Source organism: Amphiura filiformis, chromosome 2 (assembly GCF_039555335.1).
Source record: "Amphiura filiformis chromosome 2, Afil_fr2py, whole genome shotgun sequence".
Lineage (NCBI taxonomy): Eukaryota > Metazoa > Echinodermata > Ophiuroidea > Amphilepidida > Amphiuridae > Amphiura > Amphiura filiformis.
In genome coordinates this window covers 57,141,448-57,424,382 of record NC_092629.1, presented here as the reverse complement: position 1 = coordinate 57,424,382, position 282,935 = coordinate 57,141,448, and the positions used below count along the sequence as shown (strand labels likewise).

At 37.7% G+C, this 282,935-nt stretch overlaps 5 protein-coding genes across 7 annotated transcripts; 3 read left to right on the top strand and 2 right to left on the bottom strand.

The window, feature by feature from the left end:
- The first annotated feature begins 19,005 nt into the window (after positions 1–19,005).
- Positions 19,006–28,315, top strand: LOC140146437 (uncharacterized). 2 transcript variants are annotated; one of them, XM_072168286.1, is made up of 2 exons: positions 19,006–19,197; positions 25,837–28,315. In XM_072168286.1, the coding sequence occupies exon 2, from the start codon at positions 26,905–26,907 to the stop codon at positions 28,213–28,215; it is 1,311 nt and encodes a 436-aa protein (XP_072024387.1). In that variant the 5' UTR covers positions 19,006–19,197; positions 25,837–26,904; the 3' UTR covers positions 28,216–28,315. The 2 variants fall into 2 exon arrangements, with proteins under 2 accessions (XP_072024387.1, XP_072024388.1); XM_072168287.1 differs by lacking the exon at positions 19,006–19,197 and adding an exon at positions 22,579–22,621.
- A 10,616-nt stretch (positions 28,316–38,931) lies between these two features.
- Positions 38,932–58,174, bottom strand: LOC140146436 (sodium-coupled neutral amino acid transporter 7-like). Its single transcript, XM_072168284.1, has 8 exons — positions 57,923–58,174; positions 56,939–57,045; positions 52,184–52,382; positions 48,222–48,357; positions 46,044–46,194; positions 42,086–42,348; positions 40,146–40,345; positions 38,932–39,507 (listed from the first exon to the last, which is right to left on the bottom strand). The coding sequence occupies exons 1-8, from the start codon at positions 58,065–58,067 to the stop codon at positions 39,329–39,331; spliced, it is 1,380 nt and encodes a 459-aa protein (XP_072024385.1). The 5' UTR covers positions 58,068–58,174; the 3' UTR covers positions 38,932–39,328.
- A 24,276-nt stretch (positions 58,175–82,450) lies between these two features.
- Positions 82,451–109,904, top strand: LOC140146435 (glutathione synthetase-like). Its single transcript, XM_072168283.1, has 11 exons — positions 82,451–82,583; positions 89,541–89,865; positions 90,867–90,942; positions 92,074–92,213; positions 98,513–98,629; positions 99,470–99,634; positions 100,983–101,052; positions 102,258–102,449; positions 104,070–104,151; positions 105,469–105,658; positions 106,490–109,904. The coding sequence occupies exons 2-11, from the start codon at positions 89,594–89,596 to the stop codon at positions 106,611–106,613; spliced, it is 1,428 nt and encodes a 475-aa protein (XP_072024384.1). The 5' UTR covers positions 82,451–82,583; positions 89,541–89,593; the 3' UTR covers positions 106,614–109,904.
- Positions 109,905–110,965: 1,061 nt separating this feature from the next.
- On the bottom strand, positions 110,966–233,961 carry LOC140146434 (transient receptor potential cation channel subfamily M member-like 2). The gene is given in 33 exon segments (XM_072168282.1): positions 110,966–115,039; positions 116,426–116,539; positions 117,255–117,382; positions 117,385–117,397; positions 118,044–118,152; positions 118,801–118,887; positions 123,052–123,248; positions 123,980–124,134; positions 151,652–151,760; positions 153,003–153,129; positions 156,824–156,956; positions 158,370–158,560; positions 160,226–160,373; positions 160,686–160,860; positions 162,085–162,333; positions 163,507–163,641; positions 165,201–165,345; positions 176,395–176,528; positions 186,392–186,526; positions 187,917–188,142; positions 191,659–191,875; positions 192,492–192,663; positions 193,718–193,768; positions 194,438–194,572; positions 195,905–196,005; positions 196,989–197,185; positions 203,537–203,732; positions 208,589–208,775; positions 210,500–210,660; positions 211,062–211,242; positions 212,291–212,480; positions 218,192–218,271; positions 233,681–233,961. Coding segments are annotated over 33 exon segments (4,863 nt in total). The 5' UTR covers positions 233,849–233,961; the 3' UTR covers positions 110,966–114,922.
- Positions 233,962–254,650: 20,689 nt separating this feature from the next.
- On the top strand, positions 254,651–277,091 carry LOC140146432 (uncharacterized). Of its 2 annotated transcripts, XM_072168280.1 has the most exons (3): positions 254,651–254,734; positions 264,775–264,969; positions 276,433–277,091. In XM_072168280.1, exons 2-3 carry the CDS (start codon positions 264,792–264,794, stop codon positions 276,900–276,902), a joined length of 648 nt encoding a protein of 215 aa, XP_072024381.1. In that variant the 5' UTR covers positions 254,651–254,734; positions 264,775–264,791; the 3' UTR covers positions 276,903–277,091. The 2 variants fall into 2 exon arrangements, with proteins under 2 accessions (XP_072024381.1, XP_072024382.1); XM_072168281.1 differs by lacking the exons at positions 254,651–254,734; positions 264,775–264,969 and adding an exon at positions 273,169–273,724.
- Positions 277,092–282,935: the final 5,844 nt, after the last annotated feature.

The following is a 282,935-nucleotide window of genomic DNA, read 5'->3' as shown; positions in this document are numbered from 1 at the left end:
CAATTGAAGCAGGCCTCAGTTTAGCGAACTTTGTCTAGTTTAATGCGATGCGAGTGCAAGCGCCGCTCAGACTGTGAAGGTTTCTGGATACCGAATATGGGTTTAGATTAGGCCTATATCATGTCCTCTAGGCCATATAATTTATTTTTGGAAAGGAAAGTCTAATCTCGGAGCCTATTCAATTGAGAAGGGACTGGATTTTGTCATAATAATATAAAATTAATACTTAATGCCTCGCGATTTTTTTGATATCCAGCCATAGTATTTTAATTGATTAAACTGAACATAAAGCTACATCTTTACTAGCTTCATGCACTAATTTGCAGACCGCTTGGCCTTCTACATGTAGTGAGTACCACATTAGATTGTGTTTACAAGAAATAATAAGCGCTGCCTCCTCGAAATTTCTTATGCCATCAGCTTTGATGATTAAATATTATTTACAACTCGGCACCTGTGTTCAAGGCCTTTCTTTTATCTATTGACCTCAAAAGAAAGGATTAGAATGATCAGAATCCGTCCCTGACCCCTTTCCACACATTAATAATGAGTCGGTAAGGAACGTGCTACCGTTATACTTCAATGAGTACGTATGGCTACTACGCAGTTCAATGGCCTTATTGTGATCTGGCGGGAGTTTTAAAAGCACGGTCCCTGACTGCGTGGGCATATTTCCGGACAAGGAACAATAGAGACCAATTGCCTGGCAATGACGTCACATGTAATCCCAGTCTATAGTGTGATTAGAATATTATAGGCTGGTGGTCACTTATAGTACGATCAGTACGAAAAGTCCAATGCGATTATTAATGTATTTTCTAAAATTAAAAGAACCACTTTTTAGCGGGAATTTTTGTAAGTTACACAGCTGAAGTTGTGAAAGGGTTGAAAGACTACAATATTACGGCTTAAACAAGAATTTCTTTGTTTGGTCGTTATTCCTATAGACTCATCCCTTATAAGGGAATTTTTATCTTCTTCTTTTATTTCTTGCATAAAAGTGGAAAATTAAAGTTAACATACGGTATTGGCAACATAATTTGCTTCCTCCTCTTAATGATCAATTTTGCATTGTAGAAAAAAATAAAAATAAAAAAGTTCTCTTTTTAAATTTTTTTTTCTGTCAGTGTAGTTTTTAGCTGTGGGCCTAATATGGAGTACAGCCTGTAGTGTAGAGGTGTATCTTACTGACTTGCTTTTAATACTGACTTTCTAACCTTTTATAATTTTATAATATATAGTTACCCCTTTGGCTCTAAAATCATAATTGCAAGACTCTGAATTTGTAAAGCTATATAGACCCTACCGAATACTGGCCACTCGTCCTTTATGCACATATCAAATGCAAACCCGGCCCCTGGGGACCCGGGGATGGTCCGGGACTTGACATCATGTGACCCGGGATTGACTCAAAATGTGTCCCGGGGTGAGCCGGGTGTTGGCCGGGACTTGACGTCGGCCAAACCCCCGGGAAATTGGGCCGGGACTTTACCAGGGCGAGGGCCGGGATTATGTCGTGACTTACCCGGGGTTTTCCAACCAGTAAAATGGGCCGTGAACATGCCCGTGGGTTGCTAGTAAGGATGCCCACATTTACGGGCCGGGGAATCCTATCACCTCGCTGTACTTGAGCCGTGGATGTATATTAATAATCCACATTAATGTTACTGTTCATATAAATCCATTCCAAAAACATATCTTGGCTGTTGTTTCCAAATTTTGCAGTAGGCCATGTATCTGCTATTTAGCGGGGCTCTAACACGTTTAAGCAGACCACACTGGCTTCTTGACATGCATGTGCATATGAGAGCCTGCTTTTTTATGTTATTTTTTAAAAGTTTTAACCACCCGCCGAGAGGAAAGTTTTAAATTATTAGGCCTACACTAAAAACAAAACTGACCGTGATAATAAAAGAATCCATGATACTTTTGTGACATCTGCGATCGACTGCTACATGGTCATGATACTTAATAGAGGACTATACTATATATAGGTAGTGTATACATGTCCTTTATAAATTCTCGAGCTGTATTTTTCTTCTTTAAAAAAATAATTATAGGTGTATGATATAAAAATTGAATTTAATGTCTTGTGTTAATAATACAGATTTTCAAAATAATTATAATTAAAGTAATGTTGCATTTTGGATTGATATCAAAAAAATTCATAGGCCTATAATATTATGTGCTTAAAATGTTTATGCAAAGATCGAACATTCGACACTCCCGTATCCTGGACAGATGTAAATGTAGTGATCTGTTTCTTTCATATCTTTGATGTTTCATATATTCATTTATGTTAAATTGTGCAATTTGATATGTACTTAATGTAGTGTATTTTAATATATTGGTTATTTGTTGATGTTTTAAGTTTGACCCCTGGGCCAAACTGAAAAACGGTGTTAACACTGAGTTTTGCAACCCAGGCAAAAGAAGTTTTTAAATAAATAAATAAATAAAATATTTAAAACAAGCATGCATAATTATCAAATATAGTGATGACACACAGGGATCCCCCTCTTGTCCCGTTCCCCCTGTCACTGTAAAGCATTAAAAATACACGAAATGACTAAGTGGGAAAGTCGGGTGACTGAGGTCCGACATTGTAAATTCCTTTGACGGTGTGCTCGTCCGAAAAAGGGTCGCTAGGCATAATATAGACAGTTAGTCAGTCCGAAAGTGGAAATTTCACTTCTGAATGTTAGACACACTCTTAACTTCAATAATTATCATGATTATAGTCCGAATCTGAAACATGGATCTAGTTTCCTTCTAACTAACTACAATGTATACGTGTGTTCATAATCGGCATATGGGTAAACTGTGCACGTTGAAGCCCGTGCATTGATACTCAAACAGTAAAGCTAGTAGGCCTACACCTAATATATTATATAGGAAGGGAAGGAAAGAATTACGCTGCTCTGCGCTAGTGACGAGAATCTAGGTAGCCTTATTTCGTTTATCGTTTTTAGATGTTCCGCAACAAGGTGAGTAACTGGCGTATTTGCAATGGAACACACATGTAGGCCTATATTTGAAGCGTGTGAATCCACCAGCATCATATCCAGAGCTCGGCAGTCCATTGAAGACATACATGCCAAATTTTGAGCCCGCATGACCAGTGTGATGACAAGATTGCCGCGATATTAAAACCATATTCAGATCCAGGACTATATCCGATGCTCAGGGCCGTGAACTTGGGCCGAGGAATACCGGGGTTTGCATCAGTTTGCATCGGATATTCGCCACGGGGGGTCGGGGAGTGGCTGAGAGTTTTGCCCAGGTGGGTCCGGGACTGGCCAGGTGTTTACCGGGACTTGCACTTTAAAACCCAAAATCCACGGCCCACGACCCGGCCATCCCCGGGTCCCCAGGGGCCGGGATTGCATTTGATATGTGCATTATATTTAAATAAAAGTCTCCCCTCCATAAAGTACCACGGGGCAATTCGCAAAATAATACCATAACACAGGTGATAAGTGTGAATGGTTGTGGAATCGAACTAGAGAAATAGCCCTCTGTCACTTAGAACTTAAAACCAACATGTCTGCCATTTTAATTGTTATCCATTCCAGATGAGTTTCCAGATGAGTAAGAAAAAATGTAATGCTAATTTATTGCACATGCTGAGGAAGCCTGATTACCTTTTAAAATAGCTGAGTGGGAGGGTTTTCAATGAAATATTTTTTCACGGCAGTGAAATGATGCCACTTGCCCCCCACATCTCATATTACTATTAAGCCCTTAAACCCGGCAAAGAGTCTGCTCAGTGTAGGAATTTTTTAGCCTTTTTTATAAATATGTTTGCAATTGGCTTATAGCCGTCTCATGCTGCCAATACACATACCCGATTGGTTAATCAAACTAGCAGGTCATGATCAGGCCTAATCACAAAATAAACATATCATCTGTATAGAAAACTATGCAGCAGGCGACTTTAATACTTCAGAAAAAGTTAAATATAACTACATTGCATAAAACCAAGCCCATTATCTATAGTTAATTGGTCAAATGTTTATTGACTCTTGTAATAACCCATGTGTAGGCCTATAAACCTGTAAAATATTGGTGTTCATAAAAGCAGGACTATGAGACAAATATCCCTGACCCTGACAAAAGCTAGCAAGAGCAAATGGCTGTGTAATTTGTTTACTTTAGTGATAAGGCATCTTGCATACAAATACAATTTTCTTCGTAGTTTATAGACCACTTGACATCATTGTTTATCAACAAAGGCGAGGGACTCGTCTATCGATATGCCTGAACGAGCCGCTACACTGTTCAATGGCTTTCTTGTACCATATGAAATGTGGCGGGCGATTTAAAATGCACGTGCCCTTAGCAAACTACGATGCGTACGCACACTGCAGGGCAAAGAACAATGGAAATTGCCATAATGCGCGCGCATACTGCCGGGCAATGACGTCACATGCCAAGTGGTCTATATAATAGCCAAACTTGTTTCCTGTAGGTGGCTTAATAAAAATTCCTTTAAAAAAGGAATGGGCGCCCAATGTGAGCTTGGTCGTGACGCGTGATGTGTTGAATTTCATGGTGTTTAGATTTGGTATTATTATCTCATGAAACCCGGTGACACCTCATTATAGAAATCAGACCTGTTGATAGGTTGTAAGAGGGGATAGCCTTTTCCAGGCACGAATTGGGCCATATATAAAGAAAGTTTTGCTACTTTGCGACGCAATAAAAACCCTAAATGCAAAATGAGATCCTTTAGGTGGCTTCCGCGGTGGCTTAAAAAAACTAAATGCAAAATAAGGTTTTTAAAAAATATTGTTTTTCAGAGTCAAGACACATGTATCATTATTAAGCCTCATATCACTTATTTATTGTCGAATAAGTGCAGAGTAGGTTAGATATGAATATTAAATGTTAGACCAAAGTAGCTCAAAGTACCTGATCCGTGAGCTTGTTTTTTTTTAAAGACAAATTCTTGTTTGTGTAAAAACTGAAGCATTATGTGTAAAAGAATATTTGAATATTAACTGTAGCCTACATCATATATAACGATTCGTGATACCCAATCATGCTTCAGTTTATGTGGTTTAGGAAGCAGAGAATTTTATTTCAATTTTATATACGCCAAAATATTTTCTGAATAATAAAAATTAACACTGAATTGATGGCGGAAATTTTATGTAAAATTTACGTAGGTCCCCACTAAAGATTACTGTTTCGTCTCTATGGGAATTTTATCTTTTAATATCTGAAAGGACTTTGGGGACCTACGTGGACTTTTACTATAAATTGCAAAAATCCAGACAGTCTTACAAGAAAAATGGTAGGCTGACTAGGCTCCCTACCTTGCAGAGCATGTGCGTGCACGAAATCAATTGTGTAGCCTATGTATCATAGGCCCCTCGAGAATTCAACAATATTAATAATGGTAGCTCTACACATTAATGTTTTTAAGCAGATAAAATTCCAAAATATGGTACGTTTTCTGTCTTTGCTTGTCACATGGTATGTTGAAGTAATTGAAGTTGTGATTATATGTTCAAATTTTCAAGATGGCCCCAACAAGTCAGTTGGCTGAGCGGTAAAAGGCGCTGGTAATATGTCGATACTGTATACATGATAGCGGTGCAGCGTGGGTTCGAGCCCCACCTCTGCCGAACTAAATTTCCTTTTTTTTAAATTTCATATTATGTTAGGGAAATGTGGCTGGGAGAATTTATGTATGACGAAGAGTGGTGTGGGTCTATAGGTTCATCCCCTGCAATGGTGATCCCCAACTTGACTTGGGTCTTCACTCTTCATTCTAGCTTGTGTGAAGATTTTGTTTTTATAGGCCTATACATTTTTTTAAAACAGCATCACACTCACTCCCACAGCCCACACTCCCACACAGCACACACAATGCATGCGCATCATAGTAATAGTATAGACATATGATATCCCTATTAAATATTTTGAGCTCAAAATGTAGAAATATACACTTTGAGCTCATCTTATAATAATAGCTATACAACAGGGCAAGGAAAGAAATAGACAGGTGTCAATTATAAAAACCTTGAATATATTTACATAAACAAAGTCAAGTAAAACGCAAGTGTGGACAACTCAGGTTGGTCGTGTTTACTCAAGAAAACTCAAGAAACTTGCAAATTTTAGAAAAGAAGTTGCATTGCGTTCGAAATACTAGCATTTGTGAGTCAAGTTATTTATTTTTGGTAACAATAAAAGGACCATTTCCTCTATCTTCCCAATCTGGGTGTTAAATTGATATACCTAGATTTGGAAGACGATTACTTTATTCATGTCGTATTTTATTCATACATGTCGTATGTATACGGACGTTGAAACTTTAAAAAGTAACAGTCCCCAACGAATTTAGATATGAGTTCTACTTGCTGTAGCTTCATGTATTTATCATGTAGCCTATTACAAATCTATTTCATTCGAATACAGGTATATATTTAATATAAAAACAACATTTGAGGCTTTAGGTATTTTAGTCTCAGCTCAAACCAAAGTAAGAAAGTTTGAATTATTATGTACCGTAAACGTTCGCCTAATGGCGCACATGGGCTCCTTTGCCTTGGGGGTAAATTTCATGTACAAAGAGAGAGCTACCTCCTCTAAAAATCACAACAAGAATTAAGGGTATGTGCCCTTATTTGCTGGTGGGATTTTTGTGGGAGGGCACTTTAAGTTTGTGTCTAAAATACCAGTTATATCAAGTGAGCCCATAGCGCCATTACTAGGCGAACGTTCTACGGTATATCCATTGACAATACAACAATATTCGAGTTGTAAAGTAGGGAAAAAGATCTAGGCCTCAAGAAAGAAAGAACAGGATTGAATAAAGAATAATTAAGGACATAAAGAAAGAATTTTGCCCTAATGAATTTTTAGAAAGAGCTGAAGCAAGAAACTGAGTTTCACAATACAATCCTTTTATAGTTCGAAATGTGTGCTGCCGACAGAGTAGGCGTCCCTTTGTGTGGTTCAGTTCATGGACCTAAAGACCCAGTTTAACAAAAATGTTAAAATTATGTTACGCCAATCAAACATTTTTTAGGCCTAATATAGAAACTAGTAGGCCTACATACCACACATTGTTATTGAAACCCCGTAAGGAGAACAGCAACCCTTCACAAAAGAGAAGCTTAATTTTAGTGGTTACCTAGGATACCAACACCAGTGGCGTGCGCAAAGGGACAGGGGATGTGCCCCCACTTTTGTCAAAAAGTTCGGGGAAATAATGCACCCAATCGGGGGGAAACTGGGGAATTAGTTATTAAATTTTAAAACAGTCAGAGAATCGAGACCCCTGTCCTCGACTTTGAAAACCTGCGAACGTTACTGCTAAACACATGCCTTGGTGGTGGGCATATATTATACATTTAAAACATCATAGATGACTTTGAATAAATGCAGATAAAGCCAATATAATGAAACCTTTAGAACAATAAACACCTATACAAGCCTAAAATAACTCTAAAAACCCTAACATGGAATTCCAGACTTTTTGGTAGTCAATTGAAAAATTCCAACTTATTTGTGTAAATTTAGATACCCTCTATAGAGGGCGATGGAATTCCAGATTTTTTTGGGGTAAGTCAATTGAAAATTCCAACTTTTTTTAAAATTATTTTTAAAAACCCTCTATACCCCTCCATGGAATTCCAGACTTTTTTGCTAGTCAATTGAAAAATTCCAACTTTTTATTTGGATATTTTTAGAAACCCTCTATAGAGGGCGATGGAATTCCAGATTTTTTTGGGTAAGTCAATTGAAAATTCCAACTTTTTTTTGACAATTTTAAAAACCCTCTATACCCCTCCATGGATTTCCAGATTTTACATGCACTAAACAGGGCCGGAAATCCAGGTTTCTTCCTCAAGTATGCTTTGGAATTCCAGACATTTTAGAAAAAAATTTTTTTGCCCTCTATAGGGGGGGGGTGCATGTTTTATCTGGAATAGCCCATTATGAGTCAGATAATGATGTAATTGAGGCCGCGGAGCCCTACTTGGAGGTCCAAAATGAAGCTTTCTTCCATGAAGGCTTTAGAATGCTGGAACACCGTTGGACATGAAGTGCATGCGATCAATGCGGACTATGCTGAAAAATATGTTGAAACCATGAGTCTACTAACAAGCCTTCTTGTTGAGGCTTAGAACTTTTTGATACCCCCTCGTATATACTATATCATATCCAAAGGGTATCACAAATTATCATTGGTTGCACAGAGCTCGCCTGTTGACATTTTACTTGTTTAGTGGGTAATAATTGCATCAATTACTTGTTTATAGGGTTGGGGAAAACTACTTGTTTATAGAAGAGCAAATCGCGCTACTTATACTTGTTTAGGGGTGAAAATTTCAATCTCCGAAAAACCTGTTTAGGGTGCTTTTTGTGAGTCCATGGACGCACCTGATACCCCCTTGCCATTACACTATAGAGTCCCCCGGGACTAAAACTCAAATCGGGTAGCGATTCTACGGTTTTGGAGTCCATTCCTAACAATCAGTGGGCAGCAATACCATGGTATATAGCCTCCGAATCTTGGGTTTTGTAATGATGTTACAGTTCTTCCAGACTCAATATATCTGTTTACTATTGTAGTATTTTATTAGACTTGTTGATCCTTCATGATCTCAAATATTAATACAAGTGATTTGATTATATTATCAAGCATGGTTATCAGGTATGGTCTTATGAATATTAAATATAGGTTTCTCATTGGATGATTTTTATATTATAATTAAAGCCATAATGTACGATCTTATAATAGGAAATTGGTTAATTTTTTTCAAACCTGATTTTTTGGCATAGTTGTACATGTAATGTTTACACATGTCCCTGCACCTAAATGGAATCAGCCACATCTGTTGTGTTTGTAGGTAAATAGAGCAAAGTTCGACATGTCATAATTCCAAGAATTATGTCCTCCTATTGAACTGCATGTTAAATGGCCAAAATAACCAGCAGGGTTTCTTTCACTTTACCTTGTTCTTTTAGCTCAAAATGGACAGAAACCCTTCCCGATAATTATTACTAGCATTATCAGCATTTTGAGTATATAATAACAAATTAAAAATTTGAAGGAAATCGTACATTAAGGCTTTAAGAGATGTTAGTCACAACCATATAAGGTCATGATGTTCTAAGACAGCTTGTAAGATCTATGGAATGTATGGCTTGGTATAGATCCAAATGTGAAGGAAGTAGAAAGTGTTTGTCATCATGTTTACTCTCTGCAGCAGGTTCAATTCACTAAACTTATGACATCTTTATGTGGTGACCTCAATCACATGAACCGAGTAAGAGTTGATGTGAATTATTCATAACCGATCGATACCTTGCCTCACTTTGTTAAGAACAAGCCAACAAAATTCGTCATAGGTTTGCGTTGTTAATACAAAAACCGCGAATTTAGTGTCACCCCCCAGTGTACCCCACACACATACACACATGGTGAACAGAGCCTATTTCATAGTCTCTGCTCGACTCGGAAATTTGTGACAAATATGGTAATGGTTTGAAGTCGCTTTCTGGAGTGGAGATAAAATCCAAAGTTAGTGCGCCTTTTGACGTCGAGCATGCAACTACACGTATAAAGCCATTGACACAAACTATTATTCCGTATATACTTTCTATTTTTGGATGAATAACATGTAACCTATGATATATATGCTAAGTACCGGTATATACTAAATATGCCCATGAAGTAGGCTAATGTGTACCTTCAGCTATATTTACTTCATCCAAAATATTTCCGACAATATTAAAGTTACTGGGTAGTGTCTTCTTTAGAGTGACTTTTCGCATGTTGTTCGAGAGTACTTTTGTGTGCAAAACATTCCATACAATAACCACACTGATGAGGTTTCTCTTTGGTATGAGTTCTAATATGTCTTTTAAGCTGACCAGATTCTGCAAAACATTTCTGACAGTACTCACATTGATATGGTTTCTCTTTGGTGTGAGTTCTAATGTGCACCTTGAGAGAGTAACTTCGTCCAAAACATTTCTGACAATACTCACATTGATACGGTTTCTCTTTGGTGTGAGTTATAGCGTGCTTCTTGAGACTGTCACGTTGTGCAAAACATTTCTGACAATAATCACACTTAAAGGGGTTAGTGTGAGTATTTACATGTTCATCGAGAGTACCTTTATGTGCAAAACATATCTGACGAATCCCACACTGAAATAGTATCTCTTTGGTGTGAATTTTTGCATCTGGTTTCTCTTCCATGGTAGTTTTTGCATGTGTTGTTAGAGCACCACTGTGTGCAATATACTCACACTGATGTGTTTTCTCTTTGGCGTGAGTTCCAATGTGTTTTGTCAGGTCGCATTTATTTTCAAAACCTTTATAAGGTTTTTTCTCTTTGGTGTGAGTTCTGATATGGATCTTGAGATCATTTTGCCAAAAAAAATTCTGACAATATTCACACTTTAAGAGTTTCTCTTCAGCATGAGTTTTTGCATGTTCTTTAAGACCGCTACTTCGTGCAAAACATTTCTGACAATACTCACACTGATATGGTTTATTTTTTGTGTGAGTTGTGAAGTGGGATTTAAGGGCAGAAGATTCTGAGAAACATTTCTGACAGTACTCACAGTGAAATGGTTTCTCCTTGGTGTGAGTTCTGATATGTCTTTTCAGGCTACCAGATTCTGTGAAACATCTTTGACAGTATTCACATTGGTAAGGTTTCTCTTTGGTGTGAATTCTGATGTGTTTAGTGAGATTTTGTTTCGAGCAAAACCTTTCTGACAATACTCGCACTGATATGGTTTCTCTTTGGTGTGAGTTCTGATATGGGATTTAAGGTCGCTAGATTCTGAGAAATATTTCTTACAGTACTCACACTGATATGGCTTCTCTTTGGTGTGAGTTTTGATATGTCTATTCAGGCTGCAAGATTCTGAGAAACATTTCTGACAATACTCACACTGAAATGGTTTCTCTTTGGTGTGAGTTTTGATATGTCTTTTCAGTCTACCAGATACTGGGAAACATTTTTGACAGTACTCACATTGATAGTGTTTCTCTTTGGTATGCGTTCTGATATGGGATTTAAGGGCAGAAGATTCTGAGAAATGTTTCTGACAGTACTCGCACTGATATGGTTTCTCTTTGGTGTGAGTTTTGATATGTCTTTTCAGTCTAGCAGATACTGGGAAACATTTTTGACAGTACTCACACTGATATGGTTTCTCTTTGGTATGAACTCTGATGTGTATATTGAGATATTTCTTTTGAACAAATTTCAGACAATACTCGCATTGATAAGGCTTCTCTTTCGTGTGATATATCAAGTGGGCTTGGAGATACTGTTTTAGCCTTAAACATTTTGAATTACTTGCACCATAAGTCCGCGTATATTTCATCATATGCCTATCTACATGGCATTTCAATCTATCAAAATTGTGTAGGGTGTTTCCACAAAATTTGCAGGTAAAAGGTTTCAACAATTTCATTTTCCCAAACAAATTTTACAAAAGTAGCTGAAGTACATATATCCTGTCATTAAATAAAACACAATGTTTTGTAAATTGCTAGCAGATACTGCTTCTTTTTTGTTGGGAGAAAGATCTTCAAAATATTTGCCTCCAAGATAAAAATGCAGTATTTCTGTACTAATTGCAAAAAATCAGGTGTAGCCTAAGTACTGGGATTGTGAGGCAGGTGGTTTGTTCACAAAGTCGCAGTAAGTAATCGGGTAAGTAATTCATAGATGAACACTGCATTTTGATTTGACTTGGTAGGGTGCTGTACAACTTAAAGCTATCAAGGTGGAAAAGATGGAGTGTTCAGGATTACTCAGTCGTTATTAATACCATGGTGATGGAAGCAACAAATATTAATCTATCATTAAGTTTATGGGTTTGCCCCAGAATTACATTGAAGTAGTGATGAAGCTGAACATAAATCACAATAATTTCTGGTGCTTGTGACGTATAATGGATCTGGAGTTGCAAAAAAGACACTGGCTTCTTTTCAAGTTCTGGGTTATGTGACGACACTGGGCGAAGTATCGGTAAAGCATCAAACACAAAATTAATGATAACTTCTATGTACTGTTGGTCAGCTGTGTTGGTTAGTAGGCAATTCTGTTTGAGTGTAGGTAGAGCAGACAGTAAGCTGATAAAATTATGGCTTCCAAAGCAGGTATATTAATGAAACAGGTTGAGTACAACTTCAAGACAACAGGGCTTCTTTCTGTATCATGTGAAGTATTGGTTGGACAGCGCACTTCATATCAGGCCTGATGATGCTTGCTATGACCGAAGGTCTCTGCAAAATAAAAAGAATTGAATACTGTAAAAAAGGTCAACACAAAAAAGGTCAAGACAAAAAAGGTCAAGACAAAAAAGGTCAAAAAAAAAACCCGTGTACACAGGTTTTTTTTGTTGAAGAATGCTTAGTGAAAATTGAGGATGTTTTTGAGGTAGTGGACTAGTGGTCTTGTATTTCCTGAAAATTTGATGTTTTTTTGAGGTTTTAGGTTTGACCTTTGACCTCTGTGAATGAGTGAGTTAGGTCACTTCCGATATTTGTGGAGTCGATCTGGACTGAATCCACATTATCATGATTATCGCGTTCACCTTTGTTTCGATCCACTTTGTTACTGTAGGATGCGTCGAATCCACTTATTTTGTGTTCACACACTACACGGGGAAGTGGTTTCGATACAGGGTCGACGTGGGGGGGGGCACTTAACACAAATGACCATACGGGTATGCTCCCCGGAAAGACCCCCTTTTGGATTTCGCAGCTCCGATAGACCCCCTAGATTTGACCAAAATAGAGCTCCGAAAGACCCTTGATTGTGAAATTTCAGCTCTAAAAAGACCCCAAAATGGCTCATTCCTCATATTTTTGGATTTTTCAGACGATTTTCAACCAAAAAGCCAAGAAAGACCTTTGATTTTGACTGTTCGCAGCTCCAAAAGGCCCCATCTTACTTGTTCGCAGCCCAATTCAGAGCTCCAAAAGACCCCCCATTTTACTGGTACGCAGTCAGCTCCCAAAGACCCACCACCTCAAAATTCAGGGGGAACATACCCACCAAATTTTTTGATGTTATGAATGTTATGTTTGTTTGTGACATGATATTGGGGCAAAAGCATTGGGTCATGTGTCTTATGGTGGGACGGGACCCCAAAATACCTGGTGACGTTACATTTTTCTCTCCTCTTTCTGATTTAACTTGTTGTCACAGGGCTATTCTTGGTCCAATTGCATGAAGTTTGGGCTCATTATACAGCCTGATTATTCTAATTTTCAAATATGTTTCTCAATTTGGAATGCCAATTTGTTTAATTAGTGAAAAATACCAAAATGTTAATGAAGATAAACCTGGTGGATAAGCGGTGGAGGATAAGCGGTGCAGGAGTATGTGCATTCTCTATGGGAGACTTGGCATCTTTTTGAATTTTAAATTATATCATTGCCAAATTGTGTGCTAAACTTGCAAATCATACCTCAAATGAAAGCTTGATCATTCATTATTCTTATTCAGCTATTAATTTGATCTATTCACTGAGAACCGCAAGTCACAAGAACCTCAATTTTTCCTATTCACTTACACACATCAAGATTTTCTGTCACAACATGTGTTTTGGCTTTCAATTGTTGGGCCAAGTAAAAAATAAAACATGTTTCACGTCCGGGTTTTCGAAAAAAAGGAGGAGGAGGGGGCTTTTTATTTTCTATTTTTTATCGCAAAATTGGTGTAGGCCTAAATACCCATACTTAGAGCTGTTTTAGCGTATACAATAATGCCTGGAAAAAGAAGGAGGCCCTTTTTTATTTGTTGTTCTGAGAGTTACACCCCCTCCAATGATCACAAAACCTTCCTAAAATGTTTCTTGTATCTTAACAAGGCTATAGAAAGCATTCCAACTTCCTAGACATATTTTTTGTAAAGTTATAACTGAATTTCAAAAAATAAAAATATATTGAGGAAACCTCAAAAAAGGAAGCGGGAGGGGACGTGAAACATGTTTATTTTTTTATTTTGCCTTGTATCTCGAGAATTAAACACCCTAAGATAGGAAATAACCAGTGGCGGCGCCAGGAATTTTTTCGGGCAAAGTGAATTTCAGGGGGGCAAAATTTCCATAAAAAGTGGAAATTTACATGATTTTGGGGTTTTGCCTCAGCAGGGGGGGGGGGGCAAGAATTTTTTTTTTTTAGGGGGACACCCCCGTAGCGCCGCCATTGAGAATAACATAAACATTACATACAATATCATGACATAAGCATGATAAGCTTACCGTGAATCATGTAGATACTTAGATACAGACTTTAAGGTACATATTTCGAGGTGCATAACAGACACAAAATTTGTGTCATAACAAACACCAAATTGGTGTCGATGACCTGACATGCATGCATTCTTTTGTGATGGTCTTTCAATTTGTGTCGGTGTCCTTGGCAGACTTGACTATGCTTCAGTGGTCATGAAAGGATTCAATAGATAACCTCTGCCCCACTAATCCCCAGCTATTGTCTGAAATTGCACCTCGGAAGATATATTATAACAACTCAGTCCCTCAAATGATAGTCATATAACGACCAAAAGATAAATGACTGACTATCATTGAGGACTGAGTTCCGCAGTCTAGTAGATACTCATAAAACCGATCCGAGAACCGAGGCGAGGGTCGCGCCGCACTCTGAAAATAGATTATTTATTTCTCTTACTTATTCGCCAACCCAATATCAAAATGAATATCTGTATGTATCACGACAAGTGCTTTTATTCAAAAAACTGACCACTCCGACTACTCCCTAGAGTTGTTGTCTCACTTATGACGTCATGGGCCTCCTAGCTTGCTGGAAAGGTGATCTGCGAGAATAGGAAATAGAAATTCCTTTAAAAAGGACAGGCTCGATCATAGAACTCTAATAGAATTATAAGAGCTGCCGCAGCCTGGATCTTAAAACCCCGGGGAGGGGGGCACTGCCGGCACTCCAATAGACCTTTTTCTGATGACGTCACCTAATCGATATTGGGGTCTGAGATGTAAACAAACAACACGTGCGTTTCTCACGTGTCCACGGTGTAAAAACACCAACCTACTGCGTATTTTCCCCTACGGTTTTGTCATATTTCATTTTAGCTTCCATAAAATAATTGTTTAAACGGGAACTGTATTCTAGTTAGGCCTACCTTTGTTCCAGTTTGTTTTGATGCCATAAAATACAAAAGATACGGAAAAACAGGGATGCTATTTAAAATTCAATCTTTATCATGTTTCACAATCTTGTTTACTTTTTACACCGTGAAGAACTAAACGCGTACTGCGAGCTGGCAATTCCGCGCAGGACGCCTATCGTGGCGCAAAGTTGATCGCTCGCGCCGGCGCGGTATTTGCGTTTGGGGGCTGATGACTCGAATGCTGGGGGCTGGACCCCAATATCGATTGATTGGTGACGTCTGAGAAAAAGGTCTATAGGTGACGCGTATGTAGGGCCGGCTGTTAAGACCCCTTTTTCAGCGTCGCTGTCACCCAAAGACCCCATATTTTTTACCATTACAAACTATCTCTATTGCAATGAGGATTTAGGTATGATGTCATGGCTCAATAGAGCATTCAGCCAATAAGAATAAACCCTGTGTAGGCCTACCGGTATGTATCACGCAGACACTCACTGATCGATTCACTTGCAAGTGGCTATTCAGAGCATTGCAAAATTGTTAACTGATTTTGGCTTGATGTTTCGATCAATCGGTCAAAATTTATGAATATTGGATGGGTAAGGTAGGTAAAATTTTGTTAATACGGAAACTGAAAAGATAAAACGACCCCTAGGGCGCGTGAAAGTCGATTCCGAGTTTATCGTCCCCCGCCCGCGTCACTTTTTGGAAACCAAAAACACCCGCATCAAATTTTCAAAAATGCCAAAATAATTCATTATTTTCAAAGTATCAGTGTTTTCACCAGTTTCAGCAATTAGAAACATATATTTTTGTTTGTAAAACATTATATTCATAACTTGGAAGCAAAACCAGGCTCTTTTCTAACTTTTCTAGTCCTTACCCATATAAAAAACATGTTTATAAGACTTTAGTCATGTATGAGTTTGGCTTTAAATCAACACGCATTTTAGGTCAATAATGAAATCTGAAGAAATAATGAAAAATGAAAAAGTCACCTGGAAAAAAAAGTGACGATAAACTCGGAATTGACTTTCATTGGCCTAACCAGAGAGAAGATATTCTTGAGAGGGCACTCTATTCACGCGGTTTATTTTCCAACGCTTAAAGATCACGAATTTTGGTGGTTTGCAAATGAAAAGTGTCCGCACTATCGATTGATTACGTAACTGTTATGAATAATTTATTAGGTTTTTCAATGCAATCGTCTCGACCAATTAGTACATTATTATCTGTATTATCAAAGTACTTGGAATAGCAATACGGTGAGTTCACTGAACTACGCCCTAATACTGATGGAGTTTTAATGGCGTTAATCCTCTCCATGAACAAATACAATAGATGAAGGTCAACACGTATGACCTCCCATGTGACATGTTATATGCGATGTACAAGAACCTGAATATCATAAAGATCAGTATTCGTTTGTGCATATGAACTGCACATTTACGTTGCTAAATATTACTCATTATATATAATGACAAATATTGGTATTATACGGTATATACATTGTATATAAAACGACTAATAGATCCTACTATCATGGCGTCAGGTCAATGTTCATCATATTCCGTATGTTTCTTAAAATTCATTCATATTTGAGACAAATTGCTGTGCCCATTTTATAGGTGCACAGGTAGATCCGTGTTTTTTTTTAAAATTTTCAATTCCTTTTAATGAAAGAATTAAGGTTTCCACTGCACGCGGGGGCCACAAGGGTGATACTAATTTTAATGCTATATTTTCAAAACGAATACGTGTTACCGGTTGGCTCTATAGCGATTTCACAGAAAAGGTACCGTAAAATGGGGTAACTTCGGTCAGCGGGGTAACTTTGGTCGGTCAAATTTTTTTTTGGTCATATTTTCGTACAGCAATATTGTTTTTAGTCATATTTGGTGTCAATTTGTTAAGAAATATGTTTGGAAGAAATAATAGTCGCTCATGTGTAATTTCCTTGAAATTTACGAAAAAAGCATTTTTTTACATTTTTTTCAGAAAAAATAAAAATCGATATTTGTGAGCAAGGATGTGTGTTTGATTAATTTTGCAAGGTGTCAAATGTCACAAAAACAACAACTTGCCCATATTCAGCGAAGATCAATTTTTAATTTTTTTTTTCCTTCATGGAATGTAATACTGTGACCAAAGTTGCCCCAAAGGCGGGGTAACTTTGGTCAGGTCATTTTGAACCCCTAGGGCACCCTTACAAAATTATTAAAAAATCTTTTTCAACTTCAAGGTGTAGAAGGGAACCCTAATGTCACAAAAAAGAGTTAATTAGAAATATAATTGGTTTTGTTTGGAAGCAGTGGTTTAAAAACTCTGAAAAGTGCCCAAAGTTACCCCATTTTACGGTATTTCTAGTAATGCAGCGTCGGACTCTGGCTGAGAGCGTAGCCTAAGTCATTAAGGACTCCAAGAAGGGCTCTCCATACACAAATGAACAAACACAAAGGAGGGTAGTCTCCTCCAAGGAGCTTATATAGAAAGGAGAAGAAATAGATTACGTAACGCATTGAAACCTTGTGCCGATTTGAAATCTGACAAGCTATTCATCGAAAGGTACCTTTTGTTTGGGACAAAGGGCTTCCGCCATTAAATCGGTAAGCTGACCCGACAGTGTATTAACGCTTTACCTAGCAGGCTACTGTCAATAAGTGATCAAATCGCGTGAAAGCGCTTAATGGAACGAAAAGTACCTATTGTTATACATAAACCCAAGGGTGTGATTGAGTAGCCGTATAAGCACAAAAGGCACACATTAGCCGCTAATGCATAGTTCGTTGTCACCCCACTGACATTAGGTGCTTCATTTAAATAAATTGAATGCGCCTGCTGAATGATTACACATCAAGGCTGCCATAGTACAATAATGGTATTAAATAGTTACGTCCGGGAGCTACGTATGCATGTAACATAATAATAAGTATACCGGTATAGGCCTATATAAAGTATACCGGTATAGGCCTATATAAAAGTTGTTTTACAAATTGAGATTTTATTTTATTTTATTTTAAGAAGGAGAATGTCATAATCAGTGGCGTACTGAAGGTGGGCAGCTCTTCTGTGAGAGGTCTTGGGAGGGGATGAGGTTTGAGGAGGGGATATGAAGAATGAGAGGGGACTGGAGGAAGAGAGAAAGAGGAAGAAATAAAGAGAAATAAATAAATAGACGTAAATAAATAGAAAGGTAAGGAAAATGATAGGAATGAGAGGGGACAAAACGTAAGAGGGGATGGAGAAGGGAAGGGAGATAAGAAGAGGGAGTGATACTTTAGCAAGTACAGAGAAAGGAAAAAATGAATGACAAATAAATGTAGGCCTTATAATAATTATTATAGAAACTAAACACAGCCCCCCACACACACACATAGGCCTAACACTAATAGCACTATAGGCAGCCATTCGATGATGCCAATGCCTTTATGCGTTACGTATTTAAAACGCCCAGTCAGATGTATTTTACACCTGCCAAGCACAAGTCACCCAATTTCGAAAATTGGACGTTGAATGTACACTCTCATGAATATTGATTGGCAACATTTTCCAATATGTCAGCGCTCAAATCGGACACAATAGAACAATAGACCATTCAGTGCGTTGGTCTCCTCCGTGACCAGCTGGATTTTGATGGAGCGGAAGTTGGAACCAAATTGGCTGCAGAGGAGACGGGTCATTTTGCTATGCAAATGAGTTGAGTGTCATAGCCCTGGCCTAACATATGAATTAACACAACGGCTAATTTAAATAACAATGCAGCACGTGCTAATTAGGGAGTGCCGCCTCCTACCAATTATTTGGAGACTTTCTTCCAGCAAGCTAGAAGGCCTATGACGTCATACTACTTTACTAGAGCCAAACAAACTCTGGAGTCGACAAGTCTGTTATTTCTCTTAAATCCGTTCGTGTGACAAAATTACTTGCCGTGATGATAGCCAGATCATCATTTCTTGATACTGTTGAGTGGATAATTATAAACTTAATAATTGGAGTGGAGTGATATGATGGGCTAGCGGAACAAGTTTATTAAATGTAGCTAGCCTAGGTAAGCTTATTACTTGGTAAATTGGATTGTAACCGCAGTTAGGTCGGTTGCGGATTTTTTGTTTGTTATAAACATCCTCGTACGTATCATGGTAGGTATTTATAGAAGGAGGTTCCACAGAAAAATCCTAATCCACTCAATAGGGTTAAGCCGATTAGGCCTACGCTATTCAACGCGAGTCATCACTTGAATGGATTTAATATCAGTGACAGTGCATTCCCTCAAACACGGCCTTTGATGTTTATGATCATTGTATGTATGTATGTATGATCGTTATGTGACAATATCGATCATCTATTTTAAAGGGGCATTTCGTGATCCACAGCCTCACCCCCCACTTTTCTCAAAAAAGTTGAGATTTTTATATCACTGGAAACCTCTGGCTACATAATGTTTATGTACAAAATATTTCTTGCAGATTAATTCAGTTTTGCAAAGATATCATGAAATTTGAATTTCGTTCTGGTGCACCAGAACGAAATTACAACGCATTGTCTATGGAGCAGTGTAATACACATAATCATGCATAACTCGCATAAGCATAAAATCGGAATCAACTGAAATTTTGGGAATAGGCTTTTTTCGTGGATATGTACTGAAAAATGTCATAAAAAGAGGATGCTAGGATCACGAAATACTCCTTTAAAATTTAATTTAAACAGACCTCCCCAGGTGACCCGTACCGGAAATTGATGGTATTAGTGCCCTATTGCATCGGTCATATGATCTTCGATTGCGTCATTGTGTTTCCGAGTTCAAGTTGATTTACTAGCGAAAACCTGATCGAATTCCCTCATTTCCTTCCAAAGTTACGGTGAATTTATGTATTTTTTCTGATCATGATTAGTAATACTGGCGGGTGTCTGCGGGACTTTTAAACCAGTGGAAATGATTTGGAAAGGTTTTCCAAGACTGGCAATATTGTTTCTATGATCCGCCAAGCTTGGCCATAAGAAATATTGGCGTTATAAAATTAGCGGAAGTAAATTGTTTCCCTTTGTTTATGGTCATGGCCACAATGCTTTGTGGGTAAAAATGACGTCATTCTGCTTAGAAGTCGCGATAACTGTGGTTCATAACCGGCCAAGCTCAATAGATAAGAAGCTTAGCAAATCGATAGTGCACCATTCATACCTGATTGCTCAGTATCGACTCATAACGATCATAGTACAAAGGGAACTGGGTTCGTGAATTCTCATATTAATACCTACCATTAAGGCCGGTGTCGACAGGTCCTCTGTCGGAATCCTGTCGACAAAGTGAATTATGTCAACATATCGACAGAACTTCGTCCATGGCGACATAGTGCTAAGGCAATGGTATATGGCCCAGTAAAACTTCGTCAGGCAAGCTCATTTTTCATGTTATTTGCCTTCAGGGGGCATACTTTTGGCAGTATTATGCCTTGTTTTTCGGTGTAAATTGTACATTTCATCGCTACATGCTCGCTATGATCTTGGAAATTTGCTGAAATTGCCGCCGGTGTTTCTAGATATTTTTAGGTTAAAATTTTTAAAATATTCCTAAAATCATGAAAAAAAAAGTCCTGGTATTTTTTTCGGAACCCAGATGTATGTCGACACTCTGTCGACGTCAAGATACGAAATATGTCGACATCAAAAAACGGTGCCGACACCGGCCCTACCTACCATGTACGTATCATTCTTACTAAAATTGTCTTTCCACCAATTGCACGAATAGCGCTTGTAACTGGAAGCAACTCGGCTCAGATATTGTCATCATTGCTTTTAAATCTGAGAAGATGTAATAAAGAGGAGGTTGATCAAGCTATCCTCAAACAAAATATGTGTGAGACCGCTCATTCAAAGTAAATGATGAACAGGGTTCTATACGAAGGGATAAGTATAACCAAACCGGAAGATGTATCCTAGGTCTAGACAATAGGAGGATTAGCGGCCATTTTGTCTTCTACATGATTTTATTCACGTGTCCTAATTTATACTTTACTACATATATAAGTTAACAGGTTTACAATTTTAAAATTATATTTTGAGTATACAATATATTCTGTAGTATTAAAATCGATGAAATGACGGTGATCGTTCAGGTATTATATGCTTGATATAATTAAACTCTCTGACCAGCTAGTATTCTCCTCCGCCGTCAGTGTGATTTCAGTCACTCCACGTACCGTGTTGCGAAGGTGGAGGAGACTAAAGCTGTATTGACGAACAAGCATGCGTTAAAAATGATGTAGCCTAGGTCGAACAATAGCGTGACATAGTTCCCCGTATTGTTCCTATATGCACTTTCACCCTCCTGTGATGAATCACCCTATTTAGCTGTTAAATATCAAAAATATCAATTTTTAATGATTTGCCGTAAAATGTGTATTACATTGCGAATTTTTAAAATCAAAATTATTTGATATCAGAAGGACATTCTTCAGTATTCAGAATGCAATTTGATATGTCTGATGTGCTCTAATGTCCCACAATAAATACTGTCCAAACGTTCATACCCCTTCCCTTAAACATGAGAGCAAAAAATTGCTAAATTTGCGTAATACCCGACTTGGAGTAAATGTGGCCCTTGTTCATGCCTTATGTAAATTACTTGCATCTGACCCCCTGAAAAGCTATTGTAGTCATTCTGTTTATAGGCCCTGTATGATCAAATTAGTAATTTGGGGTCATAAAGTCAAAATAACAGTCAGATTCGACAGCAGTTTAGAATAAAAATGAATAGTAGGCATCATTTAGAAAAAGAAATAGATTTAAAATTGTAAAATGACCACAGGGCATCAACATTTAATCTTGAGTTAACAAATTATTTAGCCGGGGCCCTGGCACCGGCTAGGTTTTGATTTTTGCTATCGGTTTCTTTGTGGCAACAATTTAACAAATACACATTTTTTGCTCATGCTTTAACCGATTTTTGACCTACATGTAAATAGTTTAGTTCCAACCATCATTGACTACAACCATACATGTCACATGACTTTGAATGGGTTAAAGGTTAATACAGAGGGGTCAAATAGGTAAAATGTGATATGAGCTATTATGTAATACTAGCTGTTTTTCCGCCTACATATAACGTCCTACAATGATGTCACTTGCAAATTTATAAGCATTGTCTATATATCCAGTGTTTATAGGGTGCACACAGAATTGGGGTCAAATGTCATTATGGGGCATTTCTGGGGATTTTGCTAGTGCTTAAGGGGGAATATATCCTTGCAAGGGCTTAAATAAGAATAAGAAAAGATAAATTATTGTTTTACTTTTTAGGACAATGAAAAAAATAGGTTCCTATGGGAAAGTTTTCGGTTCATTCTATAGCATAACTAATATGTTTTAATTTACTTTTTATCCCATCTCCATAGGGCATATCGTTTTTGAGAAATCATGTTCACAGAAATCACAGCAATGTCGCGTCGTTAAAATTCACTTCTGAGATATCGGTAATTATGTATAGAAACACTGTTTTTAATTGTTTCCATAGTTTAGAAACACTATTTTATTTTAATATTTTGTGAAAAATAATTACATGAATTGTCACAAATATTTCTGAAAATTTGAAACTAAAAGCTTGATTGGTTTTTGAGATATCCATTTTTTAAAGTGGAAAAATTAAATATCACAGGTTGAAAAACAATAAGGCCCCCAAAAAAAGTGTTTGTTTGCCCAGACACGACCGACCCAAAAAATCAAAAAACATCATACACTTTTTTTTTTTTTTACAATGATATAAAAATAAAGATAATGATGTTTTTTCCTATAAATATGCCAAATGACACTTGAAAGATAATATTCCTGGCAATCACAGCTTTAATTTTTTCCATTTAGCCCTCCCCAACAACATTTTACCATCAATCAACATTGATATAGAGAACCAAGCATGACAAGTATGGTCGGGAATTTTGTACTACAGGCTTCCAGCCCCAGCGTACCGATAAAAGGGGGTCTTTTGGAGATGTGAACACTGAACAGTCAAAATGAATGGTCTTTCTTGACTTTCTGGTTTAAAATCTCCTAAAAAAACCCACCAGAAATGGTTGTTTATGCTGAAATTATCCAAATCAAGGGTCTTTTGGAGCTCTATTTTGGTCAAATTTAGGGGGTCTTTCTGAGCTGCGAACTCCAAAATGGGGGATCTTTCCGGAGGAACATACCCGTATGGTCATATGTGTTAAGTGTCCCCCCGGGCTTCCGGCCCATTACCCTTTCAACAAGCATGCATTTATAATGAATTTATACTGAACCTTAATCAAGATTTTGTTGCCAAAGAGATTTTAAACCTTTATATGGTAAGGTTGAAATACATGTTTGACACAAGTACAAAATGTAAGGCTGCATGTCGTATATTTTCTCTTACCCCACTTCCTGCAACACGTGTACAGATCCAAGACAAAAAAAAGAAAAGAAAAGGAAATCGACCTACCGACCCACTCCTTTCTACCCCCTGTCTGGGCAAACACTTTTTTTTTTGGCCTAAAATACATAAGAGATTCTAATTCACAAAGTTACATTTTTGACCATAACTTGTGAACGGAAGCTCCGATTGATGTCAAACAAAAAGCAAAAGAAAGGTAATTTTTCCCTTTCTATCTATACTACTAAAATAATAGCCGTTGTCTGTGTGTCTGTCTGTCTGTCCGGCTATGCGTTCTGCCGCGCTTTCCGATATTTCACACATAGTTGGGTATCGGGCGTGCGCTGTTTACCGCGTAGTTTTAAAGGTCATCGGAGGTCAAGGTCAAAGGTCAAATTTCCAAACTTTGTCCGATCGGGCCCAAACTTGGTGGGTGGAATCCTTGATAGGAGGGGAATGTAATGCGTGAAATAAAATCGAGGTCAACCGAGGTCAAAGGTCATTACGGAGGGGTCAAATTTCAAACTTTGTCCAATCGGGCTCAAACTTGGTGGGTCGAATCCTTTGTATGAGGGAGCATGAAAAACATTATATGGAGGTCATCCGAGGTCAAAGGTCATGGATTTCAAACTTTGTCCGATCGGGCTCAAACTTGGTGGGTGGAATCCTTGATATGAGAGAAGCATGAAAACAATTACATTGAGGTCATCAGAGGTCAAAGGTCATCTGGGGTCAAAATTTCAAACTTCGCCCAATCTGGCTAAAAGTATCTCTACCATGCACCTGGTGCCCTAATAGCTACAGGGCCATTACAACTGCAGGTGCACTAGTCTATATACTAATAAAATAATGAGCTCTGTGTGTCTGTCTGTGTCCGGCTATGCGTTTCGCCACGCTTTGACGCATCGATCCGATATTTTGGATACAGACAGATATCAGGCATTCCACGGTTATGGGGTGGTTTTCGAAGGGCCCCCTCGAGGTCAAAGGTCATCTAGGGGGAAAAATACCCAAAGTGGATAGCAAATAGCAAATGGTTAAAAAGATGTGTAATGGGCAACTCTGGGCTATCTGCCCAATTTGAAATGCACTGTAATGTCTACCCAGAATGCATTGCTGCAAATGATTTTTAAATATCAAACTTTGTCCGATCAGGCCCAAACTTGCTGAAAATGATTTCTATAAGCGCCCATACCCCAATAAGCGCCCATACACCAATAAGCACCCACATAAGTGCCCACATACCCCAATAAGCACCCACATACCCCAATAATAGCTAAAGGGCCATACAGCTACAGGCGCACTAGTTTAATATATCATTTCTTATTTAAGCCCTTGCAAGGATATAATTCCCCCTTAATGACATCACCTGTATATGTATCAGCTATACCCAGTGTATATAGGGTGTACACACAATCGGGATCAATGTTTATCAAGAAGTCATTTCCGGTATGAGTTTAAAAAAGCATCAAGATCATGCAAGGTCAAAAAGGTCAGGTCAAATTCAAAGTTGCTCTGATTGGGCTGTAACTCGGGGAAAATGATCCCTGACGCTTGGGGAGTATGAAAGGTACTATGAGTTCATACAAGGTCAAAGGTCAATCAAATTAAAAGTTGCTCCTACATGTATTGTGTTGGAACTCTGGGAAAACAATCCCGGCACTTGGGGAGTATGAAACCGCAAAGGGCATCTGAAGTAAAATTTAAAGTTGCTCCAATGGAGCTGTATCTTGCGGAAAATGATCCCTAGCACTGTAAAGGTCATCCAAGGTCAAAGATCAGGACACATTTAAAGGACGTTGCTCCAAGCAGGCTGTGATTTGCGGATAATGATCTCAGACACTTGGGGATTATGAGACCGTAACGGGCATCCGAGGTCAAAGTTCAGGTTAAATTTAAAGTTGCTCCGACCGGGCTGTAAATGATCCCTGACATTTGGGAAGAATAGCTCCAAAACAACAACACCCCCCGGGGGGTAGGAGCAACAAATTAATCATGACGATGCGTGAGATTTTACTCATTTTCCAGCTTTTTTGCGTGAGCTTTACTACCTTGGCGTGAGATTATACTACCTTGGCGTGAGACCGTGAGAAAGTGACCCAATGCGTGAGACTCACGGCCAATGCGTGAGAGTTGACAGCCCTGGCCCACAGTGTAGCCCCCCCCTCCTGATGCTACATGGTCAGTCACTGCCGATACATGTAAATGCGGTAGATTATAGTACTAATTTACTTGATTTGTGTTTTGGTATGGCAGGGAGCTTGAGCTTGCAAAGTTAAAAAGCGTCTTGATTTTATTTTGCAGATATTTCCTGCTGCAGTACCCCGGGAGTTATACATAAACATACTTGGATCACTTCAAGCATCAGGCATGATCCCTGGCACATGATAGATGTGCAGTGCTGATACTTGAACAGAACCACAAGAAACCATCTTGCCTTCTTTGCTGACTTCATGATACTACACACTCGTAAATCTTGAAGTCATTGCCTTTATATGCACCCCGGGTATGCACCAACTGACACAAAACAGAATTATTTGCTGATTGATGCAGTAGGCTACCGTACATAGAAACCATCATTTGGGTTTGCTGCTTCACCAGTACTTTACTACACCAAACGCATGCAAAACCCTGAATACGCTGTGTCTTGCATGCTGCTTCTATGGATTCATCACATATAGAACTTTGAAACGGCAGAACTTGCAGATCTGACACAACAAGTACCTTGAATCATCGTGTCAGATTTCCTTCCATCACCAGTTAATCCAGAACACAGTCCCCATCTTGCCTAAACCTACCTACAATATGAACCAATTTCAAAACGGAGCTTGAAGGGCAGGTGTTTTTAACCTGATCGAATCGTCCCTTTCCTTTACTTAAGTTGTTGATCAATCGATCTGTTGAAAAAACCAGAAATCCATGTGGTTTGTTCCTTTCTGCTTCAGCAGTACTTCACTGTATTAAAGAATCCTGGAGCTACGTGAGTTCCTGTGTGAGTTGCTTCCATCACCAGTAATCCAGAACATAGACTCCATTTTACCTACATGTACATGTTACTTGCTACTTTTAAACTTACATCTTCATCTAAACGATAAACTATAGATTCTACATTTGTATCTTGGAGACAGATATTTTAACTCAATTTACTCCCAACACAAGGATGCAATATTTGCTTTAAATTAACCAAGCTAATACTTCCTTTTACTTGTGAGACAGGTGCTTTTAAACGGACTGTTCTGTTCGCAAAGTCAAAATATAGCATATAATTATGTAGTGAGTCAAGTATTTTCAACATATCTCCCAACAAAAGAAGCAGTACTTCCTGGTGATTTACAAAGCATCATTTTTACTTCGGAGGGCAGCGTTTGCTCAATGCTCTTGCTTATACTGGATCACGAATATATTGTACTTCACCACTTGCATGACAATAATAGGAGAAAAATGAAATTGTTGAAACCTTTCATGTGCATATGTTGTGGAATCACCCTACACAGTTTTGACAGATTGAAATGCCATGTAGAAAGGCATAGGATGAAATATACGCGGACTTATGGTGGAAGTAATTCCAAATTCAAACTCAAAACACACATCAAATATGAAAAGATAGAGAAACCTCATCAGTGCGAGTATTGCCAAAAGTGTTTTGGTCAAAATGCCCAGCTTAAAAGCCACATTAGAATTCACACTAACAAAAATCACTATCAATGCGAATATTGTGAGAAATGTTTTGCAAAACCTAGTGGCCTTAAATATCATATCAAAACTCACACCAAAGAGAAACCGTATCAGTGTGAGTACTGCCAACAATGTTTCGCACAATCAGGTAACCTTAAATACCATATCAGAACTCACACCAAAGAGAAACCACATCAGTGTGAGTACTGTCAGAAATGTTTCGCAGTATCTGGTACCCTGAAAAGACATATCAGAACTCACACCAAAGAGAAACCATATCAATGTGAGTATTGTCAGAAATGTTTTGCACAAGAAAGTCAGCTTACAACACACATCAGAACTCACACCAAAGAGAAACCATATCAGTGTGAGTACTGTCAGAGATGTTTCACAGTATCTGGTAGCCTGAAAAGACATATCAGAACTCACACCAAAGAGAAACCATATCAATGTGAGTATTGTCAGAAATGTTTTGCCCAAAAAGGTGAGCTTACAAGACACATCAGAAATCACACCAAAGAGAAACCATATCAGTGTGAGTACTGTCAGAAATGTTTCAATGACCCTGGTAACCTAAAAAGACATATCAGAACTCATACCGAAGAGAAACCCTATGAATGTGAGTATTGTCAGAAATGTTTTGCAGAAAAGGGAGACCTTACCAGGCACATTAGAATTCACACCAAAGAGAAACCATATCAGTGTGAGAACTGTCAGAAATGTTTCGCAGAATTGGGTAGCCTGAAAAAACATTTCAAAACTCACACCAAAGAGAAACCATATCAGTGTGAGTACTGTCAGAAATGTTTCTCACAATCTTGTAACCTTAAAACCCATATCAGAACTCACACCAAAGAGAAACCATATCAGTGCGAGTATTGTCATAAATATTTTGCAACAAGTAGCAATCTTAAAGCACATACAAAGACTCACTTAAAACCCAGAACTGTCATTAGAGAACCCCTACCAATGAGCACTGTTAAATATATCAGACGTTGGTGCCCTTAACTATTTGGATGTGGCAGAAAGCTGTAGCTGCCCATTAATTTTATAATTGTATTGTTGTAGGCAGCTGTAGCTGCCCTATTTGCAATCCACAGCAGGGCGCTAGGGCCCATGATCGTGAATAGAAGTAAAGAAAATTGGAATTAAATACTAGCGCCAACTTTGATGTGTGTCCCACAGACAGTGTACGTACTGTGTTATGAACATTATGTGTTTGACTAATATTTCCATCGTAATAATAAACTTTCTAAAAGACTGGGTTTTTATCGGGTTTGCCATCAGACAAGTTTAGAACTGTCAAGCTTCAGGAGTTGCTCCGAGTTGCTTCAGGAGCTGTCTTCAGGAGTAGCTCCGACTTCTTCAGGACAAAGTACCTCATGATGAGACATGTAGGCCGCCCCATATAGAAAAAAAATGAGACCTTTACAGATAACTTCCCAATAGTCACCGGGTAGAGAGCGGCAAATTTCACATGCAAATTAGATAGGTAGTGGGTGACTACCCGATATTAAAATTTTTTGGAAACCATAGTGGATACCTTTCAGTAATATGTACCGGAGGACTACCAGATGACTTTTTTGGGAAACTACAGCAGGTAACTACCCGGTGGCTTTTTTTTGAACTAGTGGATAACTACTCGATAACTTTTCGGGGACCTAGCGGATAACTTTTGGTGACGATATACCTGGTGACCTCTTTGGAGACTTCCTGTTGATCTTTTTGGGAATGCAGAAATACAAATTCATGAGTATGCACAAATTTACCGGTATAGGCAAGTTAGCTTAGGCCAAGTAAAAAAAATAACATCCAAAATCGGTGAGGGAGGCCCTTATTATTTGTTGTTATGTTATTTTTTACCATTCATTTCTGTGTAAAATTGCAATTGCAATGTGATTGTCAACACATAAAAACAGGGAGGGCTGGCCCTAATATTTTTGTAATATCCCCAAAGCCCTACGCCTAGCCTGAAGAGAGTGTTTGCAATGTGTTTATAAATGATAACCAAGAACTTCTTAACATGTCTTTTCATTACAACAATTTTAGAAACAAAGTAAGGAAGCAAAGATTTAGAACAATAACATAAGTATTTGAAAATCTCTAAAAATCGGTGAGGACAGGGACGATATATATGTATGTTATTCATTTTACTTGGCCTTATATGAATTGTATTTTTTGGAGAAATACAACTCTGCATGCAGTCATGCAGTTGAGCGAGTGCTATAAATTTGAAAGTGTATAATGTACTTGTCGGCCTAGTTATTGTACAAAAATTCTTCTGATTTGGTTCACTAAAAGGTGCGTACTTTTCAATTAATGTACAACCAAATTCATATGATACTAGCATAGTACCAAAATGTTATCACATCACTGACACAGCTAGCCTATAATTTTTATATCAAATATTATAATTTATTTACAACAAATAGCTTAACAAGCTTATATCAGTTCATTGACACATTAGGTGATGATTAGTGAATTTACTGTCAAAATCATGTATGATTTACTAGAAAAGATATACTTTGTTTAAAACATGTGTCATATCAATACCCGGCATGTCATAAGACTGCATCAATTAAATAATATACAAATCATTTCATACAAATATCTTCCTACCTGCATATGCATATGTATGAAACCAAGCATTCAATGCTTTATAATTCCTACATCATGTTCCAGATTAATTAGTGAACATCTTGTAATGTCATACATGTAAATTCATACATTTTGGACCACAAATAACTCCATTTTGAAATCATTCAGTGACCTTTAACCATACCCACCCACAATGCATTCTTAGGATGCTTTAGGCTATTTTCAAGGTCAAATTAAAAGCGGATAACCACCTGGAAACTCCTGCAAAGAATTCCTGCTAAGTTTCTGGGAACCTTCTGGGTAACTCATTTGAAATAGCGAGCACTTTCGGATAACCCTGGTAAAGGTACCGCAAGGGTTTCTGATGACCACCGAATGGTCATCGGGTATAGTCACCCGGCACCCTTTCTTTTTGCTATGGGGGGCCCCTTGCTAGAGCCGTTCATTGAAGACTGCCCCTTGTCAACAGAGAACAAGTAGATCTCACCTATCTGCTAATTTAAAGGTTTGGTAGCTCTGAAAAGAGCCGTTCACTGAAGACTAAGCCACCCAAAAGATCCTCTGCCAAAGGATCGTGCACCATGTGTGTAATCTATACCTTGCAGTTGTGGTGAGCAATTCATAGGTCAAACCAAATGACCACTAAAGGTCAGAATATCTGAACACCGAAGAGCTACAAAACAAAAGAAAGAAGAGGGCTCAGCAATAGCTGAACATGCTTGCAAATGTTTCCCACTTGGGGATGAGGTTGATCCGTAAAGCGTTGGAAATCAGAGTTAATGAAACTTCAGTCGTATGTGGAGCTCTCTATTTTCAAACAACCAATCACAAAGCCGCTTATCACGTCTGCAATGAAGTGATATATACATTCATCGCGCACACACTCAATCACAATCATCGGTCCAAACTGTTCCTGGTAAGCCGTATACTTCTATTACAGTTTATACAGTCTACCAACATGTTTTCTGTTGACAAGGGGCAGTCTTCAGTGAGTACATTACAATTGTGAAAAAAAAATAGTCAAATATTGAGGGCGGTGTCCTCAGTAATATGTGTTACAATATGTGACCATCCAGCACAACTGAGCCCGGATGTCGCCAGTGCCACTATTGAGATATGCTCCATTGAAGTTAACAATAAACAATAGGAAACAAAGGATTTATTGACTGTTTTATTGATTTTTCACTACTTAAAATGTCAAGTACTATAGACATGATATACATCATTTTAAGGGAGTACTACACCCTGGCAAATTTTGTGCCTATTTTTGCATTTTTCTCAAAAATTGTAGTGCATTTAGTGAAAATTCAGCAACTCAAGGCAAATAGTTATTGATTTATTGATCAAATACTGGTTTTCCCTCATTTTTGATTGTAACTCCACAACTCATTTCGTCGACAGGTCCTTAAAGAACTTTAGCAAAATTACCCTCGATTAGAGAAAAGCGAGGGTAATTAATTTTGTTTCACTGGTTTCAGTTTCTGATATTGGATTTCATAATTCGATCTTATATACCTCGACACCTGCTGATGTTTGACCTTTTGCATGTCAACACATTCCTGGTGCTCTGGAGGTCAGCTGGGCAGGGGAGTGAGTTTCAGGGCTGGAATTGCCAGAGGGCATACTAGTATAGTATGGTGACCCAAGTGAAGTCCAGCTGGTTAGGATAATAATAATATAATAATAAACACGTTTTTAGGGCGCATAATACCACAAGGAAACTCAATGCGCTAGGATGACAGATTGACCACTGTGTTTTTAAGACTAACTTTCATGCTCATGGCAATTGCTATGGCAACTGGCTGTCAAAGCTGAAAACATTTGAAGAAAGCATGGATTCAAAAGTTTTAAGGATACATGAAATGTGTTGTCTGTGCTGAAATAAAATTTCCAGTGTAGTAGTTGTAGTCCTTGCCCCTATAATATACATATCTTACTTGTCACCAATGCGTTATAATTTTGAGAAAAATGCAAAAATAGGCACAAAATTGGGCAGGGGTGTAGTACCCCCTTAAAGGCTTAATGTACGATTTCCTTCAAATTTTAAATTTGTCATTATATACTCAAAATGCTGAAATAATACTAGTAATAATGATCGGGAATGGTTTCTGTCCATTTTGAGCTGAAATAACGAGGTAACGTGAAAGAAACACTGCTTGTTATTTTGGCCGTTTAAGGTAGGAGCATCGGATAATAGACCCATGCAGGAAAATAGCCACTATTTCAAATCAGAATTATGTATCCATTTCAAATATATAACCAATTGAAGATAAGTCTTTACTCCACTGATTTTTAATGTTTCATGAAAATTTAAACAATTCTTATGTTTTTCTTTATTTTTTGAAAATTCCCTATTTTTTTCTACTAATAATTATTGCTAGCCTAGAGGGAATGTGATATGGTCTCCATAGTTTGTGGGGTGGTTAGTAAGCCTAATATCTAAATTCTCTCGCCAGATTTTTTGGATAAAGTGTTTAAAAAAAAAAAAAATCATTTTTTCTATTTTTAAATTAGGGAAATCTAGAAACACCCATAACTTAAAATAGAAACACTTTATTAAAAAAAGCTGGCGAGAAAAGTTTCTAAATTTAATAACCTTTCGTTTGACACCTTGTTTGTTATAATTGGCCCTATGTTTAGCTCAGACAATAATTATGAAATTGGGTCATTCAGTGTTTCTAGATCAAATCAAGAAAATTTGAGCAAGTACTAACATTACCTTCAAATATCCCCTATATTACTGACCAATATATTGGAAAAAAGTCACTAATATTATTTGGTAACATTTTTGTAATAAAAAGATCCAAAAAGCAGTTCTATAAATGGGATAGAAAGGAGAAAAATAATATTTAAACATAGTATCCATTTTCAAACTTTTACCAATTTTAGTGAACGAGGCTTAGTGTCAAAACCACTTTATGTGCAAAGTCAATGGGGCTTTCTAATGATAAAAAATGGCATAACTCCAAAACGCTTTGTTGGCAAAAATTAAAACTTGGCACGCAAGTTTTTCTCACCCAACTACACATCCTGTATCATTTTAAACCAAATCTGTGCATGACACCGTAGCCGATGTTTCTACCTTAACACGCAGTTCTATGGGCGGACATAAAGTCATAATTTCTTGAATTATGACTTTATGTCGAACTTTGCTCTGTTTACCTACAAATTTGGCTGATTCCATTTAGGTGCAAATTGTGACATGTGTAAACATTACAAATATGCCAAAAAATCAGGTTTGAAAAAAATTAACCAAATTCATATTATAAGATCGTACATTATGACTTTAAAGCTAATTTCAAGCAGAATATTTTGGTTGAATATCTCAAAAATGATGATTGGCGACTTCAGGGCTCAGTTGTGCTGGATGGTCACATATGGCTTCAATGGAATACTATACTATACAAACTGTACAGTTAATGAGCTTATCAAGAATGTAGGTAATTAAGGGGCTGTGCAATAATTATGTGTACCCCTGGGTGGTGAATTTTCAAAATGGTCTGCTAAAAATTGCTTGCCCCTCCCCCTTCGACCGTGCCAAAAAACCTTTGCCTTTCCCCTTTTGACGTGCCAAAAATTCTTTGCCTCCACCCCTTACACATGCAAAATTTTGGGGAATCTGAATTTAAAACCTTAAATTGTCTTATCATATAATCCGAGTGCAGCAAGCAGGAAATTTTGCATATTTGAATGTGTTCCTAACGTTTTCCTACACCTTTTTAGGACGTAATATACAAAATAGTGCCCAAAATATCTGTGCCAAAAATCGCTTGGCCCCCCCTTTCGACCTGCCAAAAATCGCTTGACCTTCCCTTTCGACCTGCCAAAAAATGCTTGCGCCCCCCGCCCCCTATAATTCACCAGACCGGGGGTACACATAATTATTGCACAACCCCTAATCGAATTGAGAAGAAAGCAATAATAATTTGAATTCAGGATGATCTGTGAAAAATGAGGTAGTAAATAACTTCGGGAGTACCCCGAAAGATTGATGACACTCTATAAACCAATACTCTTATTATTTTGACAAGCAGGAACGGAGGGTCTGCTCTTACATGAACTATTATGTTAAAGCCATATTATATAACATTTGCTGAGGAAGACGCCCTCACTTGAATTTTTAAAATTCCTTTTTTACACGATTAAATTGTACTTTATTAAACCAATATACCCTGCAAAAATCAAGACTCTAGGTGCTGTAGTTTTGTGAAAATCCGAGATTTTGAATAAAACGCAGGATTCTGCGCTTTACTATTGTGATGGAATTATTAGTCGAACGCATACACGATGTTCATAACACACAGTACGTACACAGCGTGCGGGACGGTGATATACACAACAAAGGGTCGTACCATAAAGTCTCAATAAACACCCTAAACACGCATTTGGGAGGGTTAAATGCATGCATCCCTAAAAATAAACAAGTATATATCAAGTGCAATTTCCTACCCAAAACAATTATTGCATTATATTATATAAGCATTATATTTATCCCTTGAGCATAAGTAAATTATTTGTCTCTGTCCCAGCTGATTTGTGTTCCTCCATCACTCATGTTTGTTGTGTGGATTAAAGTAACCGCATAGCTGACGTCCATCAACTGCTGCATGCACTGAAGCCCAGTGCTGATTGACAGCCAATTCTCAGTCTTAACATTTTATGATGACGATCAGAAAAGACGTATTATGAGGTTGTCGCCATACGGTACGGTTTGTTTATAGTGTTTATAGTGACGAAGGAGCACAAATTGGCTGGGACCGAGATTGTAATTTCTTAATTTTCTTGACTCTAAAACCCTTCATAACAATGTCATATGCCCTATTCTTCTCTTTTTTCTTACTTTTCCATGTTTAAAATACCCTCTGGATACGTATGTTCAGTGCTTGATCAGGGAAAAAACCCTTAATACATGAATCTTTAGTCACACATGATACCACTGGTAAATGACCCAATGGCACACTGGCCTTGTGTAATAGCTCTTGTACTGTCTGTCATAAGTGGACGACCAGCATGGTATTAATCAGCACTGTCCACTCTGCTGATGACCTGCAGGGTATTAATCAGCAGTGTCCCCTCTGCTGATGACCAGCAGGGTGTTAATCAGCACTGTCCACTCTGCTGATGACCAGCAAGGTATTAATCAGCACTGTCCCCTCTGCTGATGACCAGCAGGGTATATTAATCAGCACTGTCCCCTCTGCTGATGACCAGCAGGGTGTTAATCAGCACTGTCCACTCTGCTGATGACTAGCAGGGTAATAGGGGGATGTCATTTTCTTTGGCAGTGAGGGGGGGTCATGAATATGTCAGTGACTGGGGTAAATTTTTTATGACCCCCCCCATCGCGGGTAAAATTTGTTTACGACCCCCCCATATCGTGACCACAACATGACCGAAGGAGTGGTACGTATTGGCGACATGTGCGCTGGTAGTAAATTCCAATTTTCTTTGCTTTTCCGTATATAGTTGTTCGGCTCAAAAATAAAAGGGGATATATGGCAAAGAAATGCCAATCTATTTTATTTGAAAATGTTATAATATGGCTTTAATAGGATATCATCAATCTTTTGGATTGTTCCCTAAAAATGCAGATTACATTTGATTTCAACAAACAAAGGCAACTGTTCTGGAGAAAAAAATGTGGGTACAGTTACAAAAAAACAAACAAAAATGATACATAACTAAAGCCTGATCCTGACTCCACATCGCAGTGCGATGCGATGCTGCAATGCTTTAAAAACTAATCTGAGCCAGGTTTTTACGAGCTGAGCGGTGAAAATTTGCATCGCGCGGTGGAAATTTTGGTCCGCGATAGAGTTAGAAAATATTCAACTTTTTCGCATCACACTGCGCTTGTAGTTGGCTGCTGGAAAATCAAGGTCAGTAGAATGACATTAAAATGCAGATGCAGAGCCTATATAGAGGCCTTGCATGAAATTATCGATTGGCTCCAAACAAAGGATTTGAGCCGGTGTCCTTCACCGTAGTTATGGCGGAGTGCAGTCCATTCAATCAAATGTTGTCATCAACCTATTTGATCGTAGTCATGGTAGTGCAGGGTTATGTGTGTGAGTGAACTGTCACGGTAGATTGCAATCATGCTTTTGTTGAATGCATTTGAGTAGTCCGCCATATTTACGGGATGATACGTCACATGCAAGGCCTCTATACATTCTTTTTCAAACATGTTTGAAAAGCATCGCAGCATCGCATCGCATCGCGAAGTGGAGTCGGGATCGGACACAGCTCCAGCTGAAATCCATACACCCCCTGTAAAAGACATGACCTTCATCTCGATCAGAAAGTGTCAATTTCAAACGGGGTTACCTGATTGGGTGACTCCATTGGAAATCTACACCCCATGTGTCATGTTTTTTTCCCATATATGTATGGTGTATGGATTTCAACTGGAATAGCCTAAAAAAACCATTCATAAACACAAGTAATATGTAAATTTGTTCCTAATCAATATTCAGTAAAATTCCTAGATCACCAGCCCAGCTGGCGAGTATAACATTTCACATATGCATTAGGGACCATTCACAAACACTTGTAAGGGGGGGCCTGATGCAAACAAATTTGATCGCAAACATTTTTCGGGGCCCCCCTTTACAGACCTCGAAAATGTCAGGGCCCCCTTTTTTCCAGGAAAATTTGTGGTCATTTTTTTCAGGCCCCCCCCCCCCCTTAGGAGGGTAACAAATTTTCAATATCAATGTACTGTAACTTATATTTTCCATTGCGAAAGAGGCAGCTGTAGTTGCGGAGCCGGGAACTTTCCCCCCTCCCCAGTAAAAACCCAAAAGTTCCACTTTTTTGTGGCAATTTTGCACTATAAATTGACCCCCCTCCAATTCACTTTGCCCCTCCCGGCCCCCAAAGAATAATTCCCTTGCAGCGCCCTTGGGCAGCTGCTAATTTACCCGGCTAATTTACCATAACCGCATCTTCCAACAGCTGTTAACATTTGCCTCCACATCTTTCACTGCAGAAAACTTCAAGTATAACAAGTTCTGAATGAGCTAACACCTGGCAGAGCTGACAATCACAGCTGAGCACCAAGTTGCTGTCGAGAACTGACAATTGGGCTATTAGAAGTGATGGTATGTGCCTGTCAAAAGGCCCCTTTTTTGAAGTTGCATATGCCGGATGACCTGGGCCCTTTTTTTTAAAAAGTCATACCCAATGACCCCATTTTTTTAGGTGCGGCTACCCAATGACCCCCTTTTTTGTCTAAAATTGTATCATCACAATGCCACAAAATAATGCAGAAACTTTCAAATTCTCTTATTTCAGCAAATTTGTATCGGAAATTTGGAACAAGAAATAGAATTTTGCTCCACTTTTTTTCAAAATATTATACCCAATGACCACCTTTTTCATTTAGTTTGTACCCAATGACTCCCCTTTTTTAAAAACAACATTTTAGCCCCTTACTTCACGACGCTGGTAGGCACATACCCGTCACTTCTAAAGTTGAGTGCCCCCTGGATCTTAATCTCCTGAGTGCCCCCTGGATCTTAATCTCCTCCTACACCGGGGATGTAGATTTCAAATTCACTTGAAATTCACACTCCCTTTGTGGATGTGTCTTCCATAGGAGGAGTGTATGGATAGTGGAATAGTCCAATGTATGCCGCAATGGGAAATTGCCCGCAAAGATGACGGACTATAACTTGGCTTTAAGACTCTTAGCTCAGTAAACTTTGGTTTGTATTATACTTGGGCCCCTGGGGGCCACTGAGCATTGTCAGATTGGTACCATGTGTGACCATAAAGTCTCAATAAACACCCTAAACACACATTTGGGAGGGTTAAATGCATGCATCCCTAAAAATAAACAAGTATATCAAGTGCAATTTCCTACCCAAAACAATTATTGCATTATATTATATGCATTATATTTATCCCTCGAGCATACAATAAGTAAATTATTTGTCTCTGTCCCAGCCGATTTGTGTTCCTCCATCACTCATGTTTGTTGTGTGGATCAAAGTAACCGCACAGCTGACGTCCATCAACTGCTGCATGCACTGAAGCGGTGAAGCCCAGCGCTGATTGACAGCCAATTCTCAGTCTTAACATTTTATGATGACGATCAGAAAAGACGTATTATGAGGTTGTCGCCATACGGTACGGTTTGTTTATAGTGATGAAGGAGCACAAATTGGCTGGGACCGAGATTAGTAATTTCTTAATTTTCTTGACTCTAAAACCCTTCATAACAATGTCATATGCCCTATTCTTCTCTTTTTTCTTAATTTTCCATGCTTTAGATACCCTCTGGATACGTATGTTCAGTGCCTGATCAGGGAAAAAAACCCTTCATACATGAATCTTTAGTCACACATGATACCACTGGTAAATGACCCCATGGCACACTGGCCTTGTGTAATAGCTCTTGTACTGTCTGTCATAAGTGGACGACCAGCATGGTATTAATCAGCACTGTCCACTCTGCTGATGACCTGCAGGGTATTAATAAGCAGTGTCCCCTCTGCTGATGACCAGCAGGGTGTTAATCAGCACTGTCCACTCTGCTGATGACCAGCAAGGTATTAATCAGCACTGTCCCCTCTGCTGATGACCAGCAGGGTATATTAATCAGCACTGTCCCCTCTGCTGATGACTAGCAGGGTATTAATCAGCATTCTCCACTCTGCTGATGACCAGCAGGGTGTTAATCAGCACTGTCCACTCTGCTGATGACTAGCAGGGTAATAGGGGGATGTCATTTTCTTTGGCAGTGAGGGGGGGTCATGAATATGTCAGTTACTGGGGTAAATTTTTATGACCCCCCCCATCGCATGGGTAAAATTTGTTTACGACCCCCATATCGAAAACTTTTATTACCCCCACCCCCGCTTCCGCCTACACAGACTCAATTCATTGCCGGAACAAAGGCGATGAGCGCACCAAAACTTTCGAGCAAAGAAAGTGTGCGGAGTGCATTAAAATTTGGTTGTGTGTGTAAAGAAGGCGCGCAACAATTTAGCATTATATCACGATCGAAAGAATGTGCGCACATTTTGATTGTTAAATTAAAAGAATGTGCGCCCAGCACGCGAACATTTGTAGTTGCCAGCCCTTAACCCCCTATTTTGGGAGTTAAAATTATAACCCCCTATATTTGGTCTAAAAATTATATGACCCCACAGTATATTCATGACCCCCCCTTCCAAAGAAAATGACAGCCCCCTTAATCAGCACTGTCCACTCTGCTGATGACCAGCAGGGTATATTAATCAGTACTGTCAACTCTGCTGATGACCAGCAGGTATATGAATCAGCATTCTCCACTGCTGATGACCAGCATGGTATTAATCAGCACCGTCCACTCTGCTGATGACCAGCAGGGTATTAATAAGCACTGTTCCCTCTGCTGATGACCAGAAGGGTAATAATCAACACTATCCACTCAACTGATGACTAGCAGGGTAATAATCAGCACTGTTCCTCTGCTGATGACCAGCAGGGTATTAATCAACACTATCCACTCAACTGATGACTAGCAGGGTAATAATCAGCACTGTCCACTCTGCTGATGACCATTCATAACATCTTTCATAATAGACTGAGTTGTACTCTCTCCTAATATAAATATCCCCAATGCTGTATATATGAATCCTATGGCGATGAGGAAGCGTTGCTTGGGTATACTGGCTGCCGAATGCTTCAATACAAACTGAATAAGGCACACACCTGAAAGAGATTGAACAAAGAAATAAACATTATGAGGAGTGACTAGATACTTTACATTTCTAGAACAAGGGAAAGTGATTACAGAACCTGAAAAAACTGGAATAATCTTCAGGAGGATTTTGTGATCCTAGCATCCTCTTATTATGACATTTGATAATTGATATCCATGAAAAAAGCTTATTCCCAAAATTTCAGTTGATTCCAATTTTGCGTTAGCGAGTTATGCATGACTATATGTATTATACTGGTCCATAGACCACTGCTGTAATTTCGCTCTGGTATACCAGAACAAAATTCAAATTTGACGATATTTTTGCTAAACAAATTAATCTGCAAGAAATTGTTGGTACATAAACATTATGTAGCCAGAGGTTTCCAGTGGCATAAATATCTCAACTTTTTTGGAGAAAATTGGGGGGGATTGGGGCTGTGGATCATGAAATGCCCTTTTAACATTAAGTACGGTAAACTAGATTAATTTGAATCATCTGAACCTACCTGGAAACACATGAAGAGAGCAGCTGCAGACCCCATACGACTGATATAACAACCCCAATATTGATAATATCCCTGATATTGAACAGAGTCAGGAACTGACTACAGATAAACTAGATTAATTTGGTATCATCTGAACCTACCTGGAAACACAAGTATGAAGACAGCCGCTAGACCCCCAATGACTGATATAACAACCCCAATATTGGGTATAAACAATGCTAGGAACAGACTACAAATAAACCAGATTAGAGTCTCAATGATACGCCTTGGCTTGGCTCTCCTCTCTGCTTCTTCTGATGATAGATTCCACGAGGTAACCCACATACTGTCTATTGCCAACCTAAAGGAAAAGGAAATATGAGGTGCAAATCAGTTTCAGTGAATAATTTGAACTGCACAACAGGTGCACTCTGTGCAGTGGTTGGCGGACGCATTAAAATTTAGGGGCTGTGGCATAGCCAGGACTTTTTCAGAGGGGCAAGGCAAATTGCCGGGGGAGCAAAATGAGCTAAAATTACAAAAGAAAGGCCTCACGGGCTGGTTATGCCACTGTTTAGGGGAGGGGGTATGCACATTTTGTTCTGGTTTAACTGGGACATTTTTGATTTCAGACTATTTTACCACAAAATGAAGGTGAATGGTGATATTTCAATAAACCCCGACTCAATTCTATACTCCGTCACAATTTCTCACAAAATATATAATTTATATAAAGCCTCCCTTGCTTAATTGCCAGCCAAAAAATTAGCACAAAAATAACAACAATCTGATACTGAAAAATGGATCTCATTTTGTAATCTTTAATATTTAATATGAATCCTGGATGGTCAGTGAAATTTTTTCACTGGCTGTCATTTATGTATGTGGAGACTTGTGTTCAAAAATTTGTGGGTATTAAACTATTAAAAGGCCTGTAGATAATAACATAGATGCATTGGTTTTCCATGCATTTATAATATGTGATAGATGAAGAGGTAAACACAAGTTAATGGTTTGCATATTAAGGATAACACACTGTAACTTTTTTCAAATATTTTTTCAAATTGAATGATCTGTGATCCTAGCACTTCAGAATAGGTCAAATAAATAAATAAATAAATTTTGGATTTATAAAGCGCCTTTCTCCAGATCTTAGAGGACTCAAAGCGCTGTAATTCGCTGCAATGGTGAATCATCACAATCAGATCGCATCAACTAGGTTGCTGCCGAATGGCGCACACCTATCTGCATTTAGATTGTAACATCCACCAATTATCTGTGCAGCTCCCCAAATTCCATTGGGTGAAGGAAGTTTTGATAACCAAACAACTAATCACCGATTTTTATGCGTTACAGGAGGAAACCAGAGATCCCGGAGAAAACCTGCCACAGCGAACATCCATAAACCAAGTGCACATGAGTCCTTGGGCGCGCCGGGCTTGAACCCGGGACCTCAGTGGTGCAAAGCGAGGGAATTACCGCTGCGCTAACTCGCCCTCCCTAATGGTTCAAATGGTTCTCCAAGTCACCGAAAACTTCAAAACATTTTTGGAAAATTAAAAAAAATTTATACAATATCCGATCGGATCCGATACCGATCTGTGCCCTAGTGTATCAATTGACTTGAATGTACAAATTTGACCTTGTGATTTCATTTGCCAGAAACCCTTCAGCCACAAAGGGGATTTTGTGATGCAGCTAATTACTGGCAAATGACAAACAGTTAGTGGCAGCACCAATTGGATGAATCTGGATCTGAACTCATATTACTTATATTTTAACTCAATTTTATCTAATATTGAGAAGATTTTTAATAATATTGAGATCCATTTTCCAAAATGAGAAATAATGAAACAACAGTGAAAGGACACACTATTTTTCACCCTGATGTGAGCAGCGACGTCAACATGTTGAAGTGGCAGTGATGTCAACGTGTTGAGGGAGCTGTTTCATGCACAAATCTATGCCGCATCTATTAGCATGTGTGTGTATATGCGAACACTCTGAGTGAACGCTATCGACTTGAAGCTGCATGCACCCATTGCAATGCACCGACATCACTGCCACATCAGGGTTAAAATTGGTACAGATGAAATCCTACCTGCCACAAAATTGTAGTACTGGATATGTAGTTAACATATTGCACAATATCATGCACCTAGCTACCGTCACTGGCACATCATCAGCGTTGTATGAGAGCAAGACGTCGGAACACACCACCCAGCCGAATGTGAGACTGCCATAGACCCCAGCTAGTGTGTAGGCTATAAAACCTATGGTTAAGGCACCAATCACTACCTTTGTGAATTCACCAAGCGTACGCTTTTTCAAACTTGAATACACTGGAACAGAACTAACGTGGCACTGGGGAAAAGAAGGGTAAAATTTAATGATTACTTTTCGTTCATATTTCCGCTCGTTTTGCGACAATAAATTCCTGCTTGTTTTTTTTTGCACAATCTAGAAAGGCTAAATAACATTGTTGGCACTTAATTTTGTAAGCTCGACATGTAGAATATTACAGCAGAATAATGAAAATATCCCATAAGAAATAAGAACTTGTCTTTAAAAAAGACAAGTTCACGGATCAGGTGTATAGTACATGTACTTTGAGCTACTTTGGTCTAACATTCAATACCGGTATTCATATCTAACCTACTCTGCACTTATTTGACAATAAATAAGTGATATGAGGCTTAATAATGATACCTGCGTCTTGACTCTGAAAACAATTTTTTAAAACCTCATTTTGCATTTAGTTTTTAAGCCACCTCGGGAACCACCTACAGGATCTCGTTTTGCATTTAGGTCTTTATTGCGTTGCAAAGTAGCAAAACTTTCTTTATATATGGTCTAATTCGTGCCTGGAAAAGGCTATCCCCTCTTACAACCTATTGACAGGTCTGATTTCTATAATGAGGTGTCACCGGGTTTGCAAGAGATAATAATACCAAATCTAACCACCATGAAATTTACCACATCACGACCAAGCTCACATTGGGCGCCCATTCCTTTTTAAAGGAATTTTTATTAAGTCACCTACAGTACTAAGAAACAAATTTGGCTATAACTACGAAGAAAATTGTATATTATCACAAGTAAACAAAATAATTACACAGCTTGCTCTTGCTAGCTTTTGTCAGGGCCATATGTATGAACACCAATATTATACAGGTTTATAGACCTACACATGGGTTATTACAAGAGTCAATAAACATTAGCTAACATTCAATTAACTATAGAGTATAACTGGAAAGAAAAAAGCAAGGTACACCAACTTGACGTGGGGAACAAGTAAAATACAGACTAGACAGAAGTGGGGGAACAAAATAGGCATAAGAAGAAAAAGTGTACCAGAACACTTAAGTGATGAAAATCACTGAGCACAAAAGTAGACAAAAACCAAACAACCAATGTAGGCCTAAAAACAGGCAAAGTTCGGTGCAGAGTGCCAAAGTTAAATGGCCAAAAATTGCCAATTCCAGAACCCACAGAGGTGTCAGGAAAACAGTACAAATGTACACTGAAGTGATGAAAATCACTGTGTACATAGTTGACAAACAAAACCTAACAGACAAAAAATCAACCGACGTTTCAAGCAGATAAACTGCTCTTCTTCAGGGACAGACGACAAAATATTAAATTAAACAGCTTAAAACTACATGCTGTAGTTTAAAACCAAATACAAGACAAAAACTGAAGGCAAGTAAAAAGATAGCAAAACAAGCCCAGAGCAACCACAAGCTATGTACATACTGCAAGAAAGCATGTTCACAACTAAGTGCTGAGAAGCAATATGCAAATTGACAACTCCAGAGGACAATAGGGTATTGTCCTAATTGACAGGATGTAAATGTCAAGAGGGGTCGCAATCAATTTTCGCTGTTTAATTTAATATTTTGTCGTCTGTCCCTGAAGAAGAGCAGTTTATCTGCTTGAAACGTCGGTTGATTTTTTGTCTGTTAGGTTTTGTTTGTCAACTATGTACACAGTGATTTTCATCACTTCAGTGTACATTTGTACTGTTTTCCTGACACCTCTGTGGGTTCTGGAATTGGCAATTTTTGGCCATTTAACTTTGGCACTCTGCACCGAACTTTGCCTGTTTTTAGGCATACATTGGTTGTTTGATTTTTGTCTACTTTTGTGCTCAGTGATTATCATCACTTAATTGTTCTAGTACACTTTTTCTTCTTATGCCTATTTTGTTCCCCCACTTCTGTCTAGTCTGTATTTTACTTGTTCCCCCACGTCAAGTTGGTGTACCTTGCTTTTTTCTTTCCAGTTGTTCATATATTCAAGGTATCCTCTTGTATCATTTATTGATCCTTGATGTGTTTTGTGTCCTCGTCCGTTGGATTCACCATTACCTACTTTTTTTTTATAGAGTATAGATAATGGACTTAGTTTTGTGCAATGTAGTAGTAGTAGTAGTAAAATCGCTTGCTGCACAGTTTTCTATACAGAATATGTTTACTTTGTAATCAGTCCCCTGCTAGTTTTGATTAACCAATCAGTTATGTGTATTGTCAGCATGCATGTGATGGCTATAAGCCAATTGTAAAAACATGTTTCTAAAAAAGGCAAAAAAATTCCTACTCCTGGACAGACTCTTTTCCGGATTAGGGCTAATTAGTAAGTTGTCATGTGTGGCAAGATTAGATAAAGGCATACAAACTAGGGTATGAGATATTAGGAATTATTTCCTAGACTCTTAACCACATGGGCTGGTGGGCTACATACCTATTCATGACACAGGATATATAAGGGATAAACTGTGCATATGAGATGTGGGGAAAGTGGCATCATCTCACTGCCGTGAAAAAATGGCCTGTGCCCCCATAGGATGCCTCACGCTACACCACTGATAGATATGGTGCACACTCAAAATAAGCAATGCCAGGGTTGCGCAAGATTCAAGGGTTTAGAGCAAGAAGGCCCTATCTGCAATAGCTGCCCTATAGACATTTGACATTTTCTGCATTCTATATTGTACACATCTAGAATTATGTCACCTGGCAGCTATTGCAGATACAACCTTCTGGTTGTAAACCCTTGTTGTGTACTCCTATAGGTATATATTTCCAAACTGGTCTACAAGAACTTTTTAATATTTTTTAAGTTTTAAAAATACATACATTCCCAATGGAAGACATGACCTTAATATCCCACACAGGCCCGGGTGTAAATTTCAAATGGAGTCACACCCACTCAGGTAACCCCATTTGAAATTCACACAACCTGTATGAAAGAAATAGGTCATGTCTTTGGGGGGTATGGATTTCAACTGGAATAGCCCATTGCAAGCAACTAGTTGGGAATTTCCCCTTGTCTATACACACTTTGTTTCGCATTGAATAAGTGACATCAGTGTTTTTTACATGGGTGTGCCACAACCAAGGTGTTTAATAGCCAACCACCTGTACACCTGTCATTTTGGACAGGCAGTTTGCTCCTGGGACAGGCAAGATTAATGCCTCTGGCAGATGCTAAATGCTGAAAATTATGCTTGAAAAAGTTCTGTGAATTCAAAACACGAGGGAGTTTTGGTGAAAATGACGGGCACTTGTCAAATCCTAAAGACCTTGGCCACAATTAAGCATGCTGAAAAAGCAACTTGCATCTGCAAACAGCGAAATACACACCTACATCACTACTAAATTCTGATGAAACAAAGTATATGCTTTTAAAAAGAAAGTCTCCGGCAATCACAACATTATGCCTTATAAGATGGTTTTATTTGTAACTAAATAACTCATATTAACCATAAAAAACTAATAAAAACGGCCATTTCTCAACACAAGATATATTCAAAATTCCTGGGCACCGACTGTCTGGTGCAATGAAGTCATGGTTATTTGTGCTCAATTGTCATCAGCCTCATTGTAAACTGAGACGTCATTGCACTATAGACAATTTCGGTGCCCGGGAATTTTGAATATCGCATGTTGAGAGACGGATGGTTTTATTGGTTTTTTTATGGTCAATATTTGTAGCTATTTGTACTCGATAATAAAGCATAATGTTGTGATTACCGGAGACTTCCTTTAAATTCTTACCTGAAATCCAAAACATATTGCAGGTATAGCAGAGAAGACATCCATCCATGACTGTGGTTTGGTGATTATCTCTGCAGTAGGAGGCGGATATATGTGATAATTAACTACTATGACGGCACACACATAAAATGATGCTAAGACACCCACTGAACTGAAAGATAAAATGTGATCATTGTAGTGGATTAGTGGAGTGATCTTAAAAACACAGTCCACATACCAAAACAGTCCCCTATGCCTTACTGTGTAAAATGGCAGCTTTTCAAATGCCATTGGGGGGGGGCATGGGGGGAAATGACCTAGTCAGAACTCTTCACCCCTGTTTCCCCCCAGTAAAAACCTAAAATTACGAAAAAATACCACTTTTTACGGCAATTTTGCGCAAAATTTGTTCATTTTGCTCCCTTGAAATTCACTTTGCCCCCCCCCCCAAAAAAAAATTCCTGGTGCCGCCACTGCCTATGCATCTTTCTTTTAACCCCAATAACAGCATGTTTTTAGTCAAAATAGGGCAAAATTTTAAAATTTTCCGCATTTCGCGCCCATTCAAATATAAATTTCATGTTGATCTGGGGCTAAAATAGTTTGAAATTGAATTTTTCACATGCTTTGCACGCAAATGTCATAGTAACATCGGAACAAAATATGTTAGTCCCCTTCTAGGTATTACACGTAAACCAAAACTTGGCCACTACCAGGGGCAGCGGAACGAGTTTGAAAGTGGGGGCCAGTCAGAGTGATGTAAAAAATCGAACCCCCTGCACGACGCAGGGGCGTTCAGAAGTGAGAAACTTTTGCAAAATGAAGGCCCAATTGAAACCATTTTATGGACTATTTTGGTACTATTATTGTGTACAATTTGAGTTTGAAAAAGCCGAAAATGGGTCGATCAAATGAAGGCCCAAATTGAAGCCATTTGTGGATAAGTTTTCACTATTTATTGACATTGTATAAATTATTGCTTTTATTGTTGGGTGTCCAAAGCAGAAGCGAAAAGGGGAATTTGTTTATCCATACACACTGTATGGGGAGTTGGAAAATTTTGCAAAATGAAGGTCCAATTGAAGCCATTTCGTGCATCATTTTTACACTTTCTTAAGCATGTTAAACTGGCCCCCCTGTTCCGCCACCTATGCCACTGACTTCAGTGCATGCCTTCCTCGGCACGCAAGTTAGGGCGTACAAATTTTGGCCTGGCCCAAGGCCCCCATAAGGTAAATCCCACCATGGTTAAAAGGGTACATACTGTTCCTTGTCCATGGGCCTCTGATGCTCTTGCTACATCCCTGCACTGAATTGATAGCTTGATAGTTCATGATTAAGATCTAAGTCGTGAATGGAATGCTCTGAAGATGGACCCAGCCAGTTTTCCATCCCTGGATGCCTTCAAGTCGGCACTGGCAGAAGTTAGCACTACAAGGACATGATGATGATGACAACAATGACATTAGATAATGATGAGGATGATGGTTTTGATGGCGGTCGGAAGATGACGAGGACAAGGACGATGATGATGATAACGATGATGATGACAATTATGATGATGAAAATGATTGTGGTGATAATGACAATTAATGACAATGATGATATCTGATGAGGACAAAACTGATGATTATGATGTTAATGATGAAAATGATGATGATGGCAAATGATGACAATGATAATGAAGATGATGATGACCATGATGATGATAAAGATGATGATGACAAAAAGATGATGATGATGATAATATTGATGACAATGATGACGATGGCAATAGATAGGAATATTTTGATGATAATGATGATGACAATGATATTGATGAGGATGATGATGATGATGATGATGATGATGACAATGATACTGGTTATGAAGATATTGTGATGATGACATTGAAAATGGTAATGACAATGATGATAATGACAAAAACAATGATGATAATAAGGATGAAAATGATAGTGATGGTGATAATGAAGATGAGGTTCTCCTTCCCCTCCCCACATTACCACCATGTTGTTGTTGATGATGATGATGGCACAGCCGGGTGGCATAGATGGCAGTCGGAACATGGCGAGGACAAGGAAGTTGGTAATGTCAGCGACGATGACGAAAACGATGATATTATAAGGATGTGGATGATAGTACTGGTGATGACAAAAAAAGGTTCCCCCTTGCCCTCCCCCTTCCCATATTACCACTTACCTAGGATATTTGAGGAAGTCAATATTCTTTGGAATGCATAGAGGGAATATAATGAATACAGCAAATATACTGATGGTAAACTTCCTGTTCATGTACCAGAAGTCTGCAAAATCTTCACCGTGAATAAATGTCAGAACTGAAAAGAAAAGGCCATATTTTATTTCATGTTAGTGGAATAAATCTTGCTTTATTTTATTTTTTCTTCAAAATGGACTATTCCAGTTGAAATCCATGCTATCTCGTTGGAAGACATGACCTTAATCTTCCACACAGGGAGTGTGAATTTCAAATGGGGTTACCTGAATGGGTGACTCCATTTGAAATCTACACCCTTTGTGTTGGAGATTAAGGATGTGTCTTCTATAGGGATTTGATTTCAACTGGAATAACAGCCCTTTTTTGAAGGAAAAATTCACAAAAGGGTCACTTTTTCGGTAAATTGTTGAAATCTGCCCTTTTTTGAAGTGCACTTTAGAATGTGTTACACCCACAAAATAAATCCTGGCTAGGGTTTTTTTAATATCCAAGAAAGGGGACCTTTGTGTGTTGTTAAATTCATGATCTAATCAGTGGCGTAGCTGGGATTTTTTCCAGGGGGGGCAAGCCTGTATGGGGCGGGGGCCCAAATCCACCAAACGAAAATGGGGGTAGGTGCGACGCACCCCCATCGAAAAGAAAGTGTACTTTCAAAGAAATGTACACTTTCAAATATATCAAAGAAAAAATAAAAAAAACAAAGGTAAATACGTTTAAATTTGGCAATATAGTGGCCCAAGAGAGAAAATGGTAAACCGGGTTATTACTGAGAAACATTTGCTTTTTTATTACTAATTTGGTCTTAATAGAAATGAATTTTGGCCATAATTCTTGCTAATTTCTTGGTTAAAGTGCGAGCGAAGCGCACTAAAAATTTCCAATTTCAGACAATTTTAGCCCAAAATGAAGGTACATTTTACGTAAAGGCCAGTCTTGTGCAAGCGCTAAAATTTAGCAATGTTACCATATTTCGTCCAAAACATGGTGTTTTGGGGAACATACCATAGGCTATTTTAGGGCCTGGACCCGGTACCCATCTGGTCTAATCAGTAAATCCGCCCCAAGTTTGAAATAGCTCAATGGTAAATGACTTAATCGGCCAATTTTGTGTCGATACTGAAAATTTTCGGTTGGGGCATGCTACAGGAAACATGTCGGACACAGCCTTCTTGACCACCTTTTTCGACTTTCTTTTTGGGTTGACCATTTTATTGTTTTAGTCAATATACTGTTCCTATAGGTGCTTTTGTGCAATTAGCATTTCAAAAGATTTATATTTCTTTGTCTTCAAGAAGTCATTACAAGTATATTGTCGAGTATATTGATAATAATCGTATGGCCCTACATATCGTAGGCCTATGGATTCCCTCTTTCTCTTTCCCTTCTCTTCCCCATCTTTTTCCTCTCTCTCCATCCTTTCTCTTTTTCCCTCAAGCACTAGGGGGGGGGGCCCAAATAGACAATTTTGTCAGGCTTATTGACAATAATCGTATGGTATTGCACATCGTATGGATTCACCATCTCTTTTCCCTCCTCTCCCTATCTCCCCTCTCTTTCCCCTTCTCTCCTCTCTTTTTCCTCTCTCTCCTTTTCCCTTTTTTTCCTTCGCTAGGGGCGGGGCCCAAATAGCGCTAGGGGGCGAGGGTCTGAGGGGGCGGGGGCCCAAATAGGCAATTTTTGCCAGTGGGGCAATTGCCCCCCCTGCAGCTACTCCACTGGATCTAATCTCTTCACGAAAATGTGTGAAAATAAAACCCTCACAAAAATTACCACTTATTACAGTTATACTCAATATATTTTATGGGGGAAAAAAGCCTGTTTTACCAAATCAAACACTTTTCCCTATAGTGTGATCTAAGGGGTGGTGCAATAATTATGTGTACCCCGGTCTGGTGAATTATAGGGGGGAAGATTTTTTGGCAGGCCAAAAGGGGGGCAAGCATTTTTGGCAGGATGAAAGGGGGGTCAAGCAATTTTGGCAGGTCTAAAGGGGGGGGCAAGTGATTTTGGCACAGATATTTTGGGCACCATTTCTATATTACGCCCTAAAAAGGTGTAGGAAAACGTTAGGAAAACATTCAAATATATGCAAAATTTCCTGCTCGCTCCGCTCGCATTATATGACAAGGCAATTTAGGGTTTTAAATTCTGGTTCCCCAAAATCTTGCATGTATAAGGGGGGTTTAGAATTTTTGGCACATCAAAAGGGGGGGGCAAAGGTTTTTTGGCACGTCAAAAGGGGGGGCAAAGATTTTTTGGCACGGCCAAAGCGATTTTTGGCAGACCATTTTGAAAATTCACCACCCCTGGGGTACACATAATTATTGCACAGCCCCTAATAAAGAATGAAAATTTCATTTTGATGTTTGGACAACTATTTATATATTATAGTCAAATTGAAAGATTTAGTACAAGTCTAAGTTTGCCAATAACTTAGTATAGGCTAAAATACTATTCTTCTATTCACTCTTTTGTCTAGTAATTTTCAGTATTTAATTGTTACTAGAGCATTTTAAATCATTCGTATGGATCTTTACTGTACAGGGATGTAAGTAGGCCTGAAGAAAAAATCCTGAAAATCTGGAAAAAATCCTGAAAAAGTGAGTGAATTTGGGCTAAAAAGCCCAAAAACGGGCTGATAATAAATAAAAGTGCGGAAATTTTGACACAAAAAAATCCTACATTCAGGAATAATCCTACAAACTTCCATCCCTGTGTATACATCACAATTTGTTTAGCTGCATTATCCCAGAAAAGATATCTTACCCTTCCCAGAATCCTTTGCAACACGACACATCACCTCACTACATCAAATGCCCGGGATCAAATGACACTCCTATTAGTTGTACAGGTTCTGTTTGTTTTTCATGTTTAGAATAGACTGGCTATGCGTGGGTCGATAGTTAAATAAACATATTTTGCAAGATCTGAAGTGCTCTGTTCATTGAGGTACTTTTTGTCACTATTGGCCCATGTTGCACTAGATTGCAAATCAGTGGAATTGAAATGGAAGAAATGCATTGTGGGAAATGTAAGATATCTTCTGTGGCGTGATCCACCTTGAATGAAAGATAACATTTATCAGCTTCATGTGATAGGGCCCAAAATAGTAATAGCCGAGTCAATATTATTATCATTTTACAGTATAGCCTTGATAATATACACCAGCATGTGATGAGAATATTATGGTTGTAAAAAGAATTTTCCATTGTCATAGAACATGGATTTTTAGTGGTGCAATAATTATGTGTACCCACAAGGTCAGAGCTGTAGCCAGAAAAGCCCCATTTGCGAGCGTAGCTAGCGAAAAAAATAGAGGTTTTTATGCCTTTTTGGTCAAAAAAGGTCCAAATCAGTCCAAAAGGGTCCAAATTTTGAAAAAAAGATCCACTTCTTCAAAATCATAACCCCGCCCAAAATAAATCCTGGCTACAGGCCTGCCCAAAGTGGTGAACTCTCTAATGGTCTGCCAAAAAATCGGTTCCCCCCTTTCATGCCAAAATATCTTTGCCCACCTCTTTGGATGTGCCAAAAACCCTTTGCCCCTCCCTCCTTTTGACGTGCCAGAAAATCTTTGCTCCCCAACTTAACAAATGCAAGATTTTGAGGACCCCAAATTTAAATCGTGAAATTGTCGTATCATATAATTTGAGCGCAGTGAGCAGGAAATATATTTGAACATGTTCCTAACATTTTTCTACACCTTTTTAAGGTGTACGGTGGCCAAAACATCTGTGCCAAAAAATTGCTGCCCCCCCCCCCTTGACCTGCCAAAAAACGTTTGGCCCACCCTTTTGACCCGCAAAAAGGCTTGCCTGCCCCCCTTTGGCTAGCCAAAAAATCTTTCCCCTATATTTCACCAACCGGGGTACACATGATTATTGCACCACCCTAGTGCTACTACTAGTGCAGAGTTGTTTACTTACTACTGTCCAGCTGATCGCCAATGACAATGAAATATGCAACACAAGACCCAAAAGTGTATATAATGATCATAATTTCACTGAGTATTTTGCCGATGCCACCGCACATTTCCGTGATAACATCCTGGTAGCTCGGTGATAGCCGGATGTCTGCGCATAAAGCCAAGATGAGAAGGGATCCAAATACGACTAATAAGAGAGCCTGCGATGAAATGATGAATGGTAAAATAGAATACAATGGTAAGCATGCATGCAATGATCAAGGGTGTAAATCATGTGGGAGACAGGGGGGCCACTCCTTCCATATCAAATATCCCCCACACATTTTGGTCCATTATAAAGTCGTAAGCAAAAGTTGTTTTGTAGAATTGTGAACAAGCACAAAAATAATTGCCAGAGATGTCTTAAAATCTGGGGGATGTGCAGGGGGGACATCCCCCTTTTCGCTTCTGCTTTGGACACAATAACATATACATGTAGTGCCCACGAAATGGCTTTAAATCGGCCTTCATTTTCGGCTTTTTCAAACAGAAATTGTTCAAAATAATAGAATCAAAATGGTCCACCAAATGGCTTCAATTGGGCCTTCTTTTTGCTAATATTTCTTACTTATGACAGATACCCCCATGTTGTATCAAGTATATCAATAAAGAATAATGTACTATGCTGTGTCCCTCCCACTTTCATACATGGATTTATGCCCTTGGCAATGATGATTACAGCAGATGGATCATGTGGCGGGATGAGGGGGCAAAAGTGCCCACAAAATTCAGTTTAATTCTGGGCAAAAAGAGTGAAAAAATTTCCACATGGATGGAAGATGGGTGAAACTATAACTTTTTTTCATTTTCAGCATTAAGCTTGCAATGAAAGTATGCTGTGGACATTTCACCAGGGGCGGCACCAGGAACAGGGGGAAGTGAATTTTTTTTGGGGGGGGGGCAATTATAGCTCCGACCCCCCCCCCCTTAACCCTTCCATCTGCATATAACTTTGGGGTAACAGTGAATTCTGGACAGTGAATATGGTTTGTGGCTTGGTATGTTGGCACACTTGCACAAAGCAGCATGGATTGCAAACAATCATCGGGGGGGGGGGGATGAAGCAGGTGGGGGAGGGGTACTCATTACGTATGTCTATGTGCGGGGATGTGCCACAAACAGAGGTCTTGTTATTGGCCATTTGGTAAATCTATAATATGACCCCCTTTTCTATGCCAGATTTGGTATAACGGCCTATGGATGGGTAATTTTTCAAACTGTCCCCAATTTTCCTAAAATTTTCCTGAAATTTGCTAAAATTGTTGTGAAAAACTTTGACAATTTTCATTAAGTTTGACCAAAAATTGTAACTTTTAATATAGCAACAGGTCAAACTCTGCATATGGGTGAATCCAATTTCAAATTGTCAGCAAGTTTCAGCAGCACATCCCTACCCAAACCAACTTAGGTACTCCCTCCCTCCCCCTGCTGGAAACAAAAAAGCATGGTCTTGTTGAAAAGCACCATCAAGCTCAACTTACTCAGGTCAAGCTGATCACCAAGCACAATAAAGAAGGTAACACAAGCTCCAAAACAATAGAGTATGATGGCCAACTCACAGATGGTCTGCCAAACCTTGCCACACATTTCCCGTATGACTTCTTGATAACTCACAGCACCCCGTATATCTGAACATAATGCTAGCACCAGGAGGCCACCAGCTATTAGGATGAGCAGGCCCTTCAAAAAGAAACATCTTGTTTAACCCCATGAGAACTTACATGCCGATTGGCCAAAAAGAAGTTTTCATTATCAATTGGACCAATCAGCAACATTGTTAGAATAATTTCACCATGCCAAAAAATTGGGGAGAATTATTTGCAATTAAAGCTCCATTCTGATTGGTGATTAAAGTGAAGATATCATGTAATTGACCAATCAGCGGCAATATTAGATTGGCAGGTAGTGCTCTGCGTGCAAGCCATAGGCGTCAACATAAAACATCCAAAGTTTTGTGATATTTTCTAAAAATATCAAGAGCTATCTTAAGAACCACTGAACCAATACTAGGCATGTTTGTACTCATTTTAATGCATTTTTCATGCTGAATTTGAAAAATTTGAAACTTGTTGTCTGCAGTCGACACCCATGTGGAGATCGAGAGTTATAACACAAAACTTCCAAAGTTAGCTCTCAACAAAAAGTTGTTAAAAGTATCCATTTATATTGAGTTGATGGAACATACACGTTAAAGTCAGAAGTTCGAAAAATATCTTGCTGACTCATGTTTCAAAACTTCATGGGCTCCACGCATTGATGAAGGAGGGGGTAAATTGGGGAAATGCAACTAGGACCTTTAAAAAAACAATGGGCTATTCCAGCTGAAATCCATACACCCCTATGGAAGACAAATATGCCTTTAATCTCCCACACAGGGGTGTAGATTTCAAATGGAGTCACACATCAGGTACATTGTAACTCCATTTGAAATTTACACTCCCTGTATGGAATATTGGTCATGGCTTCCATAGGGAGCGTGTGGATTTCAATTGGAAATCTGGAATAGCCCAATTCCAGAGCACACAAAAAAACAAAAGTTAGCCCCTTTGAAGGATTATTTTGGGGTAAATTTGCTTTAATGCACACTTGGGCATGCAAACTCAAAAAGAGCTAAAAAGGAGCAGGGCTTATCTCCAAGAAATTATACACCCCAAATTGTAATAGAAAATTGCAAATTTTTGTGCACCATATCTAATTTCACCTGGCCAATATCATGACATCCACCCTCTGAGTAAACACTGCTTATAGCGGCATGGCCCTGACTAGCCCATTTGTGTGGGGCCCATACAGGATTTAGTTTAACCAACCAGATGGGAATTTTTAGACACCATTTTTTGGGTGCTGCATGTGTATCCCAAATGAACAAATCATCATGCATCCCTTACAAAAGAGAAGGCATGCACCTGTGGAGAAAATGGTAATGTGAATTAAACAGTAAGTAAATATAACAAATGAGAAAATATAGAGACCATCCACCAAAGGCAAAGTCCCCATGCTTTGTATGCAGTGAATCTTTGCATATTCATGAGGGCCGATCATTTTGTGCAACATTGTGTGTCTTTGTGTTTATGCGAAAGACCATAAAAATATGTGGTATATATGTGTAACAGTTTTGTCCTCCTCTCATGGAGGGACTGTAATGGTACTCATTAATCATGGGCGATGTTGGGACCTTGTCTGTTGGTGATTGGTTTGTATATTTTCTCACCTGTGGTAAATATACAAACAATTCATGCAAAAATATGATGACTCTAGGGGTACTCAGTGCAGATTTCTGCTCAATGGTAAATGCTTTGCATGTTAGCCATAGGCTTCAACATCAAAAGTCCCACATTTTGAGATATTTTCTCAAAATATCAAGAGTGGTCTTAAGAACCACTGACCCAATACTAAGCTTGTTTGTACTGATTTTAATGCATTTTTAATGCTGATTCCAAATATGGTCATGAAAATTTGCAATTGTGAAATTTTTGATTAAAAAAAAATTGAAACTTGCCGTCAAATTTGAAACTTGTCGTCTGCCGCAGTCGATACTGCTTTTACTGTTTTGTTCAAATTATTGTAGGTATAACCTGAGTACCTCTAATACCCCAAGCAAATGATGAATTGAAAATAAGATAAGAACTTTTCATTTCAGAAAGAACTTACAACTGTCAGACTGATCACCTACGATGATGAGAAACGTTATACAGGAGCCGAAACAATAGACGATAACGCACACCTCGCATGCATTTTGTCCGACACGCCCCCACATTATCCGTAGTATCTCCTGATAATTGGTTACTACACAGATATCTGAGCATTTAGCAAGGATTAGTATGGAACACCCTGCCATAGTTACCAGCAGCTTGGAAACAATACCAGAATAAAAGGTTGAAAAATTTGAAGGTCTTTGAGTGTATCAGTGGCACAACTAGACTTTGCAATGGAGGGGACCGCCAAGGGCAAACTTGCCACTCAAATTGGGGGGATACTGATCCTCTATTGAAGCATGAATATGCACAAAATTTAGGGTTGTGCAATAATGATAAGCCCCAGGGTGGGGTATATAATGGGGGGTGAAAAGAGGCCAAGGAGGTAAAGTAATTTTGAAAAGCTCGAAAGGGGGCAATTAAGTCATTTTTGGCACACATTTATGCAGTGATGGCCCCTCCAGTTAGAACTCTTGCCCCACCCATTTGAAACGCAAAATTACGAACATTTCCACTTTTTGCTGCAATTTTGGGCAAAGTTTGTTGATTTTGCCCCCACCCCAACTACATTTATGGGTCACCTTTTCACACTCTCTATATTAAAGGCATATACATGTCAAAATGTCCTACATGCTTCACTTGAGCCATACAAAGTTGACAATTCAGTGCTAAACGAGGATGGGTAGGCACAGCTATAATGACACATAGAGGGGGTGCAACCCCTCATCTGTGTATTAGCTGCAGAAACAGAAAGAGAACAGGATTTGCTGACATTTGGGGGGGGGGGATTTGGGTGTATTTGTGGTTTAAATGATGATTTGTTTTTATTATTTTTTAAATTCAAAAACAAAATATAAAATAATGTTTTGACAATTTAGGCATGACTAACACATACGCATCTGGGAGTTGTATAATATGAGACACAACCTTTTTTAATTCAGCCTTAATATTACGCTGACACAATGTAATTTCACAGGGTGTGGATTTCAAAAGGAGCAACCCAGTATGAGTGACTATATACTTACACATTGCATGAGTATACCAACATGAATACCACCAGCCCCTTGATACGCTGCAGGAAAATTTAACATGCCAGCTCCTATACATGCATTAACTACTATGAAGATGGCCCCTGTAAGAAATAGAATTAGAAAGAAAACTGAGAAACAGCTACAGTTGTACACTATATATGTCCCTTACTTGGAGAATAAAGGTATTGTTTTTAGCCGCTGGAGTGCATCTATCGTCTCATATAACACGGGCGACATCATTATTTTAAGTAAAACAACGAGGTGAAGCCGAGTTGTTTTACGCCAAAAATAATGATGTCACCCATGTTATATGAGACGATAGATGCACGACAAAGTATTACAAATTTTTATCAAATTAAATCCCACATTTTGCAAGGAATAATACCTAGGGCTTAAAATCGATCAGTCTTGTTGTTGCTATGCGCCTCCGATTGGTTTAATAGCAAGTACTCATATCGCGTCGATGCACACACGCTGACCCGTGTGATATTGTGTCATATCACACGGGTAAGAACCAATAAGATTGTAGGAATGTTCTCAAGTGTTTAAGAATAAACTTTACTTTGTCGGCTGCTTGTTTTTTTAGGGCAATGTGTAGGTTATGGGGGTACTCAAGTTTGGTTCAAGTACAGATCGATTCGGCACTGAGAATTTAAAATGGACTTAATTATGGATTTAATAAAGTCCAAGAAAAATATTAATTGGTGTCAAATCACATAATATTTGGTGTCAAACCACATAATATTTCTCTTCTCTTCTTGTCTTGTCCCACCTCTTCTGTTCTCTTTTCTTCTCTTTTCTCTATTTTTTCTCTTTTTTGTCTCTCTCTCTCATAACTTTGCAACCAAGTATGCAAGAGACCTGGGGATTCAACATCAGTAAGTGCATGTATTGGACAAGTTAGCAACTTAATTTTCAAAATTTCTGACTTCAGCCTGAGTGGATCAGATTGGATATATATTTGCACAACTTAATTACCCAGAAGTGAAGTTTTTCCTACAGGTCTATCTCGTTCTACAGAAATGCTTCCGATTAGCGAAGTATTCTCATTGGCTACATAAAATGTGTTCCCACTGGCCGTCAAACCATCAGGACCTGCAACGGGGCCTTTGACAGTTTCCATGGTGATGTCGTCACCTTGGTAACGCTGCGAGTCCTTGGTGCTTGCCTCTATGGATGATGATATGGAGAACTTGACGTTGTCATAAGCGCATCCTGATCCTTGGTCAGCCTGGGAACAAAAAACAAATACAACATCATCTTATTGGGAGAGTTCCCACACAGACTTGATTTTGGACCCTAATCAGCCTATACACATTGAATCACCATCACAGCCAGAATCAGCTCCCTGAATTTCATTTGTGTAGAGTGGGACAAATTAGCAGTAAGTTCATTGTTCAGAGGAATTTCTAGCTAGCTCAATTTTCTAAGAGAAGAAATTAAAACACCTGTAAGGGGCTATCATTTTCTTTGGAAAGGGGGGTCCCAAATATACTGGGGGTCATAAAGAAAAATAGGGTGGAAGGTCATTAAATTTTTGATGACCAAAATGTAAGTAGTCTCAAGATGACCACAGATAGTGTTTATTTTATTCAAATTTTAGCCTGTTTAGGGGGGCAAGGTATATCGGTGGTGGGGGTCATAAAATTTTTGTTGACGAAATAAGGGGAGGTCACAAGTTTATTGATGCTGACTTTTTGTACATTTGGGACTCCCACCCCCGTCAATTTCACATAGTTTTAGCCCATTATCAAGCTGCATGCATGGTATTCAGCAAACCGAAAAGGAGATTGCACATATATGCCCAGTTGATCAAGTTGGTTTAGGGAGTGTTCAGAAATACTTTGGTGGGGGGCTGGTAAAAAGGGAGGGGGGGGGGCCAAAAAGGTTTTCCTCTTCAAAACCCAAAATTTGTGCGCGCTTCGCGCGCATTTACACCCTCCGTATCACTTTTAACATGGGCAAGTTTGGGTTTTCAGTGCTTTTGTTTGAAAAAATGATGGCACTTAGTGTACACATATCCGATAGACTCAGATGGTAGGTGGAAGATGGGGGTCAGCAAATTTTGTTCATATTTTGTCAATCAAACATGTGTCCATGAGTATTTACAGTGGAGGTATTAAAAATTTTGAGGACCCCCACTGGGAGATACTGGACCCCCTCAAATTGACCCCCATGATTGTCTTCTCAGACACAAAAACTTTGAAATGTGCACTAACTTTTGATTAGAGCCACGTAATAACGCGCATCTGCAGACATTTTATTTATACTTAACAGTAATAATACACATTTTGTCTCGACATAACAATTAAAAATTCTTTGTACAACATTTGGGTTGTTCCATATTCAGAGAGGGGTGTAATGCCCTTTTCAGCAATTGTGTAAATGTGAAAAATCCTAATTTTGAAGCAAAGTTTGCAAGATGATTGTGAGAGTTCCTCAATATTTTTGTCAAAGTTATTTACTTGTTGGATAAAGTAGATATAGGTTGATCAATTAAGCAAATAAAAATCGTGGAGACTTTTTCCGTTTTAAAATGAGCACATCTTACTTTATGCTCTTTTTCAGAAAAGTGCAAAATACTAATTTTGAAGCAAAGTTTGCAAGATGATTATGAGAGTTCCTCAATATTTTTGTCAAAGTTATTTACTTGTTGGATAAAGTAGACATAGGTTGAACAATTGAGCAAATAAAAATCGTGGAGACTTTTTTCCGTTTTAAAATGAGCACATCTTACTTTATGCTCTTTTTCAGAAAAGTGCAAAATTGCGATATTTTCATGCTAAACTCAGGTACGGTGATTTTTCTAAGTTTAAAAATGAAATTTGATGAAAAGGGAGCCTATCAGAAGTAAACAACATCAACAAAACTATTACATAATAAATTGGGGCCTAAATTGTGTTGGATAAATGCTTATAGAACAGGACTATTCTATAAAGGGGTTCAGTACCCGGGTCAGTACTAAAATTCTGTCTGTGCTGATTTAAAAATAACCTTTTGCATCATGCTTTATGCACCCTCAAATGAATATTACCTTTTTCTTCCAAGGAACGCAGGTAGGGCCTACAATAATTATTTTCTATCACTATGTAGTAAAACAACAAAGACAATAATATATTGGAGCACTACATTGATCAAGTAGGGGTGTTATTGTGTTAAACATAAAAACGCTTTATGTATCTATGATCCTCGATTTTTGAAATACCAAAAATGCTGACACATATATGGATTTTGGGGTTTGTATTGAGGATCATTTGATGGTCAATATACTAGTAAACTGCTCTCTTTCATCTGAGTGACCTCTGTCTATTAAGGGGGCGCAGACCACCAAATAACCTCTCCATCATAGTGAAAAGCATGTAAAAATCAACATTTTTAAGCGGTAATTCTACCACGCATGACAATAGTTTTCTTTATTTTTAGCTGTATTAAATAAAGCCTAAATTTTCACTTAAGCTCCAATTTTGTCTATCTTTACAGGTAAGGTTCAGTTTTTATTAACAAATGTTAGAAAGTGATGCTGCTATTTCAACATCGAAATTAGTACTAAAACGGGCTCTGTTAGCAGTTATTCGGAGAGGGCCTATACTTTTCTTGTGAAATCGAATTTGATTAATGTTACTGGGGAAATTCGCTTAAATATTAGTATAAATGGTCATTGCCATGACAACTGCCTTCTCTTTGAAATCTCCAATACATGTAGCTTAAAATTAAAGAATCCATGTATATCAATAGTATACTTATAAAGTGTAATACAAACTTTTTTAATACAACACATTGCTCAAAATGAAGAAAATGGGTCAATTTGGTGTCAAACTGTCCAAAATTCAAAGATCATAGATTACTGGGGAAATTCGCTTAAATATTAGTATAAATGGCCATTGCCATGGCACTTGCCTTCCCTTTGAAATCTCCTAATACATGTAACTTAAAATTAAAGAATCCATATATCAATAATATACTCATTAAGTGTAATACAAACTTTTTAATGCAACAAATTGCTCAAAATTTGGGGTCAAACTGCCCAAAATTCAAAGGTCATAGGTCACAGAAAATGTTGTTGCTGTCATCTGGGATGAGGGAGGCAACAAAAGTTGGTATATTGGGTTTTACCTTGATGATAATGGGGATGAAACGCGGGGACAAAACCTTGAGTGGATCACCTGATGCGTGTTGGTACTGATACCGGAGATGAAAGTTAGCAGCGACCACATGGCACTGATGATGATATCTAGGACACTATCATGCAGCAGTTTGAGATTGTGCCTGTGACACTTATCAGTTTCCGTAGCAACATAACAAGTAGCCATTTATATTATGTTTTTTTGTAAATTTTACCTCATATTGTGGAGATGTCCTTAAAATTTTTTTACTCCCAAATAGTTAGTATTGGGGATAACAAATTTTCTTTCCCTCATCTTATTTTAACATACCACTGTCACCGTAGAAGGTCAAGGGTCAATACACATGGCTTAGTTGGAGCTCTCCCATACTGATAGTGTAAAAAAAAGAGATCAGGAAAAGAGAATTTATTATCCCTGATACTGGCTATTCCGGGTAAAATGTTTAGGTCATGTTCACATGATGAGGGAATTTGTCAAATGTTACTGGGGAAATTTGCTTTAAAATTAGTATATATGGCCGTTGCCATGGAAACTGCCTTCTCTTTGAATTATCCTAGCTCACAATTAAAGAAGCCTCATATAATCAGTAATATAAAGTGTAATACAAACTTTTGTAATGCAAGAAATTGCTAAAAATGTAAATACACTAAAATCCATTAAACTATCAAAATTGTATAAAAGTCTGCAGTGCAAAAATCTACATTTTTTACTTGATGTAACATATGTTGTGTGTCTATTTCGTTTTTCCAATTTATAGTGTTATGTAAGTTTTTACCTGTTGTCTAGCTTTTTCTGTAATTTAAATATGAGGTCTATGGGCCTGGTTCAAAATTTGGGTAAAAAAGGTGCATTGGGTCAGAAATGGTCGTAACTCAACACATGAAGATTTGAGACTACTTCTAACTGGATAAATAGATTGATTGGCCAAAAAAACAACATAGACTAGACACCAGAACCTGGTAAAAAGACCCAAAAATGACAAAGTTATGGCTAAAAGTGTGATTTTCAGGCGAAAATGTGGCCATTTTGGATTTTTGCTGTGCACATTCTTTTTTGAAACCCAGGCTTAACATTTTGTAATTTCATGTTGAGATAGGACTAGGTTAAATAGAACATACAAAAAACCTTTTCCCGAAGCAAAACAAAACAAGTCCCATTTATAGCCCACTCCTAGCATTAAGTTCCACCCCTGCAGGTTATTAGGATTTAGTACTTTGGGGTATGGGGCCCTACTAGGCCTAGTTCCTATAGCTTAAGTACTGATGCATGTGAAATGATTAAGAATCAGAATAGAAGCTTGTGATTTTCATAATAATCATAATACCACTAACATGTATGAATACGAGCTTGTGACATGAGAGGGGCTCATATTCAAGGAGCATTATCTACTGGCGATTTTACCAATATGCTGTAAAAGAGAAACACCTACCCCTGTACTTGCCCTGGCTGAAATTTGATACACTTTTGATACACCACTTTTGATACGTATGAAAAATGTATGAAATAAAAGGCTTTGAATTGGAACCCTCATTTCATACACTTTTATGTATCAAAACTGTATCAAATTAACATTGCATACACATTTTATACATATCAAAAGTGTATCAAATGCCAAGATAATGTATCAAAAAAGTATCAAATGAAATGTATCCTTTCATTTCATACATATTTGATACATAATTATATCAAAAGTGTATCAAATAAGTAACTGTATCAAATCAGGGTTCCAATTTAAACTGTATCAAATTAGCGTTCAAATTTTTATCCTTTCATTTCATACACATTTCATACATAATTTATATCAAAAGTGTATCGAATATGTTACTGTATCAAATGAGGGTTCCAATTTAAACTGTATCAAATTAGCATTGAAATTTTTATCCTTTCATTTCATACACATTTCATTCATAATTTATATCAAAAGTGTATTGAATATGTTACTGTATCTAATCAGGGTTCCAATTTAAACTGTATCAAATTAGCGTTCAAATTGTTATCCTTTCATTTCATACACATTTCATACATCATTTATATCAAAAGTGTATCGAATATGTTACTGTATCAAATGAGGGTTCCAATTTAAACTGTATCAAATTAGCATTGAAATTTTTATCCTTTCATTTCATACACATTTCATACATAATTTATATCAAAAGTGTATCGAATATGTTACTGTATCAAATGAGGGTTCCAATTTAAACTGTATCAAATTTTCGTTGAAATTTTTATCCTTTCATTTCATACACATTTCATACATAATTTATATCAAAAGTGTATTGAATATGTTACTGTATCAAATGAGGGTTCCAATTTAAACTGTATCAAATTAGCATTGAAATTGTTATCCTTTCATTTCATACACATTTCATACATAATTTATATCAAAAGTGTATCGAATATGTTACTGTATCAAATGAGGGTTCCAATTTAAACTGTATCAAATTTTCGTTGAAATTTTTATCCTTTCATTTCATACACATTTCATACATAATTTATATCAAAAGTGTATTGAATATGTTACTGTATAAAATGAGGGTTCCAATTTAAACTGTATCAAATTAGCTTTCTAATTTTATCCTTTCATTTCATACACATTTCATACATAATTTATATCAAAAGTGTATCGAATATGTTACTGTATCAAATGAGGGTTCCAATTTAAACTGTATCAAATTTATGCTCAAATTTTTATCCTTTCATTTCATACACATTTCATACATAATTTATATCAAAAGTGTATCGAATATGTTACTGTATCAAATGAGGGTTCCAATTTAAACTGTATCAGATTTATGTTCAAATTTTTATCCTTTCATTTCATACACATTTCATACATCATTTATATCAAAAGTGTATCGAATATGTTACTGTATCAAATCAGGGTTCCAATTTAAACTGTATCAAATTAGCGTTCAAATTTTTATCCTTTCATTTCATACACATTTCATACATAATTTATATCAAAAGTGTATCGAATATGTTACTGTATCAAATGAGGGTTCCAATTTAAACTGTATCAAATTAGCGTTGAAATTTTTATCCTTTCATTTCATACACATTTCATACATAATTATATCAAAAGTGTATGAAATATGTAACTGTATCAAATCAGCGTTCCAATTTAAACTGTATCAAATTAGCGTTCAAATTTTATCCTTTCATTTCATACACATTTCATACATAATTATATCAAAAGTGTATGAAATATGTAACTGTATCAAATCAGGGTTCCAATTTAAACTGTATCAAATTAGCGTTGAAATTTTTATCCTTTCATTTCATACACATTTCATACATAATTTATATCAAAAGTGTATCGAATATGTTACTGTATCAAATCAGCGTTCCAATTTAAACTGTATCAAATTAGCGTTGAAATTTTGATCCTTTCATTTCATACACATTTCATACATAATTATATCAAAAGTGTATCAAATATGTCACTGTATGAAATCAGCGTGCCAATTTAAACTGTATCAAATTAGCATTGAAATTCTTATCCTTTCATTTTATACACATTTTATACATAATTATATCAAAAGTGTATCAAATATGTCACTGTATCAAATCAGCGTTCCAATTCTAATGCTGGCCAGCTGGACCGCCCTATTTTTGATACATGCCATTTGATACACCTTTGATATAGTTTTTGATACACTTTTGATACAGTTTTTTATACACTTTTGATAGTTTTTTTGATACACTTTTGATAGTTTTTTGATACACTTTTGATACAGTTTTTTATACACTTTTGATACAGTTTTGATACACTTTTTTATACACTTTGGATACAGTTTTTCAAATTTCAAAATTGGTCCAATCAAGCTCAAATTCAACAAGAATTATCCGTACATGATCTAAACATATTTGCAAACATTAATGACCCCAAAGTGAAGGGGTCAAAGGTCAAATTTTGAAATTAGTCTAATCAAGCTCAAATTCAACACTGCCCTCTACTGCTAATGCTGACCTCTAGCACTTTCCCCATCACGGAGCAGCTCAATGCACTTTCCCTATCAACGTTCAAAATTACAACATAATAGGATAAATGTGTGAGAAAGTCTTGCAAAAAAGAAGCAAAACCCAACCAAAATGGAACATACATACATCAGAAGGCCCGCTTGGAATGCAGTGCTTGTCACTGAAGTTGTTACCCTCAATAAAGAGACAAAGAGGCTACCAATAACATCTACTATACAGGCATGTGCTATATTCATGCTTAATACATATACATTGAGGCCCTATATATAATATATAGTAAGCTTACCTTATCAGAACAAAGTCAGATATTTCCTCTTTAATCACAGTCCCTGATTACAACTACATTGTAACCTAATGTGCAGTCTACAAGCATGTTTGTATCGTCATCATGATAAATAAAACACCATAATTTGCTCTAAAATACAGTACATTTCCAAATGCAAATCCTGGTGTTAACTGCATACGATACATGCCACATGGGCAAATTTGAAAATGATGAGTCATTATCTAGACATGTGATCAGTTATTGATACAGTTTTGATACACTACAAAAGGTCAGTTTATGAAAGCCCAATTTGATACACTTTTGATATACCTCTAGCCACCCAAAATAAACTAAGTCCAATTTAATACGCTTTTGATACACTAAAAAACAGGCAAAGTCCAATTTAATACACTTTTGATACACTGTATGCACCCAGAATTTGACTAAGTCCAATTTGATACACTTTTGATATACCTCTAGACACCAACAATTAACTAAGTTCAATTTGATACACTTTACATACACTAAACAAGAGCACCAATGGCGCTGTGGCTCTACGCTTTTTTGTGGGAAAGCAATTGTTCTTGGAGTCGAATGCGCAACAGGTTGGTAGCTTTATGGAAAGGTTGGGTAGGTCGGTCAATTTTTTTAAACCTTCAGTTTGAAAAAATTCCCCACAAATATTCAATACGGTCCTTGAAACTCGATGCGGGGGTCAATCTTCCTCCGCCACATTATTATTTTTTGCAGCATTATTATTTTTTGCAGCATTACTATTAGTTGCAAAATCTGAAAAAATTCATTATTGTGCAAATTACTACTGAACCAGCAAGAATAATTTGTTCTGCAAAATTTTAAAATCCCTTTTTTTAGTATTTGAAGCTTTCAACAACTATAGAAAGCCTTGGCAACTATTAGAATTCATCTAAATTGACCTCAGACGACCCGAAATGACCTCCCAAAAATTTGGCTCTAAATGGTGACCTCAGATGACCCCGAAATGACCTTCCAAAATTTGACTTCAAATGTTGACTGTACCCACCAAGTTTCATGCCCATATGACAGTTTTAGTAATTTGACCTCAGGTGACCCCTGGCTGACTCGAAATGAGCTTCCAAAATTTGACTCTAAATGTTGACTGTACGCACCAAGTTTCATGCACATACAACAGTTTTTAGTAATTTGACCTCAGATGACCCCTGGATGACCCCAAAATACCCTTCCAAAAATTTGGTTCTAAATGTTGTCTGTACCCACCAAGTTTCATGCCCATACGGCAGTTTTTGCTAATTTGACTTCAGATGACCCCTGGATGACCTCTGGTGACCGTGACCCACTAACCAATACAAACTTGTTCTGTGCGACCCCACAAAATTAGGCTCCAAATGTTGGCCGTATCCACCTTTGCCCATATGACATTTTGAGCAATTTTACCTCAGATGACCCCTGGGTGACACCGGTTGACCCTGAAATGACCTTCTAAAAATTTGACTCCAAATGTTGACTGTACCCACCAAGTTTCATGCCCATATGACAGTTGTTGCTAATTTGACCTCAGATGACCCTGGATGACCTCAGGTGACCTTGACCCACTAACCAATACAAACTTCTTCTGCCTGGGGTCAAGATGCACCCACCAAATTCGAGGAACATGCGACCTCACAAAATTTGGCTCCAAATGTTGACTGTATCCAGTTTCATGTTCATACAACAGTTTTTAGTAATATGACCTCAGATGACCCCTGGGTGACCCCAAAATGACCTTCCCAAAATTTTGATTCCAAATGTTGACTGTACCCACCAAGTTTCATGTCCATACGACAGTTTTTAGTAATTTGACCTCGGATGACCCCTGATGACCCCAAAATGACCTTCCCAAAATTTCACTCCAAATGTTGACTGTACCCACCAAGTTTCATGCCCATACGACAAATTTTAGTAATTTGACCTCAGGTGACCCCTAGGTGACCCCGGATGACCTCAAAATGACCTTCCCAAAATTTGACTCCAAAGGTTGACTGTACCCACCTAGTTTCATGCCCATACGACAATTTTTAGTATCTTCCCAAAATTTGACTTTAAATGTTGACCCACCAAGTTTCATGCCCATACGAGTTTTTAGTAATTTGACCTCAGATGACCCCTGGGTGACCCCAGATGACCTTCCCAAAATTTGACTCCAAATGTTGACTGTACCCACAGTTTCATGCCCCTACAACAGTTTTTGCAAATTTGACCTCAGATGACCCCTGGATGACCTCAGGTGACCTTGACCCACTAACCAATACAAACTTATGCTGGGGTCAAGATGCACCTAGAACCAGGGATCTATATGATGATTTTGTTTTTTGGGTGGATCACCGCATAGGCATTTTACACATAAAATACACGTAACCCACACACAACGCAATTGAATAACAGACCAGCAGTGCCGCTTGGTTACCAGTTGTTCTCATTTATGTAATCAGCAATTGGAGCCTACAAAATGTGGTGCATTTATAGTGTACGGTACTAACATGTGATATCGGGAATTGACACAAATTTTACGGTAAAAAATCAGTCATAGGGCCTACCCAGAAAGGATAAAATTCGAATTGAGAAAATATTGTATGTGTGACTTGTTGTACTAAAGATGCATCCACCCACCAAGTTAGAGGAACATGCTTCCCCTACTGTGCTAGTCTGAGGTGCTCTGATGATATACTCTGACGATAACACTCCGATCGCCATGCAATCTAAGTTTTGTAGGCCAGTGGGACAACGGAATCACTACGTGAACGAGCTACTACTACACTAGTCTCTGAGAAAAGAGGCAGACACAGACAGACAAACAGATTCTAGTGAATTAAATAGTGATGATCAGTTGTAGCAACTACAAATTTCGAAAGTTTGTCAGGGGGTCAAACCCCCACCATTTATATTTCCCCCACACTTTTTAGACAGACACCCTTTTAAAAAAATTGAACCCCCACCCTTATGCAGTGTTTGTGACCAAAACTTACAGCATAACAGCATTACTTTATCAAATTCGGAAGACTGAACATCGGCGCTATCGCTGTTTCATACAGTCACTTCCGGGTCCATTTTATCACTATCTGCGCCATCAATCCATTTCAGAATCCGAATTGATGCAGAATTTATCCTCATCTATCAAACACTCATGATTTTCTTATTCATCTGAAACATTTGCGACATATTTATGATATTAAATGTTGGCAAAACTGCATCACTGCAACTGCATCGAAAAGATACGACTTTAGATTGTTTATCATAAACACATGGGCAAATGACAAAAGGCTGAGATACCTGTGAGATCCTGAATACATGAATACGTCAGTCTATACTCTCTACACGGCCGCTGTGGTTCGGATCGCTCCACTTCTAGTGTGAGCGAGCGGGCCAAAGCGGCTGATGTAGAGACTGAAAATTATATTCATTCATAAAACTCACGGCGCGTCGATTATACTACGGGTGACGTCGTATGAATTGAAAACATCAGCAAATAAATTTTTGACATTTTCTTTCCAGATTTATGAAGAAAATATGAATGTTTTTCAACAGATCATCAAATTACTTTATTATATTTTTTTTCAATTGGTAGCGTTACCCACACGCTTTATAATCATATATTGCTCCCACGCTTTTTAGAAACCCACCCTTTATTCCGCAAAATTGTAATTTTTACAGATTTTCAGAATTCCCAACCCACGCTCTAGAAAGCGTGCCAGACAAACAATGATAATGAATAGCCAGATGTGACCTTCGCTGTCGAGACGTTGTTTTCAGGGTTGTTAAACCCGCGATTTGGTAACCCAATTAGGCGACTTTTGAAGATTTTCCCCGGGACAATTTCCTGCCCCATAGAATACAAAGGGTAAAGAAAAAAATTGGGCGACTTTTCGATTATTTGACCTGCGATTCGGGCCGAATTTGTTTGGCAACCCTGGTTATTTAGCGTTAATTTAACTAAATTACTACGCCGCTGGTCTCTAAATATTTTGAAGTGTTGTCCCATGGTAACAAAACTCCCGAGAACTCAATAAACAATCTGGACAAAGGAATCATCCAATCACGTTTCTATCCATGTGAGATCACCGCAAAAATTCATGATAAAAGGTCACTTTCCCAAAGAAAAATAGTGCAATCCGTCAATTCCCGCCATGATCTCACAACTTAAATTACTCAGACCAAAATAATCTCTAGCGCATACAGGGAACCAAGCAAAACGATAGAAATGACTTGTTTCTCATGACGACTTTTGACTTTTCTCACTTCAAAATAAGTACTTTCCCCACCCCAAATTCACTTCTAAAGGAGTGCAATCGATTGCTAAATAACTAAGCAAACCTTGGAACGTAATTTCAAAGCCAGATATCATACACAAAAGAAGCCTTAGCATAAAAAGCAAGAACGCAAGTGGCCAAAATATGTAGCAAAAATACAGTCCTCTCTGACTGCAATGACTAAAGCTCACTAGCTACGCTAAGAGCCAAAAACAGGCAAAGTCCAATTTAATACACTTTTGATACACTGTATGCAGCCAGAATTTGACTAAGTCCAATTTGATACACTTTTGATATACATCTAGCACCAAAAAGTTCACTTTGATACACTTTACATACACTGAAAAACTGCAAAGTTCAATTTGATACACTTTTGATACACCACAAGCATGGCCAAAATTAACTAAGTTCAAATTTGATACACTTTTGATACATTTTTGATACAGTTAGGTGGTATTTGATACAGTTTTGATACCTTATATTTTCAGTTGATACATTTTCAATACACCCTTTGTATATCAAAACTGTATTAAATTGCTGTTTGATACAGTTTTAATACACTTTGATACACTTTTGATACACTTCTTGCTGTATAGAATTTCTGCTAGGGTGATTTGCATTCTTAAATGTGGTTCTTAACTCTTCAATGGAATAACTGACTATTGGCTCAAGAAAAGGGACTGCTACAGTGAAAAGATCTTATATTTGATGTTGGCGTTATATACAGCATCATATACCAATGTCACATATTGGGAAAATCCATGTTTGTGTTCTATGAAAAGTAAAAAAGTCTCCATGATTTTTATTGCATTATATAAATGACCTATGTACAGAGGTTCTCTCCTGTAATGAACAATTTGAGAAAGATTGAGGAACTCCTACAATGACGTCACAAAGTAGAGGGATATTTCACTTTTTTTCAAAAGTTGTAAAATGTGAAATATGGGCCCCCACCCCTGTTCATAAATGGAACATCCCAATATAAACATTTGTTGTTTTATATTTTTGATAAAGACAAAGGATGAAAGAAGATGTGTAGAAAATTTACTTTCATAGATGCTTGTCTTAGGTGCCAAAAATTTGTTCAAAAATGGCATAGAACGGCATTTTACAAGTCAGGGAAATACGTGTTAGGGGGGCATCTTTTAGTTGCCAAATATTTCCCAGGAGGGGGCATAGCAGATTTTTTTATACTGATTATTATGAACACTTATCCAAACTTATTAAATTGCCAAAATATGGTTGAAATTTGCTGACCCCCATCTTCCACCTTTTTCCCATGGCATCTGTATTTCTCAGAAAATCTCTCTTAATTAATATAACATTAAAGATGATCAGCAACATGCAACATCTGGGTTGGTCTAAGAAATACTGGCACTTTTTATCATAGAATTTTATATCTCTTCAAAGTAGGCTACAAATATGATTATGTACCAATCTGATCAAAATACAACTAAACCAAGAAAATATTGCAAATAAATTGGATTTCTTTGAACGTAAACGGCACACTTCAGTTTACTATTTATCATTGCAACATTATTTTGTACACATATATAGGCCCATGGGTAGATTTACCGTCCATAGGGCAGAGTGGGTACAGCCTGTTCCACGGTCTTTGGGGCCAAAACTGATACCTGTGTACATTTGCGTGACCAAATTAATCTCATATTTAACCATTTTAGCTTTTTGCATAAATTAGTTCAAAATTACAATATTTGACCATTCAAGCTTCAATATGGTCAAATGTTTTGCGCAGTTTGCGCTCATTTGTACTATCATAATAGCCACGGATCAAAATTATGTTGATGTGCCTATGAACCTCCAAATAAATCATCTATTTCATTTATTCCTGTAAAATCAGATAAACACCCTGAATTGGGACAAATCTAAAAGTATAAAATGAAAATTTCCTTGTGCTTGTATTTCATGTGCAATTGTCCCATGCACCGGGAGTGTTTCAAACATTTGCCTCCCTCAATGACATGTGACCCGGATTACGATAATTGGGGGGGGGGTCAAAAAAGTTTTGTCTGTCAAAAGAGGGGGGGTCAAAAAAGTTTAGCGGTCCATCAAGAGGGGGTCAAAAAAGTTTTCGAGCGAAAAATTTGAGGAAGACCAGCCCCCCCACCAAAGTATTTCTGAACACTCCCTTAGGCCGCTTATACACCTTGCTGAAATCCTGTACGTGATGTACATACCATGTTTACTCCTGAATGTCTAGTACGTGGCAAATCCAAAAAGAAAGCAAATTTTTAACTCCAGAAAATATAGTGGATCCAAATAAAGCTTGTAAACAAGCTTAGTATATCCTAGTGATGTAGACCTGGTGCTGCACCGTATAGCTTCTTTCATCCAAAAACATGTAATTTTTGAGTCTCGTGATAAATGCCTGCTGGTACCACGAGCAAAGGCCTCATTTGACCCGTCTGCCAGCATAAAAGAACTTTGTGCAAATAGCAAATTATATAAAACATAATCTTCAGTTGGATGTTTTATCTCTTGGCCTTTATCACTTGTACTGTGTAGTAATTTTTATCTCTTATTATCACTTTCACCTAGGTTTTTATGAGGGGTGGCACTCCCAATGTTTACTTGGGAAGAAAAGTATGACCACCTGTAGGGGGTATGAATTCAGGGATGCCGAGACTTGCAGTTTGATTCTACTATAATTAGATTAGACGAAGAAAAAAAGAAACCTGTTCTACGGGCGGAGGGAACTTTCAAGTAGGGTCGGTCGGTCATTTTTTTTAAATAACCCAAAAAATCATCTGTAAATAATTTGCAATTTCAGAAAATACAAAAAAAAATTGTTCCTGAAATTTCAGAAATTTGGGTCGGCATTCATTTGTACAGGAAAAAATTGTTTCCCAATTTGTTCAAAATCTGGGTCGGTCGGGCCCGTAGAACAGGGTTTTCTTTTTTAGTCGCCTTATGCGTTGGGGGGATGGGGTTGGAAAAATTTTCTTGAAGTATAGTGAATCCAGCATCTTTTGGCGACAAAAGAAGTTTATGGTAGAAATTGGGCATATATTGAAGCTAAACTGTTGACATATGGTACAAAAGTGGAATAAATTATTAGGTTAATAACTCTCAGAAATAGGCCTACTTTACCCTTTTTCATTTGGGGGGAGGTAAGCAGGGGGAAAGGGTTCAAATCGGGGGAGGGGGGATCCCGCCCCCTGGCCCCTATTACACCATTGCTTTTAAAACAGCCTGTTTTTGCAAGTACATGTACTTGGTTAAGTTTGTTTTAATGCAACTTAATTGAAACACATTGGACAAGCTATTTAGTGTTCTTTTTCCTTTCTCCTGTCATGCCTGTTGTCCATTCCCAAATCCTATTAAAATTGTACAACCCCTGGATACTCTCAAGATGTATCTTGATAATAAAAGGCAATACAGGTCAATATGTAGCAAACTGATAATTCCCCTGTCAGGCTAGGAAAACGCATGCCAAGTTTGTCTCAGTATGGGGGCGATACACATAAAAATATGTTTTCTTTGTTCAGTTTGAGGCATTTATAGTAACAAATTGAAAACAAAAATATCCCCAATATCGATTGCAAATAAATGAAAATTTCATGTGTTTCACTATATATAGGGGTAGTCTTCTGATAAAACAACAACAAATCATAGAAAATCCAAGTATTTTAGGCATCGTGACAATTTTAAGGCAAAATTTCTGATTTCAGCCCCAGATTTCACTTCCCCCCTAAGCTTAATTGCCTTGCCCCTCCCCCACCCACATCACCACCACAATGCGAGTAATATGCTGCCCTGGCAACTCTGATCATGGTGCATTACACAGTGAGAAGTCTCCCATATGTTGTTCATTGGATACCAGTGCAAGAACTTTGCCCCCTTTATTATCAACAGCATCCTATGGTCAATGACCACCTGAACTTTAGGGGCTATGCAATAATTATGAGCCCAGGTGGGGGGGGGTGTAATATTTCCAAACGGCATGCCAAAAATGCTTGACCCCTCTCCTCTCAGCCTGCCAAAAATTGCTTCCCACCCTGTTTTGCACAGGAAAATTAGCATATTTTTAAAAGCATTTCCGTACTGTTTTCCTTTACCTTTTCAGAGCATTATACTTTTTAAAAATATTGCTCTGTGCACATTCTTTACACTTACATCAAAGTTTGTACGCACTCTGCGCCTTAGTAGCAACAATGAATAATTTGCCTTGAGTCTGTGTAGGCGGAAGGGGGATCTGGGGTGTCATAAAAATATTCATAAATAGGAGATAGAGCTTGAGCTATCTCAAATTGCGTCAAAATCAGTGAAGCATGACACAAATGTAAAGCAATGGAAATTTGGAAGTAAACAACGCTGATCACAATGGGTATAGTGCCAGAAAAAGTTGCTCAAATGACACGTCGGCAAATTGTTAGCATGGTATACATGTATCTCTTAAAAATTAGCAAACTTTGTTCTACATTTTGTAAAGATACAGATTAGTCATCAAAATAAATTTCGGTAACATTAAACTTCACAAATTATTGTTTTAATCCGTTTGTAAATTGGTGACGATTGAGCGACTGAAGTAGTTATAGTTCCATGCTCTATCTCTATCCACACAGTAACTGTTGTGTCGTCATGGACAGAAGATGGATTTAATTCTCTATCAAATTTTGAACAATCCAAAATTTTGTTGAAGTGCAATCAACATTTTTGATGGGATTGACCATTGTGATCAGCTGTGTGTACTTCTGAACTTACATTGCTTTGCACGGTGTCATGCTTCAGCGAATCCAACTAGATTTCAAATGCAATGGTCTCTAGCCTCGAATGTGAAGCTCATCGGTGAGTAAATTAGTGGCTATACTTCTCAAGCAAGACCCTGCATGACATGTCTTGTTTATACATCAAATGATCAAAATAAATAATGGCTAATGCATATCGCTCATTCTACAAAATCCGGTGCCAATAGCCCTTTTTCCATTCTTTGGTCCACAAAAACTCGTCGAGCATTTAGGGCATCAAATATTTTTTTTTTAATGGTACGGCGACCCACCGAGATCTACACGGACATTTTCCATACTTTAAATGCTTTCTTCAGCCTGATTAACCCTTGCAAAGGCTCAAAAATCGCTAAAAATGCGTTTCCACTGCTCAAGTGTCACATCTAACCCTGAATATTTTCTTTGAATAAATGCGATTTCTTTACATATTTGTTGTTTTTTAATTAGATAACGCACCATCATATTGTTTATCAACATTATTTTTTAGTGATTTAAACGTCTTTGTGTCATTCTAAAATAAATTGCACTTTCCACCAAAACGCTGTGAGCTACGTTACCCCTTTTTAACACACGTTATTGGAAAGAAGTAAAACAGAGGTATCAATGTAATTTGCGTTTTTTGAAAGGAAACACTCATAGGTTTTTAAAAATCACAGTAAAAATTGTGATGCTGTAGCATTTTTGGCATAGAAATGTTGTAAACATTGAAATTTCGACCGACCATGTTAAGATTGGTGAGCTACGTTACCAGGATTCTATAGTATGCACTTGTATTACATGTACTTCCTAATAATATGTGAAAGCTACCAGTGGTCGAACCCCATTTATATTAGAATTAACCGACATAACGTTCTAACGTTCGCAAATCACATTAAAAATATTAAAAACCAGTGAACTACGTTACTGTGAGCTACGTTACACACTCATTTACGCATCTTCAAAACTTCTATGAAATGGTGAAATCTGTTTTATATTTCACTCAAGTGATCTTTAGTTTGCTTTTTATGACCTTGGATTGAGTAAAACCAGCCCATTTTGTCGTCGGTAACGTAGCTCACATTACATTGAGTTTTAGTGTTAAAAAACATCATGACTTCCTGAAACAAAAATATGCAAGTGGTGTTGGCAATTTTTTACATCTGAAAGTAGTGATACATTTATTCTTAAAAAACACAAAAAGCAGGTCTTTTTGAACAACTTTTATTTTTTCAATTTTATAGTGGATTGGCACCGGATTTTGTAGAATGAGCGATATAGCCTAGGGGGAATACTCAGTCCCAGAACAAAGTATTCATTAACTGACATTATTGTGTTCTGCATGGGCCTGATATCCCTTCGAAATCTTGATGGCAAACTGGACAAACAACACAAAAGAAGCACATACGTAACAAACTGTGTAGACTCTTATTCATCTGGGTATGTTGAAATTAAGATTTAATTACGGACAAACCGACGTTGCGACTGAAACCTTCAGTCTTCAGCTGGGTTGTGATGCAAATGACCTTTGCATTACAACCCAGCTGAAGACTGAAGGTTTCAGTCGCAACGTCGTTTCCAAAATAACTGTTTCCAATACTGAGCATTTGTCTGCAGCATGTGTAGCAATACAGAACAGACTGCAAAAACCTCTCTTGGTCTGGGTGTAGATACCACATAGTCACTCATGTAGTCAATGATCTGTAATAAAGACTTTAAGTTCCAGGTCACCTGATATGATATCACACACTCTCTTTTCAAGAATTTCATAAAAACTTTAACCTTTAATTATTTTATTTTTGATAGGCAAATCCAGAGAATAAAACTCACATTTCTTAGCTTTCGATAGCAGGGTATGTGTGATCAAGATGATAAATAGGTCCATGCATGCATTTTGTATATGATGACCTATTTATCAAATTTCTAACCTGCATGAAAAAACCTGTTGCATGTAAGAAAATAATTCTTACCCAGAAGGAAAAAGCTTTTAGAATTTTAGAAATTTTTTAAAATTTCCAAAATTATGTGAGAGGTTTCTCTTTTATTTTGTTAGCAATAAAAATAACAATTTCGATGAAATGAGGGAAAATAAAGTAATTAAAACATTATTAACACATTAATGCATTTAAAAACATTAAATATAGGTCCGATTTTCTGGTGAAATCAATTTCTCCCCTAATTCTCTTTTGGGGGTAATGGCAAGGGTTTTGGGTTAGGTTAAAGGTTAGTTGGGCTAGGGTAGGCTTGTATACATGTAGTAAGGTTTGGGGGTTGGTTAGGTTTTGTGTAAGGGTATGAAAAACATTGAAAAACTTTACAGAAAATTTAAAAAAAAAATTGAGGGGCGTTTGATGCACCCTATCACATACGTAACACTTCACAGCTTTTAAATCCCCTATGAGGCATGAATCACTCTTTTGTGGACCATCCTTCTGATACTTGAGTATTTGGATAACTGGGAAAGTTTTGACAGGTCTTTTGTCTACCGTACCTCTCTCACACAGACACAGTCTCAGTGACACGGTTGGTGCAGAATGGATGGAGTCAGGAGGGAGTTCTAGAGTTTGACTGTTCTTGGAAAGAATGAACTTCCATAGACCTGGGTGCAACTGGTAATAGTGCAAAGTTTGGATGGGTTGTAGTTTTGTAGGATCTGGTGCGGTGACAGTTGGAGTCATTGGAGACAGATAGATGGCAGGGTTGATAGCGGCAATGTTGTGTTGGATCTTGTAGAGCATAACCAGGCTTGCAGCATCTCTTCTCTATTCCAGGGATTTCCAGCTCCGATCTTGCAGCATGGAGGTTACACTGTCCCTACGTTGGTAGCATAATAGCGTTGGACAACAAACCTGACTGCACGGTGTTGGATGGTTTCAACCTTGGTGATATCTTTCTTGTACAGCAATCCTGTTAATGAATAATTCTTCCACGATTTTGCTTGTAGCCACTAGCTACATAAACATCTCAAAAAAAGTAACTGACCCCCCTTAAATAATGACCATTGATCAAAAACGGGTATTTGTATTACAAATCTGTAAAATGCGTCGGAAGCAGAATTTATTTCTGCACGTTTTGACACCTCATTTGTAGCAATTGACTACATATTGACATTACAGCGTACATTTAAATCAATGTAGCCCAAGATCTGAAAGTTGCAGTAAATTCTATTGATTTTGCATTCAGTGTAATGGAAGGAAATCTGTGTAATGATATCTGAGCGTTTTTGTATTGTAAAAATTTGTATGTAAGTGCAACTTTCAAATCTGGACCTCACTACATTAAATTTACCGGTGTTTTATTGGTTTCTGGGCTATCGTATCAAACGAGGTTTCAAAATAAGCAGAAATAAATTCTGCTTCCAACACATTTTTCAGATTTGCAATACCGTACAATAGCCCCTTTTTGAATAATGGCCATTGTTTAAGGGGGGTTATATTAATTACTTTTTTTGAGATGTTTACATCAAATGTATGGAGCCGGTATATAAACCATCTTGTCCAATTGTCAAAAGCCGGAACTCACACATACGATGCGTGTAGCCACTAGCCAGCAGCCATCTTGAATGTCATGAAAAACATGAATATGCATCAGGGGCATAGCCAGCTTTCATGGTCAGAGGGGGCAAAAATCATGCTGGTACCTTAGCGTCTACTGGAAAGACCAAAGCAGAGGCTCTTTCAAAACAGTATCAGAGAGTCTTCACAAAGGAAGACACTAGTCACATCCCCTCCAAAGGACAAAGCCCTTACCCTGGAATGCCGAACATTGTTATCCAGGAGGTTGGTGTGGAGAAATTGCTGAGATCTCTAAACCCCAGAAAGGCCTCGGGTCCAGATATGTTACCCACAAGACTGATCAAGGAGAATGCCACCATCCTTGCACCAGTAGTAACAATCTTCCAAAAGTCCCTTGACTCTGGAACAGTGCCGCATGATTGGACTAAAACAAATGTCCGCGCAGTCTTCAAGAAGGGGAAACGGTCAGACCCTGCAAATTATAGGCCCATCTCTTTAACCAGTATAATATGCAAAACTCTTGAACATATCATCTTTTCAAATGCTGATGAACACGAGATCCTAGCCAAGTTCCAACATGGCTTTAGAAGGGGACATAGCTGTGAAACGCAACTTATTAACACCATAGAAGAGTTGAGTAGAGGGCTGAATAAGAAGCAGCAGATTGATTGCCTGGTTTAAGACTTCTCCAAGGCATTTGACACTGTGCCGCACCAATGCCTACTCTATAAACTTGAGTATTACGGAGTGAGAGGAAACACCTTGGAATGGATAAGAAGTTGGATAATATCTCGTACTCAAACCGTACCGGTAGTTGTAGATGGCGAATCTTCAAGTGCCGTCCATGTGGCTTCCGGGGTTCCTCAGGGTACCGTGATGGGCCCTTTGTTGTTCCTGTTGTATATAAATGACATCGGAGAAGGAGTTGACTCGACTATTAAGCTTTTTGCAGATGACTGCCACTGTGGATCACTGCATGCGTTCTATTTAGACAAATTAAGGGGGTACTACACCCCTGCCAAATTTTGTGCCTATTTTTGCATTTTTCTCAAAAATTATAGTGCATTGGGGACAATTAAGATATATATTATAGGGGCAAGGACTACAATTACTGCACTGGAAATTTTATTTCAGCATAGACAATAGTTGTGGAGTTACAGTCAAAAATGAGGAAAACCAATATTTGATCAATAAATCAATAACTACTTGCTTTGAGTTGCTAAATTTTCAGTACAGTACCGGTACTAGTTGTAGTCCTTGCCCCTATAATATACATATTTTACTTGTCACCAATGTGCTATAATTTTTGAGAAAAATGCAAAAATAGGCACAAAATTGGCCAGGGGTGTAGTACTCCCTTAAGGGGAACAGCGATGCAGATAAACTTCAGAAAGACCTGAATGAAGTGGTTGAATGGTCCCACAGATGGCACATGTCTATTTCAATTTTCAGATAATTTATATGAAAATAATGAAAGTTTTGGTCAAATTGAAAAAGTTATGAGGGCGGGTGATGATCATGACGGGAAACTAATAATTTCATTACATAGGCCTAAAAGGGGAACTTGGGAAATTCTGTTAATTTTATGTCAATATTTAGTGTCATCGGGACGGGGGTGTTTGAAATTCTATAGTCATTGCATTGAAAACAACAAAAAAGGGTTGTTTATGGCCAAATTAAATTTTGTCCTCGATTTTGCATGAAAAAGGGGGATTTATTTAATATGAACAACTGTTGCAACAGGGGTCTTTAAACGTGGACCGTGCAGACTAGTCGGGATTATGCACTTTCAGTTTCTCACGCGTTTGAACGGGAATTGGATTGCGTACTTTTTCGATGTCTAGTGAGCAAATTTCTTCAATATTTTGAGAAAATGATGTCAAATTTTCTATTCTATATTGTTTGGTAATAATGTCTTTTGCCAATAGTATGTTTAAAGTTGTAATTTTGTGTTTTTGATCGCAAAGATCGGATATTTTCGCTTCGATTCAATTCTGAACCCTTCGCAAGGGTTAGATCATGGAACTCAGTCCTCAATGATAGTCAGTCATTTATCTTTTGGTCGTTATATGACTATCATTTGAGGGACTGAGTTGTTATAATATATCTTCCGAGGTGCAATTTCAGACAATAGCTGGGGATTAGCATGATTAGTGGGGCAGAGGTTATCTATTGAATCCTTTCATGACCACTGAAGCATAGTCAAGTCTGCCAAGGACACTCGGCACAAATTGAAATACCATGTGAACTCTCCACAAAAGAATGCATGCATGTCAGGTCATCGACACCAATTTGGTGTTTGTTATGACACCAATTTGGTGTTTGTTATGCACCTCGAAATATGTACCTTAAAGTCTGTGTCTACGCAAGGGTGCCGATTTCGGCAGAACTTTGACGTTAATTTTGCCTTTTTGGACACTAAAATGCATTCGATCCTTAATTTTGTTTCAACCGAGTCTTAAATTAGCAAGCACAATAAGGTTGGTACCACTTTAGACTTTTATATACATTGATAAAATTTTAAAGATTTTTTTTCAAGTTTCTAACCGGCGCAAATCGTTTTAACGCTTTTAATCGCTTTTAACGTTTTAATCGTTTATACACACTTAAAAGTGTGTATTTCCCATTGACATCCAAAATGGCGTAAGCCAGTCCTTAATATACATAGGTACGGCGTATATAGGACTGGCAAGCAAGTCTAGTGCAGACCAGTGTGGCACTAGTTAGTGGTCAGTGCCGTACTATTACGCTGACTTTCGTATTCGGCGAGGAGGACGATTTCGACCTCCTGGTTTGTTTACAAACAGAGAGGTAGATAAAAGACCGTTCCGCTTGTCCAAACACTCAAGTATCAGAAGGATGGTCCACAATAGCGTGATTCACGTAACATGAATAGGGATTAAAAAGCTGCCACGTAGAACCATGTGCTTCTATTGTCCAATTTGCCATCAAGATTTCATATGGAAACAGTTCAGACCCAGTACAGGATCATGTCAGAAATTATAATTTTGTTCTGGGTCTGATTATTCGGACTAGTTAGTGGTAAGCTTATTTTTAAAAATTTTATTTTTAAATTTTTTATTGTTATATTCATTCATCAACATCAATTCATATATTGGCTGGACTCAAAGAGTATAGAAGCCAAGCTTGTGCGGGGGTAAAGCTGCTTATTGTTGTTGTAGTTGTGACTTGAATACTTGTAGGCTGCTTGCTTGAACGGTGTTTTCTTTTAGACTGTTCCAGTCGGTAATGGCACTGGATGCGAGTTTGGTGGTGAATGAAACTTTTTGTATTATTGCGGCGAGAAAGCCGGGTAACTGGCGTAAGGTAACGGTCACTGGGGATGTCTATCTCATCATGGACGATCTTATACATCATGGACAGGCGGGCTGTTTTTCTTCTCTCCTCCAGTGACTGCCACACAGTGTCATCGACCCTATATCTTCATGGCAGGAATCGCCATGGTAGGTTAAATCCACAGCCACGATTAGCCATTTGGTTCAAACCTTTAAAGCTCTTTTAAACTAATAATTAGTCGAGGGACATAACTAAGGCTACTCACAATAGCCGGGTAATCGATCTTGGTTGTGCGTGATTGCTTGTATACCCCATTGAGGTCAATGGTCATCGACTTTTATACTGCCTACAGTGAGTGCAGCTGTACTACACGCTGCACGCTGTAGTCCATAACAGGACCAACGCAATATAAAATGGTCAAATTTTGAGTTCAAAGCGCACGGCCAATTTTCAAAGCGCATTCTAGCGACTATCATATCTGTTCAACACGTATTTCCAAGTTTATGAGACCAAATCTGGTTTCTTGAGAAAAAATCATGACGGAGATATTCATCATTTTCTAACCCGGTATCAGAAGATTTTCGTCTGATATCAAAATCGTGCATAGCAATTCACGTGTATCGATCCCGTGTATTCATTTTATACTAAAATGCAGCTAACCTTTTACGAGCGCGACTATCGTGATGTTGCAAATTCGGCGCTAACAACGCGTACCCGCGTACAGTTCATTCATAAATTTCCACTCAGCAACAATATATCGCCTTAGCAGCCAATCAGAGACAAGTGCGTGCAACGCAGTATATACGCGATGTATCCTTACAATACGCGCTCGTCTAAGGTTTTCTGCATTTTAGTATAGTGTCCCTTCTGCACCAAATAATTATTAGCCAGGCGGTGTCGGTGTACCGTGTGCCATCCAAGGTCGTTGACGTTGTTAAAATCAAAAATTAATAATTAGATTTTTATATGTTACGTTACTACTACTAGTACTACGTTTTAAATTTATATCTGCACATAAACTTTTCAACAAATTCTCTTGTTTTTAAACTGTCATTGTCAAAAATCACTCACCTGGGCCTGATCGAGTCACAACACCATTTCACAACTGACTGTGTTTACGTGATCCATAGACTTGCTCACATGTCATTGGATCTCGCATTCGTGTATGGGCCACGACCACACACACCACAACATTGTAACAAGTCTGTGTAAAAGACTAAATACACGTGATAACAATTGTCAATATGCCCATGCTTTTTCTAATTGATTGACATCGGAAGTGGGTGGGTGGATACCAATTATCGCTCAACACTATTGGTAGTTCTCGTTGGTGATGCGTGAAAGGTCGTTTGTTTATTTTAATCAATGCATGAATGAAGTGTAACAAAACAATGACTGTGCAGATTTAGATGCACTGTACCACACTGTATCGAAGCTACAAACCTGAAAGGTAGGTGTGTCACTGACATGATAACTTGAATGATGATTGTCACAATAAAATTATGAAAATTAAGTAAGTTTTAAGCTTACCTCTCGAGCTCTCTCAGCATGATGATGAGGATGCCATGATCAGATCAGTGATGATCAGTAGGTATCCCAGGCAAACCTTAGTTAACACATTTGCTAGTCAGCCAAATTCGCCGAAAATGTCAATGCATATTTACATAGAAATTTAAAACAACTGGCCGAAGAAGGAAACCTACATAAATATGTTTTCTATACTTCACTTGACCCAAATATATAGGTATGCCAGGTGAATTCAAATTTGCCATCAAACTGCATCATTTTATATATCAAATTAAATCCCTTGAGTAAAGAAAGCCAACACTGAAAACCTTTTTTGTCATAGCACTTTCCGTAGCAAAGTTACATCTTGTCAAAAAGATTCTGCTGGCAAAATTCCCCAAAACAGCATTACGGGGGCGTTTCTAGATCTTAGTCTCATGACGATAGCACCTTTTTTAATGGAACTGCTATCAAAATCTCTCTGAAATTCCATGTGCGAGTCTCTCATCACCAAAAAAATCATATATTTGGGTCAAGTGAAGTATAGACAACATATTTAGGAAGGTTTCCTTCTTAAAAAGCTTCTTTTAAATTTCAATGTAAATTTGTATTGCCGGTTTAGGCCATTTTGACTGACTAGCAAATGTGTTAACTGAGGTTTCCCTGTCATACCTAAAATATATGATTTTTTATGGTGATAAGACAATCGCACATGGAATTTTAGAGGGATTTTGATAGCAGTTCCATTAAAAAAGCTGCTATCATAATGAGACTAAGATCTAGAAACACCCCCGAAATGCTGTTTTGGGGAATTTTACTAGCTGAATCTTTTGATGAAAGTCAATCTTTGACAAGATGTAACTTTGCTACGGAAAGTGCTATGAAAAAAAGGTTTTCAAATTTCAGTTTTGGCTTTGTTTACTCAAGGGCTTTAATTTGATATATAAAATGATGCAGTTTGATGGCAAATTTGAATTCACCTAGCATACCTAGATGATGCATCGATTATCTGAAGACCTTAAGTGGAATAATCATATCAACAAGATTACCGCTAAGTCTAGTAGGGTTCTCGGTTTCATCAAAAGGAACCTGAGATCTTGTCCAAGCAATTAACACAATCAAACTTGCACCATTGGCACTGTACAAATAATTAAGAGAACACACCAGGTACCACCACCATGATGTTCAATTGCACAGTTGGGAAACCACCAACCAACAGTACACACAGAGCTGCTCACATTACAACCCCATGCACTGAACTGACCAATCAGGTGCATGGATTTTCAAGAAAATTTGTTCTGGACTATGAAAATGCTCATGCATATTATGTTTGTCCATCAACATTTGACTGTCTCCACTTGTACTTTCTACACAAGTAGCTTGAATAAACCTTTAACTTCCGTAGAAAAACTTTGAAAATCTCTGAAAAACTTGTAATTTTTTACAAAAAGGCCTTGAAATTTGAGTAATGTTGGTTCCACTTACATCAGTTACATGTATTTCAATGGGATGTAATTTGAGCTGGTGATGTCATTGGGTTATAATGAGCTGTGGTTGATTCATTTGCATAAGTTGAATTTGTACAGAAGTTTGCTTGTGAATTTAAGATCAAAAGCTTTCCAGACACTGGTCCGTCCCCACTTAGAATATTGCTCAACAGTGTGGAATCCTCATACCAAAGAGTTGACTGATAAAATTGAAACCATCCAGAGAAGAGGAGCAAGATTCGTATTCAGTGATTACAGACGTACCAGCAGCGTTACCACCATGCTGAAGAAACTAGACTGGAAACCACTCCACCTGCGGAGGAAAGTAGCATGTGTATCTATGTTTCATAAAATTGTCAACAATCAGGTAGCCATCCGGCACAATTCGTGCAGCCGGTCCAAACGCTGCAAATCTTCACGCCTCAGCCATAATCAATCTTACAGTAGACTAACAGGAAGAACTGATCAATACATGAACTCATATTTCCCACTCACAACCAAGAGTTGGAACAACCTACCGCAACAACTAGTGGACATTAAACCATCTACACAATTCAAGACAGCCGTGGCTGAGCACATCTTCAGCCAGGAAGAAAGCACCCAACGAGAATAAGTAACCGAAAGCACCCCTCTACATCCTCTCGCCTGACCTCCGAAGGAGGTGTTGAGAGTACCTATCAGATTCAGATTCAGATTATGGCATGCTGATGCTCACAGTCACAATCATGACAATCATGACGATCTTAGATACTGTGTGAATAGCAAGGAACTATTATACATACATGTATAACTACTTCAGTCACTCAATCATTGCCAATTTTCATGTTACCCATGAAAATAATTCTTTGTGAATTTTATAATAAATTTTGATATGACTTGCCTGCCTCTTCAGAGCAAAGTTTGCTAATTTTAAAGAGATTAACCGGGGGGGGGGGGGGGCACTCAAAATAAATTTGGTGGGGGGGGGCAGTGTGGAAAACTGAGAATTGATTTTTGGACAAAATATGCAGGCTTGATTTGATGAACTGAAATTGTAACATTTTTGTGGGTCTGTGAACTAAAATTGGGCCAAAATATAGGCTTTGGAGTTAAAGGGGTATAAGGCTAATGAAGGTCGATTCCTTGTTTCCCGTTAAAAAAAATCACCTTCATGTGGTTGTAAACTACATCTGTAAACTACAAACAGTGATTTATCACATGTTTACATGGGTAGTTATTGGTTTACACCTGTAACAGATGCAATAATGAAATGGTTTGAAATAATGAAAAATGAAATGGTCACCTACACAGTCATGAAAAATTGTGTAACAGGAAACAAAGAATTGACTTTCATTGGCCTAATACCATGATTTTCATCAGTACCCCTCTTCTTTTTTTTGTTGCAAATTTATGAAGTACATAAATATGTTCATCACCACCTGAACTTATAAAATATTACATAAACCAATTTAGTATCTATATGGCCATGCGTTTTGAGTTGGGGGATTTTTGACGGACATTGCATATTTTTGGGAAATCGCACCATTTTTCGTTTAGAATTAATTATCGCAGTACATGTACATGCTACTATAGGGAAAGTATACATATTCTGAAAGGAAATTTCATGATGAATCCAAAAATGCAGTTATTTCTGATGTAGGGGTAGTACTAAGAAATATATATGAATTAAATAATGAAGAAGGAGGTGGCCTATATACTTCACCCTGGCAGGGCGTAAGACAATGCGAAACACAAATTAATATATGCGAGGATCGGAAATAAACGATGCAAGCCCGAGAAATTATAATTTAAATGACGTGATTGGGGCTCGAGCAAACTGGCATATGAAAATATTGAGAGAGAAAAATCAGGACTCAGCGGGATTGAACCCCGAACGCTGGATTACCGGTCCAGTGCTTTACCACTGTCCTACCTGAGTTCACAGTCGGTACTCGGGCAATCTCAACTTAAGTCCCCATGATAACTCTCTCATTCAATCCCCGCTGAGTCCTGATTTTTTCTCTCTCAATATTTTCATATGCCAGTTTGCTCGAGCCCCAATGACGTCATTTATATGAAGTTAAAAAGTGAAATTTTTTAAAATAATTTCCACAGATCAAGTTGTCCTATTTTCAACATGCCTTAAGTTACCCTACATCAAAACATACTTCATTTTTGCATTCCTCACATCAAATGCTTTCAGAAAACATATAGTTTTACTATGCTACCTGTTACGGTGTTCAAATTGCGCAAGGGTTAAAACGCGCCATTCAAAAACAGCAGAATTTGATGAAATTAACAAATCATGTTCTGTCTTGAAAAATTAACTTTTCTAAGTACAAGAATGCCATGTACATAAATTCAACAGTACAACAAGTTATTCACCTTCTATATTTTAAAATTTCTTGTCCATAATATGAAGTTTGAAGTTACATAAGTTGCATGTGATATCACAGTCATCAACAGGATTCAAAATAATAAGTTGCTTTGTAGTTAATTGCAGATCTACCGGTATGTTTGCAACTCAATCCCAACATACAGAACAGTTTCTTTTGGAATGACTGCCTCCTGGGAAAGTTTCTTGTACAAAATTACTTAATGATAGAATAAGGTACAGGTACCGGTACAAAGAATCGCAAAAACTGAGATAAAGTCAGTGCTAATTAATACATTTAATCAAATGATGAACATTGAAGTTGACTTTAAATACATGTAGTCCTTTGAAATTGTGTGAATACCAAGGGAGTTAGGGGGGTTGAGCCCCCCAAATGAGTTGGTTAGCTAACTCAACCCCCCAGAAGAAAATTTCACACACCCCAAAAACCAACTCCCTCCCCAAAGAAAATTTCACCCCCTCCCTAGTGTAAAATTGAAAATAATGGTCCTTTTAGCTGGTAAACACAAATTTTCACCTTTGGGCTTTTTTGGGCAATTTTGGGCTTAAATGTAGTGTACCATAGTGTACATTTTTTACACAATTATCACAGTAATACATGGTCAAAATGATGGCCACCAGGATTTTTTTTGTCTTTGCCCCTCGAAAAACTCGAAATAGCTGGACCCCCCCCCCCCATTGAATTTTTTTTTACCAAGACCATGTACATGTGTAGAGGTTATGTTTGTATCTTATATTTATTTAAATTTGACAATGTATATCAAATCAGAAATGCGCAATCCTGATAAGTTTTCGCAAAATTCACCGGAAAAGACCATATCCTGAGCCCGCATTTCTCGAGCAGGCATATTGTTAGCCGACTCCACCCTGGCTGATTAATTTAATTAAAACCCTAAGACTCAGATGATTACACATTCAGAATACCTAATAGTATTCTGGCTTGTCATACTATTAATTAGGCCATTTTACTTATTTTGGGCAAAAAAAAAAATCAGAATCAACATGTAAATAAGCTGGAGCAAACATTAACACAAAAGTGCATATTATGGGCCAGCATATTATGGGCCGACTCCACCCTGGCATTTTTTTCGTTAAGCTGCTATAACTTTTGAAGTATATGTAATCAAAAGTTAAGGTACCAATTTGAAGCACTCACTAAGAGCTTTAATTTGGTATATAATTTACCTATGTAGGTATCTACAGTAATTAAATAATTCAACATTTATGCAACAAATTCTGCGCAAATGTCCGGGCTTTAGCCTATGAAACCCCAACTCATAACGCATGGCCATATATTTTTTGTTTACTGTACATATCCTAGTAATTCAGATGTGTCTATTCAACATGTTCAAGTAGAGTACATGAATAGAATACATTAAATCCTTTGTTATACTATATTTAGAAAATTTATTCAGCGATGCATGCTAAATAACACTGTATAAATTAAATAAACTCTTCACAATAGAGGCATAGTCAATTTAATACTATGTGCCTTCTATAATGTGTTGTTAGGAAAAGAGATTTAAAAAGACTACAGGTCATCATAGGTCAGGTTACAGGTCACTTGGTTCAGGTCAAATTTAGGCAACCATTTTGAATACATGTGATAGTCTGTGATATCATAATGAGGCATCAATTTTGATATTCTGTCTTTTACTGGATATATATTGAAAAGGTCTGAGGTGGATATACTAAAATACCTTGGGATGTAAATGGTGAGTACAGTTTAGATTGCCTAGTTGAGATGGATTGGACAAATAAATATAAAATAGTTACCAAAATCACAAAAGTGAAGCTTACGGAAAACTACCTAATATGGTGTTATAGGTGACAAGAAATACATTTTTTTTGCAACATTGCTGTAGTGTGGTTGTGGTAACCTGTTACCTATGGCTTAATTAAGTTTCAGTGAAATAATGTTGCAAGTTAAAAATACAAAATATACCGTAGCTCAACATTGAAAAGAGAAACATTTTAACCAGTTTGTTTTTTGATAGGTGTGGAGCACCAAGTTCACAAAGTCATAAAAGAAATCAGGACCCACTTATTCCCATTTTACATATCAACATTATTTCCCTTATGTGTTAGCAACACATATCCAAAATTTTGACGAAATCCGTTGATAGTAAGCTTTCCAAAATGAAGTGTATTTAAAACATCAGTGATGTACCACCTTTGGGCTTCTACCTTTAAAAGCATGTAAGCTACATTGATACCGATGCCACCAATAGAACAAGAAGATTTGCCCCTTCATTTTGCATACCACTTTGTCCAATTTTTTTTCTCATTTCTTCACAAAATGCAAAAAAATGCAATGGGTGTAGTACCCCCAAAGTACCCTGGACAATTATGCATGGATTTTTAGCAACATATTGGCAAAAAATGTCCTTTCCAGTCATTTAAGCTCAATAATAATTACTAAAAATAAATTAGGTATAGACACATAGAACTGATAATAAACCTTAAATTCAGCTCTGTGATAGCCACAAATGATGTGTGCATGATTTGTATAATGGACACAGGTGTTACAACAATCGACCCTCAGTGCATACAAAAGACAGTACCGTAACTTTGCTTGTAACTTCACCTGCATATTATCTATACATGCATTCCTTTAGAGCTGTGCAACAATTATGAGTTTGGGGGGGTGTAAAGTTTCCAAATGGCCTGCCAAAAATCACTCCCCCCTTAGCCCGCCAAAAATCACTTGCCCTCCCCCCTTCTCGGCCTGCCAAATAATCTTTGCTCCCCCCTTTGCACATGCCAAATTTTTGCGAAAATGGTCTCAATATGTATTGCAATATTTAAGCATTTTTGTACTGTTTTCCTAAGCCTTGACATTTTATTAACAAGGCGCCCCATGAATGTGTGCCAAAAATTGCTTACCCCCAAAAAAAATTATCCCCCCCCCAATTTACCCTCCCCGGGACTCATAATTATTGCACAGCCCCTTACTCTGCAGTTTCACCTCTTCTTGAATTGGTAGATTTTTAGATACTGGTACTAAACTAAATATATTATCAATTTCATTTTCTCACAGATATTAAAACTTGATAATAACGCAGTAGAAGAAAGATCAACACTAACCCCAAAATGTCTCTACATAACGATGCAATAAAACTTCCACTGAGCGATGCGGACCTTCAACATCTGGTTGAATTCTCCAACATGAGGGCCTTAACCAGTGGCGCCATCGTTGCCCTGACAGATAGCCAAGATGAGGTCACATACGTGCCACATACTTTGTTTCCTTCTCCTGTTCCAAGAGATCTCTATCAGAAAGCGGTGTATGTGCAGGCAGGTTTCAATGAATTGATGTGGAAGGTTACTGAAGATGATGAATTCTTGACGTCGGCACTAAAAAGGTGAGCCGGCTTATTAATGCTCTATGTGGACGTGTACCATAGACATCAACATGTTTCACTATAGACCACAATGGCCTCATCCCAATGCCAGAGTTCAATAACCTCAACTAAACAATCATAGTGCAAAATTTGACCTCAAGTTCCAGAGTATGAGTTTTTGTACTCAAAATTTCAAAGGTCATGCAATGAATGTACTAAATGTACTGGGGTTAAAGAATTGGGGCATTGATAGATGAGTATGTTGTGGCTCCTAGTGTTTTGAGATATTTTCTTTCTTAAAATATGAAGAGTTATCTCAACAACCACTGAACTGCAAAGAACCCATGGAAAACCAGCGGGGTTTCTCTGTATAACCAAACAAAAATTCTTGAAGAACCTTAAGCTTAAAGAACATTTCAGGAACCATTCAGAAAGAACTCTTTAACAGAAAAAAGGTTCTTTAGCCAAGAAAATGGTTTTTGAAGAGTGTTGTCATATTATAGCTTGGATTGCTTGTATTAATTTGCAAAATGGGGACCTTTTTATTCGAATTGGCATTTTTTTTGTGTGTGGGGGGGGGTGCACACCTCTGGCTACATCTTTGGATGGTTTGGAAAATCACCTGAAATAAGCAAGGTATGTAAGTACTGAAATAGGGGAAAATGTTCGCAGAGCTTTAGTTTTCACGATTTTCACAGTCAAACAGGCAGCCACAAATATTTAACCCCGCAAAAATATTTGCTACCCATAATTTGAATATATTTGGAAATGCGAATTAAACACCCACTAAACTATCCAGGATTGATAAAATTGGGTTATTCCTTCATGTAATTTTACATGAAATTAGGGTTAGGGTTAAGTTTAGGGTTAGTTTAGGGTTGGGATTAGGGTTAGGGCTAGGATTAGGGTTATGATTAGGGTTAGGATTAGCTTACACAAAATAATTACATGAAGGATCGCCCTAAAATTGTGAAAAATTGACCCAGCAAAAATATCTCTCCGTAAATGCTTTTTTTTTTCAGTACCATTGAAGTTGATGAATTCACAGGCCGGATGTTTAAAATCTACAAGCAGGTTATGCAGGAAGGCTGCCACAAGGTTTGTAAAGATTTGCTTTCTTGCTCAAGACTGCTCCCAATTCCAGAGAAATATAGCAATAATTGTTTGGGCTTAAAAAAATATTATCAAGTTTTGCCAAATGAAACATACATAGCTCAATCCTAATCATTAATTTTAAATCCTAACTGGAGATAAAAGAAAAAATCACTATTTTACTAATTTCTTGAAAAAGAGCCAAAAACATGTATTTTTGGCATGTTTTCTGACAATTGAGGCACAAAAATCAAAGACTTGGGATAAGTCTGAGCACTCAAAATCTGTGAAATTGTGCTTTGTGTTACTTTAATTTAATAGTTGGTTATAAGATTGAAACATGTCTTTTTGGCCTTATTTCCAAAAATTGGCCAAATATTAAAATTTGACTTTTATTGCTAGTTTTTAAGGATTAGGATTTAGCTATATTTCATTTGGCAATACAAAATATTTTTTGAATCCCCAAATATTAATGCTGTATTTTTCTTAAATAGGGAGTAGGGTACTCAAATAACATTTTGACAAGGGTGTGCTGCTGAAACTCTGAAACCCTTACCTGTGTTTAGGATTTTTTTACCTAAAAAAAACGACGATTAGGCGTTTTTGACCAACTTATTGGGACCCATGTTTGATTTTTTTACCCACAAAATGGCTGATTTGACAATTATTGACCAAATTTTTTCAAATCGGGACCCACGAAAAAGGGACCCTTTAGTGGCACAACCCCTTATACCTCGCATCATGTAGGATGTGCTGTGATGCAAATTTGTTTGTTTTATTTTCAGCCCATATTTGGTGTTTCTACCCCAATTTTATGCTATTTTTGTCAGCTTTTTTTAGTACTTTTCCTCTTTTTTTTTGGTCTCCTGCCTCTCACAACCCTGTATGTACAATTGTACATGTATGCATGTGTTCATTGGAGGGGCTAGAGCAAAAGATTAGTGATCTTGTGCATGGCACCAGAGGAGTCTCTAAGGTTCCAATCCCATGGTTGCCATTATGCCAAGTAACTTCTTTTTAAAAAAAAGTACATATAAAGTAAAAGCCAAAAAGCAACCTTATAAACAAAATGCATTGTTCTTGTCAACCATTTTTACTTTATTTTATTTAGCATTTTATTTGTTTTGAATATAACAGCCTGTGACTCTAGCTCTTCTGCGATCTGATTATATGCTGCATTTCCAACCCAACAAACCCGCTGAATTACGGCAGGTGGAAATCAACACTATGGCAAGTAGTTTAGCAGGAATGAGTGTGAAGACAACACAACTACACAGGTGAGTTGAAATAATATGATCATCTATCTGGGCACAGTTTCTTTTACCCCAATACATTTACACATTTATTGAATGACCTTTGACAATGACAATTTGGGTACAAAAACTCATACTCTGCAACTTGAGGTCAAATTTTGCACTATGATTGTTTATTTCAGGTTATTGAACTATGCCATTAAGATGAGGTCATTGTGGTCCATAATGAATGTAACATGATTTTATTTCTAACGTAGTATCAAAATAAAATGTCCACTACAGGTAAATGAAGTAATTCTTGGCCAAGCTTGAAAGTACCGTTTTCGTTCCAATAACCACCCATGCCCCAATAAGCGCCCACCCAGCGACTTTGCAACAAACACAATATGAAATAATTAACCGCCCATCCAATGTTGTCAAAATACCTCCAGTAAGCTTACCTGTCGAGTGAATTTACATGCATCAAAAGTATCCAAAATATGCCCCAATTAAATTATGACGCTATTTCATAGTGGGCAGATGTATAGATATTAAAAATTCTTCACAATAACCACCTGCAAATGCCTTTAAAAGGCCAAGTTTGAGGATTTTCTAACTCAAAATCGTATTTTCCGGCGGCGGCCATCTTTACTTACAGTTATAGTGCGCCCTCAAAAACATTGTCAGTATCAAAGATGTTTTACTTTAATAATTATATAGACACGCTTTGTGAGGGCGCACTAACTGTGAGTAACTAAATACTTTCAGACGGTGATTGATGACTAAAAACAATGTAAAAATAAGCGCCCACCCAAAATGACTTTGTTAAGCGCCCTGGGCGCTTATTGGAATGAATACGGTACATGTTGTGTCCATGTAGCGTACTAAGTGTGCGCACAATGCAAGGCATGTGCATGCTATCTTCTGTACCGCCCTATGTCCGCATATGTTTATCGTGGAGCCACTAGCATTCCGAGTGTTTGAGCTGGGCCAAGATTTAACCTAATTCGTCGGCTGTATTCCATAGTGGCGTATAGTGATTTTTGGTCATTTTTTTGAAAATTGGCACATATGTCTTTAATGATGTTCTCTTTCATTTTTCTAAGTCTCATCAGTCATAATTAGCTAATTAATTAGTAATTAATTAATTAAATGTATATAGTTACAAAGTGACATTTTTTTCAGTATTCCATAGTGGCGTATCGACCATACGCCACTTTTTATACACATTTTATAATTATGAAATATCGGCAAAATGAAAAACATCGTATGTCATAGTGGCGTACACGCATCGGACCTATACGCCACTATGGAATACGATGTTTTTCATTTTTGCCGATATTTCATAATTATAAAATGTGTATAAAAAATGGCGTATGGTCGATACGCCACTATGGAATACTGAAAAAAAAGGTTAGGGTATTGCGTTTTGTTCGTTTTCCATAGTGACGTAGAGTTTTATTGTCAGTTTGCCAGCAAAAGTATGTATTTATTTCTTTTGAAAAATATATAACAATAAAATCTATTTAGTTTACTACAGAAATTTCACATCATTTACAAAATATAATGAATGTCTGATTTACACAACTCGATTTTAAATTGGCATTTCTTCAAACCCGATTTTCTCGAAAAGTTGTTTATTCAGGGCGCCTCACTATACGCCACTATGGAATACGGACGATTTAATTTACCTGTAAGAAGGAATATGCTATCCTATTAAGCCACAAAAAATATTGTTTGCTTGTCCTCGTTTGACCAAGCTTTTGAGATATTCGGACTGAATTTCTTTTTTTTTTGTTAATTTTGTTTTTACTATTTTCATCAAAAAGCTTAAATTAGTCCCTCAAAAAAAAAGTGCCAACATGAAGAAGTTCAAACAAAATTGTTTTCTGTGTCGCTAAATCATGAAGTTCATGTTCGCCACTATCAGATATACCCGTGTGATCAAACAAAATCAGTCTGAAGGCGGTCATAATCAATTTTTAGTTTCTTATTGGATTGTAACAAGCATTTGCAAAGCTATATTTTGCAGACAACCCCATTCAAATTGGACAACCAATTCAAAAGATATGAACAGTTAAAGAGTTTCCAAAACAATAGGAAACAAAAAAGGAAATATTTGCTTTGTTTGGCTATATTTTGAAATGTGTATCACTTGTTGGGAGTGAAATTATACAAAATAATGAACATGTACTGAGATGCTGTTGCGTCCAATAGTTGGACAATGTCAGACATCAGATTTTTGTGTGGTGGATAGGGGAAACAAATAAAACAGTGGAAAAAATGAATTTACTCAATCCTGCGGGAATAATGTGAAAAAATTGGGATTTTATAATGCACACGGGCCATTTGAGACAAATTATTAAATCAAGGTAGCCTTAGCACTCTGACTATACTATATAGATCATTGATTGATATTTGAATCCGGGGAAAGGCTTGAAAATGAGGGAGTTTTGTAAAATTCTTATATTTCAAGAACGGTATGGTCAATTGTCAAAATTCAAAAAGTTTGTGATAGCTGATTTATTCCACAACCGCACCAAGTAAGTTATTTTTAGTTGTGCCGTTAAAATGCCCAAACAATTATGTTTCCAACGATACAGTTCTTTCAGGGACACCCTGTATTATATTGAAACATCAGTTTGTGCTCCTGATCCAAGTGAGAATGCACGAATGTTGGCAAGATGGACACTTAAGAAGAAAAAAATTAAATAATAAAAAGAAAAACATGACTGAAATGAATGACCCATCTATAAAAAGAGGCTCTTTTATGGACATTATGGACAAGCAAAACAGCAATTTTGTTCTGTGGCCTTATTTATAGTGGTTCTCTTTTACTCCATTGATCCAGTAATGCAAGTTTGGGCCGGGGGATTTGTGGACTTTCACATTATTTCTAATCATTTTGACTCCAGTTTCGATATCATCTACTAAGAAGATTTTGATATTACTGGTCCACATATCGTTTATGTCATTTTAAAGGAGGATTTTTAAGATCCTAGCATCCTCTTTGTATGACATTTTTTAGTAGATATCCATGAAAAAAGATTATTCCCAAAATTTCAGTTGTTTCCGATTTTGCGTTTGCGAGTTATGCATGATTATGTGTGTTACACTGCTCCATAGGCCACTGTTATTTCGTTATGGTATACCAGAACGAAATTCAAATTTGCTGATATTTTTGCTAAATGAATTAATCTGCAAGAAATATTTGGTACATAAACATTATGTAGCCAGAGGTTCCAGTGGTATAAAAATCTCAGCTTTTTGAGAAAAGTGGGGGGATGCGGCTGTGGATCACAAAATGCCCTTTTAAGTAGATTTTGATGTTACTCTGGTCCAAATTCATGTGACACTTTTTAAGAACTAGCTATTACGATGTTACTCTGATCAGTCGGCATTTGTTGGAATTTCTGAGAAGATTTGAATGTTACTCAGGCCCATTATATGTGACACTTTTTTATGAAGATTTCCACAAATCTACAGACCGCAGTCAATTCTTACATGCTTGTACTCAAATTTCAGGATTTTGATGTTACTCCGTTTAGTCCACATTTTTTACACTTTTTAAGATTTTGATTTCACTGTGATCCACATTTTGTGACTCTACTTAGAGGGATTTCACATTATTTTTATCCATTTTTATTCCATGCAATTTGGGTATCACTTTAGGGAATCAAGCTTTCTTACAGAGCCGCTAATTGGTTAATTACATGGTATAATCATCTGAGTAACCAATCGAAATAGAGCTTTTAGATCTCTGAGCAATTTTAAGCTTAATCCTGTCAACCTTACTGACTATTATAACCATATCTCTGACGACTGGTTCAATACAATAATATAGCCCTCTTTGTAACCAATCACTGATAAATAGTTTATAATAAAAATTCCTTTAAAAAAGGAAAGGGGCGCCCAATGCGAGCTATGATGTGATGTGCTGAAATCCGGGGGGGGGGGGGGAGAGGGCAAGGACCCCCCCTCCTTTTCACCATTGCTGTCACCAAAAGACCCCATTACCAGCAGATGCTCTGTCACCCAAAGACCCTATATTTTTTCCTTTAGACCTAGACCCTAATATTTCCATCTGAACAGCAACGAGTCGTCTACTGATTTTTGCGGTTTCTTTTGCCTCTCACTCAAAGACCCCATTAAAGTATTCTCATCCAATGAGAGCCTAATTTAGATCCAAACGGTCCCTCTCTCACCCAATGATCCCATATTTTGTACACATGTACAAAACTCATGCTCTCAGGCTTGCAATGACGTACCCCATATTTTGTTATATTTTGCTCTCACCGGATGCCTCTTACTGGCCAGCCCTACACCTAGATCCATTTCATATTGAAGTGTCACCCCCGGGGCTGAAATGTAACCGCTTGGATACAATTTTTTCTTTAAAACAATAATATGTAACATTTATAAGCAAAGAAAGATTAGGAAAAGTAAAGCATATTTATTGCAGTGAGAGAGGTGTAAAATCATACTGCATGGGATGGAAAAGGGTTGGTTTCAAATAAAAAGGAATAAAGATCTTACCATTTCGGTTACTATTGTTAGGAAATCATGTTGTGGAGGGTTGTTGGAGCAGAATTATTTTATTTAGAATATATATAGGTTTGCTTCTTTTGGATTGTTTTCCATATCATGATATCTGTCGGTTGTAATATCTGACAATATTGCATGCCTAGTTATCAGTGTTGTAGGTCTCAATATTGCATGCCTAGTTATCAGTGTTGTAGGTCTCGGTCTCGAGACCATCTCAAGACCTGGTTTTGCAGTGTCTCGGTCTCGGATGTCAAGGTCTTGGTCTCGGAACTCAAAAGTCTCGGTCTTGGACCTCAAAAGTCTCGGTCTCTAACGTTTTTTTGGTCGAGACCTGTCGAGACATGAAGAAAAAGATATGATTTTCTATTGTTGTTCATTATTTTTATTCCTTACCCTAAATTTCAATGAATGTTGAAGAAATTGTTAAGAATAAAGATCCAGAAATCATTTTATAAAGTTGTAAAAAGTTATAAATGAATCATAAGTGAGCATGTTCGTATGCGAGCTTCCAATTTCAGTTCATGATTAAACATAGGTGGGCCGATGGCGGAAGCGAGGATCCCACTAAACTTTTACAAGGGGAATATTCTCCACAAAAGCATAATAGATGAACAAATAGTTGCCCTGTGCAGTGTGCATCTTCTTTTCAGCACGAAAAACACTGTGTTTTGGGCCCAAATATGGTAAAATTGCTCAATTGCTTCACACACTTGCCCTTTACACAATAGCCTAATTTTGCCTCCGCTGTAGGCAACATTTATGAAATTTTCTCAAAATTTGGAGGAAAAATTGTAAAAATTAAGACAAATAGTGTTAAACTGAGGGTCCAAATTTCTTGAAAGTTAGTACAATGATGGGTTCTCTTTCAAATTCTCAGCGGCACACCAGTATCCCTATTACCCAAACCAAATTTGAGTATCCCCCGGGATTAAACCAAGGTCTCGGTCTCGGTCTTGGTCTCGGAACTTAGAGGTCTCGGTCTCGGAAGGGGTGGTCTTGGTCTCGGAAGGTTTGGTCTCGGTCTCGATCTCGGACGGGCAGGTCTTGGTCTCGGTCTCGGACATAGAGGTCTTGACTACAACACTGCTAGTTATTGATTTAACGGAAAGTCGCTGCGGATATTTTAAGAGCATTTGAACCTGTTTAACATACTTAAGCGACACAAAAGTCACGGTGTATTGGGTGTTTTTATTAACCAAATAATTTTGTATTTCAAACAAAGATGACAAGCCAGGATTTTAAGGATTTTTGTAAAGGTAAATGTTTTAAATAACACTTACATTGTACAACAAATGTCAGTTGCAACTACCGCACTAGATTTTCCAGGGATAAGACACCATCTTTTTTTTTTTAAATAAGAAACCATATATCGATGAAGTTCCTGGTTCCTTGATCGACAAAGCAGCTTTTTGGATCAATGTCGCATCAAATCAAATCATGTCGCCCTTCACGATAGGCCTACTTCAAAAGCGTTTTTAAAAGACATAAAGGCATTTATCAAGCGTTCATTCCCGCTGTAACTACGTTACTTGCATTCAATGCATATTAGTAAACAGTAATTAAATCAAAATCAAAACCAAGTAAGTTGTGTTTTTATTTCAAAGCTGGGCATACTTTTAAGCAAAATAGTTGCAAAGTAAATCCAGCAAGACCGAAATTAGAAGCTTTTTACAAAGTCATGACAAACATAAGGTGCCCGCCGTAGCGGGTGCCCCAAAAAGTGCCGGCAGGATCTATTACTAGAAAAATATTGTGCATGTCTGATATTTTAAATTATTAATATTACTTGATAATTTCAGGGAAGTACTGCAAGAACATGGCATTCCTAATGGTAGTCAACAGCTACCAGACAATTCCTGTATAGATGGACTGTGTAAAGGATTTGTGAAGGCATGGGAGCTCTATGGACAACAAAAGTAGGTGTCATTTATGTCGAGTCAAAATACATTTCATTGATTTGTCAGTTCAAATTGATTTTACTTTTTGGTCCCCATACATGGCACACCGACATCGCCTGGCTAATAATTACTTGTCTTGGTACAGCAGAGATACTAAAATAAATACCCGGGACCGATACATTTATTTTAGTATTTTTTAACCCCTATGGCACCTTTACAACATTATTAAAAATCTTTTTCAACTTCAAGGTGTAGAAGGGAACCCTAATGTCATAAAAAAGAGATAATTAGAAATATAATTGGTTTTGTTTGGAAGCAGTGGTTTAAAAACTCTGAAAAGTGCCCAAAGTTACCCCATTTTACGGTATGCCGTGAGCAAGAAGTGGATTTTTCTGTTGGTGCATTTTATGCACTGTAGCAAAGGAACTGTTAACATATTATTATAAGTATCTTGGTGTAGATTATTCATCCAGTAGTTCAAAACATTATTTTGTAAATTAAATCAAATACTGGAACTAAAATTTGCAACTCACTTTGCTACGTTGCGTCCGAAAGCATCGGATTTCGTCAGGCATCTGATCAGATGTCTGATGTCACAACATCTGACATCATCACAACATCTTCAATCAGATGCCTGACGAAGTCCGATGCTTTCGGACGCAACGTAGCAAAGTGAGTTGCAAATTTTAGTTCCAGTATTTGATTTAATTTACAAAATAATATTATTATAAGCTTGCCAATCTTTATTTATTTGAAAGAAAATGTGTTCAAACGCATTTATTTGTAAGAAAATGTGTCAAAAAACATTCAGTTACCTTTTCATATTTGAAATTTTGACTCTTTGTGTTTTTATTCCAGTGCTGCAATATTATTTGTTGTCCAAGATGGAGAGAAAAATATCTTTGACAACATATATCATGTTTATAAAATCAAGGAGTTAAATTGTGCAATAAAGGTTATAATGAGAAGTATGCTGTACCTGGGGAAGAATGCACAGCTCACAGATGACAGAAAGCTGATTGTGTAAGTTGAATCACATACCATATTACTTAATCATGGAGTGAAATCATACAAACAATTAAATTTATCATAAGAAGTCTGCTGTAGGTCTTGCAGGGGAAGAATGCGCAGCTCACAGATGACAGAAAGCTGATTGTGTAAGTTGAATCACATACCATATTACTTAATCATGGAGTGAAATCATACAAACAATTAAAGTTATCACAAGAAGTCTGCTGTAGGTCTTGCAGGGGAAGAATGCGCAGCTCACAGATGACAGAAAGCTGATTGTGTAAGTTGAATCACATACCATATTACTTAATCATGGAGTGAAATCATACAAACAATTAAATTTATCATAAGAAGTCTGCTGTAGGTCTTGCAGGGGAAGAATGCGCAGGTCACAGACGACAGAAAGCTGATTGTGTAAGTTGAATCACATACCATATTACTTAATCAAGGAGTGAAATCATACAAACAATTAAAGTTATCACAAGAAGTCTGCTGTAGGCCTACCAGGGGAAGAATGTGTAGCTCTCAGATGACAGAAAGCTGATTTGGTAAGTTGAATCACATACTATATGAAATCAAGGAGTTTGGGTTAACTAAAAGAAGTGGAAGGAAAAAAGGCAACCGAGCACCAAAATTCCCTGTTGCACCTTCTGTGTGGACTGTTTCACACAAAGTAGGCCTAGCAAATTGCCCCAAGTAAGTTCCCTACCGTAAAAACTCGATAGTTAGCATTATGTGCTTACTATCGAGCACTTTTAAAACATGCAAACATAAAGAGCCCCATCCACAAAAATGTAAAGGGTTTGGAGCAAATCATTGATACGAACCAGTAAACCTGCAAATGTGTGTCTCAACCCCATTAGCTCAGTTGGTAAAGTGCCGGACTTTGGTACAATTTCATGTTTTCAAAAGCACTCGATAGTAAACACATATGCTAACTATCAAGTTTTTATGGTATTTTTGAAGCAGGAAGCCTCTACGTTCCCTCTAAAATACTGATTATATGTAGGGCTACACACCACCGATAATAGCGGGCCAAATGGAAAAGTTTTTATTTTTCTGGGATATGCGATGGCAGGGTAATGATGGCTTCATATATGTTTTTCTTGGTTACTTGGCAAGTTGGTGATTGTATAAAGTCAAATTAAGGTTAGAGATTACATTTTGATGTGGCATTTCATATTCCAACTTTGTTGTAAAATTCCTAAAGAAATTAAAACTAGGGAAAGCAGAAATCCTCAATTGATTGCATCCGATTATCACTTGTTTTCAGTCACTTGATAAACTGTAGTAACAAATTTACGTTTTAAAAAGCAGTTGTGTAATCTGCATCCATTGATTTGTTGTGTTGATTTTCTAGGGATGGAATGGAAGTTGCAATTGTCTACTACCGAATGGGATATGTACCCTCACACTTCACATCAGAAACGGTATGTTATCATTGATTCTCTCAGATTTTGACCTACACTCATGCTCCTGTACCATAATGCGGCTGTAAGTTGGAGTCCCTTCCCCCGGGACCCGGGAATAGCGGAGACTTAAGGCGGGGGACGTAACTGTTACAAACATGAAAATATCAAATTTTAATAATTTGTCATAAAATTTGTATTATATTTTAAAAATGAAAATTATTTGATATCAGAAAGACATTCAGAATGCAATTTGATATGTCTGATGTGCTCTCATGTCCCACAAAAAATACTGTCGAAACACTCATTCCAGATCCCTTAATTCTTAACTAATGTCTTCAGCAATTTCATCTTCATGGCCACAACAATCATGCAAAGATTTCAAGTAAAACTACTAACAAATAAAGTCCAAACTCTATGCATTAACGAACTGCGAAAGACGAGTGATCTGCTAGTATGGAGTAAAAAAACAATAAAATACATAAGAAAATAGACATCAAAAAACTTCATAACTTTATAACCAAGTATGCTAAATCTTTGGTGTTTCCAGTAAATGATAGCCTATTGTATGTATAATGTAATAATTAATTACAGTAACTCACTTTTCAAAAATACCTCCTTTGGCCCCCCATGGACCAGATCGTGTCACATTTGAAGGTGGAAAATTAACCATAAGGCATGCTGTTCAGAAACTTGATCATCACAACACTAAAAAAACAAACTGTGCCTTTTAATTCTGTCATTGATTATATACAATCCTATTCCTTTTAATTTTCTGTTCCTTTAAAACATCATTTTAAGAGCAATTTGCTTTCTAAACTGGTTTACCAGTAATTATTCTTTGACTCCTTTTCACATCTTATTTTTTTGTAATGTCTTGTCTTGTCCTGTTTGTATTTGTATTTTCGTTTGTACTGTTTGCCGGCAACCGGCACCCACGAGCTTGCTCCCCGCGTGTTGCCCCACAACTTTATTTTAGGTTTATTATTGATGCCCCTCTTAATCTTGTCTCAGACCCACTCTTGTCATGTCTCTTGCCTTTTAATAGGTTGTTTGTTCTTACATGATCGCATTTGACTGTCATCAGAGGGCCTGTGATCAGATTCACTACTTTGCTTTGTATGTAATTGGTTTGAAAATTATGGCATTTGTCATTTATACTATGTATTTTTGAAGTTGTGAAATAAATGTTTCTTGAATTGAATTGAATTGAATTGTTCATCCAGGAGTGGAAGTTCAAGATTATGGCTGAGCAATCACTAGCAGCAGTATGTCCGTCAATAAGCTGGCATCTAGCCGGTACCAAGAAAATACAGCAAGAATTATCACGGCCAGGAGCAGTGGAGAGGTACCTCAAAGACCCGGAAATGATTGCCAATGTGAGGTCAACTTTTGCAGGACAGTATTCATTAGATTTAGTAAGTGTTTGTTGTATTTGGTTCACCTGGATTGTCAATTGAATCTTTTTGATGGAAATTCATACTATCAAATCCATTATTGGTGACATATTTGTTACAGTTTCATGCTGCTATATGTAGTACTTCATCAGACTGGCAACCTTGCTTCTTCTTCTTCCCTAAAGTTTGCTGCTGTTTACGGCACTAGAACCTGGTCAAAAATATTTGTATATTCATGGTGTTTGCAAAAATAAATAAATCGGCTATTACAAACCACATTGCGCAAAACAGCCATGTCATCGGCTGGGAGGGCGCTAATATCATACAGTTTGGATCAGATGGCAGGAGAAACACCATGTGGCATGAATAGAGATGAGGTGAACTATTTCTTACTGAATATTTTCAACCAGCGACTAGCACTGCCAACAGTAGCAACTTCAGGAAAGAAGATGAAACAGTTTGATGAAGTGATGCATAGCAGCATGAATCTGTAACAAGATATGTCACCAAAAACAAATTCCTGTCAAACAGAAAGTGTTTGTGGTTTACGATTTGAAAGGAGCAAAATGTGATATCATCTTTACTGCCCAATAGAGCCATATGCACCAAAATTGTTTTTTGGATCATGACCAGGGGGCCACTCATACAAAAAGTCATGTTCAAAACGATAAAAAAGAATGTTATGATCAATGGTATCAAAGGCAGCAGATAAGTCAAGCATGATCAAGAAGGCTGCATGGTTATTGTCAAGTGCCCGATCAATGTCATTTTTTACCTGCAATAATGCGGTCTCAGTACTGTGTTTGTTTTTGTATGCTGACTGGAGAGTTTCATCAAGATTATTCTCTTCCAAATGCTTGCTAACCTGCTTAATCACAGCCTTCTCGATAACCTTGCCAATGAAATTGATACGTACTGGAAACAGGCTAATTTTGGAGGTCGTTCCAGTCAAGGGTGACTTTCTTGATGATGGGAGTCATCATAGCTTGTTTGAGATTATGTGGAAAAATACCAGTAGTCAGAGAATTGTTTACAATACAAGTTATATGAGGAATAACAATATCAATATACTCTCTTACCATCCAAGTTGTCATATAATCAAGGGAGCAAGATTTGTTTGCACAACTCATGATTATATCACAAACCTCGGTTTCATCAAGTTCTTTAAATGAGACAAGATCATTTGCAACAACAATGTTATTTCTAGTTACAATTGACTAAAAAATATCTCTAAAACAATATCTATAATAGGACAATGTTTTTTTTTCTTCAAATGTGATCATGCATCCTTGCTAAGGGTTGGATTTTAATCCACTTGTAACTTTGTCCTGGTTAAGGGTATGGTTAGCAAACCATTATCCTTGTTAACGGTCATTTTGAAGACACAATGGTTGTCCTCGTTAAGGATGCTTTTCTGAAGTGCATTTACACACATGCTTACAACTTCTAGGGTGTTGTGATATTAATTGTAATTGGCTATGGACAAATGAACCGTAAGAGTGTTCAGTCCTTTGGTGGGGTGCTTTGCTTTCAGTTCAGTGAACAGAATACTACATAGAAATAATATCATGGTCTATGTATAGAAACAAAAATAAGCAATAGTTCCAATGATGGATTGTTTTGTTTTGTTCATATTTGCAGACAGAAGAAGGAGATAAAACTGCTGCTATGGGAATTGCAAACCCACAAAGCTATGTCATGAAACCACAAAGGGAGGGAGGAGGTAAGTTGGAATAGCTAATGAAAAACATTGTTTTAATCCAAGTGAAACTTTTATTTTCTTGTTTAATGATGACACCATAGGCAACCCCTGGCACGCGTGTTACACTTGGCACACAGTGACACATTCCTGGGGACACATTGAGTGATATGATCCCGGTGGGTTCAGTTTGTATTTAAAGGTAGGACGTATGACCGTTCCAGGATTTGAAAATGACCCCTATTTCACGGGGAATCAAGGACATTTGCAGCAATTTTACCCCCTATTTAGCACGAAATCAAGGAAAACTTGCCCCCTAATACCTCCCCTATTTTTATCATTTTGAGGACGCATTTTCATTTCACCCCCTTATTACGAGGAATCAAGGACATTTTTCCGAAATAAATACCTGTATTTTTACCATTTCAAGGACGCTTTTGAATTTTCCCCCTATTTCACAGGGAAATGAGGACAATAACGAAAACTGTAGCGGTAAAACGCGGACGAAAGTCCTAGAAATACACCCTATTTTCCATTTCAAGGACAATTTTGCTCCAAAACACCCCTAATTTGGACAATCGCAAACAATTTTGTCCTCAAAAATTCCGCGGACATTTCTTGAAAAGTACCCCTAATTGGAACCATCATGCGTTCACATTGTCAGTGAAGACTGAACCCACCGGGGATATGATGGCTGCCTCTAGCTGGAAACGAACAAAGTAACACCTAAGCAGATCTCAAGTGAAAATGAGCTTTGGTCATTACCAAATTTACCAAACCCTTGCTTTTACCCTAGAGTACATGGTGCAATGGGTATTCAGAATGCCTTCGATTGGACTCTTCCAGTTGAAATCCATACCCTGTGGGTGTCCTTAATCTTCCATGAATTCTAAATGATATTACCTGAATGAGTGACTCCATTTGAAATCTACACCCCCTGTGAAATTAAGGTCATGTCTTCCATAGAGGGTGTATGGATTTCAACTGAAATAGTTCTTTTGTAGGCCTATGTGTTGCAGATCCTTAGTGTTGCTTGAGTTTCTCATTTCACTGTGCTCCATCACACTTTGTTTTCAAAATTATTTTTAATACCCACGGGCTAATATTAATGAAAGATTTGCTAGTGACATATAGATAAGTTTTTTTTTTTGGTTTTGGAGTGTCCCTGGACCTGGAGCCAAATGCTTGGATCATTCATAGTTGACATTAAAAAATGGCTCAAAGTTACAAGGTTTAAACAGTTAATGATTTGCGGTCTGTTAAATGTATGACATGTAAACGTTGACATCCCTAGAACATGTACATCAATTAGTTAATCTCTTGATTGTTTTGCATTTCTAGGTAACAATATTTATGGAGATGATGTGCGGGCCAAATTAGAGGAATTAGCTGGTCAGCAGGAGCGGTCAGGGTACATCTTGATGGAACGCATCATGCCTACAGTGGTCAAGAACTATGAGCTTCGAAGAGGATTGCTAGTTGATATGCAGGATATGGTCAGCGAGTTGGGCATATTTGGTGTTCTAGTATGGTAAGAAATTGAGATTTCCAATTAGGAAGATAATAAAAGTATAGAGGGTATGCAATACGACATCACTCATGACAGAGTCATCCTCATTTAAATAAAATTCTGTCCTCCATAAAGTACCACAGGAAAATTTGCATGATAATACAATATAACGTATGATAGGTATGAATGGTTGTGGAATCGATCTAGAGACCTGTCCCTCTGTCATTTTAAGTTATCTTAGAATTGCCCTCCAGCATGGCTGCCATTTCAATTGTTATACTGTTCCGGTTGGTTTATTGCATACACTCTTTTTTTTTTTGCACCATTGTGGCAGAATCGTGCTCTTCATATTCTATACATATATATTTATGATAAATATGTAACAAAAACAAATGCCACTGGGAATTATAAATCCATACTCTATAGTCAGAGATGCAACTTTTCTGCAAGTGCCTTCAATATTTTGGCTACATTTTTCTCCAAATACACACAAATTACCTTCAAATCAAATTACCTTCAAGAATTTATTGTTTAGAAATGTTTTGAATTTTTGCCAAAAAGAGCACTGAACAAATCCCCATTTTTTAGTTCCGGAGACTCCATTTTATGTCCCTAAACTCCGGTTTGGAGCCCACATTTTTTTAATCTGGGCAACCTACTAAAAATATTTGAGTACCCCATTGGGTTTTTGATTGATTGATTGATTGATTGGTTTGTTGATTGATTGATCGATAATTGATTGCTTGATTGATTGTCAATTGTGACTCATTTGGCATGGTTGTATCAGAATATGTCAAATTTTATAATCAAAGTTTTTTTGTTTTTGTTTTTTGTTTTTGTTTTTTCATACAGCAAGGAGGACCAAGTAGCAATCAATAAAGCCTCAGATCATCTGTTACGAACCAAGAATATCATGAAGAATGAGGGAGGAATCGGAGCTGGAGCATCGGCAATGGATAGTCCCTACCTTGTATGACCATAGAAATAGATGGGGAGAATACGGACTCTCTATGCTGCCCTGTACCATCAATAATGAAGAATGAGGGTGGCCCTACCTCATATGACCATAGAAATAGATAGGGAGAATACAGACTCTCTATGCTGTCCTGTACCGTCAGCCATGAAGAAAAATGGGTTATTCAGGTTTTACTTTTTCAAAAACATGCAGAAATACACAAAAATAATCTGTATTAAATTTAATAATATAATAAAATGAGCTCTCTTTACACAATCAGTGTGTTTAGGTCTGTGAGTGTCGGGCAGAAGCAGCATTAGCTCTGATAAACATTCCCGACAAAACAAGAATACCCTCAAATTTTCCTCCATGTCTGAACACAGATAGCAGAGAGTCTGAATTCCTCTTGATTCATCTCTGTGTATACATCGTATATGACACACAATAAATGATTTAATTTATAAGGGAAATAACCTTCCTGTTATGCTATCAATTGAGGTCACATATGCGACTGATGCGAGATTGTTTGTGTCATCCAGTCGTGAAGAAATTCTGATATAATTGCAGGAATTTGAGGACAGTTGTCTGTCCGAGTGGTCACATGAAGCATTCTGATAACTAAAATCTATGCAGTACTACATGATCAAAAGACTATCCTCCAAGGTGAAGGACAGTGTGTGTGTGACCATACTTCATATTTGGCACAGCGAACAGTATTTCATTTTGGACATAGCAAGCCTTATTTATTTTCGACAGGGCATATCTTCAACATAGTAGGTGGCTCCTGATGCCAGAGAACAATAAAAGAGATATGCCGAAGAACAATAAAACATTAAGAAACCGTCCCATAATGCATTATGGGACGGTTTTGGCAAATTTTGGTACAGTTGAACTCTGACCTATCTGGGTTTTTTATGTGCCTACAAAAAATTATTTTAAATTGTCTTACTGTAATAAAAAATATTCAAAAAAAATATTATCATCTCACAAATTAATTATATTATATTTTAATGATACCATTATTACAATAATAAATATATAAAGAATAATAAAAGCAATTTTCCCAATAGGTCAGAGTTCAGCTGTCCCACAATGCATTGCCAATTGAATGCCGAATTGGCTTTTGTTATTTATCAGGCATGATTTGATTTATTGCATATTGTGTATGTTAACTTGAATGTAAAATGGTTGGAACCAGTGGGCAATTATATAGACCAAAGTGCCTACTCCTGATTTCAAAATCAAATCAAAACACATTCTATAGCCACTTTGTTATCTGTGACACAATCTGATCCACTCAATGGTGGTATCAGTCAGAACTGTTGCAGTAAAAACCCAAAATTACAAAAATGTTCACTTTTTGTGTCAATTTTGCCCCCCCCCCGAAATTCACAATATTGCTGGAAATTTTGGAAAATGAGTTATTACAATTCCTTGCTCAATTTACTGAGTTTACTGCTGTTAGTATCTGTAAGTCCCTGGCATACTTGATTGCAAAGTTTTGTATATGTCCCATTTTCGTAGGCTAAAGAAAATGTTGTGTCTCAAAGCTGCCATGCACGTTCGTTTTTCTTAGTGCATCTATGTCAGCTGAAACGGCAATTTAATTTTTTTCTTTTTAGTTTTTTGCCATAAAATCATGAAATTCTGAGACAAATTTGGAAGAAAAGTTACTTGATGCGATACTTGCAGTTTAGGTATAAAAAATGATATTTTGTAATTCAGTTGTGTAAATCAACCACAATTTTATGTTGTGTACTTTTGCCTTAATCTCCCATGCAGAGAGTGCAGATTTCCATAGGGGGTGTATGGATTTCAATTTGAATAGCCCAGTGGATTTGAGACTTGTGATGGGTTTAAGTCTATAATGCTATAAATATTTAATTTAACTGTAAAAAAAATATATAGGGCCTATATTTATAAATAAAAGTGAAGGATGAGTCATTAATATTGACATTCTATCAATGAAACAAAAGTACTTGCATTAGAAGGCTGACCCCTCCATCCATGAAACGCAGGCTCAACTTTTGACCGATATTTTGATTAGTTTTTCTACAACCATAATCAGGCTTGTTGACCCTCTCCACCCCAACTATTTTGTTTGTAGGGCATCATCAAACTTTGGTTTGTTCCCAAAAGAAATTAACATTTTTCCTGGAAAGTGCATCTTACTGATTAAGATGAAATAATTAATAAAATAAATTAAAATATTTGATGAAACCAGGGACTACATCATGATCGTGTGTATTAGCTTCCTTGCAGATTCAGTCATTTGACAAATATCATCAAATTTGTATCACAAAACTATGGGACGCTGTTATATATGTAATCATGCGTAACTCGTGAATTTAATGTCCGAATCATCTGAAATTTTGGAAATGATCTTTTTGCATGGATGATGCTAAAATCATGAAATACCCCTTTAAACTACAGGTTTCAATGGAATATCGCAACTTTGTTGTGATTTGGGTGACATCCTGACCCTGTGTCTACTCCTACAGTGTGGTAAAATATTTGGGCAACGCTGATTGATAAAAGTATGCAACAATGACATCAACTTCATTTTTATTTTTAGTTTAATGACTTTCTTCCACTTACACAAATTTATAAAAATTATAAAAGTTAAGATATAATTATTATAATTATTATAATTATATTGATAATAACATTAATATAAAATACAATTAAAAGGCACCATATAAGCCACATAATATTATAAGCAACTATTGCAGCACTACCTCACCAAGAATTAAAGGCCATTATTTATAATAAACTTCAATCCATCCTGTATGGCTCAAATAAATGGGCTATTCCAGTTGTTATCCATACACCCCCTGTGGAAGACATGACCTTAATCTCCCACACAGGGGTGTAAATTGGAAATGGATTCACCCATTCAGGTAACTGTTTGAAATTCACACTCCCTGTGTGAAAGATTAAGACCATGTCTTCTATAGGTGGGTGCATGGATTTTAACTCAACTGTAACCCAATGTTTGTCTAAAGGGGTAAATTGCATGTGTGTAATGCAATAAATCGCCATAAGAATGCAGTCCAACCTCTCTGGCCTTATTTGGACATACGAGGGGGTATCAAAAGTTTTAGAAATCGCCCAGAAGTGAAAGAGCTATATCAATGAAATTTTGTCCGTGCAATCACTGGTCCTTATGTACACTATGGTGCAAAAATGGTCTCATAAGTATGTTTACTTTTTTTACAGGAGCTAGATGTCACTACCTGCCTATGTAACCGCATAACCAGCAAAATGGAGAAAATTGAGGCATGCAGCATGATTAAGTTCCATTTAAGGGTTACAGTGCCCAGAAAATCTGTGATGAAATAAAATTCCTTTTCCAAAAGCGACAGTGACATATCACAATCACCACCGAAGATAACTTTCATTTCATCATCGATTTTCTAGGCACTGCAACCCTTCAAAAGCAGGATCTTAATAATGCTGCTTGCCTCAATTTTCTCAATCTTGCAGTTTATGCGCAGTAACTGGGGCAGCGGGTTATTGGCATCTAGTGCCACCTGTAAAAAGAGTAAACATACCTATGAGACCATTTTTGGACCATAATGTACATAAGGACCAGTGATTGCACTGACAAAATTTCATTGATAAAGCTCTTTCACTTCTGGGCGATTTCTAAAACTTTTTGATACCCCCTCGTATTGTGTACATATCTATCTGTTATCTGATATTAAATCTCCCCAGAAAAACATTTTTTATATTTTATATTTATACACCATTATTTCATGCTCCAAACCATTTAGAAGGACATATTTATGTTGCATACAGCATTAAAATACCATCCTTTGATATTATTTCCCAATTATACGGAGCACTATTTTGTTGTCTCAAATTTTGCACTTCGGACATTTAATAAAGAATCACACTTAATTCACATATCCGGTCAATGCTTGGTCCCATCATGACCGGTAAAGAGAGATATGCAAAGATATATCAAAGCACCTAACTGAATATCTTTAAATATCTCTCTGACATCTAGCATTTCCAGAAAGCCTCCAAATAAATACAACTAACAAATGGCATGGCAAGATATAAACTAAGGAGGCAACATTGGGTTATTCCATTTAAAATCCACACTACCCCTGTGGAAGATTTTAGAAATACCTTCCACAGAGGAGTATGAATTAAGCAGCTCCATTAAATTTCATACACCCTCTGAGAAAGATTCAACCTAAATCTTCCACAGAGAGAGCGTGAGTTTCAAATGGAGCTGCTAATGTGGTAATTCCATTTGAAATTCATACTCCCCTTGTATGAGATATTTCCAAAAAAATGCAGTAAACATTGCTTGAGCTGTTTTATTAAAATGATCAGTTTATTCAGGGTTCCCAGAATTTCTATTTTTGAACCGAATACCAAAACAATACATATGTAACCATCCAGCACAACTGAGCCCTGAAGTCGCCAATCATCATTTTTGAGATATTCAACCAAAATATTCTGCTTGAAATTAGCTTTAAAATGATGTATATCATGTCTATATAGTACTTGACATTTAAGTAGTGAAAAATCAATAAAACAGTAAATAAATCCTTTGTTTCCTATTGTTTATTGTTAAGTTCAATGGAGCATATCTCAATAGTGGCACTGGCGACATCCGGGCTCAGTTGTGGTGGATGGTCACATATTTTGTTGCTCAACCACTTTTATTTTTCCTCATCCGTCACATTTACATTGATTTCCACAACTTTCACATGTCTTTTTTGGTGGAATTTTTCCATGATAATCATAATTGTGTGACTTCTCTGTGACCTTTTTAAGCCTTCTCCAATTTTTAAATTCCATGACTGTTCCATACACCATCGGAACCCTGCTGCTGTGCTGAAAAAAGCCTAATCTAGCAATACAAAGAGATGAAAATTCCAGCACTACATGTACTACTTTTATTTCCTTAACTATGCACACGCTCCATTCTGCAATGTGAACTCTTAATTCTAATAAGTTTACACTACATCTGGAAGAATAAGACACAATGAGTTGTATGTAATTCAATACAATTATACAAAAATTACTTAATTTGTGTACATCGTGGAACATACTCTTTGCGTGGCTGTGCGTAGTAAGCTGTTGTACGCAGATAACCTCGCAATATGGACTCGTAGAGTAGCGCTGTACGCTCGTGTATTAGCATGATTAGTCACGGAGTAACAAGCTTAGTTGAATGTTCCACGATGTACATGAATTTAATAATTTTTCTATAGTAACAATTATTGCCCACCTTGCTACCAAAACAAGGTTCTCTTGCAAATGTGCATTTTTGATTTTCATGACGTGTTAATTTCAGCATGTGTATGAACAATGTACGCACACACAAGGTGTAATTTGTGGGCAGAAACTCGTTTTAAGGATCAATTCTGTACAATCTGTCCTCTTCGTAGATATGATAACCACAAGTGTATCCATGGTTTCAAAAACCTGCCAAATTCCAGACATTGGCAATAACTCTGTGCAAAAAGTCACAACTCCAAGAATAATAAGCCATTTTCGATACTTAAACCACAACAATTCTGAGTGTAAGTGTATGAAGGTTTCTACTTTCACCTCACATAACTCTAAATTTTTAAGAAAAAGTGGATCCAACTTTTACATCTAAAAACATGAATTTCATGTATTTTTTAATATTATAATATACCATGTTTATTACATGTGGAACATCAGAAAGTTACTGTGCTAAATAAATAATAAATATGGTAACTCTCCAGTTTTTCCTCCCCCCCCCTTAAGAGTTTCTTTATGAAGTCACAGTAATTATATCACAACCAGGTTCTTATTGGTGCTGCCCTAGAGGTACACTGCCACACAGCTACTTCATTGGTTGTACTCTAGGAGTACACACATCGGAATCTGGTACAAGTATGGAAAACTCATTTATACAACTGCAAAGTTGCATCAATTGTTCATTGTTTGTATCAGAATCAGTTAAACCCATCACAATGGCCCGAGTACTGTGTATATAATCTTAATAATTTACATAAAATTTTTGTCAAATCACATTTTTTTTTCTGTTCGTCTTTGGTCCTCAACATCTTTAATACGCACATATCATAGCCCTAATGTGATATTGAGTTTGTATGAATTATTAAATGGATAATATCTTGGCTACATTGCATTTATATACACCACCATATAGATTGAGACAATGTTCATGATCTGAACAGAGAAAAAATATGGACATCAAATCATGCGATTCCTATTCCTAATCTGTCCTCCTAAGAAAAATAGTCTATTCTAGTTGAAATCCATACACCCTCTGTGCCAGGAATTGTTTGGACCTCTGCATTGGGGGCAAAGCAAATTTCAGATGGGACAAAATTAACCAATTTTGCGTAACTTGCTGCAAAAGGTGGAAATATTTGTAATGTTGGTAACATCCACATTTGGAAGTCATACCCTGTGTGGAAGAATAAGGTCATGTGTTCCATAGGGGGTGTATGCTTTTTAACTGGAATGGCCCTTAACATGTTTAAAGCAAAACTGCCAACAGGTTACATAGGAAGTTTTGCTTTAAACATGTTCAGGGGCCAATGACATATGTTGTGTAGGTGTAACTGTAATCTAACTATAATTTGTTCAGATAATACATTTTCTGCTGGGGGGGAGCATGTGTCCATGGTCAAAGTCTCAATCACATTCACCTCTGTATAATATATCATTGGGCTATTCCATCTATAGTCCCTACCCCCTGTGGAAGGTTTCCATCTCAATTTCAATTGCACCTTGCATTCAATCCAGCTGGAAATTTTGGCTGTTTTTGTGTTATATTTCAGCTACCAGCTACAGTGACACCTTGTGACGTCATGCTGGACAAATTCCACTCACTATCAGATAGAGGTTTGTGGTGTAAATGCAGTGGAGCAAATAAACATGCAATCGATATAGCATTGATTTGCTACGAATTGAACATGGCACCTGTCTCAACAAACCACTCTAATACCCCTTTGAAAGTGACAGAGAGGTCATCAAAGTTGGAAGCGATAATAATTATGTTGAAATTTATAAAATCCAGTCAAATAAATGCATAAAGTGACCCAAAATTCGCCACAATTTTGTTTGGAATTCCAAAATCTACCTCACCCTTTCCACTTTTTATGGATGAAAATGGTTGCATCTGGAATTTGCCTGGAATTTCAAAATCTTCCATAGGGAATGTGATTTTTAAATGGAATAGCCCATTGTATCTAAAGCTGAGTAAAAAACACAAACACCAAATAAATTTTGGTTTTTTGATACTGATCAAACACTATTTTTTGAATGAACACAGCTGCGAACAGCGTGACGATTATATTGCACTGTGTGATGAACGCCTGCACGCGCGTAACCAGAAGTGAATCCAACTCACTTGTGATTGGTTAGTATGCAACGTCATGCAGTCGCCTTTTGAAATACTATTGCGGTCTGATCACACACATCTGTCGGCAGCTGTGTTCATTCAAATGATTAGTGTAATATCCATAAAATCCAAGAAAAAACTATATAAATACAATACATTAACTTAGACTGATGCATTATGTGGATCTGCAAGTTTGTTGACTACAAGTTAACAAACACCACTCAAATGTTGCCTATTTGATACCGATCAGACTCTAGTATCCATAATATCCATATTCAAGAATAGTATCTATATAAAATACAGCAACTTAGAATGATGCATCATATATACTTTGTTGAGTACATACATGTACACACACACAAATTTTGCCTATTTGGTACCGATGAGACTATATAGTGTACTATCCACATTTTTGGAGTAAAATCCCCACAAATAAAACAATAGCAACTTTAAGAATGATGCATCATTCAAATAGGCAACACTCATGAACGCAAGTAAACAAACAAATTTTGCCTATTTGATACTGATCACACTGTAGTGTACTGATGGAAAATCTCTATACAATACATCAACTTAGAATGATGTATTTTGCAGATCTGCAAAACTGAGTGAAAGTAAACAAACACCTCACAAATTTTGCCTATTTGATACCGATCAGACTGTAGTGTACTGATGGAAAATCTCTATACAATACATCAACTTAGAATGATGTATTTTGCAGATCTGCAAAACCGAGTGAAAGTAAACAAACACCTCACAAATTTTGCCTATTTGATACTGATCAGACTGTAGTGTACTGATGAAAAATCTCTATATAATACATCAACTTAGAATGATGTATTTTGCAGATCTGCAAAACTGAGTGAAAGTAAACAAACACCTCACAAACTTTGCCTATTTGATACCGATCAGACTGTAGTGTACTTTCCAAATTGAAAATCCCTATATATAAATACAGCATATTAACTTAGAAAGATGCATCATGGAGATCAGCAACTTGTTTGAGCATAGCGGTGTGACTTGCAAACAGTGGAACCTTTCCTGATATCCTCTGCCATTGTACGCCCTGTGCATCATCGCCAGCCTGCAAATAATAACAAGAAGTGGTTACATCATGCCAAATTGTGATGCAATCGAGCAAAATCAGTTGGAACTCGGAAATATATTGATTATGAGATATAGCTAAACAAAGGTGTTTCGGACTGATGAGGTGTACCCGGATCCACTGGGGTCCATCAGAACACTGGGATGGGTTGGGGCCTTAGATTAATAAATACACAGATTGGAATTTTCCATGCCTGTGCCCCCTAGGCGTATTAGAATTCAGCTGACGCCCGGTACATCGTTCAGACCTGGCGACATCACTTATCTTTCGCGCAAAGTTTCTTTTGTGTACGCTTGCGCTGTTTGCAATATTTCTGAGTTCGCTCACGCGGTACCTGACTTAGTGTCGATCCCCATAGGCAATATGTCATGTTTTCGCGGTATGGTTGGGGCAGTCAGGGGTTAGAAACTGAAAATTTATTAATGTTATGCCCACCCTTTGAAAAGTTCAACTACATGCAGAAGGGAGCACAATTATTTATTTTTTGCCCTGTATCGACCAATAAATATGGTTACGGTTCGCTATCTCTAAGGTTCGCTATCTCTAAGGTTCGCTATCTCTAAGGTTCGTTATCACTAATTACGAAAAAGGTTCGCTATACCTAAGGTTCGATATCACTAATTTTGAAAAAGGTTCGGTATTTCTAAGGTTCGATATCACTAATTTTAAATAAGGTTCGCTATCTCTAATTTTAAATAAGGTTTGCTATCTCTAATTTTAAATAAGGTTCGCTAGCGGACCTTATTTGAAATTAGAGATAGCGGACCTTATTTAAAATTAGAGATAGTGGACCTTATTTAAGATTAGTGATAACGAACCTTAGGTATAGCGAACCTGAATTGAAATTAGTGATAACGAACCTTAGAGATAGCGAACCTTAATTAATTAGGGATAACGAACCTCAAACAAAATTAGTGATAGCAAACCTTAGGTATAGCGGACCTTTATTGGAATTAGTGATAACGAACCTTAGAGATAGCGAACCTTTAATAAATTAGTGATAGCGGACCTTATTCAAAATTAGTGAAAGCTAACCTTATTTTAAATTAGTGATAGCGAACCTTATTTATAATTAGTGATATCGAACCTTAGAACTAGCGAACCTTATTCTAAATTAGTGATATCGAACCTTAGAAGTAGCGGACCTTTTTTTAGGTATAGCGAACCCTTTTCTCTATTAGAGATAGCGGATTCTGATCTCCATAGACTTTACACGTTAGTGATAGCGAACCTTAGAGATAGCGAACCTTAGAGATAGCGGACCTTAGAGATAGCGGGATGTCACCATAAATATGGGCTCAATCGATGTAATTTTATATCAAAATTTCTAGCTGAGACTACGTAAAGAAACAATACAATAAATACCTGTAATTTGAGTGATCCCACTGATGTGCCGTCCTCATCATGGAAGTTCATAGCAACAGTTTCCATCCAGGCATTATCTGTGTTTCGTGGGTCGTCAACATAGCCCTTGTATACCTGTAAACATAAAAGCCAACCATTAACAGTTATTATCATATGTTTTCAGAATCATCCTTCCTATATCTTGTACACATTTTAAAAGATCCAATTTCAGGGTAAATTGGATCAGTTTCAGGTGAAAATGGAATCCAAATCTCCAGAGTTCTTCTTTCACACTTTCTCACAACCAATTAGAAGCTTTACGGTAGGCTTTAATTGCTTACCATCTATTTGGTAAGGGGTGAAAAAAAATTGTTCACACTCTTTTTATTTTCAAACATTTCTTTTCACCGCCACCATGCCCCTCTTGACCATATGTGATACAGCACATCAAAAGGGGGGACTTAAAACAGTGAGTCCCTGGACAAGGAACTCACTGCTAATGTGTCTCGTTGTAACCCGTACGAAACTCGGGGAGCTGATCCTGGTTGCGAAGGTTATTTGTGGAATGTCTAGGGTGTGCGCTCTTGAAGCAGCAAAGTCCCTGAAATGCTGTTAAATGGTTTGTGGAATGATGTATGGGCCGTAGTGGTCAGCGACAACCTGTAAAGTGTGCTGAGGCTTGTGGATCAACGTCTAGGCGTTGTGCTTGCAAAATGCTTTCAAAGCAGACATACTGAACTGAAAATTGACTTCACCTGCACAAAGTCCCCCCCTTTTAAATGTGCTGCATCACATATGTGGATGTTAACCTTCTGGAAATTGAGCTCTTCAAACAAATAAACCAACCAACCTCTTTTCCATGTTTGAATAATTCATCCACCTTCTCTGTAATCTCTTCGACTTCTTCTGGTGTCTTCTCTAAGCTTCCTAAAGCTTCTTCCCCGAATTCCCGCTTGATTGTAGCACTGACCTCATCCCTGGCTCCACCATACCCTGTGTATGGTAATGATCATATTATGGTAAAATCAAATTCTCAAAAGGCTGCCTGGTGTGATTTTTTTTATTATTGTCATCTAATCGTACTGTAAAAATTAACTTTATATATTAATGCTGCTCAGGTATTATCACACTATTACAACATCATGTCCATTCATAAAAGAAAGAAGCATGCTAAAAGCATACTAAAAAAGAAATAACATTTAACAGTATGAAATACAACAATGATAATAAAATCACACAAGGCAGCCTTTTGAGATACAACAGAATGTGAAGCAGACGACGAATTATGTTAACACTAACATCAGGCATTGACCTTTTATCAATTTATTAATTGAGGGGTTCATATACTCGACACTATGTAGCAGTCAGTGCCGCCGCCTATTTCACTTTAACTCGGACCACAATAGCTCATGTCAGTTTTATCATTATACAATCTGACTCACTCAGGTTTACACTAATATCTGCAGCCTACATGTCTTACTGAACCTGCATTGAATACCAAGGGACTGAAATCTGCTTTTGACAAGAGTTTTTCTTTGGCCGTTCCAGCTTTGGAACTCTGTACTATCCAATATCAACTTCAACATGCTGAAATAAATGTGGGAACAATCTTCTCATAAATATAAACAATTCAACATACCCCAGGTATTGCCCACTGTTGATTGTCTCTGCGTTGAATGGCCACAAATTCTAACACTTTTTTGCCGTTATCATCTTCAACGATGCTACCATCTCCTCTCCTCTTCCACCTAGAGAAAAGAAATGGTCAAAAATACACTTCTGTTATTTCATGAAATTAGCAGATGATTTGTTCTTAGCATACAGGCAGGTATGTCTATAATGAAAGACAGCGATAAAAAGACATTTTATCGCGTCTGACGTCACTGTCAATCAAATTCCCTACGATCCTTGATTGGTTAATTAGCCCATAAAAGGAAGGTCGATTTATCTGGTGCCGATCGGAGAAAAAAATAGCAGAAAATGGCGAAAAATTACGTACTTTTACAAGGCAATGAGCTTCTGAGCTTCTATCACACGGTAGATGGCAGCAATCGCGTTATCACGCTTGTCGAAACGCGAGTATGTAGTGCGCTCTATAACAATACGCAGGCAAGATCACAGTATGCACAACTAAAACAGTAAACAAGTTTCTTTCATTTCCAAGAAGGGGGAGTTTTAGTCATGATGGTAACTTAATTTTTGCTAAATAAAACAGTATTTAGTTATTAAAATAATATTAAACTGACTGAGAATAAAGAATGGAATTTTTAAATTTAAGAAATTCAAGAAATTCATGGATTTCACAAGAAATTTCACATCTCACAATAAAAATATGATCATAACAATAAGGGTGGAATAACCTAGATACATGAAATTAAGTTATTAAATGACTCTACCTTGTGACTATTGGATCTGCAGCATGGTTAGGTCCAAACCTTCCCAGCAAGCCTCTGCCCTCCATACCTGTCCTGCCTTTGGGATTCCTGATACAAATAAAATAAACATCAATATATTAAAAACATAAAATCAGACAAAAGGGCTAATAAGAGTTTAACAAACAGGAATCACTTGTCAGCAAAACAGCCCCTTTTTCACAGAGGGCAGTGAAACCTATGTGGCTACCGGTCGGTGATCGTGTGCTTGGCATGCGGGGTCCCAGGTTCAAATCCCTGGGGTTCCAAGTGACTTCTTTGTTCATCTTCTCTCCTTTTTTGTTTCTTCTTTAACTTCCAATAGCAAAAACCAGGGTTCAGTGTTAGGGTTAGGGTCATGTCTTCCATACAGGGTGTATGGATTTCAACTGGAATAGCCCATTTGGATATGCTCGCCAGTTCCACTTGAGTGAGAGATGTTTAAGCATCAAATCCATAGATTATTACTAAACAGACGGTGTACCAAATGGCAAAGTCTAGCATCATCTGTTGAGGAAGGTTCGTTCAATTAAGTGCGAAAGACGAAAATGCTGTACTCATTCCGTTATGGAATATTTTTGAAAGTACCAGTTCTGATATAATTTGTGCACGTAACGCTGTACATGTGCATGATTTGGTACCTTGGTAGTCCATCAATGACTCTCATATTCCCCTATATGACCGACTCTATTATGTATGCATTCTGCATTCATACCTTAATAATCCATAGTCCTTGGTAGTCCAATGACCTCATAGCCTCCCATATGACTGACTCTATTACATTCATACCTTGGTAGTCCATCAATGACATCATAGTCCCCCATATGACTGACTCTATTACATTCATACCTTGGTAGTCCATCAATGACCTCATAGTCCCCCATATGACTGACTCTATTACATTTATACCTTAGTAGTCCATCAATGACCTCATAGTCTCCCATATGACTGACTCTATTACATTCCTACCTTGGTAGTCCATCAATGACTCTCATAGTCTCCCATATGACTGACTCTATTACATTCATACCTTGGTAGTCCATCAATGACCTCATAGTCTCCCATATGGCTGACTCTATTACATTCCTACCTTGGTAGTCCATCAATGACCTCATAGTCTCCCATATGACTGACTCTATTACATTCATACCTTGGTAGTCCATCAATGACCTCATAGTCTCCCATATGACTGACTCTATTACATTCATACCTTGGTAGTCCATCAATGACTCTCATAGTCTCCCATATGACTGACTCTATTACATTCCTACCTTGGTAGTCCATCAATGACCTCATAGTCTCCCATATGACTGATTCTATTACATTCATACCTTGGTAGTCCATCAATGACCTCATAGTCCCCCATATGACTGATTCTATTACATTCATACCTTGGTAGTCCATCAATGACCTCATAGTCTCCCATATGGCTGACTCTATTACATTCCTACCTTGGTAGTCCATCAATGACCTCATAGTCTCCCATATGACTGACTTTATTACATTCCTACCTTGGTAGTCCATCAATGACCTCATAGTCTCCCTAGTCCATCAATGACCTCATAGTCTCCCATATGACTGATTCTATTACATTCATACCTTGGTAGTCCATCAATGACCTCATAGTCCCCCATATGACTGATTCTATTACATTCACACCTTGGTAGTCCATCAATGACCTCATAGTCCCCATATGACTGACTCTATTACATTCATACCTTGGTAGTCCATCAATGACCTCATAGTCTCCCATATGACCGACTCTATTACATTCCTACCTTGGTAGTCCATCAATGACCTCATAGTCCCCCATATGACTGACTCTATTACATTTATACCTTAGTAGTCCATCAATGACCTCATAGTCTCCCATATGACTGACTCTATTACATTCCTACCTTGGTAGTCCATCAATGACTCTCATAGTCTCCCATATGACTGACTCTATTACATTCATACCTTGGTAGTCCATCAATGACCTCATAGTCTCCCATATGGCTGACTCTATTACATTCCTACCTTGGTAGTCCATCAATGACCTCATAGTCTCCCATATGACTGACTCTATTACATTCATACCTTGGTAGTCCATCAATGACCTCATAGTCTCCCATATGACTGACTCTATTACATTCATACCTTGGTAGTCCATCAATGACTCTCATAGTCTCCCATATGACTGACTCTATTACATTCCTACCTTGGTAGTCCATCAATGACCTCATAGTCTCCCATATGACTGATTCTATTACATTCATACCTTGGTAGTCCATCAATGACCTCATAGTCCCCCATATGACTGATTCTATTACATTCATACCTTGGTAGTCCATCAATGACCTCATAGTCTCCCATATGGCTGACTCTATTACATTCCTACCTTGGTAGTCCATCAATGACCTCATAGTCTCCCATATGACTGACTTTATTACATTCCTACCTTGGTAGTCCATCAATGACCTCATAGTCTCCCTAGTCCATCAATGACCTCATAGTCTCCCATATGACTGATTCTATTACATTCATACCTTGGTAGTCCATCAATGACCTCATAGTCCCCCATATGACTGATTCTATTACATTCACACCTTGGTAGTCCATCAATGACCTCATAGTCCCCATATGACTGACTCTATTACATTCATACCTTGGTAGTCCATCAATGACCTCATAGTCTCCCATATGACCGACTCTATTACATTCCTACCTTGGTAGTCCATCAATGACCTCATAGTCCCCCATATGACTGACTCTATTACATTCATACCTTGGTAGTCCATCAATGACCTCATAGTCTCCCATATGACTGACTCTATTACATTCATACCTTGGTAGTCCATCAATGACCTCATAGTCTCCCATATGACCGACTCTATTACATTCATACCTTGGTAGTCCATCAATGACCTCATAGTCTCCCATATGACTGACTCTATTACATTCATACCTTGGTAGTCCATCAATGACCTCATAGTCTCCCATATGGCTGACTCTATTACATTCCTGACTTGGTAGTCCATCAATGACCTCATAGTCTCCCATATGACTGACTCTATTACATTCCTACCTTGGTAGTCCATCAATGACCTCATAGTCTCCCATATGGCTGACTCTATTACATTCCTACCTTGGTAGTCCATCAATGACCTCATAGTCTCCCATATGACTGACTCTATTACATTCATACCTTGGTAGTCCATCAATGACCTCATAGTCTCCCATATGACTGACTCTATTACATTCATACCTTGGTAGTCCATCAATGACTCTCATAGTCTCCCATATGACTGACTCTATTACATTCCTACCTTGGTAGTCCATCAATGACCTCATAGTCTCCCATATGACTGATTCTATTACATTCATACCTTGGTAGTCCATCAATGACCTCATAGTCCCCCATATGACTGATTCTATTACATTCATACCTTGGTAGTCCATCAATGACCTCATAGTCTCCCATATGGCTGACTCTATTACATTCCTACCTTGGTAGTCCATCAATGACCTCATAGTCTCCCATATGACTGACTTTATTACATTCCTACCTTGGTAGTCCATCAATGACCTCATAGTCTCCCTAGTCCATCAATGACCTCATAGTCTCCCATATGACTGATTCTATTACATTCATACCTTGGTAGTCCATCAATGACCTCATAGTCCCCCATATGACTGATTCTATTACATTCACACCTTGGTAGTCCATCAATGACCTCATAGTCCCCATATGACTGACTCTATTACATTCATACCTTGGTAGTCCATCAATGACCTCATAGTCTCCCCACATGACCGACTCTATTACATTCCTACCTTGGTAGTCCATCAATGACCTCATAGTCCCCCATATGACTGACTCTATTACATTCATACCTTGGTAGTCCATCAATGACCTCATAGTCTCCCATATGACTGACTCTATTACATTCATACCTTGGTAGTCCATCAATGACCTCATAGTCTCCCATATGACCGACTCTATTACATTCATACCTTGGTAGTCCATCAATGACCTCATAGTCTCCCATATGACTGACTCTATTACATTCATACCTTGGTAGTCCATCAATGACCTCATAGTCTCCCATATGGCTGACTCTATTACATTCCTGACTTGGTAGTCCATCAATGACCTCATAGTCTCCCATATGACTGACTCTATTACATTCCTACCTTGGTAGTCCATCAATGACCTCATAGTCTCCCATATGACTGACTCTATTACATTCATACCTTGGTAGTCCATCAATGACCTCATAGTCTCCCATATGGCTGACTCTATTCTGTTTGCATTCTGTGTCCATCTGGTTAAACTTGAGTATAGGTCGTCTGTTCCCGTGTTGACTCATAAGGTCCACGTCAGCCCATGGTGGGTTCTTGAGGACTATTTCACTGGTGTAGTTAATTGGCTTGTAGTTAGGGAATTCAACCTGTGAATGACATTAAGAGAATATCAGTTTGTTAGCTTTACAGTGGCTGTGCTCAATATTGTTAATGCTCTGCATGCTATACCATTTGAGGCAACTGTTTTGAGCGCACATCTATGCGGTGTCTATAAGTGCGTTTCTGTGTACACCAGCGCTTTGAGCGGACACAAACAGTTGCTAGCTGCGCCAATGAAATTTGCACAGACATCACTGCCACATCAGGTTGCAAAATGGTATAGCCATAGGCTTCAACATAAAAAGTCCCATGTTTCAAATATTACATTTCCTCCAAATATCAAGAGATATCTCAAGAACCACTTTTAACCAATACTAGGCTTGTTTGAGAGTCATAAATCAATCCAAGTAAGGTAAATCATCCACAGTAAAGTGCTCAACCAAGTAAGGAGCTGGATATATTTAAAATGAGAGGTATTAGGTACAATGTATATTGCAATCAGTTTCGAAAAGAGTAGGATGTTTCCGGGGGGGGGGGCACTTAACACAAATGACCATATGGGTATATTCTCCCAGAAAGCTCCCACATTTTTTTCAGACAATTTTCAACCAGAAAACCAAGAGAGACCCTAGATTTTGACTGTTTTCATGCTCCAAAAGACCCCCCTTTTACTTGTTAAAAAGACCCCCACCTTTTTACTTTCATCATGATACAAGCCTCCCCTCTTTTAAACCACTTCCGTCTAACCCACTCCTTCCATCCCACCCCTGACACTCACCTCCCACTTAGTCTTTTCAGTTGGTACTGTGAATCTCATCTGGGCAGAGCTTGGATATGGGCTGGACCTGGCTTTGACATGGATCATAATGCCAAGATCCTCGATAGATGAAGGCACTTGCTGCTCCACATTTTGTGTTTCTTCCTCATCTGCCTCTGTACAGTTTTAAAGACAAAAAAGATAAAGCAAACAAAAGAGTTGGTAAGCTTACTGAAAAAAGCACCTGACATTTCTAATCAAAATATTTCATAATAAAATAGCTGGAATGTGACAAAAATTACAACAAACCTTATAGACTGCAAATTAAGTGTGCCATTTTCAAAACAACTTGAAGGAACAGGCACTCATAATAAATGTGCTTCAAAAAAAAGTGGACAAAAATTTGAGGTTTGAGGTAATATTTTAGGAATGTTCTGGTCTTTGATAGCAATATTTTAAACCAACTTTTCTCAAGTTGTCCAAATACAACTTTGTATAAATCTGATTATATCTATATGGTTGAAGGACTCACTATGATCCACAGCATGTTCATCTATCAGGGCACAGTTCTCTAACCCCAATACATTTGTTCATTCATTGAATGACCTTTGAACATTTGGGTACAAAAACTCATACTCCGCAACTTGAGGTCAAATTTTTCACTATGATTGTTTAATTGAGGTTATTGAACTATGCCGTTGGGATGAGGCCATTGTGGTCCATAGTGACTGGAACGAGCCTGTAAGCAACCTCTCTGGATAGTATACTAAAGCAACAGAGCCCAAAAGTAGTAGGGCTAATTTATGATGTTTGCTGGCTAATTAACTTAGCCAACTAGGCATCATATAATAAATATCACTATAATTTCTTACTAGTTTTATCATTATTCCCAGTTTGTTCTTCATCGTTAGCCTCGTAGTCCTTTTTAAATCGACGTCCCGGTAACATTGACGACAGCCATCCTGAGCTGAACCACTCCCAACACATTGTGAACAAAGTTCAGTATTGATGCTCCCAATACGTGAAAATGAAAGTTGTGCAAGTTTGTAGAAAATGTTCAATAGTCCCAGACTTGAGCAAGCAAGAACTTATGTGCAACTTTGGCAATAGGTTAATTGCAAGTAGACAAAATATCTCCGAAAGCAGCAGCGATATTCAGATGCGGCTTGGTATATTACATTTCAGTTCCCCTTTCATGCTGCTATCAGGGTTGACATTAAAATACAATGTGCCACTTTATAATAAAAAATAAATTTTGGATTTATAAAGCGCCTTTCTCCAGATCTTAGAGGACTCAAAGCGCTGTAATTTCGCTGCAATGGTGAATCATCACAATCAGATCGCATCAAATAGGTTGCTGCCGAGCGGCGCACACCTATCCGCAGATTTAGATTGTAACATCCACCAATTATCTGTGCAGCTCCCCAAATTCCATTGGGTGAAGGAAGTTTTGATAACCAAACAACTAATCACCGATTTTTGCGAATTATGTAACTATTTCACGAATTATGTAACTATTGACTTGAAATTTGCATCAGCTAAATCATGAAATGAAAAAATACACAAATACCTTTAATATTCATGATATACCGAAGAACAATTGGAAGAACTTGGAAAGACAAAATTTGATAGAACTTTTAAGCATTACTACCTGGCTGGCGACTTTTTTTTTGTCAGCTAGTGTGATGCTAATAAACTGAACTGAACTGAACTGAAATACCTTGTACATGTAGATATGATTCCAGGCCATAAATTCATATTGATCACATTTTAAGCAGTAAACAACACTCTCAGAACTTTTTATTTTCTTGGAATTCACTGTAAAAAGGAATATTGTCCACAGAAAGACTCAGAGATGCCACTTATTACCACTCAAAAAGCATAAAACCTGTCAAAAGCCTGACATAGAGTAAAAATAATACAAGAATGCCGGGAAATTTAGACTCCAAAAATAGAAGAAATTCAGGTAAAAGAAGCAAAACTGTCATGGGATATTTTGCAGAATATTAATTTTGCACTTTAATCCTCAATGTAGCTACTGCGAAAATAAAAACGATTATGCCAAACATTGTTTTTTTTGCGTAAAGGCCTAGGACTAAAATCACAAATTTAAGAATAAAAAAAAATACACATGCACAAATTACCACTGTTACAATACAAATGTAGGCAAATTATATTTAGAATTTCAAAGTGAAAGTGATCATACACTTTATTATAGTTAATGCATACATAATGAAGCTGGAATGTGATATTTGACTATTCTTAGAAAATTCACAATCACACTTTCACTTCGAAGACTGTGAGCTATCTATCCAGGAAGCTGCCCCCAACCTGAGACAAATATATTTGTCTCAGCCCCAACATAAAGGCCCAAAACATATCCAAGTAAATCATCAGTCCTCTAGGTGCCTCTAGTGGGTAAAGACTCACAACAATGGATAGAAATATAATAATCTCCATGCAGAGAAGGCCTGCTACAAGTAGTTATAATTCTTCCAAAAACTGCTACCAACAACCAACTTTTATTCCAAAAATGCAGCCTTAAATGTCTAGATAATCAGCATTCTCTGCTTCCATATGGTACTAAACAGCCAAGTTTTGCTAATGCAGTGTATAGTCCTATTAAATCCATATCATCATACACCAAATGAAGAAATAGTTAGTTTTAACAGGCCTACCAATATTACACATAACACTGTAAAGCATGATATTTTTGTGGCATTAAAATTTCACATTTTGGAGAAAACCCATGTTTCTTCCGACATGAAATTTTCACAAATTTACAAATTTCATTTAGCCTACAGGATGAAAACAATATTAATTTTTGTGCATGAAAATTTTGCGAATCAACGTTACCCGTGAAATTCCTGAAATTTTCATGCACACGAAAATTTCATGCTTTACAGTACCCTGACACAGTTCATTGCATCAATTTCCTCTGAATTCCCCCAATAACAATAGGTACATGTAATATCATATAGACTACCAGCAGGGTCATCCATGTGGTTCTATGCCTACACAATAACTAAACAAGTCAAGTGCAACCAGACCTGGAAATTCTGACAAACGGGTATTTTTTCGCGATATATTTAATTTCGTTCGAATTGAAGGAGATTCCAGTTATCAAAACAAATTGTAATGGGCTCCTTCTTTAGGCCAAAAAAAAATTGTTTTGTTTGTCTACGTCCGACCGACCGTGTACCCTGGTCCCGACCGTGTTTTTTTTTTTTTAATTTGCTAGTAAAACAGTGGTTAGTATAAATTTAAAGAAAGAAAATGTAAAGAAAATGAACAGTATAACATGCAGAACCATCTCAAGAGTTAAACCAGTAAAGTGCTGTGTGTTTTGATTTATTTACCAGTCTTCAAATTGTCAGTTTCAAGTGCAATATCTGTAAAAAAAAAAAATTAAAAAAAAAAAAATCCGACCTACCGACCCAACTGTTTCATAAGCCTCTATGGACAAACAAACAATTTTTTTTTGTGTGGGGGGGGCCTTATTGAGGAACACAAGATTAGCCTACACAATAACCAGCCATTCTACGGTTGTTTGATGTGATCATTTATTAACCCTAACACTGACCCAGGTTTTTTGCTATCGGAAGTCACAGAAGATCCGAAAAAGTCAAGAAGAAGAAGAATTTTTGACTTTGCACCCCCAGGATTCGAACCTCTGACCCCCCGCATGCCAACCACACAATCGCGGACCGGGAGCTACACGGCTAATTGCTGCCCGCCAGCAAATTCGCGCATTTGACACTTAGGGTGATTGCGTCATCGCAGACCCTGGCATGCATGCATGCATGCGCACAATTTTTCATCGTGGTATTCTGTGGCATTTTTGGATGTAAGGGTTAAATAATGTTCAATTCTAGACCTGGACAATACCAACAACTAGCACACTAATAATATGTTCATATATTTCTAGCTCTTTTTAACATAGATTTGTGTTTCTTTTCCAAGTTATTCATCTTTTTCTGTTTTTTAAAGGTATTTTTTATTCTATAAACTGTATATTTGTGTGCAAATTGAGGGTGCCATTTACATATATTCTAAATTTTAGCCAAATATAAAAAAATGTAAGTTATTCCTAACATTTCATGATAAAAAGTTTTTTGAAAATTTTGTTTTGTGGGGTTCATTATCGAACCCCAACGATTTTAGCTTGTATTTATATTATTTATTAACATAGGCCTATTTGTTTGTGATATTTCAAGCGTTTTAAAATTTCAAAATAATCCCTTTCAATTACACGGTTGACGATGGAAATTTACTGAATTTAGAGAATGCACGGCACATACCATCTGGATGAAAACACGATTTAAGATCTTATAGCGCCATCAGTGTTCACATTTTCTTTAAAATGACGTAATTTCACATGCTATCAAACAACCGTGTCGCTTCAAGTGCAACCAGAAATTCTGTCAAACAGGTATTTTTTCGCGATGTATTTAATTCCGTTCAAATTGAAAGAGATTCCAGTTAACCAAAAGAAACTGCAATGGATGCATTTATTTATTGAGGTAATTAAAAATGGTTGTCAAGCCAGCTGCAGACAACTGATCAGAGAGGACATTCACCAACTCACACACAAAAAAATCTTGCTGAAAACATTTTATTTGAAAATTAATTGAAGGTGGGTGGAATTTCCATGGTTTGGGTTACCAAATCCATGATTAGGTAGCCCAATCTGGTGACTTGTAAAAATTTCCCAAAAACTTTTGACAAATTCTTGTCCCATAGAAACCAATGGTTAAGAAAAAAAACTGGTGACTTTTTAACATTGGGTCCCATCAACGGCCCCCTTTAGTTTCCTGTCCCATAGGAGCCAATGGTTAAAGCCATATTATAACATTTGCTGAGAAGAACGCCCTCAAAAATATTTTAAATTCAGGTTTTACACGATTGTAATGTACTTTAGTAAACAAAGATTCTCTGCAAAAATCAAGACTTTAGGTGCTGCAGTTTTGTCAAAAATCTGTGATTTTGAATAAACCGCCGGAACCGTTGTTTTATTATTACGATAGAAATATTAGTCGAACGCGTATGTGTTGTTCATAACACATTACTACGTACACGGCGTGTGGGACACACACACACGCCAGAGGATCGTACTGTATTACAACCGCCGGAGTAACATGCATTGGCGCTAGTAGTAAATTCCAATTTTCTTTGCTTTACCTCACTTGTTCGGCTCAAAATTAAATGAGGACATATCTGACAACAAAAGCTAACATTTTATGGGAAATAAGTACTAATCTATTTTTTAAAGAAATGTTATAATATGGCTTTAAGAGAAACATTGGGTGACTTCAATTATTTGGCCTGCGATTTGGGCTGACATTTTATGGTAAGTTGGCAACCCTGAACCAAAAACTAGTTCATTTTAGCAAGCACGTCATTTTGCAAGGCTAAGTAAACAAAATCAACATGATTTTTTTTTTCTAGTTTTCTATTTCAATAAATCATTTATAGGGGCAAATTTATGCAATTATTTTATTTTATTTACATTAAAGAAGAATTTTGTGATCCTAGCAAATTATTATAGCATACTCTTTATGGCATGTTTCAAGAGATATCAAAAAAAAATCACTGATTCCAATTTTGCGTTTGCGAGTTATGCATGATTATGTGGGGTGCATAGGCTCCATACATCACTGCAAGCATTTCTACAAATTTGATGATATTTTTGCTTTTATCGACATATGGCCAGTGTGGTCTTGAAGGGGATGATCCCCACAATTAAGCAGAATTCTGCCTCCCAACTCCTTCAAATGAAGCTCCAACACCCCCTCAAATAAAAATTATGTTTGTATTTCTGTATTTTCAAATTTCCAAACCTTCCCAATTATAGAGTCGGGTTCTGGTTCAAACCCTGCTATAAATTTCTGATTTTCCCCCTTGAGAATGAGTTATGTTTGAGGCTTCTTCTTTGAAATCAAACCAATAATCATGCATCATGTTCGAACATGTTTTCAAATTGTGAAAATTGGGTGCCACAAAAACTGTTTGTTGTATCAGTCGCCAGGTCAACACTGGTCAAGTGAATGACCGTTTGCATAGCAACCAACACACATAAGGAAGCTAGATGACAAAATGTAAACAATATATTGGAAATCCATACCAACCAGTTAAAACCAGCAGGCAAGAAAATAATTAGGGACATAATAGTACATCCAAAAATAAACTTAATATGACACATCCACAACAAATGATTTTCCTCTGTAATGAGCTTATCCAGAAACAAATGCAACTCACGCCTTAAAAAATAATTTGTACACAAATCATGTACAACGTTGTCAGCTTAAAATATTTTTGACAGCACTGATATCAAGCACATGCATCTGTGCATTTGGCAAAAAATCACCCACCACTAACCGTAATAGAAACCATTTAATTTCAGAAAAGTATATTTAAAAGAACATATTAAAAGTCGGAAAGTCCCCAAAAGTCCAAGTAGTGGAACAGTGCCTAATTTGCATAAATTCAAAATGGCCGCTTATGCAGGGGCAAAATTTCAAAATTTTTGTTGTTAAAAACCATACCAATGTATTCTTATCATAAGGATTCAGAAAAAGTATAGTTTGACCTATCTCCGAAATTCATTTCCTGAGTTATGGGGGAAGCTCGGTCAATTTCAGACTTGCGAATTTACCAAGTTCTCAGAGTTTTTTTTCAATTGTATGTATATATATGCATCTGGCTGTTCAAAACCATGACCCCTGCTGGAAGAATAACTGATAAGAACAGTTCAACTCTTGAAAAATTAATACCACTGAAATATACCGCTATACAGCAGTTTCGGCAACTTGGTCCATATGAGCACGCCATATTGATTTTTGTCAGGTACAACTTTTAGGTGCAACTTTAAACAACTTTAAATCAATTTACAGAATCCTTTTTAACAACTAAAATGAACAAATGCATGTCTTCTATAACCATGATAACAGCAATTCATATTATGTGACCATTTTCCATCAATGGTGTGAAATGGCTAATAATGATCTCACACCAAGTTTTAGAAATGGAACAATTTTGACAACTATGGCTATCCGGCTGAATTGGTAACTTCTAATAAAAGCTCCTACAACTTTCATGTTGGCCCTATAGCTATAGTATGATTGACCAGTGTTGCAAACAAATTTCAACCCAAATTGCGGGTTAAATCATTGAAAAGTCACCCAATTTTTCTCTTAACCATTGGTTTTATGCAATAGAAAACTACAGAAAAAAACGGAGACAATGTTGAAAAGTCACCCAATTTTTTTCTTACCCATTGGTTTCAATGGGACAGGAAATGTTCAAATGTCATGGGAAAAATCTTCAGAAATTGCCAAATTGGGCTATCAAATCATGGGATTGGCAACCATGTGTATGACAAGTGTCAATCACTGTACATGTCTAATGCAAGCTAATGGCAATTTATTGAATGCCAAACTCGCAAAGGGATGTTTCTCAGTCTTCAGGTCTTGAGTAATTGCAGTATTGTACATGCCCTGTACAGTGGTAACTGGTATTGGCAAATATACTTTCAATGAGTCACCTGACTGTCAACATAAAACCTCATTTATCATAATTGTAGCAATATGTCACATTATATTTCAGATAACATTTACATCATTTTTCTAACTTGCACAAAATGCAACACTAGGTTCCAAATTCCAATGATGTTGGCCAACTGCAAACACAATGCAACATATAGACCTATACCAAACATGTACCAACTGATTAAAACACCAATAGGCAATCAAAAGAAAGAAAGAAAGAAATTATATTTGAAAATTGAAATGCAAATTAGCGATAATCAAATACACCTTCCATAACTCCACCCTCAGAATGGGTCCTATCTATTATAGTTAGCAAATTATAATAGTTACCATAATAGCAAACTAACTGCATAAAAAATTATGTACATTATAAATACATTATAGAACAGTAAGTGATATTTCAGATGGTTTGTGCACAGAGCTTATTATCGCTTTATTCCAGAACTGATAGTCCAGTGATAGAGGTTTGCCACATTACATTTTATGAAAAAAGCACTGAATGTACAGTAATATGCTCAATACACTTATTGAAAGATAAGCTTCCATGAAAGCAATTATGACAATGGTTATGATAATATTTGTAATTGTGATAATAGGCTAATAGTTTTGATAATAGTTATGAAAATAGGTATGATAATAGTTGGAAGTCAGTGAATATGATCCACATATAGGTATGATGATAGATGAGCCTAAATTTGCTTATGACACCAATACTTCAAACCATTCATATCAATTGGATATTCCAGATCTGAAATGGAATATATGCCACCATGCATTGATATGGACGCACTTTTAGACTTCAAGGGGGGGGGCTAGGAAGTTTTGAAGAAAAAAAACTTTCCCCACTACATGAGCAAAAAAAAACACTTTCCCCACCAACACTAATGTCTAATGGTGCCTCCCTTATCAGATTATCACTCAATACACCAGAAAACCTACAAAAAGCTAAAAAGACCATGAAATCGGCTTATTACAAATCCTCAACTGATAAGAGTTGAAACCATGCAAATCATTTGCACACTACGACTGCACAAATATGAAGGAGATGATATTCCACACACTGAAATCGTATGTCATGGCCCACTGTCTTGAGAAGCATCTCCAATGGGTAATACAAACACATCAGCTTGAATCAAAACTGCAACATGATTGAAACTGTTAACTGCTAAGCTTGCAGAAAGCACAATCTTAGATAGACAACTATCCAGTTACCACAATACAATTGCTTTATTCCATGTGGAGGTAACTGGATAGTTATCCAAGATTCTGCTTGCTGCGTTAAGCTTCTTCAATGGCTTTATCAGCCCCTCATCAAGTCAGCTGATCGCTCACATGATCCAAACTGCATAATAACAACCGGGCATAACAATGTGTGATATATCATACACACAACCATAAACTGCATAAATATGATGATAATTAAGCCCCCGGGATAAGCCTATTCCATATACACTGAAACAGTACATGCACTTTTCTTCGATGGCTAAATTAGACCCTCAGCTGATCGCTCACATGATCCAAATTGCAACATAACAGTAGGTGATGAAACCTGCATAAATGATATGATAAGCTATATTCCACAAACTGCAACATAATAGGATGAAACCAATTCATACACACAACTGCAATATGAGCTAATTATATGAAAGCTAGCTGATGATGATATTCCAAAACCTGAAACAGTTAAGCTTCTTCAACGGAAGTCAACAAGCATTACATCTACACTGAATATCCACAGGTTCTACATAGCCCTACATGTAGCCTATGCATAGAATAAGCCAACAGTAGATTAATGAACCTTTGACTGAACACAGTTGACAACAACAATCAATCTTGCCTTTACTATACTATTGAATGGCAGTCACCTGACTGGGTGCATGTACCGTAACCATAACAACTGGGTTCATGAATACCCATTTTTCACTGCAGGAAACTTTCACCAGGACAATTTCTGGTATTGTTCTGCTTTATATATGAATATATTTCATTTCCTTCCTTCACACTGAGCAGTCACCCTACAAATAGATATGGTTGACCTGAGTGGGTTAGAAGAATGTGTGTTGGTGGGTGTAGAATGTGATCAAATTGCCTTGCAAGCATTAATAAATATCGTACACATACCCTTTGTTCCCTTTGGCTATACCCAATACCCTTTAAATGCTCATTTAGGCGACCAAAAAAAACAACAAAAAAACCTGTCTTACCAGAGGGAAAATTTCAAGCAAGATCGGTAGGTTGTTTTGGGGGTTTTTTTAAGGCCAAAATGACCCAAAACTATGAAAGCTAGAAAAAGCTTGCAAAAATTTGATTTTTCAAAACATTTTCAAAATATGTTTGCACAAAAAAAATTACAAACATATTTTGAAAATGTTTAGATTTTTTTTTTTTGGTAGGCCGATGGGACGGGAAAAAGGTTTTTTGGGGACATGCTGTGTGGTGGGGGCAAGCAAATCAGCAGAACATTTTGAAATTTTTGTGGGCACCAAAAATGTAGGCCTATGTTATCAAAACTCATCAGAAGCAGTGATACAGGAAGTCAAGCTTTGACAACAATATGCAGGAAACTGGTGGAAATAATCGTGACAATATGGCTCTGATTAAAACAAATTGAATGCATATTGTTTGTTTATAATAGCAAACATTTTTCTAAGGAACAAAAAAAAACATGCAGTTTGGTAAAAAATGCTTCCTTTGGCATTGTTAGTGCTAGTGGTAAAGATATAGGAGGCAATTTATTCTCTGCGATTCAGAGCAGGCGGCGGATGACATGATCGAGCCGGCAACTTGTGAAACCGCCCGGCCGTATGGCATTTTCCAAAATAGTCGGTTAGTTTTGTGGGGTTCATTATCGAACCCCTGCGGTTTTAGCTTGTATTTATATTATTTATCAACATAGGCCTATTTGTTTGTGATATTTCAAGCGTTTTAAAATTTCAAAATAATCCCATTCAATTACACGGTTGACAATGAAAATTTACTGAATTTAGAGAATGCAATGCGGCCACCACCTGATTCGGAGGTTTTGATTTGAAGTTTTAACAAATTTACAAAGGCATGATGTCATTTTTTCACTTGCTCCATTTGTACATGTGTTTAGCTGGATTTGAGCTACTCTTACTTACACTTAAGGGTAGACAAGGTGTTGTTGGTCGAAACAACCAAAAAATCGATTTCCATTATCTAGATCAATATATTATTTTTTTTAAAACACCTTGATGTTTTGCAGGTCATTCTACAAATCCTATACTTTGCAAACTTGCTTAATTTATTGTTGTTAATGAGTTATGTATGTTTTACAAAAGTGTTATTGTTTCAGCCCTCTTTACAACATAACTCAAGAACCACAGGACCTACAAAAGTATATCTGTGGTATTTGAATTGTTCTACAGTCTCGCTATGAAATGAGCAATGCAGTTTTTGCCAAAGCTCTCTACCATTCGCAAGATGCTGTGAACTACCAAATCGCAACAGTTTAAAATAGTTAATAACCTTAACGGGTGTCATTCTTAGCAGGGAAATAGTAGATGTCTACTATTCACTGGTCTGACTAGTCTAGCTAGTCTAATCATCTGAAAGTACATCACCAAATAGGTCACCCAACTAACCAACTAAGAGTAGGGATAACCATCAAAATTTCATGTTGACCCTATTGCTACAAAAGATTGTTTTCTGAGTAGAACTAATCAACAGAAGTATTTTGGTGGTTAAATGGTCAAAATCGGTCAAAAACTTTTCGAATTATGAATTATCAAAGTTTCCCATTCTGACCGGTCATTGGAACGAAATAAAATGACAAGGTCCAAAAATAGCAGTTGGGAGCAAAATTGGCATAAGCATATATTTACCTTTATATATTTCTTTATTTTAACATATTTGCAAACATGAAACAAGCATATTGTGAAAGTATCAAAGGGTTTCTTATGAAATGGCACTTAACTAGTCACTGGCATAACTTATTTTTTTAAACCAAGGCATTGAAATCATGCATTTAGAGGACATTTGCCAAAAATCATCCAAGATAGTAGATATGGCACAAAATCAAAATTGCACTAAGTAGGTGAACTTTTTTTTCACAACCAAGAATTTCAATGTTATTGGGTTTAATATGACCAATTAGTAGGTGTATGTAAACAAAATCTTAAGTTTTGAAGGTCATTGACTCATTCACAACAATAGAGATTATCCTCATCATGCTCATGTGTATTCCTGTAGTATTCCTCATTCAAACCAAAGTAGCACTCAATACATTATGAGTATCTTTGTTCAAACCAATTCAATGCTTGACCTCGGAGTTACCTGCATGACTATCGCGGGCTATTTTGAAACAGTTATGGTTGCACATTCAGGTACTTCTTTTGAAAGTCCTAAACAAGGTATAGCCAGCAGCAAGTTGTAGATGTTATAGGCCTAAATATAAGAAAACGTTTAGGGTTAAGATCAGGTGAACAATACATCGAATGAGCACGAAACTTCACATTTATGTTCAGAAAGGTGTCTTCTTAACATGATTTGAAAGGAATATAAAAATTCCAAAGGGAAGCTGGTGATTTAATTTGTAACTCGAGATCTACTTGTTCAATTTTTTAACCTTTTTACAGAGGGTATGATAGAGGTATTACTGGCAACTCTGCCAAATTACAGCTCAGTAGGCCACGTTTTTCACCTGATCTTACTGATTTGAATATTTTGTGCCATTCTTGAGCAGTGCTAAACTCAGCCACTCAATTAAGCGCACTGTGGCGATGGACCAATTTTGACTCGCACTTACAGAAACACAAAATAAGTTATGTTGCTGTAATTTGCAAGATAGTTACAAAATATAATTGGCAGTAACTTCCCCAAATTTTACAGAAAAATATTGAAAAATAAAAGAATGAGATCAATTTAGAAATGTATGTGCAAGCAGTGCACAGTTGAGCACCCTGCATGTCTATGGGAGTGTTCTAATCAAGTTGATGGTTCATTGGTCATCCCTACTAAGAGTGATTATCACAGTATAGCAGCACCATGGCTCGGGCCTAGCCATGGCTCTAATTCAGCAGTAAGGCTGCCCAGGGTGGCCACTCAAGTTTCACAGTGTACACATGTGTGCCCAGAAAAACACTTAAGGGTTCTTTTCAGGGAATGTATGCGAAACCCATTTAGGGTGTCAAAAATGCATGTTTTAAATCAAATTAATTGTTTTAAAATCTCTAATTGGTGGATTTAGAGGCCATTTTCTAATGAAAGACAGAGAAAGATAAAAAGACTAAATCGCGTCTGTGATTGGTTGCTGACCTGCGCAGTACGGCATTTTCTGTCTAGTTGTCACAATTTCTAGACGCGAACTAGTCTTTTTAATTCTGTCTTTCAAAATGATCCTTCTATGTCACAAAGTGTATATCCCTGGCATGTTTTGCATCAGAAACATCACCCAAACATAAATATTAGAAAATTATAAAACTCTTTCAGGTACAATCCTGTGAAGGGGGTAAAATTTATGCATCAAATTAACCCTAGAAACTGCACTAAATCCTGTTTAGGGGGGTATTTTGCTCAAATGGGCAAATCCTGTTCAAGGCATTTTTTTTTTCAAATCTGTCACCCTGTGTACACCGTGAAACTTGAGTGGCCTCCCTCATTGGGAGAGGGGAGGCCTTATTATGTAATTTAAGGGGAAGTTAGCATTTGCGAACTAGCACATATTGGGTTTAGTAGTGCAGAGAGCCCCATTGGGTGATGGAGTCAGCGCTTGTGCCTTCTCCTAGGCCCCACTTAATGCCCTTCGCCATACCCCATAATTATGTTAACTAAGAAAATGTATGCAACCTGTGGTGTAGCCAGCACTTTTTCAGAGGGTGGGCAAAGGGGTGGGGCGCAAGGTCACTTTAAGGGGGCAAACATGGATGAAAATGGACTAAAGAGTACAACAAAACACCTAAAATTCTTAAATATCAGGGCAGCCAGTATCCCACGGGGGGCAAGAGGAGGCGACAAGACTTCTTACTGGGGGGAAGCCCCCTTACCCCCTGGCTACGCCACTGTGTGCAACCAAGCTAACACAACAGAGGTTGCTTGCTTTTTCGTCATAATAAATACTCTAATGCGGTAATGGAAAAGACAGTAATGACTGACAGTCATTTGTAATTAAATGGATACAGCAAAGTAACATACAATCAAAGTCACACACATAATACGGTGATTGACTTACGTACTAGGGTAAAACCAGGAGAAAAGGTTCCCCATATTGCTGATGACGTGGCCTATGCCGATGTGCCCTATATATTTTGCGCTAAAACTGTTGGCTTGGTGAGTATATATGCATGTGAACTGAGCACTGTATATTATGCAGAGCTATGCAACTCAGCTACATGTAGCAGATAAAAATTTTAATGTGGTAAATGGAATGGCTGAGCTTCTCGCAGTGAACCTTACTGAGCCCACTCAGGCAACAGAGGGCAATTAGTTGCCAGAGAGGGTTTGACACATACATCCAGCACTGAATGAATATACAGACAGTAATGGAATGAAAGTAATTTGTAATTATTAATCATGGATACGGTAACATATCCAAAGTCATATAGACTGTATACAATAATGGATAGCACCACTATGAGGTGAATGACTTAATACTCGGGTAAACCCCGGAACCAAGGCTTCCCAATGAGAAAGGTTTTTAACACAAGTCTCCACATACAAGGACCTACAAGGATTCCTCATGTTGTCTATAGTTTTACATTTTTACATAATACCTCGCAAAATTAAAAAATGTTGTGAGGTATTTAATTTCGCGAGGACCTGAAATTCGCAAAATTAAATCCCCCGCGAAATATACAAATTTACATTGAAACTAACAGTAAATCTTCTGGCCTCGCAAATTTAAAACCCTAAAAAAATCCTGCTTTTTCTCAATTCGCGAAATAAAGTACCTGCAAAATGTACGTGTTCTACAGTATCCTATACTGCTTTAGCAAAGAGTCAAATTGTTGGCTTAGTGAGTATACCGGAGTTAATGTTTGGTATGCATATTAAAGCTATATGCAACCAAGCTAACAGAAGGTTGCTTGCCTTTTTTGTCACAATAAAAAATTTAATGCGGTAAATAGATAAAGACAGCCATAATGAGATGAAAGTAATTAATTTTCAATTAAAATGAATACATTAATGAATTGCACCACTATGAAGTGAGTGGTTTACTTACTCGGGTACAACCAGGACCAAAGGTTCCCCATGTTGCCGATGATGTGTCCTAATGCAGCCTAAGCTAACAGTCAAATTGTTGACTTGGTGACGTGACTACATATATATGAACCAAGCACTATATGGTTTTGCTGCCATAACTCTGGTTCACTCAACCAGAACTTTGTACTGTGTGTGCCTACACAAAAGGGTGACTAAAAATAACGAGACTAGTAGCCAAATACAGTGAAAAAATCCAGTGAAACGTACTGGTTAATGTGCCATAAGGACTGACCTATGACATTTTTTAGTCAATGTCTTGTAAACCACTAAGGGGCTGTGCAATGAGACCTGGGGAAGGTAAAATGGGGGGGGGGGGCAAAGATTTTTTGGCAGGTTGAGAGGGGGCAAGCAATTTTTAGCAGGCCAAGGGGGGGGGAACAATTTTGACACACATTTACGGGCACCTTTTAAATAACACATGCTCTAAAAAGGCTTAGGAAAACACTGCAGAAAGTTCAAATATGCCCAATTTCCTCCAAGCAAAGCGCAATTTCTGGTGGGTAAAGAGGGGGGAGCAAATTTTTGTGAGCCATTTGAAAATTTTACCCCCGACTCATAATTATTGCACAGCCCATAAACTGGAATCTAATTTTTAGAGTTGCATTTTCCCCCAATTGAAAAAAAAATTGAGGTTCATGACCGCAAGTTCCCCCTTGATGTACCCAAAGGTTAACATTTCTGAAATCCAAGAATATTTATTTATTTGTCCTCAGATGATCTCCCTTATAACCTTGAAATAACCATTTCAAATTCATGAAAATCCAATAACCTTTACCTTGGTCGACTTCTGATGACCTTGAAATGACCTCATCTTTCATTGCTGATCATTTTCACCTAGTTTCATTAAATTTCATAAATCCTTACTTGTTTGACCGCAAGTGACCTCTGATGACCTTGGAAACATTTAACTTCCATAAATGTCCACATTCAACAAGTTTCAGTTGCTTATGTATAATGTATACATATAATAGTGGGTGATACAGGGTGATATATGTTCTCAGTATAGAAACAATACATGGGGATGATTTACCAGATACACAAACAGCTATAATACAACGTGAATAATCCAAACCCAACTTGAAAGTCACAAAACAGTATTTCCTAACTTTTCAAATGGATTTCGAATGGAGTCACCCATTCAAGTAACCAATTCAATATTCACATGCCCTGTATGGAAGATTAAGATCATGTCTTTCAAGTGTATGGATTTCATCTGGACTAGTCAATTCTGCTATGAATCCAACCAACAATCTAATATCTGTGAAATAAATTCTTGGACCTCTAGACCATGCAAACCAGGTAGCAGTTTGCTTTCTCTTTCGTAACAAGAAATATTTTAATATGGCAAAATGATCACAATAATGGTATAAATAAGTCGTTTGGAACTATGGATACAATAACATACAAAAAATCACACACATGATCATGAATATAGCACCACTATGAGGTGAATCACTTACTCTTTTTTTGGAGATTTTTTTAGGTCCGGTGGAGATAAGGTTTCCCATGTTGTCAATGGAATATATCCTATGTGGCGTTTTTTGAGCTAAGAGTCCAAGTTTAATGTAGCCTGCTTGCTTGGAGACTATGAGAATTGTCTCTTAAAGAGAAAGTAACCCAGCAATTGTATGGTTTTGTTGCCTTAACTTACGTTCACTGAACCAGAACTGGACTGTTTTGTTGCGTGAACATACAAAGCATGAGTAATGGGGCTATGACGTATCCAGATACAGTGAAGCGTGACACAATAAGCCACTTCACATGGGAGGTGAGACCCACATCAATGTGGACTTATTAGATGCGAATCGATGTGGACTTGTGCCCCGGAGGTCACTCGACTTTGAAAGTGACAGGAATGTGCAGACAGTACTTCAAAACTAGGGGTCTTTCGGAGGGATCCTAAACAAAGAAAAAGGGGGATCTTTCAGTGACAAGGCCTCCAAAAAGGGGGGTCTTTCTGTGAGACTGGGGAAAATCTGAAAAAAAAGGGGTCATTCAGTGAGACTGGGAAACATTTTGGGTCAAGATATAAAAGTTGATAACAATTTTTTCAAAAATTCATCAAAATTTGAAAAAAAAAAAAATTGAAAAATTTGAGGAAAAAACGGTTATTCTGTGAGAGATCATCAGAAATTTCCCACAAATTTTTGAAACTTTTGGCGACTGGAAAACAAAAAAGGGGTTCATTGAGTGAGAGAAAGTTCAGTAAAATAAAACAGGGGGTCACTGGGTGAGAGGGAGTTGAAAAATGGGGGTCAATGTGGCCGCACATCCCCGTCACCCATTTTTAGTGAGTGCCCCCGGGACTTGTGCGTGTAGGTGACATTGCGATGTGAGTGTCCTACAAAGCCCAAGTACATAATAATCTATATTGTTTGTTCATTTACAAGTAACACAATTATTACCGTAATCATCTTCCAGATGCAGCAGTACCTGTAAAGACATTACTATAGACTATGGACCACAATGGCCTTATCGCAATGGCATGGTTCAATAACCTCAATTAAACAGTCACAGTGCAAAATTTCACCTCAAGTTGCAGAGTGTGAGGTTTTGTACCCAAATTTTCAAAGGTCATTCAATGAATGTACAAATGTATTGGGGTTAAAGAACTGTGCCTTGATAGAAGAGCATGTTGTGGATCCTAGTGATACTTGATGTGAATCACAGCTAGTATACATTAATGTGCTATAATGCAGTTCTTGCATGAAATACTTATCTATGTTATTTAGTAAACATCATTGTATCTCTCTGAACTGATATCTTGGAACTTATCCAATAATTTGTTTTTTAATGAAACAAGTTTTCAAAAGCAGCTGCCCAGGGGTGTCCCACAGGAGACATCTTACACTTCCCATAATGCATTTCTCCATTTCACTTGAATTTTCTGCATTGATGATTTGCCATCTTTTGCAACTTGGGTCGATAGTGACATACAAGTACCTCACTGCACAGAGCACATGCATCCAGATCTTGCAAAAAAATGTGTATTTCTTGACTATCAAAACCATGTTTAGCCAGTCTGTTCTGAACAGAAAACAAAGGGAATCTGTACAAAGTAATAGGAGTGTCATCTTATGTAGTGAGGTCGCATCATGTTGCAAAGGATTCTGGGAAGGGTAGGAAATCTTCTCTGGGGGTGTCCTTCTGTAAAATTTACTAACAGGGTTGGGAAATAATTTCACCCCTTTGTAAATGATTCTTAAGAAGTTGGTCAAAAAGCCACCAAATCAATGATTTGATCATGATTTGCCAGGATCTAGCCAGGGATGTACACAAAAATGTTGCCCGCTTGCCAGGCAGTTAGCCGGGAATTATATGGGAGTGTATGATCAATTGTCCCTGCAGTGCCGGGATGATACAATGGATAGCGGGGACATAGCCGGGGATTTAAAAATGTTTGCCCGCCCTACCAGGATGTTAGCGGTGAATTGCCAAGGATGCCATGCCAATGTCACACACCAACATCGCCTGGCTAATAATTACTTGGTACAGCAGAGATACTAAAATGAATACCCGGGATCGATACACGTGCATTTGCTATGCACGAGTTTGATATGAGAAGAAAATCTTTGGATACCGGTGTAGAAAATGATGAATATCATATCAATACCGTAAATGATTTCGTATAAAGAAACCAGATGTGGTTCCTTGCACATGAATATATATTTTGAACAGATATGGTAGTCGTTAGCTTGCGCTTTGAGACAGTAGCTTGCGTCTTGAGTCAAAAACTGACAATAATTCCGCAATAATTCTGATTTATATGTGCCGAATTATATAGCGTAGTGTATAGGCCAATCGTGAAGGTTGTCTAAAAGAATATGACCTATATGGCATACCATGCTTGACTGACACACAGCGAGGTCAGTCACCGAGGTAATCGGAGCTATTGTCAGTAGCCTTAGTCAGATGTCCTTCAGCCTATTTATGCGATACTATTAAACAGGTCGATATGTATAATGGCCATGCATGGCGGTGGATTCAATCTACCAAGGCGATTTCTGCCATGAAGATATCGGGGCGGTGACACTGTGTGTCATGCCTGAAAACTCACGACTGTCAATCGGAGGACATGCAGCTTTGTGTGCATGGTAAGAATTTCTTGCATACAGGTAGCTGGTGTCAGATACACTGGTACTTATACGATTATACGAGATTGTCACACAAAGCCCGGTTGGCAGGGGGTGGGGACATAGTGGGGCATGTACAGCATATTTGTGCCCCACACTGCCGGGACAATAGCGGGACATAGCCAGGGATATCACGCTAGCAAAATGTACTTCCCTGCTAAATCCCCGCTAGTTCCGGGTCCCCCAGATCCGGGATTCAAATTGATTGGTGCATAATTTGCTATACAACCACTAAAGAGGGGGCACAGGCAAAGCTTAAGTCTCATGAAACACACACAGGCATAAATATGTTACACACAGGGCCAGATTTACCATAGGGCCAGATGGGCGCGGGCCCAGGGCCCCCGAATTTTAGGGGGCCACCAAAATTGCCTTGTGCAGTGTGAATCTTCTATTTTAGGTTTTGGACCAAAATACGGTACAAAAATTACACAATTTTTCGCGCTGCGCGCACACTGTCCTGATTCTAGCAAATTTCAGCTTCAATTTGGGCTAAAATAGTATAAAATTGAATTTTGTCTCGCGCTTCGCGCGCAAATGACCTAGTGAAACCTTCAACTTGGCCACTTGAGTGCACGTGCCTTACTCACGGTACGTTTGGGGGCCTCCAAATTTTGGCCTGGCCCAGGGCCCCCAAAAAGGTAAATCCGGCCCTGGTTACACACACCCTTGAAAAGATGGAAAATACATGAATGACCTCCCAATTTATAGCATTTTATAATATTATAAGGAAAAAATATGATAGTACATTTAGAAAGATCAATCAACTTTACTTCCAAACAATTTGTTTCAAAATATGGTTAACATCACCTTTCTCTTCAGTGCGCAATCTTTTATACACCTCCTTCTCCTCCCGCACCTCCTCGGAACAAGTTGCCAGAGCACTTCTCTTCATAGTGTTATCTCTGTTGTTGGCCACCTGTATATGTCCAACTCTTGGTCAATTGTCAATGCTTTTTTTTTAGACAAGCAGTGTTGCCATTTTTTCATGCCAACAGTAAAGGTGGTAATCACAAAGTAGCCCAATTTTACCTAAGCCGTAACTTGTGACACATTCACCTGTCATGATACACCAGGCGCATTGTGCCGATTTTCTGGAAATTGTTTTGGCGAACTCAATCTGGTAGTGTGTGACATACATCAAAAAGTATCCCAATTGGAAGTAAAAAGAACTCTTATGGCAATACCCTATAGCTTTTATCAATACAATACCCTGGTCTGTGAATAGGATTTATAGTGATAGGATTCACTAGGATCTCAAACCGATCATCTATCAATACTGTTCTTCTATGCCAATAGGCTTCTACATCTACATGTATCAAATGACCTTCAAGTATTTTGGGTACAAAAACTCATACCCCACAACTTGAGGTCAACTTCAAGCTATGTTTGTTGAATGGAGGTTATTGAACTAAGCCACTGGGCATGAGGCTATTATGGCTCATAGTGATTAAAGTTGTACTTGGATATTTGCCACAAGTAATACAGGATGCACCCAAGGAAAACCTATTAAAGGGATATCAGTGAATTAATTCTAAGCTATTCACAAAGGCATCGCCAGCATATTTTTTGCGATGTAATAATCGTGATGTATCATGGGAAAATCGACATCAAGTCCAGCAAAATCTGAATATTACCATGCTATTACAAGGAACATTATTAATATTTTTGAGTTCGATTCAATATACACCGGTATTATTTTGACAAATCGATAGAAAAAAATTAATTGTGCACATTTTCCTAATGTAATAGCATGGTAATATTCGTGAGTATGCCGACTTGATGTCAACTTTTCGACCCATGATACATCACTATTACAAAATGCTGGCGGCGCCTTTATTGTGAATAGCTAGAATTAGGTCACCTACTACTGAATTTGATTACAAACTGTTTTTTTTTAATATAATTATATTATTCTGTAAGTAAATAATTAGAGTCACGCGGTAGCTTGACCAGCAAGTTTTAAAAAAAACGACTGATAAAGAAGAATAAACAGATGCACCGCGAGACTATATTTACACGGAACAAAACGCTATTGTTCTATGATATTTTTCGCTGGGTACAAAATATATCTAAAACCATGCTAAATCGTATAGACTGTCCAAAGTGTCATATTTTGATAACTCTTTATTTCAAAAAGTTACACGAATCTTACAGTCAATCCGATTGTTTGATAATAAACAAACATTCTTGCTTTATTTCACGCGGTATTTCATAGCCAAAATTAGTGGCAAATCATAGCTAATCATACTGATATCCACAATCTTTCGACACTGCTACAGCCATACATGGCTGTCACTGTCGCACTAATTTTTCAGATTCACTTTCAAATATACCCAGGCATTTTCCTGGATACCCTACATACAAATTCTGGACCCCATTCGCCAAAAAATCAAGTTTTTCACAATTCTTTTATTCTTTCCGGACCACAGCATATATTCATATTAATAAATACTCCACTTTCACACACCGTAATAACGGGACGCCCCGATGGCGAAGTGGTTAAGGCCATGGACTTCTAATCCATTTATGAATTTTTGCTCAAGTTTGAAACTTCCCACCACTTTTTTTTTAATGTTTTATTAATCAATTTATTGTCGTAAATCAAGAATAACACCATTTCGAACATCCATTGCTATTGTGATATTATTATTTTTTTCATCAAACAAACATGTTTGATTTTTTATTCACATTTAGGCCTAGGCCTTGGGCCTACTTTCACCATCCAGATGCTATCACCATGCCTGACTATCATGGCATCTTCGTAATTTAAACAACCGAAATTTATTTATTATTTATTATTTATTTATCAGTGACTCTGTTCACAGCTCAGACTGAAATTATAATTCATATAAATATTATAAATGAAAATCACAAACCGCGAAAGATCGCCAACAACTGCCGCTGAATATTGATATCCAACTAGATTTCCCCACAGGGCTAAAGGGCAGGACTTAATTAGGGGAATTAAAATCACAAAGATCGCCGACAACCGCCGCTTAATAGGGGTATCCAACTAGGGGCTACAAAGAACTACAAACCGCGAAATTTGGATATCCAACCAGATTGCCCGCAGGCATATCGATTATATGGATATCCAACAAATTCGGACCACAAACCGCGAAAGATCGCCAACAACTGCCGCTCAATATTGATATCCAAGTAGATTGCCCCAAGCAGGGCTATAAAGAACCACAAACCGCGAAATTTGGATATGGAACTATTGCCCCACAGGGCTTCAAAGAACCACAAACCACGAAATATGGATATCCAACAAGCTTAAACTACAAATTAGCTCCCGATAGAGAGCAGGACTTGATGAGGGAAATTAAAACCACAAAACACGAAAGATTACAAAGAACCACAAACGCGAAAGACTAGATTGCCCGCGAGGCCTATCGATTATAAAGAATCACAAACCACTAAATACGGATATCCAACAAGCTTAGACTATAAACTAGCTCCAGATAGAGGGCAGGGCTTGATGAGGGAAATTAAAACCACAAACCACGATATTCAACTATATTGCCCCGCTGGGCTACAAAGAGCCACAAACCCCGAAATTGGGATATCCAATTAGATTGCCCGTAGGCCTATCGATTATTCGATTGTAAAGAACCACAAACCGCGAAAGATCAACAACAACTGCCGCTTAATATTGATACCAACTAGATTGCCCCGCAGGGCTATAAAGAACCGCAAACCGCGAAATTTGGATATGCAACTAGATTGCCCCACAGGGCTACAAAGATCCACAAACCACGAAATATGGATATTCAACAAGCTTAAACTATAAATTAGCTCCCGATAGAGTGCAGGGCTTGATGAAAACCACAAACCATTTAAAGATCGCCGACAACCGCCGCTTAATAGGAATATTCAACTAGGTTGCCCCGAAGGGCTACAAAGAACCACAAACCGCGAAATTCGGATAGCCAAGTAGATTGCCCAGCAGGGCTACAAAGAACCACCAACATTAAAACACGATTATCTGGGGCATTTAGACGCTTCCGTAGTATAGGCTTAAATATATGCGCATTTACCAGTTCCGACATGAAGTAGGCCTAAATCGGATTTACTCTATGTGTGTCTCTCTGGCATTGTCAACATTGGGTGTGTGTTGTTCATATTTACATTTTATTTACATATTTACGTAACCTTGAATAATTAAAGTATATTAAAATGTTTATTGATCATTGTGTACGCCTCTGAACATTACAGTCACGCGTGACGAGCAAGTTTTAAAAATAAACGACTGATAAAGTTTTGTTTAATTATTTATTGTCATGAATCAAGAATGGCAACTTCAAACATCCATTTTTCGTTTTATTCGTTTTATGGTGCACTTCATAACCTGCCTTTCCAAGCTTGGAGCTGCTTGGCTACATTCATAAAAAGAAAAGAAATCTACCAAAAAACGTTGACAACGTAAAGAAATCAGCAAGTTTAAAAAACCCACCTCGGCTCACTTTTTGAAACTTGGTCCCATTTGAACACCAACAGCAAATCAGTGTTTTTATTTTATTTCAACAGAATACAGCGTTTCCAACAAGATTACAAACAAGCCTACTTGTTATTCGTTTAATTCAATCATTAATCATGATATTATAAAACAAAACACAAAAGATATTGGCTTATCATGCAAGAACAAGATAATAACCGTTCAGGTCGCTCCAGAAAGCTTACAAATTAATATCGCATCTGCACATTAAAGATACATAACACTTCTGGAAATGTTTTAAATTGATGTAAATATGATAAAGTTTAAATCAGTACCTTTTACAAATGGGACCAAGTTTCAAAAAGTGAGCCGAGGTGGGTTTTTTTAAACTTGCTGATTTCTTTACGTTGTCAACGTTTTTTTGGTAGATTAGTATGGTGTGCTACCATTATACATGGACAATTCTGTTTGTTTGTTTGGTTTTGGGGTTTTTTGCTGTTGATTGTTAAATTTGCACTTTTTTCCTTGAATTGACCTTAAAAACATGTGGACACACATCAATGCACCTTTAAGATGAATATAGCTTCCTATAGGTGCAAATCTAGATATGTAATCAGAATTGCCAAACTGGTTTAGTCAGGCGGCGAGTGGCATGATAGAGCCGGCAACTTGTGAAACCGCCCGGCCATATGGCATTTTCCATATACTCGGTTAGTTTTGTGGGGTTCATTATCGAACCCCAACGGTTTTAGCTTGTATTTATATTATTTATTAACATAGGCCTATTTGTTTGTGATATTTCAAGCGTTTTAAAATTTCAAAATAATCCCATTCAATTACACGGTTAACGATGGAAATTTACTGAATTTAGAGAATGCACGTCATTCACCACCTGGGTTTAGTAAATTTTTATTCAGCTAGACTTCTCTATGTTGTACATTTAGTGGATGTATTAATGTATATGGTACTGCTGTGTACCCCCTAAAATGGAATATAAAGTCACGTTATCAGATGACCAGCCTCACCACTCCCAACTTTACCCTATCAAAATAGAAATGTTGGCTCTAAAGAAGAAAAGTTCATACTTTTCCTCATTATGATCCCAGTGCAAATTTGCCACTAGTTCAGATCTCCATGTTAAGATGTTTTCTGTTATTTCAGAAGTATGATTGATAATTTATCTTATAATGATGTATTTGTTGATGTTATGAGTTTTACAGACTATGATGGTATTCTTCCAGTTATCAATTTTGGTTGGAAACTCTTTAATACAATACTACATGACACTGATAAAATAAATTTTATAATAATAAAAAAATTTAAGTAAATGCTACAGGTGCAACAGTGCTATAGGTCCTCTTGTAAAATAAAATGAAAATGAAAGAATATGTTTGATCAATTCCAATCTATATTTGCCTGGCTTATTTGTTGTTTCAAAATACTGAAAAAACATGGTAATGCTAATAACCCTTTTTCTTGGAATGTATACAACAATAATTGTGCTGACCTTTCACAGTTGAAAATGAAAGTATTCTTTCAATGAGTTCTTACAAAATTCATATCCGTGGATCTGGGTGCAGGACCATGAAGTCCAACCTATTTATAGACAACTTGACAAGACAGTTAAACTAGTGTCCCGCATGACTACCCCTCCAGTTTTCAGGCACCACTCAACCACACAGTCACAAAAAAACAGGAACCGCCACAAAAACGGTTCGCAGCTGTTGGCAAGAATCTTCGCACAGCATACAATGAAGTTCACTTTTCTAAGGGGGAGCTTTAGTTAAGATGATAAATAACGATTGGTAAGAAAGTCTACTAAATGACCTCATATAAGGCTGTGATCACATAGAAGTATACGGTATTCGCTATACGAAATACGCTCATTCGATCAGGCAGAGTTCACATAGTATACTCCTATGTGAACTCAGCCTGATCGAATGAGCGTATTTCGATAGCTTAATACTGTATACTTCTATGTGATCACAACCTAAGGTAACGTCGTCTGTAGAAAGTAAAAATGGTGCAACTGCGACAAGAACTGGGAAGAACTGTCACTCTTGCTAGTTAGGCAATGTGAACAAACATTTTCCTAGCATATTGACCTAACACCACAACTATATGGTACTTCACAATTTAACAGTAATGGAAAGCCAATTGAAGCACCTAGATGGGTCCAGCATTGGGGGTGCAACTGCTTTAGTTTATTCCAAAAATACAGGAAACCATTATTAAGGAATTTTCATGGCAAACCATTTCTCAGAATAGGACAATTTACACTGTTCTGTGGCATATACTTTCACAATTGAAAGCAAAAGTTGGGTTTCAATTGTTATTATACATGTTTTCATGGAAAACCTTTTCTCTGAAATGTGTAAATTGCACTGCTGAACGTGCAACAATTATATATTACTCTGAAATATATAATTGAAAAAGATATTGTACCTTCTATCAATTATTATTCACTAGCGGGATGCCCATGCTCTGCTAGCCGAGTAAACAGGAGCGATCACTAAAACAGGAAGAATCACTGAACAGGTGACATAATAATGTATACCATACCGAATTGCTACTTTATCGTTCCCCTCACCCCTCGATCACCAAGATAAAGTGAGTATATGAAGAAGAATATAAAAGTCGAAAATAAATATGGAACTTTTTAGCCGAAGTAGATAAATTTTGTAAAAACAAAATATAAATCAGATATATACCTCACTGCAGGCGTATATATATTTGCAGAATAGCCTATTTTTCCATACCTTAATTTTCAAGAGATACTTACTTTTTCATGACTTCACATGTTTTTCAATGGGTAAAAAGACCTTTTTCTTCTGTAACTTCCCCCCCAAAAAATAATAAATTAAATACCCTAAAAACTAATTTTTCAAGTTTCTACACACTTGCCTCACTGTGCAGTTTTCTAGTCAGTAGTCACCAACAAAAATCTTCATTATGCAAAATTTTATTGTTAATCATGTATTAGACTAAGTCCTCCAATCCAAAATCCCTCATGCACAATTGTTGTGCTATGCTATGGCACACACTTTCAGCTTTGCATGGGGAACACAATATACATAGACAACACCAACATAGGCTAAACTTGTTCATATTTTATTGAACACTACACTTTATAATTATTGCAGTGAATTCAGAGACACAGACACATTGGAGGCTACGGGACTTAGGCTTTTATTTATATTTTCTTCAAAGGGCTCTGAATGCCGGATATTTTGACCAGTTTACAGGATAGTGGGAGATTGTATTCAAATCTGGGAGTCTCCTACAGAATCTGGGAGAGTTGGTAGCACTGGGTATGTAGAGAGCCTATCTCTAGCAGACGAAGGATGTGCCAAAGGAATCTCAGTTGAAGAAATCCACCAACAACAATCTTCATATTTCACTTTTTGACTAGGACCCCCCCAAAAAAAAATTCTCTTCGGGTGACCAAAAAAAAACCTGAATTCAGACTTAGCCTAAAAATTCTCATGCCTGCTTGGAAAAACTTCATGAAGAGGTAATAAACTTAACTTTGATCACAATACCAGAATTTGCGTTACTAGAATTTTCAGTTGACATTCAAGTTTCACCTTTCACCAACAGACTGGCAACCCAGGTTAGCGTTCAGCGACCTTTTGGACACTTGATCCCAAAATTGGGTAACATGTATTGGCACCATCTCTGTTCAGTGATGGCTGGTTTACTCTGATGTAATTAGCCTCCTTTTTAACACCACATTCAAAATATCTGGGTTCCTTGTCCATAATTTACACTTTGCCAAGTCTATATGATGGCCAGGAGACTCGATGTGAATGTGTTGGGAGACCTCAGACGAGGTAGAGGTATGTTATTTCTGTCCCAGGTGAGCCCTATTCATAAATATCCCCTCAAACGCCACCACCAGGGGCAACTCTCAGAGGTTCCATGTTCCGTTCTCCCGCACAGCTTTACTGCAAGGCTCTTTCTTCCCCAACACTATCCGTCTGTGGAATTCATTGCCCCAGGAAGTTGTTGAGTCACCAACCCTAGACGTCTTCAAGTCCAGAGTGTGTAGCGTCTCCTTCACCTAACCAGTCCACTTTCCAGTCATCTTTTTAGCTGCACATTCACCTTGTATATCGTTTTGGATCAGCACCAGTCTTTGTTGTCTGCACTAACTTGAATGCACCGCAACTAATGTGCGAGTATACTCCAGCGGAGGTTTCTGCACAGTATTGGAAGATGATGACGATGATACGCGATCATTCCTACCAATTTTCCTGAATTTTCCACACCATAATTGGTCTTGTGCATGGGGTATGGGTCACTTGTAAGTTGAATATTGTACCCTTACATTGTTAGTTACAAATCTTACCTTCTCTGGGTTTGATGTCCTTGAGTTCTGGCAATCCAGTCTTTGCTTCTATTTTGTTATCAGCCAGGGCAGATATGATGTAATCTACAGCATCATTGGTCCTCTCCAACTGAAAAATGAATTAAAATATAAAGAACTGTTATTAACATATCGAAAATTATATACCTCATATATAGATTCCTCTCATCTGATTGGTTAAAAGTGTGGTCATTGAATTAGCTATGCCCTCAAAATGAACTACGCCCAGTCATGGAAACAAACTATGGACCGGTGTGCGTCTACGCATGCGCAATCCCAACATCCATGTACATCCATTTGGTATATAAAACAAAATTGACTGCTTTATATTCGGGACATGGTTAAAATTATAGGCTGGCAGTGATCTCAAAATCATAGCATTGTTTTGAGATCACCTTGGGCCTATAATTTTAACCATGCCCCTCATAGCAGTAAATATTTGTTTACTATAGTAGTTTAATTTGTATAAACACAGCTGCCAAAAAGCTGTGCGCGATGCAACCATGATCATTTCAAAAACACAATGTGAACATACAACCTTGGATACCAAATGAAAATACTAACAAAGTACAAAGGAGAAAGTTCCCCAGCAAAAATGCCACCTCAAAATTCAATGATCATAGTCAATTTTTTCTTGGAGTTTGCAGCCAATAAACGGATAGATCCTAAAATTGTCAAAATTTTTAGGTCTTTTGGGAAACTGCATGTATATCTTCAATACAAAAGGTCAAAATTTCATATGATGGTCGGCCTTTCCTCCCAAATACATACAGTTTAAGTATTTCATTAGATATATATAATTTACTTTGAGGACAGTTAAATGTCAGTTTTCAATAATTCTCCATAAAATTTGTATTACATCGTGAATTTCAATATTTCATAATTCTGAATGCAATTTGGTGTGTTTTGATGCACTTTGATGCACTGTGCAAAGGTGGGTGAGACCTTAAGACTATAATCCTCAAAAAAAGTCCTTGGAACACTTCAAGCATCTTTAATAAAGTCAAACATGTATTTTAAAAATGTTCAATATTTGGTATTAGAAGAAAGCTGAGCCTTCAATTAACACTCCCCCCCCCCCCATCATTCAATGTTGCAACACTTTCGAGACACACTGAACACATTTCCATGTCTCAACAGTGCACCTGGGAGGGGGATCAAAATTTGCCCCTAAAGATGCTTAAATGTTTCTAGACTTTTTTTTAGGATTGTAGGTCAAAATCTTGGACAGAGACCAAAAGTGGTCTGAGAACATCTCTGGTCTGGAAGTGCCATGTCCATCTTGTCCAGTCAACCATCAGTTCATGAGGCAACAAAGATAACATAAGCTTACCTGATCCTCCAGTTTGTTGAGTCTCTCTTGTAAAGCCTTTTCTCCTAGTAGGCCTAAGTGTTTGGATGGAACACCCGTCTCTGGATCTGCAAATACCATCTCCATCTTCTCTAGTAAACCGTCAACTCTATGAGGCAACAAAGAAGCAAAAAAAGAAAATCATGAGTTCACATTCTTCTGCCAAATAATTATATGTAATTATTATGATGTGTGCGATCATTGACTATTATTTGAAATCCATACACCCCCTATGGACATGACATTAATGCTCTGCATGCTAGCCATAGGCTTGAACATAAAAAGGTCCAAGTTTTGAGATATTTCCTCAAAATATCTCAAGAACGACTGAACCAATACTAGGCTTGTTTGTACTCATTTTAGTGCATTTTTCATGCTGAATCCAAATATGGTCTTGAAAATTACCAACTCTGAAATTTTTTATTATTATTTTTTTCAACTGAAACTTATCACGGCAGTCGACACCCGCATGGAGAGAGTTAATTTCCCACACAGGGAGTGGGGCTACCTGAACGGGTGACTCCATTTGAAATTCACACTCCCTGTGATGTGTGGAAGATTAAAGTCATGTCTTCCATTACATGGATCGAATCCATGGGTTCCTAGGCTACAGTCACCCATGGAAAACAGGGTACTGAAAACCAGTACACCATGTTCATATGGGCCATGAGTTAGTTTGTTTACATTGCAGTAATTCCCTCAGAATAGTCAATACAGATTCCAAACAGATACAACTTACCTCAAATCAGTTTTAGTTGCTCTTAATAACTCTAAATTGACATGACATTGATATTTATTTGCTCAATTTCATACCAAAATCAAGGAAAACATGGTTTTGTTATTGCAAAATAACATAGAAATCACACAGGGTTATATCAGGTTACTGCAGTAGGCCACTTGAGGTAATCAATATTGCCACTTGAATGGCGTGACTCAGTGATTTCTGCTCATTGTAAGACAGATAGTGTTGTAAACTTGATTGCATAACATTACAATTGCCAACTGATATCCTTTGTATTTGAGTTGTTAACAGGGCTGCCAACTTTGAAAAACACATTTCAGTATTTTTCAACCTCAAAATCAGTATTTTGCATACAAAATCCGTATTTTGAAAATATACTTACGGTTCTCAAGATATAGGCATTTTAGTGTTACTCAAAACAATAAAATACAAAGAAAGTTGAAAGGGATTACTGGCTATATCTCAAAATCAATATTCCTGAGAAACAACTTTTTTGGCTTAATCACAGCACTGTAGTGAAAGGATTAAATTTTTTTTTTTAAAGTCGCAAAAAAAAAAAATCACAAGAGGTCGCCGTTGTGGGCGCTTTTACACAGATGTCACTAGACACATGTAAACAAGTACAGGGGCAGCGCCCTGGTGGGTGGGTGTTCAAGCCCCAGCTTTTTATCATTCCCAAACCTGTTTGAAACCCTAAAACACATGTTTTCATGAGAAACACTAATTTTCAAAGAGCTTCCATTTCCAAGTTACAGCACTTTGAAATGTCCACTCCCCTATACTTAACCATGTATGAAGCATTTTTTAAACTTTTGCAATGGCTTTATTACATGACCTATGCATCTGACTTACACATATGTGAAGCACAATTTAAAACTAATAATTCATTGATTTAAGTGGACCCCCCGACCACCCACCCACACCCACCCCAATGTGCCAAGGTCATGAGCAAAAACAATGTAGGAAACCATCTTGTAGGCTTAAATATTCTTTTCATCATGGAGCTACAGAGTTAACTAAATACCTTCAGAAGACATAACCTGTCATAGCAGTTGAATGGTTAATGAAAAATAATAATGTGCATGCACCATTTCGAGATATGACTCTTGTAGGCCTATTAACTATTAATTTTAATGTGCATGCATCAACCGAAAGTCGAAAGAAAACGGTGTCGGAAACCAACTTGTAGGCCTATTCTTTTGCACCAATAGTGCTAAATAGTTGACTAAATACCTTCAGAAGACATAGCATAATGTAGCACGGGATGTAGCAGTTAGATGGTTAATAAAAAAAACCAATAAAATACAAATAAAACAAATTATTTAATAGGCCTACAAGATGGTTTCAACACAATTTTTCCTGACTTTCGGATTGTGCATGCACATTAATATTTTTCATTATAAACATGCAACTGCTACTATGCTATGTCTTCTTTCTGAAGGTAGGCCTATTTAGTTAACTATTTAGCTCTCAGTGCAAAAGAATAGGTCTACAAGATGTATTCCGACATCGTTTTCCTACCGACTTTCGGATCGTGCATGCACATTATATTATTTATTAATGGACGGAAATGTGGCACGTTCCATATTTTCGGGTTTTAAACTTTGGAATGCGGGACTGGGGGACAGTTGGCAGGTCTGTATTTTGCCAAATACGAGCAGTGAAAATCTCTGAATAGCCTTACTTTTAATACATATATCAAATTTTTTGAAAAACGTATTTTAGGACACAAACCGTACTCAGTATTCTTGACCAATTTCCGCATTTAAATACGGAAAATTCGTACTAGTTGGCAGCCCTGTGTTAATGATGGTATTAGAACTGTCATAATGGATGTAAACATTAAAAAATGTCAACAAAACATGCTGCTGCAGAACTCTATGCCTGTGTGTGTGTGTCTGAGGGCCGATGACTGGGCCGATGACACACATTCGATGGGTGTAGTCTTCCATAGGGGGTGTGTGGATTTCATCTGGAATAGTCCACTGTGGGTTATGGTAAAAGATAGTTCAGCCAGGGTGGGGGCACCAGTTCGAAACTAGGGTTCATTTGGTGCAGGGCTGTAGCAAGTGGAGAGGCCAGGTCAGTGCCATTAAACGGGGAAGCCAGGTAGGCTATGGCCGCCACACTTTTTTAGCCAATTCTTATGTTATTCTTTAAATTATGATGCCAATTTTGAGTCATGACTATGTTTTGGCAGCCCACCTCTCCGTGATGGCCATTCACAATTTTCAGCATTGCTACGACTATGTTTTGGTGAGTGAGCAACTTGATACCAAAAAGGTGGCCTTTCTGTAAGTCTGGGAAATTTTTGAGAAATTATCAAAAACTCTTCAAAATTCTTGAAAAAGGATGGCCTTTTGGTGACATTAAAAAGAAAAAAAATAAGGAGGTCATTGGATAAGAGAGAGTTGAAAAATGGGGGGGGGCAATCATCCCAGTCACTCACTTTTAGTGAGTGCCCCAGCGGTGCATGTGTACATGGTTGAAGGTCAGTTGAGTTTTGAAGCCATCCCTTACCAAATTGAACACACATTGGACTATATTCATTTGAAATTTACACTTCCCCTGTGGAAGATTTTGCTTAAGTCTTCCACAGAGGGAGTATGAGTTTCAAATAGAATAGACAATTGGATAACAAATCCACAAAGCCCCTTCCACCTCTTAACATTTTAACACCTAGAAAAGATGTAGGCCTAAGCAATACTATCTCACTTGTCCTGTCACTCCTGACATGTTCATTAATATCTCTATAGTGTGTCTTGTCTCAAGTTGAGAGTAACGCCATGTTAGATTTCACTGTGGCAGATTTGAATCAGTGCATATGCGGGGTTGCGACGCCAGCATATGGACAAATCACCCTAAGGTGTGTATATGCTCCATGTAGGATTTCACAGTGCCAGATTTGAATCACACACACTAACCTACATGTATTCCCACGGCACGTATACACACGCGTAGAAGGGCGATTTGTAATCTACGTCGGTGACGCCATCCCGCAAATGCATTGATTCGAATCTGTCTGCAAAATCAAAACAAGATATAAATAAAGAGGACTCACCTGTCTCCAGTCCCCCTGACTTGTTCATTAATATCCAGTTCTTCCATGTGTCTCCTTCGTGATATGTATTCCTCAGACATGAAGGCCTCCCATCGTACCAATTTCTTCACATCACCCTTCTTCAGTTTTTGTTCTAAACAATGTAAAAGGCACAAATAGCGTATTAAATTTAAATAACCCTTACTCGTTCTTGATTTTGAAAAACCAGTGCCTTAGCTATGCAAATATCCCAGTTTGCTCCTGAGCATAGCTAAAAGAGCAGCAAGAGGGCAGCTGTCCGGTCCCCCTTTAAGAAGTCTTTCTTCCCTTTGAACAATTGTTTTTTGTATATTGGCGCTTTATAAATTGTTGTTGTTGTTGTTGTTGTTGTTGTTGTTCCCCCCTCCCTAATCGGATTAACTACCCTAGCAATAGATGAAAACAATTTTTGAATAGATTGCCCAAGAAGCAGGTTGCACTCATCACCTGTGTATGTCTGCAACCATAGATTGAATACAATACCGCTCTTTTCAAAGATACTAATCTTACAGATGCGAGTGATAACCATTTCTTGACATCTATGGGTTCAATGCATAGGTACCACATGAATGTTGCAGTGCAGGGCGATCTATTCAAAAATTGTATTCATCTGCTGCTATAGTAATTAATCCTTTTACATCATCACTTATTATTTTCACGCAAAATTAGTAAACACATCATATTTTACTGGAAAAGTTGAATATTGACAACAGCGATTAGCTACCACATCAGATTTTACCAGAAATGTTGATTACTTATCATAGGTGCATGGTTTTAAACTGGTTTTACTTGTTTTAGCTAGTTGCTATTAGTCAAAGTTGATAATCGACAATTAAAGAGGGCACCTTAAGGGTAGACGAGGTATTGTTGGTCGAAGCAACCTAAAAATCAATTTTCATTATCCAGATCAATGAAAATTAACACCTTGATGTTTTGCAAAAGTTCATTCTACAAATCATATACTTTGCAAACTTGCTTAATTTATTGTTGTTAATGAGTTATGTACGTTTTACAAAAGTGTTGTTGTTTCAGCCCTCTTTACAACGTAACTCAAGAACCGCAGCACCTATAAAAGTATATCTGTGATATTTTAATTCTTCTACACACTCGCTATGAATTGAGAAATGCAGTTTTTGTCAAAGCTCACTACCATACCATTCGTAAGATGCTGTGAACTACCAAATCACAACAGTTTAAAATAATTAATAACCTTAACTCACCTGGAGTGTCAGTAGGACGTGTTAATTTTTGGTATTTTATTTAAAATGATCGGTAGATTCAAATCAAGGGTGGATCGGTTCTTTGCCGAAGCTCTGTCACTAGGATCCACAACATGCTCATCAATCTGGGCACAGTTATTTAACCCCAATACATTTGTACATTTATTGAGTGACCTTTGAATATTTTGGGTACAGAAACTCATACTCTGCAACTTGAGGTCAAATTTTGCACTATGATCATTTCATTGAGGTTATTGAACTATGCCATTGGGATGATGCTATTGTGGTCCATAGTGTGTGGTACTTACTGAGTTGTCCATGTTTCCAAGACAAGCAGCATCCACATTTGTGTACCATAAATCTCACAATGAAGGCAAAATGAGATATTATGATCAACGGAGGTACTAGAGGTGGGCGACTGAAATACTCCTTGATGAGTTCATAGCGCTGGAACTTCCAGTGCAGATCCGTGTTCTCTTGGACTTTTTCAAAAGTGTAACTATGGACAAAAAGGTAACAGAAATTGTTGATATGCATGGCTAATTTTTATCTTTTTTTTCACATCAAACATAAAACATATAGTGCCTATAAATCCTACTGGGAGAACTCATAGTTTGTGCAACCTCAAGTGTAACACTCAGGGGTGTGAGTGACCTCTATTGAAAAAAGAGCAACTTTGTTCAAAAAAGAGAAAAAAAGAGGTAAAGCACTGAAATATGCTCAAAATGGGCAGAAAATGAAAGAAAAAGCTAAAATTTTGCCTTAAAGAAATTTCCAAAAAAGAGGAATTCAGCTTAAAAGAGGAGATTTCACACCCCTGAGTTACACTATGTGAAATCTCCAATATTGGACTGTCACTTATAGGAACCACTATTTTGGGCAAAGGAATTGAATGACAATTGGGGTCTTCAAGCAAGGGTGAGTGTTGCAATGGTCTGTGCATGTAACACTCAAAGAGTTAAGATGCAAAAAACGATACATCCATTTTTCTCAATTTGAAATATAACTGATTAAATATAAAGAAAATAATGAGAAACAAATATGTGATGCGATCAAGCAAAATCAGTCGGAACTCGGAAATATTGATTTTGAGATATAACCATACAAAGGAAATATTTCCTTTTGTTTCCTGTTGTTTTGGAAACTCTTTATAATTGTTCATCTTTGAAACTGGTTGTTCAATTTCAATGGGGTTTTCTGCAAAATCCAGATGCTTTTTACTATCCTATAGATGAGTTGACCTCAATATTTATCAACAAAGGCAAGGGACTGGTATATCGATATGCTTGAGTAACCCCATGTAACCACTTCACGGTTCAATAGCCGTATTGTGTTGTGGCGGGAGTTTTAAAAACACGAGCCCTGAACAAAATGCATGCCTACTGCCAGGAAAAACACAATGGAAATTGTGATGATGCATGCGCATACTGCCAGGCATTGACGTGAGAAGTCGACTCATCTATAAGAAACAGTAAATTTAATATTTCCGAGTTCCGACTGATTTTACATGATCGTATCACATATGTGCTACTTTTGGTCATAGTTTGAACAGTTTACGTTGGAATTTGTAAAAATAGGGTGTCAATTTAAACTACTGTATATACAGCATATGTTGGTGGCATTAACTTAAAAAGGTCTAAAATGGCATTTATCTGTTATCTGGTTTTTTTTCTCATCCGGAACCCTTCGTTTTGTGTAATCAGTTCATGGCATTACAGACCACAAACAAGCATGCACTAAAGAAACAAAGTTTGTTGGGCACATGATGAAACAGTAATAAGGTACATTATTTTTCTCCTCCATGAGTGATGAGCAAACATGGTAGACTCAGAGCTCTCCCTGTATAATCTCTATGATGTGCAAACATGGTGGACTCTGAGCTCTCCCTGTCTACAGTCTGTCCACTTAGAAGTACAAACCAAATCTGTGGCATCGGGGTCGATGCTTTGCCACACGCGAGCGTGACGCTTGAATAGAGTGTGGTGCACAAATCGCAAGCAGCAGTTGGCGCGCCAAAGAAGCATCGCACTGAAATAATTATTCTCATACCTCCAGTTTCCGAGGTCTATTTGCTTTGTACTTCTATGTGGATAGACTATAATCTCTTTGATGTGCAAACATGGTGGACTCCAAGCTCTTCCTGTATAATATCTTTGATTCTTACCTGAACATAGCAATGAGGAGATTGAGTAGGAGTACATTGCTGATAACCATGTAGCCTGCGAGAAGCAAAATGCCAATCTCCGGATACGTTGGACATGGGAGGGCGCCTCCAGCAATCTCAGTACTGTTGTTAGAACAGTCGTCCCCAGCTGTGAATTATACAAATTATGCAAATAAGTATGCAAATAAATGGCATAAAACTATACAGCACATCAGGCCACCATATACTATCACCATAACAAGTTTGAAGTTGATCAGCTATTGTGTTCGAGCTGCACAGTGGATTAATGAATTTGCTTCCGCCTGGTCAGCCAAGCAGCCAACCATTTGGATGATAACATAAGCCCCACACATATGTAGGGGCCAAAAAATAAACAAAAATTACAGAAAATATAAGCATGTTTAAGAGAATTGTATGATTGCGTGACATACATTTTGAATTTGGAGTGCGTATTACTTACGATCGATATCTTCCAGAAATAGCTCGCCATAAATCTGAAAGTAAGGTCGTTTGAAGATGCCCTCTATGATCATTGCGCCGTCAGTGATATGTGGATACAGGATAGATTGCACTGTAATACCATACCCAAGGAGGAACACAAACAAGATGCAGATGAAGAACGATAAATCTCGAAACTGGATGAAGGGGAAAAAAAAACAAAAAACATTTTAGATTTACATGACAATGGGTAAATCCATTTAAAATCCACATCCCACTGAGGAAGATTTTAAAATTCCAAACAATTTTAAATAATTCCAGCCATTTTCATCCACAAAAAAGTAAAAAAGGCATGTGATATGAAAGCAAGAAATCTGTGTGCAACAGTAGACACACAGATTGGAAGTACTGCAGTTGAAATCCACACACCCCCTATGACCTGAATCGCTCATACAGGGAGTGCCGATTTTAAATGGAGTCATCCATTCAGATAACCTCATTTAAATTGTGTTGAAGATTAAGGTCATGTCTTCCACAGGAGGGGTAGTAGATTTCAACTGGAATAAAATAATAACTCTTCTGTAGACATGCACTGCTCCTGTGTGTAACTAGATCAAAATCAGGACAAAATTTGCCAAACATGTTTCTTTTTTATGGCCTATTTCAGCCTACAAGTTAACTTCATTAGCACATAATGGTATAGTCTTTCTGGGAGTAGGTGAGTGGGTCAACTTTGTAAGTAAGTGTGTCATTTCGTAAGGGGTGTACGAGGGGGTATCCAAAAGTTTTTGACATCACCCAGAAGAGCTATACCGATGAAATTTTGTCAGTGTAATCACTGGTCCTTATGTACATTATAGTCCAAAAATGGTCTCATAAGTATGTTTACTTTCTTCACAGGTGGCGCTAGATAGGAAGTAGGCGCATAACCTTTTCATGATAAGATCCTCCACTTTTTTGAGTTTTTTCACTGTAGCTGCATCATCCGTAAGTGATGGACGCCCACTTCTTGGCTCATCTGTGAGGGACATGTGGCCAGTTTGGAAATTCCTTTTTCAAAAAGCAATAGTGCCATATGATGGGCAATAATCACCGTAGATTGCTTTCATTTCATCATAGATTTTCTGAGCATTGTAGGCCTAACCCTTCAAATGCAGGAACTTAATCACACTGCATGCCTCAATTTTCACCATTTTGCAGGTTATGCACCTACTGTCCATCTAGCACCACCTGTAACGAAAGTAAACATACTTATGAGACCATTTTTGGACTATAATGTACATAAGGACCAGTGATTACACTGACAAAATTTCATCGGTATAGCTCTTTCACTTCTTGGTGATGTCAAAACTTTTGGATACCCCCTCGTATGTGGATGGAGTGTGTTATGAGGGGTATGTTTAATTTTATGAGATACATACCATTTTTGCAATCATGACAAGCTTTGGTCCAATGTTCCTATACAAGGTGAAGATATTGAGAAGACGTAGGAAAAATATGAAGAGATCCAAAGCCAGGATGATGCGTGCAGCTTCTAGAGTCTCCTGGAAAAAGCGTAGAACTATGCCCGTGGCAAACAAGAGCAGAGTCAACAGATCCACTTGATTCCAAGGATCAAAGAACCAGTCTTTGAAGCGGACTCTCCAACTTAGGGAATCTCCTTGAGCAATCTGTAATGATAAAATATAACTAGAATTACTACGGTTTATAGTTAATAGGCGTCTAAACAAAGGTTTGTAATACAAATAATATGCAATATGCAAATAAGCTCATTACTATTTATAAATATGCAAATAACATGACACAAAACTATACAGCTCATCAGGCCACCATATACTATCACAATACCAAGTTTGAAGTTATTGCGTTGGAGCTGCACAGTAGATTAATGAATTTGCTTCCGCCTGGACAGCCAAACAAAGAAACAAACAATCAGGCAACCATTTGTAACATAAGCCCCACATGTGTGGGGGGGGGCAAAATATTATGTGAGTGATCATCCCCCCCTCCTTTGGGGGAAAATAAGCTTACACGTATGTGTACATCCATATCAAAATGATGCCCTCCTTGGCTGCTACACCCATATCAAAATGATGCACCAGACTCATCTGGAATGGTATTTGGGATTTTGCTTATACATTCCACAGAATTAGATTAACCCTAACCGAAGGGAAAGAAGAAACGAAAAAGGAGAGAAGGTGAACAAAGAAGTCACTTGGTACCCCCAGGATTCGAACCTCGGACCCCTCGCATGCCATGCAGAAGATCACTGACCTGTAGCCACAAAGGTTACGCTGCCCCGGGCAGCAATTCCCTGGGTATACATGACTCATCAAGTGTCATCAAGTCATGTGGAATGCATGCACGCAGTGGTTTTAATAGTGAGCTTTAGTGAGACTTGGTTCGGTTAGGGTTAACATTCCCAACATATAACGTTACCTGCATTTTTATGTCTATGTCTGATCAACTTTCGTCAGGGGTGTGATTCAAAGCTTAAATTGTGTACATTTTGGCCACAAAAATTCTTGAAATAAGGAAAAATCCTGAAGAATTTTCAGTTGTATATCAACATCATCATCATCAGTCGGCTGCGGAGCAGGCGACTACAAGCTTTCTCCAACTAATGCGGTCTTGGGCAAGCGAAACAATTTTGTTTGGCTGCAGCATCCCTTCAGTATCTCCCAGGAGGTGCTGGACATACTGTAAGTACAGTGTGCGCGGCTGTCCCGGTTTCCTCTTCCCATGTGGTGGAATATAAAGCGCATATTTTTTTTCATATATTGTTTATCAACAACATATTGACAAAAGCGTACCGCGATGACAGTACTGCTATAAGCACTAACCTGTCTAAACTCCTCTATGAAGAGTGTAAATATCCAAACAATGAGCACATACTCCACTGGGTTGGGATTCGGTTCTGTGAAACTATTTGATAACATGATGTACGAGAACAGAGCTAAAAAGAGGAAATACGCTATCTGAAAATGAAACAAAACAGCAATCAATTAAAGTAAGTCTTATGCTCAGTGGAGGTTTCTTTCAAGTGGCTACACTAAACGTTTGCTATATCATCAAATGGGTTATGTAAAGGGCATGTCAAAAATATAAAAAAATCACTACATTTGGATGCATTCCTAATATACCGTAAAACCCCGTCTACAAGCATATAGTGTGCTTCTGATGAAAGCTACATTAATCCAGTCGCCATTATGGAGTTTGAGCAAATAAATTACGGATCCAAGCATATACAAACAAGTATTATTTTAAGACCGATCAATTGTATTGGTATATTAACGCTTGCTTCGAATTTATTAAGCTTTTATAAAAAACACTATATATGCTTGTAGACGGGGTTTTACGGTATTTGGGTGTATTTCTATTACATTTGGGTGTATTTCTAATACATTTGGGTGTATTGCCAATACACCTGGGTAAATTCCTAATACATTTGGATGTATTCCCAATACATTTTGGGTGTATTCCTAATACATTTGAGTGTGTTCCTAATACATTTCATTTGGGTGTATTCCTAACACATTTGGATGTATTCCTAATACATTTGGGTGTATTCCTAATACATTTGGGTGTATTCCTAATACATTTGAGTGTATTCCTAATACATTTCATTTGGGTGTATTCCTAACACATTTGGATGTATTCCTAATACATTTGGGTGTATTCCTAATAGTGATGTGGTCGGCACCGTTTTTTATTGTCGACATGTCGATATAATTCGTATACCGACGTCGACAGTGTGTCGACATAAAAAAAAATTAAAAAAAAAAAAAAAAAAAAAAAAAATTTTTTTTTTTTTTTTTTTTTTTTAATTTTCAAAAAATATTTTTGGCCAGAAAATCAAGTTATAGGCCCAAACTGACTTGTTATTCAAGGTTGGAAACCAGAGAAATACTGCTACTCAAAAAAAAAAAAAAAAAAATGCCAATTTTTTTACAAAGTTGGAAAAATTACTTTTGTTTCTATTGAACAGCTAGCAATGCATACTAATTCAATGTGTCCCTGACTGTTCAATAGAAGCAAAGGTAATCAAAATGTACAAGTTCATCCAACTTTGTAAAAAAAAAATTGGCACTTTTTTTTTTTTTTTTTTTTTTTTTCTGGTTTTCAACCTTGAATAACAAGTAATTTTGTGCCTACATGTATAACTTGCTTTTCTGGCCAAAAATATTTTTGAAAAACTAAAAAAAAAAAAAAAAAAAAAAAAAAAAATTTTGTCGACATGATTTTTTGATGTCGACATGTCGGCATACGTGCCGACGACATTATGTCGACATAAGGCATGTCGACCACATCACTAATTCCTAATACATTTGGGTGCATTTCTAATACATTTGGGTGTATTCCTAATACACCTGGGTAAATTCCTAATACATTTGGATGTATTCCTAATACAATTTGGGTGTATTCGTAATACATTTTGGGCATATTCCTAATACATTTGGGTGTATTCCTAATACAATTTTGGTGGTATTCCTAATGCATTTGGGTGTATTCCCAATACATTTGGGTGTAAACCTACCACATTATGCCTGAATGTTATCCTTGGTGAATCAAAGAATAAGACAATCCTCTGTATCGTAGTAAGTTCTTTGCCACTGTCATGGATATCAACGTCAGCTGTGGCCATGTAATCCTGTTCACTGTGTGCGCCACCAGAAAGTAACCTACAACAAGAATACAGCACAGTATTTTATTTTACTGTAGTTAATTGGGATATTCCATTTAAATTCCACACTACCCCTATGGAAGATTTAGCTAAAGTCTTCCACAGAGGGAGTATCAATTTTCAATAGAATACACAATTGGGTAACTTCCATTTGAAATACTTACTCCCATTGTGGAAGATATAGGTAAAGCCATAATACAGGTGGAGTATGGGTTTCAAAATGATTAACTCTGACCAATATTACATTTGAAAAACATACTCCCCCCGTGGAACATATTTCCAAAATCTTCCACAGGGGTATGGTTTTTAAATGGAATAGCCATTATGATGGTAATTTGAATGCTGACAGAAAGAGTAGTATACTCTGCAGTGACTGTAAAAAGTCACTAAAACTGAAAGATATAGCTGTCAATTACAGTGACAGTGTCTTAGTGCCAAATTGGATGATGGGTACATATCGTTAACAGCACGTTCACTATACTAGTGCGGGCTTACTGTCTAAAACATGTTAATGGCACTTATACCCAAGGCTACAAAGCGCTACTGTTAATAGTGGATGCCACAAGCACCTCCCTCCCTCCCTCCAGTGTTCCCTCAACAATATGGTGCTCAACTGGACCAATGCGCAATAATTATGCGTCCTGGGGAGGTTAAAATTCAGGGGAGGGCAAGAAAGGGAAGGGGCAAAGCAATTTTTGGCAAGCCAAGGATGGGGGGGGGGCACAATGGGCTCCTTTTACATAAAAGGCTCAGGAAAACAGTACAGAAATGCTTAAATCTAAACCATTTAAACCAAATGCAGGTATGATTATTATTTATTTTTGATTATTATTAGACAATATTTATAAGGGTGCTCTACAGAAGGCACAGCACCTTACAAAAAGCAAGACACATGGAAACAAAGCAAAACACCAGGAACAATAACACAGAAAAAAAATATGCTGACTTTAGTTTTCTTCTGTTAAATGAGGCCCAATTTTGAACATTAAATTTACAGAATAGGCATGATTTATGTAGAAATTGATAATTAAATGTATTTAAGCTACTTTCAACATATACTTCAGCAAATTTTAGGAAAATATGATATACTAGGCAGGCACCCGTATTTGGCGGTTCTCGGCTGTCGCGATTACCTGACTTATGGTGACTGTATCCACAAAGTTTCATGCCCATACGACAGTTTTTACTAATTTGACCTCAGGTGACCCCTGGTGACCCCGAAATGACCTTCCAAAAATTTGTCTCTAAATGTTGAATGTACCTACTACGTTTCATGCCCATATGACAGTTTTTACTAATTTGACCTCAGATGACCCCTGGATGACCTCTGTTGACCTTGATCCACTAACCAATACAAACTTGTTCTGTCTCGGGTCAAGATGCATCCACCCACCAAGTTTCATACCCAGGTGACAGTTTATACTCATTTGACCTCAGATGACTCCTGGATGACCATCTGTTGACCGTGACCCACTAACCGATACAAACTTGTTCTGTCTTGTGTCAAGATGCATCTACCCACCAAGTTTCATGTCCAGATGACAGTTTTTACTAATTTGACCTCAGATGACCCCTGGATGACCTCAGGTGACCTTGACCCACTAATCAACACAAACTTGTTATGTCCCGGGTCAAGATGAACCCACCCACCAAGTTTCATGCCCATATGACAGTTTTACTAATTTGACCTCAGATGACCCCTGGATGACCTTGGGTGACCTTGATCCACTAACCAATACAAACTTGTTCTGTCTCAGGTCAAGATGCACCCACCCACTAAGTTTGAGGATCGTGCGACCCCTAGTCTCCGAGAAAATAGGCGGACAGACAGACAGACAGACACACAGATAGACGATGCGTATTATTATATAGATTCATGTTTTTGAAAAACAAATTAAATTAACTAGGTGGTTACCCGTATTTGGCGGTTCTTGGCTGTCGCGATTACCTGGCTGATGGTGACTGTACTCACCAAGTGTTATGCCCATAGGACAGTTTTTACTAATTTGACCTCAGGTGACCCCTTGTGACCTCGAAATGACCTTCCAAAATTTGATTCTAAAAGTTGACTGTACCCACCAAGTTTCATGCGCATACGACATTTTTTACTAATTTGACCTCAGATGACCCCTGGGTGACCCCGGATGACACCAAAATGACCGTCCAAAAATTTTACTCTAAAAGTTGACTGTACCCACCAAGTTTCATGCCCATACGATAGTTTTTACTAATTTGACCTCAGATGACCCCTGGATGACCTCGGGTGATCTTGGCCCACTAACTGAAACAAACTTGTTCTATCTGAGGTCCAGATGCACCCATCCACCAAGTTTGAAGAACGTGCGACCCCTAGTCTCAGAGAAAATAGGCGGAAAACAGTTTTTACTAATTTGACCTCAGATGATCCCTGGGTGACCTTGACCCACTAATCAATACAAACTTGTTCCGTCCTAGGTCAAGATGCACCTACCCACCAAGTTTCATGCCCATATGACAGTTTTTACTAATTTGACCCCTAGATGACCTCTGGTGACCTTGACCCACTAACCAATACAAACTTGTTCTGTCCCGGGTCAAGACGCACCCACCCGTCAAGTTTGAGCAACGTGCGATCCCCAGTCTCCGAGAAAAACAGTTGTTACTAATTTGACCCCTGGATGACCTTGGGTGACCTTGACCCACTAACCAATATAAACTCGTTCTTCCTCATACCAAGCTGCACCCACCCACCAAGTTTGAGGAACGCGCGACCCCCAGTCGCTGAGAAAAGAGGCGGACAGACAAACAGACACACAAACACACAAACACACAAACAAACAGACAGATTCTGGTGAATTATAGTAAGATATATTTTGGAAAATTATTGGAATGACCTCATGGGATACAAATTTTTCTGAGCAAAGTTCGACATAAAGTCATAATTAAAAAAATTATGACTTTATGTCCTCCCATAGAACTGCGTGTTAGACGGCCAAAATAACAAGCAGTGTTTCTTTCACTTTACCTCGTTATTTCAGCTCAAAATTAACAAAAACCATTCCTGACTAGGCGGTACCCGTATTTCGCGGTTCTCGGCTGTCATGGTTATTGGCTTTTGCAGATCTTAAAATGAGGGTATGTCCTTTGGCTGGGATCACTGTCCTCACAGATGAGCTCAATTGCAGCTTTTTGCAATTTGACCTGACTTTCGCTCTCAAATCTGAGCTTCCTTGGCCAAAGTTACACCCACCCACCAAGTTTCATGAGCAATTTGAAATTTTTATGTTTTTTGACTTATGACCTCTGAACTGTAGGTCTGACAAAAAGGTCGCCGTGGAAACTTTTGTTTGTTAGTCCAAGGTCCACCCACCCACCAAGTTAGAGCTCTATAGGGGCAATTTGAAGTTTTTACCTATCTTGACCTATGACCTCTTAACCGTAGGTCTGTCGAAAAGGTCACTGTGGAAACTTTTGTTTGTTAGTCCAAGGTCCACCCACCCACCACATTTGAGCTCCATAGGGGCAATTTGAAATTTTTACCTTTTTGACCTATGACCTCTTCACCGTGGGTCTAAAGAAAAGGTCACCGTGGAAACTTTTTGCTCGTTAGTCCAAGGTCCACCCACCCACCAAGTTTGAGCTCTATAGGGGCAATTTGAAGTTTTTACCTATCTTGACCTATGACCTCTTAACCGTAGGTCTGTCGAAAAGGTCACTGTGGAAACTTTTATTTGTTAGTGCAAGGTCCACCCACCCACCAAGTTTGAGCTTCATAGGAGCAATTTGAAATTTTTACATTTTTTGACCTATGACCTCTTAACTGTACATCTGACAAAAAGGTCACCGTGGAAACTTTTGTTTGTTAGTCCAAGGTCCACCCACCCACCACATTTGAGCTCCATAGGGGCAATTTGAAATTTTTACCTTTTTGACCTATGACCTCTTCACCGTAGGTCTAAAGAAAAGGTCACCGTGGAAACTTTTGCTCGTTAGTCCAAGGTCCACCCACCCACCAAGTTTGAGCTCTATAGGGGCAATTTGAAGTTTTTACCTATCTTGACCTATGACCTCTTAACCGTAGGTCTGTCGAAAAGGTCACTGTGGAAACTTTTATTTGTTAGTGCAAGGTCCACCCACCCACCAAGTTTGAGCTTCATAGGAGCAATTTGAAATTTTTACATTTTTTGACCTATGAACTGTACGTCTGACAAAAAGGTCACCGTGGAAACTTTTATTTGTTTGTCCAAGGTCCACCCACCCACCAAGTTTGAGCTCTATAGGGGCAATTTGAAGTTTTTACCTTTCTTGACCTTTGACCTCTTAACCTGAGGAAAAGGTCACCGTGGAAACTTTTGTTTGAGAGTCCAAGGTCAACACATTGGCATGGCTAGATTTGCCATTTTAAGTGTTTGAAATTAGACTTCAATTGAACTTGACCCCGGCCTTGACCTTTGACCTTAAAAAATATAAACTCGTTCTTCCTCATACCAAGCTGCACCCACCCACCAAGTTTGAGGAACGTATGCGACCCCTAGTCTCCGAGAAAATAGGCGGACAGACAGACACACAGACACACAGATAGACAGATAGACGATGCGTATTATTATATAGATAATTATTACTAGTATTATTTCAGCATTTTGAGTATATAATGACAAATTTAAAATTGGAAGGAAATCGTACATTAAGCCTTTAATAGAAATCATAAGGCATTTTGGCAAAACAGGCTTTGAGTTTTGAGGAGTATGAGTGCGATCATACTCCTCCACATTCCTTAAATGATCATAAGGAATGAGATTTATCACACTCATTAATCTTTAAGCTTACATCACATAAGTATAATCACACTCATTCACAAAATAGCACTCCTCACAAGTTTGAAGAGTGCTATTTATAACAAGATTCCTAATCTTGATATCAATACAAGATTACATGCAAACGCATGCACAAATGATCGATTTTTGTCTCTCGCGATTTTCTAGCAACGCACCAGAAGGCTTTTGCAACACGCACCTGGTAATTGAAGCATGCGTTTGACATACACACAGCACTTAACTTTGCAGTTAGAATCTCATTTTGAGATAACTGCGATCGGCTTAATAGGAAATCATAAGGCATTTTGGTCTGAAACTCAGCTAAAGTGTTCCTATGGCTTGGTATTTGACCCAATCGACAGCCTCATCCCTCAACTTACCTCATTTCATACTGATTATGTTCTTGAACAAGTGAGTTGTACTTCGTCCCGATGGTTGAGTTTACTTTTTTCCCCATTAAACATTTGCCTTGAATAAATGCCCCATTTTGGAAAATGCAATGTGTAATTCTGTTTTCTACTTTAAAAATATTCAGCAGATGTTAGAGCAGGCCTTCTCAACTGGCGGCGCGCGTGCCACTTGTGGCGCTTGGAGTTAGTAGAAGTGGCGCATGAAGTGACGCACGGTAAATTTACTAGTTTTTTCCTCGTAAATTGTTTACAAAAAAGGGGTGAAAATACCACATCTGAGCCTTTAGATAGCTTTAAAATCTCATAGCTTCCGGGGGCACTGTCCCCTGGACGGTAAATTTACTAGTTTTTTCCTCGTAAATTGTTTACAAAAAAGGGGTGAAAATACCACATCTGAGCCTTTAGATAGCTTTAAAATCTCATAGCTTCCGGGGGCACTGTCCCCTGGACCCCCGCGGCTGGGGCTTTCACACGTCCACTGGAACCCTACAGTGGCCATAAGGCGTGGGCCTCCTGGACCCCATCCGCTATATGCATTCGATCGCGCACACGCTCCCTCACAAAATGCTCCCTAAACATGTTGGCACTTCATTATCACTAAAATTTCCCAGTTGGCACTTCAAATAAACTAGCTGAGAAGGCCTGTGTTAGAGTGATGATTAACCCCCTGAGGCTGGCACTACCTGCTGATCTAACATTGGCTCTGATTGGTCAATTATATGATATCTTCATTTTATTCACCAATCAGAATTGAGCTTTGCAAATATTTCACCCCATTTTTTTTGCATGGTGAAATTATTCTAACAATGTTGCTGATTGGTCCAATTGATAATGAAAACTTCTTTTCTATGGTTCAATGCATTGGTTCTGTGTGAACGTTAAAGTGCAGGGTGATATAGTCAAAATTATATTCATCTATTGCTATTGCTATGGTAGTTAATCCGATTAACTATGTCACTTTGATGGCAAATTCAAATCAATTCAGATTTTGATATTTCTAGAACAAGCCTACTTAAAAAAAAGCAATCTAACAGAGACAACAGTCCTTTCATTTAAAGCTATAGTGGATAACCATGATCACTGTTCAATATTTACATGACATTAAATCCACTATGTTGATGATCTTGCAGTGCATGCTGATGCTCACAAGAATACCCCTTTTCAGGGATATTGTCATGGTTTCTCACTATAGTTTTGAGTGAAAGGTACTCAGGACAAAGAAAAAAGTAATGCAGTCAAACTCTAAGAACATGCGCAATATGGCTATCTCAGTTGAAATCCACCCACCCCCTAAGGAAGACATGATCTTAATTTTCAGCACAGGGAGTGTGAATTTCAAATGGGGTTACCTGAATGGGTAACTCCATTTGAAATCTACACTCCCTGTGTGGCAGATTAAGGTCATGTCTTCCATAAGGGGTGTATGGATTTCAACTGGAATAGACCAATGTATCAAGATAAGCAGTCCACACTGAAACATTTACAAAATGCATAATGTCATTTGGCAACCTCCTATGTACTTGTGGCCCTTGAACATGTTTAACACAAAACTGCCAAGAGGATACATGAGAGGTTAAATTTTTTTGCTTTAATCATGTTCAGGGGCCAGTGACACAAAGGAGGTTTTTCCTGCCCAATTACAAATTTAATTGAACTATTTGCATAGGCTTCTATTGTCACCTAGAACATATAATGCCATTTCTAATTGGCTTATCTACAGTACCAGAAACAGTACGTACTAACAGTGGCGGTGTCATAGGGGGCATGGGGGAAAATGCCACCAGTCAGAACTCTTGGCCCAATTTTGTGCATGATTTGTTGATTTTGCCCCCCCTGAAATTCACTTTGCCCCCATGCCCCCCCCTGATAAAAAATTCCTGGCTCTGCCACTGGGTCCAAACCATCTATAACAGACTTACGAGATAGCAAAATGCTCCATGCTATTAGATGTTGTCGTGCTATAAAACACACATGTGTGTCCTTACTTGATGGCAGACTATAAACACTATTGACCACAACAGCCTCATCCCAATGGCATAGGCCAATAACCTCAATTACATAATCAATATTGCAAAATTTGACCTCAAGTTGTAGAGTAGTGTTTTTGTACCCAAATTTTCAACGGTCATTCAATGAATGTACAAATGTATTGTGGTTTAAGAACTGTGCCCCTGATAGATGAGCATGTTGTGGATCCTAGTGAAATACATCCGAGTTCAGTAAATACAATCACTCTCCGTGCATAACTCATGAATATTAACTCTTGGAAGGAATGTTTTAGGGTGCGCTTGATGACATGCTTGATATCGAGGGAAAATTTTCAATCAATCAACAAGGGTTTGTAATGTTATCATTGGCAGATGGTTTGTATGGAGGGAGCAGAATAAAACGAGCGGCATACGAAACTAGGCTTTTTATGATAATATTACCGTAGGCGTAAAATTCGATAATAAGCATATGTGCATATTAACAAGTTGCTCGGACAAGAACAAATTTTTAGGGTAGTTAGGTAAACTTTTTCATTTTTTTCTTTTAATTTATAAATATCTGTGTTATAGATATTAGTAAATTATAAGAAATACAATGAAAAAGTATAACAAACTACCCTAAACATTTGTTTATGTCCGAGCAACTTGACTCGGATTTTTACTGTATTATAAAAGCCAAAAATAAAGATACTAGTTCTTGTCTGAAGATACTGTCAATCCAACTCCCCATAGTCTGTGATTGGTTAGTAGACTGCGGAACTCAGTCCTCAATGATAGTCAGTCATTTATCTTTTGGTCGATATGACTATCATTTGAGGACTGAGCTGTTATAATATATTTTCCGAGGAGCAATTTCAGACAATAGCTGGGGATTAGTGGGGCAGAGGTTATCTATTGAATCCTTTCATGACCACTGAAGCATAGTCAAGTCTGCCAAGTATAAGCACAAATTGAAAGACCACACGACACAGGACACCAATTTGGTGTTTGTTATGACACCAATTTGGTGTTTGTTATGCTCCTCGAAATTAGTACCTTACGGTCTATGTCTGATTGGTTAGTACTACATAAAAGGGAGGTTCATTCATCTGGTGCCTTCAATGGATAAAAGGAATCGCAGACAATGGCCGCTGATGTCGGTACTTTAACCAGGCTAAAGGTATATGTTCTAGGCATTAACAAAGTTTCAAATCACTTAAGACCTAACTTTTAAGACGGTTTGTATGCTTGAAGGTGCAAAACTATAACCATATGAGGCACGCTGTTTGTTCACTGCATTGAAACATTTAATTCATCACGACAACTCGTAAACAAACCGATTTCCGAGTTTGATTGACGGGTGACGTCAGAAGCGAACAAGTATCTTTAATTCCGACTTTATATATTGATGCTCATTCCATTCACACAGCATGCAGGCACTTTTGTTTACAGTCTAATAAATTGATTAGCACACATCAAAGCTGCTACCATGCACAAGAGTGTCACACTATGGACCACAATGGCCTCATCCCAATGGCATAGTTCAATAACTTCAATTAAACATTCAGAGTGCAAAATTTGTCCTCAATTTCAAGAGTATGAGTTTTTGTACTCAAAATTTCAAAGGTCATGCAATGAATGTATTAAATGTATTGGAGTTAACGAACTGTGCATTGATAGATGAGGATGTTGTGGATCCTAGTGTGTCACCAATCTTGCCTAAAATTTGGTACATATTTGCGGAGTGATCTGATCCAGTCATTTAAGACTAAAGTCTGCAATTATGAAATTGATATATTGTCACCCTGCTACAATAATTGCCCAAGTCATTTTTTGTAATTTTGAGAATAAAATACAAAATATAGTTCAAGCATGCATCAGTTACGTAATAATCCTAATCATTTCTGATTATTCCCTTTAATTTGTCTCATTATCATTTGTGCTTGTGCAAAAATTGGTGAATAAATATGTTTAAATGCATGCTTGAAACACAGTTTGTACTTCGTTCTCAAAATTACAAAAAATGACTTGGGCGATTATCGTATCAGGCTGACGATAATACAATAAAAACATACGAAAATGAACATGAAACAGTTTATAACTTTTTAAGTTTATAACCAAGCACATATGCCAGGGATGTGTGGATTTCAATCAGTAACTCTATGTACTGAGCAAGTAAGAAATGGTTAGAACTCAATTTTCAAAATTTCCAACTTTGGTCCTAGTGGATCAGATTATTTTTGCAAATATACCCCATTTTTTTCTAAAGTTCAGGATTCCTTCATAATTTGAATTCATATGCTTATTTGTTTATCCGAGCGTTGCTATGGAAAACGGAAAGCAGTGCAGGCTTTTTTGTAAAATGCACAGACATATCCGACATGAGAATAAACCTTGATGAAAAAAAAAATCTGAAAATACTTGGGAAAAAACCTGAAAAGGCGCATGAAATTGGCTAAGTACACCAACAAAATGGGCCGAAATTAAAAGAAATTGCAGACATTTTTGACAATAAAAAATCTGAATTCTGGTTTAAACTTGAAAATTCTCATGCCTGAACATATGAAGTGTTTGAAGCATGGTAAATGAGAAGGAAAATACTTCATGATACCTGTCACTGTAGGACGCCATGGTTACATACCAGTTATTTAACAGTCATCAAAAGAAGACAGCGAAAGGTAGTTGCCGCAACACAAGATGAAATAAAACAAAATTCAATATTCAGCATATCGTCGTACGGGCAGAAAAAACCTCCCGTGTCATTGGCCCCTGAACATGTTTACAGCAAAACCTCCTATGTAACCTGTTGGCAGTTTTGTTTTAAACATGTTCAGGGGCCAAAAGCACATAGGTTTTTCCTGCCCAACGACGATATCAAAACAAAACTTAAAATGGGCTATTCCACTTGCAATCCATACACCCTCATGGAAGACATGACCTTAATCTTCCACACAGGGAGTGTGAATTTCAAATAGGGAACCTGCATGGGTGATTCCATTTGAAATCTACACCCCCTGTGTGGGAGATTAAGGTCATATCTTCCATAGGGTGGTGTATGGATTTCAACTGGAATAGCCCAATGCTGACAAATTTAAAGTAAAGCCTGCAAAAGCAGATGTCATAAAATAATTATAGCAAAGAAATACTAACAAAATTATATTTTGTTCAACTCATAAAATGCGAAAATTATTTGTCATTTGTTAGTGTATGTGCATCAATTTCAAATTTCAGGAGTCGACATAATTAACAAACCTGACAACGATCCTCAGAAGCAGACGACATCAAGATTTGCGACATTTTTTTAATTCTTTTTAATTTCTGTTCACCGTCGTAGTGAATACATCATGCCTTGGTTACTGGTTCACGCTTGGTTTACACATCTGTAAGCAACTCTTTTAATATCCATGGGCACCACAACAAAAAATGGTGGAGTCCCTTCTCTTTGAGTTTAATCTCCATGAGCACATGATGGAGTCCCTTCTCTTTAAGTTTAATCTCCATGAGCACATGATGGAGTCCCTTCTCTTTAAGTTTAATCTCCATGAGCACATGATGGAGTCCCTTCTCTTTGAGTTTAATCTCCATGAGCACATGATGGAGTCCCTTCTCTTTAAGTTTAATCTCCATGAGCACATGATGGAGTCCCTTCTCTTTCAGTTTAATCTCCATGAGTACATGATGGAGTCCCTTCTCTTTGAGTTTAATCTCCATGAGCACATGATGGAGTCCCTTCTCTTTGAGTTTAATCTCCATGAGCACATGATGGAGTCCCTTCTCTTTAAGTTTAATCTCCATGAGCACATGATGGAGTCCCTTCTCTTTCTGTCAAACCTGTTTGATGCAACATACAAACATACAAATAAACAAACAAACTTACTTGACTGAGCTAAGTCCTTTGTTTTCTTCCTCTTCTTGTTCTAGTTCTTCTTCGCTGTCTGCCCTGTCAGGCTTCCTGGGTCGTACCACTTTCAGTTGTACACTGTCATCATTCAGCCCTGATTCTCCGCTATCCTGTGTGTGCAAACAAAATGAAAAGTATATTCTTTTTAATATCTTAAAAAACCAAAAAGTACTTTAACCACTCGGGTATAAGCACACTCCCCTAGATGGGCAATTCCACTCAAAACCGAGGGTGGGCTTATAACAGGGGAGGGGCTAGTACTTGAATGTAAAAAAAATCTTCCTAATTTGGATGCCCGATGTACTGGTAATTTCTATCATCTATGCCAATGTTTTAAGTATGAAATATCAACTTTTTTCACAATTCTTAAATGTGAGGGCTTGGGCAAAATTAAATGGTCTTATACATGTAGCCGTGTGCACCCTTGTGTCCAGAATGTTTTGAGAAAGAGCGGTAGGCTTATACCCGCATGGTTACGGTAAAATTTATATATTGTTCATATGTGACCATCCACCACATGAATGCTTTGTGGGGAGAACAACCAGCCCATTCAGTCGGGAGTACACTCATATTCGCGCCATCCCAATCTGGACTAGACCACCACAACCAGTCATTGCAGCACCTACAATTATGTGATCAAGAAGAAGTTTGAGTCAAAATCATTAACCACATGCAACACCACCTTGTGTGAGGTCGATGATGATTATCATTAATAAAAATACTGTAGACTACCACGCTGTATAAATATCAGTAATTTCATAAGGAATTAGTCACATTTACATGTTCTATTTGCATGAATGCATGAAAGGGATAACATTTTAAGTTATACATCAGTTTTAAAGAATTCTTTTTCAAAATATATCAGGTCACCTTCCTTTAAGAACCCAGGCTGTTTTTGCAACCAACCAAGTCCCCAGAGAAGATATCTTACCCTTCCCAGAATCCTTTGCAACATGACACATCACCTTATTACATCAAATGTCACTCTTGTTTGCACAGGTTCCCTTTGTTTTTATGTTGAGAAAAGACTGGCTAAACAGGGGTCAACAGTCAAGAAATACACAATTATTTTGCAAGATCTGCTGTTCGAAGGTACTTTTTGTCATTATCGACCCATGTTGCGCTAGCTAGCAAATCAGTGCAGAAAATTGAAATGGGAGAAATGCATTGTGGGAAGTGTAAGATATCATCTCTGCCAAGTCCCCATTAATCTGATTAGAAGTATCAGTTATCAGAAAGCTGCAATATATGAGAGCTTGATTTATGGAAGTCATCAGTTACCAGGCCTTCCATGGCTGGGGAATAATACATTTACAACACATGAACAAGAGTAGTAATTGAGCCAGGTAATTTAACATGAGTAGTTGGAGGAAGATGATTTGTAGCCACATCCCGGCACCATCCACACATTTTCCTTATCAACTTTAACAGTTTGGTCCTAGTACACACTTTCTATTATCTCAAAACGTAGAGCTAAAATGTGTTTCATTGAATGGTATAATAATAATTTTTATTTTTAATTATTTAAGAGAGTTATTCTAAAAAGTCTTGAGGGAACTTTGAACATGTGGATCATTTATAGGTGCAAAATGTCACAATGCTATAATTTTGGGATTGAAAATTAAAATCAAAACCCAGAGATCAATAAATGTTTGCATATGTAAAGTATAAAACAATTTTGCTATGCCATCGCCATACAACTTTCCTTTAATATTGGATATTTTGTGATGAGTGTCCATGAATCAGAGTATAAAACCAGGCCTGGCTCAGGCAAGCTATAGACCATTTTAAATCAAGATTGGAAAAGTTTGGAAAACCAGGTGCAGTGAGCAATATTTATTGAGTAAGCTTAGGGCCTGGGGGCACTTAACACAAATGACCATATGGGTATGTTTCCCAGGAAAGATCCCCTTTTTGGATTTCCGAAAACCCCGCTATTTGACCAAAATAGCGCTCCGGAAGACCCTTGATTTTATCAGCTCTAAAAGATTCCAAAACTGCTCATTCCTCATATTTCAGGCGATTTTCAACAAGAAAGCCAAGAAAGACCCTTGATTATGACTGGCCGCAGCTCCAAAGGTTCGCGACTCCATAAGACCCCATTTTACCGGTACGCCGTCAGCTCCCACCACCTCAAAATCACGGGGGAACATACCCACCAAAATTATTTGATGTGGCCCCCATTAAATAATGGCGGACAAGAAATATCATGAATCACGGTACCCTTTTGAAGGTCAGTGGTTTTAAAACTCGCACCAAATCAGATATCGTTGGCAATAAAGCTATATATTGAACAATAAACTGGCTGTGTGCTGTTCCCTCAAGCATATAGTAGCTAACCTTATAAACATTAATATTGCTGTCAACACATTTAGTCAATCAGCTAAATTGGTATTTGATAAATTGAAACATTAAAACATCTCCTCTCACTTTAAATCTGAGACTAGTACTAGTCTCAGCTTTAAATCAAACCTCTACACTCTCACTATGAGCCATGATGATATCATACCCAATGGCAAGGCTAAATGACCCTCATTAAACAAGCAAAGCTCAAATTTTGACCTCAAGTTGTGGAGCATGAGTTTTTGTTCCCAACTCATCCAAAGGTCATTCTGTGAGCGTAGAAGTATATTTTGGTTAGGAACCATGTCCTAGAGATTTTCCTGTTTGGGATCCTAGCGTGTGCAAAGGTCATTCTTTTAGTATAGAAGCATATTGGGGTTATGGAACTGTGTCCAAGAGACTGTCATGTTTGAAATCCTAGTTTCTTCTCACATCAAGCAAATTAAATTACTGATCTTTTTGTGATATGAAACGGAACTGACAACACCACGGCTAGATTTGCTTATCATGGCAGGATGCCTCATACACATCCAAACCATACAGAAACAATACTAATGTTATACTTGATTGTACTTATGCAGTAAACCAATAACTGTTAGTGGACAATACAATGGTAAGACAATCAATTGTACCAGTGATGGGTGGAAAACAAGTTGTTTCATGGAATGTCCATCTGACTGTACTTGTACATTGGATAATGTTACAGTAGTCAGTAATTGCACAGATGGAGGTGTGTCTATGACTCCAGTATTGTATCCATTTGATGTGGTCAATCTTACCTGGACTAGCAGTACTCTACATCATATTGAACCTATGACCTTTGCAAGGTTTGCCAGTTCACTGCAAGCATTAGATTTAAGTAGTAATGTATTACATGAGATACTGCCAGGTGTGTTTGATGGGCTGACCAGTCTGAAGCAGTTATCCCTATCTAACAACACATTACATGAGATACAGCCTGATGTGTTTGAAGGGCTGACAAATCTGGAGTGGTTATACCTGGATAGCAATGCATTACATGAGATACAACCTGGTGTGTTTGATGGGCTGGCCAGTCTGGAGCAGTTAACCCTGCATAACAATACATTGCATGAGATACTGCCTGGTGTGTTTGAAGGGCTGACCAGTCTGGGGCGGTTGACCCTGTTTACCAACACATTACATGAGATGCAGCTTGGTGTGTTTGAAGGGCTGACCAGTCTGGAGTGGTTATACCTGTCTAACAACACATTACATGAGATACAGCCTGGTGTGTTTGAAGGGCTGACAAATCTGGAGGTGCTAGACCTACATGACAATACATTACATGAGATACAAGCTGGTGTGTTTGATGGGCTGTCCAGTCTGGATGAGTTATCCCTGCATAACAATGAATTACATGCGATACAGCTTGGTGTGTTTGAAGGGCTGACAAATCTGGAGTGGTTATTGCTGTCTAACAATACATTACATGAGATACAGCCTGGTGTGTTTGAAGGGCTGACAAATCTGGAGTGGTTATTGCTGTCTAACAATACATTACATGAGATACAGCCTGGTGTGTTTGAAGGGTTGTACAGGCTCAGGATGTTAGACCTGTCTTACAATACAGTGTATAAGATGCAGCCTGATGTATTTGAAGAATTGACCAGTCTGGAGATGTTAGCCCTGAGTTTCATGTCATTAAATGAGATAGCACTCCCCATGTTTGGATCATTAAGTAACTTGACATGGCTGTTGTTAAACAATAATAAGCTATCCTTTCTCCATCCTGGCACATTTCAAAATCAAACCAGACTTGAAAACTTAAAACTTGATCATAATCAGCTTCATTATCTTCCAGAAAACCTTTTTTACAGTCTGACTCATTTGATGGTTTTAGACCTTTCTGAAAACAATTTGGATCAAATTCCAATTCTATCACAGTGTACTTCTTTAAGAATAGTAAATGTGAAAGAAAACCCACTGCTATGGTTAAGCAATCCGGTATTTTCAGGGCTGAATGAATCAGTCAACTTGTTAGTCACTAAACATGCAATATGTTGCTATGCATCATCTATCCAGTGTGAAAGTGATGTGCCCCCATCTCCATTTCTAACATGTACCCGTATGTTGACCTTTGACATCCTTCGTATTGCAATGTGGTTTATGAGTATTTTTGGCATTCTTGGAAATACATATGCTCTTTACTCAAGATATACAAATAGGCTACAAAATAATAAGGTCCAGTTTCTGCTTATCTCAAATCTTGCAATATCTGATCTCACAATGTGCATATACCTGATCATTTTGCTTTCAGTAGATGCATATTACATGGACTTCTTTCCATCAAATTCGGAGGCTTGGAGAAGAAGTGCATTATGTAGGTTTGCTGGAGCCTTATCTGTGTTATCCAGTGAGGCATCAGCTTTCTTCATAATGCTGATAAGCATAGACAGGTTTTTTAGGCATAAAGTATCCATTTGAAACAAACATTTGGGTACAACTGTAGCTCGAATCCTATCAGCTATATTGTGGCTGGTAGCATTCAGCTTTAGTGTTGCTTCTTTTGTATTATCTGGATCAGATTCGCAATTTTACAAAATTTCAGAGGTCTGCATCGGCCTTCCCATTTCCAAATCCAAGTTTTACAATAAAAGCATAGTCTCAATAACACGCACTGTCAACATTGGTGATTATTCCCTTTCAATTTCAACCTTGGACTACATATCTGAGAACACAGAGGCTTATAGTGAAGTTTCCATGTATTTCTCAATTGCCATGTTCACTGGTCTCAACCTTCTCTGCTTCTCAATAGTAGGCTTCTCTTACATGTCCATTTTTATTACTGCTAGAAAAATTAGCCGAGAGGCCGGACGTTCTCAAAGATTAAACGAAGAAATACGCATGGCTATGAAAATGTCACTTCTTGTCCTCACAGATCTTTGTTGCTGGGTACCAATTGGGATTTTGTCAATTCTTGTTCAGGCTGGTGTAGTTGAAGTCAGTCCTACAGCTTATGCATGGATAGCAACATTTGTGCTGCCAATCAATTCCACCATCAATCCATTTCTGTATACCTTGGCTGGGTTTATGTTTGATAACGTAAAATGTCCATGTGGCAAACGTGGAGCTCAAGAAGGGCACATCCCAATGAGAAGAATGGATGAGCAGAGAAAGTAAAATAACCACAACCCTCAAATTTCAAATCAAGATGAACACAAGTTGTTTCACATTGAAACATTTGTGAACCGTTCTTGATTTCCATCAAGTTTTTTTTAAAATAAAATAACTAAAAACCAGCAAGTTGTGAAACAAATGCTCATAATGTTAACCTTCTAGCCTGAGCACGGTGGCCTAGCGGAACGGGCACTGACTCATGATCGAAAGGTTGCGGGTTCGAACCCCGGCGACGCCATCGTGTTGTGCCCTTGAGTAAGGCACTTGATCTCGATTACTCCTCTCCACCCAGGTGTTTAAATGGGTACCGGCATTCTTAAATGCTGGGAAGGTAACAGACTCACTGTAGAGGAGGTGTAGCGATCCCCCTATAGCAACATTACATGGAGGAGTCTGGCCCAATCGCCAATGAAAGAGAGATGGGCACTCCGATCACTGTTTATACAGGATCGTCTCCTTTACCTTTACTTTCTAGCCTGAATATGACAAAACAGGTATTTGTGAATCAAAGGAGAGTAGTATAAAAGTCTTATAAAATACATCCCAATTTTAAAACAAAACTTTACTTTGTCCATAGGCATAAATATCACATTCACTATGGGCACAACTAGCCAAATTATCAGCCTCTAAGAACTAAAAGGGCTATATCATGTATTGAGCCAATCAGAGATATGGTTAGAATAGTCAGTAGGGCTGAAGGTGATTAGACTTAAAATTACCAAAAGATCTATGGTATGTGTATCATGTAATTAACCAATCAGGAGCTCTGTAAGACAGGTGAAAGTGCCCATAGGGTTAAGTTACAGTAAATGTGAATCCTATGAAATTAGTTTTTGTCCACTTGTTTGAACTTACACAATATAAGCCTGACTCTAACAGCGTTTTTCTATTGAACATACGGTATAACAAAGAATAATTCCGGTTAGAGGTTAAACTAGAACATATCCTGCTCACCGTGATTTTCTACTGCGCTAAATACCGGGTAAATACCCGATGCTGCTGGTGTCATTTGCATATTTGCCGGTTGTAGGTCATCGCACAACGCATGATCACTTCATGTGGTGAACCGGAATACACAAGAGGCTGTGGTTTTCTCTGGAAAAAAATCCTAGTTTTAAAAGGATAAATGCCGGCGAAAAAGCCAAGAAAATGTAGCCGACATTCGCGGTCAAATACCAGAGGACAGCATTTTCTACTGGTGATTTTTAATCCACAAACCGGATAAAAGCCGGCTTTTTACTCCAATAGAAAAACGCTGTAATTGTAGAAAGTTGAGACCATAGATTGACACAATGTGCACAAATTAATGGTGCAATTTTTGTAAATATTTCTTCCTTATAGTTTCATGAAGTTAACACACTTCAAATTGAGGCGTGAAAATATTGTGGCTTTGTTTGTTTTGTTTGTTTGTTTTATTTCTTCTTTTGCCTGGGTTACTCAATCAGTGGATGTTTTAAGGTATCCTCTGTTCATCCATAAGGCCCATGGGAAAAACTTCCATTAAACCAACCAAAAAGTGTTTTAAAGAATTTTTTTCCAATTATGTCTAATACTTCTCATGTTTCTTTCTTACTGTACATTTAATATGTAAAATAATATCTGTATGTCTTTTCAATATTTGTATGATGCATGTGTTTCAATTTTGTGTAATTTAGTGCTCCTAGTAAGTGAGGCAGTAAGTGCAAAATATGTCTTGCAGTTTACTGTATATAATTATTAAGGTTATTTTGTTTTTTGTTTTGAAAAATCAGTGCAGGGCATTGAATGGACTTCTCATACAATGTGGGCCACACTTTGTAAATAAGAAAGAATAAATACATTGCTTCAGAAATGTTATTTTCCTATCCATAACATGGGGATCATGGGAAAAGCATCTTATATTTACAGGCCTTTTTTATCTCTGTTTCAATTTGGACCAAATGGACCTATATAGTCATATAAACAGCTGTATAAGGCTATTCCTTTAAATATCCACACACCCTGTGGAAGATTTCATTGCCATGTCAAACCCAGCTGCACCTTATGGTCAATCCAGCTGGAAATGTTTAAATGAGATGAAATTCCAGCTGGAAATTATTGAAATTTATTCCATCTGAAATCCACACTCCCCCTGTGGAAGATTTAGCTAAAGTCTTCCACAGAGGGAGTATAAGTTTTAAATAGAATAGACAATTGAGTAACTTGAAATACTCACTCCATTTGTGGAAGATATAGGTAAAGCCATAATACAGAGGAGTATGGGTTTCAAAATGATTAACTCTTACCAATTACATTTGTAAAACATACCCCCCCTGTGGAAGATATTTCCAAAATCTTCCACAGGGGTAGTGTTGATTTCAACTGGAATAGCCCAATTGGCCTAAAATTAGACAATTTTGTTTGGAATTGCAAAATCTTCCACACCTTTTAACACTTTTTATGGATGAAAATTGTTGGATCTGGAATCATTTAAACAGTTTACATCCGTTAGAGTTCCAAATTCTTCCACAGTGGGGGTGTAATTTTAAAATGGAACAGCGCTTTCTTGCATGGATGTAGGTACTGTATTCATTCCAATAAGCGCCCAGAGCGCTTAACAAAGTCATTTTGCGTGGGCGCTTATTTTTACCTGGTTTACGTAAGGGGCGTTTATTAGAGACAAATTGATGTAGGTTATAAAAGGGTCCTGAGACGTGTTAGTAGCTTTTCTGATGCAGAAAATGTTTTACAAGTTTACACAGGACTTGTAGTCCTCCAGCTATTTCACTGTATCGATGTCTATCTGTCACTTCAACATTAATGGTACCCTTTAGCAATTTATACCCTGGGTAGGCGCTTATTGGGGCATGGGTGCTTATTGAAATGAATACGGTACTTGTTGTTCAGAAATATCTGATGGACATTTTTGTGTTTCATTTATTTCTGCCCTTTTCGCACTTCAAGCTGCTTTCGCTAAAATAACAACGTATGGATATATTACTTTTGTGTATAAGTCAATGTCAATAAGGAAACTTAGAATCGAACATTTAAAAACAAGGGAACTAGTTCAAAATTGGCAAAGTGCAAAAAAATTATAGCGCAAACAATTCTATTTTTATAGTAGGATCAGAAGGAAGAAAACACTTTAGGGATGGAATCAAACTCGATCGGGCGGTTGATCGGCGGTTCCGTCCGTTGCCATTGTTTAGAATAATAGCAACGCTGGAACTGGACGGAACTGCCGGTCGAGTTTTGATTTCATCCCTAAGCCTTTAAGGGATCTGGAATGAGCGTTTTGAGCGTTTCGACAGTATTTTTTATGGAACATGAGAGCACCTCAGACGTATCGAATTGCATTCTGAATACGAAGCATGTCTTTCTGATATCAAATATTTTTCATTTTTGAAAATCACGATATAATACAAATTTTATGACAAATTATAAAAATTTGATATTTTTCAAATTTTTGATATATAACAGTCCTTGAAGTAAATTTTATAAATTTATTGATATAGTCTTAAAGTGTATGTAGCTGGAAGGAAAAGCCGACGATCAATTGAAAATTTTGACCTTTCATATTGAAGATATGGATTTTTTCCCAAAAAGACCTAATTTTTTTTGGTGTTTTGGGAACAAAAATCCATATCTTCAATACGAAGATTCCACCTACATACACGTTAAGTATAAATCATCAGATTTATAAAGTTTACTTTGAGTACTGTTAAATATCAAAAATATCAATTTTTAATGATTTGCCATAAAATGTGTATTACATTGCGAATTTCAAAAAATCAAAATTATTTGATATCAGCATGACATTCTTCGTATTCAGAATGCAATTCGATATGTCTGATGTGCTCTAATGTCCCACAATAAATACTGTCCAAACGTTCATACCCCTTCCCTTAATATTTTGAATGTTACATTTCTCTGTAGTTCATGTGCTAGTTATACATGTTTTAAAAAAATAAATAAATACATTTGAACTTGTAATGAAAAAAACCTGTAACTTGGTGTCAGCGCTGTGTTTTGCATGGGTTCTGAACTTAACCATGAAAATACAAGGCCCACGTTATTTTTTATTTTGTTTTTACTGCAAACCAAGCCTTATATTTCACATCTATTACCCAAAATAGCATGATTAGAGGGAAAAAAGACCACCTTTATGCCCAAATATGTGTTGCTTACTTTGACAAATTGCATTTTTACATGAGCAGTTATTATAATTATAGTGAGGATTCTCCCCTGATCCAGATAAAGTTTGTTTTGCTTATATAAGGCAGAAATTATTCAGCTTTTGTTACTGCGCGCGTCAATAAAGTCCCAACTCACGCTCGCGTAAATTCACATAGCCGTGTGCCAGTCACACATTACGCAACGCACACCTAGCGTAAGCATTGCGCCCAACTGCGTGCATGACATTCTATATCAATACACGTTGTTACGAGTCTTATTTTTTCCGCCTTATATAAACCGAACAAACTTTAGCTAGGTCTTTGTAACCAATCATGGGGTTAATCAGTGGATATTCTACCTTGATTGCAGCTTGCTGGTTCCCGTTTTGAGTTGGTGCTGGTGTTACTTTCTCATCATCGTATTGCTCTTTTTCGTCTTCACGGAACTTGATGAAGATTGGAATCAGGAAGGGGAGTAGTGAACATAACCACAGCTGTTGATAGACAAATATTAGACAATATTTTATTTTCCTCTAAATGGGCTATTCCAGTTAAAATCCAAACAACTCCCTATGGAAGACATGACCTTAATCCTAACCGGCCTGAGTGCTATAAAATACTACAAACAACTTTGCATCACACTTGATGTGATGACTTAATCACTCTAAGTGATATATAGGCACGCTTTTGTTGGCCCTGCCAGCAACTCCTGTGGCTAAGTGTCGCCGACCTAGTGCTTCGTATGCGAGGGGTCTCACGTTCAAATCCCACCCAGAACAAACAACTTCTTTGTTTGTTTTCTCTCTTTATTCCTCCCTTCTTTCCCTTCCAGTCGCCCAAAAAGCCCTTCGGGTTTAGGGTTATGTAACCACCATCAAAACTCAGTATAGGTTTAATTAACCCTAACCGGCCTGAGTGGTACAAGATGCTACAAACACCTTCACTGCGCATGCATGCATCCCACAGAATGTGATGACAAATATTAGACAATATTTTATTTTCTTGTCATGTGTTTAGCCCTCTAAATGGGCTATTCAAGTAAAATCCATACAGCTCCCTAGGGAAGACATGACCTTAACCCTAACAGGCCTGAGTGCTACAAAATACTACAAACAACTTTACTGTGTGTGTGTGCATCCCACGTGATGTGATGACGCAATCATCCCAAGTGATATATAGGCACGCTTTCATTGGCCTGGACAGCGAAAGACTGTGGCTATGTGTCGGCAACCTAGTGTTTGGCATGCGAGGGGTCTCTGGTTTGAATCCCACCCAGAGCAAACAACTTCTTTGTTTGTTTTCTATCTTTATTCCTCCCTTCTTTCACTTTGAGTTGCCAAAAAGCCCTTTGTGCATTAAGGTTAATCTTGCACACAGTACAGGGAGTGTAGATTTCAAATGGAGTCACCCATTCAAGTAACCCATTTTATAAACAACATAAGTAAAGCCATGATTTTTCCGTGTTACAAAATTTAAATTCTGTGTTACAAATTGGATTCCGTGATTTTCCGTTTTACATTATAAAGCACTGAAAAGTGAATACAAGCATGTGTAAGTGTAATTTGTCTTATGTACCTTTTTACTGTAGTCTCCCCTCAACATCCCCATTAAAATTAAGCATTATCAATTGGCTTGTGTGTACTTATCGGCCACAATCTTGCTAGAATAAATGCTAGAATGGATTGTTTAATGGTTGATTACTGCTAAATTATCATTTTTCTTTGTTTTCTTTTGCAAATCAACACAAAAGTTAGACATTTTACACAGTTTTTCACTATTTTGTGGTATTTTCACATTTCCGTGAGCAAACCCCGAATTCCGTGAATTTTTCTGTTTTTCCTTATCACGGAGAAATCATAGCGTTAAACATAAGTACCCACTCACCATGATACCATTGTTCTCAACCGATAGTTTCCCCAACCAGATTTGAGACAGCAAATTCTGCACACCAGAGTGAGCGATAAAGTTCTTATTTTCTGCTGCTACTGCTAGGCTGAGGCACGTGACTCGTCCCCAGTTTGGTAGCTCTCGGATCAGGATATCGGCAGTACGATACTCATCTTCACCGTAACATTCGTTTAGTACTCCGATAGCAAGGGTCTCATACTCACTGAAAAATGTAAAGGACAACTGTTAAAAGTACTGTATTTGACTAGGGTCCGTTCCTGCCCCCTGTTGACATGTTAGAGTTTGACATTCATTTGCAGAGTATTCCAAAACCTTGACAAATATATTTTATAATGTCACAAGTCATTGGGTTTTGCGATTGCAACTAATCTTCATCACAAGAAGTCCTTTATGATGTGTTGGACCTGCCTGTTTGTTAAGCATTGGCGACTTTTGGTCGAATATACAGATGGCAATTCCAGTCCTTGATCGTGATTTAGTTCTGACAATTTTTCTTGATTTGGATGGTCTAAGCTGTTGCAGAGTATAAAACAGAATCTTCCCACAACATTGACTGCCAAACCACAAAGGTTTAAGATGAGGATGATATACTGTATACGTTGAAATATTCGCGGTGGTTTTATTTTCGCGGATTATAAATAGACCGCGAAATTAAAACCCCCGCGAAAATTTTTCCACTACCTCTAAAAACAAAGGAGGCAACCCGACACTTAATTAGGTCATGACCCATATCACATTTCTTACCGCGTGGCAAAAGTCATTGCCCTGAGCATAGCGCTGTACACGTGTGTTGACTCTTGTTCGTTCTTCTGTAAACAACACTTTCAAGATGAGTTTATTCAGGTATTTTAAACCTGTTGATGGAGCGGGTGATCGACCACCAACCCTACCAAAACCAAATGGAAGTCATGGTCTTCCTGCTGCTTCGGTGCGAGCAGCAAATGAACAAATTGAACTTGAAGAAATGGCTGCCGGACCATCTAATGTGGGATCTATTAATGAGCAAGCCAAGAAACGCAGGGGAGCATACGCACATTACGATGCGGAACTCCGTGCTAAGATGGGTAAATATGCATCAGAAAATGGCGATGCTGCTGCCGTTAGGAAGTTTTCTAAAGAACTTATATATTATATATCAGAGAGCAGAAAGGTCTTCTTAAAGTAGCAAAACCGCCCATTCTTGTGGAGCATGGTGGCCCTATCACCATTGATAAATCATGGGGAAGATCGCTGCTAGATCGTATGGGCTACACCAAGCGCAAAGCTACTAAAGGTATCAAGCATCGTCCAGTTGACATTGATGAAATTGGAGCACGTTTTCACCGTCGTATTGGTCGTCGTGTTCGGAAATATGGAATAAAAGACGAAATGATCATCAACTGGGACCAAACTTCTGTAGAAGTTATCCCTGCAGCTTCGTGGACTATGAACAAAAAGGGTGAAAAACAGATCCCACTGAAAGGCAGTGATGATAAGAGAAATTACACATCGCTGTTGGTATGCACAATGGCTGGTGATTTTATCCCACCGCAGATAATTTACCAGGGTAAAACAGACAAATGCCATGCTCAAGCGGAATTCCCACAAGATTGGGATATTTTTCACACCGAATCCCACTGGAGTAACACGACATCTATGATCAGATATGTTGAGAATATCATCGTGCCATATGTGAAGCAAACAAGAGAAAGGTTGGGATTGCCTGAAGAATCTAAACCACTACTCATCTTTGACGTTTTCCGAGCACATCGGACCCCGGAATTTCTTGATAAACTGAACAATCTAGGATTTCTGCACGTTTTCGTCCCTGGTGCATGTACGGATGAATTTCAGCCACTAGATTCAACCGTTAATGCTTTTTACAAGAAGGAGCTACAATCTCAGTTTTCGTCATGGTATTCTGAGCAGGTAGCAAAGGGAATCGCTGATGGTCGAAATGTTGATGCCATTGCTCACTCAATCGATCTCCGGACATCGGTAATTAAACCACAACACGCCATGTGGTTGATGCGTGTACAAGAGATCGTACGGCAAGAGCGTGACTTGATTGTGAAGGGCTACCGAGAAACAGGCATTCTAAAGGCCGTTCTAGATGCACGATGCAACCCGTCCCCAGCCTAGACGACTCTGATGCAGAGGAGGGGGACTGGGAAGAGGAGCAGTAAAGTTATACAACAATCATGTACATAGACTTTTTAAGCTTTTTTAGATATAGCGACGTAGATACCTTTTGTAGCTAGCAGATTGAATGTAGTGAAACTGAACTTGATACTGTTACAATTTGATTAAAAACTTTGTTTATGGACCACAACGACGCAGACACTGGGAATTTACTCGGATTTACTTCTTGAACTTTATCAGTTGGATTTATTTTGCATTTGTATTGGATTACTAGTACTAGTATTGCAAGGAAGGAAAGATTCCTACCGTTGTTGTCATGCAAAAGCTACTAGTAACCATGCCGCCGGCATGCATGCATGCACGATGCATTGAAATTGATACCGGGATTTCCCCAGGTCAAGGGTGTGTACAGCCTGCAGTCGCAAGCAGCGCTGTAGCATTGTTTCTGTCCAGGGTCACGCTGATTGGGGCTTAAAAATGGTCTTTTTATGTCGGTGTACATGAATAAAATTAAATGAGCTGTTTATCTTTTAAAGAAGATATCTTAAATACATAATACTGAGTAACCAATAATTTCATTTTGCAATGATGGTGCCATCCGCGAATTTAAAACCCCGCGAAAATGTCCATGATGCTTTCAACCGTGAAAATTTATGTCCGTGAATATTTCAACGTATACAGTAGAGTACTGCCGTTTAGTGAGGGAGGCCATCCATATCTTTGATTACTGTAGCTCTGTTTGGTCTAATTGTGGTACTGAGCTTTCAAACTCTCTTCAAATTCTGCATAACAGATTAGCTCACATTATCTTATCTGCTGATATTAGAACACCTGTTAATGATATGATGAGTATCTTACAATGGAACAAGCTAAATGCTAGTACTAATATTCAAATGCCGTAATGGTATGGCTCCAAGTTACATATCATCTCAATTTAATTTCATGTACAATATGCATTCCAAAGGTACCAGGAGTCAAACCAACTTTAATCTCCATGAAGTAGCATGGAATATTTATGCAGGGAAAAGGACTTTCACTTCATGTGCTACCAAAATGTGGAACAGGCTTTCTGCTGATATTAAACGTAATTATGAATCCATGAGTCTTTGTGAATTTAAGCATAGGATTCTTACTTCATAAATTTGTTTATTCCATCTGCATTAGGAACATCTGTGTATTTGTATATGTAATTTTATAATTGTAAAATAATTAATATAATCTATGTACTTGTATGTAATTTTATAATTTTCAATTGTTTTTTTTTAAGTATTTTGTACTTTTTGCTGCAGGGCCTCCTTGGAAATCAGTGTATTAACATTGAAGGGGCTACCCTGCCTAAAGAAAGAATAAATAAATAAATAAATAAATAAATAAATGAATAAGTAAATAAATATCAAGAAAAAATCACTGGAACTAAATTGCGATCAAGGATCCCTACCTGTACTGAATCTGTACATTCTCATTCAGGTCAGCATCTCTGATCCTGTATGCCTTAAAATTCCTTCCCTTCAGAATCTTGCTAGCTGTCAGGGACATGGCTATTGTACCCCCTCCCACCCTCCTCTGTCCCTTCCACCCCATTTTTCCCGTTTCCTACCTAGACAGTTCCATTATTTCCTCTTTCAGATCAGCGTCTCTGGTCCTGTACGTCTTCAGAATTCCCAGCAGAATCTTGCTACCCGTCAGGGCTGCCGCTATTGTCTCCTGTCCTTGCTCCCAGAAGAGTCTTGACATGTCGTCATATTTGCTGAGAATGGCGAAGAGGAAGAGCTCCCTCAACGGGTCCTTAAAATCCGGTTTGTTTGCACTTGTACCTGACAAGAAATTGAAAATTACATACAAGTTTGATACTCAAAATGTTCTATCATGTCAACCAATAAAATGCCTGATGATCCCGTTTTATTATTTATTTATTTCGGCAAATATGCTCAGTTTTGGAGAAAATGCCAAAATTTGATCAACTCCACCAAAAATATTTGAAATTTGGGAGGGGGGGAATTGTTTATGATTTTTGAGTAAAATATACCATTTTTTCAATCATTTTTGGTGAAAATTTCTCAGTCGGTAAATTTCTTTTTATGGGATCTTGTGAGCCAATCGTGGCCTGTGGGCCAAAGGTTACCCATCAGTCACTTCTCGTTCATTACATTTGGAGAACTCAAGGGAAGAGGGATTGGGTCCTGCTCTGGGTTAATAGGTTGGTATCTTTGTGAGCCATCTTTACTCTTATCAAGACATATCTTGTGAGCCAAAGGTTGCCCACCTTGGAGCCAAAAGTTGGCCACCACATTCCTACAGAAATTCACTTATACTTCCCACACCACTACCAGTACCTTATCCTCAACTTTAAGTTGATATCTTGAGGAGTCAACTTTATTCTTCTCAAATCTCTTGTGAGCCAAATGTAGCCTAGTTCCTACAGTAATTTACCTGAGCTTCCCACACCATTTGTTCCTTGTCCAGCACTCTCTTTTCTAAGTTGGTACTTTGGACTACCATCCTTATTCCTATTAAAGTACTTTGGTTGGTATGTGTCCATGGTAAGAAGTTTGATGAGTTTGCCAACATCTTCTAGGGTGAAGCTGCCCTGGCCACCCTTTTTCTGCAAAGAGAGAGAGAGGAAGTTAACAAGGATTATGTATAAATGTTATGCAAGAATTTCCTCAGAAAAGTGCTGGATCAAATCATTTCATGTAACATCAATGATGTTATGGTTTCCCAATATTAGTACAAAATTCCTACTGACTTCACATACAGGAGTTTCCAAGTCCGATAGCAGCATCTAGATTTCAATCAATAGTGGCAAGTTGTGCACCAAGATGTGTGTGTGGGGTGGGTGCATTTCTAAAGACCTGCAAATACTTTTTATCACATAAATGGGGACACACCTGAAACTTGAGGACATTGGAATCAGCCAAAATGTAAAGCAGTGTGTGATTTGGCAGGTTATCAGGACTTACATAATGTATCAAAATAGCAACTTGTGGTTTTAGGTTTATATGGGTCTCAAAATTAAATTAAACTAAAATTTAAATGTAAGCTTAAACCCATTGACACTACCAGCTGAATTATCAGCCTCTAAGAACCATTTTGGTTGGTCACAAGAGGGACATATCATGTATTGAACCAATCAGAGATGTGGTAACAATAGTCTGTAGGACCAGGCCGTTGCAACTCGTATACAAGCGCAATACAAAAAGGTGGCGACAGCGTCGGCTTTCCCTGTGTATTACTCTGCGCTTAAATGGCCTCCGATGGCGTTGCCAACAGGCACCAAATTGATTCAAGGGCGGCGCCATATTGGAAAAGTAAAGAAAAATGCTGTTGCCACCACGATAGTACTAAAAGCTACGTAACAAAAATATGCGTAGTGCTGTGGAGACTTATGCTAATTAAAGAAAAATGCTGCTGCCAACTACGCCCATATGTTGCAAGCGTGACGATCGCTGACCTCACATCGACGAACGGAGTTGCAAGTCCATCGCACTTCGTGCTCTATTATACGTCCATGGTAGGACTGAAGGGAGTTAAGCTTAAAATTGCTAAGAGATCTAAAAGCTGTTTTGATTTGTTACTCAGATGACTATATCATGTGATTAACCAATCAGGGATCCTGTAAGTATAATTGTTAGTGCCCATGAAGTTCAAATATTTACCTTTCTAGTGACACGTGTCAGCAAGCTGTGCAGTATTGATCCTGGTTTTGCCTGTGAAAATGAAACACAAAGAAAGGTTATTTGAATGAAAAATACTGTACTATGATACAATTGAAACTTACACAAAATTGGGCACATTTTGCAGACATTTTTTGTAAAAAAAAGATTATTATCCTGTTCGACCAGATGAAACATAGCTCAATCATAATCAATGTCTTCAATACAGGGTGTATGGATTTCAAATGTATTGGCCCATTAGTCCTTGAAAGTTGATTGAGAGTTTACTAATGCCCTGCCCACTTCACCTTATGCCCAGTCAGAAAGTAATTTTAAAGAAAATAATTAGTTATTTTGCCATTTTATTGAAAACTTTTTCATTTGTTACTACCAGGCATGAGAGTGGCTTTACTTGAAAAAAAGTAGAACAAAACAGCTGATCAGCTGAAAAATCTCATGTCTGATGTACTTGTTTTCATAGTTTCTTGTGTAAACAAATACCCCCTGCAACCAGCGTATAGAGGTCATACTAAATAAGCTGTACATAGTATTGACATGTCATTTTGTTATCAATGTCTTGTTGATACCATTAAAAGTTTGATATGTGTTAAGTAATTAATTTAAAAAAAATGAATAATGAAGGAGTTGCCTCAAACTCGCCAACAAATGTGACGGAAAATTCAACTTCCAAGTGCCTTATCTGTATAAAACAGCGCACGTTACCTGGTTATAAAGTCCAGTGAGTTCTTTCACAGTGAGGAATGTCTTCAAACTGAGTCCATTTTCCAAGAAGAGTCTCACAAATTCAACCTGGTTGTTGACTAGAGCATGACGCATTGCTTCATTGAGATCACCATCCTGAAAGAAAAAGGTCAGAGGTCAGAAACAACCGGTATTATGCTGTGTGAAGATGGCCCTACATGATATAGGCCCTGTGCAATGCAATGTCATACAAAACAGTATCCTCATGGACTCCAGCAATATGATTTACCTAACACTTATCTTAAATCTTTTACCATATTTTTCTAAATTATATTGAAATGTGTATCAACATTTCCTAGCAATTCCCCCACCCCATCAGAACTCTTCCCCCCCCCAGTTGCCCCTCTCCCCACCCCCCGCCCCCTCAAAAAAATAAAAAATAATTAAAATTTCCACTTTTTGCAGCAATCCCCCTTTCCCCAATGAAAAAAATTCCTATGGCCGTCACTGATTGGCAGCTGTTATGTTAAAGGAAACGCATCACCTATACCATGAAAGGAATAAAACAGATTAGAAAAATGTAATGAAAATACTTGATTTGCTGTGAGTTTGTAAATTTGTAAATATGCACTGACCCACTACGTACCATTTGTCCACATTTGGGTAACTTATTTACAATTTAATATTTTTTGGTATGGCTGAGTGGTGCATACAGCCTCCTAACTATATTTTGATTTTAGGGACTGGAAAATTTTTGAGAACCAAATTCACCTTTTCTGTATATCCTTAAAGCTTTTGCACTTCTAACCAAGAATATGTCATCATGCCAGTGCGCATTTTTTACCCTACTAATGAGCATGTACCATAGCATCCCCATTGGGTTATGCAGTTGGGGAACTACTAAGTGGGGTACAACATGCACACTGGCTTATTCTCATTTAAATTTACCAAGGTTTCGGAGATCACACCACTAAATCGGGTCCAACCCTATCTCACTGGAGAAATAAGAACCAGTGTTTAATTTGCTTACCATACCAGATGCATTAAAATGGACAAAAAAGTTTGAAATGAAGGCTGATATGCCAATTATTTGGTGATAGTTGTGCTCTGTGGATGTTTTTCTCATCATCTGAGCATAAAAAGATGAAAAATACTACAATTCTGAAATTTTATGAAGGTTTTTTGGTTCCATTTATGGACCAACTGATGTTACAACATAGAGGCCCTGAGCTGTAGAGTTTGGTATGGTTTACATGTTCAATGCACCACTGTGAAAAATCGAGCTGCTCAACTACCAAAAATGCTGGTTCTAGAGTAGAATATATCATAAACTTTTGGAAAAATGGTGTTTTGAATGAACACTGACGTTATAACGATGAGAAAATGACGATTTCTTGTGTACCTTTTAACACATAAAAGAATAGGAACTTGATTTAGTGGTGTGATCTCTTCGGGAATTACCGCAATGATCTATTACATCGCACTCACCTCCCACTCTGTATCAGGTCCAAACAGCTGATCTTTGGCGATGTCCACTCGGTTCCATGCTTGTGCGAGGCTCAATTGGTCTTGTCTTTTGCCCTGGTTGGCTGCACACAAAATACATAATGTACCTTTACTTTTGTATTCAATAATTTCCTTTCATGAGAACATTAAGGATAGCACCATTGAAAGCCATAATGCATAATTTCTGTCAAATTTTAATTTTATAAAGAGAGAGAGAGGGCAGCCTATCTGCTGTGCCCTAGCAGGTAGGACATCAGTCAATGTGAGACATTACATAAGAAATGCAAGGATCACAGAGGATATATGCCTGAGAAAATACATAATAAATAAAGAAATGAAGCTCAGGCGAACTGGCAATATGGTAAGGGAGAGAAAACTGATAGGGCACAGCAGATAGGGCGCCCTCTCTCTTTATATACCGTACTGACGTGAGTATAGTCCCACCTTCGAGTAAAGTCCCACCCCCAAATTTTCGAAAAATTTCAGAAATAAAAAAAACAATTTTTTTTTTTTTTTTTTTTTAGGTCAACCATGAATGATCCTAGCATTTAGGTCTAGGTCCAGGGACACTCCAAAAAGTCGAAAAAAAATTTAAAAAAAAAAAATTTTTTTTTTTTGAAATTGAGTATAGTCCCACCCCCAATTTTGAAAAATGTTCACCCAAAAGCGGGGTGGGACTATACTGGAATCAATCTGATAATTAATTGACATGGCCGTGAGACATTTATGAGAAAGTAAAATCATTACATATTCAATTAGTCTGCAGATCCGCCATGAGCCGTTGTGGCATGTGGCAGTGAACTCAACGACATGTAATCGTGAGTGTGCGCTGGTTCAAATCCTACGGTTCTGATTTTTTACTCTTTCTTATTTATTGCCAGTTCACCTGAGCTTCACTTCTTCAAATTTTAATTTTGTTATTCTTTACCCGAAAGGTGGAAATAGTATTAGAAATACTTGCCAGAAATGGTTTCTATCCATTTTAAACTGAAATAACAAGATAAAGTGAAAGAACCGATGAGGCCTGTTCATAAACATTATTGGCAAATATGTGGATTGAACCTACCTTTCATGAGAGCATTGAGGATAGCGCCATCTATGTCCATGCCCGAGTCCTGCTCATAAACATTGTAAAGATGCGGGTTTTCCAAACAAAACTGAATCTCCACTAGAGCTTGGTCCAAAGCATTGCCCTTGAGTTTCATGTTCTCAAGCATCTTTGCAACTTTGACACGATTCCTATCATTTAGCAAAAGTATCTTCCTGCCAAGGCAGAAGGAAAAAAAACAAGGATCAATAAATATTAATTATGCAGACATGTGTGAACAGATTTCAATAATCAAGTGAAGATTTTGTTTGAAATGCATATTCAATGCACCTTTGTCATGAAAAGTACAGTGCAGGTTTCAGTAGTGTCTTTGCAAGCCCACCCATCATTTTTGGGCAAAATTAATCATGCCTTAAGGGAAGGGGTATGAACAGTATTTATTTTGGGACATTAGAGCACATCAGACATATCGAATTGCATTCTGAATACGAAGAATGTCTTTCTGATATCAAATAATTTTTTATTTTTTGAAATTAGCAATTTAATACACATTTTATGGCAAATCATTAAAATTGATATTTTGATATTTGACAGTACTCAAGTAAACTTTATAAATCTGATGATTTATACTTAAAGTAGGGATAACCATCAAAATTTCATGTTGCCCCTATTGCTACAAAAGATTGTTTTCTGGATAGAACTCATCAACAGAAGTATTTTGGTGGTTAAATGGTCAAATCGGACAAAAACTTTTGAATTATGAATTTTCAAAGTTTCCCATTCTGACCGGTCATTGGAGCGAAATAAAATGACAAGGTCCAAAAATAGCAATTGGGAGCAAAATTGGCATAAGCATATATTTACCTTTATATATTTCTTTATTTTAACATATATGCAAACATGAAACAAGCATATTGTGAAAGTATCAAAGGGTTTCTTGTGAAATGGCACTTTACTAGTCAATGGCATAAATTGTTTTTTCAAACCGGGGCATTGAAATCATGCATTTAGAGAACATTTGCCAAAAATCATCCAAGATGGCCGATATGGCACAAAATCAAAATTGCACTAAGTCCAGGTGAACTTTTTTTTCACAACCAAAAATTTCAATGTTATTGGGTTTAATATGACCAATTAGTAGGTGTATGCAAACAAAATCTTCAGTGTCATTGAAGGTCATTGACTCATTCACAACAATAGAGGTTAAATCCACTTCACTCATCATGCTCATGTGTGACTTCTAACAAAAGGTGCTGGTTCCCATAGTATTCTTCATTCAAACCAATTCAATGCATGACCTCGGAGTCACCTGCATGACTTTCGTGGGCTATTTTGAAACAGTTATGTCTGCACATTCAGGTACTTCTTTTGAAAGTTCTAAACAAGGTATAGCCAGCAGCAAGTTGTAGATGGTATAGGCCTAAATATAAGAAAATGTTTAGGGTTGAAATCAGGTGAAAAATACATCGAATAAGCACGAAACTTCACATTTATGTTCAGAAAGGTGTCTTCTTAGCATGATTCGAAAGGAGTATGGAAATTCTAAAGGGAAGCTGGTGATTTAATTTGTAACTCGAGATCTACTTGTTCAATTTTGTTTCCTTTTTACAGAGGGTATGATAGAGGTATTACTGGCAACTCTGCCAAATTACAGCTCAGTAGACCACGTTTTTCACCTGAAATTATTGACATGAATATTTAGTGCCATTCTTGAGCAGTGCTGAACTCAGCCACTGGCAATTAAACGCACTGTGGCGATGGACCAATTTTGACTCGCACTTACAGAAAAATGAAATAAGTTGTGTTGCTGTAATTTGCAAGATAGTTACAAAATATAATTGGCATTCACTTCCCTAATTTTTACAGAAAAATATTGAAAAATAAAAGAATGAGATCAATTTAGAAATGTCTGTGCAAGCAGTGCACAGTTGAGCTCCCTGCATGTCTATGGGAGCGTTCTAATCAAGTTGATGGTTCATTGGTCATCCCTACTTAACGCGGCTGTGTACTCTAGCCATTGTTTCTTTCTCAAAATTGAGTTTTTATGATATGTTTGTACCTTGTTATGTTTTTTATAAATACAAGGAATGAAAATCCAGATTTGTAAACTCCAACTGCAATATTTTAAGGATTTTATTTCACTATTCCACTCGTGTTTGAAATTGAAAAGGAAAGAAAATCTTTGTTGTACCAGCAAGGTACACGCGGCAAGAACAACTCATCGCGTATGTATCGCGCAATTTGTTAATGCACAAATAGCGCGACGACACGCGACGCTTTATCTACATGCGCTTGGCGCATCTGATGGAAACACCACGGAAGCACTGATTTCACAAAAACCTAGTGGTCAAATGGCTCGTTTTAGCTGATAAAATGTGGGTTTTTCAAGTTCTTTCCCCGATTTAAATATCAAGTTATGAATGGATTTCGCTCAAACTTCTCAAGGGGCTGTGGATTTACCCGATGTTCACGTAATATAAGTTTCAAAAGCGAAAACTGTCGCATTCTCCTGTGAGATTCGATGAAAGTGCAAAATGTGACCACTTTAAACTTCAACGGCCATTATTTCAATGTTCATTTTCTCGGTAAAATAGCGATTTAGGTACACGATAACTCAATAAATACAGCATCTATAGGTAAGCAAATATGATTAGCGTAAAAATCATGAACAATACAAGAAACGGTTTTCTCATTTTTTTATATTTTGGTCTATTTCCGATTTTGGGCATCATTTTGTGCAAATAGGCGTTTTTGAATTTTAAAAAGTTAATTTTGATGCCTTATATGGTCAATATCTCAAAAAATAAGGCCAATATCAAAAAAATAAAAAAAACGTTTTTGGAATGGAGCCTCAAGATTGAGCTAAAAACAAAATAAAATATTTTGGAAAGAGTGTTTTTTGTTATGATGTACCTAACAAATATTGCCAAAAACTCACTTTTTGTGATTTTCTTCAAAATTGTTGTTTTACCCCAAATCTGTATTTGTATTAAGATTTATTGATGTCTTGCCTTCATAAAAATGTATACTTTTATATGTTTTTGTGAATAATTACAAAGTTATTGCACTTTTACTACATGCATGTCTGAGAGTACACAGCCACCTTAAAGTGTATGTAGGTGGGATGAAAAGCCGACGATCAATTGACAATTTTGACCTTTCGTATTGAATATATGGATTTTTTTTCCAAAAACACCCAAAAATTAAGTCTTTTGGGAAAAAAATCCATATCTTCAATATGAAAGGTCAAAATTTTCAATTGACCGTCAAACTTTTCCTCCCAGCTACATACACTTTAAGAATATATCATTAGATTAATATAATTTACTTCAAGGGCTGTTATATATCAAAAATTTGAAAAACATCAAAAAATGAAAATTATTTGATATCAGGAAGACATGCTTTGTATTCAGAATGCAATTCGATAGGTCTGAGGTGCTCTCATGTCCCACAAAAAATACTGTCGAAACGCAATAAACGCTCATTCTAGATCCCTTAAATCAGATATTGAATAAGGAAGGGGTCCTCAGATATTTTTGCCATTTTCAATACATGCAAAAGTCAAAGTGTATATATTTTTTCCACCGACCTCAAGATAAAAATGGCAAACAATTTCATAGCAAGTTTTATCATCAAGAAACTGCATTCACCATACATACATACATACATACATTATAAATATTTATATAGCGCTGCTACATTTAGAACGTAGCGCTCAAAACAAAAAACACAAAACAAAGCAAAAGAAGAACATGAAGAAAATAAATAAATGAGAACTGCCTGTGAAGGCTACAAAATCTATGGAAACAAGTGTGACTTTAGAACCCTCTTGAAAATACCCACTGATTGTGATTCCCTGATACCAATTGGCAGTCTATTCCAGGTTCGAGGCGCAACATAGGAGAAGGTCCTGCGTTCAGCTGACATGAGTGTTTTGATTGTGTTGTGCTCTGTCAGGAGGGTGGTATCAGAAGCAGAACGCAGGCCTGCACGCGCAGGGCAGTGCAGGGAAACACAATCAGACAGGTACTCAGGAACACTCTTGGTGAGGCATTTAAACACAGTGACTAAAACTTTGAAATTGATGCGCTCTTCAACAGGGAGCCAGTGTAACTGCTTTAAATCACGGTGTGGCATGATCATATTTGAGGGCCTTACATATCAGCTTCGCAGCCCAATTCTGGATCCGTTGTAGTCTTTGAATGTCTGCTTTACAACAGCCAAGAAGCAGCCCATTGCCATAATCGATCTTGGAAAGGACAAGGGCTCTTATGACCAGATGACAAGTGTCATAATCCAAGTACCGACGTATCCGGGAAATGTTGCGAAGCTGGTATGTAAGGTTAGAACAAAGAGTCTTGACGTGAATGGACATAGACATTTGACAGTCAAAAATAACCCCTAGGTTACGCACAGAATGAAGGACAGATGGATTTGTCCCCAACCCTCAAAGCAACCGGTATCATTGAGCGCTTCAGGTGTGGAGTAGTGGTCACAAAAAACTCAGTTTTGCTGTCATTAAGTTTCAGCATGTTCATTCTCATCCAAGCCTTAAGAGCATCAATGCAACGAGATAGATTATCTAAAGCAGCAGCAATGGATACCGGGTCTTTGGGATCAAAGCAGGTGTACAACTGTACATCATCTGCATACAAGTGGTAGGATAAGTTGAATGATTTGATGATACGACCAACTGGTAAAATATACAAAGAAAACCCTGAAGGTCCGATGATTGAACCTTGAGGCAGGCCAAATTCGAGCTCAACAGGGTCAGAAAAAGTACCATCAATGCAAACTCTGCTGGTTCTCTCAGACAGGTAGGATCTGAACCATTGCAAAGCTTTACCTTGTATTCCAATTTCACTCTGTAATCTGTTGATCAGCATGTTGTGATTTACAGTATCAAAAGCACTGCTCAAATCGAGGAGTACTAGAAAAACACCTTTGTAGTTGGAAATACACTTCATGATATCATTCTTAACACGCATTAATGCTGTTTCTGTGCTGTGTGCCTTTTTATAAGCAGATTGTAATTTTTCACCCAGGTTGTTTCTTTCCATATGATCATTCAAAGACTTAACAGCCTGTTTCTCAATAAGTTTTGATATGAATTGAATATTGGACACAGGTCTGAAATTGCTCAGGTCATTTGAGTTGAGAGATGGTTTTTGATAATGGGTGTGACAATAGAATGCTTCAGGTTATCAGGAAAAACACCAGTATGAAGGGATTCATTGATGATACGTGTGATAATGGGAACAAAAACATGAATATTTTGTTTCAGAAACCATGTTGGCACAGGGTCGAGCAAGCAAGACTTTGTGGAAGCTTTGTTAAGGGCTTTAAGAACGTCCTCCTCGCCCAAAAGATCAAACTCACTGAATGAAACACAAACTGGTCTCTCAGGCAAAGGGTCATATCTGTCTAGATCAGGTTGGTCTTTACCAAGATCTTGATATATGGTAGTGACCTTGTTGTTGAAAAAAGCTAGCAAAGTCATTAGCCAGTTCCTGTGCCGATTCATGGGCTGGGAGCACTTTGGTGTCTCTGTTTAGCAAACCATTCACCTTCTTAAATACAGTTTTGTTGTCCGCATTCTCAAGTTCATTCCTGTAGAAATTTTGTTTTGACATTTCAATCATTTCATTAGTAACAGTTCGCTGTGTTATATATTGCTGGCGATCCGATTCTAGTCTAGATTTCCGCCATTTCCTTTCCAGCTTACGACGGAAGCGTCTAGACTGATGAATTTCTTCATTATACCAAGGATTTGATGGTCGAGAACGGATGGTATTCTTTACCGGCGCATGTTTGTCAAGCACCTGCCTAACAATGGTATCATAGCACATTGCCATATCGTTGACATTTTCATACTTTTTATCAAAAGATGCAAATTCAGTAGAAAATAGTGGCTTGTAGGGTGGGCATAGCTGCATTGGTACCAGAGATAGCAGACATGATGAACCAAAGCAACTTGAAATTTAGCGTTTCAAAGGTTTGCCCATACAGAGCTTAGCACACGTTATTGGTTCAATACATGCATAACACGCAGAACGCAAGCAACAACATGCTTTGAATCAAAGTTTTCCGGGCGCATAGCAAGATAATTGGGAGGTACATTAAGTTGCCTCCATGAGTGACATGATGGAGTTGATAATCTTTGATTGGAATCACATTTAACAAGGATTTCAAAGGAGAAATCTTGAAAATTGCATTGAAGAACCCAATGAACACAATATTGAAGTACCCACGGAACACAATGAGGCACAGTGTAAATAATCATGGGCAGCATCAGGACTCAGGAGCCATCCCTGCTTGATGCCATTTCTTAATAGCTAGAAATAAATACCAGACTCATTTCAAGTGGAGGTCATTTCAAATAACCCCTAAGTCATATGGTTTAGGAATAAAGAGAACATTCCATAACAATGTGACTTGGGGATGATTTGTAGTGACCTCCACTTGAGATGAGTCTGGTATTAGCCATTATGTGTGAAATGAGACACATGTAGCAGCCAACTAGTGCATCGTTTTGATATGGATGGACACATTTATACAACACTTACTCTTTCTTTGTGTTCCCTTCATTGTCTTTGGTGTCCCTGTCGGTTAGACGAGCACGCTGATAGGCAAACGCCAGAACATCTGCCGCACGCCCTGAATTAGCTACAACAACTATAGGAGTGCCGTTTTTGACAGCTGCGTTAGCTGTGCCGATGGTGTTGGGACCACCTTCTACCACGACGCAGACAACAGGAACATCTGGAAAAGAGCGAAAAATATATGGACATAAAATAAATGATCAAATTTTAGTATTTTGGCAAAGTTGCACATCAATAAGATGTTATCAACATTCTATCTAGAAGGGCTTTTAATCTATGTACCTATTACCGGAAATAAATTGCATGTGCAGCCAGTCAGCTGCACTACACTGCATATTTATAGTGCACATTCCTTCCCCGAGTCAGTAAATTAAATCGCTTATTTGTAAGAGACAGAAATCCTTCCATGAAGGTAACACTCACAATTGGAGAATCATGCGCAACAAAGTCCAGCGAAATATCCAAAGCAAAAGCGTGACTTCTACCGTGACGGGTACAGCGACTAAAATCAGCGAATCCGGCAAAGTGGTATCAGCAGATTCGTGTTATGGCTAATATGACAAAAACTGAATCAAACATTGCTCCACCCCAGCGGGTCAACCCAAGTGACTTTGTTGCTGTGGCAAATAGTATCAATGAACATTTCGCATCAGTTGCTAATGACCAGCCACCTCTTAATGTGGATGATCTTCCATCTTTTGAATCGTCTGACAATTCAGCATTTGTGGTGCAGCAGCATGAGGTGTACAGAAAACTGAACAAAATAAAGAGCGGTAAAGCTGGAGGTCCTGATGGAATACCAAGTAGGATTATCGCGAATTCTCGTATGAACTGAGCTTACCACTCTCCAACATCCTTAACAGATCTTACGCAGAGGGTGTTGTGCCACCCCAGTGGAGAAAGGCCACGGTGGTCCCTATCCCCAAGAGTAAGCCTGCAACATATAGCAGTCTCCGCCCAATATCGTTAACGGACCATTTTGCTAAGGTAGCCGAATCATTCATGAATCAGTGGCTCATGGACGATATTCAAGAACATATTGATCCCAAATAGTTTGGAAACCGGAAAGGAGTGGCGACTACGCACTACCTTGTCAAACTGTTGCATACGCTACACAAAAATGCTGACAAACCAGGAAGCCACAGTACGTTGGTGGTCACTGACTTCAGCAAAGCGTTTGACCGCATAAACCACAATGTACTCATTCGCAAATTAATCAATCTTGGAGTCCGCCCCCCTGTGGTTGCGTGGCTTTGCAGCTTCCTTAAGCAAAGAGAACAATGTGTTCGGTACAAAGCGCCATTTCATCGTGGATAACGCTGAAGGGAAGCTTACCCCAAGGCACCTTATTCGGTCCCAATGGATTTCTTGTCATTGTTACTGAGTCGTATTTGACTCAAGGCCAAAATCACCTTTTACCCGAACTCACACGAATGCACAACACACTGTTTAATTATGCTAACAAAATCTAAGTCTTTAATTGAAAGCACGTTATTATTGGTACAATATATGACAACAAATGCACATACACAATAATCATATATAATCACTCTTTATCTATCTTGTACTTAGCCAGCATTCTTCTTCTTGGCAATCATAAAGTTCTTGCAATGTTCTGGACGACTGATGTAATATATCCTTATTCACTTGTCCTCATGAAAATCAGTGAAGTCCTTTGTACACTTGCATTGATAAATCCTTGCGTATAAAATCCTTATACGAAAATGGTGTTCTCCAAACACGTTTATAACTCCTTACGCAGTTCTCCTATACTAAACTCCTTGCGCCGTTCTCCTATGCTAAACTCCTTGCGCAGTTCTCCAAATTTAACTCCTTGCGCTGCTTTCTCCAAACTTGGTGCTATTTCCACCTTTCACACAATATCTTCAGGAAGCAGGACTGCGATGCAGTTGTCCCCACTTATTTTGACAGTTACGTTGAATCAAAACACCAGACTTCAGCAAGTCGACAGAAGAATATATTTTCCTTTCTTGGAAGAAGTACGTTCTTTGGCGTATTCTAGATCTTCTCCGACAACACTGGCAAATAGTAGTACTTTGACTACCTAAAATATTTCTGGTTTGCAATTTCCTTTCTTTGAAGGAATTGGACTGTAAGCATAGCCCAGATCAACACTATCAACTGTGACAATAATAAAGGCTATTGCGGCCTGTCAGATCTGTATCCAGATGATAATAATTGTAACCTTTTCCGTAAAGTCCTTCACAATCCATGAGAAGACCCTCTATGTCTTACTTTGGTCAATTTTCGTAGCTTTGAAATAACCATATTTCAGGCAAGGCTGAACTTGTAGCACTGTAGGAATCCTCCATGGCTACACTTTGAAATACTCCCTGAGTATCCAGAATAACTGGTTAACATTAAATACTCTCATTTTGAGAGCTATAGCTACATCCATTCACATTACAATCATATCGATACAGGTCTGCCTAGAATTATTATTAACATTGTGTTTTATCCCCCCATCTGGGATTTTCCCAATGTTCTAATCATAGACATTAATATTTCACCTTACATCACGTCCTGTGGGTTTTTCCCATGATGTCATCATCTTTCTTTACAGTCTCAGGGATTGCCCCTTGACATAAATAGTCTTGACAAATGATGTTGTTATTGCATTCATCTGGGTTTTCCCTAGATGTAATAATAAACAAACTATTGCATGATTATAAAGGTAACTTCCCCTATTTCATGATACACAATTATACAGGGTACATCACATCATGATTAATTCTGCACTTGTTGACACACCATCGCCTATCTGTGTTCTCAAATATGTTGACGACATGACCATCATAGAATCAGCCAAAGCAACGCAGCCTACCACCATGCAAGATCAGTTAAACACTTTCGCAGACTGGTCAAATGAGAACAACATGAAGCTCAATCCTGAGAAGTGCGCATATATGTCAATCTCGTTCTTAAAGCGACCGCTAAATCACGTGCTGAAACTCTGTAACACTGATCTTAATCAGGTGAATGTCACCAAAATCCTTGGCGTCCAAATCTCAGCTGACTTGACATGGTCAAGTCACATTGATCATATGCTGAAGAAAGCCAACGGTAGGCTTCATATGCTTAAGCTGCTGAAAAGGTTTGACTTGCCGATTGAAGATCTTGTGACAATATATGTTGGCTACGTCAGACCACTTACAGAATACGTTACTTCGGTTTGGCATTCAAGCATCACCGCCAAACAACAATCCGCCATTGAGCGTGTGCAAAAGCGGGCTTGCAAGATCATCCTGGGCAACAAATACTTCACCTATGATGAAGCTTTGACCACATGCAACCTTACTGTGTTGACTGAGAGAAGGAAACATATCTGTGTAACATTCGTTAATGCAATGATGCGTTCTCATCAATTCCATGAATGGCTACCTCCCCGCGCGGCAGCAGCACAAGTCGGCTACCGTAATTCAGATCATCTGACCACTGTCCGTTGCAGAACTAAACGCTACCAAGAAAGCCCAATACCCTATCTCACTAAACTGTACAATGACCAGCTAATGTGATCTTTTATCATTATTATCATGTGCAATATTATGAACAATTTTTGATGCAAATGTGTTAATTCTCATCAATTTGTGGTACTCGTTTGAAATATGTATTTTGATGTTTTTCACCTTGAATTTATGGAGTAAATGGTTTAAGTGGGGGTGTGGGGGTGGGTGTGTGAGTGGGTGTGTGATTGGGTGAGTTTGGTGGTTGTGCGTTTAGTGTTGCGGGTGTGGATCGGGGTGTTGGTGATGGTGTGTGAGTGTTTGTAAAAGGGGTGTGTTGGGTGTGTGTGAAGCAGGCGCTGTGAATGTGTTAGGAGTCTGAGTCGTAGTAGTGTGGTGAGTTTACTGTTCAAGCGTGAGTACATGAGTGTTGATAAAATGCTATCTTTTATGTCAATTTTAATGAATAATGTGTAAAATATGTTTATTATATTTTGTAAATATGTGGCAATTCAGTTTTTACTGCGAGTGCATATTAATAAACCATTTATCTATCTATCTATCTATCTAATTTAGATAGTGTTTTTTATTGTATCGCTAAATGTAATGATGATATACAAGGCAGTTCTCGAACCGCAAGTTTCGCCTGCTTTCGCGACTGCCTGCTTCAGCGATTGCTTTTGGTGACAGAAGTACAAAAATAGGGATAGTGGTCCCAAATAGGGATAGTGGTCCCAAATAGGGCATCCAAAGATATGGGGACAATAAGTAAAACAAATTTACACAAGGAATCCAGCTAGCATACAGTTTTTGAGAAAATCACAAAATTTAATTTTGCTTTACTGCCTCAAGGAAGGCAAACAAACTATTGATATTACCCCCGAAAAGTGTGTTTTTGTGTGAACTGTCAAACTTTTGATATAGAAACAATTATAAAACTGCCACCTACTGCTGTCTTAGCACAAAACCGACAAATTGGTAAACTACATAGACCTTTTCAACCGATTCGTTCTGATCAAATCTGAAGCATGAAATAATTTCCCGATTGTGCGCGCATAAAAAGTACCTCATCAGCATCATGTGCAAAGTTTCAAGATGAACTTTCGCCTGGTCAATTATAGATGAGAGAGGTACTTTTGCCAAGTGATACTCAATCTGTAAAATTAATGAAAAATTTCGAACATTTGATCTTCTTTTTTTTCAGTAAGTAGCATATTGCGAAAAACCAAGTAGCTGAGGTGTTAGCTTAATATGCTAGGATTATATTTAAACCGATGACCCCATGTTCACATTGGCTAAATTAAGCTGTATTTTCGCGTAAAATGGTATCGTGATTCATGACATTTTTCGTCTGCCAATTTGACCCCCTAGCTTACTGATTAAAAAGCGTGATTTTCCAAACTTTTCTGTTCTTGATTTGAAATGGTCTATTAATCAATCAATCAATCAATCAACTGGGAGATCAATCATCAAATCAGCCAGTCAGCCAGTGAGTCAGTCGATCAGTCAACCTACCAACCAACTAAATAACTTCACAATCAATCATACTTACGGGTTTCAGATTGTAGTTTCTGCCTGGAAAGTCCCCTCTCAAGTGCTGCTCTAAGATCAATCTCAGCACCAAACTGATCGGTAGTACCATTGTCCACTAGGATGAAGTGGGTGTGGTTTGGGTCAAGAAGGATACCAAACCCTTCTTTGCCTTGTCGACTTGTCTTCAAGTATGCTGGAAATCTACCCTAAATAACAAAGAAATAATAATACAAAAATATCACACTTTTGTTCATGTACATCAATGAAAGTACTTGGGAAAATTACATAAATAATATGTACGCAACCGCTCATGTCATCTACATCACTTCTGGTGTACTACTGTGACAGACAGGACTGCACACGCATGTTCTAAAATATGTATCCAAATCTGCGCAAAATTTCCCAGATTCTGGGGTATTAACCCCCTGAGCACTACAAATGTACCTGCCGATCTAACATTGCCTCTGATTGGTCAATTACATGATATCTTTACTTTAATCACCAATCAGAATGGAGCTTTGCAAATAATTCACCCCAATTCTTTTGCATGGTGAAATTATTCTAACAATGTTGCTGATTGGTGCAATTGATAATGAAAACTTCTTTTTGGCCAATCGGCAGGTCATGGTGTTAAATTCTGACATGAAATTAAATGCAATTTTCTCCGTCATCAACCTGAAACATTGAGTAACTGAGGTTGCCAGTCTATGCACAGACTTCATATAAGGTGTCAGTCTACATGTATGCACAAACTGCAAACAAGCCATCAATATCATTTATCTGACACTACTTGTGACACTGTAGCTTATAATACATTCCATATTAAATTCATAACCTCATACGCGATACATGCGAACCAATCATTTATATTTATATTTATATTTATTTGGCAAAATGCAAACATATAAGTAACCTCCGCGCGCAGTGTTGTGCACCGTATTTGGATTGCGCGCTACCATATTTGCACAGATTGTGATACGCACTTCTGTTATTGGTCGTTCTGTTTTAGCCTGATCAATTTTTGAAAAGGCAGAGCGTAAAAATTGTTTATTTTTGAGAAAAATTGTGTGATATTTTGTAAAGTGAAGAGATGAAAGTGACGGTTATGAATGAGGTTAATAACTTTGCATCGATAATATGTCGGGCATTGTGAAAAATCTACACATTTTGTCTTTGGACCTTGAAAATATCCGTTCCTAAGGCAAAATGTTTAGATTTTTCACAATGCCCTCCAAATAACTGATGTGCAGTTATTAACCTCTAATTGGAGCGTGGTTAAAGAGCACAGGACCTCAACCATTGCCTGAATAGGAACAAAAATATATCTGATCACTTCACATGATGCGTAACTACTGCTCAACTGAATTGCTAACCTGTACTAAAACACAGGTTACTACAGATAAATGTGGAATGTATTATAGGTGGCTATTAATGGCTGCCAGCATTACCATCAAACACATCAACCTCCATAGTCAAACACTCTTTCTGATGCTGCCTTCAGATCAGGTCACAACTACTAACCGTCGGGCCGGGTGCTAATGAAACGAACGCTAATAGTATATCACTCGTGTCATGACATTAGTCTTGCACCTTCAAGTCATCAAACATATAAAAACATATTTTTCCTGACAACCGAGGAAAGTTTTTTGGCATGAGTCATCGGCGCCATTTGAGGCGATTCCTTTTTCCGATGAAGGCACCAGCCAAAATGTCTGCATTCTATCAATGTAATGAACAGAACTCTACACCCCCAGAGAATATATTGCATGATGGGAAGTAGAGAAAAAGGTCTATAGCCTCTGATGTGGAATTAGGTTCAAGTGTGCAAGACTAAATACTTCCACCTGCAAAATTCACACCTTACTCATTATTATAAAATCATCAAAGTGAAAAAAAAGTACACAAAATTGGTATTCTTTTATCATCATACCTGATCACTCTGCATTTCTTCTCTTTGATCCAGTATACCCCATGTAGCAATACCAATAGCTACTACGCTGGTCCTGCTATTAGCTAGTTGATAATCTTTCACAGCCTCTCCGACATACTTCATCACTCCTGCATGAGTACCGCCGGTGATAATCCATGCTCCTGACAAAAGGAACAAAAAAGATGGTGTTGAGCACATCTCAAGAACCATGGAAAACAAACATGTACAACACATGGTTAGCAGAAACCTGTACATACATGTTATGCATTATAAGAGTATTCCTGGCCAAACATACCGTAAACATACCTTGTCTGCAAGCATATAGAGAGTTTTTGATTACAGCTCTCAGATGACAAATCGCCCTCCTACACATGTGTATACGCCCCGTGGGATTAGGTTAGCGCGCGCGATTCAAATCTGCCACCGCAAAATCCAACATGGTGATACTCTCAACTTGAGATGAGATACACTATAGCTACTGAGCCCCCCCCCCCTCCCAGCCCTCCCAGCCCCCTGATGAGGGATGAAGGTTCCTTGGCACGGCCCTCCATAAATAACTTACCAGTGCTTACTGCAGCTTTGATGATTCCCCGCCGGAAAACATCCCTCAGACGACTGTTCAAGTTGAAATTCAAGGCGCCCCCAGTGACGGATATAAGCAATTTTGGGGTGCCGAGATGCCATTCTGTGTTCAGTAGATGCAACAATTTCTTTGGGTCTGTTTTGTGATCCACACGAACAAACTGAAAAAGATGAATGACAAACATAAGAACCTTCGATCTTCATACAAATACAAGGATGGAAGTGGGTAACAGATCCATTTGTAAACATTGAGGTTGTTTATATCCTGGGGGAGCCACTTCTATTTTCCAAGTTGTATATCACCGGCGCACAAGGGCATTCAAAAAGTAATCAATCATATTGATATTAGAAGAAACAATTTTATATGGATATTCCAGTTGAAATCAATGCACCCCTGTGAAAGACATACATAGTAATTTCCCCCAAATTGGGGTGTAGATTTGAAATGGAATCACCTATTCCGGTAATCCCATTTGAAATTCACACTCCCTGTGTGGAAGATTAAGTATATGACTTTCATGGGGGTGTATGGATTCCAGTTGAAATCCATACACCCTTGTGAAAGACATGCATCTTAATTTCCCCAAATGGGGGTGCAGATTTCAAATGGAGTCGCCCATTTAGGTAAAATAGACCAAAGTGATATGTTCTACAGCTTGTTAACATCCAGTTCCTTCCGTGCGTTATTCCTGCATGCTACATGTACCTGTCTCACAATGATCATCATTTGCAGTACCAGGTACCAATTCTATCTACCGAGCGTTACAAGTTTTCCTTTTATCCACGCTCCATACATGTACATGTTTAGAATCATCTTCCTCCATCAGCTGTCATCCAGGCAACTCCAGCTGCCTTCAAAGAAGCTGCCCTTGTGTCAATCAGGGGGATGCTTCCGCCACCAGGCAGCAAACTCCAGTAAACCAGTCTTCAGTTCCTGAATATAGTGTTCCCTCAGTTCATCGTTTGATCGTTTTACGTTGTATAGCTTTTAATTCTTCACCTTCTTCACTACGCACCGCACCATGGCTGTTGAAGTCATTTTGCGCCATTACATCCTAATTTAACTCTAGATGAAGCTGTAAAAGAATTATACTACCAAGTACCAAGTACCAAATCCATTTTAAAAGTAACACTCCCTGTGTGGAAGATTAAGGTTATGTCTTCCATAGACAATATGGATATCAACAAACTAATTAATTAATTACAAACCTTGCGTGCAGTTTGGCCCAAGGTTGACCCAGATTTTGCACCAACAAATTCTATTTCACCGAAAGCATCTGTGTTTTTTAGCTGGGTGTTTCTAGATATATCCCACGATCCTTTTGATTCGTTTGTCCGTCGATGGCGCTCTTCATGCTGCGATTTCCTTTTACCACATCCACATTTAGGATCATCATCACTATAAAAAAAAAAAGGTAGAAAATCTATACACTGTGTCCCAAAAAATATGTCCATCTGAAAAATTAAGAAATCAAAAGCTTATCTATGGATTTCTTTTTAGGGGGCTTTTCTTCGGAAGGTGGGGTGGTGTCATGAATATACTGGGGGGGGTCATAGAATTTTTAGACCAAATATGGGGGGGTTATAGAATTATTAAGGGCTGTCGACTCAAAATTTTCTCGCCTTCTTTACACACACGATCAAAATTTTAACGCATTCCGCACACTTTCATTCGCTTAAAAGTTTTGGTGCACTCCTCGCCTTTGTTCTGGCAATGAATAATTTGTCCTGAGTCTGTGTGGGGGTCATAAAATTTTTCGACCCGCGATAGGGGGGTCGTAAACATTTTTGCCCGCGATAGGGGGGTCATATATATGGACATATTCATGACCCCCACCCCCACCAAAGAAAATGACATCCCCTTACAAAATTTAAAGGTCTGTTGACTCTATACCCTCTGTAGCATTTGCATCAGATATGTCTCACTGTTTTTTAAAATATGACCGGGCTATATAGAAATAATTCTCCTTGTCTGGGAATAACGAGTAAAATTAGTATGTAACAGTGCAGAATGTTGATGCGGGAGTCTTACTTTTTTATAAGATATTCTTGTTTGGGAAAGTCACAAATTGCCGACTCATCCCGATCGATTTTTAGTATCAAAGGATATTTGTCTATGAATAGGGGAATCAGTAATAAAAGCTGTAGCGTGCTGGGAATTCGTTCTCTCTCACTCAAACTTTCATCGGGTCAACACCCCATTATCAGTTGCTCTGTATTTACTCAGTTTATGTATTTTCAGAGGATGTTTAAAGACATTCCCACAACCCAATGGGGTTTCTGACCTTGTATGTCTGGCTTTTGTACACATGTGGTACAGTTGATCATACCTTGCATTGGGATTGTGTGCAAATATCTGGTGTTTTCATCCAACATTCAAAACATCGAGACTTAGGAATAAAATTAATGCAGTGGGACAATATGTATGTTTCCTGCAAGAAAATCAAATATCAGTCATAAGTCTCAACTATTAGCTTGTTGGCTGCAGTTTTAAAATTACCATTTTGTGTGTGTGGCAATGGGGACTTTGCCTTTAGAATTAGGTTATATTGATCAAATTTCCCAATCATAGTGCATTGTAGGAATGCCTTTAAGCCTCCTCTGATGTATTTTGATGTTATGAAGAAGGAAGAGAAATAAATCACTACCAAACCAGAATTCCTGTTGTTGCCAGAACTTTTATTTAAACCAGTGGCCTACCGCATCATCATTATTTATATTATACCAAACAACCTCGTTAGAGTGGTGGCAATCGGCCTCGTTATAAATGGTGGCAGCCCCGGAGAACTTTATTATATTACCAATGTCCACCACCCTTACAAGTACACATTAAAGTGAGGGGGTCATATAAGTGGTCATCACACATCAGGCATAAGGAGGTAAATGTTCATGGGGAGTACTCAAGTTTGGTTTTGGTAGGGGTGTGCAAATGAGCATCTGAAAGTGGACCCATCCATACCATATATGACATGATCTGGTCCAAGGGGGAAATTTGAAACTGAGATAAAGGTAAAAACATGGAGTAAAAAGAACAATAAAATACATAAGAAAATAGACATCAAAAAACTTCATAACTTTATAACCAAGTATGATAGACCTTTGGTGTTATCAGTCAATGATAGCCTATTGTATGTATAATGTAATAATTACAGTAACTCAATTTTCAAAAATGCCTCCTTTGGCCCCCATGGACCAGATCGTGTCACATATATTTTGCCAAGAAATTTGGACCCATCACTACACCTAAATTTTTGGATAATTAAAAAAAATTAATACCTACAGTTTGGCAAAATTAGACTAGTTTTTGGAAAACGATTGGGAAAATTTGCACATCCCCATGTTGGTCTAGAAATAGGGGTCATTGATATACCCATTACCCAATGGCTATAATGTTGCCATTGTTGACTTGAAAAAAGCTTGGATGTGCAGTTTTTGAATGAAAAATCATGGAATTGTTCAAAATGAGCTCTCAAATTGAGCATTTCTGATTTTGAACTATTTTTCACCTTTGGACACTTTAAAAGTCTGGATTTCCAATAATCACGCCTGGGCAAAAAGTTCGGAAATCCAAACCCCCCTATAGGGGTGTGGATCTAGTTTCTGGAATAGCCCAATGACCTGACCCAAGCCGCACTCCAGGATTTATTTGGGGCCGATTTTGAAAAAGTGGACTTTTTTTCCAAATTTGGACCTTTTTGGACTAGGGGGCAAAGTGGACTTTTTTTGACCAAAAAGGCATATAAAAACCTCTATTTATTCGCTCTCTACGATCGCAAATGGTACTTTTGGGGTTAAAGAAGGGGATTTTTTGGGCCTTTGCCAATTTGGGGGGCATCCACCACCCCCAGCCCCCCTGGTTACGGGCCTGGCTTGACCCGCTGTCTACAGCCCCCAGGTCACTGGACCTGGGTGAAGTTTCGTCAGCATTATCCAGTGAAAGGGCAACATATATCCATTTCCTGAAAATCCATCTGGTCCTTGAACAATTGGCCGAAGGCTTGCATGCGGTATTGAACATTTATGGGGGTTGCAGGGTATCACCCCGGCTCTTAAAATATTTTTTGGCTTTGTTTTGTTTTATATTTCTGGATTTTTTTTTTTGCCAACTTTCCAGAAATCCAGAATTCTGGCTATTTTAGCCCTGTTTATCTTCCTGATTTGAACTGTAAATGGCTGCATATACGTTTGACATAAAAAATATATATAAATTTCAAAACATTTTCATAAGTAGTCTTCTGATAAAAAGTAGCTGGGTGCACTCAATCACGAGAAATGCAAACAAGATTCAATACAAGGCGGTTCTCGAACCACGAGTCTCGCCTGCTTTTGCGACCGCCTGCTTTTTCAATTACTTTTGGTAGCGGTAAATGAATTTGGCGGTTATCGGCTGGGCACGATTATCTGGCTGATGGTGACTGTACCCACCAAGTGTCATGCCCATGCAACAGTTTTTACCAATTTGACCTCAGATGACCCTGGTGACCCTGAAATGACCTTCCAAAAATTTGGCTCTAAATGTTGACTGTACCCACCAAGTTTCATGCCCATACGACAGTTTTTACTAATTTGACCTCAGATGACCCCTGGTGACCCGAAATGACCTTACAAAAATTTGGCTTCAAATGTTGACTGCACCCACCAAGTTTCATGCCCATCCGACAGTTTTTACTATTTTGACCTCAGATGACCTCGAAATGACCTTCCAAAAATTTGGCTTTAAATGTTGACGGTACCCACCAAGTTTCATGCCCATCCGACAGTTTTTACTAATTTGACCTCAGATGACCCCTGGTGACCTCGAAATGACCTTCCAAAAATTTGGCTTCAAATGTTGACTGTACCCACCAAGTTTCATGCCCATCCGACACTTTTTACTAATTTGACCTCAGATGACCCTGGTGACCTCGAAATGACCTTCCAAAATTTGGCTTCAAATGTTGACTGTACCCACCAAGTTTCATGCCCATCCGACACTTTTTACTAATTTGACCTCAGATGACCCCTGGTGACCTCGAAATGACCTTCCAAAAATTTGGCTTTAAATGTTGACTGTACCCACCAAGTTTCATGCCCATACGACAGTTTTTACTAATTTGACCTCAGATGACCTCTGGTGACCTTGAAATGACCTCCCAAAAATTTGGCTTTAAATGTTGACTGGACCCACCAAGTTTCATGGCCATATGACAGTTTTTACTAATTTGACCTCAGATGACCTCAGTGACCTTGACCCACTAACCAATATGAACCGGTTCTGTCTCGGGTCAAGATGCACCCACCCACCAAGTTTGAGGAACGTATGACTCATAGTCTCCGAGAAAATAGGCGGAAAGCAAACTTTAACCAAAACTTTAACCAAATTTGTCACATACACACATACATACATACGGAAAAGTGATTATATAGTCTCCTGCCTTATCAGGCGAGACAAAAATCAAATTTACTTTAGATACGGTATTTTTTATCATTTTACACACCACATGTGCAGGCCGTATCTGTTATGTACTTTTGTATTATGTTGGAGTCAATATAAAAAGTTTTGATCTTAAAGCGAAACTAAACCATTAAATAATTTTACGAGTATATGAATACTATGAAAAAGTAGGAATATTCCTGTGCCTGTGATCATAGGGATCCTATTAGTAAAATGACTTTTTTTTGGTCATTGTGCAGTATTTTGTTGAGTTGGTCCCCTACATATTTTTCAATCAAATTGCATTTGCATTGTGAGATCTAGGTTGCGTGACAAAATATTGAATACACCATTGATCAAGAAACTGTATTGTTTCGTACATGTATATATGGGAAACATTACTGTTCTAGAAGATAGCCATGGAAATTGGAGGTTCAGTAGTTCTCTACATACCTGCCAACCTACCGAAGCCAGAAAGAGGGACATTGATAGCTATTGATGCCAAAACCTTGTACATGTACACAAACCAGAAGCGAAAAATTTCTCAAGACTTGAGGTGTTCAATACTTTCAGAATTCAGGGAAGATTTGCAGATCTGAATTTATCACAATAGACTGAAGAGAATGCAATAGCAAAATTTTAAAGTGAAATTTGTTTCATTTTCTGCTGTCTTTACATTTAAATTTGCCATCACTGAAATTTTCAGAGAGCAGGACTGTCCCTCTTTTTCACTTTGGAAATTCCCCAAATGAGGGACAGTCCCTCAAAATGAGAGACAGTTGGCAGGTCTGTCTCCATAAATAGTAACAAACAAAAAACTACACCACTATTTAATTTTGTGGATGTTACAGATGCATGGGATAATAATTGATATTCGCTGGCCAAGTAATATAATCAGAACTACCATAGCAATAGGTGAAAACCATTTTTGAATATATTGTGCTGCACTACAAGCAGGTTGCACTCATCACCTGTGTATGTCTGCAATCATATATATATAGATTGAATACAATACCGCTCTTTTCAAAGATACTAATCTTACAGGTGCAAGTGATCAGCATGATATGGTTCAATGCAGGCGTGCATCGGGAACGTACCAGTGCAGCGGTATATTCAAAAATGGTTTTCACCTATTGCTATGGTAGTTAATCTGATTATTACATTACTTTGCCAGCGAATTGGCCATCTTTGGAATGATTTTGTCAAAAAATACCGTAAAACTTCGTCTACAAGCATATAGAGTGATTTTGATGAAGGTTATATTAAAACAAAGCAGCCATAAATATCCCAATGCAATAGATTGGTCTTACAATAGTACTTGTTTGTATATGCTTGTATCTGTAATCTATTTGCTAAAATTCCATAATATTCTAATTTTGTCAATGGATGGCGTCTGGATTAATCTAGCTTTCATTAAAAGCACCCTATATGCTTGTAGACGAGGTTTTACGGTATGATAAAAGCCAGTCAGTGCCTTGATTCCCCGACTGTTCACAAATTTTCTGATGTACATTGTAGGTAAACCCTGAATTTCCCCCAAATGGGTGCATAAGCCCCCCATTTACCAGCAATAGTGGGTTGTGCAGCCCTTCTGCCCCCCCTTTGTGCACACCACTGATAAAAGCATGCCTTCATAATGTGTATTTTTTCATGAATTAGACCCAATTAAAAAAAATGTCAATTTTATTCCTACATACCTTTCATTAGCTTTCTTGTCCAGAGCAAATCGTATGCATTCTCGTAACTTAAGATTGTCTTGAATCCATGATGTGTTGGTCTGAAAAGTAACAAAAAAAATTTAATTACATTTTAAGAAACAAGTCAATATGTCACAAAAGAACTCATTGGTACTTGTCCCATTCAAAAATCTACATTTCCTGAAAACATAAAATAATGTGTTTCATTCTATTAATGCAGGGGTCAAAGGGATTCTTGACCCTCACCCCCTCAAGCCTTCACCATTTCATAGTGAAAATATGTCTAATCTTTACCTTGCTGAACAAAACCATAGGGTGAATGCATTTTATTTTCAGATGCGGTGAATCTTTAAGATTGACAACTATTTTAAACTGTTGCCATTTGATAGTTTACAGCATCTTGCGAATGGTAGTGAGCTTTGGTAAAAATGCATGGGTCATTTCATATTATAAATAGCGAGTGCGTAGAAGAATTCAAATATCACAGATATACTTTTGTAGGTCTTTTGGTTCAGAGGGCTGAAGCAACATGCACTATACGGAACCCAGACTTGGGTACCCACCCTAGCAAGAGTATCAAGTTTGGTTTGTGTTTAAGGGACATCCATCCAAGAATCTAGTGGTGGTCTGTATTTTAAATACCACATTTCCAAGAAAATTGGACCCACTTTTATGAGGCTGCAATTTTTCGTCAAAAATTCAATTTCAATTTTAAATAAAACTTATGCTCCAGCTATGTGAATTTGAAGTACTTTTTCTAAAAAATTTGAAAAGGAGGTCATTGTTACACAAGAGGCCTTAAAATAGCAAGACCAATATTTGCAGAATCTCCTCGTATATTGTCATCTGTACCGAGTACCCCACCCCACCCGGGCCAATACATACCCCTGCTAAAAAATAGCTATAGTATACCAGAGGCCCTTCAAAGTCCCCCATATTTGCAGCACATCCCAGTGCATAATCATTTGCACTAAGCGCCATCAGACCATCCCTCGACATACCTCTTCCTCATCATCAAAGTCCTCTTGTTTCACATATCGCTGCTGTTTTGTCAACGTTGCCATACTCCCGTACAAGTATGCAAATGTCTCCAAAAACTATGATCCGCTTAATTCAACTTGATAGACCTACATGTACCACATTATAGCCTCAAAATATAATCATAGCATAATAATGTGGAATGTATCATAATCTATAGAGTCAACCTATCACTATCACTACCAAAGGCAAACTGGCGCTACAGCTAGTTCAGCCGTTACATTTATTACATTCCGCTATGTTGTACAGGTACCCAGTTGTACCCAAGATACAATGTAGAACACCCAGGTATTGTGCAGAGAAGATATCTTACACTTCCCACAATGCATATCTTCCATTTCAATTTTCTGTAACTGATTTGCTATTTAGTGTAACATGGGTCGATATAGTGACCAGGCCCGTACGCAGGATTTTTTTGGGGGGTGCTGATTTTGAAAAAGTGGACTTTTTTTTCCAAAGGGGGGCGATTTTGTGAAAAGTGGACTTTTCCCCCAAAATTTGGACCTTTTTTGACCAAAAAACCTGAAAACCTGATTCTACGCTCGCAAATTCTTACATTTTGGGACTTTTTGTATACTTTTGCAAATTTGGGGAGGTGCGGTCGCACCCCCCGCCCCCCTGCGTACGGGCCTGATAGTGACACAAAGTACTTCGATGAACAGTAGACATCTGGATCTTCCAACATGTTTTAATATTTCTTGACATCGATCCATGTTCAGTCAGACTATTTTAAACATGAAAGTAAAGTAATAGGAGTGTCAGTTGATGTAGTAAGGTGATGCATCATGTTGCAAAGGATTCTGGGAAGGGTAAGAGATCTTCTCTGGATATTGCATGAAACCTATAATTATGAAGATTTAACTTCCTTGTGAGTGGGTTGGATACAAGGTATTTCTTTTGTGTATTCAATGGGTGCGTTGTCATGGTAATCGAGGTGATGTCTAAAATTGCCCAATTCCGCCTACGCACTACCGTAAAACAAATTGTTTTAAAACTTTAGACTCCACTCCTCTGCACCTCACAAAAGAATATCCCAATCACATGTTTCTGACATCACTTTGCTATTCTGGGATTCTGTTCAAACCAGGGTTTGCAGGTTTTGCTGCAGGTGGAAAAACAGGGTTTTATTAAACTGTGGTTTTTTTTCCACTTGCCAAAAACAGGTTTTGCTGGCAAAATCTAAATAAAAATTTCTTTAAAAAAGGAATGGGGCACCCATTGGGAGCTTTGATGTGATGTGCTGAAATATAACTGTTTGGGTAAAAATATCTTCTTTATTTAAGCGGATTGGTTTTAAATCTGCAGGAATAACGATCAATTTCCCATTTTGATTATTATTGTCAATGGTATCTCATGGGGGTGTCAATCTTGTCACTTTGTTATCTCAAAAGTATATAACAACTAGAAACGTCACGGTTTTCTACGCAAGGCGTCGAATGGGATGCCTCCACCCTGATGACCCCAAAATGACCTTGCAATGACCCCTTGGTGACCCTGAAATGACCTTCCAAAAATTTGGCTCTAAATGTTGAGTGTACCCACCAAGTTTCTTGCCCATACCACCAATTTTATTAATTTGACCTCAGATGACCCCTTGGTGAACCCGAAATGACCTTCCAAAAATTTGGCTCTAAATGTTGTCTGTACCCACCAAGTTTCAAGCCCATACGACCAATTTTATTAATTTGACCTCAGATGACCCCTTGGTGACCCTGGATGACACTGCAATGACCTTCCAGAAATTTGGCTCTAAATGTTGACTGTACCCACCAAGTTTCAAGCCCATATGACAATAAAGTAATTTGACCTCAGATGACCCCTTGGTGACCCCGGATGACCCCAAAATGACCTTCCAAAAATTTGGCTCTAAATGTTGTCTGTACCCACCAAGTTTCAAGCCCATATGACCAATTTTATTAATTTGACCTCAGATGATCTCTTGGTGACCCCACAATGACCTGCCAGAAATTTGGTTCTAAATGTTGACTGTACCCACCAAGTTTCAAGCCCATATGACAATTTTAGTAATTTGACCTCAGATGACCTTGGATGACCCCAAAATGACCTTCCAAAAATTTGGCTCTAAATGTTGACTGTACCCACCAAGTTTCATGCCCATAGGATTTGAACTGTCCATATGAGAACAAATTTACAAGTTGACCTATCCTATCCCACCCAATCCGCCCATCCATGCCCGAGATACAGCATCTGGACGGACGGACGGAAGCTCGGACATTGCAAAAACAGTACATGTATGCCTCGCAGTGCACGGTGGAGGCATAAGGGAGGCATAAAAATAATTTCATGAGTGTAATATCGTAAGGCCAGAGTTTGCAAATATACATTGTAAGTACAGTAACATATATGTGACACGATCAAGGGAAATGAGTCGGATGACGCTAATATTGATTTTGAGATATTGGCAAAGAAAGTGTTACAATTCTTTTGTTAACTTTTATATTGTTTTCAGTGATTGATAAATTGACGTAATTTCGCAAAGTAAAGCTGTATCAACATGGGGTTTTCAGTTTCTGAAAGCTCTAAATGTCCTCTTTAGAAACACATGTAAAACTCATTTTCGACCAGGGTCGACATGTGACTCATTCCCCTTGATCATGTCACATATTAAGAAATCAAAAGGTATGGGAGTTATATTAATTCAAGACATTTTCATTTTAAGGGCTTCATGAGACAACCAAAATATATGTTGAATGATTCATCAAACATTGTGTGTTACTGTTAATAATATACGGTTTCAGTACGGTGTTACTTTTTATATTTGACTGACTATGTGAGTTTTTGCGCATTTTTGCCAGTTTTGTTGCCAAGGTGGCAACCCTGGTTCAGTGATTTGCAGAATCAGAAAATCTATAAAAAAAATCATCAAAAATACAGATTTTTGCATTATTTGACAAATTGGTGTGCAACACTATGGACCACAATGACCTCATCCCAATGACATAGTTCAGTAATCTCAATTAAACAATCAAGAGTGCTAACTTTGACCTCAAGTTGCAGAGTATGAGTTTCTGTACTCAAATTTTCAAAGGTCATTCAATGAATATACAAATGTATTGGGGTTAAAGAACTGTGCCCTGATAGATGAGCATGTTGTGGATCCTACAATGTAGTGCAACATACCCTGCAAGTGATAATGCTGAAAATGATATTTAAGGTGCATGTAAAGTGTCATATTTTGGCCAATGTTGACGGAGTTTGTCTGCAAGGACACTTGTAGATACATACACATGCATTTGAATTGTTTTAGCCAACTTTTTATATAAAAAAATACCTATGACCAGCCCTCGAATTAACCCACTACTGTAATGCCCTCAAAATATGTCCTTTACTCAAGGCAGTCACTTGCCGTGCCCTCTAATGAAGTTGCCGTCGGTGCCCCAGCCCTGCCTCTTCATTATAAAATCATCTATCTTTGTTTGTGTGTGTTTTAATTTCTTCACTATTGATAAATTGCCTTGGTGACCTTCTCAAATATTCAACAGTTGCCATGATGCCCTCTTGAAATATTACAAACTGCCGTGTTGCCTTGCCTTTTCAGTGAAAATCCAAGGCAATTATCAACTTGCCCTAAAAAAGTTGCCGTGCCCCTTCAGATCCTTAATTCGAGGGCTGCCTATGACAATTGCATTGGCTTATCTACAATTTTAAACTTAATTTCCTACAGTTTTTTTTTAATATACTTTCGCTTCCCTGGGATCACTGAGTGCCTTCAACTTCATACTCCATTGAACATCCATGTCACAAAAGAAAAGCAATATCACATGGTTTTGACAGCATTTTGCTATTCTGGGATTTTGTGGGAAAACCTTGCATACTTTATATCAGGGTAGGCAACCTTTTTGGACATAAATAAGGATATATAAGATTGGGTAGGATAGTTGGATAGGGATAGGGATAGGGATGGGGATGGGGAAGGGGAAGCCTGGGGAAGGGGAAGGGGAAGGGGAAGGGGAGGGAAGGGGAGGGAGGGGAAGGGAAGGGAAGGGAAGGGGAAGGGAAGGAAGGGGAAGGGGAAGGGAAGGGAAGGAAGGGAAGGGAAGGAAGGGATGGGATGGGATGGGATGGGATGATTAACACAATAACACAGGGGTATCTTCAACAAAAAATATTAACACTGTAATATATTGAAGGTGGAGAAGGGTAGGAACTGACCCCCAGTCAGAGACCTTTCCAAAAAAAAAAAAAAAAAGGCATACAATCATCCCCCAATGTTGATGTATGTTGGTTTCTGACCAAATTAACCTCATACATGTATTTGGCCATTTTACCCCCAAAAGTGCCAATTTATTCCAGCTTTGCACCGATATTTCATCAGTTTAGCTTCTACATGTATCTGGAAAAATTTATTGTGTGCATCAAGCGCATTTGTACCATACATGTAAACTTATTCTATCGCCAAAAGATGCCGGATTCACTATAATTCCAAGAAATTTTTCCCAACCCCATCCCCCATGTCAAAAAGAAATCTCGCCACTGATGCCCCCCCCCATACCAGCCCCAACGCACAACTATGTGAAGGGTATGACTTACCCTTGTCTGTTTAAGAAGCGTTTTAAAGCTAACTTGATCACCACACCCTGGTTTTGAGCCTACATGTATAGTTCTTCTCAACTGCACAGCAACCGCTGCTTCACTGCAGCGCCTACTTTGAGCCACAAATGGGGCCTCGCTATGACGCCTACCCTGTGTGCCAGGGACATGTAGTACTGCTTCGCTTCGACGCCTATATCGTCCTTGTGTAATATCAACTACGGGTATCGCTTCTAGCCCCATAATTGTAGAAATTATACAAAAATTGCTGTTGTATGTATTTATACATACATCCACTGAATGCACAGCGTATTGCGTACATGTAGGTCTTACATGTATATTAAGCACTGCCCCTTCCTCTATCAATCATGCAACAATCTAGTCCCCAAAGGCAAACTTCATTTTTTACTATATCATCTATTATCTTTTAACCTAAACTTTGCCTTGTGTCAATCATGGTTAATCAAGCACCTTTACCCTTCAAATTGGGTCTGCCTATGAAAACTGCACAGGCTTATGAACCATGGCCATGTGGATGATGCTACAACACTCATTTACAGCAAAAGTTCCAATTTTTGTGCTACAATTATTTTTGTGCATTTTATGTTTTTCTAAGCCTACATGTATGTTAGCAAAATTAAAACAAAAAAAGTTTAAAACGTAATAAAGTGATGTCTGTAGAAAACTTGCAATTAGCAAAATTGAAAAATAAAAATGATTGAAGTTATTTATTATTGTGGCATGAAAATTTAATCCCACAAAAACTCCCACTTGAAGGTTGCTGTATACAAGTTAATGATTTAATTCCAGCACATGACACAGTATAAGACATGATAAATAAAAGTATGATTAATTAACTAATCATCTTCAGGAATCTTCACTCTAAAAACACCTCACAAAGTTTGCAGTGCTTATATTTTCATGTTGTCAGGGGGAGTGCACTTGTATTTTGAGGTTGATATCATGCTCATGAAAAAAAATGATATACATGTATTCGACACGATATTGAACATAAAAACATCCCCACCCACCCACCCACCCTAGACTATGCCATAGTCGATGCAACATATTATAGTGGCATAATTATAATGGCACTTCAATACTGAACAATTCTGATTTTACATGTAGAATCTACCAGGTTATTAATCGCGAAAGCCCGAGTTAAATATCGACTATGTACATTGCCTTTTTAACAGGACTTTGACCAGGGACTTAGTCCCTAACACACACTGTCAATCATACTTGTTTATCAATCCAATTCAACTGCAAGCACGTACAAGACGCGCTCATGCAATTATACACAAAGCGCCGCATAGTTGTGTACGATGTAGTTATCAATGGTAATGGCACGTGCTCAGAGGATTTAAACCATAACGAGATCTGGGCGACCAATCACAAGCCAGATCCATTTAAAGATGCATTACATCATGGCCAATTTTAGTAGGCCAGAAATCCGACAATCTCATTCATAGACAACTGTATTAAACATGTTAACCACAATCCAAAGTAAGTCCACTTGGGAAGCCAACAGAGGGAGTACGGTGACTAAAAAGATCAGATGTGAAAATCTATCAATTGTGCACAAATTAATTTAAACTTTTATTCAATAGCCAGAGTATGCACAATTAAATGGGCAAGTGGACTACAGCGAAATCTACCCCCACCCCCATGTTGTCCTATTTCAGGATACCCAGGCTGGTCAGATTTATGTTCAGAGTATTAGTCAGTCAGCTCACCAAAATACATGTCTGGTGACTCACCCAGGTTTTTGTGGGAGTAATAATCATACAGCTAGAGCGGTTACCGCACCATAGCTGAACCATGTTTGTCATACAATGTACCTTAATTCTTTAGATTTCAAGATATAGATCCAAAATAGGAATATTGACAAGTCTTAAGAGTACCACCCCTGTTGGGGAAATTGTTTTTATTATATTCTTTATTTTTTCTCTTTCATTTGACACCACTCAGGGGCCATATCGTCTTGGCATTTCAAGATACGAAAAGGACCCAAAATATGAATATTGACCCAGGTCTTTCGAGGAATGTCACCCCCGATGGGAAAATTATTGTATTCTTTATTTTTTCACTTTCATTTGATACCACTCCGGGCATCATACCTTCTTAGCATTTTGAGATATGAACAGGACCCATATGAATATTGACCCAGGAATATTGACCCAGGTCTCACAATGAGAGTATAACACCTGGGTGGGGAAATGTTTTCAATTTTTTTTTCAATTTTTTTCTTTTTGAAATCTATGAGCCCTCATCACTTTTCATCGGACATAAACTTTGCAGTGCACAACTAAATGGTCCACACACACTTTGCAAGACTTAACAACAACATAATAATGTAAAGTTCTTGAGTCAGTCTTGCTGATTTTGGTAGCAAACTTTGTAGCCACAATCTGTGGCCCAGGGAATTGCTGGCCGGACCAGCCAAACCCCCCGTAGCTACAAGACAGTGATCTTGTGCATGGCACCCGAGGGGTCTAAGAAGTAAGATTCAAACCCTGGGGTGCCAAGTCAAAAATTTGTTCATCTTCTCTCCTTTTTCGTTCCTCCTTTCCGTTTTGATAGCCCAAAACCGTGTTTAGCATTAGGGTTAGTATTACATAATAGCATTACTTATGTACCTGGCTATCCGCATTCAAAATGGCATCCGCCACACTCTTCTTCCTCCCTGAATCTTGACGACTGAATTGTGTGCTCAACTGTCTCGTCAATGTGTTCGATTTTGAACCCCGCACTTTGATGTCGGACATTTTGTACAAACTTTTGATCACCGTCTCCTCAGTCTAGCCAGCCATAAGTCTATTGGTATGATGGGTGCCTGTGCAACTATATTGCCAGTATTATTAGTGACAATGCACTAGTTCATTACGTTATCAACTAAGAGTCACTAAATGTAGCGCAAACTTCCACAGCCTACAAGCAATGTACTTTTACATGCACTATGATCCAAATCCTACACTAACTAAGTGGTTGGACCTCTTGTAGGCAGTGGTTGCACTGAAATAGTGATGGAGGTTAGGCTGCAAATATTACAAAGAATAACAGCATTCACCATACGTCAAAAATGAAACAATCACAATGATATTAACGATTGCAGCAAGTCAGCCACCTTAGTCACTGTACTGCATTCACATATCAATGCAGAGCTTCTGAACAACATGTATCAATGATTGAATGTCGCTCCTAATGTCAAATTGATCCTCACTGGTTCATTTGTAAAGTTTTACAGCACTTCCTATATTAACCGCTTCCACCACTGCCAATGGCATGTCCGGGAAGTATAAGGCCCTATAGAGATACATACAAGCCTCCGAGTTGAATTATTTCCTGTGTTAGTCTGCCATCCTTCAATCAGTACCAAAGGTCTAGTTGGTATCCTAGTTTCCAAAGGGAATGTCAGCTTGTGCAAGATATGCTAAAAGGTTTCCCGGGGGATCACTCGCACACCAAAGTGGTATGCATGCTCGTCCCAGCACCTCAAAAATGGACCCTAAATGGCGTAATCAGTGTAGAAAAATTTCACCCCTTATTGGCGTAAGGCTCTGTAAATCTTACCCCTAAAATATGGCGTAATTCGGCGTAAGAAACTAAAATGGACCCCTAAATGGCTTTACCGAAACTTAACCTGAAAAGCACCCTCTTTTCTAAAAACGTTGACGCCGCCACAAGGCCAAAATCGACCCTTTTTCGACATTTTTGGGGACGAGCATGCATACCACTTTGGTATGTGAGTGACACCCCCGGGAAGGTTTCTCTCTGATCACATATTTGAACAAGTATCATAGTTATACCAAGGCTTGAAACTTTTACACTGGACATAAATGGCATGTTTTACTGATATAGCCTATCCAAGAAGTCGTCATTCCAGCAGGCACTAGGATCCACAACATGCTCATCTGTCAAGGCACAGTTCTTTAACCCCAATATATTTGCAAATTCATTGAATGACCTTTGAAATTATGGGTACAAAAACTCATACTCTGCAACTTGAGGTCAAATTTTGCACTATGATTGTTTAATTGAGGTTGTTGAACTATGCCATTGGGATGAGGCCATTGTGGTCCATAGTGAGGAAAGTCGTACAATGTATTACATGTGGAATAGCTGCCTCATATAGATTTTGCAGAGGAATAAAAACAACTTGACAATGTGCAATCTCAATACATTGTAAGTCATTGGGTTTTGAGATTGTTCCTTTGGTGATTAAAGATGCTCTGGGCGCATCTCAAATCTAGGGGGGGGGGCTCAACACAAAATGACCATGTTGTGCTCCCCCAGAAAGACCTGTTTTTGGATCATGCAGCTCCAAAAGACCTGTGAATTTACAAAAACATAGACTGAAAGACCTGTGATTTTGATCATTTCAGCTCTAAAAGACCCCTAAATTGCTCATTACTCACATTTCTAGGTTTTTGTTTGTTTTTTTTCCCCAAGCGATTTTCAATCAGAAAGCTAAGAAAAAAACGAGATTTTGACTGTTTACAGCTCCAAAACACCACTCCCCTTTTACCACTATGCCATCAGCTTCCAATGACTATTCCAAAATTCTGGGGGAGCAGAACCACCAAAAAATTGATGATGTACCCACCTCCCCCGGCTCAAAATCTTACAAATCTCAGACTTGACACCTGAATATGCTACTAATTTAAATGACAAAAAGCAGCCTTACCTGGTTTATGAAACTACATGTTTAATTATATTGAAACTAAATATTGTATCTCTACTACTGGTAGTGGTAACCAAGTCATATTAACCCTAAGCTAACCCAAAAGCTACAAAAGGCTACAGCACAAAGTAAATGCAAGCATAATTTGCCCTCCCAAAAATTGCTTGCTTGCCTCTCCCCCTCTTATATGTACGTTATCATGATTATGACATGTCACAGGATCAGGGAAGAAATGTGCACAGTACTCTGCTTTCTGTGATTCTGGCATCTTTTGGGTATATAAAATTTGGACTTTCCAGTTCCAATTCGTAAGTTCATTGCTACCCCAGAAACAAGGAAAATATTCACTTTTTTCCTGATTCATTTGTTTCACAAAATATTTAACTTTTAACAAATTACCTGTACATGTAGATATTACTTACAATGTATGAGGGGCACCAATCAATATGCAAGTTGTAAGGGAGGGGGATAATTGAATACTATTTAGATGAAATTTGCATTCCCACTGTATCCGTTGAACATTCTTGCTTTCCCCCAGTTGGGAATTAAAGATCCATTCAGTGATCTCAGTGAAAGTGTAAAAAGATTGAAATTGTTTATAAATTGCCTAAAAGTGAAAGATAAGTCATTGAATCGTCATAGGTATTTTTGGAAAGAAAAATTTGGCAAAAAAAAAATGAGGAAAACAGCAATATTGACAAAGTTGAATCCCCATTCAAATACATAGCTAATTTCTCTACTTCAGTTGAAAAATTACAGATTCAGTAAAATGTCTAAATTTTTGTCTTTTCTCATTAATTAATGAGACTAACAAAAGGGCCAAAATACAAAGTTTGATGATTTTTACGATCCTCTGCATGAGCAAATCATTGAATAGGCCTTCAAATGTACACCTGCTTAATTGATATTGAAAGTGCAGTTTCAAACTCAATTAAAATACAACTTTGTAAATAATTACTATTTTATAGCCCTATTCAAACATAATGTACTTCCTCATTGTAACAATCAACCAGAGTTGCCAAGCCAACAATTAAATAGCCCAATTGGGTGACTTTTGAAGATTTACCCCACGCTTTTGACAATTTCCTGTCCCATAGAAACCTAATCGTTAATTAAGAAAACATTGGGCAACCTTTTTTTCCCCCGTTTTGTCCATTGGCTCCCGCGACTTTCGGTAGTTTCCTGTGCCATGGAAACTGATGGTTAAGATAACAATTGGGTGACTTCTTGATTATTTGATGCACAATTTGGGTTGAAATGTTTTAGTAACCCTGTGCAATCAACCTCTTTCAGTTTCCTTTAGTACAGGAAGTTGATGATAATCATGAGTTTTGATACTTTCACATCTAAAGTCATGCTTTAGGCCCGTAAATAGGTCAAGAATAGGAGCAGGGGGATGTACATATAATGTAGTATGGTAGGTGTCCTGGGGGGGGGTTATCGGGCACTTGTCTTTCAAGTTTTTATATCACCCCAAACAAGGACTTTCAAAAGTACCCAAAGTTTCCTCTTCCCTAGATATCCTCTCCTTAAGTACAGGAAGCTGATGATGATAGTGCATGAGTTTTGATACTTTCAGATAAAGTCATGCTTTAGGCCTGTAAATAGGTCAAGAATAGGAGCAGGGGGATGTACATGTATGAATGTAGTATGGCAGGTGTCCAAGGGGTGGGGGGGCATCGGGCATTTGTCTTTCAAGTTTTTATATCACCCCCAAACAAGGACTTTCAAAAGTACCCAAAGTTTCCTCTCTTCCCTAGATATCCTTTCCTTATAACAGGATACTTTCAGATCTAAAGTCATGCTTTAGGCCCGTAAATAGGTCAAGGGTAGGAGCAGGGGGATATACAATTGTACATGTATGAATGTAGTATGGTAGGTGTCCGGGGCACATGTCTTTCAAGTTTTTATATCACCCCCAAACAAGGACTTTCAAAAGTACCCAAAGTTTCCTCTCTTCGATCCCTAGATATCCTTTCCTTAAGTACAAGAAGATGATGATAATAGGTGCCCCGGGGGAGGGGGGCACTTGTCTTTCAAGTTGTAGATGTATATCAACCCCAAATAAGGACTTTCAAAAGTACCCAAAGCAAGTACATTGTACATTCCATTAGTGTAATAAAAATGGATCCAGAGCAAGCACTACCCATTTTAGAAGGAAGTATTTTAGTTTTACTAGTGAACACACCTAAAACCGCCGGTAGCAATCAGTTAAGTGGCTTGAAGAACTAAGGGACACACCATTAGACTTCAAAGGGGGTTAGGAAGTTGGGGTCAGGGAAATTATTTTTCGGTGACAAAGCTTTTTTTTTTTTGGCAGCTAGTTTTTTTTTAAATGTCATGCATTTATACACAGTTAGGTGCAAAATGCATTCAAATTCAATGCATTTTAATATCATTAAGGGGTGGGGTATGAATGTTTGGACAGTATTTATTGTGGGACATTGAAGCACATCAGACATTATCGAATTGCATTCTGAATACAAAGAATGTCCTTCTGATATCAAATAATTTTGATTTTTTGAAATTCGCAATGTAATGATTACAAATTGATATTTTTGATATTTAACAGTACTCGCAGTAAACTTTATAAATCTGATGATTTATACTTAAAGTGTATGTAGGTGGGATGAAAAGCCGACGATGACCTTTCGTATTGAAAATATGGATTTTTTTCCCCAAAACACCAGAAAAAATTAGGTCTTTTGGGAAAAAATCCATATCTTCAATGAAAGGTCAAAATTTTCAATTGATCGTCGGCTTTTCCTCCAACTACATACACTTTAAAATATATCATTAGATTTATAAAATTATTGAGGACTGTTATATATCAAAAATATGAAAAATATCAAATTTTAATAATTTGTCACAAAATTGGTTTTACCGTATATCATGAATTTCAACAAATGAAAATTATTTGATATCAGAAAGACATTCATCGTATTCAGAATGCAAATCGATATGTCTGATGTGCTCTCATGTCCACAATAAATACTGTCGAAACGCTCAAAACGCTCATTCCAGATCCCTTAAGGGATCTAAAATGAGCGTTTATTGCGTTCGACAGTATTTTTGTGGGACATGAGAGCACCTCAGACCTATCGAATTGCATTCTGAATACGAAGCATGTCTTTCTGATATCAAATAATTTTCATTTTTTGAAAATCACAATATAATACAAATTTTATGACAAATATGATATTTGATATTTTTCAAATTTTTGATATATAACAGTCCTCTAAGTAAATTATATAAATCTAATGATATATTCTTAAAGCAGTGTTCGAATTTAGCATAGCATATGAAACTTGGACAACACCTACCAATAAATATTTTTATGTGTGGAACAACGATTACTCCTTGCTCCCCACATAGATGCAATGATATAGGCCGTTTTCACCTCTGTCCACTGCCTCATATTTCTTTTTGAACCTTTACTCCTCGCACAGTTTTGCCTTTGGTTAATATTTAAATCTCATGGCGTGTGATGACGGTTGGCTGGTTAACATTTAAATCTCGCGGTCCATGATCAGATTTGTTTTCGGTCTTTTGGTGAAAAACAAGTCATCATTAAACTATGACTGCTTGTGTATAGGCTATATGAATAGGGGTAGTGATGATGGGGGGTGTTTGGTAATGGAGGAGGAGTTGGGGTTGGGAAGGAAGCTTTTTCCATGATCATCTAGGATCACGTAGGCCTATATCTTTCGTTCGTGTTTTTTCTCAACATAGCAAATCCCGGGAGCAAATCAGAAAAACGTTTGAAACTTGAATTTTGTGCTTTAAAAACTCTAATTAGGAATGACTGAGAGCATGAAGGCCTAACAAACCGACAAAATTGCATAATCTCCCCCCCCATATCCTCCAATCATATAAAAAAATAATGAAATACAGGTTTTTGACCAGTTTAATATGATTCAATAACACAAGCGGGGAAATGTAGAAAAGAACAGAAAAGAAAAAAAAAAGCGTGAGAAAAGGCTTGGGTGGGGTTCGAACCTGGGACAAGCGCCGCATATGATATACGTGTGACTTAAAAAAAAAACAACGTTACAAGCGCGCTAACTGATTGTGTCACGAAGCCAAAGATATAAATTTGAGGTAAAACGATACACTTAATGAAAAAGAAGTCAAAATCGTTTATAAAACTAATTGATATCTCTCATCTGTATTTTATTTGCATGATTAACAACAGAAATCAAACTTTATCCATATTTAAGCAAACAAAAAATACAAAACAAAGGCAATTCAGAATTTTTTTTTTTAAAGGGGGGGTAAACAGGGCGCCGCCATGAGTCGTTCACAATACCATTTGTTATTGAAACAATGCGCCAAGTTTATGCACGATATATCATGGCCGACTGCCTTAGGATATTTCAACTTTTATATACTATCCTAAATTGATGTAATACAAATATTTGGGTGAAAATGCACGCATATTATGCTCAAATTTTAGGTTTTAAAGATCTATAGTGGCATTACACTTCCGGCCATTTGCCTCCCTGTGCGTTGAAACAAAGTCAGACAGTGTCTGACACGATTTCAATTTCAATTTTCCATTTTTTAAAGCAATTTTTCTTTTCAAAGTATCTTCTATTTGCTGCAAAGGTGGTGGTGGTGGGGGGGGGGGTGAATAACTTAATTCTAGAGACAATTTTAATATCTCTTTTCTTTCAACACTTCAAGTTTTAATAATCATCACAACAACAACGTGCGCAGGGATTCAACTTCAAATAGGCCTAGCTAGCTACATCATCAACAAAATGCACGACATGATCATAATATTTATCAGTAGGTGTTGTCCAAGTTTCATCTAGCAATGGGAAAAATAAATGGTTGTCATTACAATTTGTGGTTGTCCGTCTAAGTTTTTGGTTGTCTGTAGGCCTACAAATGTGACTTTTGACTAGATTTATGGTTGTCCGGCGGACAACCGAATCAGTATTTTTGGTTGTCCGGCGACTTTTTTAGTTGTCCCGGGCAACCGGACAACCAAAATTTCGAACGCTGTCTTAAAGTGTATGTAGCAGGGAGGAAAAGCCGATGGTCAATTGAAAATTTTGACCTTTCATATTGAAGATATGGATTTTTTTCCCAAAAAGACACCCACCATGGCGCATCATTTTTGCTGCTATAATCATATATTAAATTCATACATGTACATGTATGCCTGCATCAACACTGAAAAAAGAATGAAGACGATCTACATTTTATACCTGTTCAGCCTCGTTCTCGTAATCATAACGAGATGATAAACGACTAATACTAGACGGACTGGTCGGCATCTCGTATGACGAAGACCTCTGTGTTCTCAGCGATGGTGTTAAAGTTAAAACCCCAGGCCTATTCCAACGGACTTGTTTACTTCCATCTCTGACATCCATGCTGAATTCTGCTCCCTAGCTTTGTATACAAAATACACAAGTGATCAGCTTCCAATAATATTCCTAGAAGTCTTATCACATATTGCAGATGCAAATTTTTTTCAGTTTGAATAATTCTAGTGCCTCCTTGATTCTAGAAGAAAAATTCTTCATTCATGTAATTAATGATCAAAACACATAACCCAGCTTGAATACAAAAGTGCAACACATCCTTACATCGGTATGTATTTGCACACCAGCACTGTAAAATAACTCCTCCTAGCTAGACTCCAAACAGCTGCACAGAGGTATTTCGCATCACTTGTGCTCCATTGACTGTGACATGTACACTTCCATGGTGATACTGTGTATAGAGACTACACAATTGTCAACAAATGGGGTTTGCAGTGGAACAGTTTTGTGGCTTGGGTCACAATCATTATAATTGTCAATTGCATGGATTATGTAATCAATAAATCAATAAATCAATTTAAATAACCATGACCTCTGTCTGTAATAGTAGACTGTTGAAAGTTAATATCTCAAAACAAACAGAATATATTTTTTTATTAGCCTACTTGAAAAAAAATGTTTTGACATTTTAAGGGATCATGATATAGCATGAAGCAAAAACATTCTAACATTTAAGTGTTTTAACATAAAATTTTGCAAAAATGCATGCACACAACATTCTACAATATTACATTTTGGCAATCCGCTCTGTATAAGTTTAGATAGACACGTCAGAGACCTACCTACCTCATTTGGTCATTATAGGACTGACCGTTACTTTAAAAGACTGTGCGCAGTCTCCCCCCTTAAAAAGACAAATATGGTGTCCGTTACCATAGCAAACACATATAAAAAAAAAAAAATTTGCATGAAAATTAAAAGTTTCATCAAGATACACCATCCCACCAAATATGAAGTCCATAGGTTAAGTAATTTGGAAAATCACATTTACAAGTTCAGTCTCCCCTTAAGTGTTTTAACATAAAATTTTGCAAAAATGCATGCACATTTTGGCAACATTTTCATAAATGCTGTAAGAATGAAAAGTGTGAAAACTAATTCATATTAAATGCAAAATATTTACTCTTTGGAAAGAAAATTTAGTCACAAAATCTAAATTTAAACACAGATTTGATGTAAAAACATCAATTTTGAATAAAAGTCAAGAAATCTGAATTAAAAAACACAGATTTGATGTAAAAAGAACAATTTTGGATAAAATCATAAAAAAAAAAACACAAATTTTTCTCATATTTTTGTAAACACACCACATTTTTCATTTAAAAGGGCATTTCGTGATCCACAGCATCATCTCCCACTTTTCTCAAAAAAAAGTTGAGATTTTTACATCACTGGAAACCTCTGGCTACATAATGTAACAAAAATTCTTGCAGATTAATACGTTTAGCAAAGATATCGTGAAATTTGAATTTCGTTCTGGTATACCAGAACAAAATTACAACACATTGTCTATGGAGCAGTGTAATATACATAATCATGCATAACTCGCAAACGCAAAATCGGAATCAAAATAAGCTTTTTAAGGGATACCTACTGAATAATGTCATAAAAAGAGGATTGCTAGGATCACAAAATACTCCTTTAACTAAGGTATAAAGCATTTTCTTCATGCATGATTAATGCAATAAATTATGGATGTATTCTAATGTTGTCTCAGCATGATGAAGTGTACAAAGTACACAAATTAATTGACCATGTTATCTGAGGATCTTATCGCTGTAGGATCTACGATAATGATGAAACATGGAGCATTTGAGGAGTTCAGGCCAAAACACACACCATGTGCTGCCTTAAGTTATTTTTACAGTACTAGGCCACATGAATATCTTGGTTCTCATCCAGAGATTTTCATGAAGTCAGATGCTTAAGGGCTGGGTGTTATTTCTTTTCTTTTTTCTCTTTTTTTTTTGCAAACTTGATACAAAATTGCCATTGCTTTAGCAGTCGTAATCCTTTCTCGTTCATGCACATTTGTAGTATTCTTGGAAAATAATGAGATACTTTTTATTTCTTTTTATTCTATAGGCCTATTATAAGTTCTAAGGGGTAGGCCTACACACGTGGGATATGATACAACAAAAATTTCAGTGATCAATGTAGCTTTTTAACTTTTTTATCATCCTTTTGAATTGCTGTTGATGGTGCTTCAAGATCCAAAAAAAGCTATACTTGAAAATTGAACAAAAAACATTGGAAGATCAAAAGTTAAACTTAAAAATTGAACAAAAAATATTGACCAACTCCATATTTAGTGGGTACAAGAACAAACAAAAAAATCTACAGTTATTTGTTATTTATTTTATTTTGTAAATAGGCATCAGCCTTGAATGCATCATGGCCATAATACCTCTTCTGCTGTTTACAAAATAGATAAAATAACAATACATATATATTATTAATAAGGCAATTTTTTTTTTTTTTTTGCTTGCCGACCCAAAGTTGGCCAAAATTAGGGTCGGCCCTTTAAAAAAAAATTTCAGTTTTTAGTTTATAATTTTAATTACTTTTTCTGTGTCTAAATTTCATTTCAAAACTAAATTTGACCAACAACATTTTTCCTAAGAAGAAAATAATTACTGTAAACTCATTATAACATAACTGTCCATTCCTGCATCAATGCTTCCAATAAAGTGTCTTATGCCTGTAAGTATGCTGCAGTCATTCTAAGGGAACAAACCAAAAGATCCATGACATCCTATAAACGAAACTAGTTTCGTTTAGGGGGAGGGGGTAAAAATACTCAATTACGTTTGTACAAAAACATCGGTCTGACGAATGTGTCATTATTATTATTATGTCAAAATGTTCAACATTTCATATTACGTTTCTGGTAGGGAGGGAGGGGGTCGGCTGAGAAACGAAACTAGTTACGTTTATAGGACGTCATCAATCTTTTGGTTTGTTCCCTAATTGAATCCATTTCTATGGTGTAGGCCCTATCTTGCGTATTAAAAATTTCAAGTGTAGTATCGATGTATCTTTCCACATGACCAATGTTCATGCCTGCAGGCATAATAGTAGTGAGTATAACCGGCCGACCCACTTCAAAAATCCCACTGGAGGGGAAGCAAACAAATTTTGTTGGGGGGTGGGCCTAATACAAAAATTCCACAGGGCAGCCTTTATGCAGGTGAAATCATCATTTGCACTTCCAACTGATACCTGATATGAAGCAAAGAACTATTACATGTATGTCGATGTCATTACCATCTGACTAGCATAGTGTGACATGATCAAGGAAACTGAGTCTATATCAAAAATATCGGATTTTATTCAGTTTTTCAGGACCATTGCATTGACATAGCCAGTACTTTGGAACCAGGGGGGGGGACAACTTGTACCAACGGAAATATTTTTTTGCCAACGCATGACCATAAGTTGTTGACCCCAAAAAAGTTTGCGATGGTTTGACAAAGAGAAGAAAAAAAGGATAAGCCCTCTAGGGGGTGCTAGCAACCTAAACAAAATTTGTATAAAATTCTAATACTTTTTAAAAATTGAATTCCCTTTTTTCTTTCCCCTGCAAAAGCAAGGTAAAAATATTGTCTATACTTCACCAATTTTTTTTTCACCGACGCCTTCTGATGGGTTGATGGCCTGACATGAACCCCCTACCAGGCACTGCCCCCTGCCCCCATTATTCCCATATTATAATACACAATGTACCAACCTCCTCCTCTTCTATCATGACTTCAGCTCTGCCCATCCTAGTGTTCCTCTTCAAGCTCATTGCTCGACTTGTTGATCGATTCACGGTCGCCATGCTGGACATCTTGCCTTTTGTATCACACAAAACCAGCTACTATCACATAAATTGGAATATAGAGCCTATATCTTTAATATCTCCTGGAGACATCATGTTAGTATTAAATACACACAACCAAGTGGTATATCCTGGACCTGAAGTTCAACCAGTCTGACGATGAGGATGAATCAAGTATTCAAGTTTATAGTCACTTTCTCCCAGAAAGTACAAAATCAAACATGAATGCCCAATATATCTTATCTTCTACACATACGCTTTCACACCATGTGGTATGTGTGTTTGTTGATATCGTCTTGCAGATACATAGTTTATGACTTTATCACTCGATCTGCAGAGAGTACACACATTAATCGCTATTTAAACTTGGATGTCCTGTTATTTTATCCGGTGATAAAATTTCACTTCCAAATATTACAATATACCATGCTGCACATCAGCTGGTTCCCAGGAGCTGCATCAATTCACAACATTTATTTCCAAGGAGTGAACATTCCACTTCAGCACCTATACACATGTATACATGTGCTCTGTATGCTGCATGGGTTTACAGTGCAATGGATCGTGGGTGGGTGTGTCATTTGGGTCAAATCTAGTAAATTTGTAAACACACTCTTAAATCAACAAAACCCACACATCAATGGGTACAAATTCCAACTTTTGCTTCTTAGTCAATATTCCATGCAGTTGAAAACTTCACTGGTCGAACAGAATTTCCAAAATTGTGCACCAAATATTTTGGAAAGACACAAAATCCATTAATGTTTCACAAGTTTATATATAGAAAATGACACAGTCTTAAGCATCCTATAGCACAAAGATCAACAGTCAAACAGGGAGAATACTGAAGAACATGTCCCAAGTTCACAAGTTCATGAAATTATCCCATAACCATGACAACACGCTCTGGACCTGAGGTATTCTTCAACTACAGGTATATCCACTTCCCTGATCAAACACATGATATTTTACCCAAAACTCACTGCAGCATGTTTTGGCAGTGACGAAATTTTGACACTATAGTGAAAATTCACTGGCCCATACATAAACTGCTCCCCACTGGTCAATATTTTCACTACTTTTAATTTTCACAGGTTTCCACTTTGTACAATTTACACACAGGCTGATCCCACAAAATTAACAGATGAGCGGACATTGCAATGAATTCAAAATTAGCTGCCTCCAGATTTTCCTATTATCCATGGACTGGATTTCTACATTACATGCTTTATCTGACTATTAAAGCTTTCAACAAAAAGTCATACAGACTAAACCAATGTATTTTAAGGGGGGGGTACTCAGAACAAGATGACCATACATAGAGGAGCTGCTGCAAATGTGGGTAGCAGGCATGAGACTGCACTTTCCTAAAAAAAACTGAAAAAAACTGAAAATGCGCGTGAAATTGGGCAAAAAGTACCAAAAACAGGCTGAAATTAAATAAAGTTATGGAAATTTTGACTATAAAAAAAAACTGAATTCAGTTTTTAAACTGAAAATTCTCATGCCTGGGGTAGGATTTAAGCCTTTTGGTATGTCAATGCCGGTATGACCCCTTTTTCTAGTCCAATTTTTTTAAATAGCCCAACCAATTTTGCCTAAACTGTATCCAAAACTTATGAAATTTCTTTAAAATTTGGGGGCAAAGTTGTAAAAATTAAGACAATTTGTGTGTTAAATTTGGCCAAAAATATGAATTTCGGTATATTGATGGGTCCAAATTTCTTGAAAGATTGGTATATTGATGGGTCAACTTTCAATTTCTCAGTGGCACACCATTACCCAATACCCATTATTATGTTTTGATGGATCCAAGTGTGTGAAAATATTGGATCCGACACATAATAATGATAAAATTGGATGTTTTACGCCCAATATTTAGTGGTCTCGCTATGAGTTGTAAAATAATGGAGTCGACTACGTCTCATCCAATATTTGAAAACTCATAGCTCGACCAATAAATATGGGCTCAACCGATCCAATTTTATATCAAACTTGAGTCCTCCCCCCCCCCCTTGGATTTTAAAGGAAGGTGACCTGATTTATTTGGAAAATCAGATTCTTTAAAACTTACGTATAACATACATTGTAAAATGTCATCCCTTTCAAGCACATATGCAAAAAGAACATGTTAATGTTTTTTGTAAATGTGACTAATTTCTAATGGAATTACCAACATTTATACAGCGTGACATTGGTAGTCTTATTAATTAGGTTATTAAAGATAATCATCATGATCTTGTAATATATTGATTTCAAGAGAAAGGCCCTTTTTTTCTCACAAACATATATTGAAATTAGAAGTTCCAACTCAGTGTATTTCCGAAGATATCATCAAAAAACTGCCTAATTAGTCTCATATGTGGTATTTGAGACTAATTCGACAATTTTTTGATGATTTCTTTGGAAATATACCGATTTGGAATGCCAGGTTACCCACCTTTAAGCCCTATACCCTATTTTACACATATATTTTGATTCTTCACCTCAATTTCTTGGATTTGTCAGATTTGGGTTTTTTCTTCAGATTTTTCAACAAATTTGTGACTTTTGAATGTAAATTTTAGGAAAACTTTATACAGATAAATAATTTATACAGAACAAGGCCTGCTTCCAAAATTTTGTCCGGTCTTTTTGTGGCACTTTATGAGGGGTACCCCTGAATCTCACATTGAAAAAAAAAGGGCCTCATCCTTTTCCTAAAGAATATTATTATACATATTGTGGAAAAGATCTACATTTTTTGTAGAATAATGCGTAAGTACTGTACATTAACGATAAAATACAACCCCCAGTCTCCCACCCATATCAATTCATGAGAATACTGGGAACAAATCATTTGGGGCCCGGCCTAGGCCTATATCAATGATAACATTTTGTGAACATTTTGGACACTGAAAATTACCTTTAAATATTTTACCAAATGGCAGAATTTATTTACTGATATGCCTGGCTGGTTCCAATGGGCATTTGATTGTATGCTGCATCACAGGTCTATGGCTGCATGCAGACCATGCTGAATGCACCAAAATAATTAATCATAATATGTAACAGGGTTGATAGTTTTACCATACCAGGAAAGATATTGTACACTTCCCAGAATCCTTTGCAACATGATATATCACCTCATTTCATCAAATGACACTCTCATAACAAATAGCAGATATTTGTAATGAGTGAATTTTGTTTACTACTTAGGGAACAAGTTATGTAATGAAAGATCAAGCACAATTATCAATAAATATTATCATCATATGCAATGTTTTCAAAAATGCTGATTAGGCTAATGGAATTCGATTGTTAGTTTCCTATTGACCGCCCGCATCACTTTTTGAATTTGACCAAAACTTTCATTATTATCATAAAAAAGTCAATTATCTGAAAATTGAAATGGAAATAATCAAAATTGAAACTCTCAAAATGTCTGACATCCCCTGCTGATCATAATCAGCAGTTTTTCTTAGTTGTAGGGGTAGAGGATGTAGTAAATAATGGAAATTTAAGGATTACCTCATCATGTTTCTAGTGATTACAAAATTGCAAATTTCTTTTCATTTTTTATGAAAACAAATTCAAATCTTTTCTCAATCTGTTGCAAAATGTCTGTAAAGATGATTTAAGCATTAATACCGGTTTTGAGATGGTCTTTCATCAACAATATATACTTTGGTACTGGTGGGGAACCTAAATTTGGAGAAAGCTGTTCATAAAATCATTGATTTTGTTGACATAATGGATAATGAAAAGAGACCGAATAATGAATAATGAAATAGCGACCTCGTCCTTTTTTTCAAACATCCAATCGGAAACTAAATAATCGAGTTCCATTGGCCTTATATTCAACTGATCCTTTAATTCTTTTGAGGAGTGTATGTAGTACAACAAATCAGAACAGAAAATTGAAATGGGAGAAATGCATTATGGGAAGTGTAAGATATACTCTCTAAATCTGTGCATCCTTCATTTCTGAATCAATTTAGGGGCTGTGCAATAATTATGAGCCCTGGTGGGAGGGTAAAATTGGGGGGAAGAAATTTTGCTGGCAAGCCGAAAGGGGGAAAGCAATTTTTGGCAAGCCGAGAGGGGGACCAAGTGATTTTTGTCACACATTCATGGGGCAACTTTCAAATAAAATGCTCTAAAAGTACTTAAAACGGCTTATAAAAACAGTACAGAAACGCTTAAATATGCAAATTTTCCGAGGGGGGATCGATTTTTGGCGAGCCGTTTGGAAATTTTACCCTAGGGGGGCTCATATTATTACAGCCCCTTATCAATTAATTAATTTGTTTGTTTGTTAGATCATGTCTAGGCCTCATTTCACATTAGAATGATTAAGGTGGGATTTGAGCAGGGCTGTTAACTTTTTGGAATTGCTTGGCCTGTCAGCATGGCCTGAGACCATAGACTCTATTCAGAGTCTATGCTGAGACACTGTCAAATAGTGGCGTACCAGGGACAGCGTTCGAAATAGGGCCGGTCATTGGCCTATAACTTTTTGGCTTGGCCGGTAACTTTTCTGACTAGCAGTGTAACTTTTTGAGGCATATTTCGAACACTGACCAGGGACAGAATTAATGTTTGCCAAAGTGTTCATTTTGATTATTTGCGCCAAAGCGCTTGAGAATCTAAAAAGTGTGCACACCGTAAAGGCGCCCTCTAAATCTTTTTTAAAAAACTGAAATTTGTGAAATCACGGCCAAATTGAAGCTATTTGTGGACAAGTTTAACTATTATTGTGTAAATTATTGCTTTAAACATAAAGTGTTGGATGGCCAAAGCAGAAGCGAAAAGGGCAACTTCTTTATGCATATGCAGGGGGTGTCTGAGGGGGATGTTCCCTCCTGATAAGTTGAAAATATTTGCAAAATGAAGGCCCACTTGTAGCCATTTGGTGAACAATTTTGATACTATTAATTATTGTGTCAAATTGTAGTTAGAAAACTGAGTTAGAAAATGTGTGAAAATGAAGGCCTGATTGAGGCCATTCGTGGACCATTGTTCACTATTACTGTAGGCCTAATTATTAAGTAAAAAAACATAAAGTGTACGGGTGCCGGGTGTACAAAACAGAAGTGAAAACGGCCACCTGTTTATCCCCCCTCATAGAAGTTGAAAACTTTTGTAAAATAAAGGCTCAATTGAAGCACAGATCATTCCAGGATCTGTGATTGAAGCAATTTGGTGCATCATTTTTACACTAGAATAATGCGGTTCGTAATTAAGGCGGCCCCTACACAAAGGTGTGTAAATAACAAAAGGTAACAAAAAATATGCAATTGGCATGGCATGATCATAATCAAAATGCGATGTAATTTGTATCGTCCATAAAACATGGAAAAACGAAAAGCAAAAAAAAAAAAAAAATTAGGACCCTCGAAAAGGGGGGGGGGCATAGTACCCATACAGAAGGTCTTTTTATATTTTCAGTTTTTGTAGTCTGTTGTTGAGAAACAAATACGCAGGGAATATATTAAATTTGTTAGGTTTTGGTATCAATGTGTCTTATAAAGGGTGGCAATTAAAAGTGCTGTCAATCAGGCTCAAATCTTGTCAATATAAAAGGCTGAATGACATTATATATTGACCACTGGTGTTTGAAGTGGTCAAGCGCCCCACTTGCTCACATCTTTCAACGACGTAGTAATTATATTTCTAATATCGGCAGGATACATCTACCTACAACAAGTCCAAACTCAAATTTTTAACTTTGATGTTACACTGGTCCACATTAATGTGACACTTTAAACAAGACTTTAAAAATGCTTGTAATGATGATGTAATGTTACAGGACTACAGTGTAGCAGTGGCGTAGCTAGTAGTGGGGGTGCCCCGAAATCTAGTGCTGTAATCGATAAGCTTTCTGGGTATCGATATGTCGGGAGGCAAACATCCGACATGTCGATACTATTATCGATACTCACGCAGTTTGAAACACTTGATTTGAGTTTACCAATTTTATTATCAGTAAGTTCCAGAAACAAGTTAACAACAAGTGTATTGAAGCCTAACAGCTAAAACTAAATTGGGAGACGGTAATTTGAGTATTTGACGGTAATTTGAGACCTGATTTGAGATAATCTAAGCATGTGTGCCATGTCGTTTGTGTATCGATACTGACATTGAGTGTTTCGACATGTCGGAAGTCTATGTATTTTCCGACTATCGATACTTACGACAATCGATTACAGCACTACCGAAATCATGGACATTCATTTCACCCTCTCCTCTACAAGTTCCTGTCCCCTAGCAAATGCCCCCAGTCAGAACACTTGCTACTTTTTTGCCCCCCCCCCCCATAAAAACCAACAAAATTATGTTTTATCCGTCTGTTTATTCGTAAGGGGAGACATTATAAAAGAATCTTGGCCAATTGATATGGATAATCTCGGGTCAAATAATGATTTGGAGTCAGAGATCTAGTCAATATAAATAGTTACTTGTTAAAATAATCCAAACCTTTACCATTTGAAATTCTTTTATTTCAGCAAATTTGCATATTGTAAATTTGGCAAATTTGGGAAAAAATTCAAATTTTTTAATTTAAATTTTTTAGGTATTTTCTAATCCAATGAACAGTCCGGTCCGACTGCCTGATCAGGAAGTACTGCCGAATCAGGCAGTATGTTGCCGAGTCAGGCAGCATGGTATCCCACAATGCAATGCTCTATTTCAAAAAGAGCATCTTTTAATATACCATTATTTCTTGGTTTAGAGTAAAGAAGTAGGTAAAATATATAAAATTATCAATGGATGTACAATAAGTAGTATTTTTTCATCAATTTTAGTTAAAATAAAGTTAATTTGCATATTTAAATCAAATTTTTAAAAAAACGTTGGAAATTGTTTTGTTATTTAAATTATTTTCCTCCCGGTGGAATTTTTTTTCGCCCGGTGAAAAATTGTCAACTTACATACTGTAGCTTGTCATGTAGTAATGTTATCAATGCGCGATTAATTGCAATATGCGCTCAAACTAATGCCTGGCGTATGGCGCTATGTCCGTGAGATTTGCGTAGCGCCATGATTGCGAATGTATTTTATTATTGTAATTCACTTTTGAATGAAATGTCCGACCGTGATGTCGTAAAACTATGGAATGGGAGAAAAGAAGAGAGAGGATGGAGAGAGAAATAAAAGGACTCTAACTAGTCTAAGAATTATGGTAAAACTTCGCCTGATGGTGTGATTTCATAGTTTTATTAAGAAGATAAGCTGGCAGTGAACGTAACATGGTGGCAGCGGAAAAAGTAAATCTACAGGTACGCCATTTCCAAGAAATAGCCTAAGAAAGACTCAAAGAAATCACCAAGAAAACATAAACGAAGTTTTAGAAGAAAGAAACTGGAAAATTACCAAAGAAAACATCAACAAAGTTTTCAAGAACGATACTTGAAAATCGACAAAGAAGGTATCAAAGGCGATAAAGAAGCTTAACGACTAGTTCAGCTTTGAAGAAGAAACCTTCAGTGAGCTAGCCATAAGAAGAAAGAAGAGGACGCAGAACTGATTAACTGTTGTATTGGAAGCCCGGATTGGAAGAAAGAAGAGAGCGTCACAGTACCAGATAGCTTCGCTACAGAAGAAAGAAGAGAAGAAAACAGATAGCTTCGCGTGACTGTATCATCATCAATTCCGTTCAAATACCAGAATTGTGAGATTTGATGCATTTTCATCGTTGGAATATATTGCTGATTTGTGATAAAATAGAAAAAGACGGGTGAATCGTGTTTTCATGACAGTGGCAGTGTTGTCTACATGATCTACGCATCGGTGTGGCAGATTGATGTGGAAAATGGATTACGAGAGGCTGTCTTCAGGTTTTAGCCTGCTTGGATTCCTTGCTAAATGACCAGACATTTGGTATGATATTTTGACTGTTGGCCTTTTTACTTGAAGACAGATGATGTTCATATTTTCACAGATGAAAATGATCAGTAATATATTATAAAATTTAAACGAGGATTGTGCGATAGTGAAGCAAGTATTATAAATATTGCAAATGCATGCGTGCACAAATGAAAGGTACGATACAACTGAAATGTGTATGCACATATCAAAATTAAATGTTGTATACATCATGCGTAGTAGAAATGTAGGCCTAACCTAAGCTTACATAATGCACATCAATCTTTGTGGCATTCAAAAATGTTTTGTTGCGTAGGCCTAAAGTATATAATTGCGTTTATAAAAAATAAACAGCAATGAAACATTATTTATATTGTTTTAATTTAGTATTATCATGCACATGGACAAATGTGTGCATTATTTCACATGCAAAAATCTCAAGCCAAAGTACAAAAATGTGTGTAAGATTTTTATTGGATTGTTGTAATAAGCGATTTAGCGTTTGGGATTGCAGCAGTAGTGCGTAAGTCAATCGAGTCGACATTTCTTTTAAAATTGAAATGAAGGGATAAAGTATTATAAGATGGTCGTCAAAAAACTGTTGTGTTTAAAATAAGATTTTATCACAAAATGTGCGTATTGATCAGGATTTCATGATGAATTTAAATTTCTGGACAAGCGTTTGGTATTGCAGCTATAGTGCGCAATTAGTCAAGCGACATTTCATATAAACATGGACATGTATAACTTAATTCATTATGTTTTGGAGAGATGGAAACTTGTGTGAGATTATCATTGGAGAAGAAATTTATCACATAAATTTTATTTGTATTTATGGCAAATGTACGGTTGGAGAATATTTTATAAAATGAATTAAAACGTGCATTAAAAACAAATGTATGCATGAAATTATATTTATGCACACAAAAAGATGTAAATTTAACGCGATTTAAATGTGCATTTTGAGATGATTGACACAATCATATAGGAGTTCGGGAGTGTCATGTAGTAATGTTATCAATGCGCGATTAATTGCAATATGCGCTCAAACTAGTATGCCTTGGCGTGGCGCGCTATGTCCCAGATTTGCGTAGCGCCATGATTGCGAATGTATTTTATTATTGTAATTCACTTTTGAATGAAATGTCCGACCGTGATGTCGTAAAACTATGGAATGGGAGAAAAAAGAGAGAGGATGGAGAGAAATAAAAGGACTCTAACTAGTCTAAGAATTATGGTAAAACTTCGCCTGATGGTGTGATTTCATAGTTTTATTAAGAAGATAAGCCGGCAGTGCTAGTGAACGTAACATAGCTCATGTGTGTCAAAGTAAAAGTTCCACCGATCTTTTATAAAATCACCATGAACAATTTAGTCCTTAGTCTGTCAAATTCGGAAGGGTTACCAAAGCCTGTGTTGCCCGACTCGGCAACATACTGCCTGATTCGGCAGTACTTCCTGATCAGGCAGTCGGACCGGACTGATGAACCCTTTTTTCAAAACTTTACACCAAATGACCCTCTTCTAGTTTTTAGTAAATTTTATACTCCTTTTTTATTTTTGACAAACATTTATAGGCGACCTTTAAAGTTGAGATTCCCCCTTCCCTGATTATTGTAAGGTAGAATACAGAGGAGATATCTAACACTTCCCACAATGCACTTTTGACTTTCATTTCAATTTTCTGCACTTTATAGTGCAAAACAGGTCCGATAGTGACAAAAATGACTTTTTATGAACTGAGCACATCCAATCTTGCAAAATATGGTTATTTCTTGACTATATACCCATGTTTTAACCAGTCTATTCTCAAAACAAAACAAAGGGAATCTGTACAAAGTAAATATGGGAGTGTCATGTCATTTGATGAAATGAGGTGATACATCATGTTGCAAAGGATTCTGGGAAGGGTAAGATATCTTCTCTGGGTATAATATAATGGTCAATTATTCACAATATACTTACACCTTATCAAGTTGGTAACCATTTGTTATTGCTTTCCGTTCCTTGGTCTTGAGATCTGATTCTGGGTACCATTGTTACTGGTTTGTCACTGGTCCAGGGTTGCCCAAAAAATTCAGCCCAAATCAAGGGTAAAAATAACCAAAAAGTCACCCTATTTTTCTCTTATCCATTGGTTTCTATGGTGCAGGAAGCTACCAAAAGTCACGAGAGCCAATGTTGAAAAGTCAATGTTTTTCTTTATCATTGGTTTCTATGTGAAAGGAAATTGTCAAAGTAGAAAGTTCTAGCCCCATGCCGTTCACAGACCACGGCACTTTTACACCGTCGGCGTCCTATCGATAAATATAAATTTAATACTCCGTTGGTGAGCGACAGGCGAGTGGTAGTGAGCGACAGGCGAGTGGTATTTCACTGAACGCAAGAAAAGGAGTTCTATCTGATTGGCTAGCAATCGATCGCTTAGGTCGCTCAGTAGTCAACTACAAACTCATGCATTCAATTCGATTGAAATCGATTATTCTATTATTGACGAAGATAAAGAGCGTGATAGTGTGTCAATAATGTACATTGTATTGCACCTGGTTTTACCAGCATTCCTTTATAAAATAATTTTCTCAAAGAGTTAAATATTATCAAAATTTTTACCCAGGATTTCAAATGTTTTACATCAAAATTGCAGTTAAACATATCCACAGCAAAATACCGGTCCTCACTAATTAGTACATTTAATTTCCAGTTAGTACATTTAAACGAAACCTGTGATTTACGTTACAACAAATAAAATTTTCTTACAATAGAAATATCATATGGGATACTGATATGGTAGGCCGCAACCGCCACAACGTGGAGCTGCTACGCGTAGCTGACTTTTTGTTCCGTGGAGCCAAATTGACCAATCATGTTAGAGTTTTTCATTACTCGGAGGTAAAACTGACCAATCAAGTACGACTTACTCATTACGTGAAGCGAATTTAGTCATTAAGAATTTGCCAGACGAGCTTCACGTAGTTGCAAGATATCCTCGGTCACGATAGTTATGATTCAAAAAGTAATTTATGAAAAGTACGAACCGACTTATTATTAAGATGGACATGCACTCACAAGAAACTCATACAGTATTGTACACAACTATATAGCTAGGCAGAGTGGTGGTAAACCATGCACACAATTCTGCGATCTGCAGTGTATCGCCGGGAGCTGATTTGTACATCTTATGGCGTTGCCTGCGGAATTCGACCTTCAGCAAACCAGTTCGGATTTACTTTATATACTAGTAGTAGGCCATACATACTGTAGTTACGGTACTGCCCGTTTTCCTATACACAATACTCAGTGCGCTCACCATTGACGCGTGACCTAGTGTATGTTTGAAGTATTATGCCATTGCCTATATGTCGTCACTGTGTAAAAAATAACCAGTCAATATTTAAAGTATTCTCTGAAATTCTAGAAAATATAGTTTTGTAACATTTCCTAAATTTTTAGCTAATTTAGGTGTTTGGAAATATTGGTACTTATGTGTTTTAGGAAGGATATGTAAACGACAGATAACACCAAAAAATATGAACAAATTATTTCTAAACCGTGTTAAGTCTGCAAACCATTATGCTTCTCATTTTCAAGAACGCTGGTTAACAATAAGCAGACTATTGTCTCATTTAAAGTAAACAAAAGCCCAGACAGTATTGTTACCTTGCGTTCGCTTTAAAATCATTCACCCAACTGAAACTATAATACCAGCTCATTGTTCATTGCACAGGTAAAACAGACACAAGTGCAGTGTGTATTTAACCAGAGAAGATCTGATGTAACATAGTTGAGCTGTTTTCATTGAGTGTTATCTTGGTTTAATAGCTTTTAATGGGGTTTAAGTCCTTCAAAGGTCGTGGTGAATTCTACTGTAGACATGACTGCATCATGATTATTTTAAAGTCAACAACATTCAACAATATGATCACCGTGATAGTATGACAGTATCAGTACCGTGGGTGTCAGTGATCCTGGCCTGACACAGTAGACAAACAAACAAACACGTCACACACATGGCACATGCATGCAAGGTAACATTGACTATACACTAATCAAACAATGGTATTGATCCTGTACAACTGTTGGTGGTTTATTTACATTCGATTCATTTAAAATCCACATAGTAAACATTAATTTTGGCAAGAGTTTTTCTCTCTGGAACGATGATGCATCAACTGGCTCCGCGTAATGAAAAGATCTAACATGATTGGTCAATTTAGCTCCGCGAAGCGAAAAGTAAGCTACGCGTAAGCTACGGCGTAGCAGCTCCATCGTTAATGGCGGTTCTGCCAGCCATATACTGATCATGCGAAAATCGTAAAACATAGAATAGAAACAGTGTGGCGGCTCTCAAAATCTCAAATTGTATGCATAACCTGAGTCGCACGGCCTATCTCAAACAAAATCACCATGCGTAGTTGTTGAAAAACGTGAGGATTTATCGTACTACCACGGCAATTTTTAACACGAACATATAGGGATGATGACGGTGTGCGACGCCCCTTGAACAGCAAGCAAAGTGAGCAGCGATCATCTTAAGTACCATATCAGAATCATGACAGCACAGAGCCTGTGCAAGTCAAAAGTCATGGTGAAAATCTTCTAACTCCCCCAACTGGACTACCAAATTGCGGGTTGACAACACTGGACCTACTGCTACACTGTTGTATTGCAGGCTGAATGTATCCTGTTGAATTGAAGTGATTGCTTGGTCCTGTTTTATGCAATGAATCCCTGAGTATACATGTATGGCTTACTTTTAACTTCTCAAGTAAGTATGCTGAATCATGCCATCAGAGTCTGGTACTTCTTTTTCTGTAGGAAAGGGAGAATTTCAAAGAAAACACACATTTAGTAAAGGTGAGTGGCATATGTTGGCAACTGATTTGGTGGGATGTTGATTGGGTCCATACTTCATGAAAATCTGCTCTCTATTTGTTTTGCAAGCAGCAAATGACCATATCAAGGCCAGGGCCCAGGCCAGGGTTGAGAACCAGAGAGCTTTAGCTCACTTTTTGGCAATTTTGAGACCTTTTGGCCATTTCACCAACACCCATTCTTCCAACCATAAAGCTTTCCCAATCAAACTTCATATAATTTGCAGGTATATCACATACCGCTCATTCTACAAAATCCGGTGCCAATAGCCTTTTTTCCATTCTTTGGTCCACAAACACTTTGTCGAGCATTTAGGGCATCAAATATGTTGTTTTTCTGGTAGAACTCAACGAGATCTACACGGACATATATAGTTTTCTATACTTTAAATGCTTTCTTCAGCCTGATTAACCCTTGCAAAGGCTCAAAAATCGCTAAAAATGCATTTCCACTGCTCAAGTGTCACATCTAACCCTGAATATTTTCTTTGAATAAATGCTATTTCTTTACATATTTGTTGTTTTTTAATTAGATAATGCATCATCATATTGTTTATCAACATTATTTTTTAGTGATTAAAACGTCTTTGTGTAATTCTAAAATATATTGCACTCTCCACCAAAATGCTGTGAGCTACGTTACCCCTTTTTAACACACGTTATTGGAAAGAAGTAATACAGAGGTATCAATGTAATTTGCGGTTTTTGAAAGGAAACACTCATAGGTTTTTAAAAATCATAGTAAAAATCGTGATGCTGTAGCATTTTTGGCATAGAAATGTTGTAAACATTGAAATTTGGTGAGCTACGTTACCAGGATTCTATAGTATGCACTTGTATTACATGTACTTCCTAATAATATGTGAAAGCTACCAGTGGTCGAACCCCATTTATATTAGAATTAACCGACATAACGTTCTAACGTTCATAAATCACATTAAAAACATTAAAAACCAGTGAACTACGTTACTGTGAGCTACGTTACACACTCATTTATGCATCTTCAAAACTTCTATGAAATGGTGAAATCTGTTTTACATTTCACTCAAGTGATCTTTAGTTTGCTTTTTATGACCTTGGATTTAGTAAAACCAGCCCGTTTTGTAGTCGGTAACGTAGCTCACATTATATTGAGTTTTAGTGTTAAAAAACATCATGACTTCCTGAAAGAAAAATATGCAAGTGGTGTTGGCAATTTTTTACATCTGAAAGTAGTGATACATTTACTCTTAAAAAACACAAAAAGCAGGTCTTTTTGAACAACTTTTATTTTTTCAATTTTTATAGTGGATTGGCACCGGATTTTGTAGAATGAGCGATACATTTCTACTAAGCCACAACTCAATAGAGCAAATTGCAGCCGTTTTTGGCAGAAAGCCTCAACTCTGAGTTGAACTTGAATACGTCATTTGATATTTTTTCAAGCACAGGCCGTGAGGCCACAACACAACTTCTCAAGTCATGTAAGTTGGTGGACAAGTTTCAGTAGACCAGGCCTTAACTGCCGTCTAGATTTCAACGGCGAGTGGTCAATCGCTCGCTACCTTGATGCTAGGCGAGTAATCAAATCATGCGCTAGTGGTCGAATCACTCGCTAGTGGTCGAATCACTCTCTGAAAGAGCAATCAGTATGACACACTTACGCACTGCTGACATCCTGTCTTTCAGAAATCAAGACTAATTTATTACGATAAATTGAATACATTGGAAGTGCTAAAATTTGAATGTAATTTAGATTCAATTTGGGTGATTCGCAGCGAGCGATATTTATTGTCTATGGTGAGTGGAAAATCGATCGCTAGAAATTGAGTTTGGGCGAGCGGTGGTGAGCGAGAGCAATCGCTCGCCTCAAACGGCAAGGCCTGATAGACGTTCGCCTTTCGTATATCTCTTTCCTGTTGAAACAATTAACGTTGTGAAGAGGCTCACTACAGTTTACAAGGAAACTTTTACTCCATCCAACATTTTCATCTTTCCCGCAATCAGAGCAACAGACCAGCAACCGGTCAAAACCAACCCTTAAAAAGGTCAACCGTGGTTGGCCTGGTCAACTGACAGGTTTATGCAAGAACTAAATACCAACGATTACTAAATGTTTATACTAGGATTTGGGCAAGTAGGGGAAGGTGGGGCATATTAACGGACCCCCGGGGCAAAACGGAACCACATGGAAAAATAGGCCTTGGCAATACTGCCGTCTATACAAATTATATTGAGGAACACAAGTATGGCTACGAGGATTTACAACAAAAATTTTATCTGAAACAATCCACTGACATTCGAGCAAGATCGAGTCAAAAATTACTACCCATCTGGTGTAAGATATGTAGATGTTTAATGCGCTGAAATTTTACTTCATTAATATCGGATTCCCAAATAATTGTGTATATTGTAAACACGAAGGTACTAGCTTTGAGCTGTATGTACTGCATGGCCTATATGCTACGATGTATTATGCATGCAACCTATTTCTAAAAAATCGGGTATGGGGCAAAACGGACCCCTAGGTGTGGGGCATAACGGAACAGGGTTCCGTTTTGCCCGGGCGTTTTGTCCCACAGATGGGTTCCGTTTTGCCCCAACTGGACATAACACGTCTTCACTCAAGGAAATGTAGGCGTTATCTAGGGGCCTACTCGAGCATGGTAAACACTTCGCTGAAACATAGACATATAACTAGACCTACAGATAGAATTAATGATTAAAGTTAACCACTTACTCCACAGAGATGGTAGACCTACTTAATATTTCTTTCTAATCAAATATTGGTCATACATATTATAGGCCTACTACTAGGCCTATAAGAAGTTAAACACTCACTCCACAGAGATGGTAGACCCACTTAATATTGTAACTGAATATAGGCCTACATATAACTACATTTGTAGGCCTAGGGCCTACCGATGGAACAACTGATATAAGTTTTCACCCAGGGTGCCGTTTTGCCCCATAGGGGGTTCCGTTTTGCCCGATAGTGGGGCAAAACGGATTTTTTTGTTGAAAATATTTCTTCATTTTTATAAAAATTGTAAGATTCAAGTTATATTGGTTAATGGTATATTAAAGGTAAATACAAACTTCAACTGAACATATAATTTTTACAGTCATATTACTTATGGTGACGTCACAGAGCATCCTCAAAGTTAAGTGTTCCGTTATGCCCCACCTTCCCCTAACCTTGTCCTTACATATCACTATGTTCTTTTAGATGGTCAGGACCTTGGCGAGTTGGACAATTTTATTATCATGGATTATGTTATGCTATAAAATGCTAAGCTTGTGTAACATTTTATGAATAAATCCAGATGTGCTGGTACCTCACCAAGTACAACACCATCCCAACCAACAAGGACTGCTACCGCTACTCACTCTACCCTGCCGCCACACATTAAATCTGCCGCTCATCCAAAGGCCTTCAAGTCGCTGCTTCAACCAATAAATTTAATTTAGCAACTGCATGCATGAGGGACTGCACGTTTATAGCCCAGCGGCGGCGGTTGGTGCAGTATTGCATGATTGGGCAAAGTGAATTTCAGGGGGGGCAAAATTGGCAAATTTTGCGCAAAATTGCCGCAAAAAGTGGAAATTTACATGATTTTGGGGGTTTGCCTCATAAGTGGGAGGGGGCAAACTGGGGGAGCGCGAGCAAGAATAATATGGGGGGAAATGCCCCCACCCCCCTTGCACCCGCAGCGCCGCCACTGGTGTTGACAAGACAAGAAGATAGAGACTAGACTCTGGCCCAGTGGGCCCAGGCCTGAGTGAGTGAGTCTAGTACAGTAGCAGAACATGTTTCACTTTCAGCTAAAAAAAGATCCCGAAAAAGATAGGCTTTTTGCTGATGAACTGACAGATACGGAAGGTATGGAACTATGGAAGCGTATAATGTGATAATATAATTATTACTTATCATAATGCATCGCGTTATATCCCAAACCTCTTTCCCGAAAACTTGTCATCATCATGATCATGCTTGTCAGTGCAGTGTGCTCTTGTGTTTTGATACTGACTCATAGTATATTAGTACTCGAGAATCCTTGACTGACTATGAAAAACACGTGAGACGTACATGTACATGTATCTAGGTCAAAGGTGAGCGTTCTAGTAACTGATTTTACCTTCAGAAAAAATTACTAAATTAAAATTGGTTTACAATATTTAAGACAGAAAACGAAATAGTCCTCGTTACCAATTAGATAAAAATGAAATATTCATTATAGTTGAAACTGTTTTATATAAATATTTTATTAAAATTTAATAAATATTCAAGATTTTTATTATTTTGTTTTCTACTTCTAGAATCAAGTAGAAAAAAGTAAACTTTCAGAAAGCTGCAGAATTTCGAAGTTTGCTCGGAAGTTCGCAACCAATGCAACTGCTGATGAAATGATGGTAAGCTTACATACTTAAAAGTACTTACTGTTGATTTTAAACTTATAAATTGGGAATAAAGGTATCGTTTTTAGCCGTTGTCGTGCATCTATGGTCTCATACAGGGGTTCAAATAATAGGTTCTCGCGTAATCCGAATATAAATCAGACCCAGAACAAAATATTAATTTCTGACATGATCGGGCGAAGTGATCATCGTAGTGTTGTTGCCGAATTGAAGATTCCGGTTCCTCGCATCGCACTTTCTGAGCGTAAGATTTTACTGTATTCCAAGGGAGACTACGAATCCTTCAGTAAGGCTGTTGAAGAAACCGACTGGAATGCTGAACTCTCTAACGCTGCTACAGATGATATGTGGATGGTGATAAATGAGAAGTACAGTAAGTGGGTTGACGAGTTTGTGCCAACCAAGGCGATCTTTTCTTTTAGACCACCCGAGCTATATAAGGTTAAAATTACGAATTTATCAAATTAAACTTTCGCATCAAGGTTAAACATGTTCTTACCTATACAAATATACCTTTTATTTCGTCGAACAAGCTTTATTTTGTTCCAAAATCCATGTTTTTATTGCAATTTTTGATGTAAAAGAGCTGAATGCAAAACCGGTGATGCAAGCTCCAAAACTTTAGCGTAGCACGGGCGCTTGGTGTACGCATTTCGTTTTGACGGTGATTTACGTTCGCGTATCAAGCATTTTCAAGCGCGTTTGAGTGTACTTTACTGCAGGGCGCAATTCTGCATTTATTCAAGATGGCGAATCCTCAAAAAACACGATGTATTTTTATTTACAAAATTACTTTATTTCACAAATTCTTTGCCACTTTCCACTGATCTATTCATCTTTTTATGTGACGGAAGTGATGCTGATTTTATGAAGGTATGTTTCTTGCTTTTCCAATAATTTTTTAATTGTTTTTTGAGGCAAAACTTTCCTAGCAAAATGGCCGTTTTTACTTGTTTTCAAAAAGTTGTTTTAACCTTGTTTTTTACCCCATAATTTCCCTCATTTATCGAAGCTCTGCCCTCCTTCCACTACATTAAACCTTGACTTCAAAGTGTTTGGCAACTGTTTAAGCTTGATGCAAAAGTAAACCTTGATGCAAAAGTAATAATTTAGTCCCTATATAGCGAGGGTGGTCTAAAGGAAAAGATCGCCCCAACCAAAACTGTCAAGTCAGGACAGCGTCTCAAGCCACCGTGGACAAATTTCAAGTCTGTCAAGAGAGCGAAGCGTGCTAGGAGAGCAGCTAAAGTTAATGCTCGTAAGTCTGATTTAAATGTTCATCATCTAAAGTATAACCTGGCTAAGACTGAAGTTGACAGTACTATTTATAAAGCCAAGTTGGATTATGAGAACCATCTGATAAACCAGATTCAAACAGAGCCAAAGAAGTTTTATAACTATGCTAGACATTTCACCAGATCTTCTTCTACAGTGGAAGTTTTGGAACATGAAGGCAGAAAGGTGACCGAGGATGGAGGTAAAGCTGAGATTTTAAATGACTTCTTTGCTAGCGTTCTTAAGGTTGAGCAGCCAGATGACTTTTTGAACTTTCCTTTGCCTGTAAGGACTTTTACCGCAAATTTATATGACATCTCCATCACCCCCGAGATTGTTAGAGAGAAGCTTCAGAAGTTGCATCTTAACAAAGCATGCGGTACAGATGGTTGGCATGTAAATGTGATGAAGAATGTTCCTGATTTTGACATTCCCTTGAGTATCCTCTTCACGAAATCATTGCAGACAGGTGTGGTGCCACAGGATTGGAGAGATGCGAACATTACGCCGCTTTTTAAGAAGGGGTCTAGGTTAAGTCCCAACAACTACAGACCTGTTTCGCTGACTAGCCAAGTTGTGAAGATTTTTGAGAAAATTATCTATGATCAGCTCATGGCTTTCATTGTCACGAGATTATCTCCTGTGCGCAGCTTGGCTTCCAAAAACAGTGCTCCTGCCTCACCCAACTCCTCGAAAGTGTCTTTATGATTGGACCAGAGCCTACGATGAAAGAACCGTGTGGATGCTATTTACCTCGACTTCAGTAAAGCATTGACTCGGTGCCTCACAAGCGCTTCCTCTACAAACTCCGTCACCTGGGTATTCGTGGCCATGTTCTTTCATGGATTGAAAGTTTTCTGAGTCATAGGAGACAAAGAGTTGTTCTGAGAAATGGTGTGTCATCTTGGAAGAGTGTTACCAGTGGAGTGCCTCAAGGCTCTATCTTGGGACCAGTGTTATTCCTTCTCTATGTCAATGACATTCCAGACTCAGTTGCTACTACTGCAAAAATGTTTGCTGATGACACTAAATTATATCATGAGATTTCAAACATTGCCGATTGTGACACCCTGCAACAGGACCTTAATTCACTTGCCTCGTGGTCAAAGTTATGGCTGCTTGATTTTAATGCGGAGAAATGTGTAGTGCTTCGCATCAGATTATCTTTAAGGTACCACTACTCGTTGAATGGAGTCTACTTGCAGGAAGTTGATAGCCAAAAGGACCTTGGTGTTACTGTTAGTAACACACTTACCCCAACCAAACACATCCAAGATATTGTGAAAAAGGCTCATCAGAAGATAGCAATGTTCGCAGAGGTGCTTTACGGTTTCAATGAAGACAAAGTTTCCATCTTATACAAGTCTCTCATCCGTCCAGCCCTGGAATACGCATCTTCAGCTTGGAGTCCGTTTACCAAAGAAAATATTTTAGCTTTAGAGAAGGTGCAGAAGAGGTGTTTACGCCTGTGCAAGGAAGATATTCAGATGGAATCACTTCAGGAGAGGAGGTTGAAAACCGAACTTGTCGACACCTACAAGTATGTTCATGGGTTGTACAAGACCCCAGCTGATAAGTTTTTCTCCCTCCCCACTTAGAGTTAAGAGGTCATTCCAAAAAACTCTTTGTCAGGCGCACAAGAACTAAGTTGGCAGGCCACTTCTTCGCAAACAGAGTGGTCAAGAATTGGAACAATTTGCCTGATAATCTTGTCTCTGCACCAACCGTGGCATCCTTTAAGAATCTTTTGAGAGTCCTGCCCATCGGCGAAGAGGACTAAACTACCAAGTATACCAAGTATACCAAGTAAGTGTACTGGGTCTGAACTGTTTCCATATGAAATCTTGATGGCAAATTGGACAATAGAAGCACATGGTTCTACGTGACAGCTTTTTAATCCCTATTCAGGTTACGTGAATCACGCTATTGTGGACCATCCTTCTGATACTTGAGTGTTTGGACAAGCAGAACGGTTTTTTGTCTACCTCTCTGTTTGTAAACAAACCAGGAGGTCGAAATCGCCCTCCTCGCCGAATACGAAAGTCAGCTTAATAGTACGGCACTAGTTCTCGCGGCATCATTGCCAAATTACACATTCACATACCCCGGCCAAGAACTCATATAATTTATTTACTGGATGGAGCCACCCTCCAGGAAACAGACTCGCACTCATATTTGGTGTCGAAATTGCAAATAATATGAAATGGAACAAACACATTGACCACATGACAGCAAGGGGGAACAGATCATTGGGCTTTATAAAAAGAAATTTACACGGGTGCACTGAAGACATTAAAGATCTGGCTTTATCGTTCACTTGTCCGTCCCCTTGAGTGTGCAGCAGTATGGGATCCACACATAGCAGACCAAATCCCCGGGGGGGTACTCAAGTTTGGTTTTGGTAGGGATGTGCCATTGAGAATTTGAAAGTGGACCCACAAATATACCAATTTTTCCAGAAATTTGGACCCATATATATACCAAAAGTCAAAATTTTCGGCCGAATTTAACCCAAATTGTCTTAGTTTTTACAAATTTTCCCAACATTTTGGGAAAATTTTGGCTAGATTAAGGAAAAATTGAGCTATTTTCCGAAAAAATTGAGAAAATTTTGAAAAAAGGACCCATTCATATACCAAAATAGGCTTTGAAAAAGGGGTCATTGACATTGATATGGCGAAAATGCTACCCATATTTGCGGCACGTCCCGTATGGTCATTTGTACTGAGTACCCCGGGACCAAATCCACCAGATAGAAGCCGTTCAAAGGCGAGCAGCCCGCTTTGTCAAGAGAGATTACGATAGAGCGCAGCAGTGTATCTGCCATGATTACGAACTTAAACTGGAGAACACTAGCGGAGAGAAGAAAGATCGCCGTCTGACTGTCTTTCAAAAGGCCTCACGAGGGTTACTTATCCATACCAGTTCGAACGCTGCTGCACCCGGTCAAGCGCTCCACCAGGAGGTCACATACCAAGTCATTTATCGAACTATACTCTTCAAAAGACTGTTTTAAATACTCGTTCATACCTAGGACTCTCATAGACTGGAATAATTTACCACAACAAATCATCAGCACAGAAGATCCAAAAGCATTTAAACAACAGCTACAGAACCACTTCCAGTAGCAAGTATCAAGCAATAGCGCACACACAATATCCGACTCGCCTTTCTCCACCTGGAGTGTTGAGCCGTAACTTGAAGAAGAAGAATTGAATTGGGCCAAATGCTAGCTCGTTCACGTAGCGGTTGCGTTGTCCCACTGGCCTAGATTGCCTGGCGATCGGAGTGTTACCGTCAGTACTAGAGCACTCGGACTAGGCCAAATGCATTCATGAATGTCATGAATGATGTACCTCATATGATACATGCATAAATGACCTTGTTGATGACAGGAAGTTGAACTTGAAGTTGAAATTGAAGAATCAAGGCTTGATCGAAAAGTCTATCCTCAATCCAGACCAGGCTAGGGCAGGCCACGTACTGAACTGACGATGGATGAGGTAGTACAGTCAGCAGGGATAGTACAATGATTTTTTTTTTAATTGGAGGGGACGTGTTATCAAAATAAGCCCAATGGAACTCAATGATTTTCGGAAGTTTTTACGGCCTTAAACACCTTGTTTTATTGTTTGTAAAAGCGAGATAATTACTCAATAGCGAGAATTGCGGCGAGAGAAAACCGAGATTATGCGTTTTTTGCGGGGCTTATTTTTATCTGATCTTTTGGAACTTTTTTAAGACCAAAATCATGCGAATTGGTGCAACTCAAGACATTCGAACTTTGAAGGTAGAGGCTGCTTATGGGTTCGAAACGGAAGTGAAAGATGGAATTGTTATGGTTACAAGAGGCTGTAAAACATGCAAGGAACAGGCTGATCGCAGAACCAAAGGAATCGATTGTAGCCAAAGACGTCAAAACATACGCCAAGGGCACAAATTATGTAAAAGACCTCTTGAACCCCTCGCCTAAGCTTCCCCAGGAGAGCGATGAACCACTCACCTACAGCTCACCTAACAGTTGTGAGGAGAGCGATTTGTCACTCGCCTGCAATTTTCAAAAGACCAGGCCTGTACTGTAAGTGTCCCCTATTCGAGTGCACAAGATGGAATCAGCCAAATATCAGCAAAAGCAACCAATGGGAAGAAGCGATCTGTCGCAAGTGACGTCATGCCGACCGACAGAATTTATCGTAATATTTATTACACATCTTCTATAAATAATACGTCTTACCTAGGGTGTTGTATACTGGAAATTTACACCAATTATTTATAATCTTTACACAATAAATATTCACCAGGCATATTCACTCAGCCAAACCTGCAAAACTTCAAAATGTAATTAATTATTAATTGATGAAAAAATAAATCTCCATTCTTTTATATTTTTAGAATTTAATCAAAAGCCCCAAAATATTTACCAAACTAAGTAAATTGTGCGATATTTGTAAATGCAACATCAGGAAATCTTGCACTTTTTGCATGCTTTCCGTATTAAACGATGGTTAAGGGGAAATCCCAGTTGATGCCACTGACACGACTGTCAGACTGACGCTTACTATTTAGGTGTGCCGAACTGCTGCCATGCGGTTAATGTTTTATTTATCACAATCTGAAAATATTCAGTTTTTAATGTTTAAATAATCTATGTTTCCTTTATAGTGATAGGCTGCAATAGTGATGTTTCAGGCAGCTTAGGGTACCGTACCGGCTTATTTGATGCAGCTTGTTGTTCCGAGTAATTTGACACCAATTTTATTTGAATCGGGCCAAAAATTGAGACGGTGCCGGGCCCTGCCGGCCAAATAACAACATATTGGGGGGGGGGGGCAGATTTGACCTTTATTTTCTAGTTTTAAAGGAATTTTGTCACATTAAGGATTATGGATAATGCATTTTTTGGTATACTTACATAGTTTTATAAGACAGTAAATAAGTAGTGGCTGCGTAGGTTTGAAAAACGATCAATAATAAAGTACAAGAGAAATAGTTATGCAAATAAATTAATATTATGTGGTTTGACACAACTATTTTTCTTGGACTTTATTATTCATCTTACATAGTTTTAGGTCTAGGAAGGCCATTTATGCACTTTGTGTCAAATGAAACTTTTTGGTGTCCTTAAAATTTGCAGTTTTGGGTAAAATTAGGCCATGAGGGCGCTTTACCTGAAGTTTTAGCGTCCCTTTTCCCTGCCATTTTTGTGTTTTGTTAAAATCATACTGGAGATAATCATCAATCATCCATATTCTGACATTTTCAGCCTTTTATCACATTTGGTGTGACCGCAGCGCTAATTTTTAGTATACAGGGGTCAACGAACTTTGTATCACATAATTCAATGGAAGCATCTCTAAACATTTTCAAATGGGTACTATGCATAAGTGAAATAAGCTTGAGAGTTCAAATTTGGACAGATGCTGTTAATTATCAGTAACTTTGATTTGATAATAAGAAATAATGAAATTTCAGTAGAGGGGATACGTAACAGCTATTAGGCTGAACAGCGCCCTCACATCCTAAATTAGCTCTTAAACTTGCATCAAAACATACGATTTGTGTAAAAATTGCATAAATATATACAGGGGTCCCAAAATCATGTAAATAATCATTAGAATCCAAAAAAAGCGAAGAAAATGCCCATAATGTAAGCATAGGAAAATGCCCTATTATTTTTTTGCGCGTGCCAGTTTTTGAAAATGTCCAATTTGCGCATTTTTTACCAAAATGCATGATTTTTCTCCCTAAAAAGTTCAATTATGCAATATTAGGCCAGGTAAGGCGGTCGCCTAGGGCGGCAAACGTAGAGGGGGGCAAAAAAAGGGAAAAAAAAAAAAAAAAAACGGGAATGGAGAAAAAAAAGGGAAAAGAAAAAATGAGGGCGGATAAAAAGAAAAAATGGGAGGAAAATTAAAAAGGGGCGAAAAGAGAAACAGAAAACAGGGCGGAAATAACCAGTGGCGAACGGTGGTGGAACGTGGCGCCACCCTTAGAGCAGGCGCGCCGCCCTTAGGGCGCCTGAATTGACCAATTCAGCATCAATTCTGCTTCCCTCCAAGTGATGAAAGTCGAAATTTTCGCGTGCTTCACGCGCATTTCGCACAAGGTAGTTTCAAATATAAGACCGATATTCAATTTCATTATAACCAAAATTAATTAGTGGTAAGCCCTACTTGTGAACATTTTTGCTTGCTCCACGCGCAATTGTTTCAAGAATGGGGGGGGGGTCATTATGTATCCTTAGCCCTGGGCGCCACGAACCCTAGCTCCGCCACTAGAAAAAAAAACTGATGAGTTTTCAAGGGGGTAACACCCCTTAACACTTTTTTGTATGCTTTAGTGGGGCGGCAGGGAGAGGCTTTGCCTAGGGCGGCAAAATCCCTAGGAACGGCCCTGGCGGCGGCCTATTTTCTATACTTTTTTTACATGGATTGCATTGCAGATCATTATGGATTCTTTGATTTTGATTCAGGATTTTGGAAAATGAGTACCGTACGAGGGGCAGTCAGTATGTTTTAAGAGTGGACTCGTGACGTCATATGTGGATTGTTTTCATGGCATTTCTCAATGATTACATAAACACTGTACCTTTGTCTTTCAAACAACACATGCAAAAATTATATCACAGTCACGCACATGATTAATGGTCTAGAGTCACCTGGTGAAATTGAGTAGTTTTTGTTAAGGGAAATAAGAGGCTGAAATGAGGTATTGTTGTATTTTTTATATTTTCTTGGGAATTAAAGAATGGAGAATGCTGCCTTTTGGAACAGTATTAGAACACAAACTACCAGTTCATTAAACCATGTTTGTTGGGCTGTAAAGGTAGTAGTTTGTTTAAAATGCATGGTCAAATATGTCTTATTTTTGACAAAAACAAGGCTTTTCTTTCTATACAAATCTTGATATTGCCAAAATAGCAAATGTGGAAATTTAATTTTTTTGGCCAGTTCTGTTGACTAATCTCCAAAATTAAAAGGGAGTCTCCTAGAAAATATTTGAATCCGTGGTTAAAATATAACTGTTATTCTACCATTGTTACATTATACAAAAAGTAGTGGTACAGAGAGAGAGGCCATCGTTTTAATAAGAAATTTATTTTTAAAACTTTTCTGTTCATTTCAGGTTGAGATCATCCATAAAAATTCATATAAATATTTAAATTAAAATTTTCATAGCATTTTGTAATATTTTAGGCCCTATTTACATGGAATTTTGCCATTTTCGTGCATTTCCACCATGTTGTATCGGTCATCCTACCTACGCATGCGCAGATTATTGTTTGATTTGCACCAGTTATCATCGCACTGAGTACTAGCACTAAGGTTGGCATTTTCGGTCGGGTAAACGGGTACCCGCCGAGATTACATTACCAGGTAGGAAATACCCTACCCGGGTACCTGAATTCAAAAAAAAAAAAAAATTTTTTTTTTTTTTTTTTTTTTTTTTTAAGTTTTTTATTTTTCGGTTTTGTAGTGTCCCTGGACCTAGACCTAAATGCTAGGATCATTCATGGTTGACCTAAAAAAAAAAAAAAAAAAAATTTCAAGATATTTTGTATTTTAATATAAAATTGATAATTTGTATTCATGTCATAGTCTATTAATGATTTCAAAATGCATTGAATTTGAATGCATTTTGAAATCATTAATAGAATATGACATGAATACAAAGTATCAATTTTCATATTAAAAATACAAAATATCTTGAAATTTTTTTTTTTTTAGGTCAACCATGAATTTTTTTTTTTTTTTTTTTAAATTTCGGGTACCCGATTACCCGCCCGAAAATGCGCCGGGTACCCGGGTACAAAATTACCCGAAAATGCCAGGCCTAACTAGCACTCACACGTGACCAGTCATTGTATTTTAGTCTGTTTCATTTTGGAGATAATTATAAGTCACTTGTAATAACTGCTTTTTCATTAACGCCATTTTTGCAGAATAATTTTGCTTCCATTCAAGCCCTAAAGTTGTTGAAGTTTCCAGACGTCCCATTTCCACCACAGTTTAATGACAAGTCTCATATTTTACCAAATGCAAACTGAGGACCTAGTGTTTATTCCTGCCAAAACTAGCCTTATGCCCCTTGTACTTTTTTCTGTTCTCGGACATTTTAAACATGTGTCTTTGCTGTAATTTAAAAGGCCCGCCTTTTTGCGTGATTTGGCAGTGTCCCTAGTTGATTTTATGCTAATGCTGTTGAAACGTAATCATGTGTATGATATAATTTTTACATACTGTGTTGTTTGAAAGACAAAGGTACAGTGTTTGTGTAATCATTGAGAAATGCCATGAAAACAATCCACATATGACGTCACGAGTCCACTCTTAAAACATACTGACTGCCCCTCGTACTTATCAAATCTTAAATTCGTGTTCGGACCTTAAATGCACGATTGTACCCAAAATGAGCAATTTTCAGCGTTTTTTGCACACATGTCCAACCAAATGGACTGAGCAAGTAAAGTTTTCTCGCAAATGGTGATATTAAAATTAAATATTAAATTTATATTTAATTTGGTATTATTATATTACATTTTTCAAGGAAAGGACTTAGAATTGATCAGTTCCGTTGTTGCCGGGGTTGTTGCTATGTATCCCTTTGATTGATTCAAATAGCACATACGCATTTCGCGTCAATGCGCATGCGGTGAACAATAAGATTGCAGGAACTTTCATGTTCCATACATTTAACAACTTTTTCAGTTGAAACAAAATGACGGCTGTGAAATTCTTACTCTAAATTTGTCTTTTCAGTAGTTTGTAATATAAAAATGGAAGAGAAAAACCGAAGACCTTCTGGATCAGGAGAAACAAAACAGAAGAGAAAGTCATCAAACAAGAAAAAAAGGAAAAATAAGGCAAAGGACCGTGAACGAAAAATAACTGCAAATGTAGAAGGAAAGGCCAACAGTTATGAGGAAACAAATTCTGATAGCGCAGTGGATTTTGGTAAGCTTTATTTTAAAATATAAATTTATGCATATTATTCATTTCAAGTCCTCCCTAACCCACCTGTAGATTTAGTATTCAACTTTCCTGATAATAATGCCATGGGTAAAGAATACACGATTTTGGAGACCAAAATATATATGCATCTCGATTTTCAAAAAAAATGCAAAAATATGCTATTTGCAACAAAAACAATTTTTTTTTTTTTTTTTTTTTGCGGATTTGGAGAGTTGTCCTTGGACTTAAAACTATGTGCTGGAATTTTTAAAAAAATTCCGCCCAATGTCAAAAAACACATTTGAAGCCAAAATATGTGAATTGTGCCGCAAACAATGTACCGGTACATGTAATTTCGTATTCTTAGCAGCCCTAGGTAAAGTGAATCATTGTAAGGTCATTGATGTCTGTTGTGCAAAATGAAAAAGACCAGCAAAGAAAATCGTTGTCCTAAAAGTGTGTTATGATTGTTTCTTAATTAGTAGTGTCATGGCTTTTTAAAAAAAAAACCTAATTGCACCCCCCCTCCTCCCCATGTGGTCAGGAGGGTTACATCCTAGCTTTACATGAGAAATTAAGAGATACTTGTATTTTAAACATGCGATGTAAAAAATATACAAGTCAGGGCCGTATCCCCGGCCGCCCCACTTTTTAAGACATTTGTTATGTTTTTCTTTATATCTTTATTTAAATTTGGGCATATATTTGTAATTTGGCCGCCCCACATTTTTCAATCTTGCTACGGCCCTGATACAAGTTAAACAATTTTGTATGGGTTTTCATCATGCCATTCTATGAAGCGTCTGCTACATACATATAAAAACAGGGAAAATCTATTCCAACTGACCACTGAGCTGGGAACCAAAGGATGATGGATCTAAAAGGATACAACAGTGTCACGGTTTCAAGAAAATGCCTTATCATATATATTCCATCTTAAGGGAAGGGGTATGAACGTTTGGACAGTATTATTGTGGGACATTAGAGCACATCAGACATATCGAATTGCATTCTGAATACGAAGAATGTCATTCTGATATCAAATAATTTTGAGTTTTTGAAATTCGCAATGTAATACACATTTTATGGCAAATCATTAAAAATTGATATTTTTGATATTTAACAGTACTTGAAGTAAACTTTATAAATCTGACGATTTATACTTAAAGTGTATGTAGGTGGGATGAAAAGCCGACGATCAATTGAAAATTTTAACCTTTCGTATTGAAGATATGGATTTTTTTCCCCAAAACACACAAAAAAATAGGTCAAAATTTTCAATTGATCGTCGGATTTTCCTCCCAGCTACATACACTTTAAGAATATATCATTAGATTTATAAAATTTATTTCGAGGACTGTTATATATCAAAAAATTGAAAAATATCAAATTTTAATAATTTGTCATAAAATTTGTATTATATCGTGAATTTCAAAAATGAAAATTATTTGATATCAAAAGACATTCTTCGATTCAGAATGCAATTCGACACGCCTGAGGTGCTCTCATGTCCCACAAAAAATACTGTCAAAATGCCATAAACGCTCATTCTAGATCCCTTAATGAGGCAGAAGTTTTGAATCTTTTGCAAACTGCAAATGTTATCAGCCCGGGTTATCAGTGACAATTGTGGCCAAGAAACTCCAATTTTTCATCTCATCATAATTTCACAAAAATAATCCACCCAATCAATTCTTGGAGTTTGTATGCTGCCCTCAATATAATTTTCAGTTTGGTTGTTCAACAAATACATACACATTGATTTTCATTTTGTGATTTCTTACATGTACTCTAAGGCAAAAAGGCATGTATCAAAGTATTTCATTATGCAGTGCACATAAATGTGATGCAAATGGGGGAGTGGAGGTAGTCAAGTTGACCTAAAAATGACATTTTCTTTGGGAGTGGAGTTAGCAAACACATTTGGGGGGGGTGATCCATTATTGTGTTCTCAGAATCTTCCTTCCAATACTTTTTACAGAGTGAAAGAGTCCAATATAATCAACACTTGGGCTCAACCCTTTGACTGTGTTGGATAGCCCCCCCCATTTTTTGTCAACAATTTATTGACCAAAACTTTTTTAAATCTTATTTTAGACACCCCCCAATCCAGAGACAAACTAAAACAACCAAGGCAATTACATATTACTGTTTTCTTCACTATTCGTATCATGGTAGAGGCAGGCATTTTGAGAAAATTGATATAAGGAATCAATTTTGATTGACTTTTTTTGCAGATTATTGATAATTTATTATTTAGAAGTAAAATCCTGGAAGCTTGATTTATCACACATTAATATCTTACTATACCATGTATACTGAGTAGAATACATGCACAAACTGTCTAGCTTTTGATCCAGGAGGGGTACGGTACTCAGTTTGGTTTAGGTATAGGGACCTAGCAAATGTTCTTAAAACATTTACTCAAAACATTTTTTTTAATATAACTTTTAAATGTCGTATTAGGCTAATGAAAGTTGATCCCCAGTTTCCCGTTACATAGTTTTTCATGACTGGGTAGGTGACTGTTTCATTATTCATTATTCATTATTTTGATGAGTTTCATTATCGGTGCAAAGTTAATTACGGAATGCTATGTTTTGAGGCCCAAATAAAAAAATAAAGTATAGTAATGACCATGCTTCACTCAAATATTTTACCAACTTGGTCTTCAAAACAAATTTTAATTAAGCACATCTTCTTTGGAATCTTCAAATTAACCTATAGGTTGTGCAACATATGAAAGCACCAGAAGTCCATAATAGTCTTTGGAGAACCACTTAAACATATAAATACACTGTGTCTGTGTGTTCTATTGCACACTACTTTTTACAAACCAAACTTACTCTCCACTAGCACATCTTTGGAAGCAATATTTATACGGAAATTAGTTTGTCTACTTGCACAAACTGTTTTTGATCATTTAGGTTGCACAATAAAATATTGTAGCTGTTCTGTCAAAACTTTAATACTTGACACAGGTCCTAAAACAGATCTTTGAAAGTAAACTTTTATACATGGAAATTGTATTGTTTTCCAATTTAGGTTGCACAACAAATGAATGTGACAACTTGCTTTCCCCAACACAGCACCTCACTATCGAGAGATCAGACAGCGACAGTCCGGCAAATAAAACATTAAATGATTGACCAATGTCGGTTGTAATAATTGTCCACGGCAGTCGGACCTTGCCCTCCTCCTCCACCTTCACGGAAATCAACATATTTATCAAAAACACCAGTAGGGGAAAGTAAATTGTCACAGTCAAAATGAACAAATAAACAAAATTGAAAGCAGAAATAAACTAAATCTGATAATTCGAACGTTCACATGGAGGTTGCTGGTAAAAATCATCACAGGGTGCACGTGTTAATAATAAAACAATCATGCAAGTTTTTTTTATTAAATACATATATTTGTAAGAAAAGCAGAATAAATTTGACTTTAAATTGTATTTATTTTATTTATTTTGGTGTTGTCTATATATAGCGCGCTACATAGTGCACGGTAGAAATGCTTTCATATTTGTTCATACGCTGGTTCCGCGAACTTGGCTGCCTCTCTTTGTGTTCGGTCTATCCATTTAGTGGTAGGAGAAACTTAGATGCAGGGAATTGCTAGTCTCCAGTAAATGCGCCCTACGATATCGCCATTTTACCACGTAGTTTAACCCAGCGTTTGCGAAGACTATTCGGGCCGGTCAGGGTCGCCGTAAAAGTGCTTAAAATACATGTCGGACGTGAAAGATGACATTAAAACTATCCTTTTTTTCTTAAAAACATGAAAAATGTGAAATAATGAAATAATGGAAAATAATGAAATATTTGATCGGCATTTTTTTCTGACCGGAGTCGGGTAACGGGAAACTGGGAGTCAACTTTCATTAGCCTTATGTAAATGTCATGAAAACGATTTTAAAACGTAATTGGAAAATATTTTGGGCAAATATTTTCGGAAAATATTTTGTCAACACTTATAACATTCTGTTTTGAATATTTTACAGGAAATTTAAAAAAATTGAATGTTGTTTTAACGTTTTTATACATTGTACCTGTTATATAACCCGACATTTTGTGTTTGCTGGAGTGGGGATGTGCCCCAATCAGAGAATCTCGTTACATGCCATTTATACACAAACACACCAGAAAAGGATTTAATATCGCACTCTAAATACATGATCAGTGAACATGAAAAAATGACACAAAATTTCTGGCACACTTCTGTATGTGATGTAATCAAGCAAAATCAGTCGGAAGTTGGATTTTTCCACCACATATTATTTTGAGTCTTGTGGGAATACATTATTTTATTATTATAAGTTTGTGAAATACACTGTAGAAATTGCTCTTGGTTTTACCTCTGTCTGAGAACAGACTCTAGACATTATCAATATTTTATAGATCCGAAACATACTGATATAAAGGTCTAAGACAAATTCAATTAGTGTTGACCTGACTGTCAGGTCAAAGGTCATTTCAGCGAAAAGTTTGTATTATTCATGTTATTATCTCTGTCATTACCTATCAGTTGTAGATTCTCTAGCTGTGTTGAAAAGGATATTAAGCTCCAGTAATTATGATTAACAACAATCCTGGTTTCCACCACATATTATTTTGAGTCTTGATGGAATACATTATTTTTAGGGTTGGGATTTTCGGGTAATTTTGTGCCCGGGTACCCGTTTATTTTTCGTTTATTTTTATAAGTTTTTTTTTTCGGTTTTGTAGTGTCCCTGGACCTAAAATGCTAGGATCATTCATGGTTAACCTAAAAAAAAAAAAAAAAAAATTCAAGATGTTTTGTATTTTTAATATGAAAATTGATACTTTGTATTCATGTCATAGTCTATTAATGATTTCAAAATGCATTGAATTTACAATCGCAAATTTCCAATTTGCGAGTGTTCTGTTTTTGGTCAGTTCTTGCACAGCCGCCATCGGCGCTGTGCATTGTTTTTACCGCGTTCTTTCTTTCTGGTTTCTTCTGTCAACATTATGATCAGCCATCGTAGCCACATGCTTTCATGCATGTTGACCATACTTGGTCAGTAGAACCGTTTGGTGGTGCCACAGATGTCACATGATCAACTTCCGGTCAAATGTCATCCACTTCCGGTCTATGGCCAAAACTTGGATTTTCACTAAAAATGCTACTCCTCCCACATATAACATAGCATCATGACGTCACTTGCACACATGCATCACCTATAGCCAGTGTCCAAAAGTTATACCACAGAATTGGGATCAAAGGTCATTAAGGGGTCACTTCCGGTCAAAAACCCAAAAATTTGTAAAAAATATTCAAAACATCACTGTCTTTACAAATTACATAGCAGAGAGTCGCCATTAGCACACATGCATTGCTACTATCCAGGGTCTTTAGGATGCCTACAGTTTTGGGGTCAAAGATCATTAAGGGGTTACTTCCGGTCAAAAACCAAAATTATCAAAAAGTTTAAATTTTTTTATCTCAAAATGTAAACAGACCAGAGTAATATAATCATCATACATGAATTGTGTTACCTGATGTATGAATGTTATTTTTATTTTGGGGGTCAAAGGTCATTAAGGGGTCACTTCCTGTTTTTACCTAAATAACTTTAAGAATTTTTATCTCAACAAGTAAACATAGTAGAATTTTTAAATTAAAATTGGAACAATACATTTTGTCGGTATTAATAAGGGTACGTAAGGGTCAAAAGGTCAATCAAAAATTTTAAAAAAATCAAAATCCATGTATAAGTTCGATTAAGCTGAAATTCACCAGGAATATTCCTTATGACATCCTAAGCACTATGTAATATTTTTATGGGTCAAAGGTAATTAAGGGATCACTTCGGTTCTCACAGATTCGGGTCATAACTCATTTGTCACTGCTGGCTGTGCATGCTTTCATGATGCAGGCGAACATAATCAGATCTCGTTCTTTCATTCTTTCTTCTGTCAAACTTTTAACGAGCCATCGTAGCCATATGCTTTAAGCCAATGTGACCATATTTGGTCACAAGGACCATTGGGTGGGGGGACAAATGTTACATGACCAACTCGGGGTCAAAGGTCATCCAAAGGTCATTATGGCCAAAATGTGATTTTCACTAAAAATGCTTCTTCTTCCACAAATTACATAACACAATGTCGTCACTTGCATACCTGCATCGCCTTTAGCCAGTGTCTAAAAGTTGTACAAAGAATTGGGGTCAAAGGTCATTAAGGGGGTAAAATCTTACATTTGCATTATCTCAATATCCGTAAGGGGTATGGGGCTCAAACTCAGTGACAACAAATCTCATGACCAGGGGAACATTTTACAGGGGTCAGGTCAAAGGTCATGCAGAGGTCATATTTTAGAAATGCATTTTCTGTACATCTGTAAGGGGTACGGGACTCACACTCTGTGACAACAAACTTGATGACCAGGGGAATATATTGGAACACTTTGCAGGGGTCAGGTTAAAGGTTATCTGGGGTCAAATCTTATAATTTCTTTTTCTGGACATCTGTAAGGGGTATGGGGCTCAAACTCAGTGATAACAGATCTCATGACCAGGGGAACATTTTGCAGGGTCAGGTCAAAGGTCATGCAGAGGTCAAATTTTAGAAATGCATTTTTGGACATCTTTAATGGGTACGAGGCTCAATTTTGATGACAACAAACCTTGTGACCTGGGAAACATTAAGGTCAAAGGTCATATCAAAAGGTCATTAAAGGGTTACATGCCTGGTGATTGTCTGCGCTCTGTGAGCGCCAAGTTATCTCTAGTTTATTATTATAAGTTTGTGAAATACACTATAGAAATTGCTCTTGGTTTTACCTCTGTCTGAGAACAGACTCTAGACGTTATCAATATTTTATAGATCCAAAACATACTGATATAAAACTTTGTGCAAATAAATATCAATACCAACATTACATTTTCATTTTTCCGAAATTGATAAGGTAGACGATTTTGAGAGACAATTTGACATAAAACAATAAGTGTATAATAGCTTCATTTATTGAAAAAGACAAACAAACTCTAAATAACTCATTTATTTCTGGAACATACTATAAATTTATCTGCCTGTCTAGAATATTTTATTGGAAAAGCCGTCTACATCAAACAAGGAGACAATTAAATATATAGATCTGTTGTCAGTTTGTATACCATTACGAGGATAGGCTAACATGGACCACAATTGCCTCATCCCAATGGCATAGTTCAATATCCTCAATTAAACAATCATAGTGCAACATTTGACCCTCAAGTTTCAGAGTATGAGTTTTTGTACCCAAATTTCCAAAGGTCATTTAATGAATGTGCAAATGTATTGGGGTTAAAGAACTGTGCCTTGATAGATGAACATGTTGTGGATCCTAGTGAGAAGATAGGCTAATATGATGTGAAAGATAAATATGTTTTGTACTATTTGTGTTGCGTTATTTCAATCGGCAGTAGTGGAGGTAAAACAAACGGACTGCTCTTTTTGTCACACCTGTGTGTTTTGTTGTGTAACTGTTGAGTTTATTGTATGGTTGGCAATTACTGATTACAGAACAGTGGCAAGAAGTATACTTTATCATGGAAGGAACTTGAAACAAGTTAATAATAAAGCTTCAATATTGTTCATCTTGTTGATACTTCAAGTTGAGTTTGTTTGCTTCACGCATGCCATCAAAGCTTCAATCGGAGATTGAGCTGTTGGATCGTGAATTTGTTGAACTCTGTTTGCTGCAGATAAGCTTGAATATTGCACATCGTGATCCTTCTTAAGAACCATACGTTTTTGAGTTACATTGTACATGTATCTCATGTCTGTACATCTGATTCACAACTTGAGACAAGCAACCAACATTTGATGATTTTTAGATGGGCAGTTATAAATGTTATTAACCACACATTTAATTTGCTGTGACTTTAAGGAATACACTGCATTGCAATACACTCCATGGGACTTACAGCATGCACCCTTCAACCTGATTGCGCTTCTTACCAGCAAGTTGAGGGAAACATTAACTGACCATCGAAGAGAATCAGGCTGTTAGTGTCCTGTTCATTTGAGTTGTACATTTTGATTTTATTGTTGTATTTATGTTGGATCATAAATCACATCATCTTCCAACTTTAGAGAGCTTGATATGTCCATGTTTTCAATACTTGAAGAGCTACTTTGATAATTGTAGTTAATAGTTTTAATAAAGAACACTGTGTGTACTCAATATTACTTCATATGTTGGAAGATGTGCAAATTATTGGAGCATCGTTTGACAGGTTGTTGTGTAAAAACTGAATTGACAGCAAAACCTCTTGAAGAGAGATGAATGCTACAGTGTGATTGGTGGAAAGTGACAACAACTCTTCTGGCTTATTGTCAAGGCATACTGCACATGGTGAGGCTGTATCATATTTTTAAAAGTGTATAAAGGAAAATGACTCCAAGAATTGGAAGAGTAGTTTGTCTAACAAACATTACGAAAGCAGCCCTGGTGATCATGTTAGTGCACACATGAATTAAAAAGCTAAAAACTAGTGTGGACTTGATGAAAAATGAAAACAATTCTAGTGTCTCTCCAAAGTGTGGAAACTAGTGTGGAATTATTGACAAGTGAAAATAATCCTTGCACCTTGCCATGGCACACAGCACAAAACCACATCATCTTCCAAAACTGAAAGGGGACAAATCCAAGAATGGGAAGAGTAGTGCTTTGTCGTCCAAAAGCAGTCCTGCTGATGTTGGCTCTAGGACGGACTCAAGCCCTACCAAGAGGAGAACATCAAAAAGTATGTGATATACATGTAGGCCAGTTTTGGTTCTTAAGGGGGTACTACACCCCTGGCCAATTCTGTGCCTATTTTTGCATTTTTCTCAAAAATTATAGCGCATTGGTGACAAGTAAGATGTATATTTATAGGGGCAAAGACTGCAACTACTGCACTGAAAATTCAGCAACTCAATGCAAGTAGTTATTGATTTATTGATCAAATATTCGTTTTCCCTCATTTTTGACTGTAACTCCACAACTGTTGTCTGTGCTGAAATAAAATTTCCAGTGCAGTAGTTGTAGTCCTTGCCCCTATAATATACATATCTTACTTGTAACCAATGCGCTATAATTTTTGAGAAAAATGCAAAAATAGGCACAAAATTTGGCAGGGGTGTAGTACCCCCTTAATGTTAAAAATAATTAATGGCACATAATTAAAAATCTACATGGCATTTGAACTGCCAATCTTTGTTTTGTTTACATCATATTTGCTCGCTAGCAAATCAGAGGATGATTTAAGCACTTCCCACCACGCCACTGTGTTGACTTGCGGTTAGCACAGCTGTGTGAGTGAACATGACACCACTGCTCGCACATTGCATTGACGGGCATGGTTAAATTTGAATTTGGACTGATATATAAATTTACAATAAAAACGCATTCAAAATGCTAGTCGATTTCACATTTTATGTTACCTACAGAAGGTGTGAATTATCCTTTATGCATCAGTTTTGTTCTGAAATCGACCAAGTAATAATGACACAAGCACAACACCCAGCAACCGTGATCCACCTCATGAGGTAGACGATGTGGTGTGACACCCGTTATTTCTGCCAGTGGAAACACAACGGTTAATGTTGATTTCATGTATCACATCGTGACCTTAAAAGCAGCTTGGGGTCAGGAAAATACTTTCAGTACTTCGGTACACACCGCAACCCTTATTTTAAGCGCCTGTAGAAACGTGGTGGTTGTTGCCTGAATCGGATTGTGGGTTACCGGGTAATACCGAGTAAAAATACAGAGTGCTCAGTGTAAACACGCAGAATGTGACGTGCATATTGCCATATTTCCCCAACAAATTTTTTTCAAAAAGCCCCTCCCACATTTTGATTAAAAAAATGAAAATAAAAAAATAAAAAAACAACACACTCCCTACGACCCTTGATTGGTTAATAGCATGTAAAAGGAAGGTTGATTCACCTGGTGCCTATCGGAGAAAAGGAATTGCAGAAAATGGTGAATAATTAAAAATTATTTATACAAGGCAAAAAGCAACTTTTCTAGGCATTGTTGTCATGGTGCCTTCAGGAAAAAAGTGTCCGACTATGAAGACCTAACGTTTGAGACGGTTTGTATATTTGAAGGTGCAAAATTAACCATAACTTGGCATAAGGCGTGCTGTTTTACTGCCGCATTCAGCAACTCATCATCACAACATTTAAGTTGTAAACAAACCGTGCCCGAGTTTGATTGTCAGATGCAAACTAGTCTTTTTAATTTTGTCTTCAATTTAAATTATAGTTTACATTTTGTGTCGTTTTCACTCGACTTGGTTGTTGATTACACATGTGATGTGATCCACACAAGGAATTCATGTCAGTTTTGTTGAGTTGTCAATTTGGGCCAGAATTGAGTGACAGATGACATTTAAGATTATTCCTAGTAGGCTGGCTAAATAGATCATCTTCCTGGGTGAGTGCTTATCACCAAATAGGGTTGCATAACTTTAGCTCTCTTAGTTGTCGACTACACCAAATGGTTGTGACTACAGTGACTATTACGACTATTTGGAGGTCAGAACCTAATAAAATTGAGAACTAAAAAGTGCCTTTAATGCATGAAATTGAATAAATGAGGTATGGTCAAAAGAACAGCTGTCGTATGTAGTGCTGAAATTTAAATTTAGTTTATTTCAATCTGCACAGCATATTTTTAACCACAGTTCATTTATTTCATAAACCAATGTGATTACATAATATTGGAGAAGAAAATACAAGCGCTGTATTTTAGTGTCCCCTCAATTACAAACACAACAAAATGGAAGGAAATTATATAATTGTGCTTCCAGTTTCTGCAACGCAACATCTGCTGACCCTAATTAAACCAATTTAACTTTCTATATCACCTATAAGTGATAGTTTTTGTTCCATAGTCAATCCTTATTAAAGTGTTATTTAGTATGCCAAATATATAATGTTTATCACCTATATCACAAGCGAGCCATGTTTGGCCCTAAACATGCTACGGCCCTTGGTTTAGTCACATCTCTCTCTGGTAAACATACTGCCGCTTGGCAATAGGCATGAGGTGTCACAAGATTTGGAATAGATTTAATTGGGGTTCTGGCAAAGTTCAAAGTTTTATGGCGTGCCTGAAACAAAAAGACTTGTATTGCCTATTTTTTCGACCGACCCTAAAATCTGAAAAATAGGGTCGCAGTTTTTTTGGTTTTTTTTTTTTCATATTTGAATTTTCATATTTGGTTATAAAATACACAAAAATGTGAAAATATTTTGCCTGTTTGTAGTTCATACTGCACAACTCTGATTTATTTTAAAAACAAGCCTAAGAAATTCAATAAATCATTGCTTACCATGGTATTTTGTGGTGAACTTGCATTTTATAATAATGTATGTGACAAAAAAATGCTCAATGTGCATTACATGGTAGCTTCAAACTCTCATAAGCATTTCTTCATTCCCATTTTTATTTTCACCACAGGTAAACGCAAACCTAAAGGATCACAAAGCCACTCATCAGAAGGCAGCAGGACAAAGCTAACAACTAGCAAGAACTCACTGTCGACTCTGCAGAATTCGAAAGGCGTGCAATCGGCACCCGTGATTGGGACACGCAGCTTGAGCAGTTCCGGTGTCAGTTTACTAGACAAAAAAGGACTAATGGATTTATACGCCTTATTTCCATCCGAATCCGAACCCGATAAACTTGCAGTGTCTGCTTCCCGGTCATCTGCCGATTCAGAGCAGAGCGAGGTCGCAGAAACAGTGGATGAAAGCATGCGCTGGGAAAATGCCGAATCGGATCCGGAAGATGAAGCGGAGAGGTTACGTGTGTACAAGATGAACAGGCGGAAACGGTATCTTATCGATGCGTATCAGAAACGGGACGATAAAGAGGGCGTCTTAAAACTTGCCAAAGAGATTGGTGGTCGTAGAGATGACAATTGGTGACACATCTGGTGATCTTTATTATAAGGGATGGTTTCAAAACTCGACCGTTGGTTCCGTCCAGTTGGAGTCGGTTTCTATTGTTCTAAACAATGACACACGCTTCAACCGCCGGTCAAGTTATGAAGCCGCCGCTAAAACAATATTTTTGTAACTTATTTATTTCACAAATTGAAGGAAGTCCCATACATGTATATGTGATGCGATCAAGCCAAATCAGTCGGAACTCGGAAATATTGATTTTGAGATATAGCCCAACAAAGAAAGGTTTTCCTTTTGTTTCCTCTTGTTTTGGAAACTCTTAAATTGCTCATATCTTTGGAACTGGTTGTTCAATTTCAATGGGGTTTTCTGAAAAATCCAGCTTTGTAAATGCTTTTTACTATCCTATAGGAAACTGAAAATTTATTACGGCCGAGTTCCGACTGATTTTGCTTGATCGCATCACATATGAGCAATAGCCAATACAGTATTGCTAATAGTCTGCCAAATAGATCAGAACTTGATTTCAGGACAGTTCCAATTCAGGTGCACCATACATGTTTAAAAGAAGTTAGCCCACCAACATCTTTTAATTGACACCCAAAATAGTTTCAAGGTACACTGTAGAAACTACGGTCAAAAGTAGCACCTGATTGAAATTGAATACCTGAGTGGAAGAAGGGCCCAACTCCATCAACAGTTTTTTTTGAGATATTAACAAAAAACACAATATTTGGAAAAGTTTTAAGAGATAAGCTGTTTTCATCTTCAGGGGACCTTTAGTACTGGTACATGAACATACATTATAACATACATGTGAAATGATATATGTTGCAATGGCAATGGTACAGGTATTTTAAAATATGATAAACTCATGTTTGTAAAATGGAGTTGGGCCCTTCTTCCACTCAGGTATTCAATTGAATTTATATAGCAGTCAAGTTAGCTCAATCGATAAGGCGTTCGCCTATGGTGCGAGAGGTTGCGGGTTCGAACCCTGGTGGTGCCTAGTATGCTCTTGTGGAAAAATTGAGTTAGCTTGAAATTCCCCTGGACAAGGAACTCACTGCTAATTTGTCTCGTTGTAACCCGTACGAAACTCGGGGAGCTGATCCTGGTTGCGATGGTTATTTGTGGTATGTCTAGGGTGTGCGCTCTTGAAGCAGCAAAGTCCCTGAATTGTTGTTTAATGGTTTATGGAATGATGTGTGGCCATAGTGGTCAGCAACAACCTGTAAAGTGTGCTGAGGCTTGTGGATCAACATCTAGGCGTTGTGCCTGTGCAAAGTGTAGCGCACTATAAATCACTGCGCTTTTTTTTTTTTTTTTTTTTTATTGTTTGGTATATAAACTGACCAGATATATTAATACTTTCTCATGCTATCACACCAAGGTTGTTATTCTCACGCCAAGGTAGTAAATGTCACACTAAGGTAATAAAGTCTCACGCATCGTCAAAATCAATTTTTATCCCCCCCACTTAAATTATTAGATTAATAAATCACACTCTTGCTTAAAATGCAGGTGTTATTAAGTATTTACTGAAATAATATGCTGTTACATGGGTGCCGCCATATTGGATTTGAACATGGAAACAGAAGTGAGTCTTCAGTGTGCTGGATATGCCATGCAGACTTTCGGATGCTGACTTTCTCTATACCTACTTTTTGCAACCCATCAGGTATACCAATTTTTCATAACAAGAGCTAACAAGTGCCCAAATTGTACCCCAATTTGCCCAAATTGGTTGCTTTCAAGGGCATTTTTGCCTTGGGCACATTGGTCTTCACTGAAAATACACCCATCGATACAGGGGCTATTTTAATGTGTCTCACTGTCACGTTCGTGTAATGAGATAAAATATTCGTGCAGTGACAATTAACAATCCGTGTAGATATGCTTTAATAGTAGACAATGGTAGAGCCTTTCTTACGGTCACATTAAAATAAAAATGTCAATTTTTTTATTTTTGAAATGCACTCTACTTCATCAACACTTTTATCTCATTGCACGAACGTGACAGTGAGACACGTTAAAATAGCCCCTGCATCGATATGCCAAAATTGCTGAAAAGGTACCCCCCTGCCCCAAAACCATGGCATGCCATACACCTTCAACCAGGGAGAACCGCCTCCAGGATAAAGCCTGAAAACTGTATATCTCATACATTGCCTTAACCTGTAGAGGACATTGGAGTGTCTTCACTCAGCAAGCAAGATAAGTACCCACACCCGGGACCCACACCCCCTGTGTCAATGTATCTTCCAAGAAGTTTAAGAATGTTGGAATTAGTGTTGACTTGAGGCATATTTGTGGTGGGGGTTCACTAAACGTGCACAATGCTTCATATTTTTGCGAAATTGATATGGAAGCAGGTTTGTTGCTAAGGCCTGTGGTGATCTACCACTTACCTAGAAATAAAAACAAAACTGCAAAAGGTCCGCATATATAATGATTTTATTTTTTAGGAAATAAACCAAAGGATTGAGGAAGTCTTTTCAACATAACAAATTTGATTTCATAGCTGACCCCTTCCCTCTCTATCTGTAAACCAGAAGTACTCCGGATTCCAGAAATATAAAAAGTAAAAAGTAAATTTCGGATTTATATAGCGCTTTTTTCCAGCTCTTGGAGGATTCAACACGCTGTAATTTCGCCGCCATGGTGATCACCGATATATAGCACTAATTTTTTGGAATTAAAAAAGTATTATCATGTTTTGTGAATAAAACAAAGCTAAATCCTAATCCTTTAGTTAGTTCTAACTGGCAAGAAAAGTCAAATTTTAATATTTTTGCAATTTGAGGGAAAGTGGGCCCAAAACATGATGCAATTATGCATGTTTTTTTTACAATATTGTACTTGGTACAAGTCTTAAGCAATCAAAATCTTTAATCTTAGAGTTATTAATTTTTGATAATTGGTTAAGAAAAGGATAAGAAAATGTGTTTTCCAAAGATTACAGCTCAACTTACCGTACTTTGCCTAACCAGACAGTCCATGCCAAAATTGTTACTACACCTTTACATTTCATCGAATCTCTTTTTGATGTCTGTCATTTTGAACATCACACTTGAAAGATGTATGCTATGTTGAAACTTTATTTTGCAATTTCATAATTTGCATATTTGCATATTTGCAAGAAAAAACATGAAAATCAATAAATACCTATATTTTTCACAATTTCAATATTTTATTAGAAATTAAGCATGTAGGCCGTTTGTTATGACTTGATGAATGAAATTGTTAAAACAGATTTTGATATTTTTGCTTATTTTTCCTTTTTTGCCCCAAAATGTGTAAAAATCAACATTTTTGGATGACCTATATTTTCTTTGAATATTTATCAAATTTCTTAATTTAGGTATAATACAGTGCAGAAAAAGATGTCAAAAAAATCTGTTAAAACAGATTTCCAATAAATTGTTCCATTTTCCATTTTGGGTTAAATACTCAATTTTCATGCGCGGGATATTTGAAACATAAAATGAAAACATGTCCATTGCACTTTTTCCTCGAGATGTACTATAATATCAAGGTTACGGATATATTATAATCCCTGCTTATCTTCACTGATCCATCAGATACCTATTGTTATGAATGATCAATGAAAAGGTTCAGAACTGGGCTACTAATGGTCTGTCAAGTATCTATAGTTATTTTCATGACTGTGTCAACTCAAAAATCATGCAAGGTCGAATGTAGGAAAAGTATGATCAGTTGAGCTGTAGAGTGCATAACTTCAAATTGAGTCTCTGTACAAGTCTTTGTCACAGCATACTAAAATGCATGTTTTTGGCCCTTATTTCCCAAAATTGACCAAATATTAAAATGTGACTTTCGTTCAGTTGCAAATTAGAACTAACTAAAGGATTAGGATTTATACTATGATCAGCTCATGATAGGCAGGAATTTTTTTTTGTTACTGTGCAAGTCAATCCAAACTACACGCTCCCGTAAATTTACAAAAGCGCGTGTCATTCACACAATACGCATAGCGCAGTTCACTTAGGTGCTGACCGTGCTGCGCTCAGCTATGTGTACGCAATTCTATATCAATCCTCCATGTTATGAGTCCCGCCTATTATGAGCTGTTCAGAGTATGGCAATGTTTCATTGCAAAACAGGATAATATTTTTAATCCAATCCTAAACAAGAGCACCAATGGCGCTGTGGTTTCGCGCTTTTGGTGACAGTGAAAGTAATTGTTCTTGAGTCGATTGTGCAATGTGACAGATCACATTCAATGGGTACATCTGGTTGGTTGGTAGCTATCTCATTTGCAGAGCATATAAGAATACATCAATCAATTTAGGGAATTACTATTTAGCGACATGGATCGAATCTGGTGGAATTGGATAGAAATGGGTCCAAATGGACCGAAACTGATCAAAATGTATCAAAATACATAAGCCAATGTCAAGAATAGTGTTGTCTGAATAAGGTTTTGGCTATAATTAATTAGTGACTGTACCCACCGAGTTTAATACCTATACGTCAGTTTATACTAATTTGATCTCAGTTGACCCCAGGTGACCCTGAAATGGCCTTCCAAAACTTTGGCTCTAAATAGTGACTGTACCCACCAGGTTTCATGCCTATCCAACAGTTTTTACTCATTTGACCTCAGATAACCCCTGGTGACCCCAAAATGACCTTCCAAAATGTGACTGCAAATGTTGACTGCATCCACCAAGTTTCATGCCCGTCCAAATGTTTTTACTAATTTGACCTCAGATGCCCCTGGTGACCCGAAATGACCTTCCACAAATTTGACTCCAAATGTTGACTGTACTCACACAGTTTCACACCCATATGACAGCTGTTACTAAATTAACCTCATGACCCATGGTGACCCTGGAATGACCTTCCAAACATTTGGCTCTAAATGTTGACTGTACCTACCATGTTTCATGCCCATATAACAGTTTTTATTAATTTGACTTTAAATGACCCCTGCATAACCTCAGGTGACCCTGAAATGACCTTCCCAAAATTTAACTCCAAATGTTGACTGTACCCACCAAGTTTAATGCTCATCCGTCAGTTTTTACTAATTTGACCTCAAATGACCCCTAGTGACCCCAAAATGACCTTCCAAAAATTTGACTCCAAATGTTGACTGTACCCACCAAGTTTCATGCCCATCCGACAGTTGTTATTAATTTGACCTCAAATGACCCCTGGTGACCCCAAAATGACCTTCCAAAAATTTGAATCCAAATGTTGACGGTATCACCATGTTTCATGCCCATACAACAGTTTTTACTAATTTGACTTGACTTGCCAAAGAAAAATAGTGCAATCCGTCTATTTCCGTCATCTTCTCACAACTTAAATTATACAGACCAAAATAATCTCTGGCACACACAGGGAACCAAGCAATGCGATTGAAATTGCTCGTTCTCATGACGATTTCGGACTTTTCTTTCATAAAATAACTACTTTCCCCACCTCATTTCAACCCAATATGGAGTGCAATCGATTGAAAAATAACTTTTAGAAAGTTAGAACTCAATTTTAAAAGCACATATCGCACACAGAAATAACCTTAGCATAAAAAAGCACCATCGGAAGTGGCCGAAAAATGAAGCAAAATACACTGTCCACTTAGCGTGATCACGATGGCTCGTCAAGCAAGCTTGGAGCCAAAAATTAGTGGCTGTATTTTCTGGAATAGGGAGTAGTTTAGTGGTCTGTAACTAAAAGTATGTCAAAATAACATTCATATTTTACAAGAACGTAGGTAACATTATCATAATCAACATTTTTATCTCCCTCCCTTTGTAACAAAACTAGTTAAGTTCAGATCTAAATGACTTCATTGATATTTTGAGTTGTTCCCGAACTATAAAGATTGTTTTACAAAAGGCCAATATTATCATTTTGGCCAGTTAATAATTACAAATTTAGTCCAGCAAAGTAATTTTGGTAGCATTTCATTTTCAGTGAAATTATTTTTGCAATTTTACCGGGTACACCCCTGGTGGAACATAGATATATACTGTATGGTTTATTGTAAATAGTGTATTGAAAAGAAATAATTTATTGTAT

What these genes read in the sequence shown, in the direction of transcription:
- LOC140146437 (XM_072168286.1), top strand. Translation starts at nt 26,905, where the DNA reads ATGCTCTTGCTTATACTGGATCACGAATATATTGTACTTCACCACTTG.
- LOC140146436 (XM_072168284.1), bottom strand. Translation starts at nt 58,067, where the DNA reads ATGGAAACTGTCAAAGGCCCCGTTGCAGGTCCTGATGGTTTGACGGCC. An exon ending in CAATATGTTTTGGATTTCAG is followed by an intron (nt 42,349 to 46,043) that starts GTAAGAATTTAA and finishes TCTTTTCCCCAG; the next exon opens with TGCCACGTTAGTTCTGTTCC. An exon ending in GTACTACAATTTTGTGGCAG is followed by an intron (nt 40,346 to 42,085) that starts GTAGGATTTCAT and finishes CTTTTCCTTTAG; the next exon opens with GTTGGCAATAGACAGTATGT.
- LOC140146435 (XM_072168283.1), top strand. Translation starts at nt 89,594, where the DNA reads ATGTCTCTACATAACGATGCAATAAAACTTCCACTGAGCGATGCGGAC. An exon ending in GACAGTATTCATTAGATTTA is followed by an intron (nt 102,450 to 104,069) that starts GTAAGTGTTTGT and finishes TCATATTTGCAG; the next exon opens with ACAGAAGAAGGAGATAAAAC. An exon ending in ACCACAAAGGGAGGGAGGAG is followed by an intron (nt 104,152 to 105,468) that starts GTAAGTTGGAAT and finishes TTGCATTTCTAG; the next exon opens with GTAACAATATTTATGGAGAT.
- LOC140146432 (XM_072168280.1), top strand. Translation starts at nt 264,792, where the DNA reads ATGGAAGAGAAAAACCGAAGACCTTCTGGATCAGGAGAAACAAAACAG. An exon ending in TGATAGCGCAGTGGATTTTG is followed by an intron (nt 264,970 to 276,432) that starts GTAAGCTTTATT and finishes TTTTCACCACAG; the next exon opens with GTAAACGCAAACCTAAAGGA.